At 48.0% G+C, this 267287-nt stretch overlaps 3 protein-coding genes, 6 long non-coding RNA genes and 2 pseudogenes across 13 annotated transcripts; 6 read left to right on the top strand and 5 right to left on the bottom strand.

The window, feature by feature from the left end:
* The first annotated feature begins 31359 nt into the window (after window positions 1-31359).
* Window positions 31360-41175, top strand: LOC139076068 (sodium- and chloride-dependent taurine transporter-like; annotated as a pseudogene).
* Window positions 41176-41496: 321 nt separating this feature from the next.
* LOC139075893 (uncharacterized) lies at window positions 41497-44591 on the top strand. The gene is made up of 2 exons (XR_011526800.1): window positions 41497-41603; window positions 44379-44591. It is a non-coding gene; the product is annotated as an uncharacterized lncRNA (long non-coding RNA).
* A 14236-nt stretch (window positions 44592-58827) lies between these two features.
* H1-10 (H1.10 linker histone) lies at window positions 58828-60238 on the bottom strand. The gene has a single exon (XM_070574576.1). The coding sequence runs from the start codon at window positions 59898-59900 to the stop codon at window positions 59262-59264; it is 639 nt and encodes a 212-aa protein (XP_070430677.1). The 5' UTR covers window positions 59901-60238; the 3' UTR covers window positions 58828-59261.
* A 462-nt stretch (window positions 60239-60700) lies between these two features.
* Window positions 60701-69076, top strand: LOC139075896 (uncharacterized). The gene is made up of 3 exons (XR_011526806.1): window positions 60701-61318; window positions 61575-61619; window positions 68955-69076. It is a non-coding gene; the product is annotated as an uncharacterized lncRNA (long non-coding RNA).
* Window positions 69077-69565: 489 nt separating this feature from the next.
* LOC139075899 (uncharacterized) lies at window positions 69566-69988 on the top strand. Its single transcript, XR_011526809.1, has 2 exons — window positions 69566-69733; window positions 69833-69988. It is a non-coding gene; the product is annotated as an uncharacterized lncRNA (long non-coding RNA).
* A 2667-nt stretch (window positions 69989-72655) lies between these two features.
* On the bottom strand, window positions 72656-126095 carry RAB7A (RAB7A, member RAS oncogene family). 2 transcript variants are annotated; one of them, XM_070574581.1, is made up of 7 exons: window positions 125808-126035; window positions 120388-120486; window positions 90880-90940; window positions 88509-88635; window positions 80041-80259; window positions 78288-78416; window positions 72656-74096 (listed from the first exon to the last, which is right to left on the bottom strand). In XM_070574581.1, the coding sequence occupies exons 3-7, from the start codon at window positions 90930-90932 to the stop codon at window positions 74001-74003; spliced, it is 624 nt and encodes a 207-aa protein (XP_070430682.1). In that variant the 5' UTR covers window positions 90933-90940; window positions 120388-120486; window positions 125808-126035; the 3' UTR covers window positions 72656-74000. The 2 variants fall into 2 exon arrangements, with proteins under 2 accessions (XP_070430682.1, XP_070430681.1); XM_070574580.1 differs by lacking the exon at window positions 120388-120486 and having other exon boundaries at window positions 125808-126095.
* Window positions 126096-140020: 13925 nt separating this feature from the next.
* LOC139075894 (uncharacterized) lies at window positions 140021-168484 on the bottom strand. 3 transcript variants are annotated; one of them, XR_011526802.1, is made up of 4 exons: window positions 168292-168456; window positions 144675-144769; window positions 143359-144587; window positions 140860-141772 (listed from the first exon to the last, which is right to left on the bottom strand). It is a non-coding gene; the product is annotated as an uncharacterized lncRNA (long non-coding RNA). The 3 variants fall into 3 exon arrangements; XR_011526803.1 differs by having other exon boundaries at window positions 168155-168336; XR_011526801.1 differs by lacking the exons at window positions 143359-144587; window positions 144675-144769 and having other exon boundaries at window positions 140021-141772; window positions 168292-168484.
* Window positions 154062-155541, bottom strand: LOC103540290 (26S proteasome regulatory subunit 4 pseudogene; annotated as a pseudogene).
* LOC139075892 (uncharacterized) lies at window positions 167853-181472 on the top strand. 2 transcript variants are annotated; one of them, XR_011526799.1, is made up of 3 exons: window positions 167853-168367; window positions 180641-180874; window positions 181329-181472. It is a non-coding gene; the product is annotated as an uncharacterized lncRNA (long non-coding RNA). The 2 variants fall into 2 exon arrangements; XR_011526798.1 differs by having other exon boundaries at window positions 181274-181472.
* A 642-nt stretch (window positions 181473-182114) lies between these two features.
* Window positions 182115-184362, bottom strand: LOC139075898 (uncharacterized). The gene is made up of 2 exons (XR_011526808.1): window positions 183294-184362; window positions 182115-182231 (listed from the first exon to the last, which is right to left on the bottom strand). It is a non-coding gene; the product is annotated as an uncharacterized lncRNA (long non-coding RNA).
* Window positions 184363-184897: 535 nt separating this feature from the next.
* On the top strand, window positions 184898-208989 carry RPN1 (ribophorin I). The gene is made up of 10 exons (XM_070574573.1): window positions 184898-185292; window positions 188442-188506; window positions 193412-193718; window positions 197571-197780; window positions 198649-198841; window positions 201347-201446; window positions 203237-203375; window positions 203606-203725; window positions 206858-207103; window positions 208404-208989. Exons 1-10 carry the CDS (start codon window positions 185026-185028, stop codon window positions 208584-208586), a joined length of 1830 nt encoding a protein of 609 aa, XP_070430674.1. The 5' UTR covers window positions 184898-185025; the 3' UTR covers window positions 208587-208989.
* Window positions 208990-267287: the final 58298 nt, after the last annotated feature.

Below are 267287 nucleotides of genomic sequence, written 5' to 3'. Positions count from 1 at the left end.
GTGAGACCCGTCCTCCGCCCCACTCCGCGGGTGGTCCTGAGAGGGGACCCGGGGGGACATGGAGGACGGTGGCGCTCTCAGAACCTCGGGATGGAGGAGCCTCCAAAGGCAGGCACAGCCGCCTCCTGCGGCTCTTCCGGAGGGTGCAGGCTCCGCGCCCCGTGGTGCGGGAGGGGAGGGGACGCCCGCGGGCGGAGGGAGCTCGCGGGAGCCGCCGCCGTTGAGGCCCAGGGCTCGAGGCCCAGTGGGAGGCGGGCGACGTGGGCCGGGCCGCGGTGGGGGTGCGGCGGCGCGGGGCGGGCGCGCGGCCGGGGGAAGCGAGGGGCAGCGCGGGTGCGGCGGCGCGGGCGGCTGAGGCGAGGAGACGCGGGCCTGCGCGGGCTGCCGAGGGAAGCGAGGGGCAGCGCGGGTGCGGCGGCGTGGGGCGGGCGGCGGAGGCGAGGAGACGCGGGCCTGCGCGGGGGGCCGGGGGAAGCGAGGGGCAGCGCGGGTGCGGCGGGCGGGCGGCTGAGGCGAGGAGACGCGGGCCTGCGCGGGCTGCCGAGGGAAGCGCGGGTGCGGCGGGCGGGCGGCGGAGGCGAGGAGACGCGGGCCTGCGCGGGGGGCCGAGGGAAGCGAGGGGCAGCGCGGGTGCGGCGGGCGGGCGGCGGAGGCGAGGAGACGCGGGCCTGCGCGGGGGGCCGGAGGAAGCGAGGGGCAGCGCGGGCGCGGCGGGCGGGCGGCGGAGGCGAGGAGACGCGGGCCTGCGCGGGGGGCCGAGGGAAGCGAGGGGCAGCGCGGGTGCGGCGGGCGGGCGGGCGGAGGCGAGGAGACGCGGGCCTGCGCTGGGGGCCGGGGGAAGCGAGGGGCAGCGCGGGCGCGGCGGCGCGGGCAGGCGAAGTGGCGGGCGGCCCCAGGGCGGACGGGAGGCGCCGAGTTTCTGTGCGGGCGGCGCCGGCGGCCGGGGCGCGTCTGGAGCCGGGCGGGTGCTCGCTGCTGTGAGGCGCCCGTTAATCCCAGGAGGGGACGGGGAAGGGCGTGGGGACGAGTCGGTGGGGACAGAAGGCGTCGCGCAGGGGAAGGAGGTGCTGGCCCCGCAGAGACGCGGACACCCGCCTGCCTCTCCGGGCTGAGCGCTTCAGCGAGGGAGGGAGCCTCGTCCGGAGCCCCGCGTCCGTGCGTGCGGCCGGCTCTCCGGGGCCGCTGCTCTGCTCGGGGCCTGCGGGGGGGCGCCGCAGGCAGAGGCCGTTCCTCTGAGGAAGGCCGGACGGACGGTGACGGAGCCCAGTGGCGGCGCTGAGGGAGCTCCTGGGGAGCCGGGGGAGACGCTGCGACTGAAGGAGTGAGGTGCGATGTGTGAGATGCACGAGCCTCCTAGTGTTTTGTCACTGGAGGTGGTGAGAGGCCGACATCCGTCACTTACCCAAAGGTGTTCGCACAGGAGCTCGGCTGTCAGGACCGCAGGGCCAGCAGCGTCCCCGAGTGGAGGGACCCTGATGAGCATTGCCCCTCTTACAGCAAGAGCCCTGGATGGAACAGCCCAGAGCTGCTGCCTCACTGCGCTTTGAGACGGCGGCCGCTGTGTCAGCACCGTCCTGGCTTGTGCTGGGGCGCTGTGATGTCCCTACTTCTGTTCCGTTTGGCGTGTGCTCGGCTGCTGAGACGACATTGAAACCAGCCCTTACTGACACATCTGACCCCCAGCCGAGAAGCGCTCTGGGCTTCACTGGAAAGAGAAGTTTTATCAGTATTTTTTAATCTTAGAAGATGATTCCGTATTCTTCAGGCTCAATTTAAGTGCCTTCTCTGTACAAGGCATACTAGTGTTCATGCACACTGAATTTATATGAGCCTTGTATTTCAATACTTTTTTAAAAATAATAAATGGCATTTTATTTAACTTTTTTTTTAGCTTGGCACCTGAGCTAACATCTGTTGCCCGTCGTCTTATTTTTCTTGTTCTCCTTATCCCCGAAGTCCCCCCAGTACAGAGGTGTGTATTCTAGTTGTAGGTCCTAGTTGTGGCATGTGGGATGCGCCTCAGCATGGCTGATGAGCAATGCCATGTCCACGCCCAGGATCCAAACCGGGGAAACCCCAGGCCACCGAAGCAGAGCGCTGGAACTCAACCACTCGGCCACGGCAGCCCTGAATACTGTTTTTAAGACAGCATCTTTCACGCCTCACCGATCATCAGGGTCATTCGAGTATTTTTAAAAAACAAACAAAAGATTTCTATGCCTCTTACCAAGCTAGCTGAATCAGAATCTCTAGGCTTAGGGCAGGTTTAAGATTAGGTAATCTAAGACACCTTTGATGTTTCTTGAACTTTGAAGTTTCTACCCTTTCTTCTTGTGTTTTCAGTGTTTTTATGTTTGTCTTTTACTGAAGCTACAGATATTTGGTGTGGTTACCGGAAGTTTAATTGTGTTCATTGTGTTTATAGTATTGACCCTGCGGTATTGGAGTGAACAGTAATTCATAATCATATTGGTTCTTTGCTTTATCTCCCAAAAGTTTGTGTGTGTGTGTACACACGTGTGCAATGTAATAAAAATGCTTTATTCCAGAAATTAATAGTTTCTCCATGTCTTAAATATTTTAAATGCCTTTGCTATTTTGTTTTGGGTTTTTTTGAGGAAGATTAGCCCTGAGCTAACATCTGTCGCCAATCCTCCTCTTTTTGCTGAGGAAGACTGGCCCTGAGCTAACATCCGTGCCCGTCTTCCTCCACTTTATATGTGGGATGCCTGCCTCAGCATGGCCTGATGAGCAGTGCCATGTCCACACCCGGGATCCAAACCGGCGAACCCAGGGACGCCAAATCAGAACGTGCGAACTTAACCACTGTGCCACCGGGCCAGCCCCTGATATGTTTTTAAAAATCATGGTTGTTTCCATCCTGGATTTTTATTCTATTTGGCCTATAATGTTTAAATCACTTTATAAAGTTGATTATACCCCTGCTAAACACTCTTCAGAACTCTTGTGATAATATGGTAGGCAAAGACTCATTTCTGCATTAGAAGGACCACGTTATTTGAAATAAACGTCCTAAACAACATTGATCTTTTTGGTTGAATGAAGCCATTTACATGAAATAGTTTATTCTTGGGCCATTTTTAGTGGATGCGTACTTCCTTATTGAAACTAAAAAAAACATTTTTTTAATGACAGAAAAATCAAAATAAATATGGGTAACTTTGGGAAAGGAAAAAATAAAGCATGTTTTAAAGGAAGTCTTAATTTGAAGTGAAAAGAGAGAGTGTATGAGCCTTATTCTTTTCTGGCCTCTAGCTTTGTACCACCTGTTTAGAACTAGAGAATGAATGTTAGCTAGAAGAAAAATTTGTTTAACGGATGTAAAGACAGAAGTGAAGAGAGATTATGACTTGACCTCGGTTACCCAATCAGTGAGGGACAGAGCCTGAACTGAGGTCCAGATCACTGTCCCCACTCCAGGGGATGCTTCCTGGAACTAGGAATGGGGAAGGTGGAGCCTCCTAGCAAACTTAGCCCTCCTTTTCTGTCAGTGGTGTGAATTTGCTGATGTAGTGTTTTGACTCCACATTTCTCATAAATTTTAAGATTGCTAAGGTTGGGGCGGGCCCTGTAGCCAAGTGGTTAAGTTCACGTGCTCCACTTTGGCGGTCCAGGGTTTCATCGGTTCCGATCCTGGTGCAGACGTGGCACTGCTCATCAGGTCATGTTGAGGCAGCATCCCATATAGCACAACCAGAGGCACTCACAACTAGAATATTCAACTATGTACATGGAGGCTTTGGGGAGAAGAAGGACAAAAAAAGATTGGCAACAGATGTTAGCGCAAGTGCCAATATTTAAAAAAAAAAAAAAGATTGCTAGGGTTTCCTAATTTTGATAAGTATTTGAGGTTTCATTTTTCTCAAACCTGTAATTGTAAAGCAAAATTAGAATCATTTCAGTAGTTCATTAATGCATATCATCAAGGGCCAGCATGTGTGTTTACATTGTAACATTTGCATTTGAAACCCCTGGTTTGCAGAGTACTTCCTCTTTCATTTGTCTACCTCAGAGTTACCAGCTGTCCTGGTCACAAGTTCAAAAGAGAAAGGGAAAGATGAGTCATATTTTCAGTATTTTGAGCTGAATTTTGAGTATATGAGCAATGTTTTCAGTATTTTGGTGTCTCAGCCTCTTCCTATTCATTGTCCCCAATAGGGGCGCAGCCTGATGTTTGGATTTGATTGACAGTTTTCCAGTGAACACACTCAAGTTAAAGATGATCAGTGGAATTTGTAAGAGTAGGATTTCTCAACCTTGGCACTATTGACATTCTGGGTGGAATAACTCTTTGTTGTGGGAATCTGTCCTGTGCATTGTAGAATGTTTAGCAGTGTCACTGGCCTCCACCTACTAGATTCTAGTAGCAACCGCCAGGTCATAACCCAAAATGTCTTCTGATCTTGCCACATCTACCCACTAGATGCCAGTAGCACACCCCTTCTTTTTCTCCCCCGGTCTTGGGGACTGGGGTGGGGGTCTCAAAATTGCCCCATGTTGAGAACCTTAAATTTAGAATATTGTCTTGCAAATTTCTGATGAGAGATCATTTAATTGGCTGTTATATAATGGTATCTTATTCTCATTTATGCTTTGGGCAGGGAGACCTTCTGCTTGTGTTACCACCCAAGGTTGGGGATTGTCTGCCCTGCTGCAAGACATGCCCGTAGTCAAGAGGCAAGGTGGTAGGAGAGAAAGGGTTTTATTACAGCTTGCTAGCAAGGGGGAGGATGGCTGACTAATGTCCAAAGGAACCATCTTACAGAACAAAGACTACAGGTCAGTTCTATAGGGTATGGTGTCCTGGTGAGGGAGGCATCTGATCCCCGGGTGGGGCAGACACCTGGTCTTAGTTCCTGATAGTCTTTGTTTACTGGGTATGCATCAGACATGGGAGCAAGGCCCTATACCCTCATCTTTCAGTTGTCATTGATAATGGCTATCCATAGATTCTCTGCCCAGAGGCCATCACATTCTTAAGGAACTCCAAAGAACAAAGTTATCAACTTATAGCAGCTGAGAGGGGCCATAAAAACAACAGAGCATATCTGGGTTAATCATAGGTCATTCAAAGTTACAATATGGTTTCTTTTCTATAATATGGCTTCCCTTATGTCAACCTTGTGTTGAGCTGATATTGATGTGGGCTCGGAGAGCAGAGAAGTCGAAAGAAAGATTTCTTGGACTCTCAAGGTCTGGCAGTAGTGCTCTGTTATTCAAAGAATAGCATGGAGTAGCATGGGGACAGGGCCCATGGGCAGTAAAGAGCTGCAGCATGGGGACAGGACCAAGGGGCAGTAAGAATTACAATGTGTTGAGGGTTAGAGCTAAATTTATAAGGCATAGGTATGTGAGTTATTTCTTTACCAGACAAAGAAAAGATCATGAAAAAAATCATTAAAATGGTCTCAGTGCAGGTGGGGTCTGCTTATCGGGTGGTCCTATAACTTTAGATAGGAATCAGGTCGGATGAGGTCAGGATGTCCTGTGCTTCCCAGAGGGTGGTATAGATGGGTATGTATGAGCACAGTGGAAGGATTAGCTTTAAACAAAAGGGAGGCCCTTCCCAGACAGTACCGTTACTGATGATTCCTTTCTTGGAATTCCATCCTCTGGACTTTTCTCATTCTACTTTTCTGTCTCTGAGTACTTTTTATTAGACTTTACTTTCCCCTCGTTTCTCCTGTTTTCTTTTTGTACCCCATGTTAAATCCTGTGCTTGATTTACTCTCTAAGAAACTATATCCTCGTGGCTTTAACAATCACCTTTGTATAGAAATTTTTACTATTTGTTTTTAATTATAACCTTAGAAAAATATTAAACTACAATTTGTGTGTCTGTTTCATGCCACACATTTTAATGATCCTACAAGGTAGGTATTGTCACTCTATTTTTACAGATAAGGAAAGTTGAGGGTCCAGGAAGTTGAGACTAGTCCAACCTCCTGAGTATCAGAGAAGGGATTTTTGAACCAAGGTCTTCGTACAAAGGCCTTATTCTTTTTTCTGTACCAGAGGCTGGCAAACTATGGTCCTCACACCAAATCTGGCCCACTGCCTGTTTTTGTAAATAAAGTTGTATTAGAACACAGCCATGCTTATGTGTTCTGTCGCTGCTTTCACACTACCAGTGGTGGCAGAGGTGATTTGATTGAGTCATTGCAACAGAGACTATATGGACTCATGAAACCAAAAATATTTACTAACTGGCCCTTTATGAGAACGTTTGCTGACCCGTTCTCTGTCCCACGCTGTGGCGTCTCTCCTAAGCTTTAATTCTATATCTGGTAGTGCTTGTTGGACATGATAAACAGCTCTGCTTGGATTTCATTCTAATGATTTTAAGCAACCTTTTTATTATGTTCATCAGTGAGGAATTAGGACAGGCACTGCAGGAATGGTTTGTCTCTTTCTTGAAATCTGGAGCCTCAGCTGAGAAGACTTGGCATCTTGGGCTAGAATCATCTAGAGCAGGTGGCAGAAAACTAGGCCCTCTGACCATTTTTGTAAACAAAATTTTATGGAACATAGCAACATCCATTTATTTGTCTATTGTCTGTGGCTGCTTTTTCCCTATAATAGCAGTTATAGTTGCGGCAGAGACTATGGCCTGCAAAGACTACAATACTTAACACCTGACCTTTTATAGAAAAGTTTGCAACCTCTGCTCTAGAGGCATCTTCACTCATTTATCTGGCAGTGTGGGAGCGGGGTAGCGATTACTTTGTCATCACAGCGGAGTTTTGAAAGCACTCAGCAGGTCTCACAAAATCAGGACGAGCACCCTGATCCACTTTCTCGTTTCGTCTCTCTGGCAGGATGCACTAGAGCAGCCCCGCACCCTCCCGGCTGAAACTCAGACCCACCCTCCCGGGTGTCTGGGGTAATTTTAGGAAGAGAGGAGTCTCTCTGGGCTTGTCATGAGCATTCCCATGGAACCCCCTCACCCACACACACGCACACACACACACGCTGCCCCCCAGGATGGAAACTGTGGTGGTGGGTGGGGTGTGAGCACAGCTGACCTGTGACCTGTTCAGCAAGAGCCTCTTGTACCCTAGGGGGGCCACGACGATGAGAAATGGTATCTATTGTTTGTTTACCCTGATTATAAAAGTAACACCTTGTTGAAAATCTACGTGTATTTGACATACAACATTGTGTAAGTTCAAAGTGTGCAACATATTGATTCGATACATTTATATTATAATATGATTGTCATCACAGTGTTAGCTAACACCTCTATCGTGTCACATAATTATTTCTGTTACTGTTGGGAAATAATATATTTTTAATACAGAAAATCTGGAGAGCACAGAAAAGTCAAAAGAAAAAAAATAATTCATCTCTATTGATGTGGGGTCAGTGAGCCGAAGAGTTGAAAGAAAGATTTCTTGAACTCTCAAGGTCTGACAGTAGTGCTGTTTTATTTAGGGAATAGTATGGAATAGCATGGGGACAGGACCTATGGGCAATAAAGAGCTGGAGGCATGGGGACAGGGCCCATGAGCAGTCAGAGCTGCTGCGTGGGGACAGGACCCGTGGGCAGGAGGAGCTGCTGCTGCTGCTGCTGCTGCAAACATGGGTTGAGGGTAGGGCTAAATTTAAGGCATAGCTATGTGAGTTATCTCTTTACAAGAGAAAGGAAAGAATATGTAAAAAAAGTTGTTAAAATGGTATCAGGGCAGGTGGGGTCTGGTTATTGGGTGGTCCTATAACTTTTAGATAAGAATCAAACCGGATTAAGTAAACGGCAGAAGCCACCACCTTAAATATTATCTTCAGCTAAAGACAAAGGAGGATGTTGCTGGGTGGGGGGTGGGGGTGTCAGTTACACGAGGTTACCAGACAGTAAACAACTTAAGTCCTTGCCTTCCCCATTAAGAGTTTCCAGAGATAAGGTCATCCCCGCTTCCTCCTGGTGCAGAGAGGGAGACACCCCCACAGATGGAGACTTCCTTCACAAATGCAAATATCTGTCATCAAAGGGCAAGCAAATTCCACTCCTCAGAGCCTCCTTCTCTTCTGCAGTTTTTAACAGTAACCAGCCTAAAATAATCCTCATCATCTATGTTCCACCATCCAGAAGTAACCATCTAACAGTGCATAATAAACGTGGCTGAATATACATTATTTAAAATTTTCCTCAATTCTGACACTATTTACCTAGAGATAGCGTCAGATTCCTCAGGTTAATGGTTCAGTCCTACAAGACTGCCCCCTTCAGACGCCAATCCAAGGCCAGGTGATCACCTGAGCTTCCAACCAACTGGCTGTAAATCCAGCTGTAAATTGGAGGTTCCCACGACCGCCTCCTTGGGTTCGATCAACTTGCTACAGGGGCTCACAGAACGCAGAGAAGCATTTTACTCACTAGATTCCCGGTGTATTGCACAAGGATCTAATTCAGGAACAGCCGGCTGCAGGAGATGCACAGGGCAGGGTCTGGGGAGGGGGCCCAGAGCCCCCGTGTCCTCTCCGAGCACCTCTCCACCCTCCTCAGATCTCCACGCCTTCACCCATCCGGAAGCCGTCTGAACCCTGTTCCTTTGGACTTTTCTGGAGGCTTCATTACCTGGGCATGAGTGACGAACTCACTGGCCACTGGTGCTGGAACTCAACATCCGGCCCCCTCCCCAGCCCAGAGGTCCAGGGGGTGGGACCGAAAGTTCAACCCTCTAACCTTGTGGTCGGTTCTCCTCACCAGCCCCATCCTTAGGGGCCGTCTCAAAGCTGCCTCATTAACATAACAAAAGACACCTTTATTGCTCTCTCCGCTTAGGAAATCCCGAAGGTTTTAGGAGCTCTGTGCCAGGAACAGTGACGAAGGCCAAATATATGTTTCTTATTATAAAAATAGCACAGGACTTTTTTTCAGAAACTGACAGGGCCTTTCAAAGACGAGAGCTGTCCACTGCAGTGAAACCTGAGAGGTTTCTGGAAGGTGTTCCCATCTGTTAGTCTGTTCTCAGCCAGCAGATAGCTGAGTCCAGAAACCCAGAAACCCAGAACCCCCCTGGGTCCCTGGGGCTGCAAACAGCCCCTGGGTTTGGAGCGGGTGGCTCCCTGGGGCACCCTGGGTTGCAGATCCAGCCATCCTTGGGCACCCCAACACCTTCCCAGGGGACCTTGGACATGTCACTTCCTTTCTCTGGGTCCTTCACTTTCTTTACCTGTAAAACAAGGATCTGGAATCACTTCCCTGGGCAGCTTCTGGTGTGGCAGTGTGAGCTTGGGGCGTGAGTCTCAGCTCTGCTTTTGGGAGCCGGGTGCCCTGGTGTGAGGGGTCTCCCTCTCTGAGCTGTTCTCTGTAAAATGGGCAGAAGCTCACGGGCCCCACTGGGTCTGTGTGTGCTCAGGAAAAGGGCCGGCCCCTGCAGCAGCCCAAGCTATGGACCTGGCCCCCTGGCTTCCTCTGGAGGGGGAGCCATGTTACTGCCTACAAACATACCTTCTTTACCCGCCACACAAGAGGGGCCAAATAAAAGCTGAACGCCAGGCTTATGGGAAGGAAAAGGTTTTTATTTCGGATGACATCAGCCAGGAGACAAGAGTGAGCTCTCAAATTTGTCTCGTTTCATCTCGTCTCCCTGAAAGAGGGGAGGCGAGGAGTTTTAAAGGTTTGTGAGGAATGTGGCTGCTTGTAGAGAGGCGAGGGAAGTCAGTGGCCTTGGTGCTAGAGCTTTCCCACCAGCCTGCATTCGGCCTTGGGAGGAGGAGGTGATAAGGAATCTAGGTGGCTGTCTCCATGGCAGATAGTGGATTCCAGAGCCAGGGAGAAAGGGAGAAAGCAGGGAAAGAGTGCTTTGGTTTTAACCCCACATATGCTGGGTTTAACTTAGGGGAACTGATATCAGAGCCAGCATCAGCCTGAGGTTGTTCTGATCTGTCTGCTCCTCCACTCCTCCTTCCCAGCCCTGGCTTGGCTCCCACCTCACCTTGCACAGGTGTTCTCGCTCACTCTCTGAGTCCCCCATCCTCGCTTCTTTCCTCATCCCTGAGCTCTGGCCCTGTGCGGTCTCACCAGGGCTGCTGTGTCCTGCCACAGTGAGCGGGATGTGGTTCTTATTTATATTTCCAGGGGCAAGTGGCACTTCAAGCTTCTGCTTGCCTCACTGCCTCCCCTAGACTGTTCTGGGCGTCCTGCCTGCCCACCATCTCCCTGACACGAGAGCTTTCTCTTTCTCTTGTCCATTAAGTTACTCAGGCCCAGAGAGAGACTGTGTTCTGATGAGGAATCCAAAGCTGAGTCCTAATCAGTGGGCAGGATGCTGTGATCAATTAGCAATGTCTGTCAAGGGTGCAGGATAGGAGAAGGTGGCACATGAGTCAGCTACCTGATGTCCCTGGTGGTTGCCAACTGCTTTGGAGAAACTGTGTGAAACAGGGAGGAGCCAAGAGGACTACGAAAGTTTCATGCAGCCATCAGGCAAGAGGCTTCTCTGGGTGGGAAGAAAGAAAGGGGTGTGCCTATGGGAGAGTGGAGCCCTTAATTAGAACTCCAGATGAACAGCAAGTCATGATTTAGTATAAGTTTGTCCTATACAGCGTTAGTAAATCTGAGAAGCTGACCTCTGCAGCCTCATTTGTCCAGCAGCCCAGGGAGGTCCCTTCACGATCATGATATCAAACTTGAAGTGAGTTCGCTCACGTGCTGTGCAGCAAGCCAATCTCTGACACCGGGGTAGTGGAAGAAAGCAGGAATTTCATTATTGTACAGCGCTGAGCAAGAAGACGGGGCAGCTTCCGCTGAAATCTGAAACTCCCTGAAAAGCTAAAAGGAAGGGTTTTTATTTGGGGTTTTAGGTAGGGGAGAGGGAGCATATGGCCTTGCTGGTCGGAGCTTTCCCACCAGCCTGTCTTTGGCCTTGAGACTACTTGCAGAGAGGAGGGAGCCCATGATCTTGTTAGTCAGCAGCTTTCCCACCAGCCTGTATCTCTTTGTGGGGAGGAGATGATCCAGGTGCTTGTCCTTGGCGGTGTCTGTCTCCATGGTGGACAGTGGATTCTGGAGCCAGGGAGTAAGCAGGGAATGAGTGTTTTGGTTTTAACCCTATACATGCTGGGTTTAACGTGGGGAGACTGATATCAGGGTCGGTATGAATCATGAGGTTTCAGGTCGTCGCCGTGAATCTGGTCACAGTGGCTCTCGCCTGACCCTGTCCTCTTTGCTGTGAGACTGTAAAATGCCTTGGGCCTATCTGCTCCCCCAGGGAATAGACGGGTCACCTAGTTGATTTACCACGTCTGGTTCTGATGCAGGGGTGCTTATGGAGCACCCGCTGCGCCCCAGAACTTTACAGCCGGGTCCTCATCCGAGGGGAGACAGCTGTGAGAGTCACGTGCTCTCCGCCTCAGGGGTGAAGAAGCTGGGCTCAGAGCGGCACCCGGCAATGCTGCTGCGGCCACACAGAGGGGGACACAGGACTAGTGGGTTTCCGGGTGCAGCTCCCCACCCTGCCCTCTCCTTTCACAAGGTGCTGCCCAGTGGGGGCCTGCTGCCCTTTCTGGATTCTTCCTGCCAGGCCTTCTGTCCCTTGATGATCTCACACCTGAATGAACTGAGTCATTTATGCAACATTCATTCACTCACTTGGTGAGTATTTATTGAGTACCCACTATGTACCAGGCGCAGTGCTAGGTGGTAAGGATAGACTGGGGAAGAAGGCAGGAGGGGAGAGACGACAGAAATGATCACACAAACCATTATTCGGTTGTAAAGCAAGACAAGGGCCCCCAAAATGCAGTCAGTGTGTCTAAACAGGAGACTGAGCCTCATCTCAGAGTAGAGGAGGGAAACAGTCTGGGAATGTGAGCCACCCTTCCTTCTCATGAGCCTGCCTGCCTCTACCTGCCTATTCATCCTTCCCCATAATGAGCATCCCAAGGCTCAGAGAGGGGCAGTAACCAGCCCAAGGTCACACAGCCACTTGAGACCTTTGGCCACGTTAGGTCCTCTCAGAATCACTCATCTTGTCTTAGTGCTGTCAAGAGAAGAGTCCCTGCTCTGCTGCTTCCTGGCTGTGCGACCTCGGAGGAGTCCTATCTCCTGCCTGGGCCTCAGTTGCCCCATCTGTAAAATGGGGACTGTGGTACCTCCTGAGTTAGCTAGCACTTGTAGGAGAAAGCAGTGTGGTATATTGAAAAGCTTGATGCAGATATTTCTTCTTAATGTGTCTTATTAGTGATGGCCATAATAAAGTCCTTTCAGGGACAAGTTAGTCACATTAAACAGTCCAGACATGCAGTGGAGCCTCTCACCGTGAAAGAGACAAAGCTGGGAAAGCCGCAGCTCTGGACGGTGCACGGGGGCTGCCTCTCGGCCCCGATGCCCATGCACCTCTGGTGTTCTCTGGGCCAGCCGATCCCGTGCGGCCAGGCCTGCAAGGGTCGTGGCCAAGCACCGGGCCTGCCGGGAGTGTCTGGGGAATAGGGATGCCCCCAACTTGTTTTTTCTTTAATCAACTTTACTTTGTATTCATAAATATTATGACAGGTGCTAGTGATACAAATATAAGTAAGACAGTGTCAATTTCTTAGAATCTTACAATATAGCAGGTGAGACCGTGAACATATAAACTACCTTAAAATTTGTGAGTTTCTTTGTCCAGTTTTGTTGAGAAGTAACTGATACGCCTCGCTGTCTAAAGTGTCCAGCGTGCTGGTTGGATTTACATGTTGTGAAGCGATTGCCACAGTAGGCTCAGGTCACACCCATCATCTCATGGCTACGATAGCCCCCAACTCCTTAAGGCCGCTGTGGGCTGACCTCTTGTTTTCCCTTTGCCCTTTCCAGTCCATTTGAGAAACTCATGTTTTCAAACCCCTTCCAGCCCCGCTGAGTGGCGGAGAGGCCCAGGTGAGAATATTTGATGTCAGGGGAAGTCCGGGGAAAACCTCTAAGCATCTGAAAAGCAAGAATTGAAAGTGTGTTCATTCCGTCGTCAGAGAGTTATGGACTTTTCCTGTGGCTCAGGCCCCGGCTGGGCCCTGGGGACCCAGAGATGGGCCGCACTCTGTCCCACCCGGGAACAGGCGCCCGGGCCAGCAGGGAGACACATCCTGTGTCCGTCGGCAGGGTCTCCTAAAGATGCTTTGGACACACAAAGTTCAGAAAACTCTCCCACAGGCCTTGAATGAGCACAGCATGCCACGTGGCACCAGACAGAAGGGCGTTACTAGGGGAGGACACAGTCCATGGAAAGGCAGGGTCGAGAGTGACAGCATGGAGTGGGCGCTCCGGGGCCATAGGAGCGCGGCTTGGCAGGGAGGCCCTGTTTTGGGGCAGTGGGGAGGGGAGAGGCGAGAGGAGCTGGATGAGTGGGCTAGCCTGGTGACCCAGATGCCCTGCCGAGTGGTTGGTCTTGATTCACTTTCGAGAACCAGCCTGGAAGCAGAAGTCCTTATTTAACGCTCCCAGGTGTTCCTACAAGGTAGTGACTGTTGTTTAGTTGTTGTTTTGACAACTGGCTTCCACTCGGGAAGAGAAGCGGACAAGCCGAGCCCTCACCCAAACATGCCTGTAGGGAAATCGCAGGCGCGGCCAGAGGTCCTGAGAGGAGACCCCTGAGGAGACGCTCACCTCGCTGGGCTGACTGACGCGGTTTTGGGGGCGTGTGCGGTGCCCTGGGAGGGGTGGCAGTGCCAGCGAACTCGCTGCTTGTTTGACACGGAACACCGGGTGGAGAAAGTGCTGTTTTCCCTGCGTGAGAAGGTCAGCCCTGGGGGTGCGTTTCTGCCTCTCCTGGCGCTCAGCTGGATGATGCTGAGAAGGGGCGCCGATATTAAACCGCGGGAAATGACAGGTGGCGGCCACTCTCGTTCAGGGGCGAGCTGTTCCTCCTGGGAGCAAATCCAGTCGCGTATTGAAGCACTACTTGGACCTCTCCTTGTGTAATTTGAGACGGACCATTTTACAGATGGTGCAACCGAGGCCCCAAGGGGAAGGTGACGTTCCCGAGGTCACTGCTTGCAGCTGGCACGTGGCAGAGTCAGGCTGCCGCTGAGATCTTTTATGGTGACCAGCACAGGCAACAGAGGAACCAGGCGAAGCTATTTGGAGAACAGTCTTGCGGGGCCGAGTGGGGGTGGGGTGCCTGTTGGGAAAGTCAGAGAACAAAGCTGCAGAGGCCAGGAGGGTCCCTTCCTCTCCACTGACAGTATTAGGGAGGAATTGTGCAGAACTCGGCCATCTGGGGTCACCAGATAAATAGATGAGTCGATTAAAAAGGATGGATTTCTGGACTGTTTGTAGTGCGGCCTAAGTCTCAGGTATCCTTGCGCCCAAGGAGTGGAAGGAGACGTTTTCAGATCGCCCCGGCTGTGTGTGGGCGAACAAGCCGACAGAGTCCCGGGCTGGGGAGGATGCGACACTTTGCAAGAGTGTCGAGGCGGGGGGGGGGCGGGGGAGAAAGCTCAGAGGAGTCGGGGAGTCGGGGCTGCCCGAGGGCCGGGAGCCTCCCTCTCAGAGGCAGCGGGTACGTTTGCAAAGATGCTCTGGGCTGGGAGACAGAAGCCCTGGACCCCGTCCCTTCCCTTCATCCTTCATTGACAGCAGCCGCACCCCTGGACGTTAGCCCCTCACTGCTCTGGGCAGGCTCAATTTAAGTGCTAAAAGCTCTTCCCGGCTTGAGGGGTCAGGATTTAGTCATCGCAGGAGGCACATATTAAATGGGAGAAGGGGCCGTGCGGGACGAGTGGCTAAGTTTGCTCGCTCCTCTTAGGCGGCCCCGGTTTCGCCAGTTTGGATCCTGGGCGCGGACATGGCACCGCTCATCAAGCCATGCTGAGGCGGCGTCCCACATGCCACAACTAGAAGGACCCACAACTAAAAATATACAACTATCTATGGGGGGACTTTGGGGAGAAAAAGGAAAATAAAATCTATCTTTTTTTTTTTTTTTTAAAGGAGAGTCCCCATAAAGCACTGAGCACAAAGCCCCGCCAGGTGGGTTGTTTTGGTTGCTGGTGCTCTGTGGCTGAGGCCACCTGTCCTAGGCTTTCAAGATGAATGTGATCTGGGCCCACTCAAGAACCTGCGTTCTAATCCTAGCTGGTTAATGTGCAAAATGACACCCCTACCTCCGCCAGCCTCAGTTTCCTCCTGTGTCAGGTGAAGAGGGGGACTTCTTAGTGTCAAACGTCACGGCCAGGAAATGCCCCAGAGCCCAGTGGTGGAGGACCCAGGACTCTGGAGCCCTGCCTCTTCCTGGCTGTGCAAGCTTGGTCGAGTCACTCAGCCTCTCTGAGCCTCAGATGGGGTAAGATTCCTCATCTCATAGGGTGGTTGGTGAGAATTGGGTGAAGTACCGCCCCCACGTGCCAGTGCTGACCCAGGCACACACAGGCACTCAACCCAGGGAGCTGCGGTTTCTCTCTGGATCTGGCTGTATGGTTGGAGGATTTTCCATATGTTTAAGGCATTTTGAGTGTGCTTTTTCTCCTGTCAGACTCTCTGAAAATGCTATAAAGTCTCATTACCTTTGGGCTGATTATCAGAGAAAAGTGAGTAGCCATAATCAGTGAAAAGTGATTTAAGGAAGTAAGAAAAATATTTAGCGTGATTTAAAAAGTTACTATTAACTAGAATTATGTCCAGGGCCGGGCACATAATGTTAGGGGCAGTTATTCTTGTTTCCAGGATGTAGGAACAGTTGGAATTAGCACGAGGCTTGCTATGACGGTGGTAAACCAGGGTCCTCCTCATTCGCTGCCACCTGGACGGAGGCTGGCGCCCTGCCCTGAGCACACTGTGATGGATCTGTGACTGCAGGAGGAAGACATGGGCAATGAGCAGCTCACTCCGCTGGGAGACGCGCAGGGGTGGTCAGGGCAGGCTTCCCAGAGGAGGTGCACTTGAGGATGGAGAAGGGCAGGGATGTGCATTCCAGGGTCCAGAATGGCCTGAAACAATGCACCGCGCTGTGAAAGACGAGGCCCTCCCAGGCGATGGTGCACAGAGACGGTGGGTTCTGTGATCGAGGAACCCTCTCTCTGGCTTCAGCTCTGCTAAGGGACGTTCCTAACGGCAGCGTTTTTCTGGAGAACGCAGCGTCCAGGCACCCGGGCTGTGTTGGAAGGGGCCTTGTGACCTCCTCAGCAGATCCTCTGAGGCCCAGAGCTGAGGGCCTGGGCACCTTCTGTCCTCTCAGGCCTCTGCTGCTCCCCACTCCCCAGTGCCTGGAGTCAGCCACGCTTGCCTGTCCACCTGTGTCCCCGTCTGCTCGTGGAGGCTCTGTCCCTTAGACAGCCACTCAGGGCTTCAAGCTTGTGAGGTCTGCACAGCTGCAGTCACCTAGGAAACAGTGTTCAGGGAGTCTGCCTGGGAGAGGCAGCAGGGGACAAATGCCAGAGCCCTGCGGGGCTCCGAGTTCTGACCTGAGTGGTCCCACTGGGGGCCTGCTGGGGACAAGGTCTTCCTCAAAGGTGTCCAGCTCGGAGCAGGCCATGGCTCCCCTTGCTGGGAGCGGCTCGCCCCGGCCACCCACTCCAGACCCCCAGTGGGACCCTCTGTTTGCCCCCTCCTCGGCCCCAATCCTGGTAATGGAGCCGCTCAGCCCCCGAGCCGACTGAGGGCAGGTCGCCGGGTGGACGGGCAGGGCCTTCCCTGGGGGTTGAGGCCTCCCCGGGGTCTGCGGTCTGCATTTCCTGGGCCTGAGAAAGGGCTCCCCGTGTAAGTAAGGAGCTGAGCTGGTCCTGGTCCCGAGCAGCAGGAGCGGGCAGGAGAGGAGCTGGACGTGCAGAGCCCGGAGTGGACACGCCGGAGGCTGAGGCTCTTGCAGCCAGGCCTCAGCTTCCCCACCCGTGACACGGACACACTGGGCCGGCGGGCGGTGCTGAATTTCGTGAGCTAGTCCACATTCCAAAGTCAAATTGGGGTTGAGGAGTGGAGCAGCCCACCCTTGGGCTGGAAAACTTTTTATTTTACTACTGAACCGTGATTTTTAAAAAGTGACATCTGGTCTCACCGTGACGTTGTGAAAGAAAAGACATTTTTACCACCAAAAACAGTAGGAAGCCTGCAGTGTTAGAAGGCCGGGATAACCGTGTTTCAGAAAGGAGCCCTGCCAGCCACCCTGCAGGCCTGGACTGTGTGCCCTGAGCTTTCCCATCGTGCTGCGGGCTGGGAAGGCTTCATCCCAGGTTGGCACGGGCCTGGCGTGGGACGGCCGTGGCCCAGAGGCTCTTTGGAAGGTTCCGAGAGCAAACCACAATGACCGCTGCTGTCTCGCCTTCCTCGTGGTGGACGCTGCTCTGAGACTGGCTCCCGTGTGAATAGATGCTCGCCCTTGTGCACGGATCTTCATCCGCGCCTGGCCCTGTGCCGAGCACTTCACCTGCATCAGTTCCTGTGGTCACCCTCCGCCCTGGGAGGGGATGCCGCTATCAGCCACATTTGACAGCTGTGGAAACTGAGGCACAGCAGGCAGCCCAGGGTCACACAGCAGAGCTGGGATCTGATCCCTGGCAGCCTGATTCCAGAGCTGCCTGGCAAGCCCCCAACCCTTTCAGGCCTCAGTCTCCTTATCTGTAAATTCTGGGCGTTGGGGTCCTGGGCTGATCTGTCATTCAGTGATGGCCAGGCAAGGGGTCTCAGGCGCCCAGGGACCTCCAGCCAGGACCTCTGGGGTTTCAAGGCTGCCAGGAGTAGCTGCAGCCATCCTGGGGGACATCAGCGAGGCCACCTTCCTCTCCCGAAGGTTTTCTTCCCAGCTGCCCGGGGGCTCCAGCTGTGACCAGCAAGAAGGAGGGAGACCACTTGGCCACTCTGCTCCAAGTAGCTGGTCCGCAGTTCCCGCCGTGGTCGTCGCAGCCGCTCTGCAGCCCCATTTCCCAGCGGTGTTCGCAGCAAAGCCTTTGTCTGCTCTCCACTCCAGACCCCAGCCCCTGGAACTTCTGCCTCCCTGGCTTGGCAGGCGCCAGAGCCCAAGGAACAGTCCAACTGGCACCCACACCTTGTATGGGGAGCTGCAGGCCCTGTTCTGGCTGCCTCCCCCTCCACCTGCGTTCTGCTTCCCGAGATGCTCTCCTGACCGCACCCCAAGACTAGGTGGGGGAGGTGACAGGAGGTTTCCACATCCATGCTCAGATCCCCAGGCCCATGGCACTCACATCATCCCTCAGTCAGCGAGTGTGCTGGGGGGTCTCCAGGGCCCTCCAGTCCCACCCACTGCAGAAGAGGAGAGGCCATTGGAGTGGAAGGGCAGGGGCAGCCGGGAGGAGGCAGGGGTGTGGGGTGATGCCCGCGTCTCAGAGCTGGGTGCCCTGCATTTGAACCCTGGTCCTGGCTCTGAGATGATCTGTAGGGCGCCCAGCGGCCTGGCACACAGGAGATGCCCAGCGGGGCCTTTGCTGTGAGTCGAGGCCATCACTCGTCTTGGGGAGAATGTGCGTCCTTTTGGTCATCATCCTGGCGCACACCTTGTCAGGGTGCTGTTCTAAGCAGTCTGTACATATCAGCTCATCTCATCTGTCAGCAACCCTAAAAGGTGGGTACTGTTACTCTCCCCATTCTGTATTTAAGGAAACTGAGGCACAGAGAGGCTTAGTTATGGCCTGCCTCTTCTGCTGGGGAGGTTGTCTTTGCAGAGAGAGAGAGGGCTGTGTGTGTGTGTGTCTACCTGTGTGCACTTGTGTGTGTGTGTCTACCTGTGTGCACCTGTGTGTGTATGTCTACCTGTGTGTGTATGTCTACCTGTGTGTACTTGTGTCTGTGTGTGTCTACCTGTGTGCACTTGTGTGTGTGTGTCACCTGTGTGTACTTGTGTGTGTGTGTCTACCTGTGTGCACCTGTGTGTGTACGTCTACCTGTGTGTGTATGTCTACCTGTGTGTACTTGTGTCTGTGTGTGTCTACCTGTGTGCACTTGTGTGTGTGTGTCTACCTGTGTGCACTTGTGTGTGTGTGTCAACCTGTGTGCGCTTGTGTGTGTGTGTGTCTACCTGTGTGCACTTGTGTGTGTGTGTCTGTGTGCACGTGTGTGTGTCTGTCTACCTGTGTGCACGTGTGTGTGTGTGTGCATTTGTGTGGGGAGGGACAGTTAGGACACTGCCCCTCCCAGCTCTTGGGGGTCTCCTGGTCAGCTGGTCCAGGCCGCAGCCTGGAGAGGGGCAGGCCTTTCACTGGTCAGGCAGTGGTCCCTGGCAGGGCTGGGGCCTCACCGTGGCCCCTGGGACCTTTCTTGCTGTTGTCCCTTGTGCTTCGGGAGCTGGCATTTTAGGGGCAGGTGTTTCTCCTTTTGGGAAGGCCCCCGTTGCCTCCACTTTTGGGAAAAGGCGACCCCCTGTGCTGGGGTGGCAGCCAGGGGTCCCCGAGTCCCAGGCGATATGCCCTTTGCCTCGTCCCTGTCTTTGGAGACACTGAGGCCTGTGCAGTGGACTCTGCCCCTTGCCAGGCTTCAGAGCCAGGTCCAGCGTCCTTTGTGCCCTCCTGGGTTGGGGTCTCTGACGCTTGTCGCCCCAGGAACAGACACACCCAACCCTAGTCCCTGCCCTAGAAGCCGCAGGTCGTCCACCTGTCGGCCCTAGCCTGTTTCTCTACTCCTTTGTACTTTAGCAAGCAGATGAACGGAGTGTCGACCTTGTCCTGCTTTCAAATCCCCGCTCTGTCACGCCATCACTGGGTAGCCTTAGGCCAGGTCATGTCTTCTCGCTGAGCCTCAGTTTCCTAATCTGTAAAATGGGGGCAAAAGCGCCCCTCCCCCAGGGGTGCTGTAAGGAGCAGTGGCAACCGGGAATAGGAAAACCTCTGGCGAAGTATCAAGTCTGGGCAGATGGTCCGTGGGGTGGGCGCTGGACTGACTGCGCTGGCAGAAATCAAACCCTGGCCCAGCCCCTGGAGGCTCACAGTCTGGCAAGGGAGACCCACGCGTGCTCACATGCATTATCGTCAGCCAGTAATAGTCTTTTTCATTGGTTGATTTTGTTTTACACTTTACCAAGTGTCTCCAGGTCATCAGCACCACTGTTTCCACCCTTCCTTGCTTCTGAGATCCGCCTGGGGTGCTGGCTTCAGAGCCTTGAAGATTCAGAGTCGGGGGTCTGTGGTGGGCCCAGGCGTCTGCATGTCCAGCTGGAGTCCCAGGCGATGCTGATGCTTAGGCAGCTGTGAGGGTCTTGGTCGTTCACCAGCTCTGCCCAAGAGCCCAGAGATTCCGCCAGGGCCAGTTTTTTTTGTTTTGTTTTGTTTTGAGGAAGATTAGCCCTGAGCTAACTACTGCCAGTCCTCCTCTTTTTGCTGAGGAACCCTGGCTCTGAGCTAACACCCGTGCCCATCTTCCTCTACTTTATACGTGGGACGCCTACCACAGCATGGCTGCCAAGCGGTGCCATGTCTGCACCCGGGATCCGAACCAGTGAACCCTGGGCCGCCGAGAAGCGGAACGTGTGAACTTAACCGCTGCGCCACCGGGTCGGCCCCGCCAGGGCCAGTTTTACAGATACGGGGCCCGCTTTCTAGATGAAGAAACTGGGGTTACCCAAGGAGAACTTTGAACTGTGTCCAGAGTGGCACAGTTCTAAGCGAGAGCCCAGTGCCTGGTGAACAGGGGGTGACGCAGGCCAGAGGAGACAAGGGGAAAGAGTGGGGTGGTCAGGAAGGGCTTCCTGGAGGAGGCGACACTTGGGCCAGGTCTTCAAGGTGGGTGGGGTCCACCTAAACATAAGAGAACACACAAACAAAGTGCAGGGTTGAATAGCATGCTGGGGAGCAAGGAGGTCCCAGGACTCAAGCAGGACAAGAGGAGAAATAAAGTGGCAGAGATTGGGGACAGGGACAGACAAGTGTAATGAGCCTTGGATTCCGAGTGTGGGGATATTTAGAGATTGTGAAAGCAGCTGGGAGCCACTGATGGTTCTTGAGCTGAGGGCAACATGTCAGGGAGTGGCTAGAAACAATCTTGGCTAAGCTGGTGGGAGCAGAGTTCAAGGCACGCCTCTGTGGAACTTCTAGCGGTTGGGGTGGCCTTGTTTTGAGTTGCTGCCATCCCAACCGCTGCTGCCCACAGTGAGGAGGCAGTGCCGCATCCCCAGCCCTGTGCTCTTGGCAGACGCGGTCGAGGTGCACGGTGGAGGGGGAGGGAGGACGTCTGGGTTGCCCCGGGGGTGGTCTGCACGCGGAGGAAGACCACGGCTGAGAAACGTCAGTCCTCCCGTGGCCGCCGCCCCTGGAGTGGATTTCAGGACTGAGCTCTTCTAGCTGAGCGGTAGCTGCTCTTAGGCACCATCTTGTGGCCCTGGAAGTGGCCGCTGCTGCCGCCTTAACACCTGCCCACCTGACGGGGTTAGACAGGAGTCCGGTCCACCCAGTTCTGGGGCGGGAGCTTTACTTTCAGCCTCTGCATCACTGTATTCCACTAGCTTGGGGGGGTTGGGAGTGTCCCTGCCCTCCATCACCTCCTTCCGGCCTCAGTTTCCCCTCTGTGAAATGAGTTCCATCCAGCTCTGGTGGTCCATCTGTGAAAGAGGCTGGTATCTCTTGTCGTTGCTCTGCTGTGGGTCTCGGGCCTCAGTTTCCTCACCTGGAAAATGGGCTTGCATTTGCATGTGCCAAAACCTCTAAGGCCCTATTTTGAGCCTTTGGTTTTGGCACAAGATCCAGAAAGATTCCCCTTGGCAAATCTTTAGGGGATCAGGGGAGAATTCACTTCAAAGTCATTTTTGGTAGATGCTCAGGGAACACGTTGTTTCATGAAAATTGATTTCCTAAAGATTTGGGGCTCGTCTCAAAAAAAGGCAAAGCCGTAAAGGGTTTTGACCATTTGGGGGGAACTGCTCAGAGGCCAGGAACGCATCCCCTCTCTCCATCAGAGGGTGTGTAGGGCCCATCCTGCCTCTGTTGACAGTCCTGCCTATGTCCTAAATGTCTGCCATTGTTCTTTGCTCTGTCCCCCAAATCGAGGAGCCCTCGCAGCTACAAGGTGGAAGGTATTTCCTCCTACACTGGGTGTCCCCAGAGCCCTGGGCACTGAGTGTTCCATCCGAGCAGTGTTCACCATGCTCAGCCTTGTCCTGGGTGTCAGGAAGCAGGCCTGGGCGACAGAGGAGGAAGCAGACAATTGTAGCAGGGGCTGGTGAGTAGGGGCAGAGGTGGGGTGGCCTGAGGAGCCAAGGGAAGGCACTGGGGGGTCCTTGGGGCCATCGTCCTGGGGAATCACCCATGGGCTGCTCGGGGAAAGTGTGCCAGGCTCAGGGAACGGCATGAGCCCGTGTGTGGGGGCGTGAGGCAGCCCGGGATGAGTGGTTCCGTAGCCCCTGGGGATCTCAGGTGGGCTCCGGATGATGGAAGATGCCTGAAACTTGACTTCCAGGTAAGTGGAGCGGAAGTCCAGGCAACAAGCCCCTTTGCTCTGGGACACGGAACGCGGGCAGCAGGTGTCGCTAGTCAGTCACACCTCTGTCCTGCTAAATCCCAGGCTATTCACTCTGCAGGCGCCAGACTCTCCTCGAGGTGAATTTCTGAGTGAGGGTGAGGCAATTTTGGATCGAGGAAGGAAGAAGGTCCTTCCTTGTTGAGGAGAAACGTGTTTAAAAGAGAAGCAATGAGAGCAGGGAGCTGTTTACAAGCATTCAATGGCCTGGGAGTTCTCATGGCTGGAGATGGGACATGCGCCCGTCTTACAGACGGTAACACTGAGGCTGAGAGAGGCGACTTGCTCAGGGCCGTACAGCAAGGAGTGCCCTGGCTGGTTTCCATGGAGCTGTGACTTCCGGCAGAGCTCCGGTCAGTGGCAGAGTTGGGGGTGGCTGGGCTCTGAGCATGGGCCCAGGCGTGCCCTCGATGCCTTGGGTGGCCTGTCTCTCTCCAGTATCTGTAGAGTGGAGGAGGGGCTGCCTCTGCTTTTCACAGCCAGCGAGAGGAGGGTAGCTGTAGGTTCTCAGGCTTAAAAGGGGAAGTTTGAGGAAATGGAAAGCGAGCCTTTCTTTTTTCTTGTGTCTCTTTTTTTGTGGCCTCCAGAAATAATCTTGGGCTCTGCAGAGCCTGCCTCAGGATCAAGGTTGACCCCTCCCCACCCCTACTTCCGGCAAAACCGGCCGGGGGTGGTGGGGACACTGATGGGGAGAAGAGTGACAGGCCTGTGGCTGGTGAGTCAGGGCCGGGAGGCCGTTGCCTGCTGACTTACCCGCTGTGCGTGAAAACGGGTGCCCGAGCGCCCTGTAGGCGTCATGGCAGCCTCCGCCAGCTCCTGCATCCACCTCCTCGGCTGAGCTCTGGTCACGGCAGCAGATGCTGCAAATCCACCAAGTGACGTTGGGGTCCGAGTCCCCTCAGACAGACTCCGTGAGGCTTGACCATTCCTGGACCCTCGCCTTCCTGCAGGAGTCCAGGGCCAGCCAGGCTGCGGGCCTGGCCAGGATCGGGTCACAGGCCCTATTCCTTGAAGCCTGTCTTGTTCGGACACGTGACTCCTGTCCTGAACCTGCAGAAGCACTTTTGTGTTACTTTAACAGAGCAAGCCCCTCTGCCCTGTCATGACATTAGTACCTCGAGGGCAGGAAGGGGACGCCATCCCCCTGCAGTGGGCTGGGGCCAGCGTGCAGTAGGGCCACAGCTGGCAGGGGACAGCCGGGGCTTGGGGTTCCTCCTCCCAACCAGCCCCAAGTGTGGAAGTGCCTGTTCAGCTCCGAGAGGTGACTTGCGCGGATCAGACAGCATCGAAGCCGCCCCGTTCTCTCCAGACCCACGGGGAGGGGAGGGTCTACGCCCCACGCACTAGAGCGTTTTCTTCTCTGTGTCACTGGTGGTGTGGCCCTTGGCCAAGGGTGTTATGGCCCATCCTTGGCTGGTTCCTCTTTGCAAAAAACAGCAGCCGCCTTCAGCCCATCCCACAGCAACTCGGGTCACGGGGAGGCTGGGGGGCTCCAGGGTGTCGGGGGTAAGTGCTTGAGCTCTGCGGGCCCCTGCTAGAAAGTCCCCACTAGCAACTGCTTACAGGGCAGAGCCCAGCGTGGGCCCTCAGATCCCCTCGCAGAGTGGGGGCGGGGCGGCTGGGCAGGGACAAGCCCGGGCTTTTAGCCAAACAGGTTGAGTCCTCGCTGGGGCCGCACAAAACTCTCCAGGGGCTCCCGCCTACCCTTGGGATAAATCCAGGTCCTAAGGCTGGCCTGCAGGCTCTGCCTCCGCTGCAGGTCACCCCAGCCTTGTGCCCCCTTGCTCTGTCCCACACTGGCCTTCTCTCTCTTCCTTTACCATGCCCAGGGTGGCCCTGTTCGTATACACTGTTCCCTGCTCTGACATCATTCCCCAGGTGTTTGCCGTGCAGATCTCAGCTTCAATGTGATTGACAGCACAGATCCTGGAGCCTATCCGCTGGGTTGGAAAGTATCCCAGCTGTGTGACTTTGGGCATATGGCTTCACCTCTCTGGGCCTCATTCCTTCATCCAGGCTGCTGAGGGGAATAAATGCGTTGGTATCTGGATGGGCTTGCACAGGGCCTCCCCGGAGCCAGTCCTCAGTGAGCGTCTGCCATTCTGAACGTCACCTCCTCAGAGAGGCCTTGTGGACTCCCCGTGCCCTCGTCCCCTCTTCCTCGTCCTGCTGGGTCGTCTTCTGCATGCTAGCCCGGGTCGTAAACATGTATTCTTGTGTGTGTTTAGTGTCCACCTCCCCTTCCGGAGGGTCAGCTCCTCGGGGCTCACCTCCGTGCCCTCTTCCTGGAGCAGCGCCTGCCCCTCGGGCATGCTCTCGGTCAGTGTTGCCCACCAGTCACTGCTTGCCAAAGCCGCCCTTGCTGGTTCTACCCCTGGACATCGAGATGCAAAGGGGAAGTACTTGGCCTGTGTGACCCGACAGAACCAGAACTAGACCCAGCGTCCTGACCCCCCGCCGCGGCCCTTCCCGGCTCAGTGGCCTGCTCCGCCGGTGCCTGGGCACCTCTGTTTTGGGCACGGCATGTGCCCAGCTCACTGTCACCTCCAGGGCAGCCCCTGGACATCCTGCCCCTGCAGCCCCGCCTGTCCCCAGGCCCAGCCCTGCCGCACAGGAGCCTGCTCGGCCTCCCCCGCCCCCACCCCCGGGATCTGCACATCCTCGTTTTTGTTCCGTCTCTGCTGTCCGCCTGTGGTTCTCCGGGCTTTGGGTCAGGGCCTGCCCCCTCCAGGGAGATGAGGAAATATCTGGACTCAGTCTCTAGACCTTTTACCTGCAGACGACTTTGTGAGGGGGAGGACAGGGTGGCTGTCCATTGGGCCCACATCCTCCCCTCGCAGGACTGTTCCCGAGGCCAGTTCTTTGCAAAACCTGTTCACCTTCAGCCACTTTTTCCTTTCCAAACCACAGACCAAGAAATTCGCACTGCTCTGGTAGGTCCCTGCCCAGAGGTCACCTTGGTGGCCAGGGTGCCAGGGTGGCACCAGCGGCATGGAGTCAGGATCTAGGTGTGAATCCTGACCCACTGCTCCTGGCTGTGTGACCTGGCCCAGACCTTCCCCTGCTCTGAGCCTCCACCTCCTGACCTGCGAAGGAGGAGGCTGCGTGAGGCTTGGGGAGAAGGCAACACTTCTGTAGGTTGAAGGCTGAGCATGAGTCACGCAAGGTGCTGTCAGCGGGGGTGGGGGGTCTCGGAGGGTAGACCTGAGCTTTCATGGGGTGGCATGTTGCCGTCAGAGCAGGGGAGGGGAGGACCTTGCCCACAGACACTGAAGCCCAGGCAGATAACAAGCCCTGTCCCCAGAGATGTCATGCTGAAAACAATCCCCCAAACAGAATTCACTTTCACTAGGACAGGAATATTGTTGCTCATTGTTTCATCTTTGTTCTGGGCAAAACCATGCCGGGCTTCCTGGATGACCTCACTGGGGCGAGCCGTCGGGCCTGTGAGGCCGGGCTGGTCAGCATCTCCAGGCAAGCCTGTCCTGCCCTTGGCTGTGGCTGCCTTGGGGGACGTAGGCAATGGTATGACCAAAGAGGGCAGTGGCTCACACCGTGTTAGAAATTGGCAAACGTGTATCTGCGTATGTCTCAGATTTCAACATCTCTCGAGAAATGGGAGGACCGAGCCCCAGTGGGCCCATCAGTAGCTGGAGCTGAGGAGAGCTGCCTGGGGCTGGAACTCAGGCTCCCATTTACCACAGTCCCTGCTCCTCCTTGTGGCCTCCCCACTGTACTCTGTCCTTTGCCCACCAGGCCCCTGGAGGCCTTTGAACTTGTCATCCTTGAGTTAGCCTGAGTTAGGAACCGATAGCCAAGACAGAAGCATATAGACCACGTGACTCAATCACGTGATTACATCAGCTGGTCTCCGGCCAAGGCTGCAGTTCTGCACCAGAGCAACTGCATGTGCGTGTGTGACCTGCCAAACGGCTGTGGCCAGTGGGCAAACGCAGACAAGCCCTATTGGCACAACTTCAGCAGACGCAGTGGGTTCACAAAACATAGCTCCTGCCTGCCCCCCTCCAGAGGTGGCAAGTGGAATCTGTGACCTGATACTACCACTGTGCACCAGCAAAGGGTCACTTCATCAAACACCATGAAGAAATACATTAACACTTCAGAGCAGAAGGAAAATGACAAGTCTCCAGAAACAAATTCTGAAGTCACAGAAATTTACATTTGAGTGACAGAGAATTCAAAATAGTTGTCATAAAGAAACTCAACGAGTTACAAGAAAACTCAGACAGCTCAGTGAGCTCAGGAATAAAATTAATGAGCAGAAGGAATACTTCACGAAAGAGATTGAAACTCTTAAAAAAAAAAAAAAACCCAGAAATTCTGGAGATGAAGAACACAATGAATGAGATAAAAAAAACTATCTAGAATCCTTAGAAAACAGAGCTGATGTTATAGAGGACAGAATAGTAATTTAGAGGACAGAAGTATAGAGATGCTTCAGGTGGAGGAGGAGAGAGAACTAAGACTTTAAAAAAAAAATGAAGAAATTCTTTGAGAATTATCTGAGTCAATTAAGAAATGCAACATAAGGATTATAGGTATTCCAGAGGGAGGTATCTCCAGAGGGAGAAAGGAGCAGAGAGCTTGTTCAAAGAAATAATAGTTGAGAATTCCCCAAACCTGGGGAAGAAACTGGACTTACAAGTATATGATGTCAATAGAACTCCTAATTACATCAATGCAAAAAGACCTTCTCCGAGGCATATAATAGTAAAACTGGCAAGTTGATGACAAAGAAAAAAATGTTAAGGTCAGCAAGGCAGAAACAAATAACCTACAAAGGAACCCGTGTCAGGCTCTCATCCGACTTCTCAGCAGAAAACTTACAGGCTAGGAGAGGTTGGAATGATACATTCAAAATACTGAAAGACAAGTCTTTCAGCCAAGAATACTCTATCTGGTGACACTATCCTTCAGAGATGATGGAGAAATAAAAGCTTTCCCAGATAAACAAAACCTGAGGGAGTTCATCACCACTAGTTCTCCCTTACAAGAAATGATCAAGAAGGCCCTCAGACCTGAAACAAAAAGGCAAAGGATTACAAAGCCTTGAGCAAGGAGGTAAATAGACAGACAAAATCAGAAAATTGCAGCTCGTTATCAGAACAGGTTAGCAAACAATTATAAAAGACAAAGGGAAGGAAAGCATCAAAAATAACTATGAACACTTCATTTTAATCACAGACTCACAACACAAAACAGAATAATTTGTGGCAATAACTTAGAAGGGGAAGAGGAGAGGGGTGGAACCTGCTTAGGCTGATGGAGATAAGAGGCTATCAGGAAATCAACTATCTCATCTATGAGATCTTTTACACAAACCTCATAGTAACCACTAAACAGAAAATCAGAGCAGAGACACAAATCATAAATAAAGAGAAAACTGAGAAAACCATCACAGAAAACCACCAAACTGAACTGGCAGTCAGAAATACAAGAGAAGAGAAACAAGGGAAGTGTAGAACAACTGGAAAACAAGAGATAAAATGACAGCGTTAAGCCCTCATATATCAATAATCACTCTAAATGTAAATGAATTGAATTCTCCAATCAAAAGACACAGAGTAGCTGGATGGATTAAAAAACAAGACCCAACAATATGCTGCCTCCAGGAAACACAACTCAGCTCTAAAGACAAACCCAGGCTCACAGTGAGGCCAACATCACCCTGATACCAAAACCAGACAAGGACAACACAAAGAAAGACAGTTACAGGTTAATATCACTGATGAACATAGATGCAAAAATCCTCAACAAAATATTGGCAAACCAAACACAGCAATTCATTAGAAGGACTGTATACCATGATCAAGTGGGATTTATACCAGGGACGCAGGGAGAGTTCAACGTCTGCAAATCAATGTGATACACCACATTAATGAAATGAGGAATAAAAATCACTTGATCATCTCAATAGATGCAGAGAAAGCATTTGACAAGATCCAACATCCATTTATGATAAAAACTCTCACTAAAATGGGTCTGGAAGGAAAATAATTGAACATAATAAAGGCCATATATGGCAAACCCACAATCAACATCATACTCAATGGTGGAAAACTGAAAGCCATCCCTCTGAGAACAGTAACAAGACAAGGGTGCCCACTCTCACCACTCTTATTCAACATAGGACTGGGGGTTTTGGCCTGAGCAGTTAGGTAAGAAAAAGAAATAAAAGGTATCCAAATTGGAAAGGAAGACGTGAAACTCTTGCTGTTTGCAGACAACAAGATCCTATATGTAGAAAACCCAAAAGAATCCATCAGAAAACTATTAGAAATAATCAACAACTACAGCAAAGTTTCAGGGTACAAAATACACTAACAAAAATCAGTTGCATTTCTATACACTAATAACGAACTAGCAGAAAGAGAACTCAAGAATACAATCCCATTTACAATCACAACAAAAAGAATAAAATATCCAGAAATAAATTTACCAAGAGGTGAAAGACCTATACACTCAAAACTGTAAGACATTATTGAAAGAAATCAAAGATGACATAAAGAAATGAAAGATATTCTAAGTAATGGATCGGAAGAATAAACATAGTTGAAATGTCTCTATTACCTAAAGCAATCTGCAGATTCAGTGCAATCCCAATCAGAATCCCAGTGACATTCTTCACAAAGTAGAACAGAGAATCCTAAAATTCATATGGAAGACAAAATGACCACAAAGAGCTAAAGCAATCCTGAGAAAAAAGAACAAAGCTGGAGACATCACAATCCTTGACTTCAAAATATACTCCAAAACTATAAGAATCAGAACAGCATGGTCCTGGCAGAAAAACACACACACAGATCATGGAACAGAATTGAAAGCCCAAAACTAAAACCATATATCTATGAACAGCTAATCTTCAACAAAGGAGCCAAGAACATCCAATGGAGAAAGGAAGGTCTCTTCAATAAATGGTGTTGGGAAAACTGGACAGCCACATGCAAAAGACTGAAAGTAGACCATTATCTTGCACCATAGACAAAAATTAACTCAGATCAAAGACTTGAATGTAAGATGTGAAACCATAAAACTTCTAGAAGCAAATATAGGCAGTATGCTCTGACATTGATCTCAGCAGCATATTTTTGAATACTATGTCTATTCAGACATGGGAAACAAAAGAAAAAATAAACAAATGGGACTGCATCAGACTAAAGAGCGTCTGCAAGGCAAAGGAAACCATGCACAAATCGAAAAGACAACCCACCAACTGGGAGAAAATATTTGCAAATTATATATCTGACAAGGGGTTAATCTCCAAAATATATAAAGAACTCATACAACTCAACAACAACAAAAAAAACAAACACCCTCATCAAAAAATGGGCAGAGGATGTGAACAGACATTTTTCCAAAGAAGATATACAGATGGCCAACATATACATGAAAAAATATTCAACATCACTAATTATTGGGGAAATGCAAATCAAAACTACAATGAGATATAATCTTACACCTGACAGAATGGCTATAATCGCCAAGGCAAAAGATACCAAATGTTGGAGAGGGTGTGGAGAAAAGGGAACCCTCATACACTGCTGGTGGGAATGCAAACTGGTGTAGTCACTGTGGAAAACAGTATGGAGATTTCTCAAAAAAACAAAAATAGAAATACCATACAATCCAGCTATCACACTACTGGATATTTATCCAAAGCACTTGAAATCAACAATTCAAAGAAATTTATGCACTGGTATGTTCATTGCAGCATTATTCACAATAGCCAAGATGTGGAAGCAACCCAAGTGCCCATCAACTGATGATTGGATAAAGAAGATGTGGTATATATATACAATAGAATACTACTCAGCCATAAAAAAGACAAAATCGTCCCATTTGCAACAACATGGATGGACCTTGAGGGTATTCTGTTAAGTGAAATAAGCCAGACAGAGGGAGTCGAACACCATGTGATCTCATTCATATGTGGAACATAAACAAACACATGGACAAAGAGAATAGATTAGTGGTTGCTAGAGGGGAACGGAGTTGGGGGGCTGGGCAAAAGGGGTAAAGGGACACATTTATATGGTGATGGATAAAAATTAGACATGGTGGTGAGCACGATGCAGTCTGTACAGAAACTGATAAACAATAATGTACACCTGCAATTACACAATGTTATAAACCATTATGACTTCAATAAAATAATTGAAAAAAAGAAAGAGTTGACGAGAACTGGCCGGGGGAGCTGCTTCCTCTCGTGACCGCCCCTCATCAGGGGCTGATCTGTCAGCAGAGACGGGCCTGCCGCGTGCCGCCCGAGTTAGGAGAACCACCGCTCCGGACGTCCCGCCTTAGAGCCTGGTTTCTTAACCTTTTGTAGGTGTCAGGCGCCTCTGGGACTCTGATGAGTGCCCTAGACACGCCCCAGAACAAAGCACTCACACATAGACCCAAGTTGCCCACAGTTTCAAAGGGTTTATGGACCCGCTGAAGCCATTAGTGGACACCAGGTAGGACCCCTGCCTTGACTCTTTGCCCCTCACTCCTCCCCTGGCTCCCACCCCCAGCTGGAGGTGCCCACCTCTCGCTTCTCATCACTGCACCCTCCCAGCTAGTTCTCCACCTCCTGGCCTGGGTGGGCGTGGGGAAGGGCAGGTGCAGGTGTCAAGGAGAGGTTACATTTGAGATGAGTCTTAAGGGCTAACCAGTCCTTACTCAGATGGACAGACATGGGGAAGGCAGGCAGGCAGTCGGCACAGCTTAAATAAAGGCTTGCAGGCATAAAGCACCTGGTAGGTTTGAAGAAGCTGAGAGGGCACCCTGGAAGGTGATGCCAGCCAGACAGATAGGCAGGGCCTGGAGAATTTTCAACCAGGTCCAAGGGTTTGGCCTTTACCCTCTGCATCCCTCACTCGCTCTTTGGGATTCCGCCAGCTGGGAAGGTTGGGCGTGAGCTCCTGCGGCCTCGCCCCACGACAGCCACGGCCTGACCCTCACCCGGCTCTACTCTCTCTGCAGGTGCATTTCTCATCCCGTATTTTATTTTCCTGTTTGGGGGCGGCCTGCCTGTGTTTTTCCTGGAGGTAATCATAGGCCAGTACACCTCTGAAGGGGGCATCACCTGCTGGGAAAAGATCTGTCCCTTGTTCTCTGGTGAGTATGGGACAGAGGTCACCCGGGCCTGGTGTTCATCAATTCAGCCAGTTTTTGTGGAGTACCTACTATTTGCCAGGTACATTGGAGCCGGATGTGAGTCACTTGGCACTGTGCCTGACTGTAGGTAGCAGCCAGTACGTTATACACGTGACACCGCTGCTCACAGTAACTGCTCCACACGTGCCAGCTGTCCCGCCTCTCTGGGTTGTTGGAGGGTCGGTAAGCTGGCAGCTGCTTCGCAGCGCAGTGCAGGAGACGAGCACTCGGGTTCAGGAGCCTTTCTGTCTGGGTTCGAGTCTCACTCCCTCCTCCTGCCAACTCTTGTGATTTTGCAAAAGTCACTTAATCTCTTTGTGCCTCAATTTCCTCATCCATAAAATGGAAATAACATGCTTACTCTGTAGGGTTGCTGTGAAGAGAAAATGGCATAGCCATATAAAAGTGCTTTGTGCACATAGTAAGCCCCGAATTAACGGTAGCTTTATTACTATTATAACATTGTGTCCCATGCCTAGTACCGAGTATACACTCATAAGATAATACTGTTATGATTATAATTGGCAGGCATGGGAGGATGTGTGTCTATTCATTCAGTTATCTATATAAATCTATCCATCCATTAATCCTTTTTTCCATTAAACTAGTTAATAGTTAGACCATCCATCCATCCATTCATACTCATCTACTCATTCATCCATCCATCCATCTACCTAATCTCCCAACCAACCACCATCCCTACATCCATCTAACAAATCGAGTATCCATCCATCAATCCAGCACCCAACCCTTCAGCTATCGGACCATCTAACCATCCATCCAACCAACCATCCATCTCTTCATCCATCCGTCAGCTATTCATTTATCTAACCATCCATTCATTGATCTAGCCCTCCTCCATACATCCTTCGATTCATCCAACTCTCCCATTTATCTAACCATCCATTCTTTCACCTCTCTATCCATCCAATCATCCATTCATCCTGCAAATATTTGCTGCTCACTATTGAAGGGTCCCTTCTGGTCCCAGGCCTAGAGACGCCAGGGCCTTGCAGATGAGTTTGTGGCCATGGTAGGGCTGGCCTCCCTCCTGATGCTCCCCTTGCTTGCTCATCCCTGCAGGCATCGGCTATGCCTCCATCGTGATCGTGTCCCTCCTGAATATATACTACATTGTCATCCTGGCCTGGGCCACATACTACCTGTTCCAGTCCTTCCAGTCGGAGCTGCCCTGGGCGCACTGCAACCACAGCTGGAACACGCCCCAGTGCCTGGAGGACACTTTGCGCAAGAACAAGAGCCTGTGGGACAGCCTCAACACCAGCAACTTCACCTCCCCTGTCACCGAGTTCTGGGAGTAAGGCCGGCCTCACTGAAGGAAGGAGGGGAGGGCATGGGGTGGGTGCAAAGAGGACAGCCAGCTCCCTCATCTCCTCCCCAGGGGAGTGGGAGCAACTATCTTGGGTTCGGTGGAAGGAGGGTACAGATTTGGAGATAAATCCATGCCTTTGGTCTCCGACAGGCCTGGAGTCAAATCCCACTTCTACCATTTTACTGACTGTTGGACCTTCAGCCAGTCACTGCCCCTTTCTGAGCCTCAGTTTCTTTAACTGTCAAACAAGGGGAATGAATCGTCCCTACACCCCTGGGATCTCTGTAGGCACTGTTTCCCAAAGGCAGGTATATGTACTTATGGTGTCTGAAAATGATGTATATTAGGAAAAAGATAGTGAGCACATCAAAGCTGTTATTGCCCAGAGAAGGACGCACACGTGAAGCCAAGGTAGTTACTCAAGTGAAAGGGTGAGTAGACACAGTGAAAATACGTATCAGTTAGCTTTTGCTGTGTAACAACCACCCCAGACTCTAACCAGCGACCATTTATTTGGCTCATGGTTCTGCTGGTGGCAGTTTGGGCTGAGCTTGGCTGGGCAGTTCTTCTGGTCTGTGCTGGGCTCCCTCATGGGTAGCTCAGATGTAGGGCATCAGGGCAGCTCCTCTGGTGGTTGGCTGGCTGGTGGCTGGGGTGCCAGGGGAAACTGGTGCCAATTAGTCCAGCAGGCTAGCCTGGGCTTGTTCATCGTGGCTCAGCATTCCAGAAACAACCAGTGGGAATGCCCCAATTCAGGAGCACTTTTCAAGCCTCTGCTTGTGTCATTTTTGTTAATGTCCCATTGGCCAGAGAAAGCCACCAGACCAACCTAGGTGCAAGAGGTGGGGAAATACGCTCTGTGTCTTTATGAGAAGAGTGGAGAATTTGGGGCATTTTCACAGTGTACCACAGTACAGTCAATAACTACAGGAGTATACACAGAGGACAGACATCAGAAAGGCAGAATATGGAGACCTGAAGGCGGGGAATTCTTAGCTGGCGTACAGGGAAGTCCTTCGAACACAGTGCTTGGGGGCCGACCAAAAATGTATTAGTGCCTCACTTCCCTTCGCTCCGTGAGCTGTCAGACGTGGGGCTCCGCACTTGGGTGCGGCCCCTCAGCCTGGAAAGAACTGAGGGAAGGCCTTGCGTGGGGGCCGAGAGCCAGGGGCGGGGACAGAGTTAAGGAAGGGGGTGGTCCCTCGTCATCACGAGATGATGCCCCCTCTCTTTTGTGTGTGACTTTGCTGTTTCCAGGTGTCCCCCACCTCTCTGAACCTGGCGCAGGAGCAGGCCCGCAGAAGAGGGGGCTGCCCGCTGACTGGCCCCAGCCAGACTTCAGGGCCGGGGCTGGGACACTGTGGGCGAGCAAGGCTCAGTCGGCCCTCACTGGTGTGGTGCATGTCTCCATCATGACATGCGGGCCTTCCGTGTGTGCTCACGGGTCCCTAGGGCTTGTGGACGTGTTTTCCACTTGCAGACAAAGAGGCGTTACAAGCACGTTCATCCTCCTCAGCTTCCCCCTCTGGAGAGCTGAGTTTACAGAGAAAGAAATGCAAGCGCTTCATTCTTTGCTTGAATGGAGCCCGAGGCCACAGCCCTGCTCATCCTCTGCTGTTCCTGGCACAGCCTCGCCGCCCGGGGCCCACCCCACCCGGGACACTGGCACTCAGCCGGCCACATGGGTGCCGGCCGGGGCCTCATTGCCTCGGGCATGGCCTGGCTGCCTGGATTCGAACCCTCGCTCTGCCACTTCTAGCTCAGGCAGGTGCCTTTCCCTCTCTGGGCCTCACTGTCCTCACCTGGACTTCAGGGCACTGTCCTCAGGGTTGTAGAGCCGCCTAAACTGAATGAGATCGTGAATGGCCAGCCCTGAGAACCTGTTTATTTGATGTCCTCATAGTGGGTACAACTGCTCCCCTCGGGCATTTGGAACTCAAGTGACACGACCTCCAGAGAGACTGAGAATGGCCCCTTCTCAAATGCCCGTGTGGCCCCCCTGTTGCACAGGGGCTGTCCTCCGCTCCGCTCCCTGCTCTCGGAGGCCCGAGGGCTCCTGAGGAGGAGTTCACAGGAGTGATGAGGTCCTCAGGGTGTCAGTCCTCACCCGTGCCCTCTCCCCTGCCCGTCCCCCAGACTGGGCTCTCCTGGGGGGTCCTGGGTGCCCCCCTTCCGGAACCCCTATTCTGAGTGCCCCAGCTCCCTTTCCTGGCCCAGAAGACATTAACAGTGTTTGTCTTCAGAAATGTCCTGCCCTGCAGGCACCTGCCCAGGCCCCACACGATGCAGGTGGACTTGCTCAGTCCATGGAGTATGAGCCGCTGGCCTGATGCTCACCTCCCGCTCCAGCCTTCACACCGCCTCCCCCAGCTTCTAGCAGAGCTTTGTGAGTCCATCCAAACACCCACAAAGAACTTGCCTCCTTTCTAGAGCCCTGGGGAGGAACAGGGATCACAGAGGGGGAGCTTTGAAAGTAGGCTTAGGTGAAAGGAACAGGCCTGTCAGCTGTGTGAGCAGAGCAAATAAATTTTATTTTACTTCTAGTGAAGGCTTTGATTTCAACTCACCAAGAAGCCAACCCACTTTGGTTCACTAATACTTGTATTATACCCAGGTTACAGATAAGACAGCTGAGGCCCAGAGAGGTTAAGCAGCATGCCCAAGGTCACACAGCAAGTGAAACAGCAAGCTAGGCTCCAGACCCCCTGCCTTGGAGGAGATTCTTGAATCCAACAGCGGCAGGTGTTGCCACAGGCCCCCCTGAATCCCTGTCATCCCCCGCAGGTTGTCTACTTCACGGCCACTTTCCCATTCGTGATGCTCCTGGTGCTGCTGATCCGGGGACTGACGTTGCCCGGCGCAGGCGCAGGCATCAAGTTCTACCTGTACCCCGACATCAGCCGCCTTGAGGACCCACAGGTACCGCGGGGCCGCCCGTCCTCCCTCCCATCCGGCGGGCAGGGCAGGGTGTGGGGGCAGCTAAGCGGGCAGCACAGTTTCTGTGGCTCCTCCGTGTGCAGATCTAGCTGGGCCATCAGCCCCTGCTCCTTTTCTGCTGGGCTGTGGCTGGTCGTTCGCTGCGCTCGGGGGCCTTTCCAGCTGTGTGTGGCCCTTTTCATGTCGAGCACTCCTGAGACGGGCCAGTTATAGTCTCGTTTAGGCGCTGAGCCAGGTAAGCGAAGTCTTCAAGAGCTAGTCTCCTCCTCCGACCCCGCCTCTGCCCTCAGCGGCCGGCAGGGCTGACTGAGGGAGGGGAAGAGTCGGCTGGGAGAGCTGCTGGCTTCTGGCCGAGGAAGGAATTCAGAGGTGGTGGCCTCTTGGAAGGTTGACGGGCAGATTCTGAGTGTCCACCTCCTGGCCCCCAGCCACGTGACTGCAGGGGTTTGGACAAAACCCTGGGAGATTCACTGGTCCGTTTAAGGACCTTTGGTCCCCAGCCTCCAGTTGCCTCCAGGGGCCTGTGCTGCTTCAGGCTTCCTTCCGCACTGTCCTTGGATGTGCGGGGGCTTGGCCAGCATCAAGGGACAGCTGGGAAGGCAGCTCTGTGGCCATCAGGACCTGCCCGATGAAGGTTCTGGAGAGAGGCTTTACCCCCGTAATCAGTGAGGGAATTATTCCCCATTCCAACTCAGGGGCCCCAGGACAATATCACAGTAGTGGTAGCAGCCTTGACTTACAGGTCACCGTGTGTCTGGCACTGGGCTAAATCTTTACTCTTTGAACCCACAAAATAGCACTGGAAAGGCACCTTGGATTCCAGCACAGACGCTCCAAGTGCATTCGAGAGTCTGCACACTTTGAGGTGCAGTCCTGCGTGGCCAGGTGGCAGGACCCACGCCGCCTCCTCCAGGAAGCCGGCTCTAACAGCCCCTTCTCTCTCTCCTTGCCCCCCACACCCCCGTAGGTATGGATCGATGCTGGGACCCAAATATTCTTCTCCTATGCCATCTGCTTGGGGGCCATGACCTCGCTGGGGAGCTACAACAAGTACAAGTACAACTCGTACAGGCAAGTGTCGCGCCGGCGGGCCTGGTGGAGCTTGGAAATGCTGATGACGTTTAAAGAGAAGTAGGGAGCGTGTCTTCCTCGCGTTGTGAATTAACTTGCTCCCTGACGTGTGTGACTTAGGGACTGTATGCTGCTGGGATGCCTCAACAGTGGTACCAGTTTTGTGTCTGGCTTCGCAATTTTTTCCATCCTGGGCTTCATGGCACAAGAGCAAGGGGTGGACATTGCTGATGTGGCTGAGTCAGGTATGGTGGTATTGGTGGCAGTGGTGGTGGGCACTGCCACCTAGTGTGTAAGCCGAGTACTGCAGGCATGAAGCCAGACCCCAGGGGGCTTTGGGGGGGGGGGGGGCGAGCCTGGTTTCTGAAATGGACCCCCCCCACCAAGATGTCCCCCAAGTACCAGAGAGTACAAAAGCTAAATTTTAAGTACTTTCATTGCAATTTGGCCCAAGGGGCAGCAGGAACGTGGGGGCTGGTTAAGTTGGGGAATATTTAGCTACTTTCCTGTGGTCTTCCCCCCTCCCCCTCCTTCCCCAGCAAACTCCTGGTTTCAGCAACAGAAGCCACTTTCCTAACTGAGGCCAAAGTCGGCCACCAATTGTTTACATTGATCTGTTCTTTAAACAGTTAGGAACGAGCCCCTCCTGTGGGCCGGGCACTGGGCTGAATGAGTGAAATGGGAGCAGTCATTTTCTGTGCAAATCCGAAATCTGGAAATAGCATGTTAATTTGCAGAAACTGCAGGCAGTCTGTTATCTGCAAGGTGCCTTGGAACGGCCTGGGGAGTGTCGTGTTTTGTGAGAGAGGATGCCAGGCCAGGGCGGCTTCATGCTCATCTGCCTGCAGGTGCAGGACGAGGTATGACATTCGGGGACAACAAACATGGGCCCCCGGTGCCGCTGTCAGCAGGTGCCTGGGGAATGGGACCCGTCCGTTCCTGAATCACGAGGTCCACGGTTGCCTAGAGGGAGTCCTACTCCCTCAGGATGTTGTCAGAGCAGTGGACAGACAGGGCGATGGCAGGGCCCCTGCCGCAGGCCTGGGCGGGTCAGAGCCGGCCCCGAGGGTGAGGAGGAGGAGGCTGTGCTGAAGACACATGGGCTCCCTATGACCTCACGGTGGGCTCTGCTTTGTCCCCCGTAGAAAGCAAGGAGATGGCCACCAAGGAGAAGCTGCAGTGTCTGAAAGACTTCCACAAGGACATCCTGAAGCCATCGCCAGAGAAGAGCCCGGGCACGCGGCCTGAGGCCGAGGCCGAGGCCGAGGGGAAGCCCCCGCAGAGGGAGAAGTGGTCCAGCAAGATGGACTTTGTGCTGTCTGTGGCCGGCGGCTTCATCAGCTTGGGCAACGTCTGGCGTTTCCCATACCTCTGCTACAAAAACGGTGGAGGTGAGCCCACGCTAGGCAGAGAGTGGCACTGGAGGAGAAATTGGGGCCAGAGCGTGGGTGGCCCCTACCTGCTTTACACACCGCCCACGCTCCCCCCACCCTGCCCGATCTCCTGATTTCTCACGGCCTCTCCGCGGCTTCCTGGAGGCAGGCGAAGGTCCTGGGCTGAGGCTCCTCTTAGGACCAGAAGAGAGTAGAGGGTCCTGGCTCCAGGGACCACCACAGACCAGGGTCAGGCAGAGCCAGCGTCCCCACCGTGGCGTTGCCCTTGCCCTTGTTGGACACGAGGGTCAGTGTCCTGGTTCCCCAGCCACAGAACCCCAGCCCTGGGGGTCAGGGCTGCCTCAGCCTTGTCCATTCAGGTGAGGAGACCAGCGACTTGAGAGCAAGGGCCTTGCTCGGGCTGGTCAGGGTCAGAGCTGGGGTCTCCTAGACAAGGAGTCCCCACATGCTGGCAGGCCCCTCAGACGTGATCGTCTCTCCCCTCCGGCCTCCCCACTCTACCCTGGACATATGTGACGACCTCTGGCCCTTCTGTCTGGACTCCTCTGACCTTTCAGACCCCTGGGCCTGCCTTCCTCCTCGCTTCCCATCCTCACACCCGCTGCAGGACGAGCTCAGCAAGTCCACGCCTCGGCCCCACGCCTCTCTCCACTGCCCCCGGTCCCAGATCGGACCTTGGACATAGTTTTCCTTCCCTGAGAGCCCCAGAAGACCACCTGCTTGGCAGTTGGCAGTTAGCATGAGGAGGGGACAGTTCACGCCTCCTTTGCAGCTTTTCCCGGTTCTGAAGGATGGGGAGCCGCAGGAGTGTGGAGGGAGCCTGGGCGGGGAGATGCGTATCAGTATATGAAACAGACTTTCCTGAGTGGACAGCGAGGTGTCTTTGTACGTGTGTGTCGTCGACCTAAGTTGCTTCTTCCCTCCCGTCCTGTCCAAGCCCTTGTCCTTGATTCCCCACGTGATGTCTGAAGAGCCCACACGATTATTTCTCGCATAAGCTTTTAACAAGCACCGTATTGAGCGAAGTAATTATCTTTGAACAAGGTAATTACTTAGCCGCAGGAGAGTGGGGTGGCGCTCATCCTCTGCTGGGAGAGGCAGGCGGGGGTGCTGGCGGCCGCCGTGTTCCACGTGGACTTCTCCCTCTGATGCCCTGTGCGCTTGTAGAGAAGGACGCTCGGGCCCTCTCCCGGGGTCTGGCTGGAGAAGGCAAAACTGAAGTACAGAAATGGGTGCGTTGAGAACCTCCTCGAGGGTGGGGCTGCGGGTGGAGGTGGGGGCCCGGTTCACATCTGTCTCGCAGTCGGCTGGACCTGATCCCTCGCGCGGTGACGTTGACCAGTCAGGGCCAGAGCTGACGTGGGGGCACCAGGGGCCCCAGTCGAGGTGGAAAGGCTGCAACCTGGACTCTGGGGTGGGTACGAGCACCCCCCACCACTTCTCGTGGGGTTTTCTAGCATCGCCGCCCGAGGACACTCGGTCACCGTCGGGTTTTCCTCAGGCCGAGTGGACGCTGGGCTGTTCCAGGACTTGCCTCGCCCGCCACATTTGTGGTTAACGCTGTACGATGTACTTTCTGGCTCCACTTTATTTCCAAGTTGTTTTTTTAATTCTTAAACCGCTCATTTTGTTTCTGATATCTGTTTTAAATATCCTGGCCTCCAGCCCTTTCTGTTTCACATTTCTTGACCTCTTTTGTTTCAGTCGTGGATTTTACTGTATGTTCTCAGCCCAGGCCCCTTAGGCGTCGTTGTTTTTGCTGCTCCTGCCGCCTCCTGGACCCACCGGTCTCGGTCACAGCTCAGTTCTCCCCGGCGTCTTCTCTCAGGCCGGCTGCAGACAGGAGGGGACGTTTCTCTGAGGCCCTGGAATGTTTCCAGTCAGAAAGGTGCCCCCTGAGCTGATGGGCTCCTGTCTCCCCAACCTGCCTCCAGATCCCGGCAGAGGCCCCTCTGAGGGAGCCAGAAGCCCTTTTCTGGGGAAAAGGCATCTGCATCTGGGAACCTGAACACGAGAAGGCTCCTTGGGAGCCGTTTCCCGTTACCTGCCCCTCAGTTCTCAGGCGGGGAAACTGAGGCCCGGTGAGGGCATGTGGTGCTGTGCGTAGGAGGTGGAGGAATGAGGGCTGGAAGGGAGGCCCGGGTCTCCCGGGCCTGGGGTCTCGCACACGCACGCCTCGACGCTGTTCAGGGGTCTCAGATGCGCCCCTGCAGACGCGCCCCTGCGGGGCCGGCTTCTGTGTTCTCTTGTCTCCCACTCCTGCAGCGTTTAGGTAGAAACCTTGTGGTTGCAAACGGGCTTCAGTCCTCAGATAACCACAGCCTTCCCCCTTGGCTTCCTTCTAGCAAACATTGGCATCAGTGGCTCTGGTTTTGGGGGAGACCCTCCCTTTCCAAGCCGGCAGACTGAGTCCACGCTCAGTCCCGTCTTCTACCCGGATACCCAGTGTCCGGCCGGATTCTGGTGTGTGAGGGGGCCACTTGGGCTGAGTGTAGGAGACAGATGCGAACACGGGCCCCGCCTGAGCCCCAGTGCGCCCCACCCAAATGTGAGAGGGGCTGGTGTCTTCCCCCAGGCAAGAATTCAGACCTGGCTCCTCCTCCCTGCTTTTTGGGTTTGGGAGACCTGCCTCAGACCCGAGTGTCTTGTGTGAGCTCCGTGCTCACCCGGGCGGCTCGGTCGCTGATGTGTCTCCCTTCTGCCCCTCCCCCTTCCTCTTCCCTTCAGGTCCTGGCCTGGCCTTCATCGCCTACCCTAAAGCTGTGACCATGATGCCGCTGCCCACGTTTTGGTCCATTCTCTTCTTTATCAATCATGCTGCTCCTGCTTGGGCTGGACAGCCAGGTATGTAGAGGTGGAGGGACGGCCCTAGAGTGAGACTGCCCGCGGTGAGCCCGGTTCTGGAAAAGCCCCTCCTCTGCGCTGCGTGAGGTGGTCAGGCGGTCAGGCCCCTTCCCACCCGCACATTAGACTTGCAGCAACTGCAGCCAGCAGTGTCTCTGCTCAGGGCACCAGGTGACCGCTGCCTGGCCCATCATGGCTAGTCCTCAGTGTCCTGTGCTTCCTGGAGCCCGTGCACAGGGGAGCCCGCCCCTTGCTGTGAGACCATGACCAGAACAGCTAAGCACTCACAGCCTCGCTCAGACCTGCCCTGGCCTCTGGCTGTCCTGGCTTCTGCTGATCACGTACATACCCCTGACCTATAACAAAGTCTGCTTGGGCCCTCGGGCTGGGCTGGAGCCTGGCCCTGTCCTCCATGTTGTGTGTCCCCTTGGTCGTGGTCATCCGCCCCTGCCAGACGAAAGGGCCATTCCTTGTGGTGAGCATGCAGGACCCTGAGGCTAGACTATGTGGGGAGGACGAGAGGCTGAAAGCCAGGTGGATGTTGGTTTGCTGTGTGACCTTGGGTACGTTGCTTGCCCTCTCTTGAGTCCAAGACCTCTCACCTGCCCCACAGAGTGGGTGAGATTGTGGGCAGGAGAGTGCATCATGGGAAACAGGAACAGAGAACAGTTCACATGGGAGAAGGCTCTGTGGGGACGTTCAGACAGGGCTGTGGGCACGAGGAAGGATTTGCCAAGCAGAGGATGCGAGATGGAGGGTGTGGGGCACGAGGCATTCGTAGACAAGGAGCTGTGACAGCGCTTGGGCAGCAGTGACATGTTCTGGGGCGTGGGCGATGAGGCTGGAGAGGTGACGGTGGCTTTGGGTGCCAAGCTAAGATCTAGCGCTTTATCCTGGGAGCAGTGGGGTCCATGTTTCTGAGGTGGTGAGACAGGAGACAAGGAGCCGGGAGGAAGCCTGAGCTCCACCCAGAAGCCCTCTGCCACCCCCGGCCACGTCTCAGATAAGCCCAGCCCACACTGGGGACCCCTCCCCAATCTGTGGCCACACCTGCCGCCCGACCCTCAGATGACACCCCTGCACAAGGCGGAGCCTGCAGCTTCCAGGCCTCTGTGCCTGCCCAGCCCCGCCCCCGGCCCCTGCCCACCGCTCAGCTCTTGGAAATTCCTCCAGCAATCCTGGAGATGCCAGGCTCTTTCCAAGAAAGGCTTTTCTTAGCTTCTCTCTTAACCTTGAGCTTGGGCTGGCTCCAAGGCTGCACTGTTTTGTTCTGGGCTGTTTTATTGTTATTCTTAAAAATCTGGAGCCAGGATGTCCTGGGGCCCTGGCTCCCCCTGGGTTGGGCCGGTTTCCTGCTGGGCAGGGGAATGGCCTGGAGGTGGTGCTGGTTGGGGAGAGAGGAGGCTGGGCACAAAGGGAGCAAGCCGAGGACAGAAGCAGGGGTGTGTGAGGGAGGACGACATGATGCCAGGGTCAGTCTGAGCTGCGACGGCCCTTGGGGGGTTCCTGCAGCATTAGATCATTGTGTTTTCTCAGGGGACACAGGCAAGGACCCCAGTGTTCAGGCAGAAGGCTGATCGGCCCTATCATTTCTTAAAATACTGGAATACTGGGCCTGGCGACAGATGAGTAATAGCTGCTGCCCTGAGCCCTCCAGGTGGCCCTCAAATGCCCCATGCCAACCCAGCCCCTCCCCGGGAATTTCCAGAATGCCCCTGCCACCCAGAAACTGAAGGTCAACTGGGTCTTGGATGTCTGTTCTGGTTGGTCAGTACCACAGCAATTACATATTTCAGCCACGAGGAGGAGCACGTCCAACAGGTCACTAACGTGTCCCTTCAAAACTCAATTTAAAAATATCGTAGAACCAAAGCCGCCTCCTCTGCAGGCGATTGAGCCCCATCCATCTGTCTGTGCCCTGGGCCCCTCGACCCCCCACCTGCACAGGGTGCCGAGGTGTCCTCCCAGCCCCGAACTTCTCTCTGCGCCCGACCGGCCAACCCCGAGCTCTGTCCTGGGCGGATTCCAGCTGCGTCTGCGCCCCCCCTTATGCACAGAGCCCCGGGTGTTGCCCGGGGGAGCGCGCCCCTTGTCTCACCTTCCGGGCGCACACCTGCTGTCCAGAGGCACCGAGAGGCAAAGCGATGCAAGGGGAGCAGAGCCTGCCCTCCGCTGGTGTTCCACCCCTCGCCCTTTACCTGGGCCTCCAGTCTCCTCCTCCAGGGACCAGAGGGGCAGCCCAGATGAGGGGGGCCCCCGGGCAGGGCTGGGAGTGAACTGGAGAAGGCCATGGAAATCCACAGCAGGCCGCGCTCATCAGCTCTGGCCCGTTGTCACCAAGAGAGGATGTGGGTCTGGGGTCGCCGGGTCTTGCAGTGTTTTAGGGGCAGATGGAAATCTGGATTTTCAAATGAAATATTGTAGCTTTTAATAGCAGCTTTTAAGCACTTGTTGTATACCTACGTTGAACGTCACTGCCTGGAGAGTTTGTGGTTTCCAACTGCTTCCTCTTTACGTCTCTGGCCAGGAGGTGGGCTGGGCGGCCAGAGCCCTGAGTTGGAGTCCCGGTCCTGCTCTGGCTGGCTGGGTGGCCAGGGGGACCTTTCCCTCCCAGACTCCACGATCAGGCCGCCAGCGGGGAGGACGAAACTCGCCCTGCCCGGGGATCCTGTGCGAATTCTCGGGCGGCGCCGCCTCTGGCCCCTCTGGGGGAGGCCCAGCTCCGACACAAGCAGTGGTCTCCCAGCCCTCGCAGGGAGAGCTGCACGCCCGCAGGGAGATGGGGAGACCCATCTGCAGGGAGGCAGGGATGCAGCTTGTGGGAGGCCAAGGGGGTTGGAGTTTCTCCTTGAGGAAGGTGGGAGCCATGGTAGGCTCCAGACAGTTATATGACCTCGGGCATACAAATTGCAGAAACTTGGCCGCTTTGCAAGTCAGAGAAGTTGGGGGATGGGACTCACAAGGAGGCATATTCCAGCTCCAAGGGAGAAAGAAGTCAGAGCCTGAGGTCTGAGTCACCCTGCCTCTGAGGTGTGGAAGCAGGGCTTGGCCAAGGAACTACCACAGGAATCTTGCCCTGATTCAGGGCCTGGAGGGAGCTTAAGAGTTGAAATGGGAGGTTCAGAGACGGTAGTAGTTTGCAAAAGGCCAAACAGCACACTGGCAGGACCCAGAGTGGGTGGATGGCTGTGGTCAGGAGGGAAACCAGGTCCCCTGACTCTCCTCCGCTTCTGTCCCCTTCCTTTTCCAGAGACTCAAGTACCTGCTGACCCCCAGGGAACCCAACCGCTGGGCCGTGGAGCGCGAGGGGGCCACGCCCTACAACTCCCGCAGGGCCGTGAACGGGGCTCTCATGAAACCCTCGCACATCCTGGTGGAGACCATGATGTGAGCTCGTGGCCGCGTCGGGCCACTTTCCTGCTGTTTACTAACATTAGATGCCCGTAGGACGAGGTTTACAGAGCTTCAGATTGCACTAGGAGTTTTTCTAATTGTCACAGAAAATGTGTGTGTGTGTGGTGCTGTGCGTATGTGTATTTTGTTTTGATTTGGGGATATTTTGTACAAAAAAACCCACAGGCAGATGTCGGGGGTGAGGCAGAGCCTTCATACTGAATTAGATGTATTTTATGGGAACTTGGTAAATTTTTCTTTGTATTTTTTTTATATACAACTGTATATACACTTAGAGATTGTCATACACTTTTACCACTTGAATTGATCCTGCCAGCAATAGATCTCATTGTTTTTTTTTGTTTGTTTGAGGAAGATTGGCCCTGAGCTAACATCTGCTGCCAATCCTCCTCTTTTTGCTGAGGAAGACGGGCCCTGAGCTAACATCCATGCCCATCTTCCTCTACTTTATACGTGGGACGCCTGCCACAGCATGGCGTGCCAAGCAGTGCCATGTCTGCACCCGGGATCTGAACCAATAAACCCCGGGCCACCGAAGTGGAACGTGCGAACTTAACCACTGTGCCACCGGGCCGGCCCCTAGATCTCATTTTTAAAAGCAATTCTTCAGTGCTTGTGTAGCTGGCAGAAAGTTCTGCCCCCAAAAAGTGCAGGGCGGACTTTTCCTGGGCCAACAGGCCCATTTTAAAAGTGCGTAGCACCTTCCAAACGTGGTTCGAGTGGAAGCAAACAGCACCCACCAGCTGGCCAGACCCGGAGGGGCTGGAGAAAGGAGGCCGTGGGGAGACGCCTCGTCACTCTTGTCTTCGCCAAGAAGAGAGACGCCAAGCTATTGAACCAGCCCCTCAAACACAAGGACCGACTCAAAGCTGACAGATGAGGCCCCACAGCAACAGCCTGATTCTAAGAGCCGCAGAAGCCGCTGAACCAGGAGCAAAACCCCACCTTGTGTTTTGAGGTGGACGGTGGAGGTTGGACAGTCAGCAGGACTGTCGGACGGACCGTCAGAGCCACTCATGCAGAGGAGCAGCGAGAGCTCCGAGAGGCTGGGGCGGGCGGGGCCGAGGTGGGAGCCCTCAGGCTGACCGCCCGGCCGCAGTCCTTCCTGGGCGGCCCCCATGGAGACCTGAGCCGTCCGGCAGGAGCTGGCGGTCCCAGGGCTCCGAGCCTCGCGCAGATGGTCTGTTGCATCTTAGTGGGGTCCTGGCAGGTTCAGGCCATTCCCCAGCTGACGTCTCTGGAGGCTGCCTGTCGGAAGGAACCATGGCGTATTTGTGAGGGACGGGAGGGGAGCGAGTGGACTGGAGGATGCAGGCCAGGCGCACGGAGGGCCCGGGTCGGGAGGCGCCTTTTCTTTCCTCATCTCTCCACTCAGCTCTGTCCTCATCTCCCAGAGGCGGGGAAACTGCTGATGAGCTCTTGAAGATCCTGGCCCAGGGCCGCCCTAGCGCCCAGCAGGGAGTGCCAGGAGCGGCTCTGGAGGGTCACTGAATCTTTGATTCCGATGACGTGCTCCTGTCGCTCTCCTCGCAGTTCAGGCACAAGCGCAGCCCTTGGTGGGGCCCTGGGAGAGAAGAGAGCTCTGCCTTTCACAGCCCTGCAGAGCTGGTGTCAGTTGTGCACTACGTGGGAGCCTGCAAGAGGCGGCGAGGGGGCATTTTCTAGAAGGTTGGGGTTTTCAGGGGGCTGGCAGCCCAGACCTGGCTTGACCAAGAGCCTCACGTACAGCAGCGTTCCTCTGAACCAGGAGAGAAGGTGCCCCCCTTTAAAATCCCCAGTACGGACACGCCCCGACCCCAGCTCCATTGGGACCACAACTGTGTCATTTAGTCAGTCACTTCCAAATGTCTCAACTAAACCGAAACATTGTCACACACAAACGGCACTGCCCGCCTCGCGGGGTGTGCGGAGTGAAGCCCCGCTCAGGTTTTCAGACCAGGGGCTCTCTGGATCCTGGGACCCCCTCCCAAAATTCGGGAGGGGGAGGAGCCTTTAATGTCCCCCTCTCAAGGGACAGAGGCAATTCTGAACCTCTTGCTTTGGCGAGCATTCACATTTCACTGTTTCCAAGGCACATCCTCTGCCGAACGGCACCCAGCCCTGGTCCAAACAATTCAGTCCTGATGTGTCCTGTCCTCGTGTATCTGTGGTGCTGCTGTGTCTGATTTGATTTTATTGGGTTTTTCCTGAGTAGCAATGTGGCCTGTTTTCCTTTGTCTTACGGAACCTCAGTGAACTAACCGCTCTCAGGGGTTGGGGACGGGTGGCCTATGGAGGCGAGGGGCGTCTGTGGCTGCCTGGGCATCTGTGGTCGTTTCAGGCTCCACCATCTCCCCTCCTGGGGCTTGGACCCGGGTGAGAGGCTACAGTATTGCGGGTTGGTGGGCAAATGGCAACATTCTGGAAATGGCCCGGGGAAGGCCTCCTCTTATGAGAGTCCCAGACCAATTCTAGACCAAAGACACATGCAGACCAGGTCCCCAGGCCTCGCCTGGAAGGAAGGTCAGCCCATTCACCCAAGCCCGTTCCTCGGCAAGCTCCCGGGGCACCTGTCTCCCTGGCGGCCTCTGGTCGAGTCCCCCAGCTCTGTGTCCGCAGAACTCGGCCCTGCGAGCACAGTGTGCGAGGCCACGCGGCTTCTCCGTGTCCGCACGCAGAGCTCCCGACTCTGGTTCTCCTGTCTCTGGAGAACGGGCCGTCCTCCGCCCGCTCCCCGCCTGGGATGGGTCAGAAATCCGGAGGCCGACACACAGCCCAGTCAGCCGGATCTGGAAGGGGTGTGAGGGAGATGTTTGAAGAATTTTTTAGGATGAGGAAATGGCTAAGGGCCCCGGGATAAATCTCCCCCAGGGAGATGCTTCGCTGAGCTGGGCGTGGACCGAGTTAATCCCTGCAGTGGACAGGACTCCAGGGCCCCCCAGCCAACACCCTCATTGTAAAATGGGGAAACTGAGGCCTGGAGCAGGGAAGAGACTTTGGCACAGCGAGCTGGGAACGGAACCAGCCCCTCTCGGGTCACTTCCAGCTGCAGGGGCTCTGAGACCTCTGTGGCGAGTGGCGAGTGCAGCTCCCTAGGTCTCTCCCTGAAGACCGAAGGCAAGCCTTGATGAAACAGGAAACACTCCATCCCCCGCAGTCAGGGACAAGGTGAGCAGCACCCACCTCGGACCATCCTCAGGGGCCAGCTGGACCCCAGGCTGTGGTTCCGTGGGGCGGGTAGCTGGCCTTTGGTCGGAGGGGCAGCGCCCATTCACCGTGGCCCTGCACCCAGCAGCCCTCTGTGATCTGGGCATTGAGAGCCCTACCGCACAGGAGGAAACTGAGGCCCAGAGAAGCTGGCTGGTGTGCAAGAGGCAGAACGCCTTAGGCAGGATTAGCCAGAGGCCATGTGGGAAATTCCCAGGAGCAGGAGGTGGCCTTGGATGAGTTCTGGGCTCTTTGCAGCTCCCTCTCTGTACCTCTGGTCCCCTGTTCTCGCCCCAGATCCCCAGCACACCCCCAGAGATGGTGGTGAAGCACAAGACGAGAGCAGACCCGTCCCCCCACCCCGGCCTAGCACAGGGCGTCCTGTGTCACCCAGGTGCCACGCACAGTGGTCAGGGCCCAGGCAGCATCACGGGAAGTGCTGGAGGGCAGAGGCGCCTCCCTTACCCCCAAGCCTCAGACGTAAGCCAGGAAAGGACCCAAGAGAAACCGCTCCAGGCAGCTAGAGGTTCGTCCAGCCCTCAGACCCAGGCCAGGCGGCCCCAGGCCATCCGCACGGATGTTTTAAATACCGCTGTGCAGAAATTCAACAAGCACAAGACCGCACAGCACACAAAACCCCGATCCCAGAACTTGGCGTGGGTGCGGGCCCCTGGCCCGGGAGCAGCCTTCGCCCCCTCTCCAGCACCGGCCCTCAGACGCCCCTTGTTTTATGGGAAGCTGCCTCTCCTTGTCCTCTGGGAGATGTCGCTGCTGACGTGTCTGCCTGGTCCTTGAGGGATGGAGCGTCTTGGTGTATATCTGGCTTCAAATCGAGAAGTTGCCTCCATTTTTTTTACCCAGTTCATTTTCCAGTCCCCAGCTACTGTGACTCTGTGTTTAGCACAAAACAAAGCTGAGAACGTGGGTCTTGCCTCCTTCCAGAAATATGTCTGGCACACCAGGACTTTTTATTAAAACTTCAAAATATTTTAAAAATATTTTAAACTTTTGTAAAAAAAAAGAAAACCAAATCAACCAACCAGAGACTCTTCTGAGGAGGAACATTTGTATTTGAATGAGATCCTGGGTGTGTGGTTCAGTCTTGCGGTAGACAAGCTTTGTGTATAAATGTTTTATGATATGAATCCCTGTATTTGCAGGGTTTTTCTCTTTGCTCATTAGATAAATATGTATATCGATATTTTAAATTCATCTTGCTTTTTTTAGAGGAGTTTGTAATCACCTTATAACATGAAAATAAACATTTCCTTTGTAAAATCCAACACGTGTGCGTTCTGTTTTTTGTTTTCTTTTTAAGATTTCATTTTCCTTTTTCTCCCCAAAACCCCCCAGTACATAGTTGTATATTTTTAGTTGTAGGTCCTTCTAGTTGTGGCATGTGGGACGCCGCCTCAGCGTGGCCTGATAAGCGGTGCCATGTCTGCGTCTAGGATCCAAACTGGCGAAACCCCGGGCTCCAAGGCCGGGAGCTTGAACTTAACCACTCGGCCACGGGCCGGCCCCTGCGTTCCGTTCTGATGAGGCTGTTTTTCCTCACTTTTGGCAAGCGTTGTACATTTTACAAAGAGCTTTCAGTCCCGCCCAAGGATGCTCCTCAATGGTGACTATTATTATCCAGGTTGGAGACACTGAGGCAGAGGCTCAGAGTGGGCCATGGTTTGCTCAAGGGCACACAGCAAGTCCAGGAAAGAGCCAGGCCTCGCACCCTGGTCCTCAGACTCCTGAGTCTGCTCTGGCTGCTTCTACTGATCCTGCTGATTGAAGTCCACCTTCTGGGTGCGCAGCCCTGTGTGACTGGGAGATCTCTCACCAGCTTCCTGAGCTTCAGTTTCCCCAGCTGGAATACACTACCGCCCCCTGCAAGGCTGCAGGATGATTAGAGGGGATGCTCATAAAGTACCAGGTGTAGTCACTTACTGACACCCGAACCGGGCCTCTCGGATCGCAAAGTCCAGGAGTGGGGCAGGCGGCGCGGAGACAGGGTGAGTGGCCAGCCCTGGAGGGACGCAAACAGGGATGATGCCACGGCCCCTGGGACATCAGAAAGAGGAGATGCAGGACCCCAGGAGATCAGTGGCTGACACAGACATCCTCAGCCTGGGGAAATGTGAGCCCAACCCACTGTTACAGTGGGGGAAACTGAGGCTAGGAGAGGGGATTGGCCTCACTGGGGTCACAAAGCAGGCCAATGTTTTGGGCAGCCGTCTTGCCCACTTGGTCCCTGATGTGGATCAAGGCTGCCCCAGGGAGAGAAGCCCAAGGCGTCCAGGCCTGCAGGCTCATCTATATGACCGAGGTGGGAGGGGGAGGGTCTTTCCAGGGATCCAGGAGGGAGGAACGGAAGAATCTCCAGGAATGCCAGGGCCAGCCTGCTCCTTCCTCTTTGGGGCGTCCCGTAGACAGGGACTGCAAGACACTGTCCCAAGCGGCTGGACGGAAGCGGGCCCTGAGGCGACCAGGGAGGACAGGCCGGCGCCAGCCCCCAGCGCTCCTCCGGCGGCGGCGCAGCACCGGGCCGCCCACGGCGATCCAGCCGCAGCGCAGACGCCGCCCGCTACTGGCGGGGGTGCTGGCCGGAGGCCCTATGCAAATCAGGGATCGCAATTTCCACCAATCAGAGGGAAGCTCCGGCGCTGTAACTGCTAATGGGAGCGAGCGCGCCGGCGCGGCACGCCTCCCGTCTGGGCGCGGGTGGAGCGGGGCGGGGCTGGCCGAGGGTGCGGGCCGAGCCTGGTGGCGCCGCCCCCGCCTCGTCTCTGGCTGCCTCGTCGCAGCGCCCGCCCTGGGGGTGGAGGCGGCGGGTCGGCCCGCGGTGGTTGCGTACTTTACTCTGGCGGGGGCGCCTCCACTGTTGTCTCCGGTTTTGTGTGCGCTGATTTGCATGGGGTTTTGGTTGTTTTACTAAGAGATTTTAAAAAACACCGATAACTTACCAGAAAGTTGACTGTTATATGACTATTTCGTCATATTTACTTCGAGTTTAATGAGCGACAAAAATGAAATTCCCTTTGCTTGTCCTTGCTGTCTCCTCGCTGTTTGTCAGGGTTGTAAATCAGATTTTCGGGTGCTTTTCGTTTTAACATGAAGGAATAGAATGTCCTCAGAGGAGTGTATCCTTTTCATTCAGGTTTTTATACTTTCACATAAAATGTGATGTTAAAAGCACCTTCTTGAATCTGAGAACGTATTATTTTGTGATATTCAGGTTTATATAATAGGTATCATCTGGGACATTTCATTTTGCAATTTTTTATTTTTTTCTATCTGGGTCATCAGCTTTCGGAGGTATTGCCAAGTTGCTCTTCAAATTTTCACTTATTTCAGGGACATATGAACCCCCATTTTCCCACATTTTGCCAGTGCTTAATCCTGCTTACTAGAGCAGTGCCGCATCTTCTCCCATCCTTTGTTTTTAAAGAACAAGTCTCAGGGACAATAGGGCAGCCTTCGCCTGCCGTCTCCATGTGGCCAAGTCAGGCTGGGGCCCCAACTGCTCTCTGAGGCAGGTGGGACAGCCCTAGCATGTGGCTGTCTGGCCTCTTGGCTGGGCTCCGGATGGCAGCCCCTCTTCACGCCCGCCCTGGCCACGCGGTGCCCAGGCTTGGCTCCAGGCCTTAAAGGGATTCTTTCCTGCTCTGCAGCTCTAAGGAGGCATAGGGTCCCCAGCACTCCAGGTCCTAATAGACAGGTGTCCGCCCCACCTCCTGTCTGCAGTCCATCTGGATCCATTTCCTGGTGCCAAGTTTGTGTGCTAAAGCCCAACCTTGCTTTGTACGGAGGCAGGGCAGACCCAGGCAAGGGAGGGGCTTGCCCAAGGGCACACGCTTGGCATAGGTAAGTTAAGGACAAATCCAAGGGCTCCTAGCCTGGGAGGGGTAGCTACGCTTGGAGAGTTTGTACAAGATCCCGCTTGCTGCCAGAAAAGCCTGGAGGATGGGTTGGTGGTGTTGGTAATGGGGTGGCCTCAGACTCCTAGATGCCCCCTGGGCCTGCACGCCCTCCCTCCCCCTCCTCCACCAGAGTGAGGAGTAAGCGATGGGAAGGATGGAACCTCATTCCTTGGGGAAAGGAGCTTTGGCTCAGGCTGTATGGGAGGGTCCCCAGTACATGCAAAACTGACCCAGTCCTTTGCCCTCTCTGGAACTTGGTTTGCCCATCTCTGAGTCAGGAGAGTGGGTGCTCAAGGTCGAACTCCCAGGAGCCCAGAACAACAGAGGCAGGTTGTTGGAGACCCAGAACCTTCCTCTGGGCTGCTGTCCCTCACGTGGAGATGCATGAGGATCCCCCCTTGCGTCCCCCACCTTGCGTCCCTGGACTCCAGGGCGGAGAGGCCTGCAGCAGGCTCTGCAGGCCACACTCCCAGCGGGCGACCGAAGCAAGAGCACTGTTTGGAGGAGTCGGGGACACCCGTGAAAGGGCTTGGACAATCAGGCTGAACCACACAACAAGTTCTAAAGGGCAGTCAGGCCGGGGCAGGGCCCCAGCACCACACTCCTAGCCCCTAGCAGAGGCAGCCAGAAGAAAGAGAGCAGCTGGGAGAAGCTAGAGGAGGTGGGCCTCCGGGAGCTCCTACCTGCAGGGCGAGTGCTCAGGGCTCTGGGATCCTGATGACGAGGCCGGACGGAGAGGGTGTTACCCTGGTGCAGACCCTCAGCACCGGCAGGCTGGGGCTCTGGCTTTCACCACTTTATGGCTTCCTTTGGCTCCGTCTCCTTCAGGACACCACCATTTGGGGCTTCTTGCCTTGTGAAGCAGCCGGAAGGGCTCTCACAGAAGATCGAGTCAGTGATCCCAAAGGTGGAGGGCTGCTGGCCCGTACCGTGTGTATGCATGTATGTATGTTGTGCATCCATCTCCAGAACTTTGTCATCCTGCAAAACTGAAACTCTGTCCCCGTGAAGCGACCCCTTCCCAGCACCCTCCCCCAGCCCTGGCAGCCCCCATTCTACTTTCTGTCTCTATGAATTTGACCACTCTAGATATTTCATATAAGTGGAATCATACAGCATTTGTCCTTCTGTGACTGGCTTATTTCACTTGGCACAATGTCCTCAGGGTTCATCCATGTAGTAGCAGGTGTCAGGATTTCCTTCCTTTTCAAGGCTGAGTAACATTCCCTTGCATGTATGGACCACATTCTGTTCATCCGTTCATCTGTCGATGGGCACTTGAGTTGCTTCCGCCTCTTGGCTACTGTGAACAATGCTGCTCTGACCATGGGTGTGCACACGGCTCTTCAAGTCACTACTTTGAATTCTTTGGGGTATATACCCAGAAGTAAAATTGCTGGATCGGATGATAATTCTATGTTTAATTTTTTGAGGACCCTCCACACCGTTTTCCACAGCAGCTGCAGCATCTTACATTCCCACCCACAGTGCACAAGCTTCCAGCTTTTCCACATCCTCACCCACACTTATGTTCTTTTTTCTTAGAGAAGCCATCCTAATGGGTGTGAGGTGGACTATTTCTTTTTTTTTAAGCCCACGTTTTAAAAGTGGGAAGTTTCAGAAAAAAGTTTATAGTTTCCACATAAAAAATTCTCAGGAGGTGCCTCTGATGCCTGAGCCCCACATGGGACCATTTCCCCACATGGGAAATGCCAGGCTGAGGCCCCCTCCCAGGCCTCCCTGGGTGGCCCACGTCACTCTCTGCCTCTGGAAGGGGACTTAGGAACATTTCAGGAGGTGCTTCTGACATGGTCTGAAAAACCTGAGCAGCTCTGGCCACACTGCTGCCTGGCATCCATCAGCGGGACTGGGTGGCCACAGCGCCTCTCCAGGCGGGGTCTGTGTCCTCCAGGCGGCCAGACTGCCCTGCCCAGCCTGGGGCCTGTCCACCACTGTGTTTGAGAGGCCTGGTCTAGTCTGTCCTCACCCTCATTCGCACACACCCATTTTATAATGGGAAACTGGGATGGCTTTGTGTCCGCTTGGCTGGGCTGGACTACATCTGTCTTTCCCGGAACTCCCTTGCTTGTCTGTTTCCCATTAGGGTGGGCCACAAGGCATATTCCTGTCAGATTTGGAAGGAAGCAACCATTTTGGTTGCTGATCTGCTCATTCACCTCCTCGGTGGGAAGCAGCACCTGGGTCTGCAATTACTCTACTTTCCCTGGATTCTCCTTCAGTTTTACTGACCCGTGGGCCAGGTGTGTGCGTGGTCAGCTTGGCAATGAAGGGTCTCAGCTGCTGCAGGAGACCCTCAGCACCAAGGTCAGAGGCAACAAGAACCGACACAAGTCTCAGTCCATCCTGGGGTTCCAGTTGTGTGAGTTGTGACTCAGCCTGCTCGTGTTCCTGACTGTCTGGCACCTCAAACTCCAGCGTCAGTCACAAAGATTCAGGCTTACAGAAAGCGCTTAACCAGTCCTGCAAGTGTATGTCAACTTTAAAATAAAATAGTCGGTTACTTTCCCTTACTAGCAAAATGAGTTTATTCAGGAATAGCCAAAGGAATTGCAATCTGGGAAATGCAGGTGAAGGCAGACCATAGTGAAGTAAGAGAACAAAGGCGGGAAGCTTGCTTTTATAGAGAAAAAGAGGGAGTGGGCGGGGCTGCTCTAAAAGGAAGTCCATTGGGGGGAGAGTGAGAGTTCAGGCGGTGCCAGCTTCTCATTGGCGGAGCTGCTGCCGGGCGACGAGAACATCTTCCTTCCCCCTGCTTGAGTGGTACAGTAGCTGCGCTTCCCAAAACTGCAAAGTGAGATGGTGAGTGCATGCGAGTTCCCCCTGCAGGGCTTCCCATCTCCATTTTAAAGAAGGCTTCCCTTTACTAATTTGCACACATGCAAGCCCCCTCCCTGATACACATCCGCTACATGGGTGTGTCCACGCCTGCGTCCCGCTGGTTCCGCCTCCCGGTTGACCTCTGACTGACAAGGGGACCTGAAGCCCTGCTGACCAGTCCCGCCCCGTGCCCTGTCAGTCTGCTTGCTGCTTTCACCATTCCCTAAACCCAGGAGCCTCTCCGTGCCTGGGGGCCTGTGCCAGGGCTGCTCCAGCCTGGAATGTTCCTCCCCGGAAGCTCCAGCCGAGCTCCTTGAGAACAGGGGGCAGCTCTGATAGGTCCCCATCCCTGCTTCTGCTCAACCAGGATGTGCTGAATGAGTGACTGTGGACTAAGCCCTTGACATACGAGATTTCATTCTGTTCTCCCGACACCTCTGCAAGTATCACTGCCCCCATTTTGCAAGTGCAAGTGGCCCCCAGCAGTTGCTGTGGAAAGAAGCGAGGCCTCTTGGCTGCCTCATGACAGGTGGAGCTGCCAGAACAGCTAATGTGCCGTCTGGCCACATCACCCAAGGTCTGATGCCTGGGACAGAGAGACGTCAGTACCCCTTGTGCTGAGTGCTCAGGCCCCGCCAACAGGTTGTGTGCTCAGCACTCAGCCCTGCCCTGGCAGAGACCGGTTCAGCTAGGTTGGTCCACTGGCGTCAGTTGGGTGCAGACCCCATCCTAAGTCGCTAAAGCCACACAGCCTGGAAAAGCGCCTTTCCAGTGGCTGCAGGGCTGTCTTGGGGCCAGGAAGAAGTCGGACCTAGGGACCCAGAAGGTAGACCTGAGATCCTAAGGGGGTTCACAGGGAGGCAGGTCCCGGCCCCACAAGAGGAAGGAGACCGTATTGCCGGAGGAGAGCGCACTACGCCCAGGGGGTGCGACGGGCGGAGGCAGGAAAACCCGGGGACCCTGGCCAGAGGCACTGTGTTCAGAGGCTCCCTGGTGAGATGAGTAAAAAGAATCTTTCTTGGCTCCATTTATAGATGAGGAAACTGAGGCTTAGGGAGAACAATCTTGCCCCAGATGAAAAGACCGTGGTGGACCCAGGCCCAGAACCCTGATCTCAGCCTCCAGGGCCTGGTCCCACTTGACTCCTCTCCTGAGTAGTGGGCAGAGAGGAGCCCGGGTCTGGGCCATTGCTATGCCCCTAGTTTACAGACAAGCAAATGCACCTGGTCTTTTGCCGCCTCTCTGCACCAGGGTCACCTCCCCCAGGAAGCCCTCCTGGGCCTTGCAGTATCCTGCGCCTCCAATGTTCACCTGGAATTGAGGTTCCCTGAAGCCAAGTCCAAGAGACACATTAAGTAAATAGTGGATCCTGGGCTCCCCAGACCCATGCCAGAGCTGAATGTGGTGTCAGGGCAGAAAATACAGCCTCCTGGTCTCACCACCTGCACCAGTAAGATTAGCTTTTGAAGACCTTTCTTGCTGGGGCTGTTCTAAGGCTGAAATGAGGGCTGTACGGCCTTCCTCTGAGTGCCTGGCACACACTGAGTGTTCACATAGGGCTAGTTACGGCCATTGGTTCTTCAGCTTGGGGTGGGAGCCACCTGCAGAAGTGCAGCTCTGCCCTAGGGTCTGAGTGAGCTAGCAGGGAAGAGGAGAGGAGGGGCCTGTGGGTAGAGAGTGGGACACTGGGAGAGTGGTTTCAGAGGAAGACCAATGGATGACAAGGTCCAGGATGTGAACATGAGAGGGTAAAGTGAGTCAAAGGAGAGACTACACTGCAGGTGACAGAAACCCAACTCAAACTGATGCAAAAAGCAATGTATCAGCTCACATGACATTCAGGTCTAAGCTAGCTTCAGGCATGGCTGGATCTGGAGGCTCCATGAATGTCCTTAAGTATTTGTCTCTCCATTTTTTGATTCCAACTTTCTCTGTCTTGGTTCCTTTTTCGGGTGGGCTCTCCCTATGTGTGGACAAAGATGACCACTGGCAACTCTGGCCCCATGTCCCTACCCTTTAATTATCCTGGAGGAGAAAACACCTCTTTCTCAATAGTTCCAGAGAAAGTCCCAGGATCGACTCTCATTGAACCCACTGGGGTCAAAAACCCATTTCTGACCCAATTATTGTGGCAAAGTGAACAATCAACTGAACACTCATTAGCCAGGTCTTTGGTCATGCGACCATTCCTGGGACTGGAGGGGTCAGACCCCCAGAATCATTTGGCCTGAGTAGGGTGGGTTGTGTCCCCGGAAGAAAATTAAAGTGCTCTTCATTATCAGAAGAGTGGGAGGCCCCACTGAGGGCTCGGCCCCTGGGTGCTCCACTGCTCCTGGAGGCAGGCCTTGAAAGGAGGGGAGGAAACAGCGAGCTAGGGGCCCAAGTCTTCAAGGAAGGGAGGGGGGTGACAGGAGAGAGGTGAGGGGCAGCAGCGTCACAGTGAGAGGCCACTGGGAGAGCAGGGTGGTATGAGTGGCAAAGGGCGGGTTTTGGTGGGAAATAGGAAAGGCAGTGCTGAGAGGAAAGGCCCTGGCATGCAGGGATGGCGTCAAAAGGAAGCGGTCGGTGAGCAGGGTCCGGGGCTTTGGTTAGGAAGGGCTCGGAGGAAGGAAGCAAGCTCAGGGCAAATTGCTGGGCAGGAAGGAGCAGTGTCCACGTGCCCGGGTCCCTTGCAGCAACCCTTCCCAATCCTCTCTGAACCTCACAGCCACCTAAGAGCTGGTCAGAAAGCCAAGTCCCAGGCCCCAGCCTCAGATTCTGATTTGGGCAACTGGGGTGAGCCCAGGTGGCATCTGGGCTCCGGCTTCTGGTTTAGAATAGGATAGAATCTGAGGGAACACATTTCGCTGGTCAGGAGCACCGTCCCCCAGAATCCTGGGTAGGCCAAGCTCTCTCACGGCCTCTACCTGCTGGTGGCTTATTGACTGGTCCTCTAGGCAGTATGGGACACGATGAGGTCTGGCACAGTCGCCCTGCAGCAGGGCACTGGGCAAACTGCTCCCTAGTCAAAACTGCAAAGGAGACGAAACTGCTAGTGATCAGCAAGTGGCCAGAACGTGAACGGGCAGGATGTACCCTGGTCCCCCACAGTCCCTGTCTCCAACCTGGGCCTCCTCCTGCGTGCTTCCTGGATGCCCACAGCTCCCCAGAACCAAAAGATCCACAGCAAGGTGTAGCATTGCCGTCTCCTCCTCTGCTCAAATGACAGTGTCTCCTGCAGCCATCAGTCACAAGTCTCCACACTCAGATCCGGTCCCCATCTTGTCCTCTGAACTTCTGCCTCAAGAAGGATCATGTGCCAAAAGGTGCATCCGTGACTTGTCTCCCCCACTGGCTGAAAGCCTTGGGCAGGGCAGGCACTTCTGCTCATCTAAGAGCCCACTGCCCTGTCCTCGATGCCTAGCACACGACAGGGCAGGTTAAGACTCACCCTGGCACCTGGCCCTGCAGGTCCCTGAGGCAGGCAGCAGTGAGTAGCCCCTGCTTCAAGGCTATGAAGACTTGAAGAGGGAGTGGAGTGGCCACTTGCTCCGTGCGTGCCAGGGATGTGCCAGGAAGGGTGACAGCTGCCAGGCCCAGGTCAGGGGCTCTTCCAGTGCTGCTCCCTCCCTCCCCTGACCCCAAACCTACTTGCCCTTCCCCGCCAACCGCCAACCTGTAGTCTCTTACACAGCAATTGAGAGAGTCCCCTGCATCTCTCACCTAACCCCAGAAGCCAGAGCATTCCCTGGCTTCCCACTGTCCCGGGGCCCTCCTCCTCCTGCTAGATTGTCCTTTCACAGAACCTCTGTGGGAATAGTTGTCACCTTAGTACCCAGGTGGATTAACTATTCCATATGCTGGACATCAGGGTCACTCAGGGCTGACAGTCTCTCTTCTCAATTTGCCCAAGAACCCTCTGGGTGTCCTGTCTGCTCCAGACTAACCAGCAACCTGAGAAGATCACTGCCTTGCTCAGGCCACACCTCCTCTCCACACCACACTATTCTTGTCGCATCAACCCCAAGTCTCACCGCATTCAGAATAACTAATCTCCGCAAACGTCCAGCCGATGTGACCTTGTAAGAGCTGAGGAACCCTGACCAGTGAACCCCCAAAACCACCACTCCCTCACCCCACGGCTGGTGAACCCTTGTCAGAGACTTTACCAGCCTATCTCCAGCACCCTTCCATTTCCACTCACGGGAGATGGGACCCGCGATTCCTTCTGGGATCAACCGGCCGCCCCCTCCCCAGCCGTTTCTACCCCTTGCAGACTCCAGGTCGGGGTGCCGAGGATCTCTGGGGCCCACCGTCCAACTCTAGCTGACCACGCCCATCCCTATTCCACTCGGAAAAAAACGAGAGCGGTTCAAAGGTTTAAACCATTTATTGTGACCCCCAAAAGGCCGACGGAATGGAGACAAGGCCCGGGCAGCCGCGCACCCCGAGCGATTGCTTGTCGCTCACCCGAAAGCAGGGAGGGTGGGGAGCTGGAAAGAGCGGCCCGGATGGGCAGGCGCGGCCATGGCCATTGGCGCCTAGGGGCTGGTAACCATAGCAACACCCGTTGCCAAGGGCGAGAGCCAATAGGGGCGCCGCCAGGGCCGTTTCAAAAATCTAAAGCAAACAACAAAAAAAGGCTACATCGGCGGGGGATGGGAGCTGGAGAAGGGATGGAGCAGGCCCGAGGCCCCTGCCCGCGGCTCAGAGCAGGCGCGGCGGCCCGGGCCGCAGTAAACGTACAAAACCTACATACGCTGGAGTAGAAAAACCAAACACCGGGGAGGCCCAGGCTGGCGCGCTCACTTGCGGCCCTTGGGCACTTTGGGGACACTGGGCTTGGCCGCCTTCTTCACCTTCTTGCCCCCAGCGGCCGCTACCTTCTTAGCCTTGCTGCCTTTGTCCTTTCTGGGGGCGGCGCCCTTCTTGTGCGAGCGCTTCTCCGGCTTCTGGCCCTTGACAGGCTTCTTGTCCGCGCGCCGGGGGCCGGCCGCGCCCGAGGCCGCCTTCTTGGTCTTGTGCGCGGCGGGCGCCGGGGCGGTGGCGGCCGCCGTGGCTCCGCGCCGCTCGCCGCCGCCCTCCAGCTTCTTGCGGTTGAGCTTGAAGGAGCCGTTGGCGCCGGTGCCCTTCACCTGCAGGAGCGTGTCGTTCTGCACCAGCGCCTTGATGGAGTACTTGAGGTAGGTGCGGCCGTTCTGCTGGTCGAACCACGCCACCTTCTTGGCCTCCGTGTAGATCTTGGCCAGCGACGAGCCGTTGCGTTCGCCCAGCCTGCGGATGGTCTCCACCACCAACTGGCTGTACTTGCCCGGCTGGTTCTTCTTCTTGTTCTTTCTCTTCTTGGACGGGGACAGCGCCGCCGAGCCACCAGCCTTGGCCGCCTTCTTGGCCGCCCCCTCGGCGGTCGTCAGCGGCAGGGCCTCCTCCAGCTCCACAGACATGGTGGCCAACGGGTTGGTGGCGGGCGGGGCGCGGAAGCCCGGAGGCCGCGCCGGGAAGAGGAAGGCGAGGGGCCGAGGGGGCGCCGGGGGACTGGGGGCGCGCGGCGGCTCCAGGCGGGAGCGGCCGCGGCCGGGCCTGGGGCCGGGCGGCAGGGCTGGGGCGGGGGCCGGGCCGGCCGGAGCGGGGGTCCCGGGCGGGGGCCGGGGCCGGGGCCGGATCGAGGACGGAGTAGAGAAAACTGCGGTGACAGGCGAACCAAGAAAAGGACACCGGCCGGGCGAGCGCCGCTGCGACCGCTGCCTCCGCCTCCGCCGAAGCTGTCTGGGCGTGCGCGCTGCGTACTGCCGAGGAGGGCGCCCCACACTGCTTTTATGGCTCCATGGCGGACCACGTTGAGAACAACAACAGGCTGGTCCGAAGCCAGCGCCAACTTGTGCTTCTTGGAGCCCCTTCCCCGGCCGCTGGCTTCCCGGACCGCGCCTCCCTGGCGCCGCCGCGCCCGCAGCCGTGCGCCCGGAACAGGGCCCGAGCCCGCGGCGCAGCGGAGAGGCGGCCTGCGCCCAGGAAGGGCTCCGCAAAGGGGAACGGAGGGGTGCACCCTAGGCTGCGGGAGCGCGAGAGGAGGGGGGCCCCCCGTTTGGAGGCGAAAAGCGCAGGCCCCGGGGGAGGCCCCACCGCCCGGAGCTTTGCGGCCGACAGCCAAGAGTGCGCTACGGGCACCCAAACCCTGATCGCGTCCAGGGGGGCCCCGGCCTGCCCGCAGGACCAGCTTTAATTTGTCCGAACTAACACAGGGCACGCCCTCACGTGGTCGGCCGGGGCAATGTGAAGTGAGCTAGGACATCTTCGAGGGTGTTCTCCGCTCGAGTCAAAGAAGATAGCGAACGGAGGCACCCTCCAGCTGCGCGCCCAGGGTCTTGTTATGCCTCACGGGCCTGGGCACAACACGGGAGGAAGCGGGGGACGACCGAAATGTCTGGAGACATTTCTTAGCCGCCCGCTCCCTTGTTGCTGATGCCCCGAGTGCCCCATTTTGTGGTGCGCAAATAGCCGCCATCATTTCCCCCAAAGCCAAATGGCGGCTCCAGGGTAGGACAGGGTGGGCGATGTTAAGGCTGCGACCCCTGGAGGAGGTCCCGGAGAGCATGAGGGAGGGGAGTTGCTCTTAGCTCCGGGCCACACCCCTCCCCCTCTTGTATGGGGAGGGCAATGAGAGTGGGTCCGCTCCCTGCTCTCCGGGTGCCAGACGAAGTCTTCTGCAGAAGCTCGTGCAAGTCTGGCGGCCTTGAGCTCCACTGGGTCCTGTATTGGGGGTGCGGAGGAGGTGCCGGACAGTCTTTCCCGAAGCCAAAGAAGCCTGCGCTTGGGGCGGCTGGGACCACGGAGAGACAGTCGGGAGGAGAGCGGGTCCTTTTGGGTAAGTGATTTTAGGCCTGTACCCTGGGGGCCACGGCAGAGACGCAGACAATAAACAGTCTCCTGAGGCTGGGGCATGGAGGAGTAGCTGGGACCGGAGGCTAGAGAATTGGGGTTCCAGGGCTGGAGGTCGTGAGGTTCCAAAAGAGGGGCGCGTTTCCGGGCGTTCTTCCCCAGCAGGCCCCTATGAGCAGGCGTGGTGGGCCCTCCCCTCTTCTCGGCGCTCACCCCTTTCACAGCTCTTGTTCTCCGACAAGCTAGTGAATACGCCCCAGAAGAGGAGGAAATCACGGCTGGGAAAGGTGAGACTGGGTGTTTCGGGGGCGGGGGTCATGGGCATAGAGCTGTTAGAGGACTTAGGTCTCCAGGGCAGTGAGTTTACCCCACAGGAGAGGGAGAATAGATTGCAACCCAGGTCCCTGCAAAGAAGGCCAAGCTCCTCTCCCAGGAAAGAGGATCCCTGAATGGACTGTCTGCCCAGGGTCAGGAAAACCATGAGGGCCTGCGATCTCAGCCAAGTTGAGGAAAGACCATCTGAACTTCCTAACAGAGTTGAGGGAGTGGGTTTCTGACAGAGCCCCTGAGCTGAGCCCTGGGGAGCAGCAAGGGTCTTGCAGAGCCTGCATGGCTTGAACAAAGACCTCAAGTCCCAAAAATGCAAAGTGTGTGCAGGCCGGTTGCGTTGACGATGTTACACAGTGAGAGAGAAGCTGCAGGATGCAAACGCTGCGCGGCCCCCCGCCCCACAGCGAGTCTGTCCAGGAGCAAAAGCCAGGCTGGGGAGGTGGATATGGCGGCCCTGGTAGGGTAGCCCAGGGTGCATGGAGATGGGATGGGAACAGGGACGCCCAGATGAGAGCTGGCCCAAGGAAACCAGCTGGGGGGGAGGCTTGAGCTTGGGGGCTCTGAAAGGGCAGAGGGAGAGAGGGGCTGATTCCACTGATGGAACCCCAGCACGGGCAGCAAGGGCGCCGCCAGACTGAAACATTTGTCCAGCCTTCACGGGAGAGGAGGTTGCTGGAAATGTGAATCTGGAGCTGGCTACAGTAGCAGGCTGGGTGAGGGGTACCCTCCTGGGGTCATCATGGAGGGGACAGGGTCCCCAGGAGACAGAGGAAGAATGGTCAGAGAGGAAGGAGGGAAGCCAGGTGGGGCCAGAGTCATGGAAGCTGAGGAGGAGAGAGTCTCAAGAAAGAAGGGCTGGTGGTCCCAGCGCAGCCCACTCAGAAAGGGGACTGATGATCAGAGCGGACAGGGTTGGCAGAGCTGAGGAGACTGGTGAGCTTCCAGTCACTAAGGCGGAGCTCGCTCCTGCGAGACCCTGTGGCTGGGCCCTGCCTGTTTCACCCAGTGTTTTTTTAAAAAAAAACACTGTTAGTTCCAGGATTGAAAAATCAGGAGATTTCAGATAAAAATGCAGTCCAGGTTTCCCTTAAAAACATCTGAAGAATCGGTTGGGTCGGGGGCCAGAAGAGAGGGGCCTGAGCAGCATTCGCGCCCTCCACATGGGCCGGACTCCCAGCACCTGCTCAATGAGGGGGTCACTGCCACCTGTGTGGGGCCCTGGGGGAGCCTGGCCATGGCTGGAGGAGAGAAGAAATCACTGGAGGAAGTGGACACATGTAGGCAGGGCAGTGTGGCCCAGGCCATGGGGGAGGGGACAGAAGACACAGCTCCGAGTCCAGGCTAGCCCCGGTGGGCTCTTTGGCCCAGCAGTGGAGGGAGCATCTTTGCCAAGATGGGGGCTGCCTGTGGACCAGGGAAGGCTAATTTTAGGCTTTGGGAGCTGGCAAGGGACCAAGTGGTTGTGTCCCAATGGCATCATTATGCAGATGAGGAGACTGAGCCCTGGGGCTGGGGGGCTGGGGGTGGGTGGCGGCAGGTAGTGACTTTGTCCAGTTAGCCAGGATTCTAGGGCCTGGGTCCTGCCAGCCTTCAGGGATGCTTCTCAAACTCCACACTGCCAGGTACCCCCCTGCCACCCCTCTAAGGAAACCATAGGTGTGGAAGACCTCAAGTAGCCAATGACAGAATACAAAAAAAGGAGCATCTGGAAGTGGCCAGGCCTAACAGACGCCCCTTCCCCAGGGCCAGGCCAGTCTGGAGGAAGCTCGGGGGCACATGGTGCCTGTGGGTGCCAGCGTCAGGGTGGTCCTCTCTCTCCAGGGGAGCTCGTCCAGGCTCGGGACTCTGAACACTTCATGCACTGATGACACCTCTCATTTCTGTCTCTCTCCTGACCAACAGACTCCAGCATCCAGCTGCCTGCTGCCATCGCCACTGGGGGGTCTAAAACATGTCCCTTCTGTGTCGTGGCTAAAACAGAACTCTCGAGTTTCTCTTGCAAACCTTTGCTCCCGAAACTGTCACAGTGCTAACCCAAAAGCACAGACACCCCTCTGATTTCTTTTTCCCTCTACCCTCTTATCCAACACATCGGTTCCTATCAGGTCTACACCCTCCAACGAGTCCCACATCCATCCTCTTCTTCCCAAGCTGCTGTGCTCTCCGCTTTTCCACTGTGGCCTCTCCAAGCCTCCACCCAGCAGCAGAGGGAGCATCTAACACAGAAGTCTGATACCCTGTGTCCTGCCTCTGCTAAAAGGCCTCCAGTTGCTTCTCATCAGACTTAGGATTAATCTGTACTCAGCCACACGGGCCTTTTTGTTTCTTACACATACACGGGGCAGGGGCAGGGGGAGGGGGCACTCCCACCTCAGTGCCTTTGCACTTGCTGTGTGGCTGGCTCCTTTCATTCAGAGCAGCCCCAGGGGCCAGCTGTGCTAAAATGCCTCCCTAGCACATCCCTCTGCTTTATTTCTTCATAGTATTTATCAACACCTGACCCCGTTTTGCCTGTTCACTCGAGGGCTGGGAGCCCTCTAAGAGCAGAACTGGGTCTGCCTTGCTCCCTGCGGGGCCCCACCCCTGGGCACACCCTGCAGCCTGAAGATGACACAGGTGTGCCTACAGCAGCAGCAACAGGAAGGTGGACTGGGAGATGCCCACAAACTCCAGGTGTGACCCACGCGCCCCCTTACACCACCCAGCCTCAGTTCCCCAGTTTGTGAAAAGGGGCTGGATGTGTTTGGATGACCGTTCCAGCTTTGACAGCTTGGTTCTGGACTCCTGAACAGAGGAGATGACCTAGAGGACCCACAAGAATACAGCCTGGGTGGACGAGAGGATACAAAACAGAGACGTAGAGGCCCCAGGTGTCAGAGGAAGGGGTTGGCTTGGCCTGATGGGAAGTCTCGGACTGGGATTGCAAAGCCTGGGGCTCTGGGTGGGCCGTGGGCCCCTGTGTCTCTGTGGGCCTCACCAGGGCAGGAGCCCTGGGTGTGGGGGGCTGAAAGGCTGCAGGAGTCACCAGCCCCGGGCATGGGGTTCAGAGGCCTTGCCACCTGGGGGCCCCTGACCAGGGAAGGCCCAGTTGGCTTTGGCCAGGCTGCTGAGAGTAACAGTTAAGAAGGACCAGAGTGTCTCCCCAGAATGTTTTAAACGGAGAGTTTGCCTCAAGCCTATGCCTGGGCTGGGAGGGAGGATGGCAAAACCCAATTTGAGGCATCAAGTGCTTTTCTGCATTTAAGGGGAGACAAAGGAAATTCACCAGAGGAGACTATGGGGAAGGTTGCCTTTAAGATGCAAATGTGTACTGTGAATCCCTGAGTGGGGACGTTGTTAGGGGCTCTGGCCCATCACCCCCCTGCAGCCGGGTGGTGAGGTCTGGGGAGCCTGGGGGTCTGGTGAAACCAGGGACTGCCCAGAGATCAAAGGAGCTGACACTGACGGGTTGATGCTGAGGCCCCCTGAGGCAGAGAGGATGCAAAACGTGGGGACTGAGATAAAACGGAGTTCTCGGAGGGAGCATCATGGCCCCTCCAGTCTGGGTGGGCACAGGGGTTAAGGGAGACCACCTTTACTTCTCGGGCCGCCATCCACCGGGGCAAGGCCGGGTTCCCAACTCCAGACGGCCCATGCTTAGGGTGCCAGAGAAGGGGCCTGAGGAGCCCCAAGAGTTCTCAGATTTTAAATATGCAGTCTTTTAAAAGAGTGGACTTAAGTGGCACTCATCATGGACAGCCCAGAGCTTTGTGGGACTTGGCACCGCATCAGTGCTGTTTCTACTCGGAATCACATTGAGAGGGACGGTGCAGGCTCACGCACGCGCCTCTGCATTCTGCTTCAGGGAGGGATTTGCTGGGCACAGAGTTAAGAATCCCCAACCTAGAGATAGGGCCTGAAAAGCCGGGAGGGTTGAGGACAACTGGAGATTTGACCCTGTCACCTTGAGCAGGAACAGTTACTCATCTCCAGAAAGGACTTAACCACTTCCCTCTGTCAGTTCTCCAAGAGTCCTGAAGGTTGCTGGGCTGAGTGGCGCAGGAGGAAAGCGAGGTGGCCCCCCACGCCCCAGGCGTGGGACCAGGCAGCCTGGTCTCGCTGAGTCAAACTGCCCTTCCCCAGGCCCTCTTTTTTCTTTTATTTATTTAAAAGCTGGTTAGTTTTTAATAAAGTTATTCATGGTGTAAAACCCAGGCTGAGTAGAGGCTGTGAAGTGCACACCGAGTCCCCTGGCCCTCGGCCCCGCTGCGTGGCGGGCACAGCTCACGGCAGGAGTGTGGGGAGCGTCCTGTGCCCTCGCACTTAGTCCAACGGGATGCCACACACACTTCTGCGTCCCACTTCTCTTAGCTTTAGACATGAAATCAGCCCATCCAGGTGCGACTTCTTTGGAATAGTGGCACAGCGTCCTGCAGTCTGGCTGTGCCCCAGTATTTTAACCAGTCCCTCTCATGATGGGCCTGCAGTGCTGTTAACAATGAACAGTGACTGCCTTTTCTTCACTAGCCCAGAAATAGCGACAGGATTCATCCTTATAAATGGGGTTTCTCTGTCAAAGAGAGTTGTTAACTCTTGACCTGTGGCCAGGTTGCCCTCACAGCATGTCCCGCTCTCCTGCTCCCTGTGCCTGTCCCCCGATCTGGAGCCTGTTTCTCACATCAGTGCCACCCTGATGTGAGCACTTGCACCTCAGGATTCGTTTTTCATCCCTTCGAAGTTTTGTGAGTCCACCCAGCACAGTCTGTGAGTGTCCTCCCCTGGGTCCCCATTTCAAGCGCTGCCATCACTCCGCAAACCCTCAGTGACCTGCCTCCTCCTCCCTTCCCACCCCTGCTCCTGCTGTATCCCGGGGCCACGGCACATTCTCAGCCACCAGCCTTTCTCTCGGTGGCCTTTCGGGACTTGATGGCTCTAACATCGTCTCCCGGTTTGCATACCTGCCATCAGAAGTCTCAGCCTCCCCCAGTGCCTGCAGCCACGCCGAGGGCCCGACAGGCCCGGCTGCCCTTCCCCCTTGTGTCTCACCACAGACTTGACTACTTCCCTGAGAAGCCTCTTGCCCTGGGAGTCCTGGGGCTCATGGCTGGGGTCTTTGCCCATATCTACATCCTCTGCATGGCACAGGGCCTGGGGCCAGTGCTCAAAAACCTTGGACTAGGGATGAGGGGGTGAAGGAGAGAATGAGTGGCGGAAACTAGAAAATCACTTCTCTGGGCCCTGCCCTCAAGTAGCTGCCCAGCAGCGAGAGTTGGGGAGAAGACGTCCGCCCAGGGTCCCCCCTGGGTGGGAACAGCACAAAGAGGAGCTCAGTTTAGGAAACGTTTATGGAGTAAAAGCCTGGAGAGGAGGAGGGGGAGCCAGTGACTCTTGCAGCCCAGGAGAGGCTGGCTTTTCCAGCCCTGGCTGTCTGCCTTTGGCCCAAAGCCTCCCCAGGGGATTTACTTTAGTTTGGGTACAATCCAGAACCTTCCCCCACTGGAACGCCAGTTTACAGACTGAGAAAGAGGACCCTGCAGCCTCATCTCTGTCCCCTCTGGGAAGTGCTGGCTGCGAGAGGGAGCTGCCCCGTCAGGGCTTGGCCTCCACAGTTGGGCAGGGCCAGAACTATCTTCCAGCTTCAGACCTGTGGTAGAGCTTGACATCTCTTCTCCAGAAGCCCCAGGGTTTGAGGCCCAAGGAGCCAGACAGGATCGAGAGACCATTCTGGGAGGGCCTCTGGGCAAGCAGGACGAAACCTGACAGAGAAACGATCTTCCAGTGTGGCCCTGCCCTGGCTACTGCGGCAGCAGGGTCTCTGGGCTGAAGTGCAGGCAGGGGAACTTGGCTTGTCTCCCTTCACCAGCAGCCTCTGTTTGTGGAGCCATTCTTCCTGGGGGAGAAGGTGAAGCTGTAAAGGGTGTGAGTGGAGCCTGCAGCCCCGTGTCGGCAGTCGAAGCCGCGGCACCAGGCAGCACGGCCCACTTGCCAGGAATTGAACCATCCTGTGGGGATAGTATTTCTGCCTCCCCTGTCCAGATGAGGAAACTGAGGCTTGAGAGAGACTGGGTAGTATCTCTAGTGATACCTGGCCAGAAAAGATGGCAAAGCATTTGCTATTTACCCCATTTCAAGTTGTTCCCCCCCCGCCCCCCCCCCCCCCCACAATTATCCTGTCTCATGCCTCTCACCTTCACTAGAGCAGGGACCCTGTCTAACTCACTGCTGCACAGGGCCTGGCACATAGTAGGCCCTCAATAAATATTTGTTGAATGAATGAGATGGGATTCAAACTCAGGTTCAGCTCAGTACACTTGTGTCTCCTGTCATAGCACAAACCCTACCTGGGTCCCAACTCAAAGTGTTTGTGCACTGGGCCCACTGGGCCGACTGGCGGAACAGGCAGGGGCCCCACAGGGGTTGTGACACCTTTGAAAAGCCTAGGGAAAACCTACTGGGATCTTTGCAAGACAAAATTTATTTCATACAGTTAGTTGCTTGTCCAATCTTGGGGATCCTGAAATATTCTACTAGTCAATCACAGGTTAACAGCTGCCCTGAAAGTTCCCTCCTGAGATGGGGCTCACAACCTCAAACCAGACCCTGCTCCCTAACTGCATTCTCTGAGGGGCACCAGAACAATGCGGACGGTATGGCCACATCGGGTAGGGTCTAGCAAAGGGACCTGTTTCAGATGGCCGCCAGCCACCTTGCCCATACCACTATCTTTTTCTGTCTGGTCCCCCTGCTTCCTCCGCCCTGCCACCTCCCACCTCCTCCCCCAGTTCAATCCAGTCTTTTCTTCACTTAGGGGCAGTTAGAGTAGCCTTTTAATGAACCAGAACTTGTTGCTCCCGCCCAGGCCTGCAGCATCCGGGCCCTGCTGACCTCTTCTACTTTATCTCCCCATGCTCCTGCCTCCCCGTGGCCTTCTTTCTCCATTGGGCACCCCCTGTGCTGACACACTGTGTGCTAGGCTGTGCTTTCAGCTGTCCAGCCAACCTGAACCCTCTTCCAGGAACCCCCAACTCTTGATCTCCATTAGTTCCTTCAATCCTGTCATCCTGATTCCTTTTCTCATGTTTTCTCTAGCGAAATTACTTTTTATTTACTTGCTTAATATGTCCCCACGCCCCCAAGACCATGTCTGTCTTGTGTAGCATTGAAATGATGAGAATCTAGAAACGAATCTAACTCCTGGGCCCTAGACCTGACTCAATTATATTTGTGAAAGGGGAAAAAACCCATCTCAACCAACACCTGACATAAATAGCTCTTAGAAAATGTGTCCCCTTCCTTTATTCCCTTCTAATCAGGTAAGAATTCTTGAAAGAGGTGGCCCTTGAGGAAGGCTTTCGGACCACTGAGGGGCCAAACAGGAATTCATCTTGCTGGCCAATGTGCCATGCCGTGTGCCATGAAGCAGCTGAGGTCGGGAGAAGAGGCAGCACCCTGGTGTGCTCCGACTGCATGCCAAGTCTGATGCCCAGTCCAGGGCTCTTGCCCCACTGGACCCCTCCTCCGTCCAGTGGGCCAGGCGTGGGGAGGGAAAAGCAAGGGCCCAGGGAAAGCCACAGGATGGGGACGGGCATGTGGCTGTGTGTTGCCCTTGTCTGGGTGCAGAAGACAACTGTTAGAAGGCTGTCCATCCAGGCCAGGGGCCCAGAACCATGCCTCCCTGCAGACAGCTAAAGGAGCTGTTCAGCCTCAAGAAGAGTGTAAGGAGAGACTGTGCTCTGACATCTACACTGCTTTCCGGACCAGCCCTTTTTGCACCAGCTGCCCCTGCAAGATTGAGAAAGCCTCCAAGTGGGTCTCCCTGTTGTCAGATCTTCAAAGAGGGCCCAGTGAATCCTGCCCTCCCCTGCTGAAGCACTTGGGTGGCCTCCCATCACATTGAGAATAAAATCCAACTGTCTGCCCACAGCCCAGAAGGCCTGCTGTGGTCTGGGCCCTGCAGGCCTCGCTCCCCTTCGCTGCCTGCCTGCCATGTCCACGCCTTGGACAGCTGAGCCCAAGCCCACGGCAGGCCCTTTGTGCTGCTGTTCCCTCTCTTTGCAGACTTTCACAGGCCCAGTCCCTTCTCGCCAATCAAGTTAGTATCACCTTCTCAGAGAAGCCCTCCCTAAACACCCCATCTGAAGTAGCGTTACCCCCCATCTTTCACATCACTTTTTCATGTTTTTCTTCACAGCACTTATCACTACGTGGAGTTTTTGCCTTTGTATCCTAGTCTCTCCACCCCACCCTGAGGTGAGCTTGTCTGTCTTGTGTATCACTGAATCCTTTGTGCCCGGCACACAGTAGATAATCAGTAAACATTTGTTTGAATAAATGAAATATGAAGGCCCTCATGAAGTACAGAGATTTGGACTGGGCTTTTCTGCTGGAAGTATTAAACTGGGTGTCTGGAGAGCCTGGTGTGGGGACCAAGACAGCATCTTCCCCTGCCCTCCTACCTGACATTTTAGGATAGCTGGTGAGCAGGTCCCCCTAGTTGGGGAATGAGCGTTTACAAAGCTGGAGACGACTTGTGTTAGCGTCCGTCCCCATCCCCACTGTAGGCTGCCCTGCACAGGCACAGGCTCTGCGCTGGGCGCCTGCTTTCTCCCTGATGCCTGTCTGAAGGCTTGGAGGGGACGCTGGCAGAAGATGCAGGCCATGTGTGGTCTTAGGGGCAGCTTTGCATCTGGGGAGCGCGATGATTCTCGGGAAGAACAAAATCTTCATCCCTACGGTTAAACATGACCCTGAGATGCTGCATAGTTCAAGTAGATAATGACCAAGGCCAATCGTCGTGGATCTCTGTGCTACATCTGAAAGATGTTCAGTGCTGACTGCTGGGGACTCTGGAGTACGGAAAGGATTGTGCCCTCCTCTATCCTAGGGGGCAGCAGGAGGAGGTTCCCCGCCATAGCCATGTTTGGCTACCCAAGCCTCTCCTGAGCGGTGTGAACTATTCCCTCAATGGTCCTGAGTTTGCAGGGTGTGCCACGCCCCTCAGTCCGAGCTCCCACCGTAGCCAGCCCCTGCTGCTCTCTGCTTCCCTCCCCTCCAGCGCTGGCCACAGCTTTCTTTGCCCGACGTCCCACCCACTCTGCCGCCTCCTGGGCTCGGCGAGGGCCCTTGGGCGTTGGGCGCACATCCCGCCCCCGTCGTCCCGCCCCAGCGGCCTGGCCCAGCCCCTTGTCTCCATGGAGACCCGCACGCTTGCTGCGCCCGCCCCCAAGTCCACCTCCCAACCGCCGCCGTCCCCGCGCAGGCCTCCCAACCGACGTCCATCTCGTTGGAGCCCAGCGCCCGGCAGCGACCTGCGGGACTCCTGGGACGCGCGCCTTCTCGGGACTCAGGGGGCCAGTGTCTCCCAGACTGACAAGATGGTACTCAGACTCCCTCCTCTAAAGGGCCCGTCAGTAGGTCCAGGGCGGGGTGTGGGAATCTATTTTAACAAGCTGATTCTTATGATCCATGATCCTGCCAGTTTGGGAAAGGAACTGACCCCAAACCTAGAGTTTGGACCCTTGGGTATCGTTACTACTAGTACAGGACCTGCATTAGGGCTTTGTGGCAGCAAGGTTCTCCTCCTGAGGCGGTGCTAATATTCCCCTGCAGTGGGGGCCAAGCCAGACCCCAGGGGTTTGTTCCCTGGGCACAGATTCCCCTGATTATGGAAAAAGATAGTCTGTTAGTACAGAGTTCAATCTCAGCCATTACTTCCTACTGTGGATAAACCAAATCTAGCTGAAAATTGCGTGTACGTATATAATTTAGGAATATAAGATGAAGTCAAGGTCACCCAGTCACTGGGCTGATGGGGTCCCAGGTTGGAGACTAAGGTTGTCATAGCAGTGTTCAATGTTAACTTCAGAGTCAGGATCATGATTAGGGTCAGGAAGGGTCATTTCAAGGAGGACCATGTTTAGGATGACTGTCAGTGACAAGAGGAGGGTGAGGGTCAGTTCAAGTCGAAAACTAGGGTGAGCTACGTGTGGGTCAGGGTCACTCACAAGGTTACGTTCAAGCTCATCTCAGGTAAGGCAGGTCCACGTCAGGATGATCATCGGTTTTAGGATGATGGTGGAACATCAGAGGTCAAGGTCCATTTCCACGTCACATTCAAGGTTAGGACCAGAGCAAGAGTAACCTGGTTTGTAGAGGTGGGCATCACACAGAGTCCACAAATCACGGCCCAGTCACTGGGCCCTAAGCCGGAGAGGACTCTGCTTCTCTAGAAGTCAAACACAAACACAACACTGATGATGATTAGGCTCAGCCCAGAGAGTGGGACCAGAGCAGATTTAAGCCATGCACCATGGCAGAGTTGCACTTGTGAGCTTCTAAGAATGCTATTTTTAAGACATTAAGTGTGAGCCAAGAGTAGGCACGAAGGAGGAAACCAACCGATGAGGCTGAGAAGTGGAAATGTAGAAGAGCAGAGCAAAGTAGAACCCAAGAGCCAAGTCAATGGGGCACTTCTGCAAAACCTGCACCGATCCACTGACGGAAATGACTATTGTCTAAAATTGCTTCTAGGTGGCATCTATTTAGTTCCAGCTGCTGGCTTCTATATGTTGAAATGCAGGGCCCCTGCTGCCCAATCGTCTTCTCCTGTGAAAAATCAGAAATTCAGAACTATCTGGTATCTTAAGTATTAGCAACTATGTCAATTAAAAAACAAAACTAAAACTAAGGCTAAGTTACACTCACACCTGAAGGCTGTGCACGGTCCAGAGGTCACCAGCAGTTTGTGGGTGCTCTTCTAAAGGGACAATGTTTTCTCCATTCAAGGTCCGCACTCCCCAATACTGTGATTAAAAAAACAAAAACCAAAAACAAACTAGGGACAGGTGGTACAGGGCTGGATATGAGAAGGCCTTTGTGCCTCAGGCACCACGTGTGCCCTGTCAGGGAGCGTACTGCTGCTTGGGAAAGTACTGGCTATGATTAGCTAACATGGTCTCTCCTGAGCCAAGGATCTGGAAGAAGGAAAAAAAAGACAGGGCAAAGGCAGATCATCTTTGTTCTTGTTACATTTTATTGGCATCACGTTCATCTCTTTACAGAAGAACTTGGCCCACACCCTAGAATGTAGACCTTTGGAAAAAGGGGAAGTGCTCCGTTAAGCAAGCTACAATGCAGGGGCAGATCCTAGGGAGGGGGCAGAACTGCCAGGGTTCCATACCAAAGAAACAGGTTAATTATGATGGGCAAGAGGGGCGTTGGTGGGGAAAAGGAGAAAAAGGTTTGCTAACCTAAGGATACCACAACCTGAAAGGAGCGCCTTCTAGAACAAAGGTAAAATCACTAGGACAGATCTGTTAGGATTTTCCTCTCCCTCTTATAAGTGGGATACTGATCTAATGGGGGAGTTTAGAAGTGTGGAGCAAAAAAAAGGAAAAGTGAGAATTTTAATTTCTGAAAGAACAGCCATTTATCCATCCAAATTCAGTTACAGAAGGGAACTAGACAGTTTTCCTCCTGGAGAGATGAAAAGCTTTTTGGCTCTTAAGTCTTTGATAAAAGGCGTATGTAATTCTTGTGTCTACTGTACAGAATACTGCCTCAAGCTGGATTTCTGAATTCTGAGTTGCTAACACTCTGCAATCCAGACAGGGTTCAACCCTCCATCTTACATGCCTGCATTACAGGACTTAAACACATAATCCAAGAATTTCTTACACTAATTTATACATTTTAATTGGTTGCATATATTAACATGTACTATAAGATTCTTTTCTAAGAAGCATTACATAATAAATGGATACTGTAAAAAGATCTGATTAGTTAAAAGTAACAAGCATTAACAGATACATACAAAACTCAGCCTGAACAGACCGGGTGTGAGCCTGTGATGAAGCATGGGGCACCAGCCTTCCCAAGTGGTAGCCTTCACAGGAGGAGGGGGAGGGGTGGAGTGGGGGTGGGGGTAAAAAGACCACAAGACCATTAAAAAAAATCAGAAAACTAATTAGACACAGATTAACTGTAAACAGTTCTCTCTCTCCAGTGGACAAAAAGAAAAAGCTTCCGATGCTGAATCCACACCAGAACGATTTCTACAGCTGGCACATCCTGCTGCCATACCAGGGCTGATGTGGTGGATGGGCAGACCCCACTGGAGCCATCACAGGCCAGGGCTGGAGTCTGTCTGCTTGTGTCAGATGTGTGTTGTGTGTGTGTGTGTGTGTGTGTGTGTGTGTGTGGTGTGTGTGGAGGGGGTGAGTGTTTGGTGGGTTTTTTTGGCAGCTGGATATGAGAGATCACTTTATGTTCTGTTTGGAAGAGTAGAGGGGGCTTGTGTTGGAAGGCCTAAGTGTGTTCTTGGTTTGTGAAGGACTCTGTGCTCTGCTCTCACTGCTCCTTCAGCAGCTGCAGCCTTCTCCCGGGGCCTTGGCCCGGTCATTCTTGTCCAGTTTGATGGGTTCAGGGAATTCATTGTATAGCTCCACCTCCGTTTCCTGGGCAGGGAGGAGAGAGAGAGAGGTTTGTTACTCAGTGCACAGGGGAATTCCCGTGCTCAGCTCTGGCCCTTAGTGGGGCTGCGGAACAGCCGTGGCAGTGAAGGGAGGGCTCTGGCAGAAGGTGCTTGACCCTTAGAGGCCAAGTAAGAGGAAGACAGGTTTTGTGGTAACTCCAGGCTAATGTGAAGAGACAAATTCAGCAGGAAGAGCAGCAATCACACTGAGCAGTCAGGACAGAAACTGACTCACGCTCTCCGTCAGATCGCAATCTGGTGGCTTGGGGACCACAGCCAGATCACATACGCTTTTTGTATGGTCCATACAGTTGCCAACACTTAAAAAGAAATCAGACTTTAACAGGCCTGGATTTTGAGCAACTCTTAGCATTTCCACAAGGCAACAGTGGGCTGGAGCTGAATGCTAGCTGCCCTCTCAGTCCCAAACATTCCTCCACTTCCCTTTTTGCCACTCATTTTTCTGGACCTAAGGCCTATTTTCTTTTTCTTCCAAAAGTTTAGGCGAGTTTGGTCTCCAAATGCCACATGCTTAAAAACCAGTTGTGAATGAATGTTATCACCACCTGTGGGCAGAGATCACAGGAGATGGACAGTGGTTGGTTCAGTGGGACTTACTGCTGAATTAACGTGTTGCTAGGGAGGAGCAGCTTTCTACTTCCTGGCAGAGAAAAATAATTTGTCTCTGAAACAGTGGGCACCTATGTGCCAGGAACTGTTCTAGGATTTGGAGATAAAGCAGGGAATGTTTCTTTTCGTTTTTTTTGAGGAAGATTAGCCTTGAGCTAACTATTGCCAATCCTCCTCTTTTTGCTGAGGAAGACTGGCCCTGAGCTCACATCTGTGCCCATCTTCCTCTACTTTATATGTGGGACACCTACCACAGCATGGCTTTGCCAAGTGGTGCCATGTCTGCACCCAGGAACCAAACCGGCGAACCCCGGGCCGCTGAAGCGGAACGCGTGAACTTAACTGCTTTGCCACCGGGCCGGCCCCAAGCAGGGAATGTTTCTATTCATTAAAAGTTCTCTAGGAAAAACTGTTCCATTCACAATAGCTATAAAAGTAAAAACCTCTAGTAATACATATTTTAAAAAATAAAAGCTTCATTGAGGTATACCATAGAGTGTACAATTCTAGTTTTTTTTTAAATATATTCACCAAAATGGGCAACCATCACCACTATCTAATTCCAGAACACAATCATCATCCCAAAAAGAAACCCTGCACCCCCAGTGGCAGTCACTCCCCATCCCCATCTGACACCCTGAGCCCTTGGCAACCCACTTACCTACTTTCTGTCTTAATAGATTGGTCTATTTTGGACATTTCATTTGATGTACATTTTGGTTGTTTCCACTTTTTGGCTATTACGAATAACGATGTTATGAACATTTGTGTACAAGTTTCTGTGTAAACCTGTTTTCATTTCTCTTGGGTATATACCTTAGAGTGGAATTGTTGGGTCATATGATAACTCTATGTTTAAGTTTTTGAGGAACTGCCTGTTTTCCAACGTGGCTGTACCATTTTACACTCTCGCCAGCATCTAGGAATACATTTAATATGAAAGGCAAAGGATGTGAAAAATTCTAAAATATTACTGAAGGATATAACACAAGGCCTAAAATAGCAGCTGTTATGGACTGAATGTTTGTGTTCCTCCAAAATTCGTCTGTTGAAGTCCCAAGCCCCAGTGTGGTGGTATTCGGATTAAGAAAGTAATTAAGCTTAAATGAATTCATAAGGGTGGGCCCCAGATCTGACAGGATTAGTGTGTCCTTGTAAGATGAGACATCAGAGCGATCTGGCTCTCTCCTTCTCTCCCCACCCCCAATCCACCTGTGTGTGTGCACAGAGAGGAGAGGCCACGGAGGTCGCACGGAAAAGGCAGCAGTCTGTAAGGCAGACGAGTCCTCACCAGAAACGGAATTTGCTGGCACCTTCATTATGGACTTCTGGCCTCCAGAACTGAGAGAAAATACAAGTCTGTTGTTTAAGCCGCCCAGTCTGTGGCCTTTTGTTAGGGTACCCAGAGCACACAGTAAAACAGCTATAATGTAATTCCAATCAGAATCTCAATGAGGTTTATTTTGGGGGAGGGTGAGCAAAGAAAAAGGTGGAAGTGGAACAAAATTCTTAGTGTAAATGGAAAAAGCACCAAAATAGCCAAGAAAAAAATACCAACAGGACTAATGAGGGGAGACTTGCCTTATTAGAGGTCAGATCATATTATAAAGGCAGTCTCAAATCAAGATGGTCCAGGCAAGAAACACCCAGATGCCAGAACAGACTGGGGAGACCAGAAATAGATTCCAATTAAGTGAACATTTAATACAACAAAGGTCATGTTTCAATCCAGTGGGAAAACGCTATTTAACAGCTAGCTACTAACATTTGAAACAAGTGGCTATCCCTCTGAAAGAATTAGGTGAGTCCCTATTTCCTGCCATAAGCCGAAATACATTCCATCTGAATGAGACAACACCCACTTTAGACACAGGAAAGCTGGAAATTTAAAATGACATACCCGACTAAAAAACTATTCTTTTTCTATGGCCAAAGGATATATATAAAAACACAGCAGAGTTGGAAAAATCACTTGCAATACAGGTGAAGTTAATTTCAACTCACAAAGAGCTCATGAGAACTGACAGGTGCCCAGGCAAGTGCTATGTCCCGGCTGTCTGCAACAGAGAAAAACCAAGGACTGGCAAGAGCGTGAGTGGAGTTACAGATGATGCCTGCTGCTTGCTGGTAGGGAGGTAAGAGAAAGAAAACTCACATTGCTGGAAGGAACTAAGTAGCGCTGCCCTTGGGGAGAGTGACCTGGCACCATCTCTTAAAAATACACAAATGTTCCAATCTAACAATCTTACTCCTAAGAGGCTAGCTCGCAGAAATAAAAGCATTATAATAAGGCTGCAGGCACAGCAATGTTCAGAGAGAAAAACTCCAACAGTGATGTCAGTCAACGGGGAACTGGTGGAAAACAACTCCCTGTACATATTTAGATTCACATGCAATTACACGAACATCAGGAAAAACGCACTACATTATTAATCTAGGTATGCGGGTAGGCTAAAGGAAGAGGGGAAGGGGAGCCAAAAGGGCCTTAAGTCTGCATCCTGGTCAGTTCCTTCCCACTGTGTCAACGTTTCTCAGCAGGGACTCTCCTGGCATTTGGGGTGGACCAATTCCTCACTGATTAGGACTTACCGTTTTGTTATGGAACACTCAGTGCAGCCTCCAGTCCTTGAAACAATCCATTCCAAATTATCTCCCTGCCCACAAGTCCAGACGCCCAGTCCTGCTAAGAACTGCCGCCTTTTATAAACCCAGCTTCCTGGACTTAGGAGAGCCTGCCTTGCCCTTTACAGCCACCATGTACTCCCTCAAATGTTCTCTGCATCCTCTGACGTGCACCTACCTCTGACCTCCTCTGCCCCACTGTGTCTGACTACCACAGACATCTGACGATGCCTCATCACCTGCCTTAACTCCACCAAACCTAACACAGCTGAGAAATCAAAAGCACCTTCAACTTGCACATGCCAACAAGAAGTAATGGTTTTTTTCTGGGAATAGTTGAGTAAACAACACAAACAAGAAAGAAAATGTAGGAAAACTTTATTCAAGGAATACGATTCCCAGAGCTTCTGGTTCACCTTTCTAGCGATGAAATATAACCATTTATGAGAACAACAAAAGTAAGCCCATCCCATGCAATCTTCACAACCACCCTGCAAAGCAGGTATTCACATTTTACAGATGAAGAGACGAAGCTCAGATATGATAAAAAACTAGATCTAATGATGGGTAGCAGAGCTGACATTCGAATTCCCCTCCTTAAATAGAAGGAGCAATCTGACCAAAGGCCTCCTAGTGGCCTCATCTCCTAATAGCATGCAGGAAGAATAAGAGCATGCCCAGTCAAACAAGGCTGGCTTCAGCTAAAGTCTTCACTGTCCCTGCATCCTTTAGGATATTCACAAACAAGTGGAATATATAGAAGCTTTAAGGAGAACATGTCATTACCTTCCCAGATAAACATACAGGTTTCTTCTGGCTGCAAAGAAAAAGAGTCAGGTAGGAAAGAAGAACAAGGAAGCCAGGCAAGGGCTGGGTTGATGGTCAATCACCAGGGGGAGCCAGACAGCTGCCAGAGACCCACCTGTTTAAGTGCATTCCGTGCAATCGTCTGGAACGCCTGCTCCACGTTGATGGCCTCCTTGGCACTGGTCTCGAAGTAGGGAATGTTGTTTTTGCTGTAGCACCAGGCCTGTGCCCGCTTTGTGGCCACCTGGAAGAAGAAGCAGGGCGCATATGTACTCATAGCAGCAGCAGCTAGCACTGACTCAATCCTTCCCAGGAAGGATCGCCATCCCTAGCCTCCAGGTAGCACAGGTGAGGGAGCAGACCTGGGGGATGAGGGTGTGCAGGGAGTGAGGGAGAGACCTGCCGGCCTGTCCAAGGTCACCCCGCTGGCTACAGTAGTATAGCTAGGATTCTAACTCAAAGCACTTTCTCTGCCCACAACCCATAGCTTCTGACCCTTATCTATGCTTAAAAGCAGCTTGTGAAGGCACTAAGAAGCCAGCCCAGGAAGAAACGAATTGTCTCTTTAGGGACCTAGGAGGTCCCAGCCCAGGAAACGCCTGGCAGCTTGGTCTTAAGGTTGGCAGTCCGTTCCCAATTAATGTTAATATTATGTCACTTGTGCCACACACTCAAGTGCCACAGAATTCTGCAACTCTCACCGACATCCTCACCCCTCATATCCTAATTCCTTCCCCTACTCCTAGCCCATTTTCAGGCACAAGGACAGACTCAGTCACTTAGAAAAGGAAGAAAGAGATCAATGATCAGAAATAAACCTAACTCTAATTAAGAGTCTATATTCCCAAAAGAAATGCTAGAGCAACTTTACTCAAAGCCCAAAGCAATCTTCTGCACACATGGAGATCCAGGCAGGCTCCTGAGGTGCTGAGAGAGCACTTGAGAATGACAAAATCTAAGTCCCTCCTTTTAAATGCAAAAAGAGAACCAATGCTCAGAAAGCAAAGGCATGGTTCAAAGTCACAGCCAGCTAGGGGCAGCACGAGGATTAAAACCAGGTCTCCTGGGCCCTGGTCCTCAAAGGCAGCTGGCCCGAAGGTAGTTCAGAGTCCCCTATGTACCTTCCAGAGACGTTCCAGGCTTAGCACAGAACTCTCCCAATTCACAAGGCATCTTAGAAGCAGAAGTCTGTCACAGGAGAGGAAAATAACAATGGGCCAACCAGAAAGTCACCACCTCCCAACTCCTCCTGGGTGCCAAGACACATGGGTGCACTGTCATCTGATCCCAGAGTATTCTTGTTACATGAGTGAAAATTCAGACTCTAAGAAGTATTCCCAAATTAAGAGTGCATGAGCCAGGGTGTAAATACATGTCTGCCTTTAAATCCGAAAGAGCAAAATGCAGAATACCACATAGCCCCAAGATTCAAATCACTTCACTGGAACCAAGAGGGATGGCCAGTACAGGTAACTCCTCAAAACACAGACCTGCTACTCTGTTGGCATAATTTCCAAGGGAATACCACTACAGACTTTCACTGCCCATGTTTTGCCACAGAGGAAGCTAAGATGGCATGCCTTTACTAGGTTAGGGAGCAAGGCCCTATTCCAAGGGCTGGGCAGGTAACTGGTCAGTTGTCCCTTCCCCGTCCCCTGCATGGGGGCACACACATACAGACATACTGGGTATTGGTCCTTGAGGCACATGGCTTTTTATCAATCAAAGCTAAAAACAGCACCTGTCATCCCAAACTTAGCAGCTACTTTTAAAGGGAGGCCCCTTCTATGATTCAGCAGCCATAACCTAAACAAGGAGAGGTTCATAAGCCTCCACAATTTGTGAATCCTAGCATGTTTAGCACTTACTTGTCTGTTCTCGAGGTCAATCTTGTTTCCCAATACAACAAAGGGGAAGTTTTCAGGATCCCGGGGACTGGCCTGGATGAGAAACTCATCTCTCCAGCTATCAAGAGTTTTGAACGTGTTGGGGGCAGTCACATCAAATACCAGAACACAGCAGTCTGCACCTCTGTAGAAGGCCACACCAAGAGACTGGAACCGTTCCTGTCCTGCCGTGTCCCAGATCTACAAGAGACAAAACATTTATTCCTTGGGGACAGAGCACCAGGAGTGGGGGGATGCCAGAGGAAATGGGCTGGATTATGGGGCCACCCAGAGACAAGCGACTTCAGAGTTCAGGAAGCAGATTTCAGCACCAGAGATCCAAAACAACCCTGACCAACAGCATGTGTGAGTGTGGCTGTCTCTGAGGGGCGACACTGAGTCCGAACTCTGGGGTGCTAGAAAATTTTTTTCTCCAAATTTTATCCAAATTTTTTAATCCAAGTGGTGGTCACGTGGGTAGATATTTATGTAAAATTTGTGCTGTAAACTTGAGATTTACATACTCTGGGAACTTTCTGGGGGTGATGAAAATATACGGAGGTGATTACTCACTGAACTATACATTTCAATCTACATACTTTACTGTATATAAAGTTTAAAAAGAAATCAGTATGTTTTATATTATACCTCAATTAAAAAACAAACAAAAAACGTTGACAGAGAGAAAAGGAAAGAGAACAGACTCTAGAGTATAGATCAAAGTCAGCTTTTAATCAAAAGAACACCAGGTACCAGTGACCAGCTCAAAGAACTTCCCCTTATTCATTGCCATACTAAGCTCAAGAACAAAGATGGACTTCCTCATTACCCTACATCCCTAACAGGGCCACTTTGGGCAGCCTGGAGAGATGACCAGTGTTTTGAGGCACGGCTCCGCACCCCAGCAAGCCCACTGGTTTAAGAGAGGGCCTAGGTCAGAAGCAGCATGCAGTCACTTGCAGCTGAAACGGGTCTTCAATTGTTGAATCCACTGTCTGTCTGCAGGGAAACCACTTAGCTTCAGAACATGAGAGGCTGGACCATCCTCATAACCCAAATAAAGTCCAACTTTAAGTCCAAACTGCCAGTCAACTATCCCCAAAGCCTGGGGTATGGACCAAAACGGAATATGGACTCAGCCACTATAGTTTTATCTCCAGAACCAGATTTTGCTGGAAGGATGGCTGAGCTTCACTTCAAGGTGAAGTCCTTCTCAGGCAGTCAGTCCTTTCTCCTTGTGATCCAGAACGCTTGGGGAACACATCAACCGCACTTAGGCCATCCACAGACTGAGCTCCCGGTTCAGGTAGGAAGAGCCTCATTATACAAAAAAAGAGTATGATGCTTAGTTAGAAAAAGTAGGTATGCACAAAGGCAATCAAGGAAGACAGGGCAGTATGACGGGATTCCTATTTCTTTAATACTTCCAAGGTAAACAAAGGTCCTGATGTGTCAAACCCCACAATACCTCCCCAAGATGTTCTCCAAAAGGAGTCCTAAAACATAATATGCAAATCCACACAGTTGGCCTACTCTTGGGGACTGGCTCAAGTGACACTGTGGCAAACAGAGGCAGAGCCAGAACTGAAATATTGTCAGGAAGGCTGGAAACGGCAGCAGTAGAACTCCTTAAAGAAGCGCCAATGAAGCAGTAGGACCATACGGGTTAGACTCGGGCTCGCTGCTGGGCCAAGAACAGCCCAGGCTAACGGCACAGCGGAAGGAGGCTACTGAGGTTACCAACAGTACTGGACAGAGTGCACACCTCAATTTTTGGTGAATAGTAATTCCCAAGAACCCAAGGATTACTCTTATGAGGGCAGCTCTGAGAAGCCCACCTAAGCCTTTGCCTTCGATGTACGTGGCCCTCTGCAATCAGTACGTGATGACATGATTGACCTGACTCTCGGTCACACATCTGGCAGCAGGGAGCCCAACCTTGGCTGCCCACTCTGTTCCCAGGAAACTCCAACCAATAAACGCATTAATCATTCTAGGAAGAAATGTTCTGAGATAGGACATGTCCTAGTGACCATGGGAGGTCAGCCCTCACTGAGGAGTGGAGTTAGGGGGCTGTCATGAACGGCCGCATGTAGCATAGAAGCGCTCAGACCACTGGGTAAAGGAAGCAGCCACTCAAAACCATAAGGAAGTGATAATGGCTTAGATGTAAGGGTGAAGGGCAATAAAACAAACTCCAGGCCAACGCTTCTCCCTGCCTCTCGGCAGGGTAGGGGACTAAAGGCTGCCCTGACCCCAATACAATAAGCAAAGTACATAATGGAGACCACTGGATAGCTACTAGAGGGGCTGCTGGCAATGTTCACCTTTGTGCTTTTCCAGTTTTCCAACATCCTACACGGAATACCTATCTCCTTGAGCAGAAAAATGAGCCTTCCAAAGGGGACCAAGGTGGAGGGGGAAATCAAGAATTCACTCATACAATAAGGAAAGTAGAAACAGACAACTACTCCTATAAAGAGAAAGTAGGCGGGGCTGGCCCAGTGGCTAAGTTCACATGTTCCGCTTCTCGGCGGCCCGGGGTTCCCTGGTTTGGATCCCAGGTGCAGGCATGGCACTGCTTGGCAAAAGCCATGCTGTGGTAGGCATCCCACGTATAAAGTAGAGGAAGATGGGCATGGATGTTAGCTCAGGGTCAGTGTTCCTCAGCAAAAAGAGGAGGATTGGCAGCAGTTAGCTTAGAGCTGATCTTCCTCAAAAAAAAAAAAAAGAGAGAGAGAGAGAGAAAGTAGGAAAGAAAAATTTAAAACCAAAACTTAAATCTAGGTGTGGATAAATTTGGAAAAAATCTCCATTAGACAAGTAACATTGTTACTATGTAAACATTTGACTAAGTAAAGCAAAAGGCTTGGCATCCTCCCACACAGAGACCAGCTTCATTAGCTCATATCTTATTTTAGGTGTTCATGTTGTAGGGTTTTATGTAGCTGAAATCTTACACCAGACATCCCTCCACATGCTCTCCCATGTCACTCCTCTCTGCCACAAAACACCACAGCACTCTCTCTGGCAACAGCTCACATCATTACTGTTGCCCAATAAAGTCAGAAAGCAAATTCAGCAAACCATTTCATTCAGTTTTTTAAAAAAATTTTTTAAAATTTTTAAAAGTTTAAAAAAAAATTAAAAAAAAATATTGCTGCCAATTTCCCAAAATTATAAGTAACTCAGTAATGAACATTAACATATAGAGCCTTTTCTATATTTCAGATTGCTTCTTTAGGATAGAAATCCGAGAGTACAACTATATAAGAACTTTATTACTCTTGGGTGGAACCAATGGGTATTTGGAACTCAGACACACAAAGAAGGCAAAGTAAGGAATTAAAAAGCAAAGCTGAAAAATTTAGGGTTATTCTTAGCACATTTCCAAAATTTAATTTAACTTCAAACTTCGAAAAGCACATTCCCATGGCTGACTGTGATCTTTAAAAATTTTTAATATTTTAATTGAAATATTTTCTACATTCAAAATACACCCATATAGCTATCCTCCCACCCCAATGTGACAAATCTTAACATCAGGTTTTGGGTTTTCTTCTCTAAGGAATAAGATTTAACCCTTCCTCATAGCATTCCCTTTCCGTCCTCCCTGGAAGTAAGACTCCTGAAGATCTGTCTCACATGAACAGTAGGATCCTGTCTATCTCTTTGCAACTTGCTCTTTTTGTTTTCCAACAGTTAACATCTATATGGTGTTCCAACGTCCTAACATACCACAGTTCATTCCCTGGTGATCTGAGTTATTTGTAGTTTTTCATTACTATACATAAGGCTGCAATGCCATACTCTCAAGTTAATCCACTGAACATTTAAGGTTTCCGCTGAGAAGTGCCTGTTGACATCTTTCGCCCAGTTATCTACTAGGTTGTCTGCTGACTGGATACTACTATGCATTATCAACATTTTCTCCTGGTCTGTGGTTTGATTTTTGTTATTTGAGAATCTTATATTGAGATGTTTAATTTAATGTGGTCTACTATCAATCTTTATGATTTGTGCTTTCTCTATTTTAAATGTCTAAGGTAAAAAATTTCTCTATTTTCTTTTTGTTTCCTTAGTAAGGAAGACTGGCCCTGAGTTAACATCCATTGACTCTATTTCTTCTATGTGGGACACCACCACACCATGGCTTGATGAGCGGTGTGTATGTCCATGCCCAGGATTCAAACCTGTGAACCCTGGGCCGCTGAACCAGACTGCACAAACTTAACCACTATGCCACCGGGCCAGCCCCTCTATTTTCATTTTTCAAGTTTTCAATTTTGTATTTTTCCATTCCAGTCTTGAACCCTCTTGCTACTCTCCACCCGAATGGGAAGCCACTGGCCCAGCCCCCTTTATTGTGTAACACCTCCTTTCTCCACTCTTCTGCAAAGCCACCTCTCTACTCAGTGTCTGGGTGTGCCCTGTAGATCTTTGCCTCTGTAACAATATCACACTGTTTAAGTTACTATGGCTTCATAATAGGTTACCTTTAAATTTTTCAGGCATACTTGACGCCATCTAATGTTTAATATTAATTAATTTCCAGCTTCCTCCTGAAAAATATAAGGAATTTAAAAAGCCCACAACAGTCACTATCTTCCCCTACACGTTAAATTACATAGTTCCAAGCTGGCTTCCTTATACTAGCTTGAAAGTTACATATTTTTTTTTTTAAGATTGGCACCTGAGCTAACATCTGTTGCCAATCTTTTCTTTTTTTTCCTTCTTCTTCTCCCCAAAGCCCACCAGTACATAGCTGTATATTCTAGTTGCAGGTCCTTCCAGTTGTGCTACGTGGAACGCCACCTCAGCATGGCCTGATGAGCGGTGCTAGGTCTGTGCCCAGGATCCGAACCAGCAAAACCCTGGGCTGCTGAAGCAGAGCATGTGAACATAACATTCGGCCCCGGGTCTGGCCCCAGAAGTTACATACTCTTAATATTAGGATCATAATTCTAAAAATAGCTACAGGCATATTATTAAAATTTATCTCAGTTTATTTTCTTATCTCAGAGCTTTCCAAATAAAATCAGTTTCCTTCTGCCTGAAGAACATCCTTTAGAACTTTCACCATTAGAACTTAAGGATGTATGCTTTGACTCTTGGAGGATATTTTCAGTAGGCAGAGAATTCTTGGCTGACAGTTTCTTTCAGATTATATTCCACTGCCTATTGATTTCCACTGTTATTGTCGCGAGTCGTCAGCCTCATTGCTACTCCTTTCAAGGTCATCTTTTCCCCCAAGTTTCTTTCCCCTTTTCTTTGAAATTTCATTTCGATTCATGTAGATTTTTTTAATTGGCCTTGGAATTTGGTCTTCCTGAATCTGTGGATTGGAGCCACACCAGTTCTAGAAAATTCTCAGCAAATATTCTATCTATTCTCCCTCTTCTGAGATTGATTAAAAGTAGGCCCCACCCACTCACTGAATCCTGTTTTCACCTCTTTCATATTTCCCACTATTCTTCCTTTCAGCACTTTTCTGGTATATCCTACCTGCTGCTAAAAACATTCAATGAATTTCCAAATTTTGGTTATTGTATTTCAATTTTAGAAGTTCTATTAACCTATACTGCCTTTTTCTTCTCTGCAGATACATAAGACTGTCCTATTTCTTTAAATATAAAATACTCTGAACTACCATGGAGGTTTCCATTGGTTCTTGGACTTATTTTCCTATCTGTTTTATTTTTCACTGCAAAGCTGCTAAAAGCCTTTGAAAAATATATGAGGCTTCCTCAAGATCTAGGATGAGGATCTTTTGTCCAGAGATGATGGTTTTCCTTTATTTCCAGTCTGAAATTGGCTACAAAAGCACAAGGGCCAGCCTTTTGTTTTAACCTCTCAAGAACACCTTCTCTTTCCAGACTCCACTCAGCATCCTGTAGTTCCCCAGACAGGGTTTCCTCCAGAGGGCAGCAATTCAGGGTCCCCGCTTAATAATGCATGTGGTGCTCTATTATACGATGGCCCCCAACCCAGAAGGGGCTGGGCTCTGACTTCTGAATCAGGCCACATGGCTATCGAAACTACAGCTTCACCCTATAGTTCTGTTTCTCCTGGTACAGAAAGCAGCTTTAGTCTGGTTGGTGCACATGTAAAATCCTCAGGGGGTATTTTACCCCTAGCACCCTGAAAGTATTTCATCTCCTTCTGTCTTCTTTTGCTCCTGAGAACTCATCTGTCTGTTGTTCCTTCACAAGTAGTATCTTTTCTCTCTAGTTGCTCTTATGATTTTGCTTTTTATATTTTTAAAAGATTGGCACCTGAGCTAACATCTGTTGCCAATCTTCTTTCTTCTTCTCCCCAAAGCCCCCAGTACATAGTTGTGTATTCTAGGTGTAGGTCCTTCTGGTTGTGGCATGTGGGACGCTGCCTCAGCACGGCCTGATGAGCGGTGCCATGTCCGCGCCCAGGATCCGAACCAGCAAAACCCCGGGCCGCCAAAGTGGAGCTCGCAAACTTAACCACTCGGCCACAGAGCCAGCCCGATATTGCTTCTTGATGTCCTGCATTTTTTAGTTTTCTTTGAGGTAATCTGCTCAATTCTTACAGTTTATTCTTTTCTTCTGCTGTGTTTAATCTGTAGTTTAACTGTTCATTTAGTTTTATTTCAGTGACTATTTTTTCACTTCTTGAAGTTCTAAGTTTTCCATATCCTCATTTTTTTACAGTGTTCCTTTTCATTATGGTTTCTGTTCCTTTTTCAAAAACGTCTAGTCATTGTGAGCATCTTTTGTGGTACACTATTTCCTCCTGTGGCTATGAGATCATCTTCAGACCAGAGGTTGTTAAATGCCCCTGTAGAGTAGTCTCACCTTTGTCTTGGCCAGGAGTGACAGAGGTTTACGTCAAATTTGTCCAGACAAAGATTTCAGTACCATGCAGAGTATAAACTCAGAATCTACTCGTGAGCATAGTGGGACTGAGATTTTGCAACAAGGAGGCAAAGGGGCAAAGTCCCAAGCCTATACTTAGCTTTGCTACTCCTTGGGTTGAGGTATTTGGTCCTGTTTTCACGTCTTTCCAAAGTCCTAGACAAGTGTGTGTGTGTGTGTGTGTGTGTGCATGTGTGTCTCCAAAGGGATTCTCAGTTCTAGCTCCCCTACTTTGTGCAGTCACATCTCCTGCCTCTGATGAGTGATAAAACTCTAGTCCCTGTTATAAAATCACAAATCACCACGGTAGGAGCCCCTGAGCTTATCACTAGCTTTCAGTTCCCTCTTCTTTCCTGTAATCTGGAAACTTCCTTTTCTCTCAAGTTTGACTTATTTTGAACATCTCTATGTGTATGCGTTGGGGAGGTGGGGAAGGGAGATCCATATTAGCTCCATCCTAGACATGTGAGTCAAGGAAGTTATCAAGAGCCCTTATCCTCTGGGAGCATGTCACAGCTCGAGGTGAACACATGTAAAAATTTATACCTGTAACCTGTATCATTGAAATGTTTTAATATAAAAGGAACATTTAATATAAAAAGGAACTACTGTGGAGGTAGGAGTTGCAAAAGACAAAATTTGGGCTAAAAGTTGGAGACTTTGGGATGGGTGCAGACGTGAGAAAGGGGCCTTACTGGAAGCAGTCATGTGCAAGCACAGTTTGTAAGAGCAGCACATGATTTAGAAGGACTGGCAGGAGACAAAAAAGTGAAGAATAGGGGCTGGCCCGGTGGCACAGGAGTTAAGTTCGCACGCTCTGCTTCAGTGGCCTGGGGTTCACGGGTTCCAGTCCTGGACACAGACCTACACACTGCTCAAGCCAGGCTGTGGAGGAGTCCCACATAACAAACAGGGGAAGAGTGGCATAGATGTTAGCTCAGGGACAATCTTCTTCAACAAAAAAAGGGGAAGAATAGTCTATAGCCAGAACGTGAAGGCTTTCCAAAAGCCATATAAAGGAATCTCTATTTTATCCTAAATGTTGAAAGGGAAGCCTTTGAAAGATTAAGCTGATACCTGAAAAAAAAAACCGATTGGTTTAATAGAAACACAATGTGGGCAGCTATAGACAGGACAGATTAAAAGCAGCTAGAAAAATAAGGAAACTACTTTAAGAGCTACTGTGAGAACCTAGGGGAGAGACACAGATTTTTTTGGTTTAAAGCACGAGGTAAGGATATTAAGAAAGAGACGAGTTAGAGACAGTTTGGAGACAAGACAGAGATCTATAAGTTGCCAAATTTAGCAAAAAACAACAAAAAATAGCAAGTCCAGTTAAATTTGAACTTTAAAAAAACAATGAAAAATTTTTAGTATGTCTCATGCAATACCTGGGACATACTTGATGTCTTGTATTATCTGGCAATCTTAATTGTAGACAATTATCTACGAATATAACAGTGGGATTTGAAGACCAGGGAGGGAAAATGTCTATGCACAAAAAACAAGTCAAGACTGAATGAACTAACAAGGCTTAGTTGGCAAGTTGAGATGTGTGCTTACCTGCATTGTAACTAGTCTGTCATCCACCATCACCTCCTTTGTAAGAAAGTCTGCTCCTATTGTGGCTTTGTACTGATTACTGAATTTCTTGTTCACATACTGGTTCATGAGTGATGTCTTACCGACTCTGAAATTGCAGAAAAACCACAAGTCAACTAAGATGGGACTGAAAATTGATTCTGACACTTGCAATTCTGAAGGAACCCACCTATCTTGAAGGAAAACAAGGAACTGCCGTCACAACAGAGGGCAGTGCCAGCAAACTTCCCAGCATTACTCACTTGACGTTATACTTTCTCCTATGATAAATACAGGGCACAGATGTGAACCAGATGTTGAAAAGCTGCTTACAAGTTTTGCTACAGGCTACTTAGATGACAGAACCTAGTATTATTTTTTTTCCTTCCAAAAGGATGCCAGAAAATACTCTTCTTCTAAAAGAAGCTTCAGCAGTAAGGTCACTCTACTATTCTAAAAATATCTCTGCCACCTTGGGTGTCTTTCCATTTAGTGGCTGCTATTCAGTCCAAAAAAGTAATAGCAAGAGGAAGCCACTGGCTTCGAGGAGACATATACACCAGTCAGTCAACCTGCTGCTTCAAAGTTTAAAATCTGAAGCAGAGAAAGCACCAATATTTCCTCCAAATCAGAATCTACCTCAAGGTACGCTCCTCTAGAGCTGTTTTCCAGTAAGAAAACTCAGCAAGAGACAATTTGTGATTTTTTGGTGATGAGGTTAGTTAGAGCAGACCGAAGATAATGCAAAAACTTTCCTCATAGCCAATAATATCACCTTTCTTTCCCGCAAAGGAACACATTCACTTTTATATGCAGAGGACCTAGAAGTACAGATATAACCTAAGGTAGGGTTCTCCCACCCAAGACACCTTAATCGGAATTTCCAGGGGACAGGTTAGAAAATTTGTAATTGAACAAGAGCCTGGTGATTCTTTTCAGGCAAGTTTGGGTATCAAAGGGCTGAAAGTAGTCCATCTCAATCCTGGCAGCACACCAGAATCAGCAGGAGAGAGGGTGTGAGTGTGACAGAATAGTAGAGGGGGAGGGTAGGGGGAGGGGAGGGAGGAGAGTATTTAAGTACTGCCAATTAGGCCCTACCCTGGTCTGGGCAAACATTAACTTTTAAAAGGCTCCTCAGGTGATTAAAAGACCAGGCAGAGGAGAAAAATGACCACCTTTTTAAAGGAAGGGCAGGGAAGTTTTGAATAAGGAGGTACCTCTGCATTTATTATTATTATTTATTTATTTTTAAACATACACAGCCTCCAGTCGGTCTAAGCTTTCACAGGTCACTTCAGATGTCAAGTCTAAAATAAAAAACTTCCCACAGAATCTTAATAGCTACTAAACAGTTAGTTACTTGGTTAGTGGCAGATGTAGGATCAAAACCCAGATCTCTCCAGCTATCCCACTACTGGGTATTTATCCAGAGAACATGAAATCAACAATTCAAAGAGATTCACGCACCCCTATGTTCACTACAGCAATATTCACAACAGCCAAGACATGGAAGCAACCCAAGTGCCCAACAACCGATGAATGGATAAACAAGATGTGGTGTGTATATATATATATAATGGAATACTACAGCCATAAAAAAGACAAAATCATGCCATTTGCAACAACATGGATGGACCTTGAGGGTATTACGCTAAGTGAAATAAACTGGACAGAGAAAGACAAACACTGTATGATTTCACTCACATGTGGAAGATAAACATACAGATAAGGAGAACAGATTAGTGGTTACCAGAGGGGAAGGGAGTGGGGGGAGGGCAAAAGGGGCAAAGGGGCATAAATGTATGGCAACGGATAAAAACTACACTATTGGTGGTAAACATGATGCAGTCTATACAGAAACTGAAATATAGTGATGTACACCTAAAATTTACACAATGTTATGAGACAATACAACCTCAATAACATAATTTTAAAAAAAGAACCCAGTTCTCCAGTCCCAGGCTCCTTGGAATATAGGCCCAAATCAGGCACAGCAGTAGAAAGATACTGCAAGGTATATCCCAAACCTCATTTAATAGGCATGATGCCAATGGCAACAAATCTTCCCTAGTCTAACTAGCTTGGAGAAAAGGGATTCCATGAAATTGTCCATTATTAGTTGATTCAAACAGCCACCCTTTTCCCCAAATCATGCCAAAATTAGAGAACAGGGGTTACATAACAAGGGATCATTCAAATTTCTGCTGTACGCTGAAACAGCAGGAAGACCTATGGTCCTCATGCCACTGCTATTAGAGAAGTGGCAAATGTCAGCATGGAGGGCATGGGCACCAAGGAGGTGAAGTTCAAATCCAAGCCAATCTGTTAGCTCTAATTTATGAGAAACACTTACCCAGAATCTCCCAAGATGATAACCTTCAGTAACACTTTCTTCCTAGAGGTCATCCTTCAAACTGAAAGAAGAAAAGAGAAAGCACTGTGAGTGGGATGGGAACTACCTAGGTGAACCAGCTCCCTCGGCACAAACATCTAAGGAGACCCAGGAGCACTGTGGCCTGAGCCTTCCTGCTAGCTATTTCCCTACTACACAGGGGGCCTTGAAAGAAAGCAGTATGACTCATTAGAACTCTGGACCCAAGAGCTAGGGAAAATAGTATGGCAGGGGTATCCTGCCCCTCGGATGTTGGATCAATTTGGATTAATGCTCCAACTTAACAGCTCAGTCCTGCTTCATCCAGACCTTTGCTCAAATACCACTTCCTCAGAGAGGTGATCACTTCACCTAAAGTAGCATACCCTCTCCCTATTTGCTCTCTATCCCTTTCCTCTGCCTTCTTTTTCTTTAGAGCACTTACGACTACTTCACATTTTTATGTATTATATTCCCCACTGCATCTCCTGTGCCAAGTAGAAAATTACCAAATATTGGATTAGTACGTGAATAATACTTGACTTGACTTTGCAGCTCTTGGGACCACCTTTTTCCAGAAAACCTTCCAGGCAGCCTTCCCCACCCTTGACCAGACAATATGTGAGATGCCTAATCTTTGCTCAACTCTCTTCTACAACTTGCCATGCCGTGGCCTATTTACTTATCGAGACAGGGCTCCTGTCTTAATTACCTCTCAGTCCCCAGAGCCTGACTCAGTTGACTTTCAGAAAATGAGCAGCATTCAGAAAAGCAGGAGTCCTAAACTCCGGAGCCCGATGTTAGAGACGTATCTAAAGACTGCTGGAGGAGTGCTCCTCCTCAGACAGTTGGAATCCCCAGTGAGGAGGCATGCGTTCTCCTCTAGAATCAGGAATTCAAGACTGAATGTGAGCACCCTCAAAAATGACACCTATGCCTTCTGAGAACTCCTAGCTTTGGCCCATTATCCTCAGCGAACACTGAAACAGCCAAGGCAGGAGACTAAGAGTAACAAGTCAAGGATTGATATCCAATTCCTGCCTTCAATGGAGCTGAAGAAAATAAGTGTTTATACATAAACAAAGTAGGTAACGAAGTGGGTTCAATAAAGCTTACCAGTATTCTACAGTTTGAGTGAACAAGACAATCAAGATTGGGTCTCAGAAAAGCTATGTTTTGTTTTTGTTTTTTGCTGAGGAAGATTAGCCCTGAGCTAACATCTGTGCCAATCTTCCTTCACTTTATATGTGGGTCACCACTACAGCACAGCTGATGAGTGGTGTAGGTCTGTACCGGGGATCCAAAGCCATGAACCTGGGCCACCGAAGCAGAGCATGCCAAATTTAACCACTATGCCACGGGGCTGGCCCCTCAGAAAAGCTTTCAGTTTCTTTAGCCGCCTAGCTTCCTGAAGGCTGAGACTGACAGTACCGCCTACAGCAGGTGTGACTTACGCATGCAAATAATGATCCCAGACTATCCAGATTATTATTCTGCCTTTTCCATTTTGTTATTAGCTGTGTGACCCTGAGCAAGTCATTTAACCTCTCTGTTGGGATAGGGGTATACAGCTAATAGTTCTTATATCCTAAGTATGATGTGAGGCCTTAGTGTTAAATGCTCAGGACAGTGACTTGAACAGAGTAAGTGGTTAGTAAATGTTGGTTGCTATCTTTTGAACATGTGCCAAATAGAGAGATGAATAAATAATAGAACACAGAGTCCAAAAGGCAATCAGAGAACCAGTAAGTCACAGGGCCTAGGTGAGGTAATTAAGCTACACTTCCCTGTTTCCAGATGCTTGGCTGTCAACTGTTCTCTTTCAACAGGTGGTATTGCACGAAAGAACACAAACTGAAAGGAAATATTAGAGCTGACCCCTGCCCCGGAGGGAAGGATTGGATAATGAGCCCTGTGCTCCGCAAAGTGGCATTTTCCATGGCTTCAGAAACAGTGTGGGAACAGGAGCCAGACTAGAGGCAGTTCACCCAGGCACTTAAATCAGGCCTCATGACCTACCCCAAGGGTCAAGGTGTCTCACTGCCCAAAGTCTTGCGCCCATGGCTAGTCCATGGAGACCCCTTATCTCAGCTTGTCTATAAAACTCCTACAAATGCTAGTTAGGGGGAAGTATAAGATGAGCTGGAGTTGTGCAAAGCCCGTTTCCTTTAGTATTCCATCATATCTAGGTTTTTTCCCCCCATCAGTAGTGAGAGGTATACCCCAAATCACCAGTTATCTGTGGAGTCCCAGAGCCTCACCTTCGTCTCCAGGGACCGCCCTGACCAAGGTTTAAGAGTTCATCCCAAGGTCTGGTACTACATTTTGGGCTAGAGATCAGTTTATAACAGTTGGGACAAGTTTCAAATTCAAAGAAGGTCAAATTAAGGAAAGAGATGAAAAGAAGATGAGGAGCTCTGCAAAGAAATTCTGAAAGAATATTTAAGAAAGTCATTGATTTTGAGAATGGGAAAAGTGATTTCCATAACTTGGTTTAGGAAGTTTCATCGGTATACCAAGTATTATTTAATAATATTAGGAAAAAACAGGGGCCGGCCCTGTGGCCGAGTGGTTAAGTCCACACATTGTGATTCGGCGGGCTAGGGTTTCACCAGTTCAGATCCCGGGTGTGGACATGGCACCGCTCATCAAGCCATGCTGAGGCGATGTCCCACATAGTAGATCCAGAAGGACCCACAACTATGTACTGGGGGGCTTTGTGGAGAAGAAAAAAAAAAAACCCAAGAAATACACTTCAACCTCCCTGCTCCTGCATGACAGATTTCATGTTTGTTTCCTTTTGTTTTTGCTCACACAGGCTACAGGCATGCCCCTGTGGCCATCTGTCAGGGTGACCCTCTTGGGCACAGAACATGATGCCCGTGAGTTTGTTTCCTCATCTGCAAACTCCAGTGACAGTAATCCCAGAAACTACCTGAGGACACAGCTTGGAAGTACCCTAAGCATAGGACCTAAACAAGAAAAATGACAAGTTTTACTGAGACAAAGAAAATCTGAATAAAAGAAGAGATATTTCCAATAGGAAGCCTTACTGTAAAGATATGAATTCTTCCCTATTTAAACAACTCCAAGGATTTTTTTTGAATTTGATAAAACAATTCTTTTTTCTTAAAAGTAAATGCACAAGAGTCCCTTCGATTCCTTCCAAAACAGAGTAATGACAGGACACTTGCCTTAACAGTCTCAGAAAGTATGACATAAAAATACAGTATTAACAGTGTGGGGTAAGAGTAAGACTAAACAGAAAAAGACTCCAGAAATGAACAACTTGGACAAATACATCATTATAAAATTCAGCAGCAAAAGGATGAACAATTCATTAAGCATTGGGAGCCAGAAAAATTCAGTGAGAATTAAGATCCCTACACCTTATCTTCTAAAACAGATTCCCCAAGCAGATTTAAATGTAAGATTTAAATGCAAAAATGTCTATGCATGAAGTTGAAAGGGATATGCACAATATTTACAGGTTTTTCCTGGGTGGTGGCATTACAAATGGTTTTGTTTTCTTTATACTCACTTATTGAGACCTTTACAGGAGTACGTTATCTTTACCAAAATGGAAAAAGTGAATTCAATTTTCAAGAAAAATGTTAATCTGTTGATTTTTCAAATAAGTTTTCTGATTACAAAAATATTTCTTGTTCATCAGGAAGACAAATTACACGTGAATGCAGATTTTTCTCTTCACTTAGGGCTTGCTAAAGATTCAACGGTTGTTGCAAATGGTACACAACAGCGGATCTGAAGGAATCTCACATCTAGTTTCACCAGGACCTTGATCACTGATGGCTTTAGACTGGCAAAAGTTACGAGCTATGTTTTTGTACTTACTGTTCTTCAGGATCAAGAATGGGACACTTGTTTCTAGAAAAGAGCTAAGAAAACAAACAAAACAAAACTTCAACACAACTTTTGCCACAAGAAACTGCCCAAGCAGCAGTGGCTTTGAAATTTCCACTGGCAGTTTCTGCTTTCTGTTACCCATTTTCATCACCACCTTCACGGATTTCTGAGGACTGAAATTATTTTTTAAATCCTGCAAAGTTAGAAATGCACAAACCATTTCCTTTTACAGGAGAAACTGAAGCAGGCAGAGCAGAAAGGAAGAAAGACTTCTACAAGATCTCTAACCCCTATGTTCCTTGGAAATGAACATTTTAGGTAACATCCATTAATCCGGTTACATACGACTACCTGCTCAAACCTGTCAAGAATAAGGTACTTTCAGAACACATTTCCTTCCTTCTGCTATCAAACCAAACCCCATCCGTGTGCTCTGGAATGAGTTCCTTGGAAAAACAAGCATTTTTTGGAGCAAACACTAACAGTATTCCATATGCTGAATCGATTCTTTCCCTCAAGTGTAATATTTCTCGTGTAACAAACCAAACCTAGAATTTTCCTCCATTAGTCTGGAGTTATCGCTTTCCTCATCTCTGAAGCAGAGAAGCCAACTGGTCATAAAGGTAGACACAAGAAGGAAATCACAAGCAGGTAAAAAGTTCAGGAAAACACTGTTCGAGGATCTGGGCTGGGCAGGGTCAGTGAGGTCAGAAAGGGCCTGACAGAGAATGGTCAGGGGAGGGCAATGAGAACAAAAGGCTGCTGTGGGAAAAATGAGCGGAGCAGAATAGGGTAGGAAGTGGGGGGTCAGAGGGCCATTTCAAAGCCTGGCTCTTGGAGAAAGAACCATCCTGTAATGGTGATCAGAAACACACAATGACTATTCTCACGTAGAGGTGAGACTCTAGGCAGGTGTAGTATCAAGGAGTTGAAAGCAAAGTGTTTGCAAAGCCGTCAAGACAACAACGTAAAACGCAGGGAATGACACTGAACCAGGTGTTACCGTGTCCAATGTCACAAAGTAATTAAGCGGCAGAGCTGGAATTATCAGGTGTGTCAGCCCAGGCCCCAACACTTAACCATTACGCCATTCTGCAACACCAGCTCTCAGTGAAAAGAGGATTCTGGTTCACCAGGGCTGGGAATCAGTCCTCGATTAGGCATTTTAAAAAGTTCCCTCTGACAGGCACTCACACCAGGTTTGGAAACCACTGACTGAGGTCAATAACCACTGTTCTGATTCACATGTGTGCCTGATACAAAATAAATATCTGAACAAATCTAAAGGTTCAACAAGACTGGGACAGTGAAACCAATTGATTTTCTATAGTCTTTTAACATTCTTACTTGCTTGGTGTTTCCAAGCTGCCGACCTGTAACAGCCAGATCTTAACCACAGTTGACTTTTCTGCTACTCTGTCCCTGCTCCTCCCCCACCTTATTAAAATACTGAACTGTAGAAAATTCAGAAAGGTACAAAAGAATGAAGCAAAGAGAAAAAGACACCCACAATTCCACCTCTTAGAAATAATCACTATTAGCATCAGGGTACAGATCTTTCCAGTTTTCCTTCAAATGGTTGAGATCATACTGTCTAACTTTGCATCTGGTTTTTTCTACATTAAATATCTTCCCATGAATTAATGTTAAGGTTGCATGACATTTCAGCATATGGATAATCCCACTCCTTCCCTTGTTGTTAACCATATGGTTATTTTTAATTATAATGAGATGAACCTATGTATAAATCTGTCAGCATAATCTGATCAGACTCGCAAACGTGTTATTACTCAGCTGAATAGTACAAATATTTTAAAGGCCTTTGAAATACACAGACAAATTACTTTCTAGAACAGCTTTATGTCCACATGCACCAGTATTTCCATGTCACCATACCCCAGCTATCATTAGTACAAATCACTGTTAATCATATAAGAGGGTCAACCAGTTCCATGCGCATTACTTAGATTAGTAGAGCCAAACATTTCAACCACATCTCTCTCAGTTGTCTGATGGTCTTTGCCTATTTAACCTAGTAGAATGTGATTTATTGCACACATGGTCTAAACAGAGCATTGGGAAGGAAGACTATGGGGACAACACAGATTTCAGAAGTAGCAGGCTTTGAGCAGATTCCGAAGTACCATTACAAACCTTAACCAGCACGAAACATCTCCATCCCATGTTCTTCCAAGATTTCACGCTCTGTACCCGACCATTAGACGAGACCCAGCAGTTATCCTGCCCTCAAAACTGACGAACTTCAAGGCTGAGAGTGAGGTAGACAAGCAACATTTGCTGATAAGGTTTGGAGAAGGTTACAGGGGAGAGACTGGGAAGGCATTTGAAATCATAAAATACTACTGTGCTGGTCATCAAGCTAAACAGTAGTGTCTGTCTGTAGGCAGACTCTTTTTTTTAACTTTGCAAACTGAGGAATCAGATTAGGGCCTGAACAGTGGAACAGCACAGCCCACGAAACAGCAAGAAATAAACACCACTTACTGAAAGCACCCTGTGCCAGGCACTATAGACTTTCCTGAGGTCATTCATTTATTCCTCACAAAAAGTCCATAAGGTTGAATTTTAACGTAGCAGATGAGGAAACAGAAGCTAATAGGAAGTCACCAGGTTTCTAAAAATATTGAGATGTGAGACTGAAGCCCAAGACTGATTACAAACACCTTCACCCCAGCCACTACATTGAGTTGATCACCAAGACCAAAAAGACATTTAATGCTTCACAATAATCCAGAGGGTGAGATGGAGTGCATAGACAAAACAAGACTGGCACAAGTTGCTGAGGCTGAGGGATGGGTGCATGGGGGTTCATAAAACTGTTCTCACTACTTTTGTACATATTTGAGATTTTTCCATGATAAAAACTGTAACTGCAATTCATACTTTAACAAACTAGGAATATCTCTAAGAAAAAAATAAAGAATGTATAGTTATTGTCATTAATAAAAATACATTTGACAAACTTTCATGGCAAATGTAGCCCAGATTAAAGCTTGATAATCATCTCTGGTTATCTGTGATAATGAGCCTCTGGTTGAAGGGAAGGCAAGACCGTTTTGCCACCACAGAAATCTGAGGCTAGAAGCATCTGGCATATACCTTCTAAAAAGGAGCCCTAAATGAAAAATTACACTATAATTTTGATAAGAGTAGGTAACTTCTTTTAAGATCGGCTTAAGGGAGAAAAGATAATATGAATATGAATTTAGATTTCCATCCCAGAGGAGCTTAAGATGGAAAGACAAAGGCCAGAATAAGAGCAGAATTCCCAACAAACAGTATCACCCAGCCAATTCCAAGTACAATGGCTAAAAGGCACTGCATAGGGTTCTAGAGTAGCAGAAGACAGCCATAAAATGTTATAAGGTGAATAAAAAACAACTCTCAACAGTACCTCCAAGACAGGAGGTGCAAGGAGGGAAAGAAGTTACGACTCTGGTTGCTGAAGGTAGGTCTGCTTGATGAGCACAGGGAACACAGATGACAAGTGAAAGAAGACTAGCTACACAGAGGCCTAAGCTCAAACCGACCATTTTGATATATGAAAGCTCTCATCACCAAATGCTTCTCTTGAAAGTTCACTATGCACTCGCCTCCAGGCTAAGTGTCTTATTCGTTGTATCTCATCTAAGGAAGCTTGAAGGTTAAGACAACTTAGTGCTACATATGGGATAGTTTACGGGTGTTTTAGTGTCTCTTTTGGGGATGGGAGTTGAAGCATGGCCACTGACAATCCAAGGGTTAGCGAATCCAGGAAATACTCTACTATAAGAAAGGAAAAAGGACAGAGCATGACAGACTGGCTTGAATCAAAAACGGCTTCAAAGTTCTAAGCCCAGGGAAGAGGCAGAAGAAATAATATCATTGAATAATTTTTTCAAAGATATAGGATTAAAATCGAAGTTGTAATTTCAATTACGTCAATTATACACCAACAGTAGTAAAAATGTCCCACCAATAAGAAAATAAGAAACATGGAAACTAGAGATGTTTGCAAACTCCTCCATCAGATGGAGGAACCAAATGCAGGTACAAGAAAGTGAAGGAGAGAAAAATGTAGGAGGTCACAGCAGTCTCTTCTCCATCCCTGAATGTCCAACTCCAGCAGTGCCTGCAGCATGAAGGAGCTTGGTAACAACTACTGCTTGGACAGTGCACACGCCTGGAGGCCACAGAAGGGACCTGGAGAACAGCGGTCTTTCTTGGTTTAGATACACAGTTCCAGGGTGCTGGCTCTGTGAGTGCCTTCTAGGCTCAACCCAGGACTAACGATTCTAAGTTTCTTAGTACAGGTCAGTTCCTATTCAAATGAAAACTTTAGCCTCTCGCCCATCATGACATCTCATATATATCACTTAGCAGGAAAAAGCCATCTGACAATTCTGGCCAGGGTGAATTCTCTGAAGCAGCCATAGTACTAAGTGTTGCCTGTGCTCAAACTTAAAAGGTAGAGACATTACTTCCCTGCGTGCAGTGATCTGTGATCCTTTAGCAGTAAAGGTTGAAGGGAGTAAGCAAAAATCTGGAAAGATTATAGAAAACAGAAGGAAATGCCTTGACACCCTCTTTTCCTCATCAAGTTTCAATAATTTTTGTGGACAGGCCCACAACTCACTAGAGTCTACCATGGCCAAAAGGGGCAAACTGGCACACGTTCACATCAAGGAGTGGCTAGACATCAGAACGTACAGTTACTCTTGCTGTTACTTCCGTAAGCAGACCTTAGTGCCATTAGAGCAGCGCTGTGCCTTAGCTCTAGCCCGGGTAGATTCTGGGGTACTATCAGGGGTGACCTTCTTGTACACTGACTGCAAGGCAGGTAAAAAGGAGCAAGAGACAGACAGCAAGGTTCCCCACGCATTTGGGCATCAGCCACTGCCACAAGGGAGAACTGTTCTGGCATATAAAGTGTTTGTCCATTCAGTTAGGGCTCAAATGGCAGCCTCTTCCATAGCACTCAGGACTTACACACACAGAAAAGTAAGGTAACTTGTCTAAGGCCACCCAGCTAGTCACCTGAGGAGCCAGGATTTGCAATCAAGCAGCCAGCTCCACAGTTCTTGCTCCTAAATGGTTTTTCAACAAGAACCACTGGCTGCTTCCCCAACATGCAAATGCTCACCAGGTATCCAAGGGCAAGGTACCAGGTCACGTTCTATTTTACAGTTCTGCTTTGACTGTTCCCATTCAAATTTGTTTAAGGAACTTGAGATCACAGCCTCCAGTGAATGATAACCAGAAGGAGACGTTCCCAAACTCTCGGGGAGATGGTTAAATGGTTGTACTGAACACAAGGGAGAGAAAGATGGCTAGAAATTGCCCAAATAAGGCAATTTAAAGCCTACTTCTCCATGCGGCAGGTGCTCTAGCAGTGGGAAGACCATGGGCTTTGGGCTCACAACCATGGGTTCAAATCCCATCCTAAATACATGTGTGAACTTAAACACACCTCTGCTTTCATGTGAAAAATGAGGATCCTCAACAAATGAGATAAAGCAGAGAAAGCTTCCAGCATTCCACCTAGCACATGAAATATATTCAATAAGTGGCTATTATTACATGAGGCCTTTTTTGTGATGAAAAACTTGTACCTAGCCAGCAAGTATTTCCACCTTCCAAATCTCATTACCGCAGTCTCTCATACTGACTTTATGATTTTTGTTATATCCACGTCAACTCACTGAAAGGTATCTGAAGTCCCAGTTATATTTCTAATACATATCACACATTCACTTTCATACTACCTAAAATCATAATGTATATCAGCAATGATACACCGTGTCATAAGTTACCAAACACTGCAGTGGAGAGTCCTATTTAGCATAACACTCTTGTTATTTGAGGAAGATATATGGCCAATGCCAATACAAGAAAAAGCAGAAGGGAGAAGTGAGCACTGGGTCACTGAGTGACTTACTCCCATATACCAATTCTTGCCTCCGCTTCTATTGTTTTTCAGCGACAGTATAGGCACATGAGCCCGATGAGTAAGGGTTACCACTCACATGATCCTAACCCATGTTGGCTGGACCACCTGAGACTAAAATATCCTCTGTCTTGACACCCCTCCTCTATGCCTCACTTAATCACACTTAAACATGTCCAATCACACGTCCCCATTTTACTCAGGAACAGTGGTCACTAACCATGACCTAAGGGTAAGCACACCTAGTTCACTTCAAACACTTGCCAGTGCCCATTAAGTTACTGAGCTGGATGTTGAGGATGACCCACAGAAAACTGCAAACACTTTCTTATTTCAACAAAAAGCCATCAAAATTCTCTATAAGCTGAACAAAAGCATTCTGCTTTGTAGCTTTCAAGTGTTAAACTGGAAACCTCAGGAGTCAATTCACCTCACTAGACAACTCTTTACTGGACAAGGGGTTCTATATAATTCTATAAATAGTGAGGCCAGTTGTAGAACAAAACCAAAGCGCCTTAAACACAACCATAATGGGTCCTTAGAAGTCATTTTATCTCAACTCTTTACTAGGACAGAGACTTCCTCCACAACACGGACACATCACCCAGTTTCTGCCTCAACACGTAGTGATAAGGAACTACCTCCCGTGCCGTGTTACAGTTTCAGAAGCTGCAAAGTGATTTAGAGACACCCAGTCTCTCCATCGCCAGTCCCAACATCTCTGGTTTTCTCAACTCCTCTCTATGCAACATAACTTCTAAATCCCTTAACTTCCTGGTTACCTACCTCTGACTGGATTAGATTCACTATACCTCTTACGATGTCTGCATCTTTGTACAGTATCGCCCATTATTAAAACATGCTGGAATGTCACCTAAGGACAAAAAAAGATGACTGAGAATTTTACAAACCTCTAAAAACTTACTCAGCTCTGAAGCTCTCAACTGCATTCACAGGTACCATTAGCCTTAGTAGTATTATAATCTTCCAGCAAGTGTACTGACATTGGGTTAAGCTTCACTATAATGCCAACCCTTGATTAGTCTAGACCATGTATTCCCAATGGGGGTGATATTAACAATAGTTTGTAGCCCTCTAGGAGCCACAGTATATAAACAGATATATATACAGGGTATGACTGTGGTATTAAAATTTCATTGGGGCAGGGGAGACAATTGGGGGGAAAAAAGTCTAAAAATGTCCAGGGGTCAGAAGGGAGACGAAATATGAAAAAAGGCCGAGAAGCACTGGTCTAGATGTGGCTCAACAGCCACACGTGGCTAGCACTTACCATACCGTACAGCGCAGATACAGAACATTTCCATCACTACAGAAAGTTTCATTGTTAGTGCTGGTCTACCTTCTGGAGCATTTTACCAGAATCAATAATGTAGTCCTCAAACATCTCAAATCTCAATTTACGGCCATTACTCATTTCATTACTGATTATCTAGCCCATCTTCTTTCACTCTTGAAAACACAGTGAAGATACTGGTTCTTTAAGGGCAAACTTTAGGTATTATTTAACATCTGAATTTTTTCATTAGAATACTACAGCAAGATAGTGGCTGCATCGTAACCACTTCAAAATATTTGTAGCCATTTGTCCTAGCAAACCAGGGGTATTCAAACACTATACTAGGTCCTTTGCGATCCATTGAGACTGAGGTTTAGTTAACTATTTCAAAATCACTGGCTTATGGGAAATGAGGTGAGCAGAGGAGCAAAGGAATGTTCAAATCAAAGCACGCAATATTGTTAACAACATAAGGAACATTAAGGACCAGAAATTGATTGCGTTGATCAATAGGAATAGCTTTTATAGACTCCTTGACTATGTAAGGTAAAACTATAAAAACTTCAATCAAATCTTAAATCCTTCTCTGATTAAGTGTGAAAGTTGTTAGTGACAGTTTAGATGGTTTCATCAGATCAGAGAAGGTCCTCTTTAGGAATTGTATGCAGTTTTGTAAGGCAGTCACATGTATTTTATTCTCAAGTACTCTTGTAAGAACCACGGTGAACTAAGGTGTTTCATACGGCTTGCTTTATATTCTAAAACGTCTTTCTGGCCACTTCCTGAAACAAGATGCCAAAGTAAAAGAAATCCTGTCAGGTAAATGATAATCTGTTTCCACACTTGGAAATTTTTAAGCTCCAAAACAAGTATAACAAATAATGCAAAATCTAATATCATGTCTGCTAAGGTTAGATGCCAAAAAGTTAACTTCCATCATTCATGGGATACATGACCTAGAGTTCTCAAACAGGGAAGTCCAGGTAATGTGGTACAGTACTGCCACAAAGAAAGAAGGAAAGAAATCGAAGAGCAGGGTGAATTGTATCAGATGAAAAGCAAATGTGTCCTTTTTCCTCCTGGTGGAGAAAGAGCAGAGACTAATGTAAGACAGACTCAACCAGAGCTGACCAAGCAAGACGAACAAGGTTCAAATGAAGGCGAGGTGGAGAGCCTCACTTTAAAGCCAGGCAGCCTACCAGTTTCCATCTTAACACAAGCTGTGGCCAAACGCCAGGCTACAAATGTCAAGGTTATATTAGTGTCGCCTCTCCTCCCCAGCACTTCTGCTATTTTCCAATCAATAGGCCCCAACCAGGGCTCTCCCTGCACGGCAGCCCACCTCTCACACATTTAACTGAACGGCGTATAACTCAATGGCTGCTGGGTCTCCAGAATATCCAAGAGCCTTTAAATTCCAAAGATGCTCCAGCTGGAAGATTGGTTTGTTTTTTCAAAAAGGTGAACATCAATTTCAACTTCTGTTTCATTACACAACCCCAATCCCCCCATCCCTACCTTTTCAAAGAAGATCAAAGGAATCAGAAACTATGTTATACAGTATTTCTCTCTGACATTAGAAGGTGGAAGGTGAGGGGCCGGCCCAGTGACGCAGTGGTTAAGTCACACGTTCTGCTTCAGCGGCCCAGGGTTTGCCGGTTGGGATCCCAGGTAGGGACAAGGCACCGCTTGGCAAGCCATGCTGTGGAACACATCCCACATATAAAGTGGAAGAAGATGGGCATGGATGTTAGCTCAGGGCCAGTCTTCTTCAGCAAAAAGAGGAGGATTGGCGGCAGATGTTAGCTCAGGCCTAATCTTCCTCAAAATAAATAAATAAATAAAATTAGTAAAAAACAAAAAGGCACAATGTTAATAATTGTTGAAGTTGGGCCATTATACCAGGCTCATCACTCATGTATGTTTGAAAATATCCACAATAAAACATTAAATGAAATTTAAAAAAAGGGGGGGAGGCGGAGTCACCCCTAGGGGAAATGAAAGTGAGAGCTACACTCTTACCCAATGTTTAAGGATCTAAAGACTTCTAAACCCTTGAGTCTTTCTTGCAAGTCAGATACCAGAAATGCAGGAGTTCGACAAGTCTGACAATTTGTCAAAAGGGCTGCAGCTCAGTGGCTATCATCCTCAGAACAGATACTTGAAGCAGAAAATGCTTCGAAGTACATCAGCTTTAAAATAAACATCATCTTTCATACTATACTGCCAAAGTACATCTAACAGGCTAAGCCTAATATGCACCCACTGGGGCTTAAATTCACAAAGCCTCTCCACCAAGAACATTTTTAAACAAGTGTTTAAAAACATTAATATGAAAGGAAAAAAAGAGAGACTAGTATTATAAAATCTCGTATCTGTAAGAAAACTTAAAATTAAAAAGAGCATGGATGTCTCCAACGGGAAATTATGCATTATTTACACTTTAAATTCTATCACACTTCCTTCTGGGTTATTCGATCCAGCCTTTCACTGCTCCCGACCTACTTACTGTAAGCTGTAGAGAAGTGATGGTGGTACAGTGACTCTTGTCTATGGATACACAAATAAATTCTACCTGGACAATCTTCCCCCGTGGGCAAGTCAATTTTGTGTCCATTTGCATGTTCTTTTCAACATTACTGACCTACATGTATGTCTGTTGTTTGTATTCTTTTTGTGAACCGGTTCTAACATTTCCCCCCTGCTTTCCACACTTAATGAGTTAAAAAAAATGTCTGACCACTACTGTTCATCTGACCACTACTGTTCATTTCATATTTAAATGACAGTGATCTTACCTTTTCTTGAAAATTATCTTTTAATAATACCCATCACCTAGATTTAACAGCTAACATTTCCAAGAAAATTTTAAGCATGTGTGGTCCATCTTCACAGGCAAATTCAATACTCTTAGAGAGAACTTGAGGAGTGATGAGATTCCTAATAGTCTACAGCTAGTCGCACAAAGGCTATGTCTTCATAGACATACGGCTATGTCCAGTCAGAAAGCTATGGCTTTAGGGGTGTTTCCATACTCTTCCCCCAAGGAGGCTCAGATCTGCTCCTTATTCGGATGCAAGAGGAACTGTGGGATAATAGAACAACAAAGGCTTAGGACCTACAAGGCTCTGGTTAGAATCAGGTCTCTGAAACTAACCAGCTGTGCAAGTTGAGGTAAATAACTTGTCCTCCTTGGGTCTTGTACTGAATTCCTACATTTGAAAAAGGTGGGTGGTTTTATCTTCTTGTGCTCCCATTAAAATACAAGAATGACGGTGTAAAGGAGCCAGAGACCAACGTCTGGTATATTACCATTAAGTGGCAGCTTATTACTATTAAGCTCAATTTCTCTCTACGTTTCGAATTCCTGGAGCTATTGCTGGTTCCTGGTGAAATGGAGTGAGCCCCTTATTAACTGAATACAACATTCTCCAGCTCAGTGTGCTGTGGGATTCCTTTGATCAGTGCAATTACAGAATCTATTTTAATTTTCACTTTTCTTGTTGAGATGAGCCCCATCCACGACTGAGGGAATTTTCCATCAGATATAGAACTCAAAATTAACATTTCTTAACATTTAAAAATAGGAGAAACAGCAGCAAGAGTCTAATCAAGAAACGAGCATCTACAATAAACAAACACAGCCCTCAGGATACCAGTGTGCCTCGGCCAGGACACCTGTGCTGGACTACAACTCTAAAACATGGGAGCTTAAACATACTAAAGGACTGATGACTATGGATTAAGTGCTCAACCATGTGACACAAATTTACCTCTCCTGAGGAATTTAAGAGGTAAGAGAGGAAACACAGGCTAAAAAGGGAAGGAAGAAGGCAAAAATCAAACAAGGACCTGAAAACTGGGAACATTTTGTATGACGGGAACAAGAACACAAAATTAGAAGACGGGGTATGTAGTAGCCATTGATCAAATGCTTCCTCATCCCAAGCAAAACAGAACTCTTTCTCTAGCAAAGCAAGGCATGGAGCCAGAAGAGAGCAGTCCTCATACTGTGGAGGATCTTAGGGGCTCTGCCACTGCACCTTCTGCACAGGGAGTCCAGCCACACACTCAGAGATGGAAGCAAGATATAGATCAAGCAAACCTGTGATGAAAAAAAGAAACCAGGCAAACCACTATGGACGTATTTCTGAAAATTGTGACACCTCCTCAAGAAGAGCTGCAGGTAGGTCCTTCAGTAGGTATTCCAAGAGAAGGTACTGTTATCGTAGGAGAGGACAGCTCCATGCGTGTTATTGCCCCTGAAGACCTTCCAGTGGGTCAAGATGTGGAAGTAGAAGACAATAATATTGATGATCCTGACCTAGGCTAATGCTCTCATTCTCTTCAGAGGAAGTCCCAGTTCCCTACTGGGCTTTTGGGACCCTCTGTGACCTGTCCCCCTGCAGACCTTTTCCCTCCCACCTACTCCTTGCACTTTACTCACATTGAATTCTTCAGTTTCCCACGGATACTGTGCCCATGAGGTTTACTCTCTGGGAAGCCCATATGCTGGGCACTTGGCCAAACTCCATTGGGCTCCCTGAGGTGAATCAGACATAGATCCTGCTGGAAGAGCATGGTCCAGCTTGGAAGACAAGATAGGGACCTAACTATAGCACAGTCACCTGCTCAGAGGTACAAAAGAAGGACATTCACAGCACAGCACATGCTCACCTGCTGCTGGCACTATCAGGACAGCATCCTGAAGGAGGCAGCGTCTAACAGGGCCCCAGGGCGCATGGCTCTGACCGCAAGAAATGGAGAGGAGGCATTCCAGACAGAAGGAAGCTGGAGTGTTAGGGACATCCAAGAGAGAGGTGGGGAGTAAGGCTGGGGAGTGGGGAGTTCTGGGACCATTTCCCATTGGTGCATTTTGCTCTGTGTCTCCAAACTTAAACATCCCCCCAGCTCATGGCCTGGAAAGCAGTCGGCTCTGATAATAGAACGCTCTGCTAACGAGACTTTCTCCTCTTTTGTGAGCTTTGGGCCTTGGCTGGCTGGCCAGTGGCTGCTTCTTATTTTCCTCATTAGTCCAAGCTATAATAGGAGAGTTTAACCCATTCACACTTAATGTAATTATTGATAAGGAAGGATTTACTTCTGCCATTTATCAATTTTTTTGTACATTTTTTTTCTTCAAATCCTCCTTTATTGATGTTTTTTGTATTATGTTGAATTTTTTTTCCCCTTTTTCTCCCCAAAACCCCCCAGTACATAGTTGTGTATTTTTAGTTGTGGATCCTTCTAGTTGTGGCACGTGGGATGCCACCTCAGCATGGCCTGATGAGTGGCACCATGTCTGCGCCCAGGATCTGAACCAGCGAAACCCCGGGCCACAGAAGCAGAGCGCGCGAACCCAACCACTCGGCCACAGGGCCGGCCCTTAAGTTGAATTTTTTATGTACCATTTTGATTCCCTCTTCTTTCCTCTTCCATATATTTATCCTTTTCTTAGTGGTTACTTTGGGAATTACAATTAACATCTTAAACTTATAATAACCTAGTTTGAATAATATCAGTTTAGTTTCAATAGTACACGCTCTGCTCTTACACATTTCTGTTTCTCCTCTTTACACTGTTATCACAGATTACATCTGTATACATTGTGTGCCTGTTAAGATAAATTTATAACTTTTATGTTTCTTTTAAATCATGTAAGAAAAGACAAAACAAGGGGCCAGCCCAGTGGTGTAGTGGTTAAGTTCATATGCTCCACTTCAGTAGCCCAGGGTTCAGGGGTTTGGATCCCAGGCACGGACCTATGCACCACTCATCAAGCCATGCTGTGGTGGCGTCCAACATAAAATATAGGAAGATTAGCACAGATGTTAGCTCAGAGCCGATCTTCCTCACACACACACAAAGACACAACAGAACAACAATATCTTTTATGTTTACCTATGTAGTTACATTTATCAGTATTATTTCTTCTTATGGCTCTGAGTTAGTGTCATGTCTTTTCATTTCAGCCTGAACAACTCCCTTTTCTTGTAGGGCAGGTGTACTGGTAATGAATTTCCTCTGCTTTTGTTCATCTGGAAATATCTTAATTTCTCTTTCATTTTTGAAGGATAGTTCTGTTGGATACAAAATTCTCAGTTGATAGTTTTTTCCTTTCAGGACTTTAAATATGTCATCCTTACAGCCTTCTGGCCTCCATGATTTCTGATGAGAAATTGGCTGTTAAAATTTTATTTAGGATCCATTGCATATGACAAGTTGCTTTTCTTGCTTTCAATTTCTTTAGATTTTGACAATTTGACTATATAATGTGTCTTAGTGTGGATCTCAGAGTTTATCCTCCTTGGAGTTCACTGAGCTTCTTAGATGTGTTGATTCACCAGGATTAGGAAGTTTTTGGCCACCAAAATTTTTAAAATGTCTTGTTCCTCTCTCTCTCTCTATTCTTCTGGGACTCCTATGAAGTGTATTTTGGCATGCTTAATGTATCCCACAGGTCCCTCAGGCCGTGTTTACCTTTCTTCATTCTTTCCTCTTTCTGTTCTTCAGACTGAATAATTTCAGTTGTCTTACCTTCAGCTTTCTGATCTTTTCTTCTGCTTACATCTGCTGCTAAACCCCTCTAATAAATTTTTCATTTCAGTTAGTGTACTTTTCTGTTGCAGAATTTACTTGGTTCCTTTTTTATAATTTCTCTTTCTTGATATTCTCATTTTGTTCAGACACTGTATTCCCAATTTCCTTTAGTTCTCAGTCCATGATTTCTTTTAGCTTCTTGAATATATTTAGGGCAGCTGATTTAAATTTTTTTTTTTTTTTAAGATTTTTAAAAATTTTTCCTTTTTCTCCCCAAAGCCCCCTGGTACACAGTTGTGTATTTTTATTCATGGGTCCTTCTAGTTGTGGCATGTGGGATGCCACCTCAGCATGACTTGATGAGCGGTGCCATGTCCACACCTAGGATCCAAACCAGTGAAACCCTGGGCCACTGCAGTGGAGCATGCAAACTTAACCACTTGGCCACGGGGCTGGCCTCAATATCTTTGACTACTAATTCCAAAGTCTGAGCTTTTCCTGGGATGGTTTCAGTCAAATTCTTTTTTTCCTGTGAATAGGCCACATTTTCCTGTTTCTTTCTATGTTTTGTAATTTTTTTGTTGAGAAATGAACATTCTGAGTATTATAATATGGTATTCCAGAAATCTGATTCTCCCACTCCTTAGGGATTGCTGACTGTTGCTTGTTGAGAGCTGGAATTGTCCATTTGTGAGTATGCCACTCACTTAGGAAAGACCAGCAGCCCATTCCTTCATGAAGTACTTCTCCATACAGTTAGGTTCCAGAGTTCGAAAAGGGTTGATTCTAATCACTTTTTCCAACTCAATGGTTGACCTGGTAGAGGGACTGACCGCTAAAGCTTCCTATTCTGTCATTTTGTATGACATCACTACGGTCTATAGTTTTTCTAATTTAAATGTCAGTGACCCAGTCCAATTTTTAGACCTTGACCAAACTCATTCAAGCCCTTGAATCTCTGCTAATCCTCTCAGCAGAAAATGCCAGGTACATGCATATTCTTTGGATATAAGGTATGATTTGTTTTCTAGTTTTGGTAAAGGATCAGGATGAGTCACTCTTTCCTTAAATGTAACTCCTTCCTTAAATCTCTTGTAACCACAGAAGACTACCATAGGAAAGGATTCGGTATGCAGGAGAAGACAATGATAATCTAATACAATAGCACAGACTCAAAACATCAAACTAGTGACTCTTGGGTTTAAGCAATGTTCAAAATACTAGAAGTGAAATGTAATATTAAGAGGCGGCTGACAAGGAGCATGACATAGAATTTACTTCAAGAATCTTTATTCTGGGAACAAATGCCCAGGGCTCTGAAACTGCAGCTGGAGTTAATACTTTTTTTTTTTTTTTAAAGATTGGCACCTGAGCTAACAACTGTTGCCAATCTTTCTTTTTTTTTCCTTCTCCCCAAAGCCCCCCCAGTACACAGTTGGATATTCTAGTTGTGAGTGCCTCTGACTGTGCTATGTGGGATGCCACCTCAGCATGGCTTGATGAGCGGTGCCGTGTCGGTGCCCAGGATGTGAACTGGCGAAACCCTGGGCACCAAAGCAGAGCGTGCAAACTTAACCACTCAGCCACGAGGCTGGCCCCTGGAGTTAATACTTATAATTACTCTGTGCCCAGCACACATTAGAAACTTAAATATTTGCTAAAATACTTAGCTTCTTTTGTCTTAATAGAAGCATCTTTCTGGAAGAATACATAAGAAAGGATACAAAGAACGCTCCATGCAGGGAAGGTACTTAGCTCTCACTCCAGAAACCTTCTCTAAAACATGCCTTTTTTGAGGAAATTAATTTGTATTAGCAGGGTAAGCCAGGAGTTACAATGTTTGGGAAACTGATGTTCTAACAGTCAGCAATTCCCATCAAACAAGTTGTACCTCCAACAACAGCCAAACTTCATCAACAACTGACCACTCAGTGGCATTGAATATGACGTGATCATTGGTGAGCAGCAACAGGGGAAGTTGAGAACCTCTATTCTGTATCACCAGAAATTGATACAGACCAGGGTACCACACCATGCCAGAACTGCCCAGGCATCTTCGGTTAACTCTTTTTTCAGGAGCAGTTAGCCCTGCTTCCCCTTTCACTGACTCTGCTGTACTTGCCCATGCCCACTCCCCATCTGTTCAAAGCCTGTCAAATAGGCTTCCTTGCTTTTATAATCACAACCATACATCAGACTCATGCTACTTTAGTTGCAAATCCTTTCAACCAGAATGAGCTCCCTCATATTTTCTTGTCATTTCCTTTTAAATATGCAAATATGGATATATTATCATGAGAAAATGTGGTTAATGTGAAAATGAGAGTACCACAAAACTATTTGCTTTCAGCCACATCACAGTACTTCCTATCTGGGCTACTGAATAATAACATACCTGGAAAATGCAAAGCCCACCATACTTGAAATCATTTGAGTAGTACCGCACACCATGCTAGCTTTCTTATTGTATGTATTCAGTCGCAATTCTTTTCTATCATTTTCAAGGCCTATCACCATCTCAAATCAATTGTCTAAAATCAATCACTGCCAAGAACCTAGACAGCCTGCTTCCAGGTCCTGCTACTTCAACATATTTGGGAGATCACAGGTCCACTTCTCTCCCTTTGATGCATCTCTCTCAGCCAAGAAAACCCACGTGGGGAAAAAACCCCTGCCCCTCCTTCAAAACACATAAATACATACCAGGCAGACTTACATGCATTATTAGTGAACATTCTAAAATGTAGATTTTTTTTTTTTAAAGTAGGATACAGAACAAGCTATGCTCCCATTGTGTTTATTAGGTTGAATCCTATGAAGATGTCATTTTTGCAGGTCAAAACCAAGCAATTTTATAGGGTTGACCACTGTCTCTAGGTAAGGTGGGACAAAGATTTGTTTTCAAGGTTTCCTTTTTATACTTGATTTATCAAGTATATTGTTACCTATTCACAATGAAAAATGAATACTTATCTAGAAGCCTACTATCAAATCTTTTTTCATACTACATCATCCCCTTTTGTAGGTGGCTCTTCATGTGTCACATAGCCAAACAAAAGAATTCCTCTAGGACAAGAACTATCTCACTCCTTTGGCATTTCCCTACCATAGCAGCCAGCACAATGCACCCTTTGGGTGCTTGCACATCTGACTGACTACACTTCCACTTCCCTGTGTCACCAGGGGTAGAACCTGGTGTTCTCTACCACAGCAGTGGGAAAGAGAAAAACCAACTCACGTCTCAGATTCTTACATGCACTGTTTGATTTTGGCCTGTGAACAACCACAGGTGAAGTTACTCATAACTGTGTACACCATCAGCCCAGAGAAGGGGTACATTACAGGGCTGGCCAACACAAGTTACTCCTCACCACCCCGCCCCCCCAACACACAAGGGGAATCTCTCTCATACTGCCTCACCTCTCCTAAGAGAATCCTGGTCCCAAGGTTCCACCCTTCACAGGGACAGCACTCCCTCCCTACCCCCTACCCCCGGGAGATCGTGGGTGCTCTACAATCCACATGATTTTATGTGCTCACAGAACTGTAAGCCGCAGAAGGCTGCTACTTGCCAAGGGCAGCTGATCAGCCACATGTAGACAAGACGTCACAAAACAACATGCAGACATGATTAGCTATACCTTTAGGAGATAACAAGCAAGAGAAAAAAAAAGGAAGTATTGGCTGCAGTGTACTTTTTCCCTGTCTAAAAGGCAACGGTTTTTCCCAATTCAGACTGCTAATGTTCCTTCAAAAGCCCTGAAAATAAAGACTGACCTCATGGTCTACTCTTTATCTATGAAAATTAACTAATCCTCTCTTTATCTGTTACTATTAATAAAAAGAAAAGAAACATTTTTAATGGACGCCAAGCCTGGGACATTCCTATGAAATCTTCTATTAACAACCCTCCACCAGGAATGACAAAGAAATCTAATTTGTCAAAGTTAGACAAGAACAGTTAACAGTAAAAATCCACCTGGGGCCGGCCCCGTAACTGAGTGGTTAAGCTCACGCGCTCTGCTTCTGCGGCCCAGGGTTTCACCGATTCAGATCCTGGGCGAGGACATGGCACCACTCATTAGGCCACGCTGAGGCAGCGTCCCACAAGCCACAACCAGAGGCACTCACAACTAGAATCTACAACTATGTACTGGGGGACCTTGGGGAGAAGAATAAAAAAAAGATTGGCAACAGTTGTTAGCCCAGGTGCCAATCTTTAAAAAAAAAAATCCACTTAGAGTGCAGATTGTGAAGCAACTGTGTATGTTCAAGCACCACTGGAAGCAAAACACAAAATACTTAAAATCTTCATGAAAATAATTTGAAACCTAATACTTGCTTTCCAAAGTAATTTTTCAATCCATTACATAAGGCAGTAGGGATACAAGGATTAAAATTATGTACCATTGCCCCACCATACCCGAGGCTCCTTGGGGGTCAGGAACTGGGTTTCCTACTGTTTGTACAGCTACTGCCTTGCTCGAGGCTTGGAACACGGTAGGTGCTCAATAAAATCCACTGCCTGAATAAGCACTTACACAGTATTTGTCCCAGCTACAATGGGGAGGGAGGGCGGGAGGGGGTTCTAGCTTCTTCCTCTGCCAGAGCACTTTAGGAAAGGCTTTCTCTAAATTTCTTGATGAATGAGTCGGCCAGACAAACTGATTAAGGGACCAGGGACAAGGGGTAGAAAGAGTACCAATTTAATCAGAAGCAAACATGTACTTGAGCCTAACTTCAACAGAGTTCTATGAAAGATGGAAAAGTGCCTAGCTTATCAAAATGCATTATGAAGCAGAAGCAAATAAGAAAGTGGTACTATCCCAGAAACAAAGAATGGAACAGAAGAGTTAAAAAAGACACATGTAGGTGGGAAATTAATGTGTGATAAAAAAAAATAATCAGTGAGGAAAGGATGACAATACAATGAAATACTGGGACAACTATGCATTTGGAAAAAGATTCTAACATCACATCATACAGAAGAATTCCAAATGTGCTCAGTATTAGAAAAAAACATTGTCTTTATTGACCTAGGGATGGGGAAGACCTAAGTATAATTTGAAATCCAGAAAACAAAACAAAACAGACTGACAGATGTGACTACAGAAAAACTATACTACAAAAACACACCATCAGGGGCCGGCCCGCTGGCACAGCGGTTAAGTGTGCACGTTCCGCTTTGGCAGCCTGTGGGTTTGCTGGTTCGGATCCCGGGTGCGGACATGGCACCGCTTGGCAAGCCATGCTGTGGTAGGCGTCCCACATATAGAGGAAGATGGGCACGGATGTTAGCTCAGGGCCAGTGTTCCTCAGCAAAAAGAGGCTAATCTTCCTCAAAACAAAAACAAAAAAACATCATCAATCAAACCAAGTCAACAGAAAAAAGGAAAACAGCCAGGAACATTTACAACATGAAAAAGGGTCAATATTCTTGCTATATAAAAAGTTTAGGTGAAAAAAAAGCCACTTAGGCTTTAGAGAACAAGAGACAATTCACAAAAGAAAAATAAACTTAATCTAGGGGCCGGCCGGTGGCACAGTGGTTAAGTGCACACATTCCACTTCGGCGGCCCGGGGTTCAGACATGGTTTGGATCCCGGGTGCAGACATGGTACCACTTGGCACGTCATGCTGTGGCAGGCGTCCCACATATAACGTGGAGGAAGCTGGGCATGGATGTTAGCTCAGGGCCAGTCTTCCTCAGCAAAAAGAGGAGGATTGGCAGCAGTTAGCTCAGGGCTAATCTTCCTCAAAAAAACAAAAAAGCTTAACCTATTTATCAAAGAAATTGAAATGTTAAACAATGAGGCATCATTTAAATTTTTCCCACTAGTTAAACTGGCAACAATTAAGAAAATTGACATTGGCAACTAAATAAACAGGATCCTTAAACTACAAATGTTAAGTACACAGCCTTCCTGGAGGCAGGAAGGTAATGAATACCAAATTTTAAGCACTAAATCTTAAGAAAATGGTCAGATAAGAGGACAAAGATGAACATTAAATAATTTTCTTAAAAAGAAAAGTTGGAAGTAACCAAAATGTTCATTTAGAGGATGATTAAACTATGGTAAACACAATTTACACAGCCATTAAAAACAGCATATACCAAAAAAAATAGTGTCTAGTATATACAGCGAATTTTTTAAAAGCAAGTTACAGAACAGTATGTACTATATGATTCCATTTAAATGTAAAGATCTAAGTCTAGTAGCTGGCCCTGTGGTGTAGTGGTTAAGTTCACCCACTCAGCTTTGGCAGCCTGAGGTTCGCAGGTTTGGATCCCAGGTGTGGACCTACACATTGCTCATCAAGCCATGCTGTGGTGGTGTCCCACATACAAAATAGAGGAAGATTGGCACAGATGTTAGCTCAGAGACAATCCGCCTCACCAAAAAAAATACAATAAAAGTTTGAAAGTACAGTCACCAAATTATCCAGAAGAATGATAGAGAACTATTCACTTTAAAACTTCTATACTGCTTCTGTAATTTAGAAACAAGTCCACTTTAGGAAATATCTAGCCACTTAGGAGTGAGGTCACCCTTGCCCCTCATAAAGAAGTGAATGAGCAGGGCTCCATGTAGGTGATAGCTTCTGAAATGGCTGAAAGGGTCCTTTAAGTTTTTGATGGTGTCATCTTGCCAGTTAGGATATTGCAAAAGCCACTGCAATATGACCAAGAGCCAAAAAAAGTCAAAAGATGAAAGAATCTTGAGGACAGCTAATCCACTATTCTCATTTTTCAGAAGCGGAAACTGAAGCTTAGACACTCACTTGAGAGCCATACTGTGACCCTGCTTAAGGAAACCTCTACGATCCTATCTTCTGATGCACTGATTTCAGACAATGTGAGGAATTTACAGATATTTCTTTTTTCAGCCTGAGAATATAACAGATGTTGTGTATATGTATCTATCAAAAGCCATTTGGGGAATATATTTTTAGTTCTCTCTTTAAATGGTTCAATTTTGGGGGAAAACAGATAAATCAGTCTAGCATCTACCTTGAAGACCCTCTCCTGGGGTTGGTAAGAGAAGTGACTCAGTGAAAGGTGCGAACAGCATGGGCTGAGATGGCCAGGAAAAGTTTTGAAGATGGAGCTGGTAGTACCTGAGACAGGCAGGATGTCAACAGCAGAAGACCGAAATGAAGGGAAATGGCAGGAACCAAGTTGAAGGAAGCAGGGAACAAAGTGTGGTAAAGCAACTCAGGGCAACACGCAGTCTGCATCAGAAGAAGGACAAAGCAAGGAAGACAAGCTGGGGACAGTCTGTGGAAGACCACAACCAAGGGCAATTAAAAAAACATACGGTTCTGTGGATAGGGAAGGAAAAGGACCTAAGAAGTACTTTAAGACTACAGTATCTGCTGACACTTGACAAGAAAGATCTGTGTCCGCTGGGGGTGAGGTAGCAATAAAAAGACATCTAGGGAGTCTACAGGATTCCAACACTGAAAAACGTGGAAGGCAAGGGAGGGCTCAGACTCAATCGTGTCTTTCATTATCTACTCAATGCAAAGGACATTTCAAGGCACATGAATTGAGGTTACCACATTTATCATTTAAAAGAAATAGATTTCTCAGGATAGGAAGGTGATTTGTGAGTCAATATGATGGGCAACTTGGTATTCTTTTTAGAATTTAAATTACCAGCTTCCTTGGAACAAGAATCTACAAATGAGGCATTCTTTCCCCCAACAGCTATTACCTGTTAAAGCAAGCCAGTGTAAAACTACCCCCATCTTCCAAGTATTTCCAACTCTGCACTTTCTAAGTCCACGGCAGAGCCACATTTCTTGGTCTCTTGTGTGGTGTGACTCATTGTGACCAGTGAGTTGGAAGCAGAAGTGACATGTCATTTCTGGTCTGGAATATTTAACTGCAGGAGCAAGACCCTCCAATAGTTCTTTTCCCCTTTGCCAAGAGAGCCAGCAATATTCCCTTTCAATGCTGCTCCTTCAGCTAGAGTAAGAATGATGCAGAGCCCCTGGAAAACCTATGCTGAACATGCTGCATGAGCAGAAAATGAACCTATGTTGTTTTCGGCTATTTTGAATTATTTGTTACTACAGAATAACCTAGCCTATTCAGTCTGATACTGCTTGAAAATTCACTACCTGGAAATTTACATTTCAAAAGAAACAGAAGAGGTCAAAGCATCCTTCTTTAAAATAAAACTGAACAATAAAATTTAAAAAGGTGGGCTGGCCCCGTGGCCCAGCGGTTAAGTTCGTGCGCTCCGCAGCCCAGTGTTACGTTGGTTCGAATCCTGGGCACGGACATGGCACTGCTCATCAGGCCACGCTGGGGCAGCATCCCACATGCCACAACTTGAAGGACCCACAACGAAGAATATACCACTATGTACCGGGGGGCTTTGGGGAGAAAAAGGAAAAATAAAATAAAATGAAATAAAATAAAATCTTAAAAAAAAAATTTTTAAAGGCTTTCTTCCATAGAAGATGCCATTCTTCTCATCACTATTAGAATTAAAGAAACATGGACTTGCAGTGCTAGTGCTGGTCCCACTATTCAGGGGCTCCATGATACTGAGTACGTCCTTTCAGGCTGTTTCCTCATCTGAAAAAAGATGGTGACAGGCCAAATGCTGCTCAGTTTGAACTTTGAAGTGAAGCTTAAACAAGGTAACAGTTGAGCTCTATAAAATGTAAACTAATTGTTTATATATATGCTTCGTCCCAGGTATCACATTCATGTGAAGAGGGAAAAAAACTAAGGCAACTTTCACAAAGAAGCAAGTTCTTTGGAAAGCAATTCTTGTCAAGGGGACTTTGCAGCCTAGATCAACAGATTCTTGAATATGATGCTCCCCTGTTCTCAAGCTTTTTAAACGCAGGTGCCAAACCAAGAGCTAAGAGTCTTTACGAAGAGACCAGGAAGATGGTGCCTTTATTTTTTTTTGGTAAGACAGCCTGGAAAGCAGATAGCTAGTAAAGCAGGCAGTTACATAGAACTATTTTCAATAGCTCAAAGCTTCTGCTACCAACCTTAGATTATCTCAGATATTTACCCAGTAAAATAGATTGCCCATAAATTGCTAAGAGGAACCCACAATGGGCTGGCTGGCTGAAAAGGAAAACCAAACTGTTCTCTTTCTCCACCCCCCATCCCACCAAACCAGCTCCTACTTTTAACCTGTGTTAAAGGCACTTCTGACGAAGCACCTCTTTGAAGGTTCAAGCACAACATTTGTATTTCAGTCCTAGCCCCACTAATCTCTTACTGTCTAAGTAAATTATAACATCAAAGTCATTCCTCAACCATAATTGGAGCATCATCTGCCTTACTCAACAGGGTTGTGAGGTTCAAGTGAGAGGTTTACGCCCTATCCTAGCATGATCCAGTGAAGTATCACAATGTTAAACATAAACCCTTCAACATGGCATTGGAGAGCTCCCCCTCTCCCAGTCTGGCCTTCATACAGTTTTCCCAAATCGGATCCTGCAGTCCCTCCATCTGCCTTACCATTTCCCTACTTTCATTCACTTGCTTATGCCATTGCCTCCAACTATAATAGCTTCCCCAAATCTCCCCTGCATATCAATTTATTCAAAAATCTACTCGGCACCCACTTAGCCCAGCCATTGAACACTTCTAGCATTTTCTTTAAGCTATTTTTATAACTCTCATCTGTCTTTTTACAATTACAGTCATGCACCATATAATGATGTTTTTGGTCAATGACAGACCGCATATACAATGGTGGTCCCGTAAGATTAGTAGCACACAGCCTAGGTGTGTAGTAGGCTGTACCATCCAGGTTTGTGTAAGTGCACTCTGTGATGTTCACACGACGACAAAATCTCCTAATGACACATTTCTCAGAATGTAGTCCCCTTGTTAAGCGACACACAACTATATGTCTAAACCTCCAGTGCTCTTGATTCTATACTCGCCCCAGCTACCAACTGTTTTCTTATAGTAGACAAGAAAAATCTGTCAAATGAACACAGAACCCACAGTTTATTATTCAGTAAAGCTATACATATTAATCACTGGCCCAGAAGCATAACTTACATACTACAAATAGTAATTTACTGTGCAAAGTTACAACTAAAATCTTTTTTTAAGTTTACTAAGTAATATTTCAAAATCCATCCTAGAATAATGATTCATCCTTGCCCTTAAGGAGCTTAGAGGGGGGGAATGGCAAAGTCATGTAATATTATTTCAACCAAACTAAGGTCTACAGTGGATGTACAAAGCTCAGGATCACTCTGCCAGAAAGCTGTTAGCCAAACACCAACTAATATCTAAATGGTCACTAAGAACAGGCAAAAGAGACCTACTTCTAGTATGTGTATGGTGGAATCCAATATTTTAAGGACTCAAATGTCAAACCAAAGAGGAGTTTGAATGAAAGCACTGTCTACTATGCCCAGATTTATACTCCACAGATGACACTTGTGGGCCAATTCCACCACCAGGAATGAGTCCAGATTATAAATGCAAAATCTAATCCTCAAGGGCAACTACGGATGGAGATCTGCTCATCAGACTGACGCCATTCCGCTTTACTAACCCAGTGGATTTAAGAAGTATTTACAAGAGGTAGTCTCAAACACATACTGCTCCAGAAACACCCTATTCACCCCCTCAAGGATTGCGTATGTGGTACATGGGGCCATAAACAAACAGGCTCCCACCAAAGTGGCAAAAATGAAAAAGAAAGAAAATAACAAGTGTTAGCAAAAAATGTGGAATATTTGGAACTCTCATACACTCCTGGTGGGAGCGTAAACTGGTACAACTCTGGAAAGCTGGCAGTATCTACCAAAGTGTAACAGATACTGCTATGGGCTGAATTGTGTCACCCCAAATTCATACGCTGAAGCCCTAACCCCCAGTGCCTCAGAATATGACGGTATTTGGAGATGAGGCCTTTAAAGAGGTGACTAATGTTAAATGAGGCTTTGAGGGTGGGCCCTAATCAATAAGACTGATGTTCTTCTAAGAAGAGGCAATTACGATGCAGACTCATAGAGAAGACAGACCACGTGAGGACACAGAGAAAAAGCCACCTACAAGCCAAGAAAGACGCCTCTAAAGAAATCAACCCTACTCACACCTCAATCTCAGATTTGCAGCCTCCAGTATTATGAGAAAATAAATTTCTGTTAAGTCACTCATTCTGTGGTATTTGTTACAGCAGCCCTAGCAGAAGAATGCAGATACATACCCCAAAAGTCAGCCTTTCCATTCTTTGGTATTAACCTAACGGAAATGTGTACATATATTCATTAAAAGACAGACACAAGAATATTCATGCAGCATTACCTGTAACAGCCATAAACTACAAGCTACCCAAATGCCCAATGGTAAGTTAATAAATAAATTATATCACATTATGGAATACTAGTAAGCAATGAAAATGGAGTTACAACTGCACTCAACACAAAATCTCACAAACACTGAGTCAAAGAAACCAGATAACAGGGGCCAGCCCAGTGGGATAGCAGTTAAGTTCACATGCTCCACTTCAGCAGCCTAGAGCTCACGGGCCCGGATCCTGGGCATGGACCTGGCACTGTTAGTCAAGCGTCTGTGGCGGCATCCCACGTAAAATACAGCAAGACTGGCACAGATGTTAGCTCAGCGACAATCTTCTTCAAGCAAAAAGAGGAAGACTGGCAAGAGATGTTAGCTCAGGGCCAATCTTCCTCACACACACACACACACACACACACTAACAGATAGAGAGGAGTACATAGTGTATGATTCCATTTATACGAAGTCCAAATCAGGCAAAATTAAACTATAGTGTTAAAAATCGGCAGATTCATTACCCTAGGAGGGAGTGATACTGACCTGAAGGAGGCAAACGGCGGCTTTTGAGTTTATGAAAATTCTCCAAGTTGTTCACTCATTTGCACACTTTTCTGCATGTATGTTCTACTTCAAAGTTTACTAAATTATAGAAATGACAAGTTACTTAAAAATAAGGGCAGCACTTTACATATCCAGCGTCACATGGCAAATAAACCTTACTCTGGAATTGGATGCACCAGGTTCTTCATGCGTTGCCATTAAACTTTTGAAAAATACAGCTAGTCTCATGATGCCCAGGAAATGATCTCTAGCTTCCCATCACTGAGTGTTTACTAGGAGAGGGCCCGCAGGTCAAATGAGCCAAGAACGTCCAGTCCCCTCCACAGTTAAATTCTTACACCATATTTTTTCATTTGATTTCATTAAAGGAAGGTACTAAGTATACATTCACAGGAAGAAAATACCAGTTAACACTTTGGTCTTCCTCTGGGTAGGGCACTGAATTTTTCTTTTTACTTCTGTATTTTCCTAGCTTCTTTTTTTCTTTCTTTCTTTTTTTATTTTTAAAGAATTGACTTTTTTAATAATCAGCAAAAGAGAAATGTCATTTTAAATAAAAGGTAATGGAAGAAGTATTTCATAAGGAGTCAAATGTTGTGGCTTTTACGGCAATCGTGTAGAACCAAACAGGCAGGCTGGCACGTCAGAAAGAGCAGCAGGTTGTGCTTCAGCAGACCTGGATCAAGCACGCGAGCAGCTGGGCCACCTGAGCACCCAGCCTCAGCGATCTAAGGCGGAAATACAGAAACGGCTACTGTCTAAGCCTAGAGTTGTGAGCACCAAATAAATCCCTTTGTAAACTGTAAGCACTATACAAATATTAAAAAGCATTTAGAGACAAACATTGTGTAGCAAGGTTTCTACAACACAGTAATGCTCTTTAACAACCATCAACTGAGCAGCACAGTCAGAGGATTTAAGAGTGGCTCTTAACCTGCGGGCTGCCCAGATGACCCACAGTTATTTCAGGGGTCCCCAGATCTGTAAGTGCGTGGAGAATTGTTGGTAAACTGACTACCATCTGTAAGAGGTACTATTTTTCATAAAGTCTATGCTGTTATGACTAGGTTTTTTAAACGTTAATTCATAGTAGCTTTGCCATATACTCTCAAATAACAAACTAAAAAGTTTATCAAATGGAAATAAATTTTTTTAATTACATACAAAGATCGGAAATCAATGATGTAACAATTTACTTCACAATGTAATTTTTTTTTTCTTTAAAGATGGGCACCTGAGCTAACAACTGTTGCCAATCTTTTTTTTTTTCTTTCTCCTTTTTCTCCCCAAATTCCCCTAGTACATAGTTGCATATTGTAGTTGTGGGTCCCTCTAGTTGTGGCACGTGGGACGCCGCCTCAGTGTGGCCTGATGAGTGGTGCCGTGTCCATACCCAGGATCCCAACCAGCAAAACCCCGGGCCGCTGCAGTGGAGTGCGTGAACTTAACTACTCAGCCATGGGGCCGGCCCCACAATGTAATTTTTAAAGGATTTCCAAACTGAGCTGAATAACTCCAGGAAAGCCAGCAGTAAGAAGCAAACAAGCATCTTTACTTGAAAGGGTGGGAGGGAACACAGAAGCTCCTTCACAGTATCTGGCAGCAGCCACACAGCAAGCCCATCTGAGAGACAAGCAAGGTTACAGAATTCCTAATACTGCCCAGGTCCCCAGGTTTCAATATGCTTCCTCAGATTGGCTCTGTCCGATAGCAAACAGTCCTAGGCAACCAGGAAATGGACAAGATAAATCAGTCAGACTGATCTCCACGATAGTGATGACATCACCACAACAGAGCCCCAGGCGAGGCCTGAGGTTCCCTGCATCAAGTTCTGCATCTTCTGACAAGTGAGCACGGCCAATACTGTATGTCACCACTGGAACCAACTCCCAAGCTTTCTTCCTCCCCCACAGAGACATTCTGCAAGTAGCTATTCTTAAATTTGTTTTTGAAATCACAGCCTGGAGTACTAAAATTGAAACTAGTGAGAAACATTGCTGAAAAGTCTGTTCTGATTTCAACCACCACATCTCTTTTAGCTTTGATTCACAAATCATACTGACCAAAGTCACCATTAGGAAGTATTAAAACATAAATGCAAACCATTTTTGTGTTTAATGCCATACATGCGAAGGAAAAAGCAGAAAATAGACAGCAGATGTGTGTGGGGGGGGGGGGGCCCACAGTTAATTTCTAGACTTCAGTCTCCTTCAGAGGATGACATCAGTGCCAAGGGGAACCACTGTTCAGCCTTACTCAGGAGGACTCCTCCTCCTTACTTCCTGGGAAAACCTTGCCTATAACTCCCAGTGCAATTCTTCTCAGCCATGTTTGTTGAATTAATAGATGGAAAGTTAGGCAATTTATCATAGAATAAGAGTAAATATTTATTTCAAATCTCAGAAAGGAACAGTACATAAGATGACTGTCACAAGTATGTGGTCTGGGTCTGCTACACCTTTGCATGGAAAGGTTAATGCTAAATATAAGGGCAAAAATTGTATTAGTACAGATCTCTTTGGAGATTTATTAAAAGCTAATCAAATAACCAAAACTTTCTTGCTTCACTTGGCAGTGGGGTCAGAAATCAGATTCAAAGGCACACTTTACTTTAAAGCAATGTTCTTTCATTATGGGGTTTGGGGGTGTTAAAAACAAGACAACAGGCCTAAAATGGAGTCACTTATGCTAAGCCCCACGTCATCAAACCAAGACTTAATTACAGTTTCACCTCTCCCAAATGGAACCCTAAGCCAGTTAACCAGGAATCACCTGGTCAGCACCAGTTAGGTAATCTGCCTGATACATGCCTGCCATCCTCCAGAGAAAAGTAACTTTGCTACAATCAATCCACTCTTTACTAGTATAACTTCCCTGTCCCACCCGCTTCTGTCTACAAATGTCTTTCACTTTGTCCAGCTCCCTGGAGCTCTTTTCTATCTGCTAGATGGGATGCTGCCTGAGGCATGAATCGTTGAATAAAGTCAATGAGATCTTTAAAACTTACTCAGTTGAATTTTGTTTTTAGCAAGGGCTTAAGCACAGTTGGCACACACAAAAAAAGTTGCCCCAAGTGGTTGCTAACAATCACCTGGAGGGATATACTAATAAAACTATTTTTAGAGTGCCTTCTACATTCCGCCCATTTGTTTACTCACGCAGTTCTACCACACGCAAAACGCATATTTCCTTTTAAAACAGTTGTGAGACACGGGGTGGCAGAGGGTTTTACCTATGATGACACTGGCACTGTGAATGGCAGGAGCTACACCAAACGTTCTTCATCAGCTCAAGAAAAAACCCAGCATGCCAAATGTGCCTTTGCTCAAAGAGCGCTGCAACAGCTAACATTTGCAGTGTAAAATGGCAGTGACGCCAACCCCCTTTTGAGTGAGCAAAAAAATGCCCCTAGAGCAAAGGGAGAAACTCGTGTTGAAGGCTACTCTTCAAAAGACATGATCAATTAGAAACTGTAACATTATCTCTGCCCTCTCTTCAAGAGCGAACCACACAAATGCTGTTGTTAAAATTAACAACACCCTCAAGTTAGCACACCACCAGCCTGTCCGCACTGCTAAGGATTCACTTGCAGAGTTGAGAACTAACTCCTCTTTCCAAGAGCCTCAAGTTCCACCACCAAGCCATTCCACGACAGAATTCCCGGCCAGGATCACTCAGCATTTTTAAATTCCTTGAGGACAGGAACCATGCCTATGTCCCCGAGTCAAATTCCAACAATGCCTGATACATGGTAGACACTCAAAACACTTGGTGAATGAATGAAAAAGTGCTCAACATTACTCTCTTGTAAACTCAAACATTAATTAAGGCTACTGTACCGATTACTCACTTAAATACATTAGGCTGGGTAGCAAAGTTGAGGAAAAAAAAGAAAAATGAGAACACAACAGGGTTGTGAGCACCAAGGTTTAACGGGAAGAGTATCTTCAGGAGAAGTACTCACAACTCACTTTCCAGTTCTTACACTCAAATCTGAAAAAACTCTTCCCAAATCTGAAGAGGGAAACACACTAACAGGAGACTTTATTAATCCATGGATGAGAAGTCATGCGGCTAATCAGCTGCCTCAGTCACAAGGAGGAGACAAGGGCCTGTTCTCTTGGAATCCAAAGACAAGATACACTATTCTCAACAAGAAAGAACCAACGGGCTGGACACCCATGCACTAAAGTTTTAAGAAAGGTTCACGTGGCAGGACTGCCAGGCCTCACGCATTTGACAAAAGATTTAAGTAACAAAACTTTTCAAACTTCAATTAAGTTTGAAATTCGCTATAGAGTTCTAGAGCTCCTCATCTACCCGCACTGGGTATGTCAAGTCACAACCGCCAACGGAACGTCTTCCGGCTTTACGGTGGAACTAATGTTACCAGAAGAGGCTTTCAAGTGACATCGCCAGAAAGAGGTGGAGGTACCAGGTGGTGAAAGATAAATCCCAAGCTTCAGGGGCATCTGAAGTCCCACCTCTCGAGTCTCACTGCCTGGGCTTGAATCTGCTCCACAACCTACCAGGTGTGTGACCTTGGACAAATGACTTAACCTCTCCGTTCTGTGATTTCCCTATCTATAAATGGCCGTAATGATGTTATTTCAGAGGGCTGTTCTGAGAATTAAACATAATAATCTGTGTAAACGCCTCGCCATGCTGTCCAGCATACAACAAGCGCTCAAATGTTTGCTATTATTCTCAATTTCCCCACTTTTACGCACCCTTACGTTTCAAGCCTGAACTGAATGCAGTTAAAGGGCCCCCTGGGCGGTCGGAATTCAAACACAGCTCTACAGCCAACCACCATCCTTCCCCAGGAACTTGGAGAACTTCCTCCAGGATTCACCCTAACACGCTGGCGACAGAAGCTCCCTCCCCCGGAGCCGGGGGCGTCTCCCAGGTGACGCTGCACGTGACCTGACTCACGCCGCGACTCGGCGGCCGCCCGGGAACCTTCTCCCTAACAGGGCAGGCTGTCCACCTGAAGCGACGGCTGGGGCCGGCTCGGCCCTGGGCGCCCGCGTCCCCCACCGGCGGCGGGCGGGGTCGGCCCCGACACCCTCCGGCTCGCCGCTCCCGGGAGCTCCAGGGCCCAGCGGCCGCCCGAGTCAGAAAACCTCCAGTCTCCCGTCCTGACGCCGCCAATACACAGGGCGTCCGCGACCGCCGGCCCGGGTCGGCACCCCGGCTGCAGGGCACACCCGGGGACCTCTGACCTCTCCGCCGGGCGCGGCCCGGCCTGCGCCCGAGCCCCGAGCGACGCAGCCGCCCCGCGAGGCCTAGGCTAGGCCCGCAACCTGCCCAACAGAGGGCCGACGCGAGGCCCTGCGCCCCAGGGCCGCGGAGGGGGATGGGGCCAGGCCGCCGGCCGGGCTGGGCCCGCCGCTCACCGCGGCCTCTCCGCTGGGGCTCCGGGCCGGGCGCGTCGCGAGGGCTCCCGCCGAGGATAAGATGCAAAAGCGGACAAGGGGCAGACAAGTCCAAGTTCCGGTCGCAGGGGACTCCTCCAGGCTCCCCAAGCCTCCAACGCCGCCGCTGCCGCCGCCTCGGGCTTTATGGCCAAGACTCCAGCTCCGCTCCCACTTCCGCCACCGCCGCCGCCCCGAGCGGAAGTACCTGTCACGAGACGTTCGACGCCAAGGGTGCGGGGGAGGAGCCCCGCCTCAACCTTGCGTCACGTTCGGGCTGCCTCCGGCCAGGGTCCGGGTCACGTGGTGCAAACATGTCTGCCTCCAAGTGCTTGTTGCCATCTTTGAGGCTCATGTAAGGAGCAGGACGGCGCCATGTTGAACCCACGAACCCATGCCTCAGCCATCCCCTGTTTGCCCGGAATAAAGAATGCCAGGGGAGAGAGGACAAAGGTAAACTGGCCCTTCCAGTAGTGTCCCTCTCGAGAAGGCACTGATCAGTCAACCAAGTAGTCCTACTATGTATCCTGAGCTCTTCAGGATCAATAAAGCTTGCTCTAGGAACAGGCTCTCCCTGGGAGAAATTATTGAGTAGTGGGAGACAGGACAGTGGTTATTTGATAAATTCATAGCAGGGTGAGGAAGGGCACTGAAATTTACTGAGCACCTACTGCGCACCCATACTACATCTTTGGATCGTCTCCATTTGTCCTTACTTTAACCACTTAAGGAAAGATTATTTTCACCATTTTGCAAATAGGGAACTGGGACCCAGCACAGGTCACTTGACCTAGCTCACAGTAAGGGGTAGACCAGGGATGTAAACTAAGGTCTGTCTAATGTCAATGTGTGTGATCTTTCTAGTAGACGGCAGCTTACTGCACCAATTGTGTAGCAGGGTGATAGAGACACCCAGGTGAGTTAGATGACACCAGAACACTTTAGCAGAAGAGAGAGTCCAAGAAAGTACAAAAAGAACTCAAGGCTCTCTGAGCTTTCTACCAAAAAGGACGCAATAAAGTCGTACCCTGTAGAGCTCTCAGGAGGGTAGGGCGCCCTACCAAGGACCAGCTCCATCTGAACACATTAAGACCAACTCGGAACTTTACCTCCATTTTCAACAACACGTTCTTCTCATACTCTTTTCCTATCTTGGTTCATACAAACTTCATTCTTTCAGTTTCTTGGTCCAAAAACTTTGGAATCATTCTTGACTCCTGTAGTGGGTTGAATAGTGACCCCTAAAAAGATATGTGCACAAACTGGAATATGTGGATGTGACCTGATTTGGAAAAAGAGCATTTGCAGATGTAATTAAGGATCTTGAGATGAGATCATCCTGGATTGTTCAGGTGGGCCCTAAATCCAATGACAAGTGTCCTCATAAGAGGCACACAGAGAAGAGAAGGCCATGTAAAGAAGGAGTCAGAAATTGGAGCGAGTAGCCACAAGCCAAAGAAGGCTGACAGCCACCAGAAGCTGAGAGAGGAAAACAAAGGGGCAGGAGCACTTTGATTTTGGACTTTTGTCTTTGAGACGTATTTGAGAGGGTACATTTCTGTTGTTTTAAGTCACCAGGCTTGTGGCGATTTGTTACCATAGTCCCAGGAAATTGATTCAGCTCCCCTCTCTATTACTTGTACCCCTTGTCCATAGCCTTCAAAAGATATCCAGAATGTGACTACTTCTTACTATCTCTGCCACTACAATCTGGTCTGAACCTCCATCGCTTCTCACCTGGATTATCGCAACAACCTTGGTTTCCTGCTCCCACCACATCCCCTATCAATTCTCAACACAGCAGCCAGAGTAATTCTGTAACAATGTCAAACCATGTCATTCTCCTGCTCAAACTCTTTCCATAGGTCAGAGTAAAAACTAAAGGCCTTATAAGCAAAATGTCCTACCCCATCTGACCCACAAATACCTCTCTGTCCTCATCTCCTTCTAATGTCCCCTCTGATCAGTCTACTCAAACTATGCTAGTTTAAGAAAAGAGAAGATACATATCTAACTCTGACTTTTGCAGTTGAATTTCTTTCTATCTTCCCACGTGGCCACCCTCTCACTTTCCTCAGGTCTTGACTGAAATGTCATCTTCTCAGTGACAATGACCCTCCCTGTTTAAAACTGAAGTCCCCCTTCGTAACATCACTAGAAACAAAACACCTCCTTGCTGTCTCCCTTCCTGCTTTGTTCTTTCGTTATATTGCTCATTTGCTTATCGTCCATCTCCTCCACTGAAAAACCGTTCCATAAGGGCAGGGATTCTTGTCTGTCTCTTTCACCGCTATATCCCTGATTCCTAGAATAGTGCTGGGGCACAGCAGGTGCTCAGTAAGTACCATTTACAGAGTATTAAGGAGAATGGAAATTGGACTCAGTCTCAAAGGCCAAGAATTAGGGTAATTCTACCCCATCCTGCAGCCATTCAAAATGCTGGTTTGAAGAAAAAGTGGCAACTAGAGAACACAAGAAGAGGCAGAGCACAAAAATAAGGAGGCCTGTGAGCCCCAAGCCTTCTAAGAAGCAGACTGAGAAGGATATTGAGATGCCATCATGGGATATTTCTTATGAAAAAGAAAGGACAACTCAAAAGAAACCTATGAGCCAAGAAGGTGGAGTCAAAAGCTGCAGAGACTCATTTCCAGGCAACAGGATTGGACCCTAGTCAAAAAAACTGACAATGTGTGCCCATCTGGATTTCAAAATTGCTATGACCCAGTAGTAGCTGTGTCACTCCTGTTTTCCCCTTTTTGAACAGAAGTGTCTGCTCTGGTTATCTTATGCTTGTCAACTCTGTTGAGTCTGTGAAGAGCAGAAAGCATGTCTGTGGCTCACATTTCTTTAGATTAAGAGAAACAGCACTCAAGAAGCTGTTCTTGAGAAACCATAGCTGGGAGTTGGCCCGTGGCACAGTGGCTAAGATTGCATGCTCTGCTTTGGTGGCCCAGGGTTCGCAGGTTCAGGTCCCCGGCATGGACCTACACGCTGCTCATCAAGCCATTCTGTGGTGGTGTCCCACATACAAAAAGTAGAGAAAGGTTGGCACAAATGTTAGCTCAGAGCCAATCTCCCTCACCAAAAAAAAAAAAGAGAGAGAGAGAGAGAAATCATAGCTGAGGAGCCTCATCGGTACCTGGACTTGATTTACGTGACAAGATCCATTATGAGCCAATGATGTGTTGGGATGACCCTTTTAGGGTCCTTGGGAGGATTTAAGTATATTTTGCACATGGGAGAAATATAAATCATTTGTGTCCAGAAGGTGGGCTATGGTACATTAAAGATGGCAGTAAATTCTTTGCTCCTCCTCCCTTTTGAATTTGGGTGGCCTTACTGACTTGTTTGATGAATAGAATGTAGCAGAAGTGATATCCTATGACTTCCACTGCTAGATCATAAGAAGCCTTACAGCTTTTTCCCAGAACTCTTGAAATGCTCAGGTAGTAGAAGCTCCTTCTCAAAACCAGCCTCCACACTGTGCGAAGCCCAAACCGTGTATAGGTGAGCCCCCAGTAGGCAGCCAGCATCAACTACTGGCCATGTAACTGGGCCATTTGGGATGTCCAGCCATGTGAAACTGCAGCCCCAACTAAAAGCTGACTTCAGACATAGAGGCCCCAGGTGAGAACTACCCAGTTGAACTCTGCCAACCTACAGAACCAAAGAAATGCTAATAAATTTTTGTTTTAAGCCACTATGTTTTGGGTTTCTCTGTTACACAGCAATAGATAACCAGAATAGAGCCCATACAAAATGAAGGGGAAGGGAACAGTTAGATAAAAGACCTTTAATAGAACAGGTTTGAGGAGAGAGTGGGAGGGAGTGGCATGGATTGTGACTTACTGATCCATGCATACAAGTCACATCAAATGTGAAAGCTAGTCACATCGATGGGACATGGATGGGATCTAGTGCTATTTGGATGAGCTTGAGAGGTCAGAGGGAGAGAGGGAAGATTGGAGCTTAGAAGGAGGGGCAAATTGAAGGAGGTTAGGAGTGAGAAATTCTGTTCTGGAAATACTGACTCAGAGGACCTCTGCTGGACATCTAAATGGAGATGTGGAGGAGGCAATTAGATATATTGGGTGGAGGCAGAGATGGGGTAGTTGGCTATTTGGGTCCCTCAGAGTAACTTGGGCTGAAAATAGAGAGTTGAGAGTAGTAATGGGTATGGATGTGAATAAGATAACCCCTGGAGAAAGTGTAGAAGTGTTTTATTCTTTCAATAAAGTGTTTACTGAGAATCTATTTTTGTGTTAGGCTTTAGTGCTGGGGACACAAGAAAAACAAAGCTTCTGCTCTCAAGGTCCTTACTACTTTGTGTGGTACGCAACGTATGAGTAAACACACACACACATACACAGATGAGTATTTCACTCAAATTTCCATCGGGGGGAACTAGTTAAAGTATGGTACATCGAGTCAATGAAATACTATTCAACTATAAAAAAAAGAATGATAGAATTCTCCATATATTGATGTGGAAATATCTCCAAGACATATTATTATGTAATAACGCATGATACAGAAAACTATATACCACGTGTTCCCTTTTTTGAAAAAAAAAAACTGAGGTTGGAATAAGAACATACTTCAGCAAACAAAAAATGTAGTTATCTAGTATATCAGTTAAGATTTAATCAGAGAAGTTAGAATAAGAAATTAATGGTAGGGGTTAGACTTTACACAATTGTCGGAGTTGGTAGAAAGTCTGTGCAGGCTGTTGCTTCTGTGTCCAGCATTGAGACCAACATCTGTCACTACAGGTCAGCCAGACCAGCAGTCAGGAAGAAAAGCTGGATGTGGATAAGAACAATGACACACTGGACCCCATGAGGATAACTAGAACCCATGAGGACCAATTGGAACCCGTGTCTGTCTCTCATCACCTGCAACTTCAGTGCCATGCATGGGTGACCAGCAGCACAGAACCTGGTGCCTTCATCACAGAGCTACACACATGCTTGGCCCAGGATTCAGAGAAGCTGAAGGAGGAGACCCAGTGGCAGTTGGAGGAGATGTGGGTCTGGGTGCTGCCCCAAGCCAACAAGATCGGCAAACCAGTGACATCATGCATGAGCTATCCCAGTGCCTAGTGCCCTTTTCAGAGGGTAAACAATATGACTGCTGTATGGGGTCTCAAAGGTGATGGTGAGGCCTTTGAAATATATACCACATGTGATGAGAAGCCCCTGGAAGGTTCTAAGCAGAGAATGTGTGTGCGTGTCCAAGGTGAGATGTGTCTCCCTTCACAAGTCACTTGCACTACAGTGCTTTCCTGGCCACACCCTCTCTTCTCCTGTTCCCACGGTGACCCCTATAATCCTGGTAGGACCCTGCACAGCCCCAAGACACTGCTTGCTTTATGTCTGCTTATTCATCTGTTTCTTTCCTAGACTGGGGGGCTCCTCAAGGACCAGTACCTGCTCTGATCTACCTCGATGTCCCCAGCACCCCATAGGACATTGACAAATCTCCCCACATGATTGAACAATTTAAAGCAGAGTAAAATGTTTAATTATTCTCTTTGACACAGCTCTGCATGATTTATGAAGTTCTCTGGGGCTTGCTGTTTAAACATAGCCAGTTTTGCCCGAGGGTTCCTCCCTCAGCAGTTTTTATTGATCCAGGAGTCACTGGCTGTCTGTCCCTCCATGCCCACTCTAGTCTTCCCTTCTTGGTACTTCCCCTGACCTCCTGCACCCAGCCTGAGCCCCTGTGCCTTTGAGCAACTCACTTCTGGGCTGCAATTTCCTCATCCTAAAGTGGTGTAAATAACCCCAGTTTTCTGAGTTCTTGTGGGAATCAGATGTGAAAGTGATTTACAAAGTGCTCCATCACATCTAGGGGAACGATTGAAGTTACATGTCAGTAAGTAGGTGAGACAAATCTCAGGTGGTGGCTTTAGGCACTTTTATGCTAGTTGTGGTAAAAGAAACAAAGGTTCATTCATTCAAAAGTAATCAGTCCTCAATTTCCAGGACAACCCTAGGGACACAGAGATTAACCAGCCAGTCCCTGTGCTCCAGGAGGTCCCAGGTGTGTGTGTGTGTGTGTGGCTGGGGGGGCGCCCACAAAAGGGAACCACACATCACACTAGATCCTTTTCCTCTTCCCACAGCTCTAGCCACAGGCTGCTTTCCAGAGCCCTCCTGAACACAAAGCTGCGTTGCAGCCCTCTGCCCACAGTGTCCCTTTCAGGGATGGGCACTTGACCAGCTCCAGGCAATCAGGGCTGATAACTCTCAAGTCTGGGTCTTTTAGCGGGTATGAGGAGGCAGATCTGTTGGAAGAAGACTTTTTTCTCTATGGAGAGAGAATAAGACATCTCTAGAGTTCCTGGGGGACTTCTTGTCACCCAGAGCAAAGCTAAAGTAAAAACAGAGGAAAACAGAGATGGTGAGGGACATGTCTTAGTGATAAAATGTGGGTCCTTGTATCCAGCGATGCCTGAGTCCACGCCCCTCCCCCAGTCCCACCCCCATCTTCACCTCACCCTCCAGCCTTCACCAGTTGCTTAAGGGAAAGTCACAGCCTCACCCAGGGGCTAGTCTCAGCAGGAGTTGCAACAGCTTCAGGGCCCAGGGCCTACCTGACTGGACTCACAGAGGAGGCTTTGACTCTCTTAGCGACTACCCAGAAGAGTCAGGGAATAGGGCCGAGAAATGGGGAGAGTAAACATCCTCAGGGGTAAACGGTGGCCAAGGGGACTCGGGATTTGGGAAGGAGCTTTTCCCTTTCCTCCATGGACTGTTCCACATGGCTGCCCTAGAGACATCTCATGGGACTAAAGTTGTCAGAATCAGCAAGTAAAAATACTCCTACTAAACACTGTCTTTATCTGGAATTCAGTTTTAACTGGGTGTCCTGTATTGAGCTGGCAGCCCTGTATGAGACCCAGGAAGCATCTGGGTTTGCTGACTCTGTGGCCACTCTGATAACACACTACCTTATATTTGTTTTCCCTTCTCCCCTGTGTCCTTTCCTCACTTCTCCTTTTCTTTCACTCTTGCTGCCCAGGCATTGACCTCCACAATAAAGCGGCAGCATGTTAAGCCTGGTCTCAGCCACTGTTTTCTAGGGAGCCAAGCTAAGACAAGGCAGTTCAAGTTAGATTTTTGTCACTTGCATCCAAAAGAGACCTGATGAAAACTCAGGCTCAGTTTCCTCTTCTGTGGAATGAAGATCACAATTTCTCCCCCGCTGACAGCCTACAATGGATGAGAAGGTCAAATGACATTATGAAAGGCAAGGTGGTAACACCAGAGCCAAGAGGTCACTGCAGTCACCCTGGAAGACAGGAGGCTGAGTCTCAGAGCTGCCTCCTGCCACACGGAGTTAATGGGGCTGGGAGAAGAGGTTGCTATCCCCCTGTTAGCTGTGGATTCCTGCCATGTTCTCTCACGTGGGTAATGTCTCCCTGGCCCCACATCGTCAGACCACTGCACCTAACTGTTTTAGACTTTACACTTCAGATTAATAAGCACCATGGGGACCAGGGAGCCCTCCTTCCGTCCAGTCACTCTTTCTACAGATTGAAGCCATCCTCTGGCTCTATCCTGACAATGCTGTGGGCGGTTTGTCCTGCCTTTACCTAACCAATACATGCCCATCCCTGTATGTGCCTCTGATCCCCTTTGCCTAGGATGGTGCTACCACTGCCTTCAAGGCCCTACATCATCTGGCCTTTGTCTTTCACTTATTCATTCATTCAACAAACCTAGCTTGAGCACTTACTGTGTGGCAGGCACTGTTCTGAGCACTGGAGAGAGAGCAGCAAACAAAATAGACAAAAATCCCTGCCTTAATGGAACTTACATTCTAGTGGCAGACATAGGAAAGAAACCATGTAAATAAGGGAGATCTATAGCATATTAGATAGTGATAAGTGTGATGGAGAAAACAAAGCAGGAAAGTGGGGTGGCAAATGACCCTGTCCCCATCAAGGCTCGCTCTCCACTGATCGATCCATTCCAATCACACTGGCCTTCTTCCTGCTCTCAAATACACCAAACTTGTTCCCCTCATTGTCCTTCTAGTCCCCCTCTCTTGGACAGTCCCCCTCCCCCATTCCAAAGATCTTTACGTGGCTGGATCCTTCTTACCTTTTGAGTCTTAACTCGAATGACACTACAGGGAGGCCCTCCTGTTTCACCCTGTCTACTGCTATTTCTCAGTTACTTTTATCCTATAACCTTGTTACATTGTAATTTTTTTTTTCATATCACCTCTCTCAGAAATGATCCTCTGTAATTATTTGTTTACTCATTCATTGTTTCTCCCCCTAGAATTTCGGCCATGGGAGAGCAGGGACCTTGTCTATCTGGTTTGCTGCTGTAATTCCAATGCCTGGAACCATGCCTGAGACATGATAGATACTCAGTGAATAGTTTTGAATGACTGATAAATTCATTGTCCTCCTGTCCCCCTGTTCCTCTCCTTTCACGTAAAGAACTCCCACTTTTCCTTTAAGACTAGTCTAGCAAGGATACATGAGTGAACACACCATTATACTACCGTATTAGGCAAGGTAACACTAGCTGCTATAACAAATAGGCCTCCAAATGAATTTGATCTGAAACAAAGTAGAAGCAGGTGGTTTTCCTCCATACACTGACCTGGGATACCGGGCTCTTTCCACCTTGTGGCAGCACCATTCCCAAAGGTCTTGTCATTGTCTAAATACAGCTGGTAGCAGGGGAAGAACTTTGTAGAGACATGCCACTTCTGCTCACATTGCTTTGGCAAGAGCTAGTCATACTGCACACCTAGATGCAAGAGGAGATGGGAAACGGGGCACTGGGTTAGGCAGCTGCCTTCTAGCAACAGCTGTATGCTATGGAAGAGGGAAATGAACTTTGGTGGACAGCTTTCTTCCTCTGCCACAAATACAGCATGATAAATGCTAGATAAAAGAAACAAAGGAGTTAGGGTGGCGCAGGAGAGGCACCTGATGTAGCTTGGGAGACAGAGTAGTCAAGGAGGGCTTCCCAGAGGAGGCAGTGCTGAGGTAACTCATGCAAGATGAGTAAAAATCTGCTGAGCAAAGGAAGAGGAAGATTACTGCCAGCAGAGGGACGACTATGTGCAAACGTTTGGAGAAAAGAGAGAGCATGTCATAACTCATTCCAGAAACTGCTGACGGTTCAGTGTTCCTAGAGAACAGAGTTGGAGAGAAGGAAGCAGAAGCACAGAAACTCGAGCAGAAAGACCAGGTCATGGTAGGTCGTGAATGCCTTTGATCCATATGTTGACGGGGCCTTTGCCTGTTTTCCTGGTATAGTATTGACAATCAAGATCCAAAACTGAGGACAAAGAGCACTGAGGACCTCACATTTTAGAATGATTAAGAACATCTGCTAAGATTGGGCCAAGAACAGGCCCCGCCTCAGGAATGTACAGAGAAGTGGCAGGACTGGCCTTACCACAATCACTCATCCTCCCCTCCCGCTCCCTTATGAGCAAAAGTGTGGGAAGAGGTGAGAGAAGGAATCCATGTAGTCACACGTCCAATGGGGAGTGTTTTTTTCCCCACCATTGCCAAGGTGACGGGGGCTCTATGAGACTTACTCTTAAAGCTGGGGTGGGAACTACAAGCAGGATTGATGAGCATCTCATTTCCCACTGAAACCTCGGATTAGGGAGCAGGTGCGTTGATCCTACCCTCTGCTCCCTGCACAGGGAAAGGAGAGGGACATAAGGACAAGAAGAGGCTGCAGGGGAGCTGCCTGCAAACCTGCTTGGGTGAGGCCAATGTGCAGGAGTTTCAGTTTCCCAGAGTCAAGAGGTTGGTCCAGAAGGGCATCAGGGTTGAGCTACTGTATTAGCTATCTATAACTGCAAAACAAAATGCCCCAAAGCTTAGTGCTATAAGCCTAGAGTCATGTATTATTTCATGATTTCTGTGGACCACAAGTTTAGACGGACATAGCTTGCATGCTTTATCTCTACTCCATGATGTCTGGGGCTCAGCTGAAAGACTCAAAGGCTGGCAGCTAGAATCATCTGAAGCCATGCCCGGGGCTGGAGAACCTGCTTCCAAGGTGGCTCGCTCACATGGCTGGCAAATTGGTGCTGACATATTAGTTTCTCTCCATCTGGGCCTCTCCAGAGGGCTGTTTGAGGGTCCTCATGACATGGCAGCTGCCTTCCCCCTGAGAAAACAATCCAAAGAGCCAAGATAGAAGCTGTAATGTCTGATATGACCAAGCCTCAGAAGTCACACAACATCATCTCTCCAGAATTCTACTAGTCATACAGGTCAGCTTTGATTCAGGGTGAGAGGAGATACAGAAGGACATGAATACCAGGAGGTAAGGATCATCAGGGTCAGTGTGGAGGCTGGAGATCACCGCCCTCTTGTTGGCTCCTCACCCAGGAGGGCTGGCAAAGGAACCGAGGGACCTTAAGAGCATTCGGAGTATACTTTCCACAGGAACTGGCAGCCAGGAAGAGGTCAAGCCCGAGTTGGGTCTCCCTCCCCGTGGTTCTGAGCTCTGGGCAGGCCCCACAGGGCTCTATGGAGAGCACAGGTGTGCCCTGTGTGGCAGTTCAGGCCCCACAGAGGATGTCGATGATCAGTGAGTGCAGCCAGAGAGGCAGCCATGATCTTGCATCATTTATGAAAAAGACCATCTTTTCCCCACTGCTCTCCACTATCCCCTTTGTCATAAATCAGGTGACTGTATATTTATGGGTCTATTTCTAGACTCTGCCATGTTCTGTTGATCTGTTTGCCTATCTTTTTGCCAGTACCACACTGTATTAATTACCATCCTTACATAATCGGTCCTGATACCTGGCAGTGTAAGTCCTCCAACTTTCTTCTTCCTCTCCTGACTGCCTTGGCCATTGTCGGTCATTTGCATTTCCAGATAAATTTTAGAATCAACTTGTCAATTTCCACAAAAAATTCTGCTAGAATATTGACTGGAATCACATGGCAATTATAGATCCATTTGGGGAGAATGTCATCAATTTGTACACTTACAACTTGAAATCTTTTCTCTATGTATGTTACACTTCAAAAAATATTTAATGTCATTAAGAAATCTGCTACCCAAGGCATATTTCATATTTGTACTACAAGACATTGAGATTCCTTACCCAATTAACAAATTTTCAAAAATTTTTACATTTTTTTCCCTGGGGGGTCTATGTTCCCTCAAATTCCATTGTTTGCATACCACCTTCATTATTTTTCACATAGCCCACACCATCAGTACTGCTATTTATGGAAAGGGAGCTGATTAAAAAAAATTTTTTTTTAAGAAAACTTTGTATCACCATTATAAGGAGATAATGAGTCTCTCTTGACATATACAGAAGACAACTGTCAAATAAGGACAATGAAAATAAGCATTATTGAATTATATCTAGATGTTGCCTGCTGAAGGCTTTGAGAATGAAGTCTGCTCTTTCTTTGTTCAGGAGGGGCATTTGCAAGTCTCAGAGAAGTGTAAAAGATACACTGTCATCATATTTAGAATTTCTTCTTGAAGTAATCAGAAACAGTGGGAAATAACTGAAAAAGAAATAATCTTGTCACCTTTTTAATTTTTTTGAGCTAATTGTAGATTCACATTCAGCTGTGAGAAATAATACAGCGAGGTCACTTGTACACTTTGCTCAATTTCCCCCAATAGTGATATTTTGCAAAGTTACAGATATCACTGTGAGGATATCAACATTGATCTCATTCAGAGTTCTTCAGTTTTACTTGTAATTATTTGTGTGTTTGCATGCGTGTGTACTAAGTTCTATACAATTTGATGCATGCAGGTTTGTGTATCTACCGCCACAGACTCTGTGTATTTTTTAATTTGTATGTCTTGCTCCAAGTTGTCCTCACTAGGAACCTGGGCAGAGGGAGCCAGCCTCCACCAACTGGTGTATCACGTGCTGCTGTGTCACACGGGTGTGAGTATGGAAGTTCACACGCTGGCTCCTAAAGGCCTCCACTTCACCCCCATTCACATTTCCTCAGAAAAAGCCCGTCACATGGTGACGCATAACTTCAGTGAGGCAGGGAGGCGTGAGCTTACTATGTCCCTGAAAGAAGGAAAATTTGAATATTAATAAATAGTATCAAATAGTCAAATAACATTTGAATATTAATGACCACTATCACAGTGTTTGTACATTTCTCTCCCACTGTGTGCATTGGTGAACACTCTAAAAGGCCAGGTCTCCAATCCATTCTTGGGGGAAACAAGGCAAATAGAACACAAATAGTTATGTAAAGCTTTCAAAATAACCTAATATTAATAACGCTGGCACTGTGAGAGAGTAGCCTAATTTTCCTTGTCAGGGTTCTTTGGAGACTATCTCAAGTGTGGGACAGTTATTTAGGTCATCTCTCGCTGTCCTTTTATTTTTTAATTTTTTTTTGCTAAGGAAGATTTGCCCTGATCTGACATCCGTGCCAATCTTCCTCTATTTTTCAGTATGTGGGCCACCAGCACAGCATGGCCACTAACAGAAAGGTATAAGTCTGTGCCTGGGAATAGAACCCAGGCCACTGAAGCAGAGCGTGTCAAACTTAACCACTAGGCCACTGGGGCTGGCCCTCTCTGCCCTTTTATTAAACCAGGCACCAGGATCTACCCATCAGGCCTCCTAATCCTGTCCTGGGTTCCTCCTTCCTTTCACTCCCACCCTCAACTTCTGCATCTCATACAGGACCACCATTCCACCCTCCTCCCAGGGCCTGGCCTCCACTCTGCTTCCCTCTAATGTCTACCAAAGGGTCATTCTTTAGTTTCAATGTTCCAGCTAAATGGAACTCAATAATTAAACATCATGACAACAATGAATTTGACATTCAAAAGGGAGACTCCAAAGAATTAACTGTTTTCAGTTTTCCTTTCTAGGCCTTGTCCAAATACAGATGGAATTTTTATGCAATAATAATAACAATACAGTAGTCCCACAGTATCCATGGGGGATTGGTTCCAGGACCCTGGAGGATACCAAAATCCAGAGATGCTCAAGTCCCTTATATAAAATGGTATAGTATCTGCATATAACCTAGGCACATCCTCTCATACACTTTAAATCATCTCTAGATTACTTATAATACCTGAAACAATGCAAATGCTATGCAAATAGTTGTTATACCATATTATTTAGGGAATATTGACCAGAAAAAAAAAAGTCTGTACACGTTCAGTACAGGTACAAACATCACATGCCTTTGAATCCAAGGTTGGTTGAATCTGCAGATGTGGAACCCACAGATATGGAGGGCCAATTGTATACATAGCAGTCCACAGGTCTGCACTGGCTGGTGTCTGGAGATGTCGGCTCCTCACCACATGGGATCTCCCCAGAGCTGCTTACCACATGGCAGCTGGCTTCCCAGAGCAAGGAATACAAGGGAGAGGAAGAGAGAGTCTCCAGAATGGAAGCCGCAGTCTTTAGAACTTAATATCGCAAGTGACACGACACCGCTTCTGCTGTTACTGTTTGTGACTAGTGAGTTGCTAAATCTGGCCCACAGCAAAAGAGAAGGGATTTCTCAAGGGTGTGGATGCCAGAAGGTGAGAATTACCGGAAGTCATTTTAGAGGCTGCCTACCTACTGCTTATACAAAACATTACTTTATAATGTACCTTTTTTGTTGTCTATTTATTAGAGATATAACTCATACACCACAAAATTTACCATTCGCCCATTTTAAAGTGCACACTTCAGTGGTTTCTAGTATAGTCACAAGTTGTGGGAACACCACCACTTATTCCAGAACATTTTCATCACCCCATGAAGAAACTCTGTGCCCATTAGCACTTACTCCCCATGCCCTTCATGCCCAACCCCGGCAACCATTAGTCTACTTTCTGTCTCCATGGATTTGCCTACTCTGGACACGGCCTATAAACGCAGATAAATGCATATACATGCAATATCTGGATATGACATATATGTACGCATATGAATTGCATGCATTAGTGGCCTTTTTTTCCCTGGCTTCTTAGCAATAATGTTCTCAAGGTGCATCCACGTTGTAGCATGTATCAGTACACATTCCTTTTTATGGCAAAAAAAAAATTCCGTTGTATGGATATACCACATTTTGTTTATCCATTTATCGGTTGATAGACATTCAGATTGTCTCTCTTTTTTGGCTATTATGAATCATGCCGCTATCAACATTCATGTACAAGTTTTTTGTGAAATTATGTTTGCAATTTTCTTGGGTATAAACCTGGCTGGTCGTGTGGTAACTCTATGTTTAACTTTTGGAGGAACTGCCAAACTATTTTGCAAAGCTGCTGCATCATTTTGCTTTCCCACCACCAATGTATGAGAGTTCTGACTTCTTGACATCCTGTCCAACAGTTGTTATTGTCCATTTTTTTTTGTTTGTTTTTCTGTAGTCATCTTAGTGAGTGTGGTTTTGATTTGCATTTCAATAATGACTAATGAAGTTGAGTATCTTTTCATGTGCTTATTGGCCTTTTGTATACTTTCTTTGGAGAAATGTCTGTTCAAATCCCTTGTCCGTTTTTAAATTGGGGGTTTTTTTGTTTGTTTTTTAAAGATGGGCACCTGAGCTAACAACTGTTGCCAATCTTTTTTTTTTTTCCTCTCCCCAAAGCCCCCCAGTACATAGTTGTATATTCTGGTTGTGAGTGCCTCTGGTTGTGGCATGTGGGACGCCACCTCAGCATGGCCTGATGAGCGGTGCCATGTCGGCACCCAGGATCCAAACCGGCAAAACCCCGGGCCGCCGAAGCAGAGTGCTCAAACTTAACCACTTGGCCATGGGGCCAACCCTTGCCTTTTTATTATTGAGTTATAAGTGTTCTTTATATATTCTGGATAATAGATCCTTAGCAGATATACGATTTGCAAATAGGTTCTTCCATTCTATGGTTGTCTTTTCACTTTCTTAACAGTGTTCTTTGACACATAAAGTTTTACATTTTGATGAAGTCCAATGTATTTTTTCTTTGATTGCTGTGGTTTCGGTGTCATAGCTAAGAAATCATTGCATAATGCAAAGTCATAAAGACTTACAACTATATTTCCTTCTAAGAGTTTTATAGTTTTAGCACTTAGATTTAGGTGTTTTATCCTTTTTTTTTTTTGAGGAAGATTAGCCCTGAGCTAACATCTGCCGCCAATCCTCCTCTTTTTGCCAAGCAAGACTGGCCCTCAGCTAACATCCATGCTCACCTTCCTCTACTTTATATGTGGGATGCCTGCCACAGCATGGCTTGACAAGCGGTGTGTAGGTCTGCACCCAGGATCTGAACCAGTGAACCCCAGGTGAAGCGAGCATGTGAACTTAACCACTGTGCCACTGGGCTGGCCCCCTTCTTTTTGCAGGGAAAGATTGGCCCTGAGCTAACACCTGTTGCCAATCTTCCTCTTTTCCTTCCTCTCCCCAAAGCTTCAGTATGTGGTTATAGATTTTAGTTGTGAGTCATTCTAGTTCTTCTATGTGAGGCACCACCACAGCATGGCAACTGACAGACAGCTAGTATGGTTCCACGACTTGGAAGCGAACCTGGGCTGCTAAAGCAGTAAGCACTGAACTTTAACCACTAGGCCATCAGGGCTGGCTCTCTTTGATCCATTTTGAATTAATTTTTGCATATGGTATGAGGTAGGGATCCACCTTCATTCTTTTGCAGTTGTCCCAGCATCGTTTGTTGAAAAGACTATTCTGTCCCATTTAAATGGGCTTGGTCGCCTTGTTGAAATCAATTGACTGTAGATGTATGGGTTTATTTCTGGACTTTTAAATCGATTTCATCAAACTACATGTCTATTCTGATGCCAGTACTACATTGTCTTGATTACTGTTGCTTTGTAGTAAGTTTTAAATTGGGAAGTGTGAGGTCCTCCAACGTTGTCCTTCTTTTCCAAGATTGTTTTGGCTATTCTGGATCCTTTGTATTTCCATGTGAATGTTAGGATCAGCTTGGTGATTTCTGCAAAAAAAAAAAAAAGAGAAAAAGGCTGATGGATTTTGACAGGGACTGCATTGTATCTGTAGATTAATTTGGAGAGGATTGCCCCCTTAACAATATTATGTCTTCAAATCTATGAACACAGGGTGTCTTTCCATTTATTTAGGTCTTCTTTAATTTCTTTCAACAATGCTTTGAACTTTTCAGTGTATAAATCTCCCACTTCTGTTGTTAAATTTATTCCTAAATATTTTGTCCTTTTTAATCTATTATAAATGGAATTATTTTCTTAATTACATTTTCATATTCTTTATTGCTAGTGTATAGATATAGAATTTTTTGTATATTTATCTTGTATCTTGCAACCTTGCTAAACTTATTTATTAGCTCTAATTGTGAATGTGTGTTTATTCCTTAGGAGTTTCTATATGCAAGCTCATGTCATCTTTCTTTCCCATCTGAATCCCTTTTATTTCCTTTTCTTGCCTAATTGCCTTTGCAAGAACTTTCAGAACATTGTTTACTGGAAGTAATGAAAGCAGACATCCTTGTTCCTGATCTTAGGGAAAATCTCATTTTTTCACCATTAAATATGGTATTAGCTGTGGGTTCTTCTTACATGCCCTTTATCAAGTTGAGAAAGTTCCCTTCTATTCTTAAGTTTTTTTTTTAAATCATAAATTGTGTTGGATTTTGTCAAATGCTTTTTCTGCACCTATTAAGATGATCATTTTTCCCTCCACTTTATTCTATTAATGTGGTGTATTACATTAATTGATTTTCATATGTTGAACCAACTTTTCATTCCTTGGATAAATCTTCATTGGTCATGGTGTATAATCTCTTTTATATGCTACTGGATTCAGTTTGCTAGTATTTTGTTGAGAATTTCTACATACACAATTACAAAAGACATTGGTCTGTAGTTTTCTCTTCTCATGATGTTTTTGTCTGGTTTTGATGTCAGGGTAATACTGGCCTCATAGAATGAGTTTGGAAGTGTTCTCATATTTTTTGGTTGAAAACTGGACATTTTAAATAACTGAATGTGCAACTCTAGACCTCAGATTTTCTCTCTCCCCAAGGGCTGTCGTCATTACTGCTTGTTGCAGTAGTTGTTTGTTTGTTAAGTTACTATCCTGAACTAATTCTGTAAAGTCTGTATTCTTTGTCATGTGATGTCACCGAAGTCCCTGCTCAGTTAGCTTAGCAGTCAGCTACTGATGCAACAGAGATTTGTTTAAATGCCTGGAAACAATAAATCTCCCAGTCTTTGCCAAGGGGCTCTAAATGTGTGTTAGGACATGCTTTCAATGTGCAGGCTGGCAGTTTACAACTCCACCTTAGCCGTCACTTCCTGCATGTGCAGTGCTTCAAGGTCAACCAAAGGTGAGAGCTTAGGGTCTGCTCAATTCCTTCGCATCCCTGGGCACACAGACCTACGCACGTGCCTGACCTTCTAGATTTCCTGGAATATGTCAAAGTTTTCAAAGTCTCTATGGACATCTATTCCTTAACTTTTCCTGTTAAGCTTTTTTTTTTTTAGTCTATTGTTTGACCCAACTCTTATCTGTTGCCTCTAGCAGTCACAAAATTAAAACACTTGCCTGCAATTGTTTTTTTCTAAAAAATGTCACCTAGAGAGAAGTCTTCACACTGAGTGAGCTCCAAGTCAGGCCAAATACAAACAGCCTTGCAACTGAGGTCTTTCAGGAAGCACCAGACAGGTCAAATAATTACAGTCAGTTGGGAATGCATCTTTGAAAGAGTTCCAGCTCCATTCTTCTTCTTTTGGTAGCTGACATGCTCCATCAGGAATTTTTGAAGGCTACTGTGGAAATGGGTCTAGGGCAAGTTAAAATGTCACAAAACTCGCTGTTCTTACTGACATTCACCTTTATTCTTGAATAAATGTTCTCCAGTTTGTTTCAAGCTTTTGGCTAATTTTTACACTTCTCAAAAAGTTGACTCTGTTGACTTTTGCCAGTCTTCTGGGTAATTTTATGGAGGAGAGAATTTTTGGAATCCTTACACTGCCATTTTCACTGAGCTCACTCACACCTACTTGTTTTTTAAGCTGGAAAATAAACCCTGAACTTTTTCAAATTTGATCAATTATTCTAACGTACGATCTTCTCATGACTGATTAGCATTCCATTCTCTGAATAAATTCCTGTGTATTTAAGAACCACTTCCCAACTGTTAAACATTAGGTGGTGGAAGGCTCCAGGGATATACTGGAGCCAGCTTGTACTGACTCTGAAGAGACACTTGTTTACATCTCTTCCCAATTCCCTCTTTGGTGTAATTCCATTGGTGGTGTGAAATCAGCCATGGTGGAAATGCATATACCACAGAAACTGGCAAAAATATAAAATGTTTTCCCCCACCCACAACCGACAGGCAGCTATTAAACATTTAACTGCACAGCACTGGGTGCAGGTATCATAACAGAGAGCCATATCAGGACCACATGTGATTCATTTGTGTATCCTTAAGACTCAGTAGAAAGCCTAGCACTCAGGAGATGATTAGGATTTTTTCGTTCTTTGTGTACATGCTTCTTGACATAGCTGGATTCCCAATCAGAGTACTATTTCATAAGCTTTCTTGATTTAGTGTAACTTCAAAGCATTGACACATAATTGTCATTATATTAATGGCTGCAATTTTCCTTGGAATGAGTGAATCATTATTTCTTTAATCCCTCCCATGTTGATTTATTGCTGGTTACTTCTGATGTTTCACAGTGATGGACATCTTGGTGTAAGGAGCTTTCTGTACCTTCCTGGAACTCCTTTAAAGCTGAGAACAGGCTACCTTGCCAAAGGAACACCTGAGACAGAGTAAAAAACACATATGACCTTCTGGAGCATTAATTCCTTTATATAGTGAGTGTCTTTTCTGTGCTCAAGTCTAGTACCTGGTTCAGGGACTCAGGAAAAACACTGGTCTGGGTCTCATCACAAACAGATCCTACATTTACAATTTTAATGCTGTCTCCAAATGAAGTTATACCTGCAAGACATCATCATATACAGCCATGAGTCGCTTAATGACAAGAATAGGTTCTGAGGAATATAAGGCGATTTCGTTGTTGTGCGAACATCATAGAGTGTACTTACACAAACTTAGATGGTATATCCTACTATACACCTAGGCTACAGGGTACTGGTCTTATAGAACCACCATCGTATATGCCATCCGTCATTGACTGAAATGTCATTACTAGGTGTATGACTGTAATTCCATAGTTTGGAACCAGGAATAATCAGGATACACTTTCAGCTGCTTTAACAGAGAACCAAAATGCTTGTGCATTAAACATATAGAAATTTCTTTCTCATTTATTAATAACCCAGCTTTGCTGTAACAGGGAGCCAGGCTCTAAATCAATTGTTGCTCTGCTGTCCCTAGTATGCCCCAGTCTGCATGGTCTAAGGTGGCTTACTGCCTATTGAAAGTAGAAAAATGCCTCTTTCCTTTTAAAGCACCTGAAGTTGTACATATCACTTGGTTTCATGTCCTATTGGTCAGACTTAATTATGTGGCCACACATAGTTGCAAGGGAGTCTGGGAAATGTAGTTTTTGATTTGGTTGACCATATATCCTGCTAAAAATTGAGGGTCATGATAACATGAAAAGTAAAGAACTGATTTGGGGCAAAATTAGCATTGTGTCCTATAGTTTCCAATACCTTTTTTTTATGAATTAACACTTTTAATGTTCTACAAATTTATATATTTAAAATTTTTCTGTATTTATTTTGAAAATATCCCAGTTATACTGCATCATAATTTTTATGTTAAAAGCATTAGGTTGGTAAACTTAAACTTTTAAACTGTGCCAGAAATTTTGCTATCCTGTTTTAGTCTTTTTTTGTGTGTGTGAGGAAGATTAGCCCTGAGCTAACATCTGCTGCCAATCCTCCTCTTTTTGCTGAGGAAGACTGGCCCTGAGCTAACATCCGTGCCCATCTTCCTCTACTTTATATGTGGAACGCCTGCCACAGCATGGCTTGCCAAGTGGTGCCATGTTCGCACCTGGGATCCTAACTGGCGAACCCAGGCTGTCGAAGTGGAACATGTGAATTTAACCGCTGCACCACTGGGCCAGCCCCTAGTCTTATTTTTTTATATGCCTGGAGCTGAAAGGAATTGGCTCAGACCTTGATCAACTGTGTAAGCAAAGACAGATAAGATCCAGTCTCTGCCCTCTTTGTCTAGTGTAGAAGACAAACATGGAAATAAATCATTACGGAAGGTATACAGAAAAAGCTATAGAAGCCTAGAACAAGACTTTTTCCCCAGGAGGTAGGAGAGCTTCTAAGAAGAGACAATCCAAATTGATCTCATAGAAAAAGCAAGAAAGAGCATTCCAGACAAAGGGAATGTCCTGAGCAAAGGCAGTGAGTGTTGGAGGTACCCCAGAAATTCAACTGAACACAGGGTGGATGGGTTAGATGAGTGGCTGGAGATGAGGTTGGAGAGATCAGCTGGGCCCAGCTCTTGGCGAGGAAGATGCTTCATTTGCCTGACTGTGGTGGGTATGCTGAACAGGCTGTCATTATCCATTTCAACCTCCTAATGTGCCTTCACATGCTGCAGAGACTAGAAAGCTGAAAACTCCATTTCCCTGCCTTTCTTGCAGCTGGAATTCTTGATAAGAGCTCCATCAGTTAAGATAAGAGCTGCATCACTGATGCAGCTAGGAGTCAGGTGGAGGCCATCTCTTGGCTTCCCTGGTTGTTACTGCTGGCTAGCATGGCCAAGAAGACACCAGATTTCAGCAGCAATTCACCTTTGTGGGAGCTAAAAGAGATTAACAGAGAGTTGCAGCTCTGGCAAAGGCCTCTTGATATCTGGATCACAGTTCTGATGACAGCCTCCTGACTCCTCCTGTTCCTGGTGTGGGAGAGGCTGCAGCTCCCCTGGTTAGGCCAGTTCTGCTGTGTTGTTCTGGGTACATTCTTGGAGGCCCACCTAGAGCCATTCGTCTAGGCCCTCCAATGATTTTATAAGCATCTAATCCTGTGTATTAAATCCCCTACTGATTAAAATGGCTAGAATGGCTTCTGTTTCCTGTAACTGAACCCTGATTAATGCAGAGGCAATGCACTGGAGCTGCATTCCACCTAAAATGTGGCTTGAATTCAGGCTTTAGCTGGAGAGCTTGCTGCTGTTATGCCCAGAAGGCGATGTGGACACCCCCCATCAGAAAGTTCCCCTGGCCTGGCCTGCTGCAGGTGGCACAGAATAAACCACTCCTGAGGGAAAGTTAGGCCAAGCAGAAACACAGCCTTCTCTGCAGGGATCCTGCTTCTGACAGATCGGTCCACCCTTTCACACCCAAAGGTGGGGGTTGTACAATCCTGAACATGACTCAGGCCAATGAGTGTCTGCAACAACATACTGAATGAGTTAAAATACCTATCATCACAGAGATTTGGGGCCTCTTTCATTTCCCAACAAACAAAGCCACCGAGGTTAAATCATAGACTGTGGGGGTGCGGTGAAGGAGGGGTACTGGTGATAGTGTGGCAGCAGAGAGGAGTGCACGATCACTCTACCTGCATTACCCCACTGTGGTACACACACGAACCGCTTCCAATTTTAATACTTGTCTATTTATTTTAAGGTAGAGTAGGAAAACATAAGATGTGAAATAAACCCAATCTCGTGAGCAGTATTTCTTCAGGACATGGCTACATTTGCAAAACAAAACAATTAGGAGGAATTATTAGCTAAGTGATAGAGCTGGCATGAAGGTACAGCCAAAGCCATCCACGTAGTGTGCTGATTCCTAAGATTTGGGAAGCCCACTGCAGGATCACATTTAGTCCTGATGACAACTGTAGGAATTGCTTATTTTCTATCCCCACTAGCAGTCACATGGCTGCTAGTGGTCAGTGACAAACTTGTGATTCATTCCTGGTGGTATCTTCTTTATCCTACTCCCATCCCCACCTTATTTGTCACATACAGACTCTGAGAGCTACCATAAGAATAACTTTGGAGAAGTGAAAAACTTTTCCAGCCCACTTCTTCTTGGTGGCTGTAGTCATCCACCAGGTTCAGGTTCCCCTCTGATGGGGCTAGTCTGTTGCAGAGAGCGCTCGGGAGATCTGCCAGGCCTTTGACCTGAACATCCAACATGGCTGCCTTCTCCAGGGTGCAGGCTGGAAGGAAGCAGCTGCTTCAGGTTGTGGGGCAGAGAGGAGGGAGGAGTCTGTCTGGGTCTCTACTACTTCTCCTTGCCCTCCTCTCTGGCCTGCAGTCTATATCCCAGGAAAACAAAAGAGAAAGTGCAGCTGGGATGGTGTCGGAGGTTGGGATGCTGCCTGAGCATAGGCTGAGAGCTTCTTCTCAAAAGCCAATGACTCACGTGGCCCCAGGCCCCAAGGTCAGAGCTGTCAGAGGCAGTAAATAGAAGAGGGCTAAGGTCCAAGCCAGCCTTCCTGAGGAGCCAGTAGCCATCGGTGTGCCTCTTGGGCGAGCTGGGGGCCCTTCAGAGATCAACCAGCAGGGAAGGAGAAGGTCCTTTGGGCATGGCTGGAGCCCACCACTCTTACTCCATTTTATCTGTTTTAGATTCTAAAAACAACTTTCATTTTATCTGTTTTAGATTCTAAAAGTGGTTTGAGAACCACTGCCCTAGCATCATCTAGGCCTCATATTTGAAAAAATGCTTGTAGGGCCTCATTCAGTCACTGGCTCTAAAGATATCTAGGGCGGAAATGGATGGGATGGAGGAGAGAGCAAGGGTAAATGCTGACAGAGGGGCCTGGGGAACCAGATGAACAGAAAGGATAGTGGGTCCCAGAAGATGGCCTTTACCAAACCCTCTTTTTTCATTCCTCTACCTAGCTTAAAAAAAATACAGATTGATCTCAAAGTATCTCCCCACGATTACTTATTAATTACAAAACAGTAACTTTACAGTGGAAAAATCTGGTGGACTTCCGCCTTAACCAAATGATCACACAACATTAACAATATTGGGATAAAGTAACATCACGGACCTCCTCATAAGATGAACTGAGATGGACACAATATCACATATAGGATTTCTCCCAAAATTGCGAAGCCTGGATCATCAAGGAAACATCAGGCCGAACCAAACTGAGGGACAGTTTACAAAATAACTGGCCTATGTTCTTAAAAATATCAAGATCAAGAAAGACAAAGAGGGGCCAGCCCTGTGGCCAAGTGGTTAAGTTTGTGCGTTCCGGTTCGGTGGCCCAGGGTTTCACTGGTTTGGATCCTGGCTGTGGACATGGCGCCGCTCACCAGGCCATGCTGAGGCGGCATCCCACATAACGCAACCAGAAGGACTTACACCTTGAATATACAACTATGTACTGGGGGGCTTTGGGGAGGACAAGAAGAAGGAAGAAGAAGAAGAAGAAGAAAAGAAGATTGGCAATAGATGTTGGCTCAGGTGCCAATCTTAAAAGAAAAAAAAGACAAAGAAAGGCTAAGTTGTTCCAGATTAAAAGAGACTAAAGCAACATTGAAAACAAAATCCAATGGATAGTCCTGGATTGGATCTTGGACGAGGAAAAAAAAAAGCCATAAAGGACATTATTAGGACAATGGAAGGACCTGAATATGGGCTGTGAATTAGATAACAGTATTGTATCAATGTTAAATTTCCAGATTTGAGAATTGTACTTTGGTTTTATAACAGAAGACCTTTGTTTTTAGCAAAGAAAACCTGAAGTTAGGGGTTAAGCATAAAGATGTTTCCAATTTACTCTCAAGTGGTTTAGAGAAATAGGGAATGATAAAGAAAAAAAACTTTATGTAAATAATACTTGCTCAAGTCAAACAACAGAGAGTTTATAAAGGAAAGGTGAAAACCTCTCCCACACCTTCGTTTTCTGCCTCCCAGACATAAGCACCATCTTTCACTTCTTTATCTATGCTCAAAGAATCATCTATACACAGGTGTATGGTTTGCCGGGTTTTGGTCTCTTTTTAAAAATGGAGTCATAGATTACATGTGACTCTGCAATTTGATTTTTAAAATAGTTTTTAAAGTTTTTTTTTAATCAAAGAAATATATACATATGGTTAAAAAAAAGTTGGACTTTAATAAAAGCCAACTGGTGGCTGGCCCTGAGGCCGAGTGGTTAAAGATCCACGTGCTCCACTTCGGTGGCCCAGTTTCACAGGTTCGGATCCTGGGCGCCAACCTTCTCCACTCAGCCATGCTGTGGTGGCAACTTACATATAAAGTGGAGGAAGACTAACACAGACGTTAGCTCAGGGCTGACCTTCCTCAAGCAAAAAAAAAAAAAGCCAACTGCTCAATTCTTCCTGGCCCCAAGGTTGCTCCTCAGAGCAGTCACTCTTCTAAGTGTTTACTTTCCTGGTAGTTTCCTCTCCAGCTCTAAATAACATGCTTATCCTGCTGTTTCTGAATACACGAATGATACACTGACTTGCTGCTCTGTGAAGATTTAATTCACTTATACTCTGGTCTCCCTCACTCTTTCCAGCAGAATTTCTATCACTATTTTTAGCCCTCTTGTAACCTTAGGTTTTATGGTTTTCTTTCTTGTTCTATCAACTCCAGACAGTATCTGAGTTCCAGTTTTGTAAGATATGGCTATTTTGGCACCTACTCTTTCTTTCACCTCATTCTCCCACTTCTTTACTTCTGTTATCTGTGATTTTAATTTTACACGGTCAAACTTTATAATACTTATGTTTTGTTCTGTAAACATAGTTGTCTTCCTTGCTGAGTCCATAGGTGAACTCTAAAAGCTGAAAAATAAAAAATATTGCTCATATGATTAGGACTACATAAACATTATTACCTGCACAACCAAGCAGTGTACTATGGTGACATTTCCTTTCTTGGGCAGTCTTTGATTTTCCTTGTGTTCAACTTTTTTTACTTAACAGTAAGTCAAAGTTTTCTAATTTTTTAAATGATCACCTGGTAATTTGAGTGTGTACATTTAAAATTTTTAAATTAAATTAAAAAGAATTTTTTTTTGAGGAAGACTAGCCCTCAGCTAACACCTGCCAATCCTCCTCTTTTTGCTGAGGAAGACTGGCTCTGAGCTAACATCCATGCCCATCTTCCTCTGTTTTATATGTGGGATGCCTACCACAGCATGGCTTGCCAAGCGGTGCCATGTCCGCACCCAGGATTTGAATCAGCGAACCACGGGCCGCTGAAGCAGGAATGTGCCCACTTAACTGCTGCACCACCGGGCTGGCCCGTAAATTAAAATTTTTATTGTGATACAATATATAACATAAAATTTGCCATCTTAACCATTTTTGAGTGTACAGCTCAGCGGCATTAAGCACATTCACGTTGTTGTGCAACCATCACCACCGTCTACCCACAGAATTTTGCCATCATCCCCAAGTGAGACTCTGTCCCTGTGAAACACCAGCTCCCCATCTCCCCCTCCTCCCCAGCCCTGGCGCCCACTGTTCTTCTTCTGTCTCTAAGAATTCGACTGCTCTAGGGATCTCATAGATGGAATCACACAATATTTGTTCTTTTGTCCCTTAGCATAATTCCCTCAAGGTTCATCCATGTTGTAGCATGTGTCAGAATTTCCTTCCTTTTTAAGGATGAATGATACTCTATTGTACATATAGACTATATTTGGCTTATTCTTTCATCCACTGATGGACATTTTTCACCCAGAGCAGTCCCTGAAACATATTCCGTGTCTAACGCTTTTTTTAAAGTCGTGCTTGCTTATAGGAACCAAGGCAGAACACTGCTAGGTGGCTAAACCACAGAACCGGGCCAAACCAGAAAGGTCCAAGATGGTGATGGGGTGCTGGGTGCAAAGGGAAACGTGTGCAAAAGGTGCCATGCATGAGAAGGGAAGATCTGCGCATGCCCCAGATGCCCCCTCTCCCTTCACATCCCATAAGAACCCTGCTTATGCTCCCTTTGGGGCAGGCGTCTGAGAGCACGAGCTCTGCCTGCTCCACTCGTTGGTCAATGAATAGGATTTGTGCTCTGCTATTCGGAACCTCCCGCTCGTTCTATCGGTGCGAGTGGCTCCAGGCCAAAGGACCCACTTGTGGGTCACCGGTCCCTTAGTGTTTGGTAACAATTTGGGTTGTTTCCAACTTTTGCTGTTCTGAATAATACTGTTATGAACACAGGTGTACAAATATCTGTTTAAGTACCTGCTTTCAATTCTTTTGGGAATATACCCAGAAGTGGAAATTCTATGTTTAATTTTTTAAGGAAACTCCATACTGTTTGCCATAGCAGCTGCACCATTTTACATTCCCACCAGCAATGCATAAGGGTTCCAATTTCTGATTTTTTTATAATAGCCATTCTGATGGGTATAAGTGTTATCTTATTGTGGTTTGATTTGCATTTCCCTAATGATTAGTGACCTTGAGCATATTTTCATGTGTTTATTAGCCATTTGCATATCTTCTTTGGAGTAATGTCTAATTGAGTCCTTTGCCCATTCTTTTTTAAACTTATTTTTTAATTTGTGGTAAAATATACATAACAAAATTAACCATTTTAACCATTTCTAAGTGTACTATTCAGTGGCATTGATACATTCATGTTGTACAACTCTCATCCATTTTTGAATTGGGTTGTTTTGTTATTGCTGAGCGTTAGTAGTTCTCTATGTATTCTGGATATTAATTCCTTGTGACTTGCAAATGCTTTCTCCCATTCTATGGATCACCTTTTTACTCTGTTGATTGTGTCCTTTGATGAACAAAATTTTAAATTTTGATAAAGTCCAACTTATTGGGGCCAGCCTGCTGGCACTGTGGTTAAGTTCACACGCTCTGCTTTGGTGGCCTGGGGTTCGCAGGTTCAGATCCCGGACGTGTACCTACACACTGCTCATCAAGCCATACTGTGGTGGCATCCCACATACGAGATAGAAGAAGATTGGCACATATGTTAGCTCAGGGCCAATCTTCCTCACCAAAAAAAAAAAATAAAAAAAAAATTCCAATTTATCTGTTTTTCTTTTGCTACTTTTGGTGTCAAAACCACAAAATCACTGCCAGATCCAATGCTGTGAAGCCTCTGCTTCTAAGAGTTTATATTTTTAGCTCTTACATTTAGGTCTTTGATCCATAGTATGTAGCTTTTATAAATTGTTAAATTACAGTGATCTTTAAAAAATGTAAATCCAGGGGCTGCCCTGTGGCCGAGTGGTTAAGTTCACACGCTCAGCTTCAGTGGCCCAGGGCTTCGCCAGTTCGGATCTGGGGTGCAGACAGGGCCTCACTCATCAGGCCATGTTGAGGCGGCGTCCCACATAGCACAACCAGAGGCACTCACAACTAGAATCTACAACTATGTACTGGGGGGCCTTTGGGGAGAAGAAGAAGAAAAAAAAGCAAATCCAGTCATCACTTTCTGCTCAGAAATTTGCAGAGGTTTTTCATCTCATTGGAATTAAAAATCGTTATCGTCATCCTAGCCTACGGGGCTCTACGTGATCTTGTTTACACTTCTCTGACTTCACCCGATTCTAGGCACACTGACCACACCAGTGTGTGCTGTTCCTCAAACGTGCCAAACACATTCCCACCTCAGGGCATTTGCACTTGCTGTTCCTTCTTCCAGGAGCATACTTCTCTTCACATCTCTAATTATATGCCCCCTTCTTCATGAGGTCCTTCCTGACTACCTTATCTAACATGCCATCTTTATCTCTATCCCCTTACCTTGCTTTTGTTTTGTTTCCATTTTCTTTTTTTTTTTTTTTGAGGAAGACTGGCCCTGAGCTAACATCCATGCCCATCTTCCTCCACTTTATATGTGGGATGCCTACCACAGCATGGCTTGCCAAGCTGTGCCATGTCCACACCCAGGATCCGAACCAGTGAACCCCAGGCCGCCGAAGCGGAATGTACGCACTTAACCGCTGCACCACCGGGCTGGCCCCTGCTTTTGTTTTCTTATTAGCATTTATCACTGCCTGACATATTATTTAATTGCTTGTTCGTTGTGTCCCTCCAGGAGAATATAAACTCTGGGAAGGCAAAGGTCTTGACCTCTCTCTTATTGTAACAGAACCCTAAAATTTTTATCTGAATACACAGATGCTCAGAATAAAGCCAATGGATGAGAAACTTCTAGACCATATCCTTGATAATGAGGGGTGTACCTCTGATTCTCTCTTCCCTCTTCCCACTGGCTAGAACTGGATGTGGTAGCAACTAGTTTTAGACTATTTAGATGATGACAACTCCTTAGAGATGATAAAGCAACAAGACAGATGGGACCTGGGTGCCTGATGATTTCTTGAAACAGAGCTGCTGAGAAATCTTGGACTTTTTTTTTTTGAGAAAGAGCACACTTTATTGGAAAGAGAGCACTGCGCATGACCAACAGATGAAGTCCGCCCAGTGGGCATCCACACATTATGCTCAAAAAGATCCACAGGATGCTTTGCTAAGAAAGATTAACTGGAACATGGATTCCTCCGGGAAACTTTCCAAACCTCATCCCTCCGAGGGGTGGGGACACTCCCAACCATTTCCTTGAAGGCAACTGTGGTTCCTTAGAGATGGAGTCCCTCAGGGGCGCCTTGTTGTTTCTATAAAGAAGATTTTTTAAATGTTTTGGAGTATTCATTTGTCACTTTCATTCTATGCTCTCTCAAGGCCATCAGACCAGCTTCAGCACAGACTGCCTTGATGTGATGATGTGAGGATGCCTGATGACTTCTTGAAACAGAGCTGGCACCACAGAGGTCCTCTTTAGCCATGATCAATTGTCCAGGGTTGCATCATCGGCCAGCATCATACTGCTTGTGTGAATCGGACTTATTAGTCCTTTCATTGGGCAGGAGGAGTTTGATCTCCCTGTCAGTGTGGCCTGGTCTGATAAGTGCTGGATCCAAATTTTCTATGTGGTTTGCGGCCATGATAACTTTCACATCTCCCCTGAATCAAATCCATCCAACTGGTTCACAGTTCCAACATTATTTGCTGAATTTCTCTCTCACCACCAGAATTTGAGTCATATCTTTTTGTCCCAATGGCATCAATTTTATCAATAAACACGATGGATGGTACATGTTCTTCAGCAACTTGAAACAATTCCTGTACGAGTTTGGGCTCATCACCCAGGTACTTCTGAATAAATTCAGAACCAACCACACTCAAGAAAGTGGCTGAGGTTTAGTTTGCTACTGCATTGGCTAGTAAGGTTTTACATGTGCCAGGTGGACCATAGAGAATGACCCCCTTAGGGGCCTTTATATCCCTCTCTTCATAATATTCAGGATGAGTGAAAGGAAGCTCCAGAGATTTCCTAATTTCCTGGGTTTTGTTGCCCAAGCCCCCAGTATCAGCACAGGTCTCCTGGGGGCCTTTTCCACCTTCATCACTGTGACCAGGGGACCTGTCACACCTCTATCACGGCATGCACCTTATGGCTGAACAGGACCAAGCAGCCTGGTTCCAGCAGATCCTTGGCTACAAATGAAAGAATGCTGATGTAGTGTCCTGAGCCCACAGATGTAGACATGACAGCGTGATTGTCATCAATGATCTCTTCTAAGGCTCCTACCAACATTGGGGTCCCCCTTAGATCATCCACCTTTCATCTTTCCTCCCCTTGCTTTTCTTCTAAAGGCTTCATTTGTTCCTGATTTCTAATGAATTCTTCCTCCATGAGAAGATAGTCTTTAATTCTCCTTAACTTTGATAAATTTCTTTAAAGATTTTTAAATTTTTCCTTTTTTTCTCAAAGGCCCCCGGTACTTAGTTGTATATTTTTTTAGTTGTGGGTCCGTCTAGTTGTGGCATGTGGGACGCCACCTCAGCATGGCTTGATGAGCAGTGCCATGTCTGCACCCGGGATCCAAACCGGCGAAACCCTGGGTCACAGAAGCAGAGGGTGCAAACTTAACCACTTGGCCACGGGGCTGGCCCCAACTTTGATGATCTTATCCGGCACTGAGTGTGAGGGGTCACCAGTGGCAATCTGTTGGCAGCATCTGGTCCCTTTGCTTCTTTATTTTTCCCCACTTTAGTTGGTATGGGAGTTTCATATTTCTTATTCTGGTCCTTGTCATCCTTCTTGCCACCTCCAGGACCATGACCACCACTCTGACTTTGACTCATCTTGCTTCAGTCTCTGGAGCTGTAAAGGTTGGACTTTTATGTGGAGATACCCTTTCATCTCAATAAAGTCACTATTATTTGCATCTGTGTCATAGCAGCTACATCTATTCCTTAACTCTGAGCTTTCTAACCAGTGTGCCTCAGCCAGGAGAAAGGAGTGAGTTGGTGACAGTGAGGAATATTAACTGACAGAGCCGACAACAGTGACCAAAGACCTCCCTCTTGTACTAATCTTAGCATATTCCTAGTCCTAGAACAAGGAATGGGAAGAAAAAAACATTGTTCTTGCTGCTGCGTATATGTAATCTTAACTATTTATAAAAAATGCATAGAAAAAGACGAGAAGGAAATACTTCAAAATGTTAAGGGTGAGGATTCTGCTGCAAGAGTCCAGGGAAGAAAGCTAAGTACCATGAAAGAGAAAGAGATGCTGAAAATGGGGCTGGCCCTGCGGCCCACTGGTTAAGTTCAGCGCCCTCCACTTCAGCAGCCTGGTTTGGGTTCCCAGGCGCAGACCTACATCACTTATTGATGGCCATGCTGTGGCTGTGACCCACACACAAAATAGAGGAAGATTGGCACAGATGTCAGCTCAGGGCGAATCTTCCTCAGCAAAAAAAGAAAGAAAGAAAGAAAAGCAATGCTGGAAATGATCAGAAGCTTTCCAGAATGGGAAATAGAAATAACAGTGATGCAATTATCATGAAAATCATTAAAGCTGTTATTCTTATTACATAATAGTAACACAACTACAACAACAAATCCACCCTGAACTCAGATACAATTTTTCTGTGAAAGAATTAAAGAGACTGTGGCTCATTCTGTGTTTCCTGAAACGTACTATGAAACACTACTGCTGAGACATGACCATTGTAAAAAGGGTTCTGTGAGCATAAACAGTGTCTCTCCCTGGAATTGTAAAGGCTCTGAGAAATCTTGCAGTTAGGAAACACGGTTAATGTTGCTTAAGGAAGCTTTATTGTGACAGACAGTTCTGCTCACATGTCTACTCTCCCCTTCGTTCTTATAATATTACCCAAATTTGTTCATGGCAACAATGTGCCCAGCTAAAGAACTACCCTTCTCAGCACTCCTTGCAGCTACAGGTGGCCAGGTGCCATGGTTCTAGGCAATGAGGTGGAAGTGTAAGTTGCTGACTGGGGCTTCTTGAATAGCTCAGAAAAAGAAAGGCTGACTGTGCTGGCAAGTATGCTTTGCCATTTTCCCTTCTCCTTCATCCTGCCTGAAACATGGATGTGACAGAGGAGGTGGCACAGTGATTTTGTGACCTAGAGGTGACAAGCATGAGGATGAAAGCCACAGGGTAAGGATGACTGAGCAAAAGTATAAAAGTAGCTTTGGCCCCTGAATTCTTCACAGATTGACTGTACTTCTCAAAACTTCTTAATCCATGAGAAAAATGAAATCTATGTGTGCTAAAGCATTATGGGTTGGGTTTTCTATCAAAAGACAGAAGGAGTCTGGGGTCAGCCCAATGCCGTAGTGATTAAGTTTGTGTGCTCTACTTCAGTGGCCTGAGGTTTGCAGGTTCAGATTGGGCCTGGACCTACACACTGCTCATCAAGCCATGCCGTGGCAGCATTCTACATACAAAAAATAAAGGAAGATTGGCACAGATGTTAGCTCAGTGACAGTCTTCCTCAAGCAAAAAGAGGAAGATTGGCAACAGATGTTAGCTCAGGGCCAGTCTTCTTCACTGAAAAAAAAAAAAGAGACAGACAGAGAAATAGGAGGAGTCTGGGTCCCTGATGGCACCATGGGGCAGCCTCACTAGCATAAATCTAAACTTCTTTTACAAAAGAGAAAAATAAAATCCTAACTTTTTTGTCACTTGTACCAGAGACAAATAACAAAGTGCACTATTCTCAGGTTCTGGATAAGGAAGGAGTAGAGAACAGCTATGCTTTGGAAGTGCTGAGTCTGAGGTACCTGTGGGACAGCCAAACGTAGAGAACCAGGAGGAAGTAGGATGTGTGGGTCTGGAGCTTGGGACAAAGATCTGGGCTAGAAAAGGACAGGTCATAAGAACTCAGGTGAACACTTTTGAAGTCCCTCATGCCTGTCTTGGATTGGGCACAGATATATTCTGTATATCTCTAAGGAATAGAGCAAGCGATCAGATTTGGACTTCAAATGAGGAAAGACCTTCTCACAGTCAGAGTTCTCCAAAAACAGAATGGGCCCTCCACGAGTCAGGGAGCATCCTGCTCTTTGAGCAATGTAAGCAGAGCCTGGACACTCAAGTGACGAGGAAGATGAGAGCACTGAGAAGTTGGATTTGATGATTGTTAAACATCTTTCAAACCTTGAGCTGCTAATATTCTAAGCATCTAATTTGGTTCTGAGGTGGGATGTTGTCAACCTTAAAAAAAGGATCCAGTCAACATTGAGACCACAATCCCTCATGCTGTTGTGCCCATCCTTGCTCTGATGCCATGCCCTTTCATGGAATGCAGGGGCCATTTGGATAGGACACGATTTCATGAAAGGTCTCAGATATTTTTATTAGATAACTATTAGACTCAATTACTAGATAATTATTAGACTCAAGATTTTTATTTAACTATTAGTGTTTTTTCTCCATAATTACTGATACATGATCAAAACATCAACAAAAATTTGGTAAATTCAAGAAAACATCAGGGGAGGGGAAAATATGAAATCTAACACCCAGAGATAACCATGATTAACATTTTTTATATGAAAATATCATGTCTTTTTTTATGCATAAAATTTTCCTCACAGTTGTATTCTATTTTACATACTATTTTGATTTTTTTAAACAAAAAAACCAAAAAAAGCAAAAGCCGTATTAAGAGGAAAATTCATTGCAATACAGGCACAGCTTAACAAACAAGAAAAATCCCAAATAAGCAATCTTAAACTACACCTAACTGAATTAGAGAAAGAAGAACAAACAAAGCCCAAAGTCAGCAGAAGGAGAGAAACAATAAAAATCAGAGCAGAAATAAATGCTGTTGAAACAAAAAAGGCAGTAGAAGGGATCAATGAAACAAAGAGCTGGTTCTTTGAGAAGATAAATCAAACTGACAAACCCCTGGCCAGACTTACAAAGAAAAAAAGAGAGAAAGCTCAAATAAACAAAATCAGAAATGAAAGAGAAGAAATAACAACAGACTCCGCAGAAATACAACGGATTATAAGAGAATACTATGAAAAACTATATGCCAGCAAAATGGATAACCTAGAGGAAATGGATAAATTCTTGGATTCCTACGATATCCCAAAGCTTATTCAAGAAGAAGCATACAATTTGAACAGACCAATCACAAGGAAAGAGATTGAAACAGCAATCAAAAGCATCCCAAAGAATAAAACCCCAGGACCAGATGGCTTTCCTGGGGAATTCTACCAAACTTTCAGAGAGGATTTAATATCTATCCTTTTCAAGCTATTCCAAAAAATTAGGGAGGATGGAACACTTCCTAACACATTCTACGAGGCCAACATCACGCTGATACCAAAGCCTGACAAGGACAGCACGACAAAGGAGAACTACAGGCCAATATCACTGATGAACATAGATGCAAAAATTCTCAACAAAATTTTGGCAACCTGAATACAGCAATTCATCAAAAGGATCATACATCATGATCAAGTGGGATTCATACCAAGGACACAGGGATAGTTCAACATCCACAAATCAATCAACGTGATACCACATCAACAAACTGAGGAATAAAAACCACATGATCATCTCAATAGATGCAGAGAAAGCATTTGACAAGATCCAACAGCCATTTATGATAAAAACTCTGAACAAAATGGGGATAGAAGGGAACTACCTCAACATAATAAAGGCCATATATGACAAACCCACAGCCAACATCATACTCAATGGGCAAAAACTGAGTGCCATTCCCCTGAAAACAGGAATGAGATAAGGATGCCCTCTATCACCACTCTTATTTAACACAGTACTGGAGGTTTTGGCCAGAGCAATCAGGCAAGAAAAAGGAATAAAAGGAATCCAGATAGGGAGGGAAGAAGTGAAACTCTCGCTGTTCACAGATGACATGATCGTATATATATAAAACCCTAAAGAATCCATTGGAAAACTTTTAGAAGTAAACAACAACTACAGCAAAGTTGCAGGGTATAAAATCAATTTACATAAATTAGTAGCATTTTATTTTTTACTCTCATATTTTTTTTCAAATGTACATCATATTTCAAATTCTTTGTACATTACATCATGTTCACCACCCGAACACTAATTATAGTGCATCCCCTCACATGTGAGCCTAATCACCCCTTTTGCTCTCCCCCCTCCCCTCTTCCCCAATGGTAACCACCAATCCAATCTTCAATGCTATGTGTTTTTTTTTTGTCATTGTTTTTATCTTCTACTTATGATTGAGATCATACGGTATTTGACTTTCTCCCTCTGACTTACTTCACTCAGCATAATACCCTCAAGGTCCATCCATGTTGTCACAAATAGCTAGATTTCATCATTTCTTATGGCTGAGTAGTAGTCCATCGTGTATAAATACCACAACTTCTTTATCCATTCGTCCCTTGATGGGCACCTAGGTTGCTTCCATGTCTTGGCTATTGTGTATAATGCTGCAATGAACATAGGGGTGTATGTATCTTTATGCCTTTGTGTTTTCAAGTTCTTTGGATAAATACCCAGTGGAATAGCTGGATCATATGGTAGACCTATCCTTAATTTTCTGAGGATACTCCAAACTGCTTTCCATAGTGGCTGCACCAGTTTGCACTGCCACCAGCAGTGAACAAGGGTTCCCTTCTCTCCACACCCTCTCCAACATTTGTTGTTTCCTGTCTTGTTAATTATAGCCATTCTGACCGGAGTGAGGTGATACCTCATTGTAGTTTTGATTTGCATTTCCCTGATAGCTAATGATGTGGAGCATCTTTTCATATGCCTGTTGGCCATCTGTATATTTTCTTTGGAGAAATCTCTGTTCAGATCTTTTGCCCATTTTCTAATTGGATTGTTGGTTTTTTTTTTGTTGGGATGTATGAGTTCTGTGTATATTGTGGATATTAACCCTTATCTGACATATGGTTTGCAAATATCTTCTCCCAATTGTTAGGTTGTCTTTTCGTTTTGTTGATGGTTTCCTTTGCTTTGCAGAAGCTTTTTAGTTTGACGTAGTCCCATTTATTCATTTTTTCTTTTGTTTCCCTTGCCCGGTCAGACATGGGACTTGAAAATATGCTGCTCAGACCAATATGATAGAGCGTACTGCCTATGTTTTCTTCTAGAAGTCTCATGGTTTCGGGTCTTACATTCAAGTCTTTAATCCATTTTGAGTTGATTTTTGTGCATGGTGTAAGGGAATGGTCTACTTTCATTCTTTTGCATGTGGCTGTCCATTTTCCCAGCAGCGTTTATTGAAGAGACTCTCCTTTCTCCATTGTGTGCTCTTGGCTTCATTGTCGAATATTAGCTGTCCATAAACGTGTGGGTTTACTTCTGGGCTCTCAATTTTGTTCCATTGATCTGTGTGTCTGAATTTGTGCAAGTACCATGCTGTTTTGGTTATTATGGCTTTGCAGTATAATTTGAAGTCAGGGAGTGTGATACCTCCAGCTTTGTTCTTTTTTCTCAGGAATCCTTTGGCTATTCGGGGGTCTTTTGTTGTTCCACATAAATTTTAGGATTCTTTGTTCTATTTCTGTAAAAAATGTTGTTGGAACTTTGATAGGGATTGTGTTGAATCTATAGATTGCTTTAGGAAATATGGACATTTTACTGATGTTAATTCTTCCAATCCAAGAGCACAGAATATCTTTCCATTTCTTTGTGTCTTCTTTGATTTCTTTCAACAATGTTTTATAGTTTTCAGCATACAGATCTTTCACCTCTTTGCTTAAGTTTATTCCTAGATATTTTATTCTTTTTGTTGCAATTGTAAATGGGATTGTATTCTTAATTTCTCTTTCTGCACTTTGTTGTTAGTGTATAGAAACGCAACCAATTTTTGTACATTGACTTTGTATCCCGCGACTTGACTATATTCCTTTATTATTTCTAAAAGTTTTTTAGTGGACTCTTTAGGGTTTTCTAGATATAAAATCATGTAGTCTGCAAAGAGTGACAGTTTCACTTCTTCTTTTCCAATGTGGATCCCTTTTATTTCTTTTTCTTGCCTGATTGCTCTGGCTAGGACTTCCAACCCTATGTTAAATAAGAGTGGTGACAGTGGGCATCCTTGTCTGGTTTCTGTTCTTAGAGGGATAGCTTTCAGTTTTTCTCCATTGAGAATGATATTTGCTGTGGGTTTGTCATATATGGCCTTTATTATGTTGAGGTATTTTCCTTCTATACTCATTTTATTTAGAGTTTTTATCATAAATGGATGCTGTATCTTGTTAAATGATTTCTCTGCATCTATTGAGATGATCATGTGATTTTTATTCTCCATTTTGTTAATGTGGTGTATCACGTTGATAGATTTGCAGATGTTGAACCATCCCTGCATCCCTGGAATGAAACCCACTTGATCATGAAACATTTCTGTACTCTAATAACGAACTAACAGAAAAAGAACTCAAGAACACAATACCATTCACAATCGCAACAAAAAGAATAAAATACCTCAGGGTGAATTTAACTAAGGAAGTGAAAGACTTATACAACAAAAATTACAAAGCTATTCTTTTCTTCTTCTTTTTTTTTTTTTGAGGAAGATTAGCCCTCAGCTAACTACTGCCAGTCCTCCTCTTTTTGCTGAGGAAGCCTGGCCCTGAGCTAACATCCATGCCCATCTTCCTCTACTTTATATGTGGGACGCCTACCACAGCATGGCTTTTGCCAAGTGGTGCCATGTCCACACCTGGGATCCGAACCAGCGAACCCTGGGCTGCCGAGAAGCAGAATGTGTGAACTTAACTGCTGTGCCACCGGGCCGGCCCTACAAAGCTTTTCTGAAAGAAATGGATGATGACATAAAGAGATGGAAAGAAATCCCATGTACATGGATTGGAAGAACAAACATAGTTAAAATGTCCATTCTACCTAATGCAATCTACAGATTCAACGCCATCCCAATCAGAATCCCAAGGACATTCTTTACAGAAATAGAACAAAGAATCCTAAAATTCATATGGGGCAACAAAAGACCCCGAATTACTAAAGCAATCCTGAGAAAAAAAGAACACAGCTGGAGGCATCACAATCCCTGACTTCAAAACATACTACAAAGCTACAGTAATCAAAACAGCATGGTACTGGTACAAAAACAGGTGCACAGATCAATGGAACAGAATCGAAAGCCCAGAAATAAAACCACACATCTATGGACAGCTAATCTTCGACAAAGGAGCTGAGGGCATACAACGGAGAAAAGAAAGTCTTTTCAACAAATGGTGCTGGGAAAACTGGAAAGCCACATGTAAAAGAATGAAAATTGACCATTCTTTTTCACCATTCACCAAAATAAACTCAAAATGGATCAAAGACCTAAAGCTGAGACCTGAAACCATAAGGCTTCTAGAAGAAAATGTAGGCAGTACACTCTTTGACATCAGTATTAAAAGGATCTTTTCGGACACCATGTCTTCTCAGACAAGGGAAACAACAGAAAGAATAAACAAATGGGACTTCATCAGACTAAAGAGCTTCTTCAAGGCAAAGGAAAACAGGATTGAAACAAAAAAACAACCCACAAACTGGGAAAAAATATTTGCAAGTAATACATCTGACAAAGGCTTAATATCCATAATATATAAAGAACTCACACAACTCAACAACAAAAAATCAAACAAACCGATCAAAAAATGGGCAGGAGACATGAACAGACATTTCTCCAAAGAAGATATACGGATGGCCAATAGGCACATGAAAAGATGTTCATCATCACTGATCATCAGTGAAATGCAAATCAAAACTACACTAAGATATCACCTTATACCCATTAGAATGACAAAAATAACTAAAACAAATAGTAACAAATGTTGGAGAGGTTGTGGAGAAAAAGGAACCCTCATACGCTGCTGGTGGGAATGCAAACTGGTGCAGCCACTATTGAAAACAGTATGGAGATTCCTCAAAAAATTAAAAATAGAACTACCATACGATCTAGCTATCCCACTACAGGGTATCTATCCAAAGAGCTTGAAGTCAGCAATTCCAAAAGTCCCATGTACCCCAATCTTCATTGCAGCATTATTTACAATAGCCAAGACATGGAAGCAACCTAAGTGCCCATCAACAGATGAATGGATAAAGAAGATGTGGTATATATATACAATGGAATACTACTCAGCCATAAAAAAGAACAAAATAGTCCCATTTGAAGCAACATGGATGGACCTTGAGGGAATTATGTTAAGTGAAATGAGCCAGACAGAGAAGGACGATCTCTGTATGACTCCATTCATATGAGGAATTTAAACATGTAGACAGAGAGAACAGATTAGTGGCTACTAGGGGAAAGGGGGGGTGGGGGGGTGGGTACAAAAGGTGAAGGGTTGCACCTACAACATGACTGACAGACAATAACGTACAACTGAAATTTCACAAGACTGTAACCTATCATTAACTCAATTAAAAAAAAAACAACTTATTTTGAGATAAATTTAAACTTACAGAAAAGTTGCAAGAACAGTACAAAGAATCCCTGTATAGCCTTCACTGAGATTTACTGCATTCCTTTTTAAAATTACTTGCATATTATGGACATCTTTTCATGTCCACAGACACCATCATCATCATGGCCAACATTCATTGCTGGCTAGGTGAGCCCTTTACTCACCGTGACTTCTGTTATCCCCACAACCACCACCTGAGATAAATACTATTATTATTCACTTTTTACATATGAATAAATTAGGCCTTAGTTAGGTGCTTCCAGTGTTTTACCTTACAATCCTTAGTTAAAGGTCTTTGATCCCTACCTTTGTGCACCTATTCCTTAGGTTTTTGATGCCATCTCTAAATAAGATTATCCACAAAATCCCCCAAACCCACTGACAGAGCAGAAAGGAAGAACACGATCATCACAGAACTTTGAACCTGGGTCCCATGACTGGGCCACGTCATGGCCCATGATGCACAATGACTAATTATATATTTTAATGACTAATCATAATTTAATGACCTGGTAAATACCCTGACAACATATTTTTATGATTCAGAATTACTTCCTTAGATGTAAATATACAAAATATACTCTACTCTCAATAATCCTATTGGATATTTCTATGTATTAAAATATATATGCACCCCATGTTCATAGCAGTATTATTCACAACAGCCAAAACATGGAAGCAACTCTAGCGCCCATTGACAGATGAATTGGTAAGCAAAATGTAGCATTGGGGCAGAAAAATTTTCCTTCTACCCTTCTAGGGTCTTTGGCTGATCTAATAATTAAGTTGACATAAGACAGATTAACAGGAGAAAAATTTAATTTCATATGTATGGGGGCCCCATAGAAACATGAGACACAAAAGCTGTCAGGCAATTGAGGGTTATATGCTCTCCTGACCTAAGGAGTGGAATAAGGGCCTGGGCCTTCAAGGGGAGAAAGGCAATTCACAGGAAGACAAGAAGAGAACATGTTTGGTAATCGGTAATTGCTCTCTTTCTGGGCCAGGCCCCCTATTTAAACTCTTTCAGGCAGTTGAGGGAGAGGTAAAAGATTTTGTTGAATCTGCTGGGTCTTGATTGCTTTTAGCTCAAAATAATCCACGTGCCAAAGTGGCACATATTTTGCTCCCATTCAGTGGTAGATGCATATGCGTACAATGGAATATTACTCAGCCTTTAAGAGGAAGGAAATTCTAACATTGTGCTAAGAAAAATAAGCCAGTCATAAAAAGATAAATACTATATGACTCCATTTATATAAGATCTCTAGAGTAGTAAAATTCACAGAGACAGAAAGTAGAATGGTGGCTGCCAGGGGCTGGGGGAAGGGCAGAATGGAGAGGTATTACTTAATGGGGACAGAGTTTCATCTTTTTGTATGATGAAAAGACTTCTGGAGATTGGTACACAACAATGTGAACGCACTTAATGCCACTGAACTATACACTTAAAAAAGATTAAGATGGTAGATTTTATGTTATTTATATTTTGCCACAATTAAAATTTGGTTGAGTTCGTGCACTCTGCTTTGGTGGTCCGGGGTTTGCAGGTTCGGATCTTGGGTGTGGACATAGCACCATGCCTCAGGCTACACTGTGGTGGCGTCCCACATAAAATGGAGGAAGACTGGCACAGATGTTAGCCCAGCGACAATCTTCCTCACAAAAATAAAAATAAAAAAATAAATTTTAAACACATGCAGTAGGTACTTCATATTGAATACTAAAGTATGAGGAATGAGCCTCAGAAACAGTGACTGATGCCTCTGAGAGACATTGTACGACGCTCCAAAGAGGTGCCTGTGAGCTGAAACAGTGCAGGTCGCAGTTGGCAAGGGGGCATCTCTGCAAAGGGCCCACAGACCATATCCGCCTGGTGTGGAGGCCTCACCATTTCCCACTGGAGAGAGGAAGCCTAGGGCCCCGAAGCCAGTGGACCTATCATCCCTCCAACTTCTCCTTGCAGGCTTCCTGTGTCAACCGTCACCCTGCGGCTGCTTACTCCTGCCCCCTGACCAGAGTTCTCCTGCCTCTGAGTGCAGCATTAGTTCCTTCACTCCGAGGTTGAAATGACAGAATCAGAGACCGCTTGTTGAATGCATCCTGTAAGCCCTGCACAGAGCGCTTTACAGACATTACTTCTAATCACGATTTTCAGGGTGAGCCTCCGAAAGAGGTTCTGTGATTGTCGGCTTACTCATGAGGAGACTGAAGTCCCTAAAGGTTAAGTACCTTATTCAAAGATATGCACTAAGGAGCTAAATTCTTTCCATTATACCCTGTGGCCTCTAAGATGATTAAGAAAAAATAGTAAGATCCCTGTAGAAGCTAGCATATTTTTAAAGCCCCCATGAGGTCTCAGAGGCAAAAATGTACCGAATCTAACAACTCAGGGTTGCCCCCAAACAGTAATTGCTAATATTGATTGAGCACTTAGTACAAGTCAGGAACTTGGGTAAACTCGGAACATTACCATGTTAAATACATCCAACCACCCAGAGTGTAAGTGTAACAGTGCTGGCACACTAGGAAAGGCTCAGCAATGGTCAGTTGCTTCAGGATGGAGGGCTGACATTTCTTTCACACTCAAATATGCGATTCTCAAGATCAACGCCAATTCTGAATCGGCTAACTGCTTTATTTTTTAAGCATCGGAAACAGATTTCTGGATGATTTTAAGGCAGCATTTGGTCCGAACTCTAATTCAATGCTGTCGCTGTTTTCCAGGATACTAACCTTAAAAACATTGGAAGATATACCAGCAACAGAATAAGCCACTGAGAATATGTGTACTTGTAGTTGTAAGGCATTTATTCAGTCATTCAACAAATAGTCTTGAGTGCCTTCTGTTTGCCAGCCAAATCCTCCGTTTCCCCTCTTCCCCTCAAAAAACAAAACCAAACCTACATCCAGCTTTCAAGAGGGCTCAAGTGGTCACCTGGCTCTGGATCCTTTACAGTAAGTACTACAGTATTGACCTCGAAAATTTTATTCTTACAAATGGAATCTCATGAATATTTACTAAATATTCATGGTTCCAGTTGAAAAAGCCCACTTTTTTTTTTAACGTGCTATTCTCCCTTTGTGATGACCTTATAAGAGAACTTTGTGTCTTTAAATCATATTACAAGACTTAATTTTCCTCCCATCCCTGTTCCCAGTCTTTTCATTCCTATTCCTTTGGTGAGACTGGGCAACCACTACCAGTTTCTGTCTTTCTGGAGATACTTTATGCCTATACAAGCTCACATGTATCTGTACCAACGTGGGTCTTTCAAAAAGAAAAAAAAAAAAAGGCAAACAATGGCATAGCCACACCCATCTTCCTGCACTTCGCTTTCTTTCACTAAATATAACTCGGAGTTGGAAAAGATAAGTCTCTGTGGACATGAGTCAGTTTGAGGTGTCCAGGAACCTCGGTTCCGCCCACCTCTCTAAACTGTCGGGAAGGAAAATCCCTGAACGCGCTACAACGGGCATCAGACACTCGGAACTGATGCCCGGAAGAGCTCGGGGCGGGGCGCCCTGGAGGCGGCCCCCCCAACGCCGGCACAAAGGCCTAGCGCGAACGCTGGGCCGCCCCCCGGGAGCGCAGGCTGGCCGAGGGGCGGGCCAGCCCGCGAGCACGCGCGCTCCCATTTTCCCGTCCGCCTTGGCCCCGCAGTGGGGGCCGCCATCTTGTACCTTTGGCCAGCTACCCCGTCAAGAAAGACACCTGGAGACTCCCTGGCAGCTATCTTTTACGAGAAGCTTGCGCTGCGATCACTGCGCTCAGGTAACCGCGCTTCCCTGAACCAGGAAAGCCTCTCAGCGTTCCTTACCACCACAGAGGGAGCAGCCATCTTGTACGGCAGACCCCTCCATTTCCGGGACCGGCCTGCCAACGTAACGACGAAGGTGAGAGCCAACATAGGCGACTCTCGCGCCCTCTGGCGGCGGGGCCGGAGCAGCGACGCCAGCGTCGGCGTGCTGGGGATTCTGCTTCCGGGTCTGCTCGGGCGGGGCCTTGACGTCACCCGGTCCCCGGCTGTGAACGTCGAGCCGCGGCGAGGCGGGGTGGAGTCTGAACCAGCGCTGTGAGCGATAGGGGCGTGGCGGGGCGGGGGGAATGGGAAGCTGGGGATGGAAAGTGCGTTTGTTAAAGGGCTTCTGCGTGGTCTGTTGGTTCCCTGCGTCGCCGGGTGAGGCGCGTATTATTGTTACTGTTTACAGGGGAGAAAACAGGCTCGCCCTCTCGGCCGTGCTGCTTAACCCAGGTAGACATAGCATTAGAGACCCGCTCTCGCCCGTTTCTTTAAACTGGAGTAACAGTATCTATTCTGGGCGATTGTTGCGGGGATTGAGTTTTCAGATTACAGTGCCAGGTTATTAATATTAGTTTATTCTCCATTGATAATAGTAATATAATAACAACAACTATGTGTCAGGCACATGTTATGTGTACTCAACCTACGACTCTATAAGGTAGGGGGTATCAACATTTCCATTTTACAAATGAGGACAGTGAGGAAAACAGAAGTAACTTGTCCAAGGCTACAGGATAGCCAACAGCAACTCCCAGGCAGGTTGGGGTGGGTGGCTCTGATCTCAACCGCTACACATTCTCTCTGGGAACAGGACCCTGTCAGAGTATCTGCTAAAAACGTGGTGGCCCAACAGGGACCAATCACCGGAGTTCTTGCAGCCTTGTTGTAAAGAGCAGTAGGACTTCTAAGGACAGGCTCTTTAGGGAGGGAAGAGAAGAGGATGGGAGGAAGAAGAGAAGGACTGGCCTCAGGAAGTACTAGAGGGAATGGACTGGAGAGGATAGAACACAATTTTTGTCCTGTTTGCACCAGAAGTGAAGAAATGGCTTTTAGCTTGCAGAACAGGAGGTGGGGATGATAGCAATAATAATAATTGCCGTGACACATTGAGCAGTTACCATATGTATCCTTAGAAGGTGCCGTAGGGGAGGACAACAAATCCTCTACCTTTGGGGTCCTTCTGGCGAGACTATGAATTAAGTTCACATGAGACAGAATAACAGGAGGAAATCAAACAAAGCTTTATAACATGGATACATAGAAGACACTCAGGCAAACAGAGCAACTTGCCAAAATGGCGGGAGGCTCTCATTTTAAATATAAATATTGTCAGCTACAAAGGAGGATGTTGAGGGTAGGGGCAGTCAGTCATGGGAGATACCAGAAAAGCACAGTAAATAAGAGTAAGGTTATTAAGCAGATTTAAGTCCTTGCCTCCTGCGTTAAGAGTTTCTAGAGATAAGGTCATCCCCTTTCTTCTTGGTACTGACAAATAAAAATGGCAAGCAATAGGATATATTGGAGTATATGAGGAAGCCATTTGGTATAAACCTAATTCGGCCTGACTTTGTTTTTTCCAAAAGGGCCTGACTGTGGCTATTGAGCACGCATTGTATATCTGCTTAGACATTTCCTATGGCCAGAACAAAGGCCCTTGAGATAAAGGTGCAACTTCTCCCATTAGCATTTCCTTAGGGATAAGCATTTTTCCTTAGGCTAGGAACTGATTGCTGCACTCACCTTTGACCACCCAGCTCACCTGTGACCACTCACCTGGAGACAGCAGACTGCCACCCTGCTGTGTTCACTGAGACAGAAGACCCACCTGCTGTGTCCATCAATCGCTGTGCCGACAGAGCAGTCTCGTGACTATTGTAAAAGGGACATTTCAATCCTATGTGAAACATCCTCTCTGGGGGTATATAACCACTCTGTGCACCCCACTTCTTTGGTGCCCTTTCTTCCTTCGGGAAGAAAGGCCCCGGGTTATAATCCTAAAATGTAAGCTCAGAATAAACTCACCCAAATTTTCATTTATAGATTCGTTATGGATTATTTTCGTCGACAGTACAAAGGAAGATACCTCTACAGATGGAGATTTCCCTTACAAATGTAAATGTCTCTTACAAAGGGTAAATTCTACTTTTCAGAGCTTCTCCCATTTCTGCAGTTTTTAAAAGTAACCAGCCCAGGGCCGCCCGGTGGCGCAGCGGTTAAGTGTGCATGTTCTGCTTCGGCGGCCCCTGGGGTTCACCTGTTTGGATCCTGGCTGCGGACATGGCACCACTTGGCAAGCCATGCTGTGGTAGGCATCCCACATATAGAGGAAGGTGGGCACGGATGTCAGCTCAGGGCCAGTCTTCCTCAGCAAAAAGAGGAGGATTGGGGGCAGATGTTAGTTCAGGGTAATCTTCTTCTTCAAAAAAGTAACTAGCCCAAAATAATCCTCATGCCAAAGAGACACATTTTGAGGTGGCCAATTGTGATCCCCCACAGTATTAATCCAATTCCAGAAATGGAGGCTGAAGTTGAGAAAAGTAGGTCTCTTATTCTTGGCAATCTGTTTACTTAGCTATAAAATTGGGGTAAAAGGGATCCCTGTCCTGGCCCTAGCCAGGTTTTTAGTAAGAGAGAGAGTTTTGGTGGCCTACACCATCATTTGGTGTGGCTTTTGATGGGAAACTGTGTTGGCAAGGCTGGGGAAAACAGGCACTGTGATACCTACTGGTGGGAGTGTATAGTTGTATCATGTCTATTAACTTGGAATAATCCTTTGTATGAATCTTTTGATCAAGCATGTCAAGGCCTAGGAAATTATCTTACAGGTGTGCTCCCCCATGTGCTCAGACATATTACAAAGAGATACAAGCCAGCATTGTTTGAATAGCAAAAGTCTGGAAGCAACCTAATTGTTCATCAGTGGGGGACTGGTTTGGTTTTAAAGATATGACACATCTATGCAGCCCTTAAAAAGAGTAAAGCACTGCTATTATGGAATGAGCTCCAAGATTATCACATATAATTATGATTGTGTTTGGCTGCAAATAACTGAATACCCTTCTATAGTGGCTGAAACAGAACAGGATTAATCTACCTCATGCAATAAGTAGTCCAAGGAGGCCTGTGGGGCACAGTGTGCCATTAGGGATGCAGACTCTTTTACTTTTGTTTTTCAAAAATTTTAAACTTTTTTTTATTGTGAATCATAATATATATAAAAAGTGCATAAAATATAAATGGTCAACTTAATAAACTATTTTCATGTGATTATCTATGTAAACTCCACCTAAGTTAGGAAAGAGAATGTTGCCAGCATCCCAGAGCTCCCCCTTGTGCACCTTTACCATTCACAAGTCCCTTCCACCCTCCAGAGATAACCACTATCCTGACGTTTATGTTTAATACTTCCTTGCCTTTCTTTATAACAGTGGGTCTCAAAGTGTGGTCCCTGGATCAACCATATCAGCATTAACTGGGAACTTATTAGAAATGAAAATTCTCAGGCCCCACCCCAATTCTACTTAATGGGAAACCCTGGAATGGGGCCCAGCCATCTGGTTTTAATAAACGTTCCAGCTGATTCTGATGCATGCTCAAATATGAGAAGCATTGCTTCATAAAAGTGTGCATCTGCGAACAATACAGTATAGTTTCTCTGGGTGTGTTTGACTTTATATGAATACATAATATCATATCATGTATTCCTTCATATCTGCTTCTCTTACCCAATATTAGTCTTTTGTCTTCATACTGAAACATAGCACATTGAGAAAAGTGCCAAAATCCTAAGTGTGCAGTTTAGTGAATTACCGTAAGTTGAACTCACGTGTGTAACCACCGCTCATCAGGAAAAAGATCATTCCTAGCCGCCTGCAGTCTGCTTGCTTCGTCCCAGTCCTGCTCTCTCTCTCTCTCCTTCCCACAGGCAAACCCTACCTTCTTTTAAAAATACTTGCATATGCCAAGGTTTGAAGCACCAGTTGGGGTGGTGAAAACAGATTTTATTCAGTAACTACTGACAGTAGGGGAAAGAGCTGAGCTCTGTTCCTATTTGTGCTGAGATGACTGGGAGTTTTAGAGGCAGAAAGTAGGGAAGGGGAGAGAGTGGGGCTCACGTGGAAAATTATAAAGTGTAGGGCAGTGTAAAGGTGACTAGGCCAGCTTTGATTGCTAGCTGGCGGTCATCAAAGTCAGGTTTCTCTCTTCTCACAGAGACAGGGCCTGAGAGGCCCTGTCCTTTCTGATGACTGCATCTCAAAGGAATGGCTCTCAGATCCTTCAGAAAGACACTCCTGAGTTTTAGGAGATACATCTCAAAGGGACAGGGGAAAGATTCCTAATTATACGCCCTTTTTAGTCAATGCTCTAAGAAAGGGAAGTCAGGTGTTGGCGAGAATAGTGAGTTCTCCTGGCAGCGTTGAGCCTTCTCAGGCAGGCATTTTAACGGGGGCCCATGGCCTCATGCTGCTAGAAGTCATGCTAGAGTTTGATTGTCTCTTGGCGCTGAGGTTTGGATGGAGTTGTTAGGTGCCTGAAGTTCTGCAGTTCTCAAAAGATAGCCCCTGGAGAAAGTGAAACCAGCCATGAAGAGGACAGCGTAGGCATCATGCTTGAAGATCTTGTGCTGCTTGCAGGCTTGTGCCACGTCACGGTGTACGGCAGGGTCTGCGGCAGGAAGACCACTTGGGTCAGCAGCGAGCCAGCAGCCAGTGGCTGGCCCTCCTGGGCCAGTTGCACACAGCTATGGGGCTGTGGCCCAGCCAGTCAGACATGTTAAAAGTCAACAAATAGGGGGCCAGGCCAGTGGTGCAGCGGTTAAGTTCGCACATTCTGCTTCGGTGCCCCAAGTTCGCTGGTTTGGATCCTGGGTATGGATCTATGCACCACTTGTCAAGCCATGCTGTGGCAGGCATCCCACATATAAAGTAGAGGAAGACGGGCACGGATGTTTGCTCAGGGCCAGTCTTCCTCAATAATAAAAAGGGAGACTAGGCGGCAGATGTTAGCTCAGGGCTAATCTTCCTCAAAAAAAAAAAGTCAAGAAATAGGACACAGGAATGAAGTAATTTCCCTAAGTGCTGGTGCCTTGATGTCCTTAAAGTTATGAATGACATTCATGCTGGACAACACAACCAAAATAAACAGGAACATCAGGCCTTTGCACTTTTGTCCACATAATATATATACTTATGGCTTTGTGCAGTCATCTTTTAAATCAGAAGAAAAAAGCTACAAACAAAAAGTACATTTATGTTGTCTTTTATATTCACCCACGTAGTTACCTTTATTGGTGCTCTTTATTTTTTCATTTGGAATTGAGTTACTGTCTAGTGTCGTTTCATTTTATCTGAAAGATTCCCTTTCGCTTTCCTTGTAGTGCAGGTCTGCTGGTGACAAATTCTCTCAGTTTTTGTTTACATGGGAAAATCTTAATTTCGCTTTCATTTTTATGTTTTTTATTATAATGTATTACATTAATTGATTTTTGGATGTTAAACCAACCTCATATTCTTGGGAAAAAGCCTACTTGATTCTGGTCTATAATTCTTTTTATATGTTGCTGGATTTGGTTTGCTAACATCTCGGGAGAACATTTGCATGGGTATTCATAGAAGATATTGGTCTATAGTTCTTTCGATGTCTTTGTCTGGTTTTGGTATCAGGGTAATACTGGCCTCATAAAATGAATTGGGAAGTGTTCCTTCCTCTTCTATTTTTGAGAAGAGTTTGTGAAAAATTGGTATTAATTCTTTAATGTTTGGTAGAATTCACCACTGAAGCCATCTACCCCTGGGCTTTGCATTGTTGGTAGTTTTTAAAATGACTAATTCAATAGCTTCACTTATCAGTCTATTCAGATTGTCTATTTCTTTTTTTTTTTTCTTGAGGAAGATTAGCTCTGAGCTAACTACTGCCCATCCTCCTCTTTTTGCTGAGGAAGACTGGACCTGAGCTAACATCCATGCCCATCTTCCTCTACTTTATATGTGGGATGCCTACCACAGCATGGCTTTTGCCAAGCGGTCCCATGTCTGAAACCTGGGATCTGAACCGGCAAAGCCCGGGCCACCAAGAAGTGGAACATGCGGACTTAACTGCTGTGTCACCGGGCCAGCCCCCTTTTTTTTTTTTGAGGAAGATTAACCCTGAGCTAACATCTGCTGCCAATCCTCCTCTTTTTGCTGAGGAAGACTGGCCCTGAGCTAACATCCATGCCCATCTTCCTCTACTTTATATGTGGGATGCCTGCCACAGCATGGTGTGCCAAGCAGTGTGTGGGTCCACACCTGGGATCCGAACTGGTGAACCCTGGGCCTCCGAAGCAGAATGTGTGAACTTAACCCCGTGCCACCTGGCCAGCCCCTGTCTATTTCTTCTTGAGTCAGTTTTGGTAGTTTGTGTCTTTCTAGGAATTTATCCATTTCTTCTAGGTCATATATTTTCTTTGTAATCAAAAAAATTTTTTTTTATAATTTTTCAAACCAGAACATTTATTGTGTGACTAATCATCAAAATCCTTAAGATGAACTGGAGGCAGCAACAGCTGTCCTTTTGGGTTTAGGTGGTGTTCTTTCACAGAACCCATGCCTGAATCTACAGTATACAATTTTTAGGTGCCTCATTTGACTGGTCCTGGTGGTATTTCGTCTTTTGGCCACGGCACTCCCGTTACACTTTCTGTTCCTCTTGGCAGGGTAGCCACCTTTGCCACAGGTGGACTTCTGAAGGTGACAGGCCTAGGGCCACAGCAGCGGCACAACACGTGCTTGTCACCGCGACGCTTTCCAACGATGCCGACCCTTCCTCACCTCGCTTCTGTGCCGGCCAAAGAGGAGGTTATATGTTTTCTTAGCATACAAATGGTCACAGTATTCCTTTATAATCCTTTTTATTTCTTTAAGGTCAATAGTAATGTCCCTTCTGTCATTTCTTTTTTTTTTTCCTGCTTTTTCTCCCCAAGTCTGCCCATTTGTATATTTTAGTTGTGGGTCCTTCTAGTTGTGGCATGCAGGACACCACCTGAGTGTGGCCTGACGAGCAGTGCCATGTTTGCACCCAGGATCCAAACCAGCAAAACCCTGGGCCACCAAAACAGAGGGCGTGAACTTAACCAGTTGGTCATGGGGCTGGCCCCCCTTCTTTCATTTCTGATTCCAGTAATTTGTGTCTTCTCTTTTTTTCTTATTCAATCTAGCCATAGATTTTTCAGTTTGGTTGATCTTTTCAAAGAACCAGCTTTCGGTTTAGTTGATTTTCTGGTCTCTATTTCATTCATTTCTGCTCTAATCTTCCTTCCCGCTGCTTGCTTTTTGTTTAGTTTGCTCTTCTTTTAGTAGTATCTTATAGATATTGATTTGATATCTTCTTTCTTAGTATATTTATAGTTATAAATTTCTGTTAAGCACTGATGTGGCTGCATCCCACAAGCACTGATACATTGTGTCTTAATTTTCATTCATCTGAAAGTATTTTCTGATTTCTTAGAAATGGTTGACAAGATTTTCTTTGAGCACTTTGAATGTGTTATCCCACTGCTCTGTGGCCTCCATTGTTTCTGCTGAGACGTCAGCTGTTAATCTTATTGGAGTTCCCTTCTGAGTGATGACCCATTTTTCTCTTGATGCTTTCAAGATTTTCTCTTTGTCTTTGACTTTCAGCATTTTTACTATAATGTGTCTGTTTGTGAACGTCTTTATATTTATCCTACTGGGATTTTGTGGAGCTTCCTGGATGTGTGGGTTATTGTTTTTCAATACATTTCAGAAGTGTTCAGCCATTCTTTCCTGGAATCCTTTTTTTCTGCTCCTTTCTCTCTCTCCTCCCCTTCTGGTAGGCCCATTATACATATGTTGGTGTGCTTTATGGTGTCCTACATTTCTCTGAGCCTCTTTTCATTTATTTTCATTTTTTTATATCTCTGGTTCTTTGGCTTGTATAATTTCTACTGATCTATCACGTTTGCTTATTCTTTCTCCTACCATTTTAGATCTACCATTGAGTCTCTCTAGTGAATTTTTTATTTTGGTTACTGTACTTTTTCACTCCAAGATTTCCTTTTGGTTCTTTTTAATACTTTTTATCTCTTTATTGATTTTCTCCATTTGATGCGAAATTGTCATCATACATTCCTTTACTCTTTATTCATGGTTTCCTTTATTTCTATGAACATGTTAATAATGGCTATTTGTAGTCTTTTTCTGATAACTCCAACATCTGGTCACTCTCACAGGCAGTTTTTTGGGTTTTTTTTTGAGGAAGATTAGCCCTGAGCTAACTACTGCCAATCCTCCTCTTTTTGCCGAGGAAGACTGGCCCTGAGCTAACATCCATGCCCATCTTCCTCTACTTTATACATGGGATGACTACCACAGCATGGCTTTTGCCAAGTGGTGCCATGTCCCCACCTGGGATCCAAACTGGTGAACCTGGGGCTGCCGAGAAGTGGAACGTGCAAACTTAACTGCTGGGCCACTGGGCCAGCCCCGCTCACAGGCAGTTTTGATTGGCTGCTTTTTTGTCTTCTGGTGTATCATTCATACATTGTTCTTTGCATACCTCACAATTTTTGTTGGAAACTGGACATTTTAGATAGTATATTGTCAACTGGGTTCCTGATCCTCTCCCCTGACCCTTCAGGGCTTGTTATTTGTTTACTGACTGGCTAGATTCTTTTAGTGAAGTCTATTTTCCCTCTCACAGTGTTAAAGCCTGTGCTGTTGATCCTCACGGAGGTGCAGCTTTGGGTTTGCTAATGACCTTGGGATGACAGTGGTTTTGGTAGGGACTCTTTTCATCTCTTCCCCTGGCTGCACCGTGCTGTTAAACTCTACTAACTGCAGCTGATTGCTCAATTGTTTTAAACAATGCCCTGGGGCATAAATTGTTTTTCAGACTAACCCAAGCAAATATGGCTCCTTTGAAGGAATAGTTTGTGAAGTCCGTGTCTGGCATTTGTTCCAACCCTAGGAGGGCTCCTCCCAGCTGTCTTATTCCCTGTTCTCTTCTACAAACTGCTAGCCTACAGTTTTGCCTTTTATCACAACCTCCATTGTTCTTGAGAGTGCCCTTAGGCTTGTACTTCTCCATACTCTGATGCAAACAAAGTCATTTCCTTTGGGAAGCCATTAGGAGCTATCTGTTTTACTGCCTGCTACTCCAGCCAGGCAAAGGCTGTGAGCCAAGTCTCCGGAGGCAGGGCTGGGGACAACGGAAACCTTCTCTTTGAGTGACAGTCTCCCTCTAAGAGCTGAGCAATCAATGGGTGAGAGTGGGGAAATAAGCTGAATTCCTCTTGACTTGCCTCTGCTAGAATGGAGCCACTTCCTCACGAGCTGGGGTAAGGGTGACTAGGGCCCCAGTCTTCTCAGTGTACTGTACTCATGATGGATCCTCCATTCCATGAATGGGAGCTGGAGGGCAGAAGGGATCCCCGACACCTCAACTGTACTCACACAGGTCTTAGGCTGAACAACAGGTAGTTTGGTGCAAGATAAGAAATGCTGACCTCCTCATGGAAAGAAAATCTTCTGACTGGGAGCTCAAGGGAGAAGGAGCCCTGTGTTCTTGGCTGCAGCAACCTGGAGTGGAGTCTTTGCCTTGCTGTGCTGGGAGGGTGAGGGAGTAGCAGTCTTGGTTAAAATACCTCTTTACTTTACTTACTGAATTTTCATAGATTTTGTTGAATAGGTGTTTCTTCATTTGTTGTTGCCTTTATAACCATTTCCAGAAGCTTTAAATCGCTGTTTTTTTTTTTTTTTTAAGATATTCTACTTTTCCTTTTTCTCCCAAAGCCCCCCAGTACATAGCTGTGTATTTTCAGTTGTGGGTCCTTCTAGCTGTGGCATGTGGGACACTACCTCAGCATGGCCTGATGAACAGTGCCATGTCCGTGCCCAGGATGCGAACTGGCGAAACCCTGGCCACTGAAGCAGAGTGCGTGAACTTAACCACTCGGCCACGGGGCCGGCCCCTCATGTTTTTATAGTTTTCATCAGTTTCATTGCAGAGCAGGTCGGTGGGCTTCTCATGCTGTCGTGTTGGAAGTCAATTCTTCATTCATGTCTTTCATTTTTGAAAGATATTTTGTTCATATAGAATTCTTGGTTGACAGTACTTTTCTTTGAGCACTTTGAGGTCATCCCAGTGCTTCTGACCTCCCTGATTCCTGATGATAAATCAGCTGTTAAGTTTATCCAGGATTCCTTGTACATGGTGAATCATTTCTCTCTTGCTGCTTTTAAGATTCTCTTTTTGTATTTGTCTTTTGTCAGTTTGATTATGATGTGCCTAGGTGTGGATCTTTTTGAATTTATCCTACTTGGACATTGTTCTCATACTTTTCTTCTTTAGATGTGGTTTCCTTTAGTTCTTTGAACATATTTAAAATAGCTGATTTAAAGTCTTTATCTAGGCAGTCCAATGTCTAGTTTCCTTAGGTAGTTTCTATTTACTGCTTTTTTCTCCCCTGTATATGGGCCATACTTTCTTGATTCTTTGCGTGTCTCAACTTTTTGTTGAAAACTGGACATTTGAAATAATATAATGGGGCTGGCCCCGTGGCTGAGTGGTTAAGTTTGTGAGTTCTGCTTCAGCAGCCCAGGGTTTCATCAGTTCCGATCCTGGTCGCGGTCATGGCACCACTCAAGCCATGCTGAGGCCACAACTAGAAGGACCCACAACTAAAAATACACCACTATGTACCGGGGGGCTTTGGGGAGAAAAAGGAAAAAAAAAAATGAAATAATATAACGTGGCAAATCTAGAGATCAGATCCCTTCTTCCCCAGGGTTTGCTGTTTTTGCTGTTTGTTGTTTTTGTTGCTGTTTGTTTAGTGACTTGCATGAATGAATTCTGTAAAGTCTGTATTCTCTGTCATGTGTGGCCACTGAAGTCTGATCAGTTAGCTTAGCAGTCAGCTAATGATTGAACAGAGATTTCCCTAAATGCCTGAAAACATTAAATCTCCCAACTTTTGCTGCGGGGCTCGGTGTGCACGTTGGGGCACACTTTCAATGGTCATGCAGGTAGTTTGCAACTGCACCTTATTCTTCACTTCTTGTTTCCACAGAGCCTCAAGAGCAGCCAGAGGTGAGAGCTTGGAGCCTTTTCAGCTATTTCCTGGGCACGTGCACAGCCCTACACATGTGTTTAAGCTTCTAGATCCCAAGAATATGGGGACATCTCATTCCCAGTTTTACCTTTTGAGTGTTTTTGGTCAGCCTTTTGTTTGCCCCAACTGTTACCACTGCCTCAGGTAGCCATGATGCTTGAAAATCACCATTGATTGTTTTCAACAAATGTCCCTGGGGAAAAGGCTGTTCACCCCATGGGAGCTCTGAGTCAGGTCAAATAAAGACAAGCCTTATGAGTGGGATATTCCAGGCAACTGCTGTCCAGTCAAATAATGACAATTATCTGAGAACTGAGCTTTGGAGGAACTTGACTCTGGTCTATCCCCCCGGAGACTGCTGGGCTGGTTTCCACCATGATTATGTGTCTGTTGGTTTTCAATGCTACCACAGCACTGGCAAGAGTGGAATCAGACTAAGGCAAGTCAGAATGCCACAAAACTCACCGTTCTTCCTGAGATTCAGTTGTTTTTCTTGAATAAACACTCCCTGGGTTGTTGCAATCTTTTGGTTAATTTTCACAGTTTTAAAAACATTGATTTTGACAATTTCTCCAGTGTTCTCATTGCATCTGTGAAGGAGAGGATTTTCGGAGGTCCTTACTTCGGTGTTCTCGCTGATGTTGTCGTAGCCATATAATATTCACAGAGGTCTTCACCTTTCCTCTCTTGATAGATGACCATATAGGATGTTTTCAATTTTTTGTCATTATAAGCATAACTCTATGAACATTTTTTGTCTGTATTGCCAGGGGCACATGTGCTCACCTTTCTGTGGGGTATGTGTCTGAGCAAGGAACTGCTAGGCCATAGGGTATGCATATCTTTGGTAGACCACGGCAAACTGTTTTTCTCAGTGGTGATACCAATTTGTAGCAGGGAATGAGAGTTCCTCTTGATCCACAGACCCACCAAGAGTGGTATTGTGAGACTAAAAGTTTTGCCAATTGGTGAGTGTACAGTGGTGTCTTCTTGTGGTTTTAATATGCATTTTCCTAATTATTAATAACATTGTATACCTTTTCATCCTTATTGGCCATTTGAATAATTCTTCTTTTGGAAGTGCCTGGTCAGATTCTAATGCTTATTTTTCTACTGTGTTGTCCATCTTTTTCTTATTAATTTGTATATTTGTATATATTTTGGGTATGAGTCTTCTGCCTTTTAAATATGTTCCAATGATCTTCTCCCACTGTGTGAATTTTCACTTAATGGCATCTTTTGTTTTTTTTTTAGGAAGATTAGCCCTGAGCTAACATCTGCCATGAATCTTCCTCTTTTCGCTGAGGAGACTGGCCCTGAGCTAGCATCCGTGCCCATCTGCCTCTACTTTATATGTGGGACGCCTACCACAGCATGGCTTGCCAAGCAGTGCCATATCCACACCTGGGATCCGGACTGGCAAACCCCGGGCCGCCGAAGCGGAACGTGCAAACTTAACTGCTGCTCCACCGGGCCAGCCCCTTAATGGTATCTTTTAAAAAATCTTTTATTTTTGGGTTTATAGAAGAATTGAAAAAATAGTAGAGAGAGTTCCTATCCAATCTCAGATTGTGAGTCTGCACACTGCTAGTTTGCCTCTCTCAGCCTTCACCCAGCATTCCCTTGTATGAACATCTTACATAATAATAGAATGGGAGCGGGCGTAATTTTTTTAAAAGTCCTTAGTAAATAGTTTTGGCTGTTAGTAAATGGCTTTATGGGCCATAAAGTCTCTGTTACAACTCTGTTACAACTCTGCTTTTGTACTGTGAAAGCAGTCATAAACCGTATGTAAATGAATGGGTGTGACTGTGTTCCAGTGAAATTTCATTTACAAAAACAGGTGATTGGCCTGTAAGCCATAGTTTTCAGATTTCTGCTCTACAGGGAAGGAGCATGCCCTCCTCTTCCCCTTTTTCTCTTCCTACTACCTGGAATGTAGACATTGTGGAGGAAGCAGGAGCAGCCATCTTGGATCATGAGATGGAAGACGTGTTAAGGATGGGAGAACACTCATACTGAAGGAACCTGGGTTCCTGGGTTCCACAGGATTGTTACATGAGAAATAAATATTCTTCTAGTTGAATCCATTGTTGAATTGGAATTTTGTAACAGCAGTTTATACTGCATGCTACTATGTCTAGTTTGAGTTATGTTTCTATCTCTTGCCACCAAAAGAGCTGTGACTAATATAGATAGCAGTAAAAATTTGGGGTCTAAAGAAAGAATTGTTCTGAACATTCTTCTATGGGTAATTGATGGGCTCAGTGTTTGACTTTGTTTCCTATGATATCTGGACAGTTCTGTCTTTCCAAAATAGGGGAATAATAAGGAGGCTTCACGGATCTGCTAACACGCAGAGTGGTATTTCTCAAACTCACTTGACTGAGTGGAAGCACTTTTCTATACCTTTTTACTGAGCACCTACAACACCCCACACACTCTAGGAGTCATCATGGGGAAGGATGAATTAAACCTAGTGTTCCTCTTTCCTATAAAGAAAGGCAGGTACACAGACAACCTACATGGGGACACAGAGGTAAGAGGGATTAATCATTTGCGTGTGTGTGAGATTCATGAATTGTTCTCAGATGATTTTAAATTTACTGACCAGAAGTAAGTAGAGGGAATAGTGAAGGGGTTTGAGGCTTTTAGTTAAAAGGGCAAAAACATCACAATTTCTTGATGTACAGGCCACAGACACAGGTATGCAAGAAATGTAAATATATTTATTTGTATAACACGTCTTTATTTCTATTTCCAGTTCCATTCTCCTCTGGGTGATAGAAAGTTAATCTTGGTCAATTTGAGTTTTTTCTCTCCTTTTCCCAGGTTGCCCTAAGTCCTGGAAGTGGGATGGAGGGCATTGTTTAGTGCCAGGTCCAGGAGTGCTTGGTACAGTAGTCCCCCCTTACCTGAGGGGGATACATTCCAAGACCCCCAGTTGATGCCTGAAATCACAGATAGTACCAAACCCAATATATACTATGTTTTTTCCTATACATATATACCTATGATAAAGGTTAATGTATAAATTAGGCCTTGTAAGAGATTAGCAGAAAGAACTAATAACATAGAACAATTTTAACAATATACTGTAATAAATTGTTAGCATCATTACTCTTGTGCTTTGGGGCCATTATTAAGTAAAATAAGGGTCATTTGAACATGACTACTGCTATAGTGATACCGAGACAGTCGATCTGATAACCGAGACTACTACTAAGTGACTAATGGATAGCTGGCTTATACAGTGTGAATACACTGGACAAAGGGATGATTCACATCGTAGGCAGGACAGAGCAGGATGGCATGAGATTTCATCACGCTACTCAGAACAGTGGGCAATTTAAAACTTATGTATTGTTTATTTCTGGAATTTTCCATTTAATATTTTCGGACTGAGGTTGACTGTGGGTAACTGAAACCATGGAAAACATAACTGCAGATCTGCAGGGTACACGTTCTAAGACCCCCAGTGAATGCCTGAAACTGCAGATAGTACTGAACCCTATATATACTATGTTTTTTCCTATACATACATACATACCTATGATAAAGTTCAATTTATAAATTAGGCACAATAAGAGATTAACAGCAATAACTAATACAGTCATGCGCCGCATAATAACATTTCAGTCAATGGCAAGCCACATATACGTCGGTGGTCCCATAAGATTAGTACCATACAGCCTAGGCGTGTAGTAGGCTATACCATCTAGATTTGTGTAAGTACACTCTATGATGTTCATACAACGATGAAATCGCCTAATGAAGCATTTCTCAGAACATATCCCTGTCGTTAAGTGATGCATGACTGTAATAAAACAGAACAATTATGACAATATACTGTAATAAAAGTTATGTGAATGTGGTCTGTCAAAATATCTTATTGTTCTGTACTCACCCTTCTTGTGATGATGTGAGATGATACAACGCCTGCATGATGAGATGAAGTGAGGTGAATGACATAGGCATTGTGACGTGATGTTATGCTACTATTGACCTTCTGATGATACGTCAGAAGGATGATCATCAAGCCACGATGATGTTGACGGCTGGATGTCAGGAGCAGACGATGTTGATGGTTGGGGATCCCTGACAGTTGAAGGTTTTCTTGCCGAAAACTTTTGGAAGAACGTTGTAATTGGAAGTTGTTGTCTCTTTCTCTTTAACTCATCAAAGTGTTGCTGCAGAGGTTGTAATCCTTCGGTGATCATACGGGTGACTTTAATCCTGCGTTCTATCCGAGGATCGTATTCCATAATTTTGTCCTTTAATGTCTGTGCAATTTGAAACACTTCGGCAAATTTTGGCAATGTCCACATTGCTGGTTCTGCTTCAGTTTCTTCTTCATCTTTCTCTTCCTCTGTGGACGAGTCAACAATTTCTTTCAATTTCTCATTTGTTAACAATTCTTGATGGCCTTCAATATGTTCTTCTACTTCTTCAAGCATGTCCGGTCATGTCTCCAAGCATGTATGCTTTGCACTTTTATGAATGTAGGTTCTATTGGGGATCTTCTTCCAGAAGAGCCCAGTTTCAGAGCAGTTGAAGACTTGCTTTGGGTGGTATCCTTTTTCCTTAATCAACTGCTTCAACTCTGCTGGAAATGTGGCAGCAGCTTCTTCATCGGCAGACACAGCCTCTCCAGTAATTTTTATATTTTTCAGTCCAAACCTATTCCTGAATCTGTGTAACCATCCCTTACTTGCAGTAGATGGCTTGGTGTCACTCTTTTTAGGGGATCCCTTGCTGAAGTCTTTGTATAGGCTCAATGCTTTCTGGCGCAACATGTTGCCATCAATCGGAACACATTTTCTGTTCATATCTTCCACCCACAAATTTAATGCCTTTTCCATCTTAACTAAGCACTTATCACGCACTGTGGCTGTAAATTTTGCAGTTTGAGGTGCAACAGCAAAACTGGCACGAATTTCTTTTTCCTTTTTCACAATTTCACGGATAGAAGATTCATTCTTACCGTAGATTTTAGCAACCTCAGCATACGATTTTTTTCCTTTTCTTATTAAGTCCAGAACTTTCACCTTTTCACTTAAAGGAAGCACTTTACGGCTTCTCTTTGGCATATCCGAATTGCCAGCATCGCTACTCTTGCGTTTTGGGGCCATTCTTAAGTAAAGTGAAGGTTACTTGAACACAAGCACTGCAGTGCCACAATAGTCATCTGATAACCCAGAGGGCTACTAAGTGACTGACAGCAGAGAACATCTACAGCGTGGACAAAGGAATGTTTCAAGGCTAGGGTGGGACAACTGGACGGAGTGAGACTGCACCACGCAACTGAGAACAGGCGGGCAATTTAAAACTTAGGAATTGTTTATTTCTGGTGTTTTCCATTTAATATTTTCAGGCGGCGACTGACTGTGGGTAACTGACACCGCACAAAGTGAAACCCTGGTAAAGGAGAACTATTGTAGTCCTAGAAGAATTAGGTAGATGAAGGCGCGTGCCATCAGGCGCCCGATGGCCGCCCGTTTCCCTGGAGACGGGGTCCTTCCCCCCGGGGCGCCGCCATCTTGTGGCGCCAGGCCGGGCCCAATGAGCGGCTGCGCCGTGGCCGTGGGCGGGGCGGCGGCGGCGCTCAGGCGCGGTCCGGGGCTCAGCTCGGTCTGGTCATGGAGGCGTCCGCCGCCCGCCTGCTCCTGCTCCCGCTCTTGCTGCTCGGGGCCTGGGCCCCGGCGCCGGGCGGCGCCTCCCCGGAGGCACCGCCGTTGGTCAACGAGGACGTGAAGCGCACGGTGGATCTGAGCAGCCACCTGGCCAAGGTGACGGCCGAGGTGGTCCTGGCGCACCCGGGCGGCGGCTCCGCGCCCCGCGCCACCTCCTTCCTTCTGGCCCTGGAGCCCGAGCTCGAGGCCCGGCTGGCGCACCTCGGCGTGCAGGTGAGCGCGGGCAGGCCTCTGCCGCCGGGAGCGCCCGTCCTCCGAGCCCGCGCCGCGCCCTCTCAGCCTCCGAGGGGACGTGGAGCCCGGGGCGCGGTGGGCGGGCCGAGGAGGCCGGGGTCCGCGGGCGGCGGCTCTTCGGGGCCACGTCAGCACCCACCTGCTGCAACGGGGCCGCCGCTCTCGGGGCCTCTGGGCGAGCCGCTGCGGCCTGCCGGCCCGACCCCGCGCCGGGGGCAGCGGGCAAACGAGGGGCGCGCCTGCGCGAGGGCCTCGCGGGGCGCCGGCGGGCTCCACGCCGTCCCTTCGTTTCCCACCGCGTAGCGCGGCAGCCCGACTGGAGGACGAATAAATGGATTGAAATGAATTTCATTCCTTTAATTCAGTATCTAGTCCTTTGTAGGTGCTTCTTTCTAGACATCATCCAGTACCATCAGAAATGTAGCGGGTTCCGTGTTTTAAAGTTTGTAATCATTTGAAACCATTGTTAATATAACACCCTTCTTCAGGTTGCTAATGAACGCTGTTAAAATTTTATCCCTCTTCTTAAAATTAGTTTTAAAAATCATACAAATAATATAAGCCCTTTACAGACGCAGAAAGTTAAAGTCCAGTTTTTTCTTCCCGCTACGGGCATTCTTAGGCTTGAGCAGTGCGTGGCTTGCAAATTCGCTTATCCAGGCGAGTCAGCACTGACGACTCCCAGGGAGAGAAAATCTTGGCTTTGGGAATAGAGGGATTATACACATCTAGAGGTTTGCTTTTTATTACTGTTTTCATTAAACAGCATCCATTAAATGATCACCCACTTATTTGTTAAGAGGAGAATAGTCATTACAGTGTCATATTTCTCTTAGGCGCGTCTTATTTTCTGACCGAATCTGGAGCTGTAGAGCCGGGTTTAGAGAGATGATGCTTCTGAAATGACTCCTGTTCCCTTTCATGTCTTTTCCATGACAAAGTGTTCAGTTTTGCTCAAAGGTTTGTGGAAAGATGGATTAAAACTTCGTTCAAATTTGTGCTGCCACCTTTGAATGTTAAATCCATTCTTTTGTAAAAGCTGGTCCTGATTTAATGAGGTTGCCACAGCATCACAAGACCACCACAAAAGCTACCGCTTGCTGGAGAATGCTGCGTTACTGTACTGTTTTCTTATTGAAAGTCTGCTGTGTCATGTATTGTAGATATTTTAAGGTGCATCTTCATTTCACCCTCATAACAACCTTTGAGGTGTAGGCTCTACTGCGGGTGAGGAGGCTGTAGTCTGGGAGGTTAAGCTGTTTGGCCCCTATGGGAGGTTCTAGGGTGATGAGTGAGTCAGGGTTTAGGATAGCTTGTTGCACACTTGGTGTTCTTCCCTGTACCACGTTGCGGCTTCTGGCCGAGAGCGCTGTGAGGTAGGGTTGTGTTGGGGTGTAGGACCTGCGGTTGCATCCCCAGATGTGTTCGACATTGTTATTTTGTAGTCCAAGAGAGAGATGAGTTAATTGGATATATGTGCTCCTTTGTTCCCCTGTCTCAGTGGGAGATGTGACTGGATGATACACTTAACAAAGAAGATGGATGTTTTCCAATAATTGACTTGGAGGCTGTGGTGAGGTTGCTAGAATTTTTTTTCAGTGGATTACTTTCAACTCTACATGTAGAGTTTTAGGAACTGATGGAAGGGGTGATGGTGATTATTGACAAGGAGCCAGTTGTTCCTCGTCTTCTTGTCTCTCTAATCTTTTATTTGCTTATATTTTGCGAGGAAGATTGGCCGTGAGCTAACAACTCTGCCAGTCTTCCCCTATTTTGTACATACCACCCGCAGAGTGGCTTGATGAGCCATGTGTAAGTCCACCCTGGGATCCGAACCTGGGAACTGTGGGCTGCTGACGTGGAGTGCAGGCACTTAACCACTACGCCACTGGGCCGGCCCCTCTCTCATCTTTTATTAAGTAATAATGATTATTTCTTATTATGACAGATCAACATGTAACTGGACAGTGCTAAGTATGAATGGAAACAGATACTGCACTGTTCCCGTTGTGGTAATATTCTAGTCAAAGTAATGAAACTTGATTTTTATTAGCATGTACAACTTTGCTGAGGATGATTGTATTATTGCTTTTAGGCTTTTTGAAACATTAAAAATGGCTTCCTCATTATAGCTTTGTGTACCCTATTGGGAATCAGTGCTTCAGTCCTAAAAGGTAGTCTTAGTTTTTTTGTTGTTTAGTGGAGGTTGGGTTGGCAAAGAGATCAGTGGTGTGTATATAAGTCTTTTCCTTAGTCTGCTCCACAGTCTCATGGTGTGAGGTGCCTACTCTTTCTCCGAAAGACCCTGCAGCTCGCTGGAGTTGACATCGTTTTCCTGGTTACAGATCCTGTTGCAGTGAAGGCTAAGAATAAGGGAGCGTGCCAAGCAGTGGCCATCGGCTCCTTCCCAAGGACTTTTGCTGCGGTTAACTTTTGTGAAAGTTATAACACTTTTGGTGATGCATGAGACTTTTCTACTACAACAATAAATATTGGTATTTATTTTGTATGCGTGTATGTATTTGAAGGTAAATGAAGGAGAAAGCATCCAGAAAGAAGCCTTTCAGGCCTTTATATTTGGAGGTGTAGTTTCTATTTGTATGTGTGTTTGATCATTCAGGAAAATGTCATGTATTTATAGATCTTATTATATAGCTTATTCAGTGCCAAAGTCAGTCTTTGACAATGTTCTTGTGTTTCAGATGAAAAAAAATTGTTACTGAAACGAGAATTCAATCTTTAAAAAGTTGTGATAGTTTGGGTCCGGCTCCGTGGCCGAGTGGTTAAGTTTGCATGCTCCGCTGCGGCGGCCCAGGGTTTGGATCCTGGGCGTGGACATGGCACTGCTCGTCAGGCCACATTGAGGCGGCGTCCCACATCCCACAACTAGAAGGACCTGCAACTAAGATATACAACTGTGTACAGGGGGAGGTTTGGGGAGATAAAGCAGGAGAAAAAAAAAAAAGATTGGCAACAGTTGTTAGCCCAGGTGCCAATCCTTAAAAAAAAAAAAAAGTTCTGATAGTTTGAATACTTTAATGTGGACATTCTGAGACACTTGGTTAATTGTTGACTCAAAATTTAGAGACCAAAAGACATAAAAAAGAATAACCTTTTTCTTTTTATAGGTGAAGGGAGAAGATGAGGAAGAGAACAATCTTGAAGTACGAGAAACCAAAATTAAGGGTAAAAGGTAAGATGACGAACAGTCAGGGTATCTGTATCTCTCTCTTGCCTCTTGTTATAGATTATCCTATCGGGGTTGGAATCATAAGCCAGGAGAGTTGCTTAGGGAGTGCCTGGTGTAGTAGAGGCTGTTTGAATTAATGTTGTGTGTGGTAGCAAGCAACAGGCTGTAATGTATTCTAGATCCGTTTATGATGTCTTTGCTGATAACTAATGCTGAAACTAGATTCCTCTAACAGTGGCAGTTTGTTTTACAACAAGAAAGTAGTTATTTTCCAGACCAGGTCAGCTCTCTAATCTTTGTGGGGATAGGGATCCCCACACAATAGACGGGGAACCAGTGTGTGAGAACTCGAAGCTGTTTGCCTCAGCAGATATCCTCCCATTTATGGTTGGCCGTCATCCTGTTTCCAAGGGGCAGACAGCTCTCCCTGCACTTGCCTCACCTCCTTTCGATGCTCCAGGGCGTTGAAAGTGATACTTTGCACGAGGTAGACTGAGCTCTACGAGGGATGGGCTTAGGCTTACCTTATTCTCTGCTCTAACCTCAGCACCTAGCATGGAGCCTGGCACTTATTAGTTATTTTAAAACGCTTTATTAAGGATATTTTTCTTTTTCTTTTTTCTTTTTTTTAAAGAGAGGGTAATTTTTTTTTTCTCATTTTCTCCCCAAAACCCCCCAGTACATAGTTGTATGTTCTTTGTTGTGGGTCCTTCTAGTTGTGGCACGTGGGACGCTGCCTCAGCGTGGTTTGATGAGCAGTGCCATGACCGCGCCCAGGATTCGAACCAACGAAACACTGGGCCACCTGCAGTGGAGCCCGCGAACTTAAGCACTCGGCCACGGGGTCAGCCCCAGGATATTTTTCAAATACACAAAAAGCAGGATGAATTGCATAAAGAACCCCTATATATACCATCACCCAGCTTCAACAGTTACAGTATTTTGCATGGTATGTATTAGGCACTGAAATATTTGTTGAATGAGTGATGTGGGGAGAAGAGATGTTTTTAGCTCTTTAGTGATTGTTTTTCTTTTTTAGATTGGCATGTGAGCTAACAACTGTTGCCAGTCTTTTTTTTTTTTTTCCTATTCTCTCCAAATCCCCCCAGTACATGGTTGAATATTTTTTTAGTTGTGGGTCCTTCTAGTTGTGGCATGTGGGATGCCGCCTCAGTGTGGCCTGATGAGCCGTGCCATGTCCACACCCAGGATCCGAACTCGCGAAACCCTGGGCCACCACTCGGCCACGGGGCTGGCTCCAGCTTTTTAGTGATTTTTATTTTGGCCCCACCCCACTTCCTCCCAGGACATGTGGCAGTATCTGGAGACATTTTTAGTTAACAGCTCTGGGGGTGCTATTGGCATCTGGTGGGTAGAGGCCAGGGATGCTGTTAAACTTCCTATGATGTCCAGGACAGGTACCCCTCTCAATAAAGAATTATCCACCCCAAAATGTCAGTAGTGCTAAGGTAAAAAAATCCTGCTTTAGCTTATGCTGTAGTTTGTCATAGAAAGAAATAGAAAATTTGTTTCTTGACCAGCAAGCCATTGTGCGTTACAGCTGTCAGTCCCCATATGATTCAGAAAACATTAAGTTGGGTCTCCCTGCTTGGCAGAGTTTTGAAAACATTTTCTCATTCATTTTTAAATTTTTAAAAATAATGAGAATATGATATTAAAACAACTCTATTTTCTTTTTTGCATATGCCTGCACATATGTAATTTTATGTATGAGTATCAATGGGATCAATTTTAAATTTATTAATATATCTATATAATACTGAACAGAAACATTAAGCAAGTTATTTGTCCCACAACCCTAACATGATAGCTTGTATGTTTTTGTTCTGGACCATGTCCACTTGCAGGTATATTTTACAGAGTTTCAATTACTGTGTGATTCTACTTTTTAATCTTTTCTTCCCCCACACAAAGCATTTTCTGTGTGGTCTTCATAATTGTCTTATGCTTAATCCTCCTTGAGTTGCTTTGATTTCATGTACAAAAACATTATCCTTTGAGGAGCCAAATTGTAATACATGGTGATTACCTTAATTTTTCTATCATAGCCTCAGATTGCGTGGAATGGGCATCTCACCCTGAAGAGGCCCTGAAGATGTCGCATATGAGAGTTAGCCTTAAACAGTTGCTGTTAAAATCCCTCCCCCTTGTAAATGTTTAAGCGACTCCTCTCCCTCTGAGGCTGTTTGAGGACCCTGTCTGTGTTTACTGGCTCCAGCTCACCGCCTGCAGCACATCTCTTGGAGAGGCGAGTTGGCATAGTTGTTATGAATGTGGTCCTTGCAGCTTTACCGCCCGGGTTCGAATCCTGTCTCTCTTACTACTTGCTGGCCGTGTGTCCTTGGGAAACTGCCCCTCAGTTTCCTCCTCAGTGAAAGAATAATGTCTACCTCATATGATCGTGGTTAAGAGTTCCTAAATTAATACGTATAATGTACTTAGAACAGAACCTGCTACATAGTACTCAGTAAATTTTGACATAATCACAAAGAGGGCTAACGAATGAGAAGAAGCATTCCAGGCAGAAACATCCGTAAAGATACAGAAGTTGCACATTTCAGGGAGTGTTTCGTTAACTGGGCCTTCAGAGTGGCTGGAGTTCAGAGGAAGGTAGAGGTGGTATAAGGAGGGCTGAGCTCAGTCTAAGGAGTGCTCTTTTTTTTGAGGAAGATTAGCCCTGGGCTAACATCTGCTGCCAATCCTCCTCTTTTTGCTGAGGAAGACTGGCTGTGAGCTAACATCCGTGCCCATCTTCCTCTACTTTTTTTATATGTGGGACGCCTACCACAGCATGGCTTGCCAAGTGGTGCCATGTCTGCACCCGGGATCCGAACCGGCTCACCCCAGGCTGCCGAAGCGGAACGTGCACACTTAACCGCTGTGCCACCGGGCTGGCCCCTAAGGGGTGTTCTCTATACCAATTCTAGGAGTGTGGACTTCACCCTGTAGTCACTTGGGAACATTTAAAAACTTTTTTTAACAACATACTATTTTATTTATTTCTAGCTATGAGTGCACACATTACACAAATTTGTCTTTATTACTTCTTCCTGCCACAGAAACTGACACATACTGGCTTCCCAATAAATCTGCTTGAGTAAACGAATACTTGCTTTAGTTTACCCAGCAAACCTAGGTCCTTCACAAAATGTTCTCCCATTAGGTCCAGCAGGAGAAGAGCTATAGAAAGAAAAATTTGTCTGCTTCTTAGACACCAGTCTAGTCAACTCTGTGTTGTCTGTCCAGCGTTTTATCAATCAGAAACCTTCATTAGCTGGTGCTTCTGCATTTCAGTAAGAATTGATGTTCATAATGATGACCCTGGAACACTGAATGGTTCTGAAGTGTCTTGTGAATCATCAGAGCAGGATTGAATTATGTTGGGAACATTTAACATGAAAATTAAGATGGGAGTGCCACCATCAGATTGTGTTGATGGGCTGGAGAGAGATAGAGATGAGGAAATTAATTAGGAAGAGATGCAATAATCTAGGCAAGAGATGATGGTTTGGATTGAGGAGGAGGTAATGGATGGCCAGAAAGGGATGAATTGGAGAGACATTCTAAGGCAAGATAAACCAGATGTTGAGGATGGTATGGTGTGGGGCAGCAGAACATGCCTGAGCTTTCTAGTTTAGAGTTGCTTAGATGGTAGCAGTGTTAATAGAGACAGGGAATTGGGATCGTGAATACTACTGGACGTCAGATATGTTGAAATGCCTGTGGGGTGGTTAGTGGAGTTGTCTAGTGAACATAGGAAAATTTGAATTTAGAGCTCAGGACAGAATGGATGAGAAGCAGATTTGGAACTTGAAGCCAAGAATTGGTTAAGACTAGAGAAGTTGTAGGGCTTCTATTTTGCGTAGGTACTTCAGAGTAGAGTGTGTCACTTTGTAGTGATACAAAGTAGAAAGGTGTGACTGATGTAGACATTTAAGTTTAGAGTTCTGTAAGGTCAATCAGGAAAAATGTTCCGTGTTCTAACCTTTGAGGATAAATACCATGGAAGCATGTTAAAATGCCTTCTGTCTTCTGCTAATGGTTTTTGAGTCTACCAAAAATTGGTCTGCTAGCTTAGAAAACTCAGATTCATTTTTGAGTTAATACTCTGAATTTTAGTAGTCTCTAGGCCATCTCTTTTTCTTTAAAATGCTAGTAGCTTTATTTTTTTTCTGATTGTGAGAGTTATACAGGCTCATCATAAAACGAGTTGGAAAAAACAGCAAAATGAAGCTTATCCTCCTACCCTGAAATGGTTCCACATTGTGTGGAACATTCATGGAAATGCTTTCTTCATATACATTTGTGTGTGTGTATATATATATGTATATATATATTTTTTTCTTTTGAGGAAGATTAGCCCTGAGCTAACTGCTGCCACTCCTCCTCTTTTCGCCGAGGAAGACTGGCCCTGAGCTCACATCTGTGCCCATCGTCCTGCACTTTATATGTGGGACGCCTACCACAGCATGGCTTGCCAAGTGGTGCCATGTCTGCACCTTGGATCCGACACCAGTGAACCCTGGGCCGCTGAAGCGGAACGTGTGCACTTAACCGCTGCGCCACTGGGCTGGCCCCTATGTATATATTTTTAAATGGAATCATACTGTGTAATTTTAAACTGATTTCTGTTCTTTACATTGTACGTGGAAGTATTTCAGATAGATAGCTTGTGGAGTGTTTTTAACCGTTATCCTATTGTTGGACATTTAGGTCGTTTTATACTCTTTTACTGTTATAAACAACCTTGAGATGAGCATCCAGATATTTGTCTTAAAAGGCTTAAATTAATAGGTTAAAGTTGATCCCTTAAAGGTACAAAGTCTTGCTGTGACGTTTTCGGTGTCCTTAATCTCTCTTAATTCCTTTGCCTCGTTCTTCCTACAGTGGGAGATTCTTCACAGTCAAGCTCCCAGTTGCTCTCGATCCGGGGGCCAAGATTTCGGTCATTGTGGAAACAGTCTATACCCATGTGCTTCAGCCGTATCCAACCCAGATCACCCAATCTGAAAAACAGTTTGTGGTGTTTGAGGGGAACCATTATTTCTACTCTCCCTATCCAACGAAGACGCAAACGATGCGGGTGAAGCTTGCCTCCCGAAATGTGGAGACCTTTACCAAGTTGGGGAACCCCACGCGCTCTGAGGACCTCCTGGATTACGGACCTTTCAAAGACGTCCCTGCCTATAGTCAGGTAGGCTCATGTGGAGTCCAGCCCAACCCTGTCTACTTCAGAGAGTGTCTTCTGGAGTGACTACTAGTTGATAGGCCTGGATGGTGTAGGGTGGGTGGAAATCCAGGATCATCCCCCAGTTTTTTGACCTGCTGTGAAATGACTCCATGGGGGTCCACTGTTCTCATTTTGGGAGTGCAAACAGAGAGTACATTTGGAGACTTGGAGTGGGAGTTGGGGGAGAGGGAAACAAGGCATCCTGGGCCGAGGCCATAAGCGGGACGAAGGCCTAGAGATGGGAGACATGGGGTGTGCTGTCTGTTATGGCTGGGGTGGCTGCTGGGGGTGTGTGAAGCTGGCTGTCTTGCTGAGCCTTGGGGCTGGGCCTTAAAGATAGAGGGAGCAATTAAGGCTTAAAAAAGATTTTGTTATTAGGGAAAATTTCAAACATATGCAAAAGTATAGAGAATAGTATAATAAACTCCCAGACACCTGTCACTTAGGTTCAGTGGTTATCAAGATATTAGCCCTTGGGGCCACCTGGTGGTGTGGTGGTTGGGTTTGCACGCTCTGTTTTGGCAGCCCGGGGTTTGCCCGTTCGCATCCTGGGCACGGACCTAGCACCATTCATCAAGCCATGCTGAGGCTGTGTCCCACATAGAAGAACTAGAAGGACCTGCAACTGGGATATACAACTTCGTATGGGGGGCTTTGGGAACGAAAAAAGAGGACGATTGGCAGCAGATGTTAGCTCCTGGCTAATCTTCCTTACCAAAAAAATCCCAAAGAAGATATTAGCACGCTTGCTTCAGCTGTTCCTTTTTAGTTGTTGTAATATTTTAAGCAAATCTTAGAAATAGTCATTTCACTTGATCATCTCTAAAAAACATGGATATTTCCAGCATTTATGATTTCTTTGCATCTCTGCGTGTTCAGACCATATGTCACTAAGGATGTACAGTCAAAATAGTTTGTTCTAATGTCACTTGAAATAATTGTTTTCTCTGTCTCTCAGATGTCAGTTTGACATACAGTTACGGTTGTTCATTTTGGGTTATTTTCAGCTTTTAAGAATTTGTTTTTTATTGATTTAATTTTTTGAATTAAAAGAATGGAAATTCCAAAGTCAAAATTATGTAACAAGGTATATTCAGAGAATTCTTTCTTCAACTTCTCCCTTCCCTCTGTTCTCCTTGGTGACCATTTACATTAGTTTTTGGTTTATTTGTAGTAAATGTATTCATTTTCTCCCATTTCTCAAAAAGTAGCACCCTGTATATACTGTGGCCCCATGGGTTTGGGGAGCAAGAGAGGCCCTCTGTGTCTCTTGGGGTAGTTGCGTGTGGTGCAGGGAGTCCCGCAGTCACGTGCTTCTTTGTAGATCTGAACCGTCAAAACCCTGGGCCACTGAAGCAGAGTGTGCAAACTTAACCACTCGGCCATGGGGCTCGCCCCTCTTTTTCATTTTAAATTAATAAAATGCTCATGAGAGATTATTTGGCAGATACAGAGGAAAATTTGAGATCAATTCACATCCACTTTTGACATTTTAGTATCTGAGTCATTTCTTTCCAAGCATAGGGGATTTTTAATGTAGAGATCATAGTATGTATAAAGTAATACTTTTGCCACTTAGAATATTCTCCAAACATTTTACATTACCTTTGTCAACCATTTGTTTGTTTGTTTCTTTTGCCGAGGAAGATTTGCCCTGAGCTAACGTCTGCTGCCCGTCTTCCTTCTTTTTTTTGATATGTGAGCTGCCATCACAGCATGGCCACTAACAAATGCATGATGTAGGTCTGAGCTGGGGATCTGAACCCGGGGCTGCTGAAATGGAGCATGCTGAACTTAACCACTGGCCTACTGGGGCTGGCCCATTTGTCACCCATTTTTAATGGCCATTTAAGATCCCATGATTTGATGTCCTGTAGCTTATTTGCCAAGTTTCCTATAGTTGAACAGTTAGCTTTTTTTCTGTTTACACTGTAACATTCATCTTTTTGCATGGAATATTTTTATATGTTCTCAGGATACATTTTCTGAAGTAAAAGTTTTCAAATCAAAGCATATGAACATCTTAAAATATTTTTCTGTGTATTACCAAATGGTTTTTCAAAAGATTTAGGTGATTTATTATGGGACCAGCAATGTGAAACTGCCAGTTTTCTTGCTACCTTTTGGCATTAGATATTGTCAAATATGATTACGAATGAAGTTGAACTTTAGAAAAATCTAATCATAGAGTGAATAAAATAACAAGAATTATAAGAATTAACAAAATATACCTTGTCTGCTCCTTTTCCTGGACCTTTTGGGAAGGACGGTGTTTTTCTGGTTCTTCTGTCCTTTTAGATTCCATTTCTGTAGGGTTCTAGATGTGTATTCATAGAAGGCCACTTGAATTACTTAATGACCAGAAAGATTTTTTAATACTAACCTCAGTGGTAAAATTGGCAGAGAAGTGGAGGAATTGCCGAAGGTGTCCCCTTTAATCCTCTTGGACCTCGCTGGGAGGTGGAACTTACTGTGTGGAAGTGCAGAGCCAGAACGTCTGCGCAGTTGGAGGCCTAGTATTACCACTCAGATTTATGAACTTGAACGTGTCAGTGAAAACTGCCAGGTCTCAGGTTTTTTTTTGTAAAATGGAGGGATAAGTAGTACGCACTTCATCGTCTAGTTTTGAGGAGTAAATGAGATAATGAACTTATTTAGAGCTCATAAAAGAGTGACACATACATACGTGTTAGCTCCGTAAATGTTAGCTAAAAACGTCTCTCTCCTGTGAACTTTTCCAGATAAGTCCTCCTGGTTAGAAGAATCCAGTCATGCGATCTATCACCCTCAGTTTTGAGGTTATTTGCTAGCTCGTTAGTTAGAGATCATGTCTTCCTTAGATCTTATATATATTTGCTAGTCAGAGCTTTTCTTTCTTTACAGTTTAAGATTTTATTTTATTTTAAAACTATAAAAGTTATTTTAAAAAGCAATTTAAAAAGCTTATTTTAGAAATTTGGAAAATAGAAACTTCAGGGAGAAAGTAGAAATAGTCTGTAATTCTGCTTTCTATCTGTATTGATTCTCATGTATTTCATTTCAGATTTTATTTTTCATTTTCTCACGTAGTTGCTATAAGATAGTAGAGTATAGAAGTTTTTATTTTTTTTAATATTTTTTTTATTTTTTCCTTTTTCTCCCCAACGCCCCCCGGTACATAGTTGTGTATTCTTCGTTGTGGGTTCTTCTAGTTGTGGCATGTGGGACGCTGCCTCAGCGTGGTCTGACGAGCAGTGCCATGTCCACGCCCAGGATTCGAACCAACGAAACACTGGGCCGCCTGCACCGGAGCGCGCGAACTTAACCACTCAGCCACGGGGCCAGCCCCTAGAAGTTTTTGTTTTTAAAACAAATATTTATGTTGGAACTGAAAACAATTTCATATATCCTATTTTTCCAATTAATAATACAGTCATGCATTGCTTAACGACAGGGATATGTTCTGAGACATGCGTTGTTAGGCAATTTCAGTGTTGTGTGAACATCGTAGAGTGCGCTTACACAAACCTGCCTGGGACAGCCTTCTGCACACCTAGGCTACAGGGTACTGATCTTACTGGACCAGAGTTGTATATGCAGTTCTTTGTTGACCAAAATGTCGTTTGATGGCACATGACTGTATATCATGAATATTTATTTCCATATGTCACTAAAAATTCTTAGTAAATATCATTTAAAAATGTTGCATACATTAGATACATCATAATTTAACCATTCTGTTGCTGATGTATAGATTGTCTCAAGTCAATTTGATTTAAACTAGTGTTGATTCTTCTGCCCCCAAAACTTTGAACTATTTGTTTCCTTCCTCTCCAGGATACTTTCAAAGTACATTACGAGAACAATAGCCCTTTCCTGACTATCACCAGCATGACCCGGGTCATCGAGGTCTCTCACTGGGGTAATATTGCTGTGGAAGAAAATGTGGACTTGAAGCACACGGGGGCTGTGCTTAAGGGGCCTTTTTCACGCTATGATTACCAGAGACAGCCAGACAGTGGAATATCCTCCATCCGTTCTTTTAAGGTACAGAGTGTTCAACTTGGACATTGGGAGAAACTATGACCTTATCGTATCTGCCTTTTTGCTTTTTGAAAGTAGGTAAATATGGACAGTTGTTTGGGATGGATTGATGTTTGAGTAGTTGAGTGACAGGATTAAAACCAACAGAAGGAATCTTTAAAAAGTCCCCATATTATCTAAGTAGGTCATGTTTCTTAAAAGAAAATTTGAATAATAGAAAAAGGAAAAACATAATATTCACCATCCAAACACTAGTATTGCTGACATTTTTGTGTCTTTTCTTTTTTTTTATGATGCTGTTTTTAAAAAACATTTGATATATTGCATATACAGTTTTATATCTTTTTTGTCTTATAAATGAAGTATTATGTACTTACATATTACAGAAGAGTTTGCTATGTGAACAAAGGTATTACATTTTCTCCCCGATTGACAAAATACGCTTACAGATTTGGCAGATACAATAAAGAATATGAGGTGGAGAAAGCCCTACCATAACCCTATCCACCACCTAGTGAGTTGGTGTAATTTCTTCCATGTTTAGTTTCCCTTCCTGTAAAATAACTTACAAATTATTTTTAAATTTTATTCTCTTCAGTGTTGCAAAGGTATTTATGATTGTCTTTATTGTTTACTGTGTGAAGAATTTGTATACTTACCAACCTTGCTTGAGAAGTAAATGAGATCTAGACATTTTAAAGCCTTGGGGAAAGAGTTAGACCTTTTTTAGGATGTTTACAGTTTGGGGACTCTTTTAATTGAGTAGTACTGTGAGGAAGATCTTGGTGCAGAAAGTCTTTTCTGTATTTAGGATTATTCCCTCTGAATAGTTTTCTGGAATCTTTAGAAGGGTATGTCCACTGTCTTGCAGACCATCCTCCCTGCTGCCGCCCAGGATGTTTATTACCGGGATGAGATTGGCAATGTTTCCACCAGCCACCTCCTTATTTTGGATGACTCCGTGGAGATGGAAATTCGGCCTCGCTTCCCTCTTTTTGGAGGGTGGAAGACCCATTACATTGTTGGCTACAACCTCCCAAGCTATGAATACCTCTATAATTTGGGTCAGTCTTCAATAGTAAGGGAGTACAAAAGAGAGACCATCTTTTTCTTTAATTTCCTTTAGTTGGTTTTTTTTTTCACAATTGCCAGTCCTTCTAGATGATGAGAGGGTATTCTCTTGTCATTCTTAGGAGGGCTGGAGGTACCAGGAGCAACTTTTCATGGGTGGGTACAAATTACTGTTGTTAAAGTAATGCATGCATGTGGTAATCAATTCAAACAGTGCAGTAAAACTCCTTGTCGTATCTCCAGTTCAGTTATAAGATGGAACTGCTTACATTCTTTTATTTTTTTTTAAAGATTTTATGTTTCCTTTTTTCTCCCCAAAGCCCCCCGGTACATAGTTGTATATTTTTAGTTGTGGGTCCTTCTGGTTGTGGCATGTGGGACGCCTCCTCACCATGGCCTGATGAGCAGTGCCATGTCCACGCCCAGGATCCAAACCAGCAAAACCCTGGGCCACTGAAGCAGAGTGCACGAACTTAACCACTCAGCCACAGGGCCCGCCCCTGACTTTAGACTTAGTTCTACAGATAACTATATATTTAATGCTCACCATCAGTCTTTTTCTTTTGCTGAGGACGATTTCGCCCTGAGCTAACATCTGTGCCAATCTTCCTCTATTTTGTATGCAGATCGCCCACAGCATGGCCGCCAACAAGTGGTGTAGGTCTGTGCCTGGGGACTGAACTCAGGCTGCTGAAGCAGAGCATGCTGAACTTAACCACTAGGCCATGGAACCAGCCCACCATCAGTCTTTAGTCATTTTGACTATCTGAAGCTTATTGTTTAGTAGATTCCTTAAGAAGGGCTTGTGGGAATGAGTTCTTACATGTTGATAACAGGTTGTGCCTTTTGTGCTTAAGCCATTTGTTGAATATAAAGTCTTTGGCTTCCGCGTCTTTTCTTGAATATCTTAAATATGTCACTTCCTTTTTTTTTCATTTTTGGCATGAAGTTTTCCTGTCCAAGTCTGATGATAACCTCATTTTTTCCCCTTATAAGTCACTTGTTCTTTTTCTTTCTTTTTTCCTTTTTTTGGTGAGGAAGATTAGCCCTGAACGAAACATTTGTTGCCAGTCTTCCTCTGTTTTATTTGGGATGCCACTACAGTGTGGCTTAACAGTTGTGCTAGGTTTGCACCCAGGATCTGAACGTACGAACCCTGGGCACCAAAGTGGAGCACGTGGACTGAACTACTATGCCACCAGGCTGGCCCCTCACTTGTTCTTTTTATCTAGATAAAAAGAAAAGAATTCCTTCTTTAAAGACTAATACTTTTACTAGAACATGGGTTGGCAGTGGCTGTTCTTAGGCATGCATTATGCTCTTTCAACTTAGAGTTTCAAACCTTTTGCAAGTTTTCTCCTTTGGGGACTCCTTTTATTTCCTTGTTGAGTCTTTGCCTGTCTTCAGTATTTGGCACTTTCTCTTGAATCATTTCTTCATTTAAAACTTTTCTGCTTTTCACCTTCTATCTATCATAAGGCATTATCTGTTGTGTTTATTCACTCATACTCCTAGCTTAGCCTTCATTTCTAAAATGATTTTTTTCTTTTATTTCTAAATTTTTTCCTGATCTCTGTCACTTTGCTGAATTTCTCTAATTCTGGTTTATCTTGCTTTCTCGTGACTTGCGTCATTTTCCTATCTTTAGCTTGTTCTGAAATAGTGGGAGCAGTTTTGATTGGTTTTATGAGCATGTCTTTTTGGCATGCTTTTGTTTTCTCTAGGGATGTTCTCTTTTTGGTAACTTTTTAACGTGTAACTTATTCTAAGAGTGAGGGGCAGCTGTATGCTTTTCTGTCGCTCATTTTCTATGTGAACTTTTAGGAGGAGGTATTGCAACTGCTCCGTTCTCTTGTTGTAGTGTAGTAGTAAAAACACGATGGCTTGCTTTCTGAGCTTCCCCTGGCTCTGGGCTCCTGTAGCTTTGTTGTCCCTGTTGTGCTTGAGTTTGATTCTTCTCCGGCACTGTCTCCTCAGTAGAGGATGCTGTCGTGGACGGGGAGCTCTGACAAGCTTCTCAAAGTTCTCAGCAGGTCCAGACTGCTTTGTACTTGCAGATCTTCTGTGGGCCCGTTTTACTCGCCCGCCGTGCCGGGGTAGGACTCTGTTTGGGGCCCTGTTTTCAGGTCTGTCAGTTGTCCTCTTGCTTCTTTACAGATGCTAATTGCAGGTCTTGTGCTGTTGGTGTTTTATGCCTCCTACCCCTTGTATTTTGGGGTTTGTGGAGCCCTTGATACCTAGTTTTGTTGTAAGTATGGTCCATGGGATTTTGGTTTTATTCTAATTGCTTTGTCTTTATGTGGAAATTGGGGAAGACTGAAAAACCATGCTGCCGCCATCACAGCTGTCTTCCAGTCTCTTTGTCCATTAGCTTCAGATAGTATGTCTTTACTCCTCTCTGCACAAGATGAGAGCATTCACGCCCCTCACTTCCCTCTCGCTCCTGTCCCATTTTCTCGGGTTTTCACATCACTGCATTTGTTTGCTTGATCCTTCAGGTGACCAGTATGCACTGAAGATGAGGTTTGTGGACCACGTGTTTGATGAGCAAGTGATAGATTCTCTGACCGTGAAGATCATCTTGCCTGAAGGGGCCAAGTGAGTGTGACTGTTCCTTTCCAGTGCTCCCCATTCTCTCGTGGTGCCCTCTTTTTTTTTTTTTGAGGAAGATTAGCCCTGAGCTAACATCTGCTCCCAATCTTCTTTTTGCTGAGGAAGACTATTGCTGAGCTAACAACTGTGCCCATCTTCCTCTACTCTCTATGTGGGATGCCTGCCACAGCATGGCTTGATGAGCGGTGCATAGGTCTGCACCTGGGATCTGAACCAGTGAACCCTGGGCTGTCAAAGCAGAATATGCGAAGCTAACTGCTGCGCCACCGGGCCGGTCCCTGATGGTGCCTTCTTGATACCTCAAAGAGAAGCTATGTTCTAGGGGCACACAGTATGTGCTTAAATACAGAGCTTTGACTGAGAAGCCTGTAGGGATAGTCTGACTGGAGTTTAAACAGATAAGTAAGACTCAGATGAAGGCACAGATTCATTTATGAAATATTCCTCAAACACAGTATCTTTGTGTGACAGGTGCAGTATGCAGAGTTGCCTTAGCAGGCCAGAGTAATGGTGGGATGATCTGTAACAGGAAAAAAATGCAAAGTTAGGACAGCCAGGTAGCCCTTGTGTTGTGTTAGTAGAAAGAGGAAGAATAATGGAGCAATGGCTCCATGTTATCCTCTGTTCGTCAGACTAGATTCAGAAAGGGAGGAGGGGTCTCAGATGGAGTATTAGGGTTCCGTGGTTACAACCAGTACGAGCTGTCTGTGGCCAATTTAAGCAGAAAGGAATGAATTTGGAAGAGTAAGCGATCTCTCAAAAAATGACAGGATTGGGGGCCGGCCTCATGGCTGAGTGGTTAAGTTTGCGTGCTCAGCTTTAGTGGCCCAGAGTTTCGCCAGTTCGGATCCTAGGCGTGGACATGGCACTGCTCATCAAGCCATGCTGAGGTGGCATCCCACATGCCACAACTAGAAGGACCCACAACTAAAAATATACAACTGTGTACGGGGGGTGGTGGGGGGCTTTGAGGAGAAAAAGGAAAAATAAAATCTTAAAAAAAAAAAAATGACAGGATAAGTTGAAGAACCAGGCTTCTGAAAGGACAGATCCAGAGCACCTCTGGAGTCTATTGGCAAAAACTGATGGACACTTACAGGGGCACCTGCCCTTGGCATGAGTGCCAAACAGATGAATAGTGCAGTCTTGGTGTCACTTTGCTGTAGCTTCACTTTAAAGGGAAGCATCTACTTGGCCTCTCTTGGGTCACATGCCCACTCTGATCACTGGAAGGAGAGGCAACTTGATTGTTCTTCCTGTGGAGGGCATTCCATGGGGGATGGGTTGTTCCTCCAAGCGAAACTGGAAGTGCTGTTTATCAGGAGCAGGGAGAGTGGGTCTGGACAGATAAAAGCAGGACATGTCCGCTATACTCTATAAGAAGTTCTCAGTCACGTGAGGAGACTGAACTTTTGGAGTAACTCCTGAGGGGCATCTTCAAGTCCCCACGAGCTTCTTGTTGGGTAGAATGCACAGGAGAGCTGTGTGGCTGTGTGACCCAAGGGGTGGGGCATTACTGGTGAACTCTTGTGAGTGCAGAATGCATGGACATAGTCGTTCCCTCAGAAGAAGAATGGTCCAGTACTCAGGGCTTTTTGGCATCAGGTCATTGTCTCAGGGTTGGGTGTTCCCTGGTGCCCAAAGGGGAACAGAGTAGAGTGTGAACTTAGTGCCTCTGAAAGGCCCCCTGAGCCGTGGAGTTCTCCAACCCTAAATAAACCTAGTTGGTCCGTGCGGGTTGTCTGAGGCTATGTTTCGTTCCCACCTGCCTCCAGGAACATCCAAGTGGACAGTCCCTATGAAATCGGCCGGGCCCCAGATGAACTGCACTACACCTACCTGGACACATTTGGCCGCCCTGTGATTGTTGCCTACAAGAAAAATCTGGTAGAACAGCACATTCAGGACATTGTGGTAAGTGGCTCCACCGCTCTGCTCTGTGCCTGTCTCCCAGAGGATGGGTGCTGGAAACCAAAGCCTTGGCCATCTTTTCCTTTTTGGGCTGGAGTGGTTTGAGCTCAGCTGCCTCCAGGGGTGCGGTGGGGCAGCCTGGATTTTTACAGGCCTGGTGAGGCCCCTTTTGCCCCCAGGTTTCTGAGTCTGTGCAGACCTGTCAAAGCCCATCTTCCTGGTTTTCCTCCCAGGTCCACTACACATTCAACAAGGTGCTCATGCTGCAGGAGCCCCTGCTGGTGGTGGCTGCTTTTTACATCTTGTTCTTCACCGTCATCATCTATGTCAGGCTGGACTTTTCCATCACAAAGGTACTCTCTTGCTTTTCTTATTTCTCTTGTCGTTTAGTCATTCTGCACCCTGATAATGTGTTTGATTAGCTTTATGGTGCAGCGTTACTTCACTGTCCTCACAGCGAGCCCAGGGAGAACCATGTTGCCCAGAAGACTCTGCTGCCTGTGGCCTCTCTTAATCCTTACTGTAAAGATACCTTGTTTTTTTGCTGTGATCATGGAACACGTGATGTAAGTGAGGCAGGTTGCTACTGATGGGCAAGACTGTGGGAACAGAGGACAGCAAGCACAGTGTGTGCTTTTGGTGGTGGGACCTGGGGTCCGGAAAAGGCTTCCCTGAGGAGGTGACAGGCAGAAAAGGGTAGGGGAGGTAATTCAGCCAGAGGGAATGGTTTGTGGGACAGCAGGGAGGGCTTCAGTGGGCCTGTAGGTAGCAGGAGGGTATATGGGAGCAAAGACATTGGTCCAGCTGGTTCCATAGACCAGTGAGGCTGCCCAGGGTCCAGTGGGGCAGCTGGGGCAGCTGCTAGCTAACCTTGTCATATAGAAGGGCTGACTGTAGGTTTTATTGTGAAATATCTCCATTTTTTAAGCTATAAAAATTGCTTTTCTTTTATTGGTTTTTTAAAAGAAACTTTGTTTTAAAATAATTCCACATTGATAGAAACTTTGCAAGTATAGTAAAATAATTCTTTTATACTCTTCACCTAGAGTTAGCAATTAGCTTTTGGCCTCTCTATGTAATTATTTTTGTGAACCATTTGAGAGTAAGTTGCAGACAGTATGCCCCTTTGCTCTTGAATATTTAAGCATATGCACACCCTGAGAACAAGGGTGTTCTCTTACACAACCACCATATAGTGATCAAATCCAGGAAATGTAAAGTTGCTGTTAACCGACATACAGCTGTGTGTTCTAATATTGATGATTGTCCCGATGGTAACTTTTATAGCAATTATTTTTCGTACTCCAGAATCCAGTTGAGGATCATGCATTTGCATTTAGTTGTCATATTTCCTTAGCTTCCTTTAATCTGAAACACTTCCTCATCCTTTCTTTGTCTTTAATGACCTTGACATATTTGAAGTGTAGAGACCAGTTTTGTAGAATGTCCCTTAATTTAGACTCATCTTATGTTTCTCCCTGCTTAAGTTCAGATTATGTGTTTTTGGCAAGAACACTAAAGCAATGCCGTGTCTGCAGTACATCCCCTCAGGAGGCACCTGATGTCACTCAGCCCCAGTGTGGGTGATGTTAACGCTCCTTACTTGGCAAAGTTGGTGTCTCCCTGGTTTCTTGACTTTAAAGTTACTGTTTTTCTCTTTGCAGTTAATAAATAATCTCTTTGAGGCTATATAAATACCCTCACATACATTCGCCCATTAGTTGTAGCATTTATCGTTCTTTCCTATCTGAAGCTGTTATGCTGTCGTGGTTGAAGACTATGATTCCTTTTACATCATTGGTTGGCATTCTACTGTAAGGACAAGTGTTTCTTGTTGGTTGATTGGTTGATTATTTGTTTGGATTCATGGATTTGTATTTTATTCCATGGATTACTGTCCACTGGTGCTATTTATTTTGGTGCTCAAATTCTCCCAGATTTGACTGTGTCTTTTTCATGTCTGTTATTTTTTTGAGCACTTCTTATTGTCAGGCACAGCAATATGTTTCAGGCATGTTTTGTACCTTCTCCAAGGAGTCCTGGTTCCTTTTAGTACAGGATGGTACCTGGAGACTCTGATCTGTGAGCAAGGTATATTTGTTACTTTTGGAGCATCATTGCTTCTAGGCCCTTTCAGCAGACACAGCTAGGAGATAAATAAATATAGTATATAAAATATTAATTAACACTCCTGTGTTTAATTCCGGTCTAATGCCACAGAGTTCTTGCCTGTCTTTCCTCATTCCATCGTTTTTCCTTCTCTCCTGGATTCCAACAACATCAGTATATTTATTTGCTGAGTTCTGTAAACACAAAAAATAGTTTCAGAACTGCTATGCTTATACCACTACAAACACCATACTTAACAAGTAGAGTCCAGGATTTGTTTGCATTTCTTTTTATCTTTAGACTGAGAATATATTGTCAAAACCCTGTGTTCCCAAGGTAATTGGCTTAGTTCTTACTTTTTTCCTGTGTTACTCATTTGGAATATAGTTAGATTCATTTATTCCTGTTTGAATTTGATTCTAGTTTCCCCCTCCATCATTGTTAATATCTAATTTTGGTTATGAATTTGTAAATCATTAACAGGGTTCTAAATTCAGAACTTGAAAATGGTGCCGTTTCCTCCATCCTTTCCCACTCTGCCTTGTAGGTAACCAATCTCATCAGTCTTCCTGATGTATTTTGCAAAAATAAGCAGGTACTTTCTTATTTCCTCTCCTTTCTTACACAAAAGGTAGCAATAGTATACACTTTTGCCTTTTTTCCCCACTTAATAATACACTGAAAATCACTTGTATCAGTTCATAGAGATGTTCCTTGTGGGTTTTTTTGTAGCTGCAGAGTACTCCATTGTGTGGATGGGTCATAGTTTATTCAGCTGATTTCCTGTGTATTCATCTCCCTATTTTAAAGCTTGGATAATTGATTGAGAAAAATACTAATCAAAAAATTTATTGAGCCAAATCAGCCATCTCAGACCAGATTCAGGCTTTGAGCTGCCAGGTTATGACTTTGGAAGTAGACGCATAATGAGAACTGTTTCTGGAAAGTGTGTAGGGCCTCATCTAAAGGGCCATGAATAGCGGGATAAGGGGTTTAGGCTTTCTCTCTTAAAGGTTTTAAGAAGGAGATAAACATAATAAATGTTCTGGAAGCCTTCCCTGACCTGAGCTAAGGTTTCTTTTTCCTTAGCACCTCACCTGTCCCTTTCATGGTATACTCTGGCATTACTATCCTTTTTCACATCCGTCTGTCTGCCCTGCTGGACTTTGCAGTGAATGTCTGCTACATCTTCACATCCCTAAGTCCTGCCTTTGCTGAACCTGGTCCAGAAACAGTGTCAGCAAGAGTCTGATTCTTTGAATTTCCAAGAGGACAGCTCTTCTTGTTTGCACAGCTGATGGTGGGTGCTCTTTGGGAAGTGAAGGTCGGAGTTGGCTCAAGCCTAGACGTCATCACTGATGGTGTCTCTCCCCCAGGATCCGGCCGCGGAAGCCAGGATGAAGGTGGCCTGCATCACAGAGCAGGTCTTGACCCTGGTCAACAAGAGAATAGGTCTCTATCGTCACTTTGATGAGACTGTCAATAGGTACAAGCAGTCCCGGGATGTGTCCACCCTCAATAGTGGCAAGAAGAGCCTGGAGACGGAACACAAGGCCTTGACAAGTGAGATTGCATTATTGCAGTCCAGGCTGAAGACGGAAGGCTCTGACCTGTGCGACAAAGTAAGTGTCTGCTGTCTCTGATGACTTGGCTTTGTTGTCCTCCTTGCCTCACTTTAGGGGATTGTACCTGACTATCTGGAGCACCACACGCCTGCTCTGCTTGGGTCAGACACCAGGCAGCTCTTGCTCACTGCTGGCTCGTGGGGTTAGATTGCACCCAGTTGTAGACTTGAGGCGCGTTGCTAACCCTTGTGGTGGAGCAAGAAATTTTGGGGTCTCAGGTGCGAGCTGTTTTTGGAGAAAACTCTGCTAGCCTCTACAGCATTCTCCGTCCACCTGGCTGGCATTGAGAGCAGCTGCTTCCTCTCCTGCAGGCCAGACTGGACAGGTCTCCAGACTGCTCATGCTGTGATAAGAAGAACCTAGACTTAGAATCGTGGGTTTGAATCCACGCTCTGATTTAGACTTTTTAAACCTGGACAAGTTACCTAACTTCGGTACCTCAGTTTCTTCAACTGTAAATGAGGATGCTGTTAGTACTTAGCTCACAGTGGTTGTGAGTGTGAAATGAGTTAGTACTTATAACGTGCTAACAACTCTGCCTGGGACATGCCATGTAAATGAATTCTTGTGACCTGTCAGTAAGGACGAGAACCCTCCTGAGGTGCCCCCCAGAGTCCCTGAACACCCCTTCATGTGGCACTCCCCAGCACTCCCTCTTCTTTATCCTGTGCTGTTTTCTTCATAGCACCTGCCACTTTCTGAAACTGTTTATTCGTGTGCTTAAGTATTTATTATAATCTGTCAGCTTCATGAGAGTGAGATGCCTAATCTGTCTTCACTGCTGTTTGTTAGAACCTAGAGTTGAGCCTAGCACTATGGCTCACTAAATATTTGTTGAATATTGAATGGATGTGACTATAAAAATTGTCAGCCTGACACCCAGTTGGTGGTAACAGGCGAGTCGTTCAGCCACACCCCCTGCCATTGGTCTTTGGCTTAACTGAATCCCTGAACCAAATTTGGCAAGCTGAAGGGAAGAGAATGAACATTCATCAAGTACCTGCTGTGTGCCTGGCACCATGCTGGGTGAGTTCATATATTTTCACACCTGACCCATATAATCCTCTTCACAGCTGAGTCCCAGGGATGGTGCAAGGACTTGCTCACAAGGGTCAGAGCTTAAAGGAACAGGGTTTGTAGCGGGTGAAGCTGGCATTTGAAGCCAGGCCTGTCCACCCTCACAGCCAGCCCTTCTGCCCTTCAGCTCCAGGATCTGTAGGCATGGGAGGTGGTGGGCCCTGCTGAGTACGGGTGGGAGGATCACTCTCAAGCCCTGCCCTGCTTTTGCCTTGGCCAGGTGAGCGAAATGCAGAAACTGGATGCGCAGGTCAAGGAGCTGGTACTGAAGTCAGCGGTGGAAGCTGAGCGGCTGGTGGCTGGCAAACTCAAGAAAGACACGTACATCGAGAATGAGAAGCTCATCTCTGGAAAGCGACAGGAGCTGGTCACCAAGATCGACCACATCCTGGATGCTCTGTAGCCCCTGCTAGTTGTCCTCAGTGGGCCCAGGGTGCTGCACTTTCAGATGGCAGGTGGGGGTGGTGGTGATGGTGAACATCGGGTCAGTATTTTGCAAAAGGCCTTCAAGGAAAAGAAACCAGGCCCTGCCTCAGGCAACACAAGGAGCTTTGTTTTTGTCCCTAAAGCGTTCCTTTTTTAAAGAAATCTTAAATCTCATTAAAAACAATATATCTTTGTGTTTTAAACAAAGAAATGTTCCATAGTTGATTGGTTTTGTTTTGTTCTGAAGCCTAGGATATTCTTTCAGCCTGTAAGCCCCTTGTTTTATGCCCTTCTAATCCCTAGTGTTTGGGTATTTTGCGAGTATGTGTGTGTGTTTTAAAGTGTGTGTGACCAAATGAGAATAAAGCAGGGACCGTGAACATTTGTTCTGTTGAAAATCTTTCATAACTTATTTCTTAATTTTGGGGTACTTTAGTACTTTTATCCAGTGCTTTTTATCCATTAAATAATGGATTTGCTCCTCAGAGCAAGTTTGCATGGCGAGTGTTGGTTACAATTTACATATTAGAACACTGAGGCCACAAAGGTAAAGTGGCCTATGTAAGGTCGCAGAACAGAGTGGTGAAGTGAGGGCCCTGTTCTTGTATTTTTTGATTACCTGTGTCACATGCTCTACTGGGCATTAAGGAAACGATGAGTGAAGCAGAGATGGCACTTAGGGAGGACGGATAGTCAAATGATGAAACACAAATTTATAATCACAAACTGTGGCAAAACCCTGTGAGGACAAGGGACAGGGTCCTCAGATGATATATACTAGAGAGTAGTGGACATACTCCAGATGGGGTTGGGAACTGGGGAAAGTTCCCCTAAGGAGGTGACTTTTGAGTTGAACTCTAGGAGTTAGACAGATGGCAGGGGGTGGTGGGGTGGCGAGTGTTCCAGGCAGAGAGCATAGCATGTGCAGAGGCCCTGGGACAGGCCAGGGCTTGAGGACCTGAAGGGAATCCAGAGGGTAAGATAGAGAGTGTATGGCATAGGGCTGCAGAGGTGGAAGAGCCCAGAACAAGATAGGGCTTTGTAGGTCTATCAAGACTTTTGGCTTTACCTAAAATCGAGGGAAGACCAACCACTGTTTGAAAGCCATGTTCGATTTGTATTTTGGCTGAGAACAAACTGAAGGCCGTAAGTGGGTGTGGGAGAAAACCTAAGAGCCTATTGTGGTAATCCAGGCAAAAGATGAAGGCTTGGACAAGGGTGGTGATGTACTGACATGGATGGAACTGAGAGATTTAGGTAGGGAATTGACTACTCAATGAGTGCCACGCTTTCTCCTTCTCTTTCCTCTCTGCCTCATCTTCACCTGGTTAATTCCTGCTCGTCCTGGTAACAGCCTAAGGTTACTGTCTCGGGAGCCTTCCATGACCTGGGGGATCATATTATGCCCTCTTAGTCTACTCCGTACCTCTCCTCCACATCATATTGCACAGTTGGAATGTATGTGATTATTGGACTTGCTCTGATAGCGCAGAGGTTTTGTCTGATACGCTCACCCTTAGTTATCAGCTAGATGGGCAGATGAGTGTGTGACACACGGTAGGTGGGTTACTGAATGAATGAGCGGCTTAACTTTTGCTGGGGTGGGTTGAAGGATGGTTGTATCATTCATTTAATATGAGGAAGTCTGTATAGGACCAGTTTTGAAGAAGATGACTTCTATTTCAGACATAGTAAGGTAAGTGTGCCTCAGACATCCAAGTGGGAATGTCTATGGGCTGTTGGATATTCAGGCCTGGAGTTCAAAGGAGAGGTCTCACGTGGAAATGATAAAATGTGGCGTTCAGCATGAAAATAGCTGTGGAAATGGCAAGATGGAGGACGTGGTGGCTTAGGGTGCCTGTGACTCAGAACTATAAGGACTTCAAAGTACTTGGAGCACAACACTGCACACACATTGAGAAGTGGCTGGTGAGGTTAGAGATCAGGACCGTGTGGTGTTATAGAAGCCAAGTGAATGTTTCAAGGAGGAGCAATCAGCAAGTGCTGCTGAGAGGTCAAGCAAGAGGAAGACTGAATGTCTGTGGGTTTTAGGAGCTGGTCGTTGGAAGTCCTTGTTCAGTGACTTTAGAACTGTTGGTGGGGTGGTGGGAATGGGAGCTGGACTGAGGTGAGACTTCTTCAAAGATTGACAGTGCATTTCAGGGACAGGCTGTGAAAGGGCTGAGTGAGGGCTGGCTACAGGAGGATATGCAGCTGAAGGTTTTAAGATAGACATTCGAGTGTGTTCACTGCCACTGGGAAGTGTCCAGTGGAAAACAGAAGGCTAAATACAGAGGAGAGGAAATTATTGTGGACAGTGTGAGGCTTTTTAGGCAGTGGGAAGATGTGGGGTCCAAAAGACAGTGGAAGGAGGGGACTTCCGTATGGAGAACATCTATTCAAGAGTGGGGCTTGCAGTCAGAAGGCCTACATAGAAATCCGAATCCGGCCACTCACTGTGACCTTAGGCAAGACTCAGGCATCAGTTTCCTCATTTGTAAAATGGAGCAGTCTTATCTGCTGTAAGGATCACATGAGGTAATGAATGTGAAGTGGCATATGGCACCTGCTTGTTAAGCATTAGCGATTGTTTTCATTCCACCTCGCTTCATCTCTTTCCATTCTGGCCTGAGCTTGGGTCCTTGGGCGCATGCAGTCCTCAAGGAAACCGAGGAGGCTGCACTTGATCAGTGTTCACAGCGGCGCGCTCGTGGGTGTGGCCCCACACATGCCCGGCCTCTGGCCCCCAGGTGGGCCCCGGCTGCGCCTGCCCCAGCTCCCTAGGATTGCTCCGTTACTTGCCCAGCAGCCCCTAGCAGCGCTCAGCGGCCGCCCCTCTCCTGTGTCTCCAGCGCAGCCTCCGCGCTAAGGAAGCCCCAGGTGCAGCTGTGCGCTTCAGGGCGAGCGTCCTGGTTACCCTGGGCACCTACCACCTTGGGACGTTTGGCCAGTGTCTTCACCAACCCTCCCCACCCTTTACATTCGGTTAAATCTTTTCTTACTTTCTGGAGCAGGAAAAGAAAGAAAACTTGGCAGAAACCGAGGTTTCATGTAGACGTATGCCCTCTGCTGGGCTGGCGGGCCGCTCGCAGGCCCGGGGAGGGAGTTGCGCTTGCGCCTTCGTGTCTCTGCGAAACCTGTGGATGCGTCGCTGAGGGCGCCAGGAAGTAAGGCCGAATGCGCAGGCGCAGAGGGTCGGCTGGGCAGGAAAAGCAGCGCACGCAGGCGCGGGGCTGCGCCCATCTTAAAGGCAGGGCGGCTGGGACATTCCCCAAAGCCAGTGTTCTGGCCGTGGCGCCATCTAGGGGCGTGGGTCCGAGAGCAGCCGCCCCGGGCCTAGGCTAGAACTGGGTCTGGGGTCGGCGCCCGAGCCCGGCCGTGGCTCTGTAGACGGGCGATGGGGACTTGGGCTCCCAGATGCCCTGTGGGGGCCGCGGCGCCAGCTGGGCCGGCCAGAGCCTGTGGCTCACCAGCATCCTGGGCTGGGGTCACGGGTGAGGCATCCTGCACCCGTCCTCCCCTGGCCTCTTCGAATCCCCCGTAGCGTCTTAGGCCATGGGCAACCCCATGCCTCCCTGGTCCTCGATTTCAGCAGTGACAAACAGGGCCTCAGTTTAACCCTTGTAGATTCCGGGGGGAGGGCGGGGGGGGGGGTGGGCTGGGGGAGAGTGGCCCAGGCTTGGCCCCCTTGGCGCAGCATCAGGCGCCCCAGATACCTGACACGTCTCATTTGATCTCAGATTCAGCCTGCCCTTTCTGTGGCCCCCCATGGTGGGCGGAGAGGGGGCTCCCCGGGGCCTCCCTGCCCCTGTTCGGACCCCTAGGCCAACCCCGTCCGTCCAGCCCTGGCCAAGACATCTGACCCCAGTGGTCTGGCCCCGGCCTGCTCCAGGACCAAAGCTTTGAGTTGCCCCTACAGCCACAGGTGGTCGAGCGGCAGGCCCCCAGCCCCGGGCGGCTGCCTCCAGCCCGGCCCCTGGCTCAGAGTGGGGAGAACACGGCTGAAGAAGAAGGGCTGGGTGTCACTTTTCCTCCTCCATTTGTCTTGGAGGCTGACACGGGAGAAAACCCCAAAGGACCGAGTGCGCCCTCACAGTTTCACCACAAGTATCCTGACCGGGCGTCTGGTGCCGAGCTGATAGTGCAGGCCCCGGGCCGCAGCCCCGCCGGAAACCGCGCTGCCAGCGGTTGGGGGCCGCAGGCCCAGACAGGAAACGCCCCCAGGCGTACTGCCGGGCCCATGGCCTCGTCACAGGCCTGCTGCCTTGGACCAGGCCCGGCGCCATTTTGAAGCTGGGCTGGGCTCTCGCCCTCTGCCCTGAGATCTGGAGACTGGTCTGTTACCTGACTGGTCAGGCTTGGGAGGCGACAGGGAGGGAAGAGGGAACCTCCAGACTGGGCTACACCTGAACCACAGCCTCTTCCTACCATGGCCAATCCCTCCATGGTGCCTCCAACCCAGCCCTTTAAATTCTCAGCTTCCATCAGGCTGCTGGCTCCGTGTTTACTGTGACAGGCTGAGAACTGAACGCAGGGAACTCAGAAGTGAACAAAATAGTGGTAGTATTGGGCATCGCGAAAAGCCCACAGAATAGGGGCCATCGTCAAGAGGAGTAATCACAGGGTCTGAAGGATTTGCATGTGGGGATGATAGGAAGGAGGACCCGGGTTCCAGCCCCCATTTTTGACTTCCGTTTAGGAGATGGAATCCAGAAAGATTCGTTTTGGGGTTTTTTTTCTGCCTTTTCTCCCCAAATCCCCCCAGTACATAATTGTATATTTTAGTTGTGGGTCCTTAGTTGTGGCCTGGGGGATGACGCCTCAGCATGGCCTGGTGAGCGGTGCTGGGTCGGCACCCAGGATCCGAACTGGCGAAACCCCAGGCCCCTGAAGCAGAGCGTGCGAACTTAACCACTCGACCACAGGGTGGCCAGGAAAGATTCGTTTTGCTGTGAGAAAGACAGGAGCCCATTTAAATGCTGATGGGAAGAAAAGAGGTCACAGGGAGGGAAAGATCGCAGGTCCAGGAGAGAAGGGGCCAGTAGAGAGAGGGAGTCCCGAAGAACAAGATTGGATGGGATGGTGGGCTGAAGGGGGAGATCTCAAGGGAGAGCTCTGAGCCAGTGGTGCCTTCCACCGGCACTGGGAAGGAAACCGCAGAAGCCAGTTCAAGCTTCACCTCCTGGGCAGGCTTCCCTATCCCCTGGGAGGCCCCTGCCTTACACCGTTTGGCACTGTGCTCTCTGAAGTGCAGTGGACTGCTTGCCTCCCTGGACTGGAGCTCACCCTCAGCAGAGTTAAAGAGGCAGCACGTCAACGCCTGTGATTAACAATATCTTTACTGTGTGTCAGGCACTGTGCCTAAAAGTCACCAGGGATACGGTAAGTAGGACAACGTCTTGTGTGGCTTTTAGAAAGACAAGAAACTAGAAATAAATCATTGCAGGTAGTGATGAATGCCATGAAGGAGGAAGCCAGGAGCTGGGGAGGGCATCATAGCAGAGCGTTGGCTGTAAGGCTCAGTGAATGTCCTAAGTCCTCCTGGTCTCTTCCCCACCTGGTCTCTTCCCCACCCCACCCCTGGTACCCTGGTACCAGGCCCTGGTTCTGGCAGGACCTCCTACCTCCAAGTCAGGTTTCATGGCACACCTTCCGTCCAGGGTGGCCCCCACTCCTCAGCTCCCAGCTCCCTCTCCTCGAGGCCTGCATCCTGGCACCCTCTCAGTCCTGGCCCTCATTGTCTTGTCCAGCCCCTGCCCCCTGCCTTTGCATCAGGGCATGGTCATACCCATGCCACGCTCCTGACGGGGTGTGCGACTCACTCGAGACTCGGGGCTTATTGTTTCTCTCCTCTGAGCCTGACATTGCTCACCTGGAGATTGAGGACCGTACAATATGAGGCCTGGAAGGACTGAGTGACGTGATGTAAGTAAAGCCCTCCCACGGTGCTGGCTCGAGAAATGGCATCTCTTCCCTCAGCAGATACTAGAATGATCAGCATAACCCTTTTGTTGGAAGAGTGTAGCTGTTTACAAAATGCCTTTATAAGTGTCTGGTACTCATTGGTTTAGGGGGCAGATGGGGGTCTCGGAGCACACTGGGTTGAGGCCCAGGCGAGGAGGCTGGGGCGGGGTCCTAGCCCTGCATGCAGCCCCTGGGCACCTTGGGCAAGTCCCTTCCTTCTCCAGGACTCAAGTCTTCCTTCGCGATGACAGATGTCTGAGGGCCCTTCTGAAATGGCCACTGGGATGCTGGGGCCATTCATGCTGGGAGAGCCCCAGGAGCAGCCTCAACTGAGGAGGGAGGAGGCAAGGGCCTTTTTTTGGTTGTTTTTTTATGGCCAAATTCTGGCTTTTCCGCAGTGTTGGCCTGGCCTTTCAAGGGGAGAGGCTGAGCCTGGTCTTTACAAGGCGGGACTCCCCTTGGCTCCTTGTTGCCTTGTCGGTGAGCACTGGGGGTGCTGTGATGTGGAGCAGGTCCTTCCTGACCGTGCATGACCCAACTAGCAGGGTGGGGGCTCTCTCTCTGTCTCTGTCTCATAGGTACCCTCGTGAGGGCCAGAGAAGACACACAGCCGCAGGCACGCAGCCGTTCTAACGTTTGGGCATGCCTGCCCCTCCCACAGCCATGGTTCTCACCAAGGCTCACAGACAGACATGCACAGATGGACACATAGATGTGCATATCCACTGCTGGGGCTACTCACATGTGCGAGATGTTCGCTGAGTGCCCACATGAGCACACATGTGCTGTGTGCTGCCCCAGCACTGGGGACACTGGGGGTGGGAGTGGGCTCATGGAGCCACAGACACACTGTTGTAATAACAACTGACACTCAGGGCACTTACATGGCGCCAGGTACTGCTCAGTTGCTTTACACATCCGGACCCTCATAATCCTTACAGCTACGCTATCAGTGGAGACTATCGGCTCCCTTTATAGCCAAGGGAGCTTGCACAGCTGGTAGGCTCTCACCCTCTGGGCCACAGTTCCTTGCCCACAGACTTTCTCCTTCATGTGCACGCAGGGCATACAGGCTGCTCCAGGGGCACCCTCACGCACAGAAACACTTCTCTGCACCCTCAGGTCCTCTGCATGGTGCTACCACAGGAACCAGCTCATCACACAGCTCTTCCGCAACCTGCTTCTGTGTCCTGGCTTTTGAGGACTTCTCTTCTGGAGAGCACTGTTGTTTTCTCAGTCTCAGCCCCAGCTCCTGTCCCCCTTAGGGCCTGGCACAAAAGCCCCCAGGCCTGGTGCCTCTCTTCACCAGGTTGGAAGCCCAGACCAAGGCCTGGGTTTTGTGCTCAGCTCAAGGCCTGGAGTGGAAAAGGTGGGTCTGTGCAAACAGTGAGGGAGTGTTGGATGAATGCTAGACGAACGCGTAGCCTCTCACTCACTGGCACCCAGAGCTCCTCCAGGGAGCCCAGATTTTCCTGCATGGTGAGGCTAGGTCACAGGGGTGGGGTGCTCGGAGCCAGGCGGGAGCCTGGCAGGAGATCAGACAGGCTCTGCAGTGGCTGGACCCAGGCGAGGGCCTCCAGCAGCATGGGGGCTGGTGGGGCATCGTCAGGGATGGGGACTGAGAAGGAGATCCCTTTGAACTTGACAGGGCTAGAGTGCAGTGATTTAGGGGCTGAGGCTGGGCTGGGGTATCTATGCACATCCAGGGCACAGGGTGGGAAAAGGCAGCTCCTGGAAGGTATCATGTTGGGCTGTGACCTGTGTGTGTGTGTGTGTGTGTGTGTGTGTTGGGAGGCAGCCTGGGGCAGTTGGAAGAGGGTGGCATCAGAACTGCCCGGAATTGAATCCTGATTCTCCAGGTCACTTAAGTTCTTTCCACCTGTTTCCTGACTCAAACAATGGGCCAAATAATACCTGTGTTATGAGGATGAAGAATATGCGAGTAAACATCCTGGCACAAAGAATGTCTGTGCTTGATACATAGCAGTTGTGATTTATGTGTGTGTGTGTCGGGGGAGGACTTGAGGGCCATTTTCAGGCCTGTGAATTGCTAGTCCTGGCAGAGCTGGTCTTGAAGACCCATCCCGGTGTGGCCGTCCTGTGATTCCAGGGGCACTGCCCACCTGTTCCTCAGGGTAGCCTGCTGTGGGCCTGGCACAGGCAGCAGCCCTGCCCACAGGGACTCCCATCTGACAGACATGGACACAGGTACCCAGAGAGACGGCCTTACCTCGGGCCCACAACTGGGTGTGGGGGCCCAGGGGTTATTAAATCTGTCTAGGATAGGTTAGACTCTGTGCTGGGCATTCTATTATTTTTTTTTCTACTTTTATCTTTTTCTTCAGATCAGGACACACTGCCTCTCTCCTTGCTCTGTCTTCATTCATCACAACCCCCACCCCCACCCTCTGTCCCCACTGACAGCCCCACTGTGTAGGTTGCATGCCCTCAGATGTGTACACGTGCCAGTAAAATATGTGGTTTGTTCCCCTGCATATGTATCCACCTGCTGGTCTCACTTGGCTCAATTTTTTGGGCTCATCCATGTTGCTGTGCCTACATCCAGGATGTCCTTCTACCCCAGAATACCTCACTTTGTGTCGTCCGCCTCTCGACTACCCCTACCCAGCGATGGACATCCGCACGTTCCATCTTCCTTCACCTCCCAGCACCCACTCCCCAGTGATAGATGCCCACAGGCCCCATCTTCCCTCTATCCCAAAGGAGACTGCAGGGAGGACCGGCGGGTCACAGGCTCTGCTAGGATGGCCATCAGTGTGCCCCCCTCAGCAGGGTCCACTGATTTTGTGCACTTTGCCTGCGGCATCTGATTGGTCCCTACAGCAGACCTGAGAAGGGGGTGTGATCACTTCCATTCACAGTAAGGACTGGAAGCCAGAGAGGAGAAGTGACTCTTCTGGGACCACACAGCCATGGGGCCAGTCTGGGGCAAGGCCCGACGTCAGGGACTTGCAGAACGACCGTTACTTGGTGCAGCACGCACCGTCCTGGGAGCTGCAGCCGGCCTGGTCCAAGATGGGAGCCCTGCTCCAAAGCTGCAGTCTGCTCTGAAATATCTGTGTCCCCAGAGAGCAACCATGCGCACTGTTGGAAAGGAAAGACGGCGGGTGTGGTGCCTGGGCGAGGTAAGAAAAACCTTGACTCAGAGGGCAGTCTCGGGAGAAAGCCCAGGCGGGGCAGCCTGAGTCTCAGAGCCTGCAGCGCGTGATCTCTCGGCAAAGACAGAGCTGCTTCCGCACTCCAGCCTCTCCCTGCTCTCCACTCCCCATTCTATCCAGTGAACAGTCCCTTTACTTGATTTACAGTCTGTTTGTTTTTTACAGTTACTTTTTTTAAAAAAATTTATTTATTTATTTATTTTGAGGAAGATCAGCCCTGAGCTAACTGCTGCCAATCCTCCTCTTTTCGCTGAGGAAGACTGGCCCTGAGCTAACATCTGTGCCCCTCTTCCTCCACTTTATATGTGGGACGCCCACCACAGCATGGCGTGCCAAACAGTGCCATGTCCACACCCGGGATCCGAACCAGCGAACCCCGGGCTACCAAAGCAGAACATGCACCCTTAACTGCTGCACCACCGGGCCAGCCCCAACAGTTACTTTTTATTTAGGCAAGTGCAGCTGATTTTCCATTTATGGTAGGGATACAAAGTTTCATTTAAAGCTAAATTAGACTGTAAGACTGACCTGAGTAGGGAGGAGGTGAGATAGCAAACAGCTCAGCCTCGCCAGCTCTGGCAGGCTGCCTGGGGTGGATGGCTGGCCTTCCTGAGCTGTGTGACCATGGGCAAAATACTCAACTGCCTCCGTTTCCCCATCCATAGAATGAGGGTTATATTAATTCCCAACTCTGAGAGTCATTGTTGGTGAGAGGCTCAAATGAGTTGACAGGGGCAGGGTGCTGGCCCACAGTAAGCACTAGGCAGGGGTCTGTTGTCATGATGGGAACAGTGAGACTGGGGGATGGGAGCATATGACACAGGATGCAAAGGTGGGACTTGAATGCTGGCAAAACACCCATCTAATTCAGCTGCCATTTCAGAGGGGAAATTGAGTCCCTTTTGCCTTATACCACATTCCGCTGGATCCAATGGAACACAGGGGTCCTTAAGAGGTGGCTCTTTGGGAGGCTGGCTCATGGGCTGACTCCGGAATCAGTGGGACCTCTGAGCCTCAGGGTTTCATCCGTAGAATGGGATAATCCCAGGATTGCTGTGGGGGTGACAAAGACTCTCTCCCTGACCAAACTCTAGTCGGGCTCGTCTGAACTCTCTTTTCAACCAGGCCCTGACTTTTGGGCTTCCGTCTTCCTCTCTGCAATGTCCGATTTTAGCAAGAACCCTGCGAGGTGAGTTTAGCCAGAATCCCCCCACCCTTGATGTTCCTCTGAGTAATTTTCCAGCCGCTGACCCCGGCTCTGCTCCTTGGCTGTAAATTTACTCTTCTTTGTTGTGTTCAGAATTGAGCCCCATCACTCTCCCCCACGACAAGACCCCAGTGTAGTGGTCCCCCTTGAATAAAGTCTTCCTTACCATCTTTTTTTTTTTTTAAAGATTGGCACCTGAGCTAACATCTGTGGCCAATCTTCTTTTTTTTTCCTTTTCTTCTTCTACCCAAAGCCGCCCAATTCATATAGTTGTATATTTTTAGTCGTGGGTCCTTCTAGTTGTGGCGTGTGGCGTGCTGCCTCAACATGGCCTGATGAGCAGTGCCATGTCCGCGCCCAGGATCCAAACCGGCAAAACCCTGGGCTGCCACAGCGGAGCGCGCGAACTTAACCACCTGGCCACAGGGCCGGCCCCTTCCTTACCATCTTTAACAAGTGCCATGAATACTTTTTTCTTTAATAGGCGTCATGGGAGACCATGTGCAGAGGGCTCACAGCAAGCACTCAATAAATGCTGGCATCCCCCCTCATCCTGTGGGCCAGCCACTAGACATCATCTGGGTTCTTCCTCCAGTTCTTCCGTGGATGTGTTGTGTGGCCCTGGACAAAGTTACTGTTTTGTTTTCAGGGCCTTAGTCTCCCTTTAGCAAGGTGGGGTGGCTGGGCTCTGGCCCCTGAATGGTGAGCACTGTGCAGGTAAGAGCTGGACTCCACTTTGCTCCAAAGACCGTCTGAGGCTGACGGAGACTCTGAGCCCATCGCCACCAGAGGGCGCCCCTGCCCAGGAAATCCACTCCTCCCCTTCACCACCTGTGGTGGGCCAGGGTGCCCAGAGCACAGAGGCCGGGGAATTTCAGGCTGGCTGTTGGTCGCTTTTGCCTGTTGGTGGCTGGTGCTCTGGCACGGAGGAGGTCTGTTGAGGGTCGCCAAATTCTGCTTTGGGAGGGTGAAGAAGCGTCAGCCTGGATGCTGGAGCCGCTGGCCAGGGTTCAATCCCAGCAGGCTGTGTGTAACCCTGCCTGCCTCAGTTTCCTCATCTGTCACATAGGATTATCACTGGAACTACTGCATAGGGCTCTTGTGAAGATCAAACAAATTGACGATGGTAGAGCACTTAGAAAAGTGGGTGCTGGATAATGTCAGCAATTTTTATGGACGCAGCCAGGCCCTGTAATGGGAACTGAACATTCTCATACCATTGGTTTCTCACAATTACCCTGAGGATGGAGGCTCCTATTAAGGAAATTGGAGCTTAGGGAAAACCAGCTAAAGGCCCCACCCTGGTGAGTAGAGGTCCCAGTGGGATGTGAACCTGGAGATTGGCTCCCAAATGGGGTCAAGTCATGTCATGTTGCTCAGGCCTTTGCAACTCCCAATGGAGGATCCCTTGAGAACCTGCAGACACACTGCGGGCTGGGTGCTGGAGGCTGCCGTTTGTCCTGCAGCAATGGACCCAGGGCCTTCTGGACCTCTGAGTTGTAGCTCTGGGCCAGGTCGTGTGGGGACCCGGGGATGTTCTCAGGCTCTAGTTCCTGCTCTGGAACCACCCTGTAGCATCAGCGCCATCAAAGAGGGCCTGTGATTCAGTGTGAGAGGAGGCAGAGAGCAGATAGTAAACCACCAAGTGGCTGTTGGGGATCACCCTTGCACGAGGCTTGGCTTAGGCCGGGGAACATGGACGCCCCACTTAAGAGTCATAGCTTTCCTCAACCTCCTCTGGTGGCGGTGGGGCAGGCTGGTCCCTCCCCTGGTTCCTGGGCCAGCCTGACCCCTGCTTAGGGCCATGAAGACTAGTGATAGCACCTCGCCCCTTGGCAGCCCGTTATGGTTCTCCAGGTGCTTGTCATGCTTCAGTGAGGTGAGTTTAACAATCCCCACTTAACAGATGAAGGAAAGGGCAGAGAGAGGTCAAATTCAAGGCCACCCACCAAGTAAGTGTCAGACTTGAACCCATGTCCTCACCCCACCATGCTATAAGATTCTGCTTGGTGGCTTCAGCTCAACGATGGCCTTCCTGGAATCCCAGGTAAACGCCACGGTCCCTGACGTGTGCAAGGCTTACTTCTCCTCAGTGTCCATGTTTGTGCCATCCCTACCGTGTTAACCTCCTCTCTCATTCAAATCCTCTGCATCCTTCATGGGCCACTTGAAGTATGTCCCTCCGTATATCCAGGAAACCCTCCCCCAGTAACCACAACAGCCACTGATTTCCTTAGTCTGCAAGGAAGATTCCCTCCTTGTCCGCCTGGAAAAGCTCCCATTCATTTTCTAAAACCCAGCCCCCGGCGTTCCCCGTGGGAAGGCTTCATGCCACTCTCCTGGATGGAGACAGTTAGAACCTTGCTGGGCTTTCTGTACATTTGAGTCACAATGTTGTAACAGTGTCACTGCACTGGTTTACGTTCAGATTGGTTAAAAAATGTTTCCTGTTTTAAAATTGTAAAAGTAATGCGTGCTCGTGGTAAACATTTAAGCAGAGCAGAAGGGCATGAAGGAAAAGTAGACGTGCTCACCTTCCTACCAGCCCCCAGCTGCCAGCCTCCTTCACAGGAGAGCTGCGTTAGCAGAGTTTTAGCAATTTCCCGTGAATTTCCCAGGAGTTCACAGGAATGCCATGCCTGTGCAGGAAGGTTCCTACTATTTCATTGCTCTTTTTTTTTTCCCCAAAGATTTTATTTTTCCTCTTTCTCCCAAAGCCCCCCGGTGCATAGTTGTGTATTTTCAGTTGTGGGTCCTTCTAGTTGTGGCATGTGGGATGCTGCCTCAGCATGGCCTGATGAGTGGTGCCATGTCCGCGCCCAGGATTACGAACTGGTGAAACCCTGGGCTGCTGAAGCAGAGCGCGAGAACTTAACCACTTGGCCACGGGGCCGGCCCCCTCATTGCTCTTTAATGGTCTGTCTCTGCCCACCACTCAGCGCTTAACTCCCTGAGGCCTGGGCTAGGGTCTAATTAGGTGGGTGCTGAGTGCCAGCCCTGGGCTGGGCCCAGAAAAGATGCTCAGAAGATGTTACCCAGGCTAGTTTTGCGTCCTTACCACACCAACAGGCCGTAAGTAGCGTGGGGCCTGGTACATTCTCTTGCTGCTGACTGGAGTTGCACTGGCTGGCCAGCAGGTGTATTTTTTTTCCTGCAGAATGTTATTTATGAAAAATTAAATGCATTTTCAACTTTTAAAAGTCAGGAGATATCCCCTAAAAATTTGAATTTTCTACATCTGTTGAAAAAATTCAGATGATTGGGCCATGTGGGGCCTGTGTTCCTGCCTGGTGGCCCTGGGCTGGAGCAGCAGCCTGCCCTCTGTGCCTGGTCTGCACAGGCTCCCGTGCTCCCACCCCAACGTGGTCCTGATCCACGCACTTGTGCAGGCCCCCTGCCTGGCCTGAGGCCCCTAAGTCTGTGGCCTAGAACTTGGCAACCTACTAAGGAAGACAGATTTGCCTGAAAATCATCAGCAACAAGAGACTGCTGCAGCTGAGTGCCTGAGCAGACATGGAGGGATGATTGAGAAGGAGTGCAGGCCCAGACGGGACCAGGGCATTGATCCACAGCCCCCAGACCCACTGCTTCGGGTCAGTGTCACCCAGGAAGCACTGAGCTTACCCTCTGAATCCTCACTGTTCTGGGGCAGAAACCTCCTCTGCACATGGAGGGTGCGACCTGGGGCAGTGCCTGCAGCTGCCCTGGACAGGTGGGCCCCAGGGCGCCTCGCCCATGGAGGGACTCAGATGCACAGGGGAGTCATTGCAGGCGGAGGGATGGGGCTTGGGCTGGGGTCCCCTGATGTGGAGCACATGGCCCAGGGATGGGTCGGTGTGGTATGGGGCACTGATGTGGCATGGCTGACTCTACATGGCACTAAGTGAGGACAGTAAAGAAGAAACATAACTCAGGTTCACTGCAGGGAAGAGCAGGGAAGGGGAGCGAGCGGGAGAGGTGGGGCCTGGGGCACACAGGGGCATGTGGCTCAGAGCTTCCCAAGCAAAGCTGGAAAAACGAAAGAATGGACTTAAAGATTTGAAGATGGAAACCCAGTTACCCACGTAGCAAACTAAATACACCAGTAGGCCTTCAGTTTGCTATGTCTGATTGGTTACTACCATCATTTCTGCAGAGAAAAGGTTTTCCTTTCCTTTTTCCCCTAAAAAGTAGGAAGCTCATAATCTCAGTGCAGGGCAGCCCTTTTGGTGAACGCATGTTGCTTTACTGACAGTCCGCTAGGTTGCCCTCGGGTTTCTGGTTTCCCAGCGAGGAAAGGAAACTTCATCAGCCTGAACCTGTTGACTGGTGTGAGGGAGGCCCCCAATGTGGTGACTCCAGAGCCACCCCCGGGCCTGCCTCCCTCCTGCCAAGTCCAGGCCTGGAGTCCCTGTGCAGCTGCTGAAGTAGGGGATGCTCTGCCGCCCTGGGAGGGCGCACCAAGAAGGAGAAGCCCACATCCCCTTCCAGCGCGTCTGCCATGGAGGTCGGCAGGACCGGGTGCTGGGCCTGCAGACTCGAGTCAGCTCCAGCTGTGGGAAGCTTCCAGGCTGAGGGGGACTCTGCAGGCTCCCATCCAACCCCCTGCAGAGCAAGGGCCTGCTCTGGCTAGGGCCAGCTCGACAATAAACCTGGCCGCCATGATGCTCACTGGGCCCCATGCCTTGGCGTCTTCCCACTGGGGGTGCCCAGGGCCGGACCCTGCATGTCGGGGAGCGAGGCTGAGGCTGTGGGGTTGGGGCAGGCTGAACCTCCTCTTGCCTATCTCTGGTTGAGGCCTCTTCTGTCCTTCCTTTCCCAGTGTGCCCCCCCGTCTGCCCCTGCTCCCCCTGTGGGGGTGCAGTGTGGGGAGGTTGTTGACAATTTGTGCATTAATCTCTCTGCCTGGGGCCTCCTGGTCAGGTGGTGCTTATCAGGGTTCCGCTCCTGTCAGATGGGCCTTCCGGAGCCCGTGGGCGAGGGGGGGTGGCAGGAGCCCCTGCTGCAGGGCCTGGAGGCTGCCTCACCATCCTTGGGCCTTCACATCCCCTCGCCCCCCTGCGGGCTGCCTTCTTTACCACATCAGGATACAGAACATTGCATGAATTCCGGTCTCAATGGAATTATTTCAGAATTCTGGTCAACCGCAAGCTTGGGGTATTTCACAAACTATCTATCACTGCTGTGTGGTGGGCAGAGCCCGAGCTGGGGGCAAGTAACGGATGCTGGGAGGCCCCTGTCCACCGCCTGCGGGGGTCGTGAGTCCCCGCCCTTCTTGCGGCCCCGCCCAGCAGCACCCAGGGCTCTGCAGGTAATGCCCCTCATGTCTGCAGGGGGCTCAGGCCCAGGGTGGAGGGTTCAGGACAGGCAGCCAGGAGCCAGGCCCTGGGGTGGGAAGGGTGGATGGGGAGAGGCAGAGTGGGAGTGGAGAGTGCCCAGGTTTGGGGTCCACTCCTGGCTCCACCACCTATGGGCCTTGGCAAGCACTTTAGGAGTCTCGGTTGCCTCAGCTGTAAAGTGGAGTTATGATGCCCACCCCTCAGTTCAGTCCCTGTTCAGAGACCACTAAGACTCCAGCCCTTGTTAGTTCTCTTAACACTTTTAGGACTGTTGTGGGGATGCGTCTATAAAGTGCTGGCTAAAGGTAGGTGCTCCGTAACTAGTAGCTATAATAAGAGTGGTAGCACTAGTAGTAATGGTAATAATTCTGTTAATGAGCTTTCCCCATCTCTCTGTGCTTGAAGATATGCTTACGACTTGGGGGAGGGAAAGACCCTACCTCAGGGATGGCGAACGCGTGGTCCGTACACTGCCGGTTTGCCGTTCTGCACCGTGCAGACACGGCCAACAGATCAGCAAGACCTCTTTCCTTCAAGCCTGGACAGCGCCTCGGCACCCTTCTCGTCACAGTGCCTGGGCAGCACTACCAGCTGACCAGGGCAGGCACATGGGAGGGAGCTTCACTGTTATTCTGGCCCAACTGATGAGAGTGGTGGAAACTGGCAGGGCAAGGGGTCCCCCTTCTGCTTCCTGATCCCTAAAATCCTCTGAAAGTTCTCGCCGTTCCTCCAGGTGCCCGATGCCCGCCAGCAGGAAGCTGCCCTCTCAGGGGGCCTGAGCGGGGCAGGGATTGCAGGGTCCATCACAGCTCCTCTTCTGCAGGCTTCCCATCGACCGTGAACAGGAGGCCCGGCTCTGGGTGGGACGTGATAGAGAGGCCTGGGCTTGGCTGCCACAAGATTTGCTCCCTACAAGGGTTCAGGATTCTGGCCATTTGTTCAGCAAGACGCTCCCAGGTGGCATTGCCCAGGCTAGACAGGAGCCTGGGGGCTGCTGCAAAGGCCCTGAGCCAAGCCTGGTGCCAGCCCTGCCCCCAAGGGAACAGGCTCCAGGTGCTGAGCCCAGGAGGCCAGCCCTGTCCCTGCTGCACAGGGCCCAGGGGAGGATGGGCCAGCAGGGGCCCCCTGGCCACACGCCCAAACTGTGCCAACACAGTTTGCAAGCCCGCCTTGGCCTCCCAGCTAGCCACGTCTGAGGGCACTAACAAGGGTGATGGAGGGGCATTTGAAGTCAGGATGGTTCTAGCAAATGCAGGACTCCTGTCCTGTGGCAAGTCCTGAGAGCTAACTAAGGTAGTCCCCACACCCATTTCTCTGTTCTCGCCCCTTTAATGAGGATGCCTGCTCCACGGCCCGCTGCTGCCCTGCCGCTGGCTCCACCCGTGGCTGTCCCATCCTGCCATGAAGAATAGCGAGTGTGCGCACCGCGTGCCTTCAGCACCTGGCCTCTTCCCTTTGGCCTGGAGGCTGCGAATACGTGTTGTTACACTCATCTGCCTCGTTCTTTTATTTTCAAACTTTTTATTTAGGGATAAATTCAAACTTACAAAACAGCTAAGAATAGTATAAAAATCAGCTGAATACCATTTACGCCAGTTCATCCGTTGTTTACGTTTTACTGTGACATTTTCTCCCTCCCTCAATCTTTCTCCTCCCCTCTCCTCCCGTCTCCTCTCTCTCTGTGCTTGTGTGTCTGTGTGTATATGTAAGCATGCAGGATTGTGTGTATTGTGCATATATAATACGCATCTGTGAACTGTTGGAGAATAAGCTACAAGCATCATGGCTCTTTAAAGACTTGAGTATGTGCTTTCTAAGAATAAGGTGATCTTTTACATAAACACAGCACAGTGATCAGTCTTAGGACTTTTCTCTAATCCACTGTCTGTAATCCTGTTCTGCCAATTGACCCAATAATGTCCTTTCTTTTGTGTTTCCTCTTCAGACAGAGCTGAGGGTGGGGACTGCATTTAGCTTTCCTGGGACTGTTAAAGGCTCCAGAGCATGTTGCCGTCCCGAGTGAGGGAGCCATCCTGGGAGATGGCCATCGCGGGTGTTCTGCATTTGGCTCCACTGGCGCCACTGTGGTGAGCACCCTCACGTGTGCACTTTGGTTGACAGGATAGAGACCCGTAAAATAAATGCCTAGGAGTGGGTTTGCTGGATCAAAAGACGCATGCCTGAAACGTTCATTGGTCGTTGCCATGTTACCCTCTAGTGTCCCCCCGAGCAGGGTAGGCCGAACCGCTGCCCCACAGCCTTGCCTGCACGGGGTCTTTATGCATTTTTGTACCTCTGCTGGTCCCCGTCATTGATACCAGACAAAGTTCAATGAGAAAGATGGAGAAAAATATTACAAGTTTTAAAATGTTCCCTCTGAATTTGCCTATGAACCAACTATTAGATGGCATTAATGAAATATTATTTTGTTAGCCATGATAATATATTTTGACTGTAGAAAAAGGTTCGTCTTTCTTCAAGACATGTGCAGGACTATGCAGAGGTGGGGCGGTGTGAGGTCTGTGATTTACTTTGAAATATGTCAGCGTAAAAAAATGAAATGAATTAAACTGTTCTGCTATTTAACTTCAGGTCAGAGTTTCGTGTCAACCCTCTAGGGATGCTGGTCATAAAGTTGGGGATAGGCTGAGGAAGAGGTGGCTCTGAAGAGAGAGGACTCATCAGTGGTGGGGCACGGGGAAGCTGAGGAGGTGGGGGCTTCGGGAGGGGAGTGGGGGCGAAAAGATCTGGCAAGAGGCAACAGGTGGCGGAGGGTGGCTCAGGGTGGGGAGCGTGGCTCTGCGGCCCCCAGTCTTTCCTCCTCTGCCCGTCCCCTGGAGCTGGAGGCGAATGCTACAGGCATTTCGTAGAAGAGTTGAGTCTGGGATGCATTTGGAGTTGGGAGCTGGGCAGGTGATACTGGAGAGTGATGGGGCTTTGGGGTGAGCTGGTGAGTCAGAAATGATGGCCCAGCCCACTCTTATCAATACCAAGAGCAACTTAGAAGGACTTCTTACCAGCTAGGTAGGGTTTACGCACTTTTACATTTATTAACTCATTTGATCCTTTATTTACTTATTTCTTTTTTAAAGATTGGCACCTGAGCTAACAACTGTTGCCAATTTTCTTTTTTTTTTTTTTTTTGCTTTTTCTCCCCAAATCCTCCCCAGTACATAGTTGTATATTTTAGTTGTGGTCCTTCTATTTGTTGGTCCTTTTTTAAAATTGAAGCATAACTGACATCCGGTGTCCTTTTAGTTTCAGGTGTACATCATTGTGATTTGATATTTATGTACATTACAAAGTGATCACCACGATGAGCCTAGTTGCCGTCTGTCCCTGTACAAAGTTAGTACAGTATTATTGACTATACTCCCTAGGAAGCACATTACATCCCCATGACTTCTTTATTTTATAACTGGAAGTTTGTGCCTCCTAATCTCTGTCCCTTATCCTGCCTGCCCGTCAACCAGTCCCTCTCTGGTGAGCACAGTTTTGTCTCCCATGTCTGTGTCGTTCAATCCTCGCAGCGACCTTATGAGTTAGACGCTATTATTGTGCCCATTTTAAAGATAAGGAAGCAGAGCCCAAGAGAGGTCAGGGAGCTAGAGACGTGCAGCAGGAGAGTGGGAGCCAGGCTAGGAACCCAGGCCATCTAGCTCCAGAATCTTGCTCTTGACCTTCAGCTGTGCAGCTAAGGGGGTGGTGGGCAGCCTGGTGTCTCTAAGACGCCACAAGCTTTAAGGCTGCATTGGTTTAGTCTGAATTATCAAAGTAACATAACATTGCAGAAAGTTTTCAAAAGAACAAAATCAAAATGAAAAAACAAAATCTTTCCCTGTGAAACTACATACCCACCAAGACCATTTGAATGTGTTTTTGCCCAGTGGACATTTTCACGAATGTAACTTTTTCCTTCATCCCTACCTCCCTTCCTTCATCCCTCCTTTCCACCCTTCCTCTTTCTTTTTGTGACTTTCTAAAACTAGATTTCCAGAAATGGGTGAATGGAGCAAGGGGAATAAGTTTTTTAAAAAGTTTTTTTTAATGGCACTTGGCAGCTATTGTGTGAGGCCCAGTCTTAAACCTCCTGTTTGTGGAGGCTGAATATGGGGGTTTCACAGATCAGAAGATGTATTGTCAATCACTTTCAGAGGCTTCGGGGAAGTGCCGAGGTCCCAGGCGTCATTATCGCTGATGGTCATCTGCATCGCGTTATCTAAAGCACTTTCAGGAAGTGCAAGGGCCTGGCAGAGACTGACACAGCCCCAGACTCAGCCTTGCCTCGGGGCTTTCTCGTGAGAGACAGCCGCGCCACAGAGAGCAAGTGTAGAACACACAGAAGGACAATCTTGAGTGCACGGCTTGGGGAACAGGGGTTGAGGAACCTGAGACCTGAGATTGCAAATGCCAAGCCTCCTGGGCCACTGCTGTGTCAGGCTTTGCAGGTTGTGGGCTACAAGAGGTGCCACTCATGCAGACTAGGACTGAACGGGGCCCCCTAGAGATGAGCATGCGCAACCTTTACCGCCTCATGAGGCAGCTCTGGCTAAGCTGGTAATGCACATGAGTGAACAGGACAGGTGTGTCCAGGTTGACTCCATACGAATATTCTTCACTTCCGTAAAGCAGAACTCATGACTTTGATTTACTTTCTAGTTTCCAATGTTTTTTGCTGAGAAAGATTAGCCCTGAGCTAACATCTGTGCCAATCTTCCTCCACTTTCTATGTGGGTTGCCGCCATAGCATCGCTGATGAATAGTGTAGGTCCACACCCAGAATCTGAACCCACAAACCTGGGCTGCCGAAGCACAGCACACCGAACTTAACCACTACACCACGGGGCTAGCCCCTCTAGTTTCCAATTTTTGATAGAAACATAGGTACCAAGAACTATGTCTCCACTATAAGAAGAGCAATAGTATAAGGGTCTTTAAAAATGAAAACAGTATCTCAGTTTCAGTGTCAGGGTGGCAATAGGGAGTGGTGGGGACTGTGACAAACTGATGAGCACATGTATCGCTTAAAGGAGTGGCTGCTACTCAGCTCCAGCTTACTACAGCTGTGCAGGAGTGTGGGCCCAGTGCTGGTAGACTTTCTAATTTTTCTAGAGAAGTCTGAAATTTGGATTTTTTTAAAAAAGTGCAATTCTTCAATATTTATATGTTGACTCAGATGTGTTTGAAGCACTGTGTAGGCCTAGCAAAGCACACTGGCGGGTTGGAGTAAGTCTAAAGAGGCCTTATGGACTCCTTGGCAGCTGAAACAGCAGCATCCATCTACCCTCTGTGTGGCAAATGGCCGACACTCGCAGGGGCCCAAGAAACCCCAGGGTCCACTCTGCCTAGCTCGATAAAACTTGCTGCCTGTGGGCAGCCCACCTGTGCTGCTGAGAGAAGTCGTGGCTGAAGTGTTTGGGATGCACATGGAGAAAGTTTAAATGGCTGTGGGGGGTCAGGGGAGGAGCAGACCCCTGTCCTCACCCATAAGTCCCAAGCATGGCCCTTGCACTTTGGGGAGGGGTTCCCATGGAACTGCTGCCTTTCCAGAATAGTCTGCTCAGGGCCAGGGCCACCACTCACTACTGGGCATCACACATCAGTGCCCAGGGTGGCGATGGGGCTGCGAGGGCAGCGCTGGCCGGGTGATGTCATCTTCCCTCTCCCTTCCTGAAGCACACTGGGGCTCAGGCCCCGAAGCTGGGCAGACAGGTCCAGCCTTAGCCCTGCCATGCGCTATTGTGTGAGCAAAGCTTCATCTCCCGGAGAGTCTGCTTTTCCATCTCTAAAGTAGGGTGAATGATGCCAGTCTCTTGGGGCTGTGCGAGGATGAGACCGGCTGACATGCAGAAAGCACACAGCTGGGCTCCTTAAATGCGAGCTCTCCCTGTCACTCCCGAATTCCACCTTGGCAGGCAGGGCTCTCTCATTGGCCAACCTCTTGTTCAGTGACCTTGGGCAGGTGACTTAGCTTCCGTGTGTGCCCCAGCTTCTCCATCTATGGAATGGGGAGACTCATAGCAACTACTTTATAGCATTGTTGTCGATAGTGATGGGATAAAGATACAAAGCACTGAAAACAGGCCTTGGTGTCTGTGTGCTCATGAGAAAGCTCTTATGAATGATCTCGACGCACTCAGTCAGATCTGGGGGTTAGGGTTAGACTCACTCCTTCTGACTTTTGAAAGAGGGACGGGCGCTGCTGAACACAGGGAAATGACTCTTAAAGGGAAGGAATTTTGGTGTGTATTTCTGTGCAGAGGGCTCTCCTCACATCAGATCGTGTTGATGCTGGCCTCTTCCTTCCAGGTAGTTCTGCTGAGTTCCCAGAAGTGGGGACCTGGCACCAGACCAGGCCGCCACATCACACAACTCCAGAGATGCCAGACCATTTGAGTCTTTGTGAAGGACACCTCATGGCCTGTGCGTCTCCTTAAGTCAGACTGCATGAATCTGGATAGAGACATGGGTTCTGAGAACTATGTCTCCACTGTAAGAAGAGCAACAGTATAAGGACCTTTAGAAATGAAAATGGTATCTCAGCTTCAGTGTCAGGGTGGCAATAGGGAGTGATGGGGGCTGTGGCAAACTGATGAGTGCAAGTACCACATGAAGAGGTGGCTGCTACTCGAGTTCAGCAGATTGGGACTATGTGGGAAGTATAAGCCATTTCAGTGGCTTAATCTCTCTTTGCTTCATTTTCCTCATCTGAAAATGGGGATAACACTAGTAACTTCTACAAACAATTGTTGCAAGGATTAATTATTGTAAGTCCAGCACTTGAAGCCATGCCTGGCTATGTGTGTTCCTGTGACCACTTCATCTCCAATCCATTGAGACAATGGCCCATATCCACAGGTGACAATGGAAGGGAGATGTGTTCATTAACCAAATGGATCAGGAATAATAATAGCAGATAACTGTTGCAATTTGCAAGGCCCTTTCATCTATATTATATCATTTAATTTAATCCTCACACTCATCCTGGGAGTTCTTGGCTCTAGGTTACAGATGAGGAAACTGAGGCACAGAGAGGTTAAGTGCCTTGGCCAGAGTCACACAGCCTGAGGGTGGTAGAGGCCAGGTGCACTGTTCTTCCTAGCCCCGTGCTCAGGCCCTGCGCAGTGTGGGCTAGAAAGTGTTCTTTAGAAATAAGAAGAGTTGCTGCTCCAATGAAGCATCTCTTACAAAGGGATGTGCTGGCGATGTTTTTAGGTGAACACAGTTTTGTCTTTCTGAGTGTGTTTTCTCCCTGATGAGAAGGGGCTCCGGGATAAAGTGGGAGGGATGCCCTTCAGAAGACTACAGAACTCGGCTCCGTCAATTTGGTTCTCCAAGGGGAAGGGAACCGCACATCCTGAGTGAGTACGCGCCACATACCAGCCGCTGTCGGAACATTCAGCCCTGCGTGTTGTAAACCCCCCAGCACACTGCCAGGTCCAAGTGCAAACCCCCTTCAACAGGTGAGGAGGCCGGGGCTGGGAGAGCTGAAGCCACTTGCTCCAAGGCATGGCTGGGACTCGTGTCAGGCCTGCCTCCCAGATGGGAGACCCTGAAATTTCCACCCTACTCCAAGGGAGGGAGGAAGAGCTCCTTAGCAGCACTCCTTTCCCTCTGCCCTCCGTTCTCCTGACCTGGCTTCCCTGTGTCGAGGCCTCCTTCTCAATCTCAGCTCCCTCTGCCGCCGTGGGGACGGCACTGTGATGGCTCCTTTGTGGGCCCCCCAGGGCGCACTGGGCCAGTTGCAGAGGTCCATAAAGGCTTGATTCTCCTCTCACCCTCTTCCAGGGGCTTGTCTCCTTTATCCAGTCTCTGCTCTGTTCTCCACGCTCAAAACGACTTTTTTGTTTTTTTAAGATTGGCCTCGAGCTAATATTTGTTGCCAATCTTTTTTTTTTCTTCGTCTCCCCGAAGCTCCCCAGTACATAGTTGTATATTCTAGCTGCAGGTCCTTCTGCCTCTGCTATGTGGGACGCTGCCTCAGCATGGCCTGATGAGCGGTGCTAGGTCCACGCCCAGGATCCGAACTGGAGCAACCCTGGGCTGCCAAAGTGGAGTGTGCGAACTTAACCACCAGGCCACGGGGCCAGCCCCAAAATGACTCTTCTAATCAATGCTGGGTTCATGAAGCTGCAAGATACGTGTGCACTTTTAAAAGTGGAAATCTGTATTGAGATGGTTGTGGAGTCACAGGACGCCATAAGAAAGAACACAGAGAGTCTGCGACCCCTGGGCCCAGTTTCCCCCAGTGGAGGCGGCTTGTAAAACTACGGTCTGAACAATAGCACAACCAGGATATTGACATCGACGTAGGCCCCCTCCCCCCCGCCCCGCCATCTTGTTCAGACTTCCCTGGTTTTGTCTGCACCCAAGTTGTGTTTGTGTGTGTGGTGCATGTAGCTCTCAGCGATTTTGTCAGCCGTGTGCGTTGGAGCATCCACCACCATGGAGAACACACTGAGCAGTTCTTTCTCCTGTTGCCCTTTCATGCGTGCATTTCATGAAGATGGAGCCCTCCTCAGCGGTGGGCTCTGTGCTGGAGCTGTCCATCCACACCGGTCTCTGTATTTGACCAGCAGCCCTGGAGGTTGACACGGGCGCCCGTTGTGGAGTTACCTTGCCTACCATCGTGTGGCTGGCACGCGAGAGTTAGGATCATCTCAGGACCGTGTAACATCCACAGACCTTTCCTTTTGCTTTAACCATCCCATTATTTTTTATTATTACTATTATTATTATTAAAACAGTAATGCATGTTTGTTTTAAAAAATCAAACAGGACAGAAGGGAATACAATGAAAGTACAGACCTCTCTGTTTTTCCAGCCTCCCCAAGGGAACCTCTGTTTTCTGGTGTATGCCTCAAGTCATTTTCTTTGTATTTACAAGTCAATATGTGAATATTCTTTTTTAAGAAAAAAACACAGACTGACTCACCCTAGACACTGTGTTAGCAACTTGTTTTCATTTGATCGTGAATCCTGTATATCTGTCCATTTCTCTACATATAGATCTTTTTCATTCTCTTCCTTTTAAAACCTAAGTATGTTTTAAAAGATAATACATTCATGTCGTTTAAGATCCAAAAGGTACAAAAGAGCACACAGTGAGAGGCCCGTGCTCCCCCTGCCCCCTTCAGTTATGCTCTGTAGAGCCGGCCAGCGGTGCTGGGTCTTGGTGAGCCCTAGAGACAGCCTTCCCGTGTCCAAGCATATATGTATATAAATTCTCTCCCTCCTGCTTTTATTGAAATATAATTGATGTGTAAAATTATATTAATTTTAGGTGTCCAACATAATGATGCGATATATGTATATATTTCAAAATGGTCACCACAGTAAGTTGAGTTAAAATCCATCACCACACATAACTACCGTCTTTTTTCTTGTGATGAGAACTTTCAAGATCTACTCTCTTAGCAACTTTCCAATATACGGGACGGTGTTATTAACCATGGTCACCATGCTGTACATACATCCCCAGGACTCTCCTTTTCTAACTGGAAGTTTCTACCTTTCGACCCCCTTCCTCCAATTCCCCCTCCCCCGACCCCCTGCCTCTGGCAACCACCAGTCTGTTCTCTGTGTCCCTGAGCTCATTTTTCAGGTTCCATGTGTAAGGGAGGCTGTACGGTATTTTCTTTCTCTATCTGACTTATCTCACTTAGCCTGCTCCCCTCAAGGTCCATTCGCGTCGTCACAGATGGCCGGATTTCCTTCTTTTTGATGACTGAATGATATTCCTCCTCTTCTTCTCCTTCTTACACCAGGACTCTGCACCTTGATTTTTCCCTGAATAATGTCTCTTGGAGACCCACTAATAAAGAGTTTCTTTACCCTCTATTTCAGCTGTGTAGTGTTCTATTTTCATTGTATGTACCATAACTTATTTAAACAGCGTCTTGTTTACGTCCAGTTAGGCTGATTCCAGTTTTTCTAGGTGTGTACCATAGGAGATAATAATCTTTAATGGTGGAATGCCAGGCACAGTGACAGGCACAGGGAAAGCATCTGGGGGCAGGGGCTCCCAGGTGTCTTCGGAGCATCTGTGACCACCAGAGGCACAGGCATCTCTTTGCCCAGTTGTCACGGGGACGTGTGTGTCAGCTCGTTTCCTATCCGTGACATTTGCAGGTCGGTGACTCAGAATGCTATTTAATGTTTATCTTAGTCCCTTTCTGCCCTTCTCTTTTTCCAGCTTCTCCTTCTTACGTCCTCCTGATGCACAGTACCAAATCTGAGATCTGGTGAGCATCTCCAGGTGTTAATGTGTCGAAAAGGTCATCCTGAACCAGGAGAGTTAGAATTTAGGTCCCTTATTGGGTTATTTCTAGATAGATGGGGAGCTGAGAAGAGTTGGCTCAGATTTCCAATTTGAGATGTTATGATCAGGGAGAGGGTGACAACTTCTGTTCTTCCTGAGGCAGCGGACAGAAAGCCGTAGTTGTGCTTTGACAGTTAATGTATTTGTGTAAACGCGGCAACAACTCAGGCTCCAGGGGACCAGCTGGCCCCAGCCTGGTGTCGTGTTTACTTCTTTGGTTATTTTTGGTCATGTGGCTTTTGAAAAGGGGAATCGAACGGTGACTGTTTCATGGACATGCCCTTAAAGCCGTCTGTTCTGTCCTGTCAGGGACGTGTAAGTGAAGGTTCTTTCTGAGTGCCACTCCTCCACGTGGGGCCCTGGAATGCTGTGAATTTGCATGGCGGCTTTTAAAAGGTCTCGATTCTCCAGGCTGCATGGCTTAGGTGAACATAGTAAATCCTGACCTTTGCATTTGGTTACTGGCCCTTTTAGGATCTGACCGTTGAAAGTGCCAGCGATGGCACATCCACTGGGTCTTATTGTGAGGAATCAGCTGATGAGGGCCCAGGACGAGCTTTCGCAGGAGCTCAAGAAGGACTCCTAGTGACAGCCTGGGGACTGTGCTGCCTCCGCACTCGGGTCCGGCTGGCTCCAGGGTCCACCCATCCTGGCAAAGGAAGGTCCAAGTGGATCCGCCTACAGGATGTCCCAGCAATGTCACCGCAGCTTCAAGACAACAGCCTCACAAGGACTCCGCTTCCCAGAAGGCCTCCCTACCTGTGGCCCGGCTGCCTCCAAGTGTTCCTTAACTCCCTCCCCAGCCCTCTCCTTCCTCACACTTAGCTTTTCTGCAGTGATTTCCTCAGGGGGCCCCGACCATCCCCACACACAACTCCCCTCTATGCTTCCCCCACATGTACGTCTTCCTGTGAAGGAGGAATCTCCTGCAGGCCCTGCCAGCTGCAGGCCTTCCTGCTCCATCCCTCCCTGTGAGGTCTAGTTCTTTCTTTGCAGCCCCTTCCTCTCCCCTCAGGGATGTGGGGCATGAGGAGGCTGGTATTCCCACCAATATTGCAAGTGGGTGGACCTCAGACTGGGACCTTCAACATTCTCTCTAAAGAGGTCAAACCCCAAGAAAAGGAAAAAACAAGCCAAGGACTGAGAGAAAATCTTTGCAGAAGACATCTAATAAAGGACTATTGTCCAGAATATACAAAGAACTCTTACAACTCGATGATAAGGAAACAATCCAATTAAAAAATGGGCAAAAGACCTGTACAGACGCCTCACCAAAGAAGGTATACAGATGGCAAATAGGCATATGGAAAGATGTTGCACATTATATGTCATCAGGGAAATGCAAATTAAAATGAGATGCCACTGTACACCTATTAGAATGGTCAAAGTCCGGAACACTGACAACACCGTGTGCTGGTGAGGATGCGGGGCAGCAGGAACTCTCAGTCATTGCTGGTGGGAAGGCAAAATGGCGCAGCCGCTGCGGAAGACAATTTGGCAGCTTCTTACAAAACTAAACATTCTCTTACCGTATGACCCGGCCATCACGCTCCTTGGTACCCAAAGGAGTTGGAAACTTATGTCCACAAAAAGCCTGCACACAGATGTTATAGTAGCTTTATTCATAATTGCCCAAACTTGGAAGCAACTAAGATGTCCTTCAGTAGATGAATGGATAAATCAACTGTGGTGTATCCAGACAGTGGAATGTCATACTGCACTAAAAAGAAATGAGCTCTCAAGCCATGAAAAGATATAGGGGAACCTTAAATGCGTATCACTAAGTGAAACAAGCCAATCAGAAAAGGCTGCACACTGTAGGATTCCAACTACGTGACGTTCTGGAAAAGGCAAAACTATGGAGACAGTGAAAAGATCAGTGGGTGCCAGGGGTTGTGGGGAGGCAAGGATGAATAGCAGAGCACAGAGGATTTTTAGGGCAGGGAAACTATTGTACATGCTACTGTTATGGTGAGTACATGTCATTATACATTTGTCAAAACCCATAGAATGTACAGCACCAAGAGCAAACTGTCATGTGAACCGTGGACTCTGGGAGATTGGGATGCGTCAAGGTAGGCTCATCAGTGTAACAAATGCACCACTCTGGAGGGGATGTTGATAATGGGGAGAGGCTCTGCATGTGTGGGGGCGGGTGGTATAAATGAGCTCTCTGTACTTTCCACTCAATTTTGCTGTGAACCTAAAACTGCCCTAAAAAATAAAGCCTATTTTAAAAAATTTTTAAAAAAGAAGTTGAACATACAATCGCAGAAATCCAATGACATGGTTGAAAGAAGATGGTGTTCCCCACCCAGCTTTATATTGTGTTCCACAGTTGGTCTCACTTTTTATGGCAACTCCAGATTAATACATACATATTTTTATAAATCTCCTGATTATCTTGTGTGAGCATAATCACATTGCAACGTGGTTTTCTCCCCCTCATAACAGCTTTGATTTGTTATTCTGAAACACATAAAATTTCCTGTAATTTATGTAACCATATTTTGGCATTTCTTTAGTTTTTTTATGTACCGATGGAACTCCAATACGAAGGGCCCCACCCTCAGTCACAGGCTGGTGTTATCTCACCCCTCAGGCCCTTCTTCTCCCCGCTCTGGTCTCCTACCCAAGCCTCCCATTCCATGAGCAATCCCGAGATGGGCCTCCCCTCCTATCATTCCCCTTTGTGACTTTCAGGGTCTCATCTCACTTCACTCCAACTCAGCCAGTTCTGTCAGCCCACAGCCCTCCCTCCCTCAGAGCCCCGGTCAGTCTGCAGAGCTTCCTCCTCATGCACTCGAGCCACCACCCTGGCTGGAGCTTCTGCAATCACTCCAGCAACTCACAAATCTGATTGTCCCGTGGAGGGCAAAGCAAATAAGCAAATATGGGGTATTCTATCATTCCTGGTGTCACTGTGAACTTGGATTAGTCTCTTGGGAGAAAGGAGATATGCAGGTGAATTGAAGGGTTAAGTTAAAAATCCTATGGTATTGAATTTGATTGAAGTGTGAACCCATGTGTTTTATGTTAAAATGTTAAATGTGCTTTATTCAATGAAAGGTCCCCAAACAAAGTCAACCCATAGCAGTGAACACCCTTGCACTCCAATTGTGGTCTCTAAACACCCTTCTCCGCTGAATGAAATTAGAGGTCCATGGAGAAACGACTGCTTCCAGGTCTGGGGCAGGAGATGCACAAGATGAATTTGGAATATCTGGTTGTATGAAGTAGAATGGTAGCTATCCAAGACCACTAGGGTCATGTCAAAAGACTCACGAGCCAACTTGAGTGACTCCTACTGGCCAAAGATGGGACAACCTTCTGAGCATCAATAAGAATAAGAACTGTAATGGATTGTAAACACATCAAGTCTGCTTAAATCTATAAGTTCATATGGTGCTAAAAACAAACATAAAATAACAAAACTTATTGTCACCTACTCGTTGGGAACCTACTTGTTGTTTTGAAAGATAGTACATAAGAGAGAAAGAATTGAGAATTTATCCTGCCTTTCCTATGTCAACTGAACCAATGGGTAATCAAATAGTAGATGAGAGGAACTTTTTCTTTGTGGACAGATTCCTACTGATGAGTGAAAGGAACAATGGAAATAGAATGCCATCATTTTGCAACCCTAATGAATTGATGAACTTAGGCGGTGATGATAACTTCTGCTAACATTATAACAGAGAGACAACCAGGCATGGTGTGCCTCCTGATGAAAGAACAATCACCATCTATGGCATAGTCTTGCCAAAATAATCAAACCTGAATCTGATCAAGCCTCTAGCTCTAACTAGCAGTTTTAGGAAATGCAGAGGAGAACGTAAGAACCCCGTGCTTCTCAAGCTCCAGTATGTGCAAGAATCACTGGGGAGCTTGTGACAATGAATTTCTGAACCAGCAGGTCTGGAGCGAACCTGAGATATTCTGCATTTCCAACAAGCTCCCAGTTGATGCTGATGCTGCAGGCTCGCAATCTCGCTCACTCTGAGCAGTGAGGGGTTAGACGACACCACAGAGATGCAAACAGCAAAATCCATACAGTGGTGAACTCTACAGGACAAACAACATGATTTTCTTCAACAGCTAAATTGTAAGAAAGAAAAGAGATTAAAAGAGTCTTAAGAGACATATCAACTGGTCACAATGGTTGATCCTTGTTTGGATCTTGATTTCAACAGACAAACTGTAACAAAAAGGCGACATTTGTGAGATAATTGGAAATCTGAACAGTGACAAGATTAGTTTCCTCGGACTGCCTTAGCAACGTGCTGCAAACTGGGTGGCTTAGAATTGATCGTCTCACAGTTCTGGAAGCCAGAAGTCCAAGATCAAGGGGATGTTGGCAGGGCTGCGCTCCCTCTGCAGCACCGGGGAAGCATCCTTACCAGCCTCTTTCAGGTGCTCGCAGTCCCAGATGTTCCTTGGCTTGTGACAGCGTAACTCCAAATGTCACATGGCATTCACCTGTGTCTCTTCACATCTTTCCTCTGTGCATGTCTGTCTGTGTCCAAATTTCCATCTTTTTTTTAAACAACCTATTTTATTTATTTATTATTTATTATTATTATTTTTTAGCTGAGGAAGATTCGCCCTGAGCTAACATCTGTGCCAGTCCTCCTCTATTTTGTATGTGGGTTGCCACAGCATGGCTCCTGACGAGTGGTGTAGGTCCACGCCTGGGAACTGAACCCAGGCCGCTGAAGTGGAGCATGCTGAACTTAACCATGAGGCCACAGGGCTGGCCCCAAATTTCCTTCTTTTTATAAGGACACCAGTTAGATGGAATTAGGGCTCATCCTAATGATCTCATTTTAACTTGATCGCCTCTGTGAAGACGCTATCTCCAAATAAAGCCATGCTCTGAGGTACTAGGGGTTAGGACTTCATCACACCTCTTTTGGGGGGATACAATTCAATCTACAACACTAGATATTTAATAATATTAAGGAAATAATGTTAATTTTTTAAAAATGTGTGATAATGATCTTATGGTTATATTATTTTAAAAGTTTCCTTTTCCTTCAGAGAAACACACTGAAATATTTGTAAATGCCATGCTGTGATGTACGCAGTTTGAGCAATTATGGGGTAAATGCATGGCAGCATGGACAAAGCAACGTCGGCCTGGAGTTGCTTGTTAAACCTGGGTGATGGGTATATAAGGGGCCATTATAGCGTCTGTTCACTATTGTAAAAGTTTGAAGTTGTTGATAATAAAAGTAAAACAAACAAACAAAAAGAACAACAAACCACAAAAATGAAAAACTTCCCATGGAGCTGACTTGGCCCCTTCTCTATTGCTCCCCGCGGGCCCCAGGCCCCTCTTCTCCGGTTACAGGTCTCCCCTCCCACAGGCAGCCTGACTGGGCTCCCCTCGTTAGTTCTCCAGGAACCTCTGGGGCCCACGCATCCTGGTGGACTATGTGGGCCCCAGAAACTTCCTCTGCTCCCCTTCCACGCAGCCCCCTTTCCTGGCCAGCTTTCCCTGCCCAGGAAAATGCCTGGCCACCATCTCTGCCCTCTTGGGGGCAGCCACCACTCAGGGAAGACATGCCCAGCCCCAGTGCAGCTGCAGGCTGGGAGCTCAGGCCCCGGGGGGCACTGCCCCGCGTCCCATCTTCTACCTCTGGGGCAGGCCTGGTGGCCTTGGAAAGAAGGTGGCTTGGGAAGGTGCTTCCCCAGAAAAGGAGAATTTGACATAACTCCACTTGTGTTCATTTCTCTCCCGGCTCTCTGAGGGGCTCAAGGCCAGGCCTCAGGGGCCCAAGGGTCCCCTGACAGGGACGCCCCATTTGTCAGGGGGAAGAGACCTACAAGCAGAGAGCCTCCCCTAAGAACCCTGTGATCTCTGTCCTAAAGCCTCTCCCTCCAGGAGCAAGAGAGCCTTCTCTTCTAGAATATTAAACAATGAAAACAAGACAGAACTGCATTGTGATGAATTGTGAGATCTTGCAAATGTTTAAATTGCACAGATTAACACCTTTAAGAAGAAAGGCTTCTGTAGGTGTGACTTCATTTGGAGATAATATGGAAAAACCTAAACTCAAGATTCTTTGTGAAAGCAGGGCTTAGATAAAATGGCCCCCTTCTGGGTCACCTCACAGACCCTTCCCGCTCATTCTCTGCAAGAACTCTTCTCAGAGGCCCACGCGGAGGCTTCCTGCAGGCCTCCCCCCCCACCCCGCCCCGGGCCCCTCCCCCAAACCTGTGACCTCATAGGGCTGGAGGAGGAAACTCAGGAGGAAAGATGCCTCCTTAGGACAAGGGTCTTGGCCTCAAGGCCTCCCGGCCCAGGACACCATTGCTAGAGGACCCGGTCCCAGCTTCCTTCACACAAAGCTGCAGAGAGGCTGGCTGTGGGTCAGCCACAGATGTGCTCCAGCTTGTCCTGCATGGTAAATTCTTTTCACAACTATTGTTGGCACCTCCTATCTGCCGGGGACAGTTCTAAGTCCCCGGGATACAACAGTGAACAAAAGTGACACTGATCGGCGCGTTCTAGAGCGGGGCCAACAAGAAACAATCGATGCAGCACATAAGTACTGGGGGAAATGTTAGGGATGTGTGCCATGAAAACATTGCAAAGGGGAGCCAAATAAGGGGGTGGCTGTGGCCTAAAGAAAACCCACATTCAGGATTCTCTTGAAGAATAAGGCCTTCCGGCAGGCCCAGGGCTTGGCTCCTGACTGGCAAGAATGAGTGGGAGCCACAGCTGTGGTGCCCTGTGTTAGGCTCTGTCCCCAGCACTCCTTAGTGCCTCACGAGGCCGTCTCGCTCGTTTATGCTTCCTGCCTGTTCCTGTGGAGATGGGCCTGGGATAAGGAGTGTGCCTGTGCTCGTCCAGCATTTTCCCCAAGTTTAGCACAGGGCTGCTCAAACTTTATTGTGTTTCAACCATTGGGGATCTTGTTAAAATGCAGGTTCTGATTCAGTAGATCTGGGGTGGTCCCTGAGATCTGCCATTTCTTTTTTTTTTTTTTTTTTTTTTTAAAGATTTTATTTTTTCCTTTTTCTCCCCAAAGCCCCCCGGTACATAGTTGTGTATTCTTCGTTGTGGGTTCTTCTAGTTGTGGCATGTGGGACGCTGCCTCAGCGTGGTCTGATGAGCAGTGCCATGTCCGCGCCCAGGATTCGAACTAACGAAACACTGGGCCGCCTGCAGCGGAGCGCGCGAACTTAACCACTCGGCCACGGGGCCAGCCCCTGAGATCTGCCATTTCTAACAAGCTCTTGGGTGATGCTGATGTTTCCTGTCCATGGGTCACACTTTGAGTAGCAAGGGTTTCATCGACTCAACCCATTGATTTGAATATACCCACAGACATCTACGTAGGACCAGTGAGAAAACCACTTCTTGTCTTCTATACGATACAAATGGTCCAGGCTAGTCTTCGTTTTGCAAATGTTTACTGCTAACTGCATGCTGCGGCCAGAGGAATTACGTCAGTCAGTGATACTCTGAGCACACCAGGGTTTTCCATCCTGCCCGCCCATTGAAATCACCTTGGAGAGTTTCCAAAAATACCCCACCCCAGACAAATTCAACCAGAATGGCTTTAAGTTCTCCATGCGTGATCGCAGCGTGTGGTCAGGGTCAGAAGTCAGGGAGGGAGCTGTCTGCGGCACATGAGACGAGGCATCAGAAAGCAGCGCAGAGCGGGTGAAAGGTGGGTTTCTTGTGGATTGTATCAAATGAGCAAATGATAGAGCTAGTGTTGGACAAGAGGGCCCAAGATCAAGGCAGGATGAACCAGAGTGGGGAACTTGAAGGAAGTGATAGAAAAAAGACCTCATAGGAGCCTCTTGAAGGCTGCGTTGCTTTAGTAGTGGCTTTGGCACTGGGACCTCAGCCAGCAGGCAGGGGTGGCCCAGTGGAACAGCAAAGATGCAGAGGCCACTGCAACCTGCAAGGTGGGCATTTCGAGACAGAAGGGACTAGAATAGCCGGTGGGGGCTGGTGAGGAATGACCTGCATCCTGGGGCTTTGCCTCATTTGTGCTTTTTAAACAGGATTGGATTTGGCTTTAAAAAACTGCTGCCCTGTGGAGGGGGAGGGTGGGGCAGAGGCTGGAGTCAGGAAAACCAGGTTGGGAGGCTGTTGGCTTGTTGGGAAATGATAAGAGCATGTCCTGGATCAGGGGCTTGAGGGGGTGCTGTGGTGGGGACTGTGGGTGGGATGCGGAGAGTGGAGAGACCCCCAAGAAGGTGCGTGGGATGTCTCCAGAGTCCCCAGAAGCTCTACAGACGGCTTTCCCAGCTCAGACCTGCTGTGCACCTGACTGTTGTGTGATCCCAGGTCAATCGGGAGGGTGCTGGCAGGGAAGCTCAGCGCCCTTTCATGGAGATGATTCTTGCTTCCAATCTCGTTTCTTCAAGGCTTGGAGCCTTAACTCTCATCGCCATCACTTGCAACATCGCTAGTGGAGGGAAGCTATTGGTCTGTTGCTCTGAACCTCTCAACGCTTACTAGGAGGAAGCTGAGAAGGTCGTGAGTTCTGTCATGGCCACTTCTGGGTCGCCTGATGGCATTGTGGGTGAACACCAGACAGAATACAACTGATGACACTTTGCCTAGAGGCCTGCTTTGGTATGTGAATAGACCTGTTCTTTCAGATTAGACCTCTCCAGGCTTGCTTTGTCCTGCACATCAAATTGGTTGGATTTTCTGTTTCAGGAACCGCGTTCTTTACACTCGATCCCCAAACGTGTAGTGCACTCGGGTGCTTATGAGAGAAAAACCAGTGCCAGTAGACAGATGGTAAACATCGATAGCCAGCGCCAGACCTCTTCTTAGGAAGGCCCTCTTTATTCATGAAAACACCTTTCTGAAGTGGGCTGGGAGGGCAGGAATTGTGATTTGGAAGGAGATGGAAAAATAGAGCTATACTGTTAAGCTAAGAAATAAACCGCAATTTGGGAGGGCACAGAGCTGTGAAGAGAGGGAGGGGTGGCCGTGGAAAAGGGAGCCAATAAGAAATTCTTGGTGATGGGCTTGTCGCTGAACTCTTAATTACTCTTACTAATTATCTTAATTGGGGGCGTTCCTCTCCAATTGAGGTTTATCTCGCTGTTCATTTACGTTGCCCTAAAGCTTCAGTAAAATCCATGTTGGGGCATGCCCGGTGGCTCAGCGGTTAAGTTCACACGTTCCACCTTGGTGGCCCGGGGTTCGCCAGTTTGGATCCCGGGTGCGGACATGGCACCGCTTGGCAAGCCATGCTGTGGTAGGCGTCCCACATATAAAGTAGAGGAAGATGGGCACGGATGTCAGCTCAGGGCCAGTCTTCCTCAGCAAAAAGAGGAGGATTGGCAGCAGTTAGCTCAGGGCTAAAAAATCTCTGTTCCCTGGTGTCTTATGTAAGCAGTTTGTGGAGTACAGGGGCGTGGGTTAAGGACAAGGCAACAGCTCTACCTCTGGGTCAGTGCAGAGATGAGGGAAGACACAGAACGTGGAGAGACGAGTGAGAACAAGAGTCAATGTAGAGTCACAAATGGTCAGGGGACTAGCGACCCCTGCTGGGACCTGTAGAAATCTTGGGGAGAGCATTGGACAAGCCACAGGACGAAGGACTGATGATGTGGCCCAATCCTGTTGAGCTCCGAAGGCCAGGGGCAGCCTCAGGAGACATCTGGGTTTTACGTGGACACATGTAGGACCCACCACACACGTGCCCACCGGGGTGGGATTGCCCCATGGCAGGGCACGTGGTTAAATTCCACTCTAAGACCATTTTTTTAGTGGCCAGGACTTTTTTTGGTTTTAAGAGACAGAACCTCAACCCAAACTGACATAAGCAGGGGAAAAAGTAATTTATTGGTTCATCCATTGAAAAAACCACAGGTTGTTTCAGGCCTGGCTGCCTCGGGGCCTCACTGGGTGGACAGAGCTCCAGTTTGCCCAGCTCCTGGCTCCTGGTTTCTTCACTCTGGGCCACATTCTCAGGCAGGCAGGCTCTCCCCTCCTGGTGGCAAGACTGAAATGCAGAATTTTGAAGTGTTTATGGGAAGTTTAAAAAAAAGAAGAAATATTGCTGCATAAAGCCCCCAGAAACCTGCTGGCAGGCTGTAGCTGGAGGGAGTTTCTGTGAGCAGGGCCAAGGTCAGCTGTGAGCCTCTGCCTCTGGATGGAGACCCCTTATTTCAGGAGAAGAGAAGAACTTACAGGAGACTTGGAGTGAGAGGAAAAGGAAGTGGGCCGAGGCCTTTGGGGCTAGAGGAGGTCTTCCCTGAGACCCAATGCGATGTTGGTCTAAGCCTTGCTTGTCAATCCTGCCGCCCCCTTCCCAGCCTCCCTTGCAGCTAGGGTGACCGCGTGACCTGCTCTGGCCAATGAGACAGAAGCAACTATCTGCTTGGAGAGTTTCAGGCGAAGCCATTGCTGTGCTTGGCAAGGGCGATGGTGGCCAAGGCCTGTGCTGACGCTTCCCTGCCTTCCTGCCTTGAGCCGTGGAGCTGCGGCAGCCGTCTTCCGACCCCTCCTCCTCCTCCCTTCAGCAAAGACATGCCTTGGAGCCTCAGTTTGGGAGAGGGTTTACCTCTCCCTAAACTATGCGGATTAAGAATATGTTTTTTAATTACAAAAGTAATACATACTTAATGTGAACAATTGAAATAATACCCAGGTATCTATAATAAAAAGTGGAAGTCCCTCAGCAAGCCTCCTCCCCCAAGTCCCACTCTGCAGAGGTCGCCCCCGTTAGCGGTCTGGGAATACGCCCTCTGCCCTTTTCCCATGTTCTATATGCCACGCGGATGCTTTTCCTGCTGAATTCTGTGACCTCCAGCCACGTGAATGCACGTGGATCAGCCTCAGTCTTTTGAGTGGCCCCATGTTGGGTTCTATCTCAAATTATTTATTTCATTTATCATAAATTATTCAGGTATTCGTCTATGAATGGACATTGAGGAGGTCAGTTTTTCACTAGAATATTATTATTTATAGCTTCATTTCTTCATTGCCTTGTTTTCCCAAGAAAAAACGAGCCACTATCATTATCCTCATCAATTGACATTTAGTGGGTGGCAGCTGTATACAGGACACTGTGCTCTGTTGGGGGACAGAGAACAGAACAGGACAGGCACCCTGAGAGCTTGGCTGGTGGATGGGGTAAATATGTCAAAAGACAAGGTCACACCTGAGTACCAAATGAAGAAGTTTGGGGAAGAGGGAGTGAGGACTCAAAGTGGTGGGCCGGGGTGGTCCTCACGTGGAGGGGCACTCACTGCAGCTGGTTCTGGAAGTTTGGGTAGGTATGGGGAGGGCACTCAGGCATGGGGAGCACGGTGGCCGAAGGTGCAGAGGCCGGAGAAGGAGCAGACCTGGCTCCCCAGGGACTCCCGGGGTGTCCAGGCAGCCTCGTTCTTCCCAAGAAAGGTACAATTCAGGGGCCAGCACTCATGGCCTGGCCTTTCTCGGGGCTCACAGGCTCATCTCGGCTTCTGTGGTGGTATTTTTTCTCTCTCTCTCAATTTTGTTTTTTAATAAAAATAACTCTGAGGGGTTCAAGGCGCCTTTCTTTCATGACATCTCAGCACTTAGTTTCCAGCAGCGCATCGGTGGCAAAGAATGTCCCCTGTCACTGCGGCTGCTTGCCTTTATTTGAAGTGTCTGGCTGAGCTATCTCCCTGTGACATGCTTCTTTCAGAGCGAATTATTCATGTCCCCATGGCCCCCACCTCTCCCTCAGCCAGGCTCCGCTCATCCCGCAGGTGTGAAGACAGGCCCGGCCTTTGTGTGGGAGGACTGTGTCCCCCTCCCTCTCGCCCCGTCTTGGATCCCCTCCAGGCCTGTCAAGGCTTTCCTCGCTCTGGGCCACGCCGCGCGGCATGCATGGCTGACGTCTCCTGTCATCCGGGCGAGGGCTGCGCAGCCCCCAGCCCGCCTCTAATCTCCCCCTCCACAAAGGGCAGCCCTGTCACTCAGGGGGACGGCAGGTGAACCTGGATCCGGGGCCGCTCGGCGGGGCGTCCACGCTGCCTTAGGTGGGAGGGAGCAGGCTTGCAGAGCAGCCACAGTCCTCAAAACAGCAGGCTGCTGGGGCAGGGGCAGCAGGCGGTGGGGGTGGGGGTGGGGAGGCCTGGGTAGAGAGAGGGAATGTGGAGCCATCTTGGGCCACCAGCTTATGTTGGGAAAACGTGATGGCACCACACACAAAGCAAAATGGAACAAGCTGACCAGTCGCAGCAGTGCCAGCTAGTGGTTAGTGTGTGAGGCGGTCTGGGTGACGGTCTCAGGGCCATCGTAGGAAAATGAAAATGACCTCTGCATCCCCTTCCTCCATGAGACCGTCAGACTCATCCCCTGCCTCTAGATGGACGCTCATGAAAATTTGATGGTGAGGCGGGAATACCATGAGCAAACCACGGTGGGCTGGGGGCCCGGGGCGAGCTCATTTGCCTTTTTGGCCTCAGTCTCCTTGTCTGAGCAATAGAGAATGCAGTGCCTGCTGCAAAGCGAGGCCACGAACAGACTGACTAGATCACCGAGTGGGAACCGCCGGCGGAGCCTGCACGCAGGAGGTGCTCGCTGTTGTTCATGGATGGCGGCGCGGAGCAGGAGTGGAAGGCAGGGCCTACAGGAATGTGCGGCCCTCTGACAGGCTTTCTCTGACCTACCCAGTGTTTGGAAATTTATTGTAGGAGTTATTAACACAGAAATGTGGAGATTCCACGTAGAAATCTGGCCATACAGGGCCTGTCTTACTCCAAGGCACAGTAGGCTGGAGTCGAGCAGCGGCTGTCCCCTGGAGGTGGGACGCGTGCCCTCAGCCTCCTCAACGCCTGCTGCTCCCTGTCATTGCACACCCGGCCAGTGTTGTCCAGTTTTGTGCTTTCCTGGCCCCCGGAGGTGTTTGAGTTTGCGAGAGAGCTCTGGGACCTGGAACGGACTTGAATTCAAACCCCACCACTGCTATTTATGATCTGTATAGCAGCCTCTATGAACCTCAGTTTCTTCATCTGTAAAATGGGACTCACAAGCCCCATCAAATGAAAACGAGAGGAGCATGTATACTCCCGGGCACAAAGAGTGGATCCACAGTAAAAGGGAAGACGTCCTTGCGGACGTTCGAATGTCTTCGTTCATTATTGGGCCACTGTGGTGTGTACCCCATGGGGCTAAACTTTCCCCCGCAGGTTGGCGGCGCAGAGGGCGGTGCACCCTGGCTGAGTCAGGCAGGCTCGCGGCTTCCAGAGCCTCAGCTCCAGCGCAGCCGGAGTCCGGTGCCCACAGCGGGATGTGGCAGAGCAGGCAGCCAGAGGGGCTCTGAGGAGGCGTGTCTGTGCAGAGGGGGACCCTTCCTGAAACCCCCTGAGCCCGGAAGCTGGCCTCGCAGAGGGGAAGGCAGGTGCTGGCGCGCCGACTCTGCGCTCCCCACTGTAAATTAATCCACCCAAGCAATTGGGAACAGAAAGTGCTTCCTGTCCCGGGCCAGGACAATGGACAATAAATGCAGCCAGCCCTCTGGGCCCCGGCCCCTGACCTCAGAGGCTTCAGGAAGAAGGTCCCAGCACACACACACCTGCGGTGTGCTGAGCGCTCGGCATTGTTCTAAGCTTGGAGCTGAGCTGGACCCCTTTCTCTCAGGATCCCCCAGCTTGTTCTGGAACTGGGCCCAAGGAGCCTTCACTCCTCCCCCGAGACACACATTTCCCGGGGAAGGAGACCCTGAGATGACACATGTTGAATGAGCTTCCTTCGGCTCAGTTTCACTTGCTGTATATTCATAAAGCCCCTACTACGCACAGGACCTGTACACTTATTGGCACATCAGCAAAAGGTTTTTCCTAAAAGCTGTTGTCTAATGCTGAGCAGAACACAGCTCGCCCACGCTCCTCCCCGCACAGCCCCGAGGGAGGCAGGGGCCCAAGTGACGTGCACAGCTACAGGCTCAAATAGTCACGTCTCACCCAGGAAGCTTAAAGATGGGTGTGGTCTGATACCGCCAGCAAGTGAGGACAATTAGGAAAGTCACCAGTTACAATAATTTCTGACGCCAAAGATAATCCTTATGTAGGCAAGACTGGCCTGAAGTGCTTCCTCGGGCCAAGCAAGCTCCAGTGGAGGCCGGCTCCTCGAGGCGAAGTGAAAGGCCATGAGGTCCCCAAAGGCTCGAGGGACACGAGGCCCCTTGATAACTCCTGAGTCCGATAACCGGCGCTGTGGTTTGACTGTACCAGACAATTAACTTTGGATACAGTCATGAGCACACGCACCCCGCGTGAAGTTAAGGACCACTCTGCCTGGCCTGGGGCCTGTTCACATTTTGTCTTTTCAAGAATAACGGACCAACGCTTCTGTAGAGAAGAGAAAAGAAGAGGGCCCGTGTCCAGCCAGGGGGCTGGGAGACCCATTCTGGAAGGCCCTGGGCAGGAATCAGGCCCGAGGAACTGTCTCCCATTTTTCCTGCAGAGGATCCGAGCTGCACTTGAGGTGGAGGGAGCTGCCCGCAGCCCCAGGGCAAGGCGCCGGTGGACAGGCCTCCTCGTGCTGGGTCAGCCCTGTGCCATCCAGCTCCCGGGTGAGTGGGGTCTCTGAGACAAATATGTCCTGAACATTCCTTCTCAAAAGAAGTTGGGTTTTTTTTCTTTTTAAAACTTTTTTCCTTGATCATAGCAAGGTAGGTTTTTCTGATTTGTTTAGTTTTTTTGAAGATATGCTTTTTTGGTGAGGAAGGTTGCCAGTCTTCCTCTTTTTTTTTCCATCCCCAAAGCCCAGTACATAGTTGTATATTCTAGTTGTAGGTCCTTCTAGTTGTGGCATGTGGGACGCCGCCTCAGCGTGGCCTGATGAGCGGTGCTAGGTCCACGCCCAGGATCCAAACCTGCGAACCCCGGGGCGCCAAAGCAGAGTGCATGAACTTAACCACTCGGCCACGGGGCTGGCCCCCAAAAGAGGTTTTTATTAGTGGAAGCCAGCACTTGTGGAGTGTGGCTTGTGAACAGCTCTGAGGCTGGCTGGTGCGGATGAAGCGGTGGGCTCCGTTCCTTTCTCTGGGTGGCGTCCCCACAGCCGAGTGTCCCCTGCTCTTGGCCCTCTGAGGAGGTTCCTCTGAAGGGCCAGCCCTTCCTGTCCCCCCCCCCCCCCCGACCATTAATGAACACTCTCTCTCTCTCTTTTTCCTTTTCAACGATTGGGCAGTCGGAATCAAAGAGGCCCTCCGGTGACTCAGGCGTTTCCCATTGCCCTATTCCAGCATCCTCTGCTCTTAGCACTGAGGGTTTTCACGTCCTATTTGGAACTTATAGGAAGCCCTCTCATTGTTCCACTACACGGAGATTAGCGCTGATGAAGGAAGCGCTCCATCAGATAATCGGCCGCTGCAGCGAGCTGGCTTCCAGTGTGAGTGCACCCAGAATCCGTGTGTCCCCGCCTCCCAGTGACCCCCAGACTCACAGCCCCCAGGGCACCCTTGGCCAGGGTGGACAGGGGCTCCGGGCGGCCGGAGGCTGTGTCAGCTGAGAGACACAGGGCTCCCAGGCTGAGTCTCGCCCTAGTCCCCACTGCCCCTGTCCCTTTGAAATGGCGCCCTCTTCTCTCCTGAGAGAGGGAGGCACCCTTTCTCTAATGCGTCTGCTCAGCCCCCTGCACACATTTCCTCGCCGACTCCTCCTGAGCGCGAGCACCAGCTTCCAGCTGTGCTCCTTGAAGCCTGAGGTCCTCGAGATCCTCCCAGAGGCCTCCGGGCAGCTCCCCTTTGACCGACTTTCCACGCTGAGACTTTGTGTGAACAAAGGGCTGCGCTGCTAAAACGTCGTTGGAAGTGCTGTTGCCTGACCGCAAGTTTCTGAGGTCGATATTGTGTTTTGCGATTAGATATCTGCAGATGGTTTGACTAAAGCTTGGCTCTCCCACTGGACTGCCAGCTCGTGAGGATGAGGGCCGTGTCTGTCGTGTTCACTGTGGTCTGCTTCCCATGGTCGAGGGCCCAGCCTAGTAGATGCTCAGTAAGAATCTTCTGAAGGGATGAATGGTTGTCGCCATCCTCCCCCTAGTTAGAGAGGCTCAGAGAGGGTACGTGATTCTCTCAGAACACACAGCAGGATTCGAACACTAGGTGAGCTGCACTTCCCTTCCTGGGAGGGGCTGTGTCAGGGGTAAGACTCAGGTGGAGCCAGTTCTGGTGCTGGGGGTGGGCTGGTGGGGGGAAAGGAGAAGAGGGGTTTCCCACAGCACTATTCTGATTTCTGGTAAGAAGGGATTTCCCCTTGACAACTTCTCTCCCATTTTTCAGAGCTAAAATGACAAGCCATGTCCACATCCCTGGTTAAAGGTGCTCCCCCTTCAGGAAACACATGTGCGTTTTGGATAGAGCCATCTGTGAGGGAGCCGCTGCGGAGGAAAAGGCTGGACTGCTTGGCTATTCTCAGCTCTCACTCTCTGCTGGTGCCAACTGGGTCGGCCTCGCCCGGCTCTCGACTCCTAACTGCAACCACCATTTATTGAGCGTCTCCTATGCGCTAGGTACCTTATAGACATTAGCACCAGTCCTCACAATGAGCCCTACACTACGTAAGGGTTCTGTGCCTGGCTCGGAGAGGGGAAGCTGAGACCAGAGAGGCTGGATGACCTGCCTAGTGTCACACAGCTCTGGTGATCACAAACTTGGGTTCTTTTAGGCCTCTCAGGCACCCAGCTCGACGCCCCAGCAGATTGGGTGTTCAGAGGGGCCCGGGGAGCTTGTGAACACACAGATTCCAGACCTTACCCTTGGAGATTCTGATTTGGTAGGCCCAGGGCAGGGCCCAGAATCTTCATTTTGACAGCTGCCCGGTGATTGCTATGCACAGGCGGGTGTATAAGTCACTGAGAGATGATTCTGGGTCTCACTGGCTCTCCCGGCCTAGGCATGGAGGGTTGCTTTTCCTCCCTAGTCAGGCTGAGATAATGATGTTGCTGGCAGAGTAATCTGTTCTCTAGTCCCCAGAATCCTACCAGAAGGATGAGTCCTAGGGCCTGGGCTATCTTGCCCCGAGAAAACCCAAGAGATCTTACGGGAAGTCATCCTTTAAAGGAAAAATCTCACCTATTCCCAGAGTTGACTTTAGCTTTATTTATTCATTTTTAATGTGGTGAAATACACATACCATAGAATTTACCGTCTTCACCGTTGTTAGATATACAGTCCAACGGCATTAAGTACACTCACATTGTGTGCAGCCATCACCACCATGCATCTGCGGAACTCTTCTCATCATAGAAAACTGCAGCTCTGTCCCCATGAAACACCAGCTCCCCACCCCCTCCCCCTGGCACCCCCATTCCACTTTCTGTCTCTATGGATTTGACAACTCTGGGGACCTCACGTGAGTGGGATCAGACGGTATTGGTCCTTTTGTGACTGGCTTATTTCACATAGCATAATGTCCTCGGGTTCATCTGTGTTGTAGTGTGTCAGAACTTCCTTCCTTTTCAAGGCTGAATGATACTCCGTTGTCCGGATAGGCTGCGTTTTGTTTATGCAATCATTCATCAGTGGACACTTGGGTTGCTTCCACCTCTTGGCTATCGTGACTTTAGCTTTATTTTAACATTATATAAATTTGTGCATACCCAAAACTAAACACTACACTTCTACTTCTACAACAATAAAACCAAAACAAATGTATAAATTAAATATGGTCAAAATGAGAAGACTAACGGAATTCAAACGAGCAACGTTAACCTACAGCAGCGGATGATGCCGTCTTGCTGAAACCGGATTAAAACAGGAAGAGAGTGGTGGCTGCCTCGGCACAGGCTCTGTGGAATCTGGAACGTTCTTTAACCACTTGTGATGACTCTATTTTCCTACACTTTCCTCTATTTGAACTATTGCAAAGCCTTAGTTTTTCGTCACACACGAATGCTGTTTGCACTGCTCTTGTCGCCAATGCACCCTTCACAGCTTACGCTCACGTCGTTCTTTCCTTAGTCTCCTATGGTCATTAAAGTTATACCCAGTGGCTATCAGGCCATGATAAACCCAAATGCTGGCCCTGGAATTTTGTGGCTGCCTTGGTTGGCAGGTAGCCATGCAAACCATCCTGGAAGTGACTTCCCCAAGTTAAAGGCTCTTGGTGAACTAGCAGAGTCTGGAGACTGTGCCCATGGGCCCCAGTTTGAGAAACACCTCCAACCACTTGTTCAGGCTGCTTCTACCTACCTGTGAAGTTAGCTGTTGCCTGCAGTTACTATCTAGTCTACCAGGTTACCAGCAGGCTTCAAAACTGTCCTGGCTGACCAAAGACAGCTTCTCGTCCTGTTTAAAAATCCTGAGTCCTTGAGACTTCCGCTCACTTCTTGCTTCTTCCTTTTCAGTTCTCAGTTCATTGCTAAGCGGAGGTGCTGGGCAAGGTCTGAGGTCAGAGAGACCCACCTCCTCAGATTACAGGCTCTGCCCGATGCCCCAGGCACGTGGGACCTCTCCCTTCCCTATCTCTTTCTTCTTTTCTCCCCCTGGGATGGATCTTGCCGAACTTTATTTTGAATGATTTGAGTCATCATTTATCGAGCACCTATTATGTACATAGGCTTTGCTGAGTTCCTGACACACACTGCCTTTTTTGAATCGTCACTGCCCTCCAGGAAGGACCGTGGTGTTCCCACTTTCCAGCTGGGACCCTCAGAGATGTCAGGTGTCGTGCCCAGGGCCACACGTGCAGTACGTGGAAAGCCAGGCCTGGCTGACTCCCCTGGGACTCCACACCGTCCCCACTACGGGGGCCGTTCTTTGGGTAAGGTTCCTGGGCCCTGGCTGGCTGGTTCCACCAGTAGGAGAGAACTGACTTCGAAGCCGGTCCCCAGGCTGTGCCTGCCCCCACATGGAAAGTTGGCTGTCCTCTCCCTGGCTGGCGCTTCCCCAAGCAGCCGGCATTGAAGATGAACAAACATCTTCTTCCCGTCGCCAGTTTCCCTGCGTTGTTTAATTTCTGCGCCTAGAACTGGACTAATCCTCTTCTTTTCACTCTGAACCCGTGGTGGTCCATCCAGGCGCGATGGGCACACCAGGCTTCGAGGGGCTCCTTGGGGCACCCACCAGCCATTTATAACATTGTTTATGTGGGAAAGCAGTTCCGCCATCCAAACAGCAGTCTTACAAAAGAATTTCAGGAACACAATTAGTTCATAAATTGGGAACTTCCTGTCTTTGTTGGGGTGGGGGGATGAGCACAATAGCTGCTTTCAACACTAAATGAGATAATACATTAAAACACCCATAGCACAGTGGCTAGTGCATTGTACCTACTCAAAAAAATAGTCACCATTATATTATTGTTATTATTATGGCTATTCAATAATATTGCTATTCAGTATGCTATTGTGAAGGCAAAATCTGTATGGCTCAGGATGGCAGAGCTGAGACCAAAGAGTTGCAGACAGTAACTTTCTCCTGAAGTAAAGGTTTCCTAATCCATCACGGCTGTTCACAAACGGAACAGACGAGTGGGCATCCCCATCACTGAGAGGATTCAAGCAGAGGCAAGCTACCGAGGAGGCGCGTGCGCAGGGCAAAGGCAGGCTTGGGCAGCAGAACCCGTGGGGTTCCTCCCAAATGTCAGGTCCTAGCTTCTCCCACCCACCCCCCCGCCCCCTGGCAAACCGTCGGCTGGGTTGGACTCTCTCTCCACCACAGCCGGCACACAACTGGTTTGTACTGCAAATGCTCCACGGCACCTTCAGTGGACTTGCCCAGGCAGCAGAACAAGGTCTCTGGAGGCAGCAAGTCCTGAGTTTGAATCCTGGCTTTGCCGTTGGCCGCGAGTTTAACCTGAGGTCACGGCACTTACATCTTCTGCTCCTGTCAAATGGCACTGACAGTACTGATCAGCTGGGGATATTAAGGGGATTACATGAGATAAAGTATGTAAAGTGCCTAGTTTGGAGCGAGACCCCAGTGCATCACCTGCCACTTGGGGAAGTGACTTCATTTCTCCGAGTGTCAGTGTCTGAACTCCAAAAGGAGGGATGAAGCCTAGCTCAAGGTCATGGTCATAGTGACATTGGCAGCCACTATGAGAAGCACCTGGCACAGGGTAGGCCCTTGACAAATGGTTATACCAGGCTTAGCCAAAGTCTTCCCATGTGCCATTTAATTTTCCTCAGTTTTATTTTTCTGCTAACAACAGCTAACACTATGTGCCAGCCCTGTGGACGGGCACTATATCACCTCCACAGCCCTGTGCATGGGCAGCATATCACCTCCGCGGCCCTGTGCACGGGCGGCATATCCCCTCTGCGGCCCTGTGCACGGGCAGTATATCACCTCCACGGCCCTGTGCACGGGCAGCATATCACCTCCACGGCCCTGTGGACAGGCGGCATATCCCCTCTGCGGCCCTGTGCACGGGCAGTATATCACCTCCACGGCCCTGTGCACGGGCAGCATATCACCTCCACGGCCCTGTGGACAGGCGGCATATCAGCTCTGCGGCCCTGTGCACGGGCAGTATATCACCTCCACGGCCCTGTGCACGGGCAGCATATCACCTCCGCGGCCCTGTGGACAGGCGGCATATCAGCTCTGCGGCCCTGTGCACGGGCAGTATATCACCTCCACGGCCCTGTGCACGGGCAGCATATCACCTCCGCGGCCCTGTGGACAGGCGGCATATCAGCTCTGCGGCCCTGTGCACGGGCAGTATATCACCTCCGCGGCCCTGTGCACGAGCGGCATATCACCTCCGCGGCCCTGTGAATGGGCGGCATATCCCCTCCACGGCCCTGTACATGGGCGGCATATCCCCTCCGCAGCCCCGTGGATGGGCGGCATATCAGCTCCGCGGCCCTGTGGACGGGCAGTATGTTCCCTCTGCAGCCCTGTGGACGGGCAGTATATCACCTCAACAGCTCGGGAGGAAAGGGAGGACTGGAGGTGAAGTGACTTGCCCAGAGTCACACAACTACACAACTAGTTAAATGGCACAGCCAGGGTTTGAATCTGGCCCGTTTGGCTGTAAAGGTCTTGCTCAAGACAGACCCGGTCTGTAGACTCGTGGGCTGCTTGGCTGGCGGGGTGCCTGATGTCCAGCTGCGTCCCCTCTGGGCCCTGGACTGAACAAAGTGGTGGGACCAAGAGGCAAGGTGGAGAGTGGCAGGAAGTCAGGGGGCAGCAGTTCCACCTGGCCCCACTGCCAGTGGCTGTGACTCGGGGCAAGTGGGCCGAGCGCTCTGAATTTCCCTTCCTCCTTTTTTATTTAGCATGAAGGGTCATTAGAGATTTCCCAATAGCAATTCCAACACAAAAATTTCTCTGATTGTTAGGACAAGAACTAGAAACAGTATTTATATCAGTGGGAAGGTAGGTTAGGACAATAAGTCAAAGTGACCTTGAATGATGCTGAATGTAAGGAAGTGGCTAAAATGTTGACTAAGCTTTCTCCCGAGATCCTAGAGTTCCAGTAGAAAATAAATTTTTCCCTTTGATGAGAACTAAGGGGTGAGGATAGAGGGAAATGGGCCGAGCTGGGGTCTAGGGCATAAGGAAGAAGGGGTGCTGGCCAGGGGCTGTGCTGGGTCTGTCTTCCTCAGCAGCTCTCCAGAGTCCGTTTTCTATATCACTCCTCCCCGGCTATGTTCTGAGGCAAGGCCTTGGCTATCAGACCTCCTGTAAGGACCTGGTCCTAACCTGTGACTTGCTTTTGGACATTTGTTTGCCATTTTAGGTACTTTGCCTACAGTTAAGGCTGTCACCAAGTGGCAGTGCTGTTTCCATCTTGCCTACGTGCTCAGGGGTTTAGTGATGACTATGGTTTGCCAGAGTTGAAGATATTGGCTTTAAAATTTTTGTGTGTGTGGAAACAGAATTCTGCATTAGCATTTTGGCCAGCTGTTGCCAACTCTGTTCTTTTTTTTTTTTTTTTTTTAAGATTGGCCCTGAGCTAACATCTGTTGCCAATCTTTGTCTTTTATTTTTTATTTTTTAATTTTAGTTTTCTTCTCCCAAAAGCCCCCCAGTACATAGTTGTATATTCTAGTTGTAGGTCCTTCTAGTTGTGGCATGTGGGACGCCACCTCAGCATGGCCTGATGAGCGGTGCTAGGTCCGTGCCCAGGATCCCAACTGGCGAAACCCTGCGCTGCCAAGGAGGAGTGCACGAACTTAACCACTCGGCCACGGGGCCGGCCCCTACCAACTCTGTTCTTAATACTGTTTGCCTTTAAGAGTCTGTAATAGCAAACCTCTTCTCTCAAATGCTCATCAACACAGATATTACATCATGGAAGAGAATTCTTTGGGAATTAAAATAGGGTACACCTTCTTCTGTGGAACAGGAAGTCATGGCTTTTTCCTTTGAAAAATGAGGTAACGGTTTTGATTTTTATGAAGATGACTAAGTGATTTTTACCAACCTTTCCACTGAGGTCAATCAGAAAAGCTGGACAAAACAAAACGAAACAAAATGCCTGCTTGAAGGCACTGGAGAGCTTACAGCATTGTGAAGAATTACTGGGCCAAGATCCAGTAGAAAGCGAAAATCTGAAAGGTGAATTCAGCGTTTGGGACCACTTCTTGGAGGTTTTTCCCCAATTTCAGAAGAGGCAGCTAGAGCTGAGCCCCACTTGTGGCAGTTCAGGGGGCTAGGAGGAGGAGTCGGGGGAAGCTGGTGTACCCTCGTGGCTGAGGACCCTGAAGCAGTGTACCCTGGAATTAGGATGAACTGGAAGTAGACCCAGACCAGCCCTGGCAGGGACTGCAGCTCAGTCTCACATAATCTCAGCCCTAAAACTGGATTCAGGGTTTAGCGCCTAAGGCACTAGCGAAGCCTTTCTGCATGTATTTAATACCTTTAAATACCTTTCTGAAGGAAGATAATAGCATTCTAGGCCTCAGATTATTTCTACTAACAATGTTCAAAATTTTGATATTGAGCACACAATACAAGTAACTAGGCACAGACAGAGACAAGACCACATGAACGAAAGCTAGAAGAAACAACAGAAAACAGACAAATCCACAATTATGGTGGGAGGTATTAATACACCTCTTATCTCTCTCAGTAACTTATAGAACAAACAGAAAAAAATCAGTAAGGATATAGAAAATTCAAATAACGTCGTCATTGCGGCTGACCTAATGGACACATGTCGTACACTGAATACAACTACTGCTTTAGAATACACATTCTTTTAAAGCACACATTGGAAATTTACCAAAAATGTACTCATACTGGGAAGCAAGGCTTAAAAAGTTTCAAAGAGTTAAAATAATATAGGATATGCTCTCAGATCACAATATAATTAAGTCAGAAATAGTGATTTAAAAGATAACTAAAAAAAATCCTTTTTTAAGAAAATAAAATGTTATGCATTTATTTAAATTATATATTTTACTTATACAATTGAAATTTTATTAATGCTTACAGTAGAGAAGGTCAGAGTCTTTGCAATAACAAAACAGTACATCCTGAAACAATCTAAAGATTAGGAAGAAATATTTGAGTGTGTAGCTTTCATTCTGACAAATGGAAAGTTCCAGAGGTTAACTAAGCATGAGATTCTAGGAGAAATTCCTTCAAAAAGAAAGAGCATATGAGATGGTCATTCAAGAAACTGAAGAAAAAAGTGGAGCCAGGTAAAAATGAATCAGCCTCGGGTCAAGCCATCATCTATTCAAATGCTCCCTTTCCCCTCGTCTCTCAGTTTTAAAAAATGAAGAAATACTAACCTCTGCCTGCCACCAAACGACAAAACCCTAAGGGTCAAAGAAAAAAACCCAGTGACAATTAAAAATATATTTTGAATGAATGATATTTAAAATACCGCATATAAAAATGTGTGGAATGCAGCTAAAGCCATGTGTATAGGGAAAATTATAGCCTTCCTACATACATTAGAAAAGAAGAAAGGTTGAAAATAAATGAGCTAAGTACTTGTTTCTCTCTCTCTCTGGTCTTTTAAGCTGCATTGGGAAAGCTTGACTTTACAAACAGGGTATGAGGTCACGCTATTTTTCCATCTTACCTCAACTAGGTTTAACATTTCTGTGTGGCAAAATGTTATATACATCACCACAGGCGTCTTCATCTAATTCAACATGTCAACAGCATTTAATATGGTTGATCGCTCTTTTCATTCTTCTGTTTCTTTCCTCACACTCTTTTTTCACTTGGCTCCCAGGCAGTGGTGAGCGGGAGCCAGCTCAGATCAGCTTGCAAGATCTGAGTGTGCCAACAACCTGTCCAGTGACATTATGTTGGTAGCTTGAGAAGGACCATGGTAGGAGTGTTTATACCATGGAAATTAGGAAACGCTACAAAACAGTGTATTTATCTATCTATCCGCCTGTCTACCTGTCTATCTGTATCCTTGATCTCTCCAGCTGTCTTCAGCAGGCAGGTTTCCCAGCCCTGCAACACCGCTCTCTCCTGCTCTTCCCGCCTTTGCTGGCTGCTCTGAGTCAGTCCCGGCTGCTGGTCCATCTTCATCTCTGGAGTGCCACACTTGGGAGAGCCCCAGGACTCTGTCCTCAGACCTCGTCTCCCCTATCTGCTCACTCCCTTGGTGATTTCACTCAGTGTCATGTCTTTAAACATCACCCTCACACTGATGGCTTCCAAACAGTTGTCTCCAGTCCTGGTTTCTCCCCAGACTCCAGACTCCTACAGCCCCCTGCTGACTGCACACTTCTCACACTGCCCATCCGACATCCAAGGGGATGTGGGGTGACTCTCCTGAGTAATAACTTCTCTGGACAATGAGAAGGATGGAGTGGCTAGGAGATCTGAGGGAGGAGCAGGTTGGGAAGGCAGGAAAGAGAAGCAGCTGCCACCCGGGGCTGTTAAAATATGCAAAGGAAGAATCGAGGTTTAAGTACATTGTTTAAAGTTGATCCTGTGGGACGATACCCCTAGGGGTGTGGGTGAGGGTTATAGGTGGTGTACCAATGGACACGGGTGTTTGTTTAAATGTGTCTTAGCAAACGATTTTTAAAGTGATAGTGACATAAAAGCTTTCTTTTAAAATATTTTCATTTTAAAAAGCAAGTTATTTGAAAGGATAAATAGTAAATAAATGATAATACAGGTGCTAGACAGACAAGGCAAGAACTGTGAAGGTGGTATGAGAATGCCTGACGTTTGAGAACCCAGGATGGAGAGACCAAACATACCAAAACCTGGAGGAGGTGCGTGGTGTACACTTCCTAAAACCTTGCCTATCTTGGTAGGAAATCAAGAGACCATCATTTAAGTTGAGATATGAAAGAACGGCAGTTCTGGGTTTAGGATTTAGATGTATGGGGACAACCACAATAAAACTAAAATCAGAATGGATTAACACCGGTTGCTCTGGAGCGTGGAGTTAGAGGTCACGGCTTTTCATTATAAGCCCTGTACCACTTGCCTTTTAAAAAAATTAATGAAATTTTAACACAGTTTTGGATTGACAGAAAGACTGAACCTCCCCCCAGTTTCCTGTATTATTAACAAGCAAAGTGAGAAACTGTCTCAACCAAGAGGAGCGGAGGGAGATGTCTGAACGCAACGTGGCGCCCTGGATGGGGTCCTGGGACAGAAAAAGGACTTTAGGTGAAAACTAAGGAAAGCTGACTAAAGTATGGATTTTAGTTAATAATCATGTATCACCATTGGTTCATTAATTATACAAACATGCCTTATTCATGCACGGTATCACCAGAGGGCACTGGGGGAGGGGCGTGCGGGAACTCCGGGCTGCCTCGCGAGTTTCCTGGAGGATGTCAGTGAGCTCTTGGGAGGAAGACCACAGAGCTGAAGCACCACTCTCATCGTGTCTTGTCAAGGGGCACGCTGTCAACTCAATGTATCACTGCTGGTGCTGACCTTGACCGCCTGGCTTAGGTCACATCTGTCAGGTTTCTCCACTGTGAACTTAGTCTTTTTCCCTCTTTCCACACTGAACTCTTGGAAGGGTGTCACTGTGCACAGCCCACGCTCAAGGGCCGGGGTCACGATCCCCCTCTGTTAGGGTGGAATATCTTCATAATTTATTTGGAATTCTTCTGCATGGGAGATTTGTCTCCTTTCTCCCACTTAGTAATTTACTCAGTCATTTATTGATATCATTGTGGATATTTATTTTATATTTGGGCTACCTCACTTTTCAAAATTGTGTAACACAGAATTTACCAACTTAACTGTTTTTAAATGTCCAGTGGCATTAAGTACATTCACATTGTCATGTAACCGTCACCACCATCCATCTCCAGAACTTTTCCATCTTCCCCACTGAAACTCTGTTCCCTTTAAACACTAACGCCCCATGCGGTCCCCCAGCCCCTGACAATGCCCATTTCACTTTCCGGGCTCCCCGCCTCTTTAATCATGTGAATACATTAATGCATGTCTTGTTGCAGGTTGACTCCCCCAGACTCTGAGAAGGACATTTCTGCACAGGGGGGATATTGGGGACAACACCTGTGAGGGCATGCGAGCGGCAGGTCAGCCAGAGGGACAAGCTGGGCTGATGCAGCTACGACAGAGGTCTCCAAAGACCCCTTGGGGAGCCCTTGCTCTGGCAGCCAGGCGTTCCGTGCAGCTGTGCCCCTGGGGCAGGAGGGGTGGCACTAGGGGAGGCAGCTCCATTGGGCTGACAGCAATTCCTGGAGACGGACACAGCTGTGAGCCACCAGCAGCCAACTCTCCTGGCAGCTGGGGAAAAAGTGCCCCGGTCACGGAGTGTGTATGTGTGCGTGTTTGTGTGTGTGTCTGGGCACCGCCCAGCATCCACTCCGTGCCTCACGACCGTGCATCCCGCGGTTGCTTTAGTTTTATTTCTCCTGTTCAGGACTTTTGCTTCTTGATGTTGAGAATTTATCTTTTCAATCAGTTCTGGACAATTTGTAGCCATCCTCTCTTGGAATACTTTCTCTCTCCGAGTCCCTCAACTCCCTCATTCTGAAGCTTATACTAGGCGTGTGCTGAGCATTTTCATTTGCACACCCTCTTTTCCACAGCTTCCATCTCTTTACGTCTCGGTGCCAGGTCCCTGGTGTTTTCTTTTTGTTTTTTGAGGAAGATTGGCCCTGAGCTAACATCTGTGCCAATCTTCCTCTATTTTGTATGTGGGACGCCACCTTAGCATGGCCTGAGGAGCAGTGTAGGTCCACGCCAGGGATCCGAACCTGCGAACCCCAAGCTGCTGAAGCAGAGCGCACAAACTTAACCGCTACACCGCTGGGCCGGCCCTCTGTGTCCCTGGTGTTTAATCAGCACTGTGCGCTCTTCTCTATCCTGCTCATCAGCTGCGTCCTAATATTTGACTCTCATCCATCCATTTTTTCATTTCAAACACTTTATTTTTAATGTTTTGGGGTTCCATTTGGTTCTTATTCAAATGTGCTTTTGTTAAGAAACAGTTTCTTCTTCTCTTACGTTTCAGATGACCTCCTTTATGATTTATTTAAAACACACTTTTCTGGTTTGTATGTGCTAGTTCCACCTTCTGCAGCTTTAGGGCTCGAATCCCGCCATCTGCTGCGTCTCTTCTGACAGGCGCGCCCCGCGTGTGTCTGTCACAGGGTCGCAGGTGCGCGGCTAGCAGAGCTTTGTCTCTAGGTGTCCTAGGGAGCCTGGGTGGATGGTGGGCTCTCCTGGAAGATACCGTGTTGTTTCTTTCAGGTGCTTCAGGATTATTGCCAGCCCAGGACTCCTTTTTATGTCCCTTTGTTGGCTGGGGCAGTGCAGCCTGCGCAGGAGCCGTAACTCGAGCGCTGGGGGCTGGCAGAGGGCTGGCTGGAAATGCTTGTGGGAGATGCCTGCTTTGCCCTCAGAGTCCTGACCCCTACAAGCAGTCCTGTGGTCTGCCTTTGCTGCTCAGGGAGTTTTTTTTACCAGCCACCATTTCATTGAGGTGGGAGCTCTTCAAGGGTCCCAGGGGGCGGGGGGCTCCGTCACAACTTCCTGACGCCCAGAGGCTGGCCCTGCTGGACGTTAGGACCTGCGTGCTCCGGTCAGATTGACAGCTCTCACATCACCCCCTTTGCAGAATTTCTGCATACTGCGTTTTTTCCAAGTTGCCATTTCATTTATTTTTAGATAAACCTTTTATTTTAGAATAGTTTGAGATTTATAGAAAAGTTGCAAAGTAAGTACGGAGAGTTTCCACGTCCGCTGCACCCAGTGCCCCTGCGGTTAACATCTGATGTCAGTGCGGTCTGCCTGTCGCAGCGAGGGAGCCACGGTCGATGCGTTCGTGTGAACCACATCCCTACTTTATTCAGATCTCCTTCATTTTTCCCCAGTGTCCTTTTTCGGTGCCAGGATCCTCTCTAGGAGTCCACGTCACATTCAGCGGTCATGTCGCCGTAGACTCTGCCGGACGGTGACAGTTTCTCCGCTTTTCCTTGTTTTTCAGTGAGCTTGAGAGTTTTGTGGAGTGCTGGTCAGACATCTTGTAGACTCTCTCTCAACTTGGGCTCTGTCTGATGTTTCTCCCATGATTCACTGGGGTTAGAGGTTTGGGAGGAAGATCACAGAGGTGGAGCTCCTTCCTTGTCACGTCGTATCGGGGTGCGTGCTGTCAACGCGACTCCTCGCTGCTTTGCCCGTGACTGCCTGGCTGAGGGGGTCTGTCAGGCTGCTCCACTGCGAAGTTACTCTTTCCCCCTCCCTGCCCTCTTTGGAAGGAATCACAGCACAGCCCACCCTTAAGGGGTGGGTCTTATGCTTCGCTATCTTGAGGTCTCCACCTTTGACTCTTAGGAATTTTCCTTTTATTTTTCCTGCAAGCTCTGCCATGCATTGAAAATGATGTCTATTATACGTCGACCATTTCTAGGAAATACAAGGCCATTTATAACTGTATGACTTGGTCAAGCTACTTAACCTCTGTGCCTCAGTTTCCTCATCTGAAAAATGGGGAGACTGATATTCCCACCACACAGGGTTGTTGTGAGCAAACTTAGAAAGTGTTTAGAATGGTGTCTGGATGTAGTAAGTGCTATGTAAGTGTCACCTATCAGTAGAATGATGACTGCATGTTGCCCACTGTCATTTTGCTGGAAATAGAATTTTCATGTACTCTTGATTAAAAATTATTATTTTCTTTTGGTGAAGAAGATTGGCCCTGAGCTAACATCTGTGCCAATATTCCTCTATTTCGTATGTGGGACACTGCCACAGCATGGCTTGATGAGTGGTGTAGGTCCGTGCCTGATATCCAAACCTGTGAACCCTGGGCCACCAAAGCGGAGCATGTGAAGTTAACCACTAGGCCACCAGGCCAGCCCCCAAAATTATTTTTTAAAGAATAGTGGCACTCTGAGATTCTATGGCTGTGCCCAGAGGCCTGGGGCAACAGCAAGCAGACTTGCAGACAGCCACGTACAGGCAGAATGGCCAACGTCAGTCCAGGAAGTGTCAGGAAGTCCATTTGAAGGAGAGTGGGACGGATAGGCAGGATGGATGGTTGGAGCAGCAGCCCGGTGGTACAGCCAGGATGGGCGCTCAAGGCAAGACTCCACACTGGCAGAGGGCTGGTGGGAACCAGTGGGTCTCTTGGACACAGGACTGGACTTCCTTTGGGTGTCAGAGACCAAGGCAGATGGAACATTCTAGAAACCTGAGACCTGGCCGACTGGCTCCCACACTGAGGCAGAGAAGAAAGATGTCTTGTAACCTTCACCAGAAGCTTGGAGACAATTTTTGAGGCCTACCTTGAGCTAGAAGAAAGCTCCTGGTATCATTCCAGACTGAGCTCTCACTGGTTCCAGGACTGAGCACGGCTGTCTGGGGGCAGCTGGAGACTCATTTGAATGGGCCCAGGTGGGGCAGGACCCAGGCTGACCCACAGCAACAATGTCAGGCAGCTGGTGTGCTTGTACCTGTTGTAGTAGACGCTATTGGTCGGTGCCCAACATCTATCCCCAACCCTCTGCTCCCTTGGGCCCTTCTGCTGTGGAGGCTGGAAAGCCAAATACTTCTGCAGACTCTGCTATGGCCAGAGATGGCACGTGACTCCGGTTTTGCATGTGATATATTAGGAGATATCTGCTGGGGTCGGCTTTGAGGAAAGACTTTCTTTCCTGATAAAAAGAGATGGGCTCAGCTGGTCCAACTCTTCCTCTTACCTCATTCTCCTTGCCTTGAACATGGCAAGGAATGTGGATCTAAAGGCTGGAGCTACAACAGCTATCTTGAGACCATGAGGAAAAGAGCCTCACAGAGATTTCAGCCCAGGCACGCTGCAGCCATTGAGCAACACTTTGGATTTCCCATTATGTGAGAAAAATAAATCCCTATTTGCTAGAGTCACTGAGGTAGTTTTTTGTTTCTTTGTGTTTTGTGACTAAACACAATCCTAACCATACCCTAGTCTATCATCAACTTAGCTACTACAATGATCTTCCCAACCACAGGCATGATTGTGCCCCTCTTCTGCGTGAAATCCTTCCCTTGGGAGATAGCTTCTTCCTCCATCAGACTAGCAAGGAGGAAGAAGATCGCGACTACTCCATGGGGTGGGAGGTGTAGGGAAATGATTCCTCGCGCTCACAGCTGCTGACACTCTACAGTGGCGCAAGATTTGGGGAGAATAATTAACAACAGCTTTCCAAATTAAAGATGATCATAACCTTCTCTTATCAGCAATTCCACGGAGTAGACAGAGCCCTGCTCCCCCAAGCCTGCCCCCAGCCCGGGGCCACTCCTCGCCCTGGCTGGTGGAGCCAGGCGCGGCAGAGCTGTGGGCCCTCCCAGCCGAGGCCCGCATTGTTGGGACAGTGGCCATGGGCTTCCACCCAGCTGGACGGGGCTGCAGCTGGGCCTGCCTGACGGTAATAAAGAATGTGGAGAGCTCGCTTGCCCGCCACAGCCCAGCGGCAGGAAACATCCCGAGAGCACCTGCTTCCTGAGGGCCCTGCAGGGCTCCTGGGCACCATCTGGGCGCTGCCCCGAGTGCTGTTTGCATTAGGAGTTTAGAAAAACAATTCGGCTTTGACTGATCGCTCTGTAATTTTCTCAGGCGCATCCCAGGGTCTCACCCTGCCCCCCTGCCTCTGTCCTTGCCAGCTCTTCTCAGGAGTTCCTAGGCCGACACACACACACCACACTCACACCACACACAAGCCGCTGCAACACACTCACATGCACACACATATACACACATTCTCACACACACGCACTATTGCAGCTCACGCACGTGCCCTCGCCTTCTACAGTTCTCAGGGATACCCTACTCTCTTCTCAGAGGTGGGGCCCTCGCCTCTTTGGGATCGGCAGGGGAAGGGTCAGCAGTCCTGGGAGCTCAGGGTGGGAGCGGCTGTGGAGCATGGGGCCTGCAGCCGGACGCCGGGGCTGAATCCCGGGTCTGCGGCACCTCGCCCGCTATCTGCGCTTCCGTCGCCTCTGTCGTTGAAGACTGAGGCTGCCGCTGGCCCCTCAGCCCTGCTCAGAACAGCGCCTGGCTCAGAGGAAGCGCGACACGTGTTCATTGTTAAAAATTCCAGCAACTCAAGGTAACACCAAGCTCAAGAGTGAAATGACCATGATTTTCCTCCAGATTTTTCTGATTGCCTAATTCTGAATCAGTTGGTTTACTGCACCCCTGGGGGAGCCTGAGGCCTCCTTTAAAGCAGAGGAAACTGAAGCACAGAAAGGTTAAGTTGCTTTCCTGACCTCACACAGCCTGTTGGAGACTGGGCAGCGTTTCCATTGTGTACCATCTGCGGAATGCCCCCAGGGCCGTGCCCAGCAAGTTGCCACGTGGGGAGGGGGCCAGGGAAGCAGGACAGGTGGTCTCTGCTGTAGACAGTGTGCATGGCCACAGGAAACTGGGGTGGCCTCAGCGAAGCCCGCCAGCTGGAGTTAGCATGGCCTGTGCAGCTGGACGGGGCCCAGTGTCCAGGCAGCTCCAGGGCAGGGCCAGGAGGGGCAGTGGCGCCAGTGGGGTGGACGGGGCTTGGAGGAGGGCAGGCAGACACTGGGGGCAGTGCCCAGCCCTGTGGCCGGCAGAGGGCTTCCTGAGGCCTTGCTCTGGCCTGCCACCCAGGCCACAGCCCAGGCCTGATGGCCCTAGCAGGGCTGCCCTCTGAGAACAAAGCGTCCTGCAGGAATTCCGGCCGGTTGACGAGGTGCATTGTGGAGCCTGGCGCCCTGCCCTGCCCTGCCCCCACCCCCACTCCACTGGGCCAGCTCACCATCTGGGGGCTTGGAAGTCACCATCAGCCATTAAGAAGGCAAGGACCCCTTTAGGCAGCCCGCCCCCGAATTCCACAGCTGCTTTGATGCTCACCTCACCTCTCCCCTTCCTGTCCTCAAAAGTGTTTGCCTCCGACCAGTGAGCAGGCGGGAGGGGGCACTTCCTGGCTGCGCCGGACTGCTGGGCTGGCCGAGACTTCCAGACTGTTAGAGCAGCGAGGATTTCCTTCCTGAAAAACACAACAGCCTCTGCTTTCCGTCCCTCCACGTTTCTCTCCAGAGGGGCCCTGGGCAGCCCTGCTCCTAGGCCCCGGCCCACCTGGACCACAACAGGAGGGACGCGGGGAGTCAGCGCTGCCCCGGGCTGCTGGCCTTGGTCACCTCTCACAGACAGGCAGGGCCACCACCAGCAAATTAGAAAGTGGCAGCCCCTTCCTCTGGATACCCCCACAGCCAGGCAGCCACCGTGATTACACCCGGCCAACCAAAGCTGACTCAGAGTCCAGAGCAAGTTTCTTCAGCTCCTGTGGCCTGGTTTTCTCATCTGCGTATGAGGATCTCTTTCCCTCCCCCCCTCATCC

Source organism: Equus przewalskii, chromosome 15 (assembly GCF_037783145.1).
Source record: "Equus przewalskii isolate Varuska chromosome 15, EquPr2, whole genome shotgun sequence".
Taxonomy (NCBI): domain Eukaryota; kingdom Metazoa; phylum Chordata; class Mammalia; order Perissodactyla; family Equidae; genus Equus; species Equus przewalskii.
This window is presented reverse-complemented; position numbering and strand designations above follow the sequence as displayed.

Coding starts and splice junctions, on each gene's coding strand:
- RPN1 (XM_070574573.1), top strand. CDS start 185,026: ATGGAGGCGTCCGCCGCCCGCCTGCTCCTGCTCCCGCTCTTGCTGCTC. Junction 201,447..203,236: donor ATCTTGCCTGAAGGGGCCAA/GTGAGTGTGACT, acceptor ACCTGCCTCCAG/GAACATCCAAGTGGACAGTC. Junction 203,376..203,605: donor AGCACATTCAGGACATTGTG/GTAAGTGGCTCC, acceptor TTTTCCTCCCAG/GTCCACTACACATTCAACAA.
- H1-10 (XM_070574576.1), bottom strand. CDS start 59,900: ATGTCTGTGGAGCTGGAGGAGGCCCTGCCGCTGACGACCGCCGAGGGG.
- RAB7A (XM_070574580.1), bottom strand. CDS start 90,932: ATGACCTCTAGGAAGAAAGTGTTACTGAAGGTTATCATCTTGGGAGAT. Junction 88,636..90,879: donor ATCATCTTGGGAGATTCTGG/GTAAGTGTTTCT, acceptor CTGCAATTTCAG/AGTCGGTAAGACATCACTCA. Junction 74,097..78,287: donor CACGGAATGCACTTAAACAG/GTGGGTCTCTGG, acceptor CTCCCTGCCCAG/GAAACGGAGGTGGAGCTATA.